The sequence below is a fragment of the Arvicola amphibius genome, chromosome 15 (genome assembly GCF_903992535.2).
Source record: "Arvicola amphibius chromosome 15, mArvAmp1.2, whole genome shotgun sequence".
Classification (NCBI taxonomy): domain Eukaryota; kingdom Metazoa; phylum Chordata; class Mammalia; order Rodentia; family Cricetidae; genus Arvicola; species Arvicola amphibius.
Window position 1 is genome coordinate 21,678,886 of NC_052061.1, and position 288,358 is coordinate 21,967,243.

A 288,358-nucleotide genomic window follows, 5' to 3' on the forward strand; every position below is an offset into this window, starting at 1 on the left:
GACCCAGAGGAGCATCTGATCCAGTGGAGCATCTGATCCCCTGGAGCATCTGACTTACTCATTTCCTTCAGTCAGCTTCTTCATTGAAACTTCTGGTGAAAATCCGAGGGACACAGTTTGTGGATACTGATTTCCAGGCTCTGCACGTGGCTCCCTTCTCAGTATTTTCGAGATTGAATGAAAAACGGGTGCAGTTAAAGAAACGAAAATAACCATTCCGTGGGTGAAAACGGAAAAGTTTATTCCAAACTGCCAAGGCTGTCAAAGAGAAGCAGAAAAAGAGAAAAATCTCCTGGATTATAGGGGAACTGGGTACTTGGGAGGTAGGCAGCCTGTGAGCTAAGCGGGGGGCCTATGAGGAGGGACTGAGGAGCCAGAGACATGCTAAGAACCCCACAGGCTTATGTTAATGAAGAGTTATGAGTCTCTTTGCCAGAGGTAGGCAGAATGATTCCTTTTAGCAAGTAGGAACTTTCCTCAAGTCCCGGAGGAAATGCTGACTTTTGTCTAAACGCCCAACTTTGGGAAAAGGAATTGGGGGGGGGGGGGTGTACCTGACATAGATGAGTGGGGTCTGCCTCTGTATCAGGGGATGAAGAGGAGAATGTGTTTAAAGAAGTCTAATTTAGAGATGGACTGTCACGCTGACCGAGTCACTGGCACTCCAAGTGAACTGAATTTTCACTGAAAGAGAAATCAGTGTGATTCCACACATTCCCTTTGTGTGGAAGAGTGCGTTTCACCACTGCCAGCAACGAGGCGAGTAGCATCCTCACCCGCCCAGCTGTAGGATGAAAATGTCTATTTAGGTCCACAAGAGCCATCTTCCAGGCTGGACATCCTCAAAAGGAAACGCTGTGGGGAGAGTTTAGAGCCAGCTCTGGCTCTCGGGACAGACAAAAATGGAGCTGTCTTTTGTCTGTTTCTTTGTCTTTGTCGTAGTCCTGGTAAAGACTGCCCAGCAATCTACCTGCACCCCTGGCCTCGGGGAGTTTCTCCAGTGACTGAGTTACGTCTCAAGCCTAAAGTTTCTTCAAAGACTCGAGAGCCTCCACTCACACACCACGCTAGGATTTGTAATCTTGTTGGAAGACTCTGAAAAGCTAGGAATCAAGAGTTTTCTTTCTTTCTTTTAAAAATGAGGTAGCTGGGAATTATGGGTTTCTGCCAGAAGCACTGTTTAGTGATTTTGTGTGAATATTCTTCACTCATTTTTTTTGTTTGTTTTGGTTTCGTTGTTGTTGTTGGGAGCGGGGTTCTTGTTCTTGCTTTGTTTGTTGAACAGGGTCTCACAATGTAGCCCTGGCTATCCTGTTAGACCAGGCTGGCCTCCATCTCCTGGGATCCAAATGCCTCCTGCGCACGGGACTAAGGTTAGCACCACCAAACCTGCTTCTGTTGGTTATTGTTCGGGGAATATTTTTAGTTAGTTTATTTGTTTGTTGGATTTTTAAAAATTTATTTTCCTTTTTAGTTAAACCTACCATAAAAATGTTTGAAGGAGCTGAGATTTAAGAAGAATACAGGAGTTCTGTACTGAGGATGTTGTCGGTATGACTTTTTACAACATAACCAAGTTATCTCATTTCCCAGAGAAAGTTAAACTATCGAATTTCCCCCTGCAAATTTGATTAGGATGTAGGTGGCTATATAAAAGTTGGCATCTTTTTTTTTATAAAAATATATGTCTGTGAATAAAAGTATTTTATGTCAAAAATCAATAAGAATAATATTTATTTTTACAAAGTTAGTTTAGGGACCACTCGATATTTTCCTCTCCCCTGAAACAGGTGTCGCTGTTTCCAACTCTCCAGGCTGGCACTGACTCAAGAGCTGCGTTCTCCTCCACCTGGCTCGACCTCCCCTAAATCGGTGTGGCTATAGGTATGTGTCAATAGGCCTGGTGTTGGCTTCTTTTCCTTCCATTTCCTCATTTTTATAGGTATAGATAATTAGAGAATGATTGGCAATAATTATCAAAAAGTCAACCCACTGAATATTAGAGGGAAATAAAATAAAACACATTCTTTTTATGCGGTACCAAGTGCACTTAAGAGGAGACAGTAGTACTCCAAAGACAACTGCTAGTGTGGCTTGTAAAGATCTCTTATGTTAACTCTGATTTACCTCCATCTTAGACCTAAAAGCCATCTTACAATAAAGACAAACTAGGCCATTCCTGTTTATGATTAAACCTCCGTTTCTCAAAGATTTGGGCTATGCCCCCACCTGTAACCTTAACTACAAATGCTTCTGTACTGCCAGTTCGAGGAAAGATATCATTGTCTTTGTTTCAATGTTATATCCATCTTGCCACCCTACCTTTGTTTCAAAAGCTTGCTATGGCGGCCTTGCTGTGAATACCTTGTTACCACCACCTTGCAAGCATGTCTTTGTTTCAAGAGGGACTAACTCCTGTAACCCCATCTGTTTTACTCACCGAATCCCCCATTTGGAAAGCCCCTACGCCTGAGCTATAAAAACCTTGCCTTTGTCACATTCAATGAACCCACCTTTAGGGGGAGACATCCCATGTACATGAATGAAAAAGCTTGCTTTAATTAATTTGGCCATAGTTATGTGGCTTGATGGTCTTGCTCCTCGCATCTTTGGGATTCACAGCTGTCCTCCACACACTGACCCCAACCGTCTGCCGCCATCCTCAGCTGGGCAGGCGTGTGACTCAGCAATGATCCATCTTAACATCTACACCACGATGACAGGTTAAGGCCATGAAAGTATGGATAGAGGACAGACTTGGTTTATAAGAGAAATATGATCGGTAGGGTGTGGCGAAGCGAGAATTTCAGGCTCTTAATGATTCAAGCTGGTTGTGTTATTTTGGACAGATTCTGGAAACTAAAGAAGCAGGGACCAGTAATAGGAAGTATGTCATTGGGACATACGTCACAGGTCTTTAGGGACATATCCTTGACCATGTCCTATCTAGCTCCTTGTGCTTCCTGATCAACCATAAAGTGAACATCAACCCTATGCCACAGGCTTCTGCTGCCGTGATATATCCAGGTACATGGAGCCAAGCAACCTTGGGCTGAAACCCCAGGCCCAAATAAACCCTTTCTCTTCTAAGTGTTTGTGTCCATTGTTTTGTTATGGCAAAAGTAGCCAGTGTACATCAGGTGGCCCCGGTTTCTCTTGTGTATAAAATGAAGAATCCCATGTTGTAGTTTTATTTTTGCTGCTGTGATAAACACGAAGGTCAAAGGCCACTTGGGGAGGAAAGGGTTTGTTTTGGTTTATGCTTCTAGGAAGCAGTCGTTGAGGGAAGCCAGGGCAGAACTCACAGTGTGGATCTACTGCCTGGGAATGTGCCCGCCCACAGTAAGCTAGGCCTTCCCGTATCAGACATCAGTAGAGACAATCTCTTAGAGATATGACCACAGGCCAGCCTAATCTGGGCAATTCTTCTGTTGAGTTTTCCTCTGTATGTTTTGGTTGATGATAAAAAGCTAACCAGACACTCAGTGTAACAGTAACCTGAGTTTTCTGGGGTCTCTTTCTCTCTAAATCCAGGTAAGTAGTTGAATTTTAAAAATCCAGTAGTTATGCAAATACATCTTTGTTGACCATCTACAGACTCACAAATGCTAAGTCTGGGAAAGCATTTGCTATCTGCTTTTAGAATACCTGTGGGATAAAGGCATTGCCTTCTCACTCTTTCCCAACCATCAATGCTTGCTCTCTTTAGTGACAAATAATTAACCAGAAAATATCTCTGTGTGGAATATTCCTTTACACCGTGCGTGAAACGTATGTCACTGTGATTGGTTTAATAAAGAAACTGACTGGCCAATAACTGAACAGGATAAGGCTAGGTAGAAGAGCCAAACTGAGAATGCTGGGAAGGAAAAGGAGGAGTCACAAGCAGAAGCAGAGAGAAGCAAGGTGGCCATGCCATACTGCATAAAGGTACCAAGCCATGTGGCAACAATAAAGGTTAATTTCAATGTAAGAGTGAGCTAGTAACAAGCCTGAGCTATTGGCTGAGAATATACAATTGTTATTAAGCCTCTGTGTGGTTAGTTGGGAGCCATTCACAGGACAGAAACTTCTGCCTACATCTCTGCTCATTCTGCACTTCATGTGTCATTTGAAGAAACTTCTTTCCTTCCTTCCATGAATACAGATGTCTGTATTTAAGGTGGTCTGCCCCAAGTGACTGCAATGGAAAGAAATGATGTTTCCTTCATTTTCTAATTTCCAGGGCATCTCAGAATTCAAAATCAGAATGAATGAGAAAGTGGATGGATGGATGGATGGTACCACAGTTATACAACAGTGAGTTTGACGACTTCCTTTCTCCATCAACCCTGTCTGTGAGGATGGTCCTGGCTGTAGATCGGTCTATTCATCCACTTGAAACTGGAAGAAAAAAGTGGCTTCTGTGTTATGAATGAGCTGTGTTAATTGCAGAACTAACACTGTGATGACTGGTCAATCCAGTTTTTCCAGATGCTCTAGCATCTTGGATCCACTGTTAGGAATCCTATATCCAACATCAAAGCCACTACGAAGGCTCAGATCTCCACCACACTAGTCTTTTCTGTGCCAAGTGGCCACATATCTAACACTAGACAGGAGAAATCCCAGGGAGCCTGCTAGAGCTACCATCCTTCCAGGCCAGCAAGGAAGACAGGACAATTTAAAACATGCGGTCCTTAGGAAGATGCCATCTTCAGTGGACAGCAGTGGGCTTATTCTGGGAGGAAGTAGCCCTTTACTACTGTCTAGTGAATTACCTCTACTGTAACTGAAACTGAATTCTCTAGTGTCCTCACACACTGGGAGCTGGTGGGGATGAAGGGCTAATAAGACTAGTTTCCTATGTCCACATTCCCTTTGCCCCTGGGAGACCGAAGCATGAAGGACGAGTATATTTGGGGGATGAATAGGTACAAATAAGATAATGCATAGGTGTCCATGATATTTCCAAGAGTGGTAACATCCTAAGAAGGTGATGCAAAGAACTTACTGGGGAAAGAGATGATTAGGATAAAAATATACTACCGTGGATTGTATGAACTGTCAAAGTTCATGACCCCCACAAAGTTGCCAGGGTCAAACCTGGTATTGATTAGTAAAGTACTTAGTTATTCAGGGGTCTAGGCTGTAGTGTGTTGGATCGTCCATCTGTGGAGGAGAAGGAAAGCTTAGGGCAGTATAGACAGACACGTCTTTGACCCCTATCTAAACATCTGTTACCTGATAGTCTCTGTATGTGAAGTGGAGACATGTTTGGACTTAAAAACATATAGGAAACTAAAGATACTCATTTATCTCACAGAACCGACAGAATAGTTAGGGCCTCCATGGATCATCCCTAATTGAGATATATTTAGTTAGTTCTTTGTTATAAAGCCACATTTTAATAAAGGTGCAAATAGCAGAATTATAACCATGGTGGCCAGAATGAAGGTAGTCTAAAGAGACACTTGTGTTCCCATCCCCCTTTAAATGGTATACTTTTGAAATGATGGCTTCCAGGAAATTAGAACTCCCCCCAAAATCTCAAGCTGGAAGGAACAGACTGAATTCGGTCTGGTACCAGCCGGAAAGGCATATGTGCCCCAGGAATAGATTTCATACAGTTTAGTACCTATCCGCCTACCTTCAGGACACATGAAAGCAGAGTCAGTGATGACCACAAGGACCATGCCCTGATCAGAGACATTTAGCTATGTATACTTCCTGTCATTCATCTACACCTAAACCTCATGGCGCATCAGGACCCCGAAGATGGACCAGGACACGGGAGAACAAGCCAACAAACGACTTTGTTCCGGTTCCCAATGTGGCCATATTGAGAAACCTTTCTCTCTTCATCGCCTCTTTTCTGTTTAATTAACCAACAGAGAATGGGTGTCAGGTCTAGCTTGTTAGGGCCACCAGGGCCCCGGGCTCTGAAGCAACAAATCTGTTAAGTGCTTGGTACCAGTGATCACCACAACTCCTTGTAACTTCTCCATTTTGGGAAGTGCCCTTCTACTGCAAAGTCTATAAGCTAGTCTTATTTCTCCCAAGAAACTAGAAAGTAGCGTGTCTCTCTCTCTCTCTCTCTCTCTCTCTCTCTCTCTCTCTCTCTCTCTCTCTCTCTCTCTCTCTCTCTCTCTCTGTGTGTGTGTGTGTGTGTGTGTGTGTGTGTGTGTATTCATTCTGCTCAGGGTCCAATTTTGTTCTCCAAGCATTTTTCTTTCTTTTGCAAATTTACTTTATTATTATTAATAATAATTTTGTGTTCTAATCTTAACAGAAGTGGAGACTTTTCTGTGATTTGTTCAGGGTCTGCCCCGGGCCACAGGTGTAGTAGACGTCTGTTAGGTGAATGAGAGGGTGACTGAGTGCATGTATTGCACAAGAAAATAGTATTTTGGTGCCAAGAGACTAAAGAAAGGCTAAGCTAAACGTACACTTCGGGGCATGTAAAGGCTCGGTGTCAAGCCGTGTGGTTGATCAGGATAAGATTCTACAAATGATGCCATTAAGGAGCCTTTAAATCCAAGCACTGGGCAGGGGAGGGGGGAGAGGTAGAGGAAGGCAGATCTCTGAGTTCGAGGCCAGCCTGGTCTACAGCAAGTTCCAGGATAGCCAGGGCTATACAGAGAAACCCTGTTTCAAAAAACAAAACAACAACCAAAAATAAAAAATGAAGAAAAGAAAATGCTAGTTACAGAAAGTGAAAATATATCTATAGAGTCCCTTATATGCAAGTCATATAAAAATATAAACACAGTTTCTACAAAAACATGCTTTTGCTTGTCAGTTTTATGGCTGAAAGTGCCAAATTATTGCCTAATGTTCAGGTCCATAACCCATCACCATAGTTTCTCTGTAGGATGCAGAAATTGGTGGTGAAAAGACCTTTATTGTGGCTTAGCTACTTAAATAAGAGAGAAAGTGCTGACTTTCTCTCCACTGTGCCCATAGGAGAGCTTACATTTATAGGAAACCAAGAAATAGAGAACAAAAAATCAGTAGACTTAACTGTGTGCCAGTTTAATTCGTCTTCTCAGGGTTGGAAGACTTGACCCTATGTTGCCCCCACTGTCTCCATCCTCAGCAGTTATTGTATTTTAAAGATTCTACTTCCACAACGCAACATATCTGAGTCTGTGTTAAATATGTTACACATCTTCAAAGGCCTGAAGGTGCAGTGTTTCCTAAAGAGACCCGAAGTGAGGATCCAGGCAGACTGGAAGGCAGACCAACCAGCAAACCCATTTGTGCTTCCTGAGAGGTTGAACCCGGAGTGTCTGGATTTCAAGGCCGTTCTGGATTACAATCAATAGATAGAGATGTAAATAAACAAATGAATCAGGGAGTGAGAAGACTCATGAGGTCAGGACAGGAGAGCCTCACAGTCCTTTAGAGCCCTCAGGGCTGAGAAGCAAGACTTATTGGAATGGTTGGTATTGTGCTCACTGGGCTACCTGAAAGAGTCCTCAACAGGAAGTCAGAAACATCGAAACCTACCTTAATCCTCCTGTGCTGTTCTAATGAAATACCCGAGCCTGGGCAATTTTAAAGGGATGGACATTCATGTCTCACGGTTGCCAAGGCTAGTAAGTCTACAGCCACATGAGCCACACCTGCTGCAGGTTCTGTGCCACCCCCCCTACCCAGGTTTGAGCTGATAGGCAGACTAACCCAATCCCTGCAGGCTGCTTTCGTTGTAAGCCTCTTAACCCCATCCCTGAGGAGGGAACACGCTTGGCCTAACTACTTCTAAAGGCCCCACAGATTAATGCTATCACAGTGGCAGGATCTGGGGGTGGAAGGACACATTTAAACCACTGCTACACAAAATGTGTTTGAATGGTTTAGTTACTTGGAAAAAGGGAAGTTCCATGATTGGCCAACGTTAAGACCTTGCAGAGTCTGGTAAACTCCCATCATCTGAGAAGGGAAGCCTCTTTTGCTGAAAACATTCTCTGATCTCTTGGGTGAATCCGCTTAGTCGCATCAGATATGCAAGCAGATGAGCTGAGACCGTGCATGCAAGGATGAAGGTGTCTGGCCTGTGTGTTTCTGGTTAATTTCCTTAAAAAAAAAAATCCGTCCATTAAGTTTGGATAAACACCTGAATCTACCAAACTATCTCCCCTCAAAATTCCTAATGCCCGATATAGGAACAGCTGTGGCAAGAATTAGTTGCTCTACGCTTTTGGTGCGTTTCCAACTTCGCTATAGCTCACGCCCTGTAGGTCAAGGAAAGAAGTGATGTAATGCATTTAGCCGGGCCACTTTAATTACAATGGAATGGAGGGGGAGGGGCCACCGGCGGTGACAAGTTTAGCGCGTGATTTGGTCTAAGGATGCAGGAAACAAAAACATTACCAACCATTGGCTGCGTCTACCTCGGACTCGGGTTTCTAGCGCCAGGTCTGGAACCTGGGAGCGCACGTTTCCGGGGCAGGGGTGGCGCTGTCCCGTCGATCGTCAACCTTGAACACACACGCTACACGCAGGCTCTCGCGGGCGGACAGCGTCCTCCCCGCTGGGATGGGCGTGGGGCTCAGCGCTCCACAGACGGTCCCCACCGGGCTCGCGCGAAGCCACCCGCGGTCACCAGGGCTCGCAGCGAGTGAGCCGCGCTGTCGTCATTCATTCGCAGTGTCCGGAGCGTCCTTCCAGATCTCCGTCCGGACGCGCAGTACCCACGAGCGGTGATCTCGGACTCGGCAGCTGGAGGCCACGGCGGCCTGGGGGCTCGGGTCCCGGCACCAGCTAGTCCTTGAACGCCGCCGCCCCCCGCGACCGAGCTCAGCCGTTTGCTCGCGCCGCCGTGGGCCGGGCCCGGCTTCGAGGCTGCGCGCCTGGCGAGTGCGGCGCCGCGGGGAGGATGCTACTTGCTCAATCCCGATCCCCTTCGTCGTCGTTCCCGGCCGCCCCCTGGGTCTACGTCGCGGGCCGGGCGCCGCGGGCCGCCGCCTGCTGAAGGCCATCGCGGCCGCCGCACCCACGGCCCGGAGGGCGCGCGTGTGCCCGGGAGTGCGCGTCAGTGTGCGGGCCCTTTTGTGCGACTGCCCGCGGCCATCGGAACCATGTGGGTGAATCCGGAGGAGGTGCTGCTAGCCAACGCGCTGTGGATCACCGAGCGCGCCAACCCCTACTTCATTCTGCAACGGAGGAAGGGCCACGGGGGCGACGGGGGAGGCGGCGGCGGATTGGCGGGTAAGGACCGGGCACTGCGGGGAGGCTACGCCCGGGCTTCGGCTGCCGACACCCGGGACGCCGCCCGGTCTCCGGGGCAGGGCTCCCGCCTGCCCCGCCTGGGTGCCTGGAAGGCATATCGAGTGGTGATTTTTCTTTTTTCTCCCAAACTAGGAAGAGAAATATCTCTTTCCCGACCCTGTCAGGAGATGGGTCTTTGCGTACTGATGACTCATAAGTGGGTTAAGATGAGAATAGCAATGAGTGAATGTAGCATTATCATTGAAAAATCTAATGTATTGCACCCCCCCCCCCTTAACATATTGCTGAATGTATTGAGAAGAGAGATGGAAGACGGTTCGATTGGACTCAGCTGTCTTTATGGGCAATCACAGCAATCAGGTGTAAAATACCCTCTGTTACCAGGGAAGCAATCTGTTAAGAGGCTGATGTGGTCATTTCCTATATTCGTATGACCTATGAGGATGAATAAGGAACATGGAATTCTTTTGTTACATGAGATTAGACAGAAAACAAAGCAAGTTGTCTGCTTCTGGCCATATGACTACATTTCAACGAGTTAGTTACTTCTTAAACTCCTTCAACAAGATGTTATCAAGGTAATGAGCAAACACTCGTAATCCCAGAGATCTCGCTTTATTAACTAGCTGGCTTGCATGGGAGGTTACTGATAATCCTGAACTCCTACTGTGCTAGAGATACTACCGGACCTTCCCTTCTTGTTGCTACAATTTTAGTAAATATTCTACTATCCCTAAAAAGTTAGTGAAAGAAATAGGTGGCTGTCTAGGAAGGAGGCCACCGAAATGGGACAGACAGCTGACAGCTTTGGAGTTGAGACAATACAGCCCCCGAATCTGAGTGTTAGGTAAACTGTTCTTACAATGGCTTGCTGTGACATAACACAGCTGTATGCTTATAAACTGGTTTTCTCCACGTTAAAATTCATGTTTTCTGGGAGAACATACCCATGTCTGAGATATTTGGCTAGTGTGAGCAATGACTTGTAAGTAATCTTATGGCTTTTGTACTTTTTAAAAACCATGTTAAAGAAAATCTGTAGGATTTTAGACCATGCAATGGAAATTATGCCTGAACTGGACTTGGAATGTCCCAGGTCATTTTGTAGAAGGTCTTGAGCTGTATATTTTAGTGTGTCACCTGCTTTATAATTTTGGGACGTGCGTAGATCACCTTCCTTTCAACCCAGGACGACACAGTGCTGACAAAGTGCTCCCTGTTGAATTTGACTTTCTGTATCATGATCCATCCTTCCCAGTCTTCTGCACTAGGGTATGGAAAATTAGGGTGGCGGGGGGGGGGGGGCTCTTCTTTTTCTATGCAGACTTTGTTATACTCTAGTATTTAGAATTCCATTGGGAGTCCAGTGGATATCTTTGTTTGTTTGTTTGTTTTTTGTTTGTTTTTTCGAGACAGGGTTTCGAGACCGAGTTCAGGCTGGCCTTGAACTCACAGAAATCAGCTTGCCGCTGCCTCCCGAGTGCTGGGATTAAAGGCGTGTGCCAGCACTGCCCGACACTTGGAATATGCCAATGATGACTTAGTCTACAAAGATAGAATTCTATCTTTTTAAGTTGAGAACTTGCTGCTTTTACAGATGCTGTTTCTGGAACAATTGAAATTGTCTTGGAGGGTACAGATATTCCTGCCAACAAAAGCTGTTGTCAACCAGTGGTGGTAGAATATTTGGTTTTACAAATTGGTATTCTCTCAAGCTTAGCAGTAACATCTTTGCAATAGTTGTAGTACATCTCTAACATAACCATGTGAGTTCATTCATTAAATTGCTAACTCATTAACAAGTGATTACTGGCAACTTCAGAAGCTCCAATGTCATGATGCTTACAGCCTGGTAGATGACAGATGATAAGACAGCCACATTAATTCATTTAAAGTCACCGGTGTGTAAGGCCCCAGCCTAAACGCAGAGTCCAACTTCCATCAAATGAGGAGGGTTTATTGAGCACGTGTGAAGACAGCCTGGCCCTGGTTATCTGAGTCGGTAAAGTCAAAGCAAGTGAGGCCTAAAAGACACAAGGCGGTGATTTGACTAGGGAAATTAATGCTGGAGCCAGGGAGGAGGCAATCTGTCCTGGAGGAAGCCTCCTCCTGCAATACAGACCACAGCAAGGAGGGTGGACATGCCCTGGTTCCTCTCTCCCTGCCATCCAGCTTCTATCATCATAAAAACCCAGTGGTGCCCAACAGAAGCCAGCGGCGCAGGGAGGCCTAGTGATGTGGTCCCTTGGGATCAGCCTCCCAGGGATGGAATGGGGAGGGGAGTGGCAGACAGAAAATGGCCACCACAGGCTTCTTCGTGAGAGATCCGCGCTGTTGGTTCTCTTGGCTGCCAGGGCTAGGGTGGCATTGGAAAAAAGGAAAAATTCTGAATAAGCAGCCCTGAAAGACCTGAGAAAAGCGAAGGATGGGTGTGCGAAGACAGAAAGAAAGCCTGTGTTGTCAGTTGTGGGAGATTTTCTAGACAGTCTTAGGACTTTTATACAATGAGCATTGAGACGGAAGGGTAACCTGTCCAATTTGAGCTGGCTGGGAATGTTCCACGGGTGGTCCTCATGGTAACTGGTAAGAGGTTAGGTCTGGGGATGTAGCTCAGTTGGTCGGTGCTTGCCCAGTAAGCACCACGTCCTGAGTTTGATCCCCAGTAACCCCACATAAAACTGCCTGTGGCAATGGAGTCTATGAAGAATTCACAGCCAGGTGGTGGTGGCACACACCTTTAATCCCAGCACTCGGGAGGCAGAGGCAGGTGGATCTCTGTGAGTTTGAGGCCAGCCTGGGCTACAAGAGCTAGTTCCAGGACAGGCTCCAAAGCTACAGAGAAACCCTAACTCGAAAAAGCCAAAAAAAAAAAAAAAAAAAAGAAAAGAAAGAAAGAATTCAGAGTCAGGCTGTGCCATGGCTTGGGAGGGGGAGGATGACAAAGCTACTTGCTGCCCAGCCAGGAGCTTGGCTTGGCTTCCTAGGACCCACATGGGTAAAGGAGAGAACTGTCTTCTGAAAGTTGTCCTCTGACCTCCACATGGTATCACACACACACACACACACACACGAGTATGTACACATACAAATACATACACAAGTATGCTCACACACAAAAACACACAAGTACATATACACATACACATGAGCACACACACATACGCAAGTACATACACACACGAATATACACACGGTTACACACATAAGTACACACGCACGCACAAGTACACACACACATAAATGGGACCAGCAAGTACCTGCTTTTCCTGAGGATCTGACTTCAGTTCCCAGAATCCATGCTATACAGCTCACAACTGCCTGTAACCGCAGGTCTAGGGGGTCCGATGGGTCTGGCCTCATAGGCATCCAAACACACGTGGCATATATTCACCGTAGATACACATGCACAAAACTAAAGATATAAGTCTTTAAAACATAGTTTAGAAATCATCCTTGGTTACATAGGTCCAGCCTAGGCTACAAAGATGCTTAAGAACAGAAAACAAAACAAAAAAACAGAAAGTTATAAAAATAAATATGAGCTACAGCTGGAGAGATGGCTGAGAGGTTAAGAACACTGCACTGACTGATCTTCCAGAGGTCCTGAGTTCAATTCCCAGCACCCATGGCAGCTCACAACCATCTGTAATGGGATCTGATGCCCTCTCTGTCCTGCTTCTGTCCAGGAGGACAGAACACTCATATAAAATAAAATGGGCTAAAGTGGCGACATTTGCCAGTTTAAAAGAAAAAGTTAACTAATCTCCATTGAAGATACTATGCATAGTCATTGATGAAGATTTCTGTTGCATATAAATTTGAGTTATTTATTTTAGCACTTTTTCCTTTGGGGTTTTCAAGACAGGGTTTCTCTGTGTGGCCCTGGCTGTCCTGGAACTCACTCTGTAAACCAGGCTGGCCTAGAACTCACAGAGATCCACCTGTCTCTGCCTCTGTCTTCCAGGTGCTGGGATTAAAGGTGTGCGCCACCACTGCCCGGCTATTTAAGCACTTTTAACTGAAAAAATAAGTATAAAGAAAGTTGAACAAAATGAGGTGCAGAATTTTGTAAACAAGGCCGCTGCACTCTGCTCTTCCTTCCCTATGCTAAAAGCAGCCTCATGCTAAACATGACCTTGCTTTCTCCTGCTTTCCAACAAAGAACACACCGCTAAGCCATGGTAATTTGGTTCTCTAATGTTTTCATTTTTGCTTTTTTGAGAAAGGAATGAAATGGAACCGTGGATTCTTCTCTGTATTGCTTGGTGATATTCGTAAATACTGTTGATCGTGGCTCTAGCTGTTGTTTACTTTCGGTACCGTGCAAAAACCGCTTGTGGGTGTTCTATAGTTGATTCACCCACTGCTTGTCTGTTGTCTATCTGGTGAAACCTGGGTGCCTCATTGAGGTTTTATGGGTGCTGGGTCTATAGCTTGTCGCTGTTTGGTGGTCCAGTGGCACACATGCTTCCTCTGGGTTTGTAGTAAGAGCGAGTGCTGGAGTTAACATCCTTTCTAAGTGATGACGTGATCACGTTCTCACGGACGCACTGGGCACTTCAAGATGCTTTGTGACATGTTTGCACAATTTTTAGCCTTTTCCAGCTGGTTGTTTTGTCCTTTTCTTACTGACTTGTAGGAGGTTTTAAATTATCTAGAGGGAAGGCCATTGCTGAAATGTAATAGAATCTTCATTTTTTCTTTTGTTTTTTTTCAGTTCCTTAACGAAAGTAGGTTTCTCATTATAACATCCAGTTTCTTTGCACATTCCTTTTCTGTTGTGGGATCGGCGGGCCGCTTCCCGCCACCCGGCTAGCTTTACCCAAAATAATTACACGGAAACTGTATTCATTTAAATACTGCCTGGCCCATTAGTTTCAGCCTTTTATTAGCTAATTCTCATATCTTGCCTTAACCCATATTTAGTAATGTGTGTAGCACCACAAGGTGGTGGCTTACCAGGAAAGATTCAGCATGTATGACCTGGTGACTGGCTTCATAGTGACTGTCCCAGAGAGCAGAGGCATGGCATCTGCTTGAAGCGTCTGCCTCACTCCCAGCATCCTGTTCTGTCTACTCCACCCACCTATGTTCTGACCTATCAGGCCAAGCAGTTTCTTTATTAATTAACCAATGAAATCATCAGATAGATAGAAGATACACCTACATCATTTCCCCTTTTTCTGTTTAAACAAAAAAGAAAGGCTTTCCGCCACCTGGCTAGCTTTACACCTGAAGTAATTACACGGAAACTGTATTCATTTAAACACTGTTTGGCCCATTAGTTTCAGCCTCTTACTGGCTAATTCTTACATCTTGCTTTAACACATATTTAGTAATCCATGTAGCACCATGAGGTGGTAGCTTACCAGGAAAGACCTTAACCTGCGTCCGACTCAGAGAAGAGAGGCATGGCGACTGCCTATGGCAACTGCCTGAAGCGTCTGCCTGACTCTGCTTTCTTTCTCTCACAATTCTGTTCTGTCTACTCCGCCTACCTGATTTTCTGTCCTATTAAAGGGCCAAGGCAGTTTCTTTATTAGCGACAGATGACCTTGCTCCATCACTTTTCCCTGTGCTGGGGCTTTAGTGTTGGCAACCTAGTCTTTGCCTCCTTGAGGATATAACGGTGATCATCTCTACTAACTTCCAGAAACTTCTTAGTTCTAACTTCCAACTTTAAGTTTCGCTAGAATATTTGCTTATCATGTAATGTAGAAGTCAAGTTTTACTTAAGAATTTTTTTCTGGGGGCTGTGGACATATTTAATTTAGCAGAAATTACACTGGACTCCCACTGCTCCATGGTCCGCATTTATTATAAAGTAAGAGCCCAAATGTGCCGGCTCTCTCTGGGGCTTGTTGATTGGTTCCCTGTTAGTAAATTTTCTACCAACCCCACTGTACTTCCATAAGAGTTTGTATTCAGTAGATCAAGTAGAACATGTCTCATGTCTTGTTTTGTTCTTTAGAAACTTGTTGCCTACTCTTTGACTTTTACATTTGTAATATTTTATAATCAGTTTATTAAGTTTTACCCCCCCCCCCAAAAAAAAAATTAATAGCAGCAACAAAGACTAAAGCTGATGGGATTTTGAGGAAGTTTCTGTTGCATCTACATTTCAAGTCTTCGAAACCATGAAATTGGCATTCTCTATTTATTTAGAGTTAGTTGGTAAGATTTCTCGGAGTGTCCCGGAGAAGGCTCAGTGTGTAATTGCTTACTGTGTAAACGTGAAGACCCGAGTTTGGACTCCCAGCACCCATGCGAAGATCGTGAGGAGTTCTGCTCCCTTTTAATCCCAGGGCTGAGGAGGATCCCTGAGACCGACCTGACAGTCATTATAGCCAATAGATGAGCTCCAACATCAGTGAGAGACCATGCCTCAAAACACTGTGTTAGGAGACCAGTGTTGAAGACACCTGAGCTTGACCTCTGGCCTGGATACACACACTTTTCTCTAAATAGAACATAGCTTTTGTGTAGAAGTTTTAATATATTGGATTTATTCCTAGTTGGGAAATATTTTAATTTTGATGGATATCATGTCTTAAAACAATTCATTTTGTCATTTGTTTTGGTCTGGGACCTAGAAATACTCAGTGGTTCCGTGACCTCATATCCAGAAGTAGTCAGTTTGAAGGAATGGCAATTTATCTGAACAATCTTTTGTGGTTGCTATACACACAAGCACAGCATCTGATAATTTTGAAAGTTCTGTTTTTTCAGTTCTTGTAATTCCCAGGCAGCTATGAATGGCACAGTGATTATACACACCTGCATTCCTCAGTTATATTTTTATTGACAGTATTTTGGTAGTTCATTCAAAATAGTTTTATTTTCCATTCTCATGTTATAAAATCTCAAATTTCTTAGATGTGTGGTTTCTAATTGTCAGACATCCTGGGCTTTGTTTTAATGAAGTAGGTATTTTAAAAATGGTAGTCCTACAGGGTGCGATCCCAGTGCTTTACAGGTGCTGGGTCCCACATGCTGCCCTCCCTGCGGCTGCTGGGAGAGCTCTGTGCTTTAGCGTGCTAGCTGTACTGGAAGAGCTCTGTGCATTAGCATGCTAGCTGTTGATGGGAGAGCTCTGTGCTTTAGCATGCTAGCTGCTGCTGGGGACGCTCTGTGCATTAGCATGCTAAGGCTAAGAAGAACATGATGCAGAAGCTCCCTGTTTTCATTTGGTCACATTTAGTATCGTTGGTGATCAAGTATTTCACAATTTAACTTGGCTTAAAATTGAATTCTGACCTGACATGGTGACACACGCCTTTAATCCCAGCACTCGAGAGGCAGAGGCAGGCAGATCTCTGTCAGTTTGAGGCTAGGCTGGTCTACAGAGTGAGTTCCAGGACAGTCAGGGCTACACAGGGAAAGCCTGTCTTAAAAACCCAAAATAAATAAATAAACAAACAAATGGTAGTCCTTCTGCATCAGCCTACAGACTCCTGAGGTTACAGGAGTCAACAGCAAGTTCTGAACCTTTGCTTTGGCTTTTATCATCTTGTGTGTTGAGCTCATCTCTCACCAGTAGCATATGCTGCTCCTTTTCCAGTTCATTCTGAAGCCCTGGTCCCCACTGCTTGTCTAGTCAGTGCACACGTGACTCAAGCTTAAGCACACCATTGCATGTTTAAGGTAAATGCTTTCTGGGTTTTTTTTCTACCTGTTCTGTGTTCTTTTTATTTGTCTTCCCTGACTTGAAGTGGGATGTGAGAGATCTTTTTTAATGTTATGTTTGCTAAAGGCTCTTTTAGCTAAAAGTTTTGGATGTACTCCAGTATTCTTTTAGTGGAGAAACAGGGTAATTACAAAAGAATTTTTGACTTAGCAATGTATACTGTCTGTTTGTTTCTAGACAGGGTTTCTCTATGTTACCTTGGCTGTCTTGGAACAAGCTCTTGTAAACTAGGCTGGCCTCAAACTCACAGAGATCCGCCTGCCTCTGCCTCCTGAGTGTTGGGATTAAAGGCATGCACCACCACTGCCTGGCTTTGTTTTGTAACTTCAATAAAATTTTCCAAATTATTATCATCACCATGTGCATGTGTGTGTGTGGGGGTGGGTGGGTGGTCAGGGTGGAGAGCACAGGCCACAGTGCATGTGTGGAGGGCAGAGGTCAGCTCTCCTTGCACCGTGTGGCATCTGGAGACTGAACTCAGGCTGCCAGGCTTGTATGAGCAGCGCTTTTCCACACCAACTGTCTCCATGGCCCTGTTTTTTTTTTTTTTTTTTTAAACTCTTTATCGGGGATTTTGAACTTGAGATCCCCTACTCAGTCCTCAGTGCCAGGATGCCCAGTCTGGACCACTGCATCTGACTTAATATGCACAGTCATTTTTTTTCTTCTTTTTTCTTTTCTTTTTTGATAATAAATATCCTAGAATACTTTAACTCCTTTGCCCTACCCTCAAATTGCTATAACACATTTTAATTTCTTAGTATATTTTCAACCTGAGTATACAATTACTATCATTGAAAATTACTTTTTCTAGGTTTATTTTATGTGTATGGGTGTTTTGTTTGCGTGTGCGTATGTTCACCACACATGTGCCTGGTGCCCACTAGGTCAGAGAGGACACTGGATTCCCCAGAACTGGAGTTAAGGATGGTTGTGAAGCGCCATGTGGGTGCTGGGACCCGAACACCAGTCCTCTGTAACAGCAGCCAGTGAGCTTAGCGCTGAGCCACCTCGGCCGCCCATTGCTGCTGCCTTTAGAACATTCCGTGTATTTGCCCATGTTACCATCCTTCCTTTAATGTTCTTCTTCTGTCTTTGATCTTTATTTCTGAACCATCTTCTATTGCCCAAGATTATCCTTTCCTGATTCTGGGAACATGCTGCCGGGACAGTCTTAGCTTTCATGTCTGCTGACTATTCAAGTGTGGTCTAGATACTGTCTGTTGTCTTCTGGATCGATTGTTTCTTTCAAAATGCAGACTGTCCCTCGGATCTTCTCATTTGTTGTCCCTAGGTCATGTTATCTCTACTTGCTTTTAAGGTTTTTTTCTTTGACTTTGGTTTTCTGGTTTTTTCTTTCTTTGTTTGTTTGCTTGTTTTTTTTTTGTCTATAATCAAGATTGATGGCTGGCCTGTCTGCCTGCCTGCCTGCCTTCCTTCCTTCCTTCCTTTCTCCCATCTGGGGAGTTTCTTTAATCCTTACTGGGTTTTATAAATTTTCTATATATTCTCCCTACCCCACCCCCACCACTGCTGTGTGTGTGTGTGTGTGTGTGTGTGTGTGTGTGTGTATACATGTGTGTGCCTCCCATGTTCTCCATTTCTCCTTCTGGCCTTCTTATACCACATACTGATTTCCACAAATTTCATTCATTTTCTTCTGATCTGTTCAGTTTATGACTTCTCTTGCTGTATTTAATCTCCTCTTAAAGAGATTAGCCTAAGCATATAATTATTTTTTCCAATTCTGAAAGTTCCATTTGGCTTATTTTTTATAATTTCCATATACCACAGTTCTCAGTCCTGGTTTATAATATTTTTGAGCACATCTTGTTCTTCTGAGAGTCCCTTTCCACTTCAGCTACTTTGGACCCTCTGTGCCCATTCTCCTGCAGTTTCTCTTGGTTCTCATTCATTCTTTTGTGTTATTTCATTATTTTGGCAACTCCACTTCTACTTTGCAGAAGGTAATCTTAGGAGAAGGTGGTGTTAAACTCCGTATGTATTTAAGTGTCTGAGTGTCTTGTACGCATGAGCACTACATGCATGTGTTGCTCACAGAGCTAGAAGAGGGCATCGGATCCCATGAAGCTGGGTTTACAGATGGTTATGAGACACCACCTGGGTCCCGAGTGCTGGAAACTGAACTCTGGTCCTTTGCAAGAACAGCCAGTGAGTTCAATCTCTGAGCCCTCTCTTCAGTCCCAGGAGAAGGTAGCTTTATTGTCTATAAGAGAATTCTTTTTCTCAGTTACAAATCAAAGTTGCTTTAAATTTAGATACCAATAAGAATTTGAAGCTGAGCTCCAACAAGGTGGTTTTGCTGACTGCTGCTGTTGTTAGGTTAATACCTCAGTCCTTCCCAGAGTGAGTGGGCACCATCAGCTCCCCTCCCGCTTTGATGGTGACACCCGTCCTGTCTGTCTGCTCCCAGCTCTGTGGGATATCAGCGGGTCAACTGAAACTAAGGTTCAGAGTCCGAAGGACTTGCTCTCAGTCCCCAGCTAGTAGTGGAGTCTATTCGAGTTTGTATTTATTTTACATTCATTACAAGACTAATGCAAATGGTATATGTTAATCTAATTTCCATGTTACAGCCACCATGTTTGAGAATCTAAGAACAGCTGTGGGCTTTTCTACCAACAGGAGAGGACTCTAAAACTTCACTTGTAGCTTTAGGGCTTCTTGGACAGCAGGTGAGTTAGGTCTTAGGAACCTCAGCCTGGTAGAGAACACCAGAGAGGGTGGCAGGTTCTGTTGCCCCAAACCAGAGTGTGATTCCTGCTCTGTAAGAAATGCGCTTGAGGGCCAGCTTGACTGAGTGCGACCTTCACAGACACAGAGCACAAAGACAAGGCTGGCTGCTGTCACAACCCAGGTGAAGAGTCCAAGAAGAGGTGAGGACAGCACAGGCCGCTTGGCTGCAGAAACTTAAGACTGCATCAGATGGCTTCATCCCAGCCAGAGCATCCACTGGCTTACCTGGGAATGTTGGTTTGCACCAAATGAGGGAAAAGTCTTCATTTGGTAAACTGCCAATCAAAGATGTCCCAGCAGCAGCAGCAACATTAAAGCCTTGATTGGTTCTTAGATGCCTAAGTAAATGCTTTCCTCTTGCAATGTAAGTGTTACGAAAGTTGCCACTTTAAGGAACACAGCAATTCACTGATTTTTTTCCTTTTTTTTTCCATTTTCTTTTTTATTCGTTTTACATACCAACCACAGTTCCCCCTCGCTCCCCTACTCCTCCCCTCCCCAAACTCACCCCCACATCTCCCATCAACTCCTCAGAGAGGGGTAAGGCCTACCATAAAGAGTTAACAAAGTTTGGCATATAAGGTTAAGGCAGGACCAAACCATACAGACATTTACATGAGTAAATATATATATATATATATATGTGTGTGTGTGTGTGTATGATATATATCTCACATATATGCATTATATACATATATTATATGCATATGTACATATAAAGTATATATTATACATCATCTAGCTCATATGCATGCATTTATACATTTGTATATCAATTAAATTTTGTTCTAGCTCCTAGTGGAACTTAATGATTTCATAACATGTAGTAGTCCATGGCGATGTGATACCTGGCTCATAAAAATTTCATAATAAGTTAGTGCTACTAACAAGGAGCATTTCGTGTCCCAAGGAGGCCTCCTTTGTTTGGTCTGCTTTCCCTCCCCTCTCTTGTTCTCAGCATGGCCATCCATGTAAGTCTGCCTTGAGAATTGGTTCGCAGAGTCAGCATGAACAAACATGTATACTCTGCCAAGGATTTGAATGGATTTTGACACCGCTTAGATGTTTGTGAACTCACCTAAGGAATTAGTCAAGAGGCAAACAGCTGGAAGCTTCCTCTCAGACGTGTGAGAAATTCGTGAGGCTGACTGGCTTCCAGTCCCAGAACCCTGCACACCCCGTCCAGGCTGGTTGCACAGAGAAGGACCACTCCAAAGAGGTCAGGGGTCCCATGGACGTCTGTTGGAAGCTGTATGCACGTCGGCATCAGGGATTTGGGTAGTTTATCCTTCCGGCTGTGGTGGGTACCCACCTGAGCTGGAGACTGAAGGCCAGGTATGGCCACAGCACAGAGTGAGCTGGAGGCAAAGCAGAAAAGTCCCAGGCGGCTCTTTGGCATCTTGTGTTCTCTGCATCTTTGGCTCTGCCTGTCTAAGTACTGTGTTAGAGGAACTTCTCTGAGTCCCTGCTGAAGTAGTCAGGGTCTCGTATCTCATGGCAAAGAACCGGACTACTGACACATAATCAGAATATGTGGACTGATGAGCTGAGAGAGTCCCTAAAACGCTGACCAGGAAGGGTCCAGTCCCATATAGCATGTTCACATAGCACCTGCTCCCACATTCCCTTAGCCGGGTTTTCCGGTGCAAGCTCTTTCTCCATCAGGAAGCCCAGGGTGGGAAGGGCTTTCTCTGCGGCTGGCCTGGGCTTGCGCTATTGTTTTCCCAGAGCTTTCCAGTCTTCCTCTGCTATGCCTCTCTTCAGATGTTCATCTTGGTGTGGCTTTCCCCATTCTTTTTCTGCCACACACTCTTTCAGAGTAGGCTGCTTGCTGCCCCTGCTGTGGCCAGTATGCTTTGCCAAATTTCTCTTCCTTAGGAGTTTAGATTTTGTTTGTTTGTCTGCCATGCAGCTCACTAGCCTTTTAGCAACCGCTTTGAAGAGTCTCACAAAGATGATAAGGAAACATAGAAGCATCTCTGGCCATGTGACCCAGCTATGTGTATGCAGCTGCGTGTGCTTGCTGGCGATGAAGTCAGAATGCAGCCCTGAGCCGCCCACTTATGCTTATTGTGGACCGACTCAAACAGCCAAGAGAATTAGCAGACCGGATAAGAAAATATGGTTCGTAGACACAATCGAATATTACTTAGAGAAGAGTGAAGTCTTGTTATTTGCAGGAAAACGAATCAAGTTGTAAGTCGTTTTGAGGTACAGAAAGGCAGGTACTGCGAGCTTCCTCTCGTCCATCACGTGTGGAAATCGGAATTATAATTCACGACAAAAAAGATGACCTGAAAGCAGTAGAGGGACAGGAAGGGGACTACGCCCACCGAAGGTAGAGGAAGCTGGGGGAGGATGGTGGGAAGATGGGTCCAACCCATGTGCAGCCCACACACGTCTAGGCATGCATTAGCAGAACCCATTGATATGCACAATTGATACGAATTAGGTGTAGCAGTACATTTGTAAGGAGAGCCTTTATGGCTGCCAGCCCACTGCCCGCCTCCCCTGGCCTGGGTTCTCAGGTAGATACCGTGGAGGGGCTGCTGTAATCTACTCGAGCTAGTGTGCCACGGGAGAGCTCTCATTTGGGTGTGGGTGAGGGGTGGAGAAAGAAAGAGAGCACACATTCTTATAACTCGTGAATGGCTCTCTGTGGGACCCAGGCAGCTTCAAGGTTATTTATGTCAGGTATAGGTTTCGCAGGGAAGATGATTCTGAAGCAACTACTTCATTGTTTCTACATGACCCGCTCCTTTCTCCCATCTCCCCTCCTTTTCTTCCTTCTGTATTCTCGCCATCTTCCTTCTGTGCGTGTTTTAACAGCTGTGCCCTAAACAGTCCCCTGCCATTCCTTCTCACCATCCGTTCCGTCCATTCCTCACCTCTCTTCTTTCCTCTCCCTGTTCACACCAAAGATTCCCTCTGACATTGATGACTAGGGAGACGACTGGGAGTAGATAGGAGCTCAAGTCTCTTGCAGTCTCCCTCCTCCGCGCCACACACACACACACACACACACACACACACACACACGCACATAGACACCCTGTATAGTTAGGTTGCAGAAACCTGCGATTTTCAGACCTCCCTAGTGTTGACACAGGGGCTCTGGAAGTCCTTAGCCTGCTTCCCTGGCCTTCTCCTCACCGCCACCCTTGCCCTTCAGGCGCGTGTTCTGCAGACAGCTCAGTCACTTTCTACTATGACCTGCCCTGGCTCCAGCCTCTAGCTTGCTTTACTCGGCATTCAGTTTTGCCTTAGGTTATTTACGCATCTTTTCAGTGAGCATTTGATTGCTGGGTTTCTGAGCACAGCTGCTAGAGGCCCATTGGGTTCCTCTGCTCTCTTGATCAGCTGAGTCAGGACCCAGTGACAGGAACAAGATCCCCTGTGATAACAGAGCCCAAGGGTGCCAGCACGTGGGAAGAGAGACTCTCAGGCTGCCTCAAACGAGAGGAATAAGTCAACAGTTTCCCAGGGAGGCGGGGCCTGGTTTTCCAATGTCATTACATGTGGATAGGAGTTCCAGTCACCGAGCCTTGTCCCCCTCTGTCATGGTTCTTCATGCATAGTGTGCCTCATTGTGCTGGTACATCCCCTACCTGTGCTGTGATCCTTATATTCCAGTGAGGTCCCTGCTAGCCCAGTGTCTTGGTGATCGTCTTTGTGTGTGTACTTCTCACTGTGGAGGAAGGGCTAACCCTGTTTTACAGTAAGCTGAGTTCATGTAATGTCATAGTATATTTGCAGAGAAGCTGACCGACTTCAAAGCCATTGTTAGATTAATCTTCTGCTGGGACCATGACTTGGTTTGTTTCACCCCTCTCTCTTTGTTTTCCTCCGTGTCCTCTCTCCCAGCGGACTTGGTGACCACATAGCTTTTGAAGACAGCTTTGGGTTGTTTTATGTTTCTTTGCCTCCGTCCTGTGTGACCCGGTTTCTTTGAAGCCGCAATAATTCTCCGAGCCACAAGGCCCTCCAAAATTCCCACTGCAGACTGTGGCGAGAAGCTTCCATCTGGGTGAAATGGACTCTTTTGATTTTGGAGCAAGGAGCACAAAGTCAGGTGGCTAGTGCTTGGAGTGAGGCCAGCCTGGGAAATGTAAACCGGAACATACTTGCTTTCTCAGTCTCATTATTCTGAGACTTGCTGGGCAGGTGTTTGCTTGACTGAAGGTCAAATACATCGTTAAAGACTGAATCTGATCTGTTTGGAATCTGTTTACACTTCAGCCTGTAAAGGTGAACCCTGCTTATCTGGTTCTTTTCCCCACCCCCACCGCTAGATTATGTGATGATTAATGACAATCAGACCTAAGTCCAGACTTGTTCTGAACTCTTTCCTTTTACCTTCATTGTATTTGATAAATGTAACGGATGCGTGTGTGTGCATGTGCGGGTGCGTGCGTGTGTGCGTGCGTGTGTGTGTGTGTGTGCGCGTGTGTGTGTGTGTGTGCGCGTGTGTGTGTGTGTGTGTGTGTGTGTGTGTGCCACCGTGCACATGTGGCAATCAGAGACAGCTTGAAGGAAGTCTGTTCTCTCCTTCCACCATGTAGAACCTGGCATTGAACTCAGGCTGACAGGCTTGCAGCCAGTGCCTTTATGGGTCCTGGGCCCTTGATCTTCCAGCCTCAATCCTCTGAGCGCCAGAATTGCAGGGAAGCATTGCCACGCCTGGCCTTAACACCTCCTAGTAAAAAAAAAATGTGCATGAATTTCAATAATGAGAGCGCATTTTTGAACCTCTACTAATCTATTAGCTAAGGTGATCTCTAATAAAAACTCGAGGAGACTTAGACTTACATGTGGGCTCTGTGACTGAAATATAAAGGGAAAAAAATCGTGAGTTCAGTGTTAACACATTGACCTGTCAACTGCTGCAGTGGGAAATGTAGAACCGATTGTTTCCAGAAAGAAGCATCTCTGTAATAGAACGTCACATCTGAGTTGTCTAAAGCCAACTCTTGGCACACTGCTGTCGCTAGCACATGATGTATTATCATTTTCTAACTGTGTTAACAGCTGTCATGAGAGAAGCTTAACAGCAGAGGATATAACATTTGTAGGAGTGCTGTGGTGCAGGCCTTCCATAGTCCACTAATTTTTTGATTTGGTTTATTTTTGGTTTGTGTTTGTTTGTTTGGGTTTTTGATTGTTTGGCTGGTTTTATTTTCTTCAAGACCAGGGTTTCTCTGTCCTGTGGAACTATCCTTGTACACCAGGCTGACCTCAGACTCAAGAGATCCGCCTGCCTCTGCCTCCCGAGTGCTGGGATTAGAGGCGTGCGCCACCACCACCTGGCTCACTAATTTCATTTTTGTAACAATCCAGGAGGTTTGATATTCCTTCTGTGACCAGTAAGGAAGCTAAGTGCTCAGAGAAAGCACACCTCTTCCCTGAGGAAACCCTGCTGGTATCAGGCACTCCTTGGATTTGTGTTGTTTTGACTGGGATTAGAAGGAAGAGACTAAACAGGGAAAAAGGAGTGGGGAGGAGAGCCTGGAGTATGCAAATTAGGAGGCAGGGTAAGGGAGGCTGTGCTTTCTCCTCTGTTGTTGCTGTTACTGCCCAGCAACCTTCAGGTTTGCTGGCTAGGTGAGGCAGCCTCTGGTTCAAGCCTACATTCCCCACTTAAACATTCTGGAGGTCAGTCCTCTGGAGAAAGAATGGCAAACCTCTCTTGCAAGTCTGTCCTGTCCCCTCCAACCTGTCACCTTAGGAAGACAAGCCACACACTCACTGGCCTTTACCTTTGCAGGGGCCCTTAGCTGGTCGCCTGGGCTCCTTCCCCTCCCTGCTCCCCAGCTAAGCCCAGTTTCCCCTCTTTCTTCAGTCCACTTGATAGCAAATCCATGGCGTCTCCATTGGATCCTGCTGTCTTGTTTTTATAAAGTAGTAAATCTGTGGCCCGGCCATTGTCATCCCGGTTGCAGAGTGACTGCCTGCATGGCTTCTCCATGACACTCACACAGGTTCAGGACCCTGGTCTGCATGCTTCGTGGACATACTTATAATGGCTTATGATCCGTTCCCCTTTCTTAGTGCCAGGAAAAGCTTCAACTGAAGGTTCTGGAGAGATGGTTCAGCCGTTAAAAACACTTACTGTGCTTTGTAGACTCAAGTTTGGCTCCTAGCTCCCACATCAGGTGGCTCGAAACCTCCTCTAATTCCACCTCTGAGGGATCTGACATCTCCTTCTGGCCTCCAGGAGCACCTGCACACATGTGCAGCACATGCGCGTGCACGCGCGCGCGCGCACACACACACACACTCACTCACACAATTTAAAACAAATTAAAAATACAAAGAACCTTTAGTGACCAACAAAGAACACATATCATACCCCCATTTGTGTGTCATTTCAGTTTGCCACAGGACTGTATGCAATCCCATGTTTTAGCTGTCACTAGAGCATGTGTGCAGGACTGTATGCCATCCCATGTTTTAGCTGTGGTACACTTGAGCATGTGTGCAGGACTGTATGCAATCCCATGTTTTAGCTAAGCATGTGTGCAGGACTGTATGCCATCCCATGTTTTAGCTGTGGTACACTTGAACATGTGTGTTCATCAAGGCTCCCTGCATGTCTTTACTGCTCTTGTGTTCATGATCCACTTTGATTGCAGTATTGAGGACTGACTTTTACAAAGTCCTTGGGGGCTGCCTTTTTACCCCTTACTCTTTTGAACTAGATCTTTGAGAGGTGCCACAATGCTTACACAGAGTAGGAGAGGATATTTTCCTCTGACCTCTGGGTGCAGACAAGCACATGCATCCACGTACAATCCTGCATCTATGTACATGCGTGCTGATACAGCAGCACTCCACACGCACACAGGGACATGCATTCACATACATGCTTGTCCATACAGCAGCACCCACCCCCACCACCATAGGCATATGTATCCACATACATGCCTGCCCATACAGCAGTATCACACACACACACACACACACACACACACACACACGCTTAGGAAAGTAGACAGTCTCTTCAAAAGGACCCTGGGAGCAAAAGCACCAGTCATGTCGGAACTGGTGTCCTGCGTTCTCACACAAGCTTTCTTCTTACTGTTGCATCTCCTGTTTCCACATTCCACCTCCTTCCATCTTCTCTCCCCCCTATTCCACAAACAGGAAACAGCAGCCATCAGCTCTGTGGCTGCATGGAGCCAGTGTGATCCCTGTGCAAATCAAGTGGCCTTGCTTATCAATGGCTGATTCTCATTAGGTTCAGTAGGCAGGGAGAGGCCAGGGACGAGCAGTGGTGATGGTAACATCTGGGATGGTAAATAGCCTGGCCTTTGTTTGCTCTTAATCTCCATGAAGCAGAATGACTGTTGTGTCTGTCTCTGTAGAGAGGATAAAGCATGATTTTTATGTCACACGTAGAACCAGACAGCAAGCACGGGCAGTTCCATGCACCTCACATACCGTGTTCCTTTAGATTCTGAGTGCCCTGTCAGTCAGGAAGTGACGAGAAGGCCATTAGCTGCTATCTGGAGGCCCTTTTTCTAACGTGCGTTGAAGGGCTGGGCTTCAGGGAAATGAGTGTACACACAGGCAGTAAGAACTTAATGTTGCTTAGTTTCATGTCGTTAGGTAGTTTCCAAAATTAATGGGCATCAATTTAGTTCAGTCTTCCCCAGAAAATATCTCCAGTAGAGATTTTTCTGGAAAGACTTGTTTTTTTCCTGGCAGGTTTAGTCTTGACAGCAGATAGGTAAAGGGAGGATTAGTATCTGGGTATTATTAACTCCTGGCTTTAAAAAGCAAGCCCTTTTCTGAAGGAGAACAAGTGGGGAGGGACGCAATGTGAAGGTCAGCTTTGTAGAATGTCAAATGCCTAGAATACCTTCTTCATCGTGCAGACAAACTTCTCCCCCCAGGTACGTTGAATGACCGCGTGAGCTTTACCTGTCCCACCTTAGGTAAGTGTATAGCTTTGACTGCAGAAGCGTGTGTTTCCGTCATGAACACCGTTTTTGGTCTAAGGCCATGAGTGAAGCTAATGTGCGGCACCATCGTCGGGGAGCCAGAGGGCTGTGTCTGGGGTTAGCTGTCATTCACACCAGCAAGGATGCGTGGCCACTATGATATACGCACACATCATTTACAGCATGCTTCTGGCGGCTGACACTTTGCTAAGACCCTAACTGATGGTGCTGCACCAAACTCTGATTTTTATTTCAGCTAATTAAGTAGGACTTAATGAGAACAGAGCAGACTTTATTTAGGGCTGGAGGAGCAGGGACGACTCAACAGTAGGTGTCCTAATTGGGAAAGGTGTCCTGATTTCTAAAAATCTTACAGCAGGCTGAGATACCTCAGCGTCCATTCAGGGACGATGTATCTTCCAATACAAGCATGTCTGCAATGGTACGAGGATAGCTGTTAGTGTCTGGCTTTCTTTCCCAAGGAAGCCTGTGACAGGCCTTTGACAAGGATGGCATCTGCCCGTGGAGAGTCGTGTCCTGGAAGCCAGACTGAGGTCTGCTCTACCCGTTCTAACCCCATGCCCCTCTAATAACCCAAAGCCCATTACATTACATTCATTATTTATGTACTTGCCAGCTATCTGCAGGAGCTACATTTTCTGCTGGCATTGCCTCAAGGGACAGCAGTCTGGTGATTATGCCTTTGGAGTCGCAACCTGAGCAAGTCTGGGCTTAGAGAAAGGCATTCTTACTAAACTGCACCACCAGGAAGTACAGACTCCCGAGAGGCCCTGCGGGTAGATTTCATGGCTGCCCACCTCTAGTCCAGGTAGCATTATGGATGTACACAGTGCTCAGAGGTGCAGCGCTGTTTAGTGCTAGAGGAGAAACCCACTTCTCACTCCCCTGTTGGTATAATCTGAGGAGATTGTTCCCAGCTCCATCTTGTCTGAAAAATGACAAGTAGGGCATATACCTTGGAGCTATTTAAATCTGCCAGTGCAAAATGTTCCAGTCTCCTCACTGTGTGCTAAAGAGAATGAGCAGGGGGAGGGGAAGCAAAGTCCCGGCTGTCTGTGCCCTCCCAGCTCTCAGATGTTCATTTGTTGACCCTGGAGGGTCCTGTTTGCCATGGAAGCAACATCTCAGGGTGGTATAGGGAAAAGAGGATTTGGGAGAAATCTGGCTTTGAGACCAGACTCCACTAGCTCCAGCTGTTTGCCACAGTAGAGGGTGAAAAAAAGTCATTCTCTGTTCCTTGGGGTTCTTACGATGACCCCTCTCCCCCCAGCCATGAATGGAGTACTCAGCAGGACTCCAGAGGGATTTCGAGTTTTGGGTACGTGTGTTCTCTTCACTCCGCAGGCACACCAGATGTTAGCCCGAGTGTTCATTCACAGGAGAGACAGCAGCTTGCAGAACATTTGCCCCTTGTGAATCAGTCGTTTTAATGGTTTCAGAACTCTTCCATTTTCGTAGTAAATAATCAGACATTTTTGGGTTTTGGCTGAGATTCCCCATAACAGTTTGTAATAGTTATGTCATGTTTTAATGATATCAACAACTTGCTGGGGCATTCAGTGCCTCTCATTTGATCAGCACGGTCATCCCAAGTGTGTAACGTTGATCACTGTCCATCCCTGGGTGGGACAGGATGGGCCCGAGCCTGTGCCTCCTCAGCTAGTGAGTGCTGAAGGTGGTGGGGTCTGCTCAGATTCTGCTTTTCCCTGTGGATTTACAGAACCATGAAGGTAGTGTGAAGGGCTCCATGATCCCCCAAAGAGACAGGCATCAACTAAGTTGAGTTCATCAATGACAAGTGAGTTCTCTTGGACTGGTGGCTTAGACTAGAGGTTCCAAGTGTGTCTTAAGAGGACCCCAGCTTTCGCAGTCATAGGAAGGTCTGTCGGCACTGGCCGTGTTTGGGGCAGGGGAATCTGTCACTCAAATCTGTTCCCGATGGTGTTTGGACATCGCCATGCTTGGTTTGTGTACTGTGGCTTTGGTGTACATAGATATATGTCCTTTTCTTGACATCTCACTGTGCATGCCACCAGACTGATTATTTATCAGGCTGCCTTTGCAAGTGTGAAATGATATCTGATTTGTCCTGCTTGAATGGGGATGGCTTTTTCTCGACCAGGTACCGCTGACCTCAAGAGTCCCATCTGCACATATTAGGCTGTGTGTGGCAGAGGACTCAGTTGTCAGTGTAGACCCATGAGAAACAGCCACTCAGGATGGCTCCATGGCTTACTGTAGTGAGTGGTTGTCAACCTTCCTGATGCTGTGCCCTTGAGAACAGATCCTCATGTTGTGGGGACCCCAACCATGGAGTCATTTTCATTGCTACTTCATAACTGTAATCTTGCTACTGTTATGAATCATAATGTAAATATTTTGGAAACAGGTTTGCTAACCACTGGTTTAGTATCAGACAAAAGCTTTTCTGTGCCTTGTGTGAGGAGAGGACTGCGGGGGGAGGACAGTGAGGGGAGGACAGCGGGGGGAGTACAGTGGGGGGAGGACAGCGGGGGGAGGACAGTGAAGGGAGGATAGTGGGGGGAGGGCAGCGGGGAGAGGACAGCGGGGGGAGTGCAGTGGAGGGAGTGCAGTGGGGGGAGGGTAGTGAGGGGAGGATAGTGGGGGGAGGGTAGTGAGGGGAGGACAGGCGGGGGGAGGACAGTGAGGGGAGGACAGCGGGGGGGGGCAGTGGGGGGAGGGCAGTGAGGGGAAGACAGCAGGAGGAGGACCTGGGCAAAAGCTCTGTGAAGTTATGGGTAGACATAAAGTGGGTTGAAGGCTTGTCCCTAAGTGCCCTTAGGTGCTCCCCAAAGGCTAGTGTACAGAAGGCTTCTCTGGCAGCCTGTGGAGCTAGGGAGCTATTTTAGACACTTTAAAGAAGTGAGACCTACAGTGCTCCCGTGAAAGCCCCTCTTGCTTTCATAAGTAATTCAAATTAATATCATTGGTTCGCACAGAGAGAGGCCAAAACCAAAATCAACAGCAATAAAAGACAGACAGAAAAGTGGAAGGATTATTTGGGAAGAGGGTCAGCTGAAGAAGGCAAGAGATGTGAGCAAATGGGGCAAATATGACCCAAGTACATACATGCATAATTAATGTGTTAATAAAGACCTTTAGAAAAGAAGTAGGCCCTAGTGGAAGGTCATTGGAGGCATGCCCTTGAAAGGGCGTCCTGGGGCTTGGTACAGGTGCTCATGTGCTCTCTCTCTCTCTCTCTCTCTCTCTCTCTCTCTCTCTCTCTCTCTCTCTCTCTCTCTCTCTCTCCCCCCCTCTTTCCCCTGCCCCCCCCATGCCTTTCTTTCCTTGCCCGCCAATGTGAAGGGAGTATTTTTCATTCCCCACACGTCCTACCTTGATGGGCTATGTCAGCTCAAGTCCAAAGGCAGCCAGGCTGAGCAAACAGACTGAAGCATCTACAGCTGTGACCCCAAATGAATCTTTCCTCTATATGAGCTGATTTTTCCACATATTTTGTCATAGAGATGGAGAACTGACTATGAACCATGTCGGTTAAACCTTTCTTCTGCCTAACTAGCTGGACTCCAGATGCTGGCCTGGCACCTGTACCATGTCCTGATACTTTCAGTCTTGGGCCCACGGAGACCACAGCAAAGTTTCTGGCAGACTGGTCATGATGTCCTTCATAGCGAGAGTGCTTGCTCAGACCCGAGGGAATCCTGCAGAGGGAGACGGTCCCATTGCATCTTTGTTTTTATTCTGTTTTGAAAACCAAGAGGAAGGAGCATTCAGCCTGTTGAGGAGATGGGCTCTTAAGCCACTCCAGCGAGCACAGCCTCGCTTACCAGAACAGCCACGCTAGACAGCTCAGCCACACTAGCCAGCACAGCCATGCCACTACCACAGCCACACTAGCTACTACAGCCATGCTAGCCAGAATAGCCATGCCAGCCAGCACAGCCACGCTAGCCAGCACAGCCACGCCAGCCAGCACAGCCATGCCAGCCAGCACAGCCACGCCACTACCACAGCCCCACAGCCACACTAGCTACCATAGCCACGCTAGCTACCACAGCCACGCTAGCTACCACAGCCACACTAGCTACCACAGCCACGCTAGCTAGCACACACTCTTTCCACATTGTCTTTCTGAGAATGTCTCATTCTGAAGTCCAGTGAGTTGATTTTAGTCTGTTGTTAGGGGGATTTTTAAGTGGCAACTGTCAGAGAGGTTCAACAGTTAATGGCGATTATGTAGCCATGATGATGAAGTTCACACCGTAGGTAACGTCCTCAAGCAGGAAAACTTGAGGATGGGAAAGCAACTGAATCATTTTCCAGAAGGGTCTTCCATGTGCCCCAGAAACACCAAAAATGTTTTACAGTCCATGTAATTTTTATAAGAAGAAGTACATATTTTCTCAAATGTCTGTTGGAAATTAATTCATTTGTATCACCCCACCCCAATTTAAAGCTTAAATAATTCTCTGCACAGCCGGAGCATTGCTCATACTAGGGTGGATGGTGTTTCTTCGTTCTGTTGGGCTGTGACCAACATTCCCATCTGATGTTGAGCCCCGTCTCTAAAGAATGTGTGTGAACTCTGCAGCCAGTGACTTTCACTGTACACACAGCCTTGGCCGGAGCACTGTTTACAGTCCTGCATTCCTGCTAACTTCAGGCGAGTGCACACTCCTCTGGTGGGCTCTAGCTTTTGCCTTGGCAATCGGCCAGATAATCAGAATAACTTACAGACATCCAAGTGCTTTACAATAAAAAATGCTTAAAACAGCTGTGTGTGGAAACCACACTTTAGAAAAGCTTATTTTATTTTTAGTTACACATGCACACACACACGGGAGAGAGAGAGAGAGAGAGAGAGAGAGAGAGAGAGAGAGAGAGAGAGAGAGAGAGAGAGAGAGAGAGAGAGAGAGAGAGGAGAGAGATTCGGTATGTTCACACGAGGGCATGTGCCTAAGGAGGCCAGAGGCATCAGTTAGTTTCCTGGACTTGGCATTAACACATAGCTTTGAGCCACCTAATGTAGGTGCTGGGAACTGAACTCAGGTCCTCTGCATGAGCAGTCTGCACCATTAGCCACTGACCGAGCCATCTCTCCAGCCAGAAACTAAATTCTTATTTTCCGAGGAGACTAGCGTTTTACTGTTGCTTTTATCTTTTTTTGCGATGATTGACAACCCGGGGTTTTGTGTGCTAGGCGAGAGTGCTTTGTTACTGATGCAGACACTGAGCCTGACCCCTTTTAAGTTGCTTCTCATTTAACTTTTATTGTGACAAGGTCTAGTCCTATGTCCTAGGTTGTCCCTGAGTTCTCCATTTTACCTCTGCAGCCTCCCCACGTGCTGGGACTATAGATATGGACGACCACCATGCCTAGCTTAGACAAGGGGCTTTTAAAAATTATTTTCTATGGAGAAAGATTTTAATTAGGAAAAGTAATTTTGCTTCAGTGCAATTAAAGAGTGGTATTGGAGATAAAGAGGACAAGTCCTCAGACAGAACCGGCCGCCACAAATTACTTCAATAGGTGCTAATTTTTCATTTTCACCAGCTCATCCCTCATTCATTCACTCAGCCGTTCACGTACTCATTCATCCACAGACAGATGTTGGGTGCTTATCACATGTATTCTCCGAGGATCCAAAATTATAAGCCTCTTCTATGCTGGAGAGAGTCAACAAATCTGTGCAGATGTTAGATGCTGGAAGCAGTTTCTTGGGTTTCATTAAGCCTTAGTGAGAAAGGCTTTGAAGTGCACGTTGAATATATGTGCCCGTGGAAAGATTGTTATTTGTTCCAAATTGGGATGATGTCATCACAGAGTGTCTACAGACCCTCCCAGTCCTAGGTAGTTTGAGGCCGTCTTAGGCAAGGATTTGAGTGAGGACCAGGCACAGGAATACTGCCTGCCCCCGCCCCCTCTAGCTATGTGTTCTGTGAAGGTGAAGGTCAGCTCAGGAGCCCAAGTGTCTGAGCACTCGGGGTTGAAAATCAGGTCTGTGGTAAAAGTTTCCTTTGGGGCAGTGAATGGAGGCACTCGCGTGCATCCTCTTTGAAGGACCAGTTTCACGGGTCCTTTGTCACTCGTGGTTTACACACAGATCAGTCTCAAGGCCTCCCAGTAATTTGTTTTTTCGGGGTATTTGTGTTGTATGTGTGTGTGGTGTGTGCATGCTTGTGTGGGTGTGTACACTTGTGGATCTCGGAAACTGACATCAGTGTCTTCCTCTACAGCACCACACCATATATTACTCACACACATGTATGTGTGTATATATGTTTTTAATAGATTTGAATGGGACTGTGTGTGGTGAACATGCCTGTGTTGTGCACGTGTCCATGTTCATGCATGCGCACACAGAGACAAGAGGAGGGCATCATTGTTCCGCTCTGCCACTCTCTGGCTTATTCCATTGAGACAGGATCTCTCAGTGAAGTTGGAACTCGGCTGGTGGCCCCAGTGACTCTCCTGTGTCTACCCCAGTGGCCCCAAGGCAACAGTTCTTAACCTGTGGGCTGTGAACCCTTGCGGGGTCGCAGAGCAGATATCCTGCGTATCAGGTATCTATATTACGATTCATAAAAGTAGCAACATTACTGTTATGAAGTACTAACAATAATTTTCTGGTTGGAGGTCACCACTACATGAGGAATTAATTGTATTAACGGGTCGCAGCATCAGGAAGACTGAGAACCAATGCTCTAGAATCGTTTAGGAGAAAGCCTCCAGGCATTTCTTAGGGATTTCTAGGTTTGGTTAACTGAATAATGGTGCAAGGTGACCAGCTGCCTCCAGCACTTGCCACCCTGCCGCCATCCCAACCCAACCGTGAAGGGGTTCTGAGAAATGTTCCGACATTTCCTGCAGGTTGCTGGTGAGGCCACCACTGGAACATGGCAGCAGCCTACTCCGCACCTCAGCACTGCAGCCTGGGCACGCTGTCCTTGCTTCTGCAGCACAGTGCAGGGGGGCTAACACCGGGCACGTTCTTTCTGTCCGTTCCTACACTACTCACAGACCAGCTCTACCCTCAGTCTTAGTTGGTTTCCTTTTCTTGGCAGTTCCGAGACCGGCGTGTTATGAGAGAAGGAGGGTAGGAACCACAGACCTTGAGTTAGCGCAGCCCGTCTGGTTTTGCGATTCTTTGGTTTTGCGACTTTAATATGTTATCTTTGTTCAGAAAGTTTTACCCTCTCAGTAATGGACAAAGGACACTTTGCTCTCTAAACTGCACTTTTGTGACCTCGTACACTCAAATTTTCTTATTAAGTTGATTCTAGGAGTCTACCCAGATTGAAAGGAAGCTGTGACCACGATTGGGAAATGAAAAAAGAAAATATGTCAGTTCTGTTGGGGACGCTGTCTCACTTTAAACTCTCGGGGACAGTGGCAGTTCGGTAATCTGTGGCAAGGCCAGGGTGATGTGAAGCTGAGAGTGAGAGAGTGTGCAGCACTCAGGGGTAATGACTAGGAATATTGGTGTTTATTAGTCAACCTGCAGACACAGTGAGACCTTTGTCATCGGGAACCACTGTGGTGATATACAAAAGATGGTATAATTACATAGCCTGGGTAAAGGCTAAATCCAGCTTCTAACAAGAAGGTTGAAAGTCATCAAAGGAAGAGAGATGAGTGAGAAAAATAAGAGCGGTTTATAAAGTACTACTGCATTGTTATAGTTTGCTGGATATAGCTTTGTATTATATATAGCTTATAACTACTACATTGGATTATAAACTCTGAAGAACACTGAGATATTGTAGTAGCATTTCAGTTGTATTTTAATAAATATAGCTTGCCCGGGAATGGGGAAAGTAAAACAGCTGCACTGGTCAGCCTTACAGACCAGGCAGTGGTAACACACACCTTTATTCCCAGGAGCCACGCTAGTTACCATAGAAACTGGGCAGTGCATGCCTTTAATCCAAGCCCTAGAGAGGATTATAAAACAGGAGGAAATAGATCTCATATGGCCTCATTCTGAGATTTCTGGAGGCAGGATCGTCATTTTCAGGTTGAGGCTGTGGTAAGAGCCAGTGGCTGGCTGCTTTGCTTTTCGGACCTTCAGGTTGAACCCCAGTTTCTCTCTCTGAGTTTTTATTAATCATGCTTCAAGATATTACTCAATGAGCATGGAGGAGAATTGTGGGTAGAAGCCAGTGTCCTGAAGAGGAAAGGAGCAAGGACAGACAGGCATGTTCATGAGGGGACAGGAGTGACAGTTCAGAGGAAATTGTGGTGGAAATCTTTCAGAGTAAAAGGAAAAGAACGGTGCAGAGCAGTGAGGGACGTTTTAGTAGCTGCTGCAGGGCAGGAAGAAGGAATAGTCACTTCCCGGGCTCTGTGAAGGTGGGATGCTCGTGCTGGTTTCCGGGTGAGCTACTCCTTCCTGGGCCTGAGGACCAGACAGGCACTGCCAAGATCCAAACCCTTCCAGAATGTTCCTCCCTAGCTTCTCCATGTCATTTCCTAGAGGTTCCTTGAACATCAGTCATTGCTTCCAAAGACAGAAAAACAGACTCCTGGCCTTTCAGAAACTCTAGAATATGGGAGGTTGTAAGTTCTGGGCTGGGGATAGGAGAATGGACCCAGGAGATAGGACGGAGGCATTGAGTCTCATGAGGGTTGGAGGAAGACTGAGTCAGGAGACATGGGCTGTTGGGCAGATAGCAGAATAGGCATTCATGCCCTGGACTGGTTCTAGACACAAGTTCTAGACACAGTTCTAGAGCAAAATGATCCTGATGTAAGACCACAAAATCATGAGCACTCCTCAGAGAACCCTCACAAAAGTGAACCTATAGCCACATGCCAGAATTTTGTACTGTGGGGCTTGGGAAGAGGAAGAAAGGAAGTTTGCATTTGTTAGATCTTTCCTTATAGCCTGGGTAGCTAAACCAGGGTTCAAGACAGCCTAACCAAAACCCCAGGTAGCTCAGTGTATTTTCTGTTGCACGACAATGGGTAATTTATAACTACTATGGGTTCAGAGTTAGGACAAGTCCCTGAAATCCCACTTATTGAAGGTTTGGTCCCAGAGTAGCCCTCTTGGGAAATTGTGGAACCTCCATCAAGAGGTGAAGCTTGGTGGGTGGTCTTGGGTCAGTGAGATGTACTCTTGCAAGGGACTCTGGGAACTTTTTCTTCTCTGAAATGAGCAATTTGCTCTGTCATGTGCCTCCTATGTCTGTCACTTGGTACCCCAACCAGAGACCCAAAGCAGCAGGTCTGCCCAGTTTTGAAATACAACCTCTGCGATCCAGAAGAAGCCTTTTCACAGATCCGTTCGTTTCCAGGTGGATGTGGGAAGCTAACTCTGAGATTTATTACAACTCAGGCTGTGGTTCTAGAGGCTGGGAGGTGGAAGAGCATTACACTCCACTTGGTGAGGCTTTTTTGCTGCATCATAACAGGGCTGATGATAGTCACGTGGCGAGACAGACCAGGTGAGCTACCTCAGGTCCCTGCCTCTTGTATTGACCAGTAAACGGCCATCACAGTGGCTGCCGTGTGCACGCGGTGTACACGCGGTGTACACGCGGTGTGCACGTGTTTCCTCCATTTTCTCTTCTCATCAGAGACAACAGTGGTAGAATAAGTTTTCCATGCCCAGCAATGTATCGTCTCCACGGATGTGCTGTTTCATGGTGGTGATGGAGTCCCGTGCCTTCTGTGTAGGAGATCTACCCTTCCCCCGTCCCTTTCCGATGCTGTTAACCATGATGACTGAGTCCTAGCATTCAGAACACAACCTTCCAAGGTACTTTCTCATCTCATGCCCCGTCCCTGTCATACTTAGCTTGAGCTGTCAGCGTCACACACCTGCCAGGAGGGAACCTCAGTGGAGGACTTGCCTTCATCAGAAGCCCGTGGACATGTTCATGGAGCATTTTCTTGGCTGCTCATTGTCCACTTTTTGGTCAGCCTGAACAGACCTTGTCTGCTGGACCTGGGATCTGAGGACCTGGAAGCATAGGGCAGACTACAGTCCACTGCTGCAGTCAACCGTGCTTCAGGTCCAGTGGGCTTCATACAGAGGTGTAACAAAGAAAGTAGTCATCCACGCAAGGTTGTCGGAATCCAGAAAAACATGATCAGAACATGTAAATAAACGTCAGTGAGCACAGGGTAAATATTAACAGCCCTTTCCGGAACCTTCTTAGGACAAGACCGATTTAAGCACAGTTGCCTGGCACATACTATAGAGTTCATCTGGGAGAACGCAGAAGACCATATCCAGATTCAGGGTATACTGACCAGATTAGGTTCTGTAGTTATGCTCTGACATCCAATAAGAATTATTAATGTGTCTTATAAATTGAATGTAAATATTTGTCTCAGGGGGCATGAAATCATGTCCGAGAGCAATCCAGGGAACAGATGCACCTGAGGTAAAGGCCTTCTGCCTCTTTTCCTGGAGCCTCTGTCACGGTCCCCACGGCACTGTCCCCATGGCCATTCTTCTGGCCACGTCCCGGCACTCACTACGGTAGGAGGGCCCAGCCCCCTGGTGGTAGCCCCATCCCTGTGCAGTCAGGCTGGGATGTTTTATGACAGGTGGCTGAATGAGAGTGGCCATATGGGGGGTGGCAGTTGCAGGCACTGGAAGCAAGCCAGCAAGCAGCTCTTCCACGGCCTCTCCTTCAGTTCTTGCCTCCAGGTTCCTGCCTCAGCTTCCCTCGACGGTAGGCTGTAACCTGTAAGTGAAACCGAGTTGCTTCCGGTCATCGTGTTCATAGCAGCAACGGAAAAGTCACTAGAACCTTTCTTCTTACTTTAAAATGAAATGCTAGTTTCACCACCAAGAAAGATTATCTACAGCAGTGGTTCTCAACCTGTTGGCCACGGTCCATGGGGGTCACCTAAAACCACTGGAAAACACAGATACATTATGATTCATAATGGTAACAAAATTACAGTTATGAAGTAGCAACGAAAATATTTTTATGGCTGGGGGTCAGCACAACATGAGGAACTGTGTTAAAAGGTTGCAGCATTAGGAAGGTTGAGAACCACTGGTCTACAGTTTATGAAACCCTTCCATGTAGAATGTTAGCTCATCTCCCCACAGCCTTGGGAGATGGGGAGGGAAGATGAATTTCTCCATCTAGCAACAGAAGCCTGTCACTCAGGCTGTACGACTTTCTGGACCATCACCAGGAGTGAACAGAAAAGTGAGACTTAACATTCTCTGAATTCTCTGCCCCTCTCGGGGCCTTAATAGTCACTGAGTACATGATTTCCCACAAGGAAACACAATAATAAAACCGAGTAAACATCTTTGGGTTGCTGGGTACTCTCCTAAATTTAAGATCAACAAGCTAGTTATTTAGGGGATTTCCCTAGTGATCTTCTTGGAAATTACTTCAATTTTTTTGGTAATTTTCTAGTTGTTTGGCTTGCTAATTGTGAAAGTGTTCAATCACGATTGTTGATACTTATAGTCTGAACCACCCTGAAGAATGCCAGGGAGGCTTGAGACCCTGGGATAGATCATACGTGGAACTCTGACCCAGTTTCCTTAGGGTCAATAAAGGGGCAAGCAAGAAAGACCAGACAGCCTAAGACTTTTACAAAAAAGGGAACTGTCTGCCCTTGGGCAAACTTTCCAGGAACTTGCACCATGAAAAGCAAAGATCAAGCAGGTGTCTTTGAGTCACCACTTGATGCTCATGCTACAGGAAAAAACATATTGTACTTAAGCATATACAGGCAAAGCACACACACAGGCTAACGCCGGGAAATAACATACCGTTGATTCTCTAGCGTTTGTCACACACACCCAAGTTAAAGGTATAGAATAGCTTCTAACTCAGCAGTGACTGAACAGTTTTCATGTACAGTAGAGTCAAAACTCCTGCTTCATACGCTCAGCTAGGAAGCGAAAGGCTTTCTGCACACCTCAAGGCTCCCTGACGCTGCCACGGAGGTGGAAGGGACGGGCATGGTTGTCAGCGTTTCCCAGGGCAGCACTGGGCAGCTGTGGTGAAGGGACTTAGGAGATGAAGGGATGGATGAGCATGGAGTAAGTGGCCTGTCTGGCCAGTCACAGCCATATTTTGCTGTAACCAGGGGACTTCTCAAGAGGACAGACACCTCTCTCCCAGTCACATCATCTATGGCCACCATGAGTTATGGGAAGAACCTGGCTTCCTGGTCTGTCCTCTAGATTTCAGAGAGAGAAGTCTGGAAGTGAGCGAGTGCTGGGGCACCGTGCCTAACGTTCTTGCCCATGCTCAGTTGAAGGTGAATGATTATCATGACCACTCTATGCTCTAACCTGCTAGACGTAGGTGAAATATTGTCACAAGGGCAAAGGATGTCATGTTTAAGGGACAAGGGATGGTAGCTCAGAGGCACTCCTTAGTTACTCATTTGTGTAGTAGCTGACAAGCAAGCAGGCCCACACAGTCTGAAGAAGCACCTTGGATTCAGAACAAACCAAAAGCAACGTGTGGTGGCAGGTGCCTGTATTCCTGGTCCCAAGAATGTGGAGAGTCCCAGGTCAGTGTGGGCCGCGCAGGGAGACCTCTCTCAAAAAGCAAAGCGAGACGGCAGCAAAGGAATCCTTTTCGTTTGTGCCTCCCCCTTCATTTCTGTCTCTACCACTCTCCTTTCGATACAAATGATGGGAAGTCGGGCTAGCACTTCGCCTGCACCCTCTGCATCGGAGGACATCAGGGGTTGATCCTCTGCAGAGCCACAGCCTTTATTCAGTGGTTACCTGAGGAAGAACAGGCGCCCTTCTGCTCCTCCAGAGAGGACATCGGTTGAAAAACATTGGCATAGGAGGAATCCTTGCATACAATTGTTTATGATGACGACAATGGTGGTGTTTGTTGTGTTTTTGGTTGGTTGGCTGGTTTTTTGAGACAGGGTTGTGTGTGTGTGTGTGTGTGTGTGTATTTGTAGCCTTGATTGTCCTGGAACTTGCTCTATAGATCAGGCTGGCCTTGAAATCACAGAAATGCACCTGCCTCTTCCTCCTGAGTACTGAGAATAAAGGCATGTACCGCCATTGCCTGGCATACAATTATATTTTAAAATGTTTTATAGTATTCATTTTTATGTGATCCCATTTTTCATTGCATTGCTGTGTTCCATTAAATCCCAGAGTAGATTGAGACCAAGTGTTGGAAGCCCATCCTTGTCTAGACCTAGTATATGTGAAAACACTTTAGATGAGCAAAGTGTAGTTGTACAGCCGGCCCTCGGCGTCCACGGGCTGCAACCAACCACAGGATATCACATGGAAAATGTTCAGGGAAAGATTGTCTCTGTACTAAACATGTCACACATTTCCTCTTAGAAGCATTAGAATGATGTAGGACAGCTACCTATGTAGCACTGGACCGCATTCGGTATTAGAAAATCCGATGTTTTAAAGCACTCTGTGGAAAGAGGCTCACGAGTGAGATAGCAATATTGCACCATGAGCACTGGTGGCTTTTGGAATCCTTGGTGTGTTCTAAACTGTATGTGTGTGTGGACTTCCGTGTGCAGTCTTCTTCACGAGATCAGTAAGCTTAGTGTTGAAGATGTAATTTGAGGTTTGCAAACAACTGAACAAGTCGTGTTTTATTACATTTCAAATTCCTCATTACTTCAAATTTCTTCGTTCATTAAATAATAAACCAGGAGGTGGTGGCGCACGCCTTTAATCCCAGCACTCGGGAGGCAGAGGCAGGCGGATCTCTGTGAGTTCGAGGCCAGCCTGGTCTACAAGACTAGTTCCAGGACAGGCTCCAAAGCTACAGAGAAACCCTGTCTGGGGGGAAAAATTAATTAATTAATTAATTAATTAATAATACAAAAATCATTTCCCTCACCATTCATTTTCTCTCACCGTTCCCCAGCTGGAGATAAATGCAATGGGGACAGAAGCAGCTGTCGCAGCATTGCTGATAAATTGTGGCGTGTCCATGTGGCAGGCTTACAGCAAGGAGCACAGGCAGACAACACTTTCCTGGGGTCCACCCCAGCACATCCCTTTCGTTGTTGCCGGTGACCCTTAGTTCTAGAAACTGTGGGTGTATTTCAGAATTACTTACACAGTGCTTCCAGACCAAGCCTGGGCAACTTCTTAGGAATTCTCACTTGGGTCCGATGTGTCCCATAAGGACGAGAACTACCCGTGGCGGGTTACCTGCAGATACTGGAAAGTAGTGAGCTCTTGTAAGATAGGGGTGCGGGCTGGTCACAGCGCTGCACCTTTGCACACTGTCTCGCTTGGGTTACCCCATGTGTTGGTGCTGGGGTCTCTTCCAGCTCCGTTCTCTGTGTTGAAACGCCGTGCGGACCTTAGAGATTACTGTCACTTAGCCACCACAAGCTGAGTTTCTCCTTGAAGCTTCCCTTCACTTGAAGCCACCCGGAACTGGAATTTTCCTAGGAGCGAAGGCAGGAGCAGCGTACTGACGTCATACATGACTCCTCATCAAAGCAAGCTGTTCCTGTGTGTCTCCCCTGTAAATAGCATGCTCAGTTCAACTACACCTCTGCAGCTGCACTTTTCGTCTCTTTTAGAATGTTCGGATGCTAAGCTGGAAAGCATATTATTAAATTGTGGTTAATGCTGAGCACCTTGAGAAACACTTGACCCGTGTGAAAGGGGCAAGCACTCAAAAGGTCCAAGGAACCACAGCAGGGACTGGGGGTTGGTTTGGTCTCTGGGTAGCACAAACAGAGACTCATTCAAGTTATCTTGAATCCAATTACCTGGGTTTGGTTGCTAGGATACCTGGACTGGAAGCCAGACCTGGAACACCAAAGCGACCAGAGGAGACAGCTGGCAGAAATGGCTATCCATTCTTGCTCTCTGATTCCTCAGGATGCCATATGATCCCCTGATGGCTGGCATCTCTCCTCACTTCTGCTCCCTCGTTCTGATGTCTGTCTTCCTAAGCATCCGCTTTCTGTCTTCAGCATCTGCATCTGTGTGACCTGCCTTGCTTGCTGCATTCCGTTTTCATGCAGAGCTTCCCACATTCACTTCCGGTAGCCGTGTGGCTTTTCCCCTCTGGTTTCTCAGCTCACATCCCTGAGGGGTATGTGATGGGTGCCTTCCTTCTTTACTCTAGGCTACTAGTCCCGTGTTTGTTCCAATAGTGTCCTGGTCTAAGGCAGGCTGAGGCAGCCTATTCTATATAATGCGACATGCTGCCTCCCCAGGTCTGTTCCCAAACATTATTCTCGGGGTTTCCAGTTCTTAGGGTAGCCAGTGGCCTACGTAGAGAATAGTAGGAGACGATTTCAGTGTCATGGTTGATAAACTCTTACAGTGGGTTCTTCAGTGCTTTGGTAGTCTAGATTATTCCTCTATTACCTTGTTAAAATGTACACATTTTATAATCACAAGTAAGAATATTTATGACAATTTTAACAGTGTAACAATCTTCAAATTATAGCCAGAGAGATAACTTAGTGGGTTATGTCACAAATAAACCATAAGGAACAAGTGGAAGCGTGCATGCATACCCAGCATGGGGAAGAGAGCCCCCACAGGTGTGGAAGCATGCACACATACCCAGCACAGAAAGGACAGGTGTGGAAGTGTGTGTGCGTACCCAGCATAGGGAGGAGAGACAGCAGGATCCTGGGCCTCACTGCACAGCCAGGCTTGTCTAAGTGGTGAACCCCAGGCCAGGGAGAGACCCTGTCTCAGAGGAGGTGGGTAATATCCTTGAGGATGACATCTGAGGCTGTCCTCTGTCTTCCAGAAACATGCAAGCACATATGTGCATGTGCACCCCAAATATTCACAAATACAGATAAACATACATCACCTCAATGTCAAGGAAGAGTGTGCTTTGGGGGTGTGGAGATTACTTAGTTGAGGACCCGAGTTCAGATCTCCAGCACCACATGAAAAGCTGGGCAAACAAGTACATGTCTCTAACGTGTGCTGGCGAGACAGAGACAGGGATCCATGGGGCTCACCATGCCATCCAGCAGGAATTATGGGTTTCAAACAGTGGAGGACTCAGTCTCAAGTAATGAGGTGGAGTCATGGAGGAAGACACCAACATCCACCTTCTAGATTCCACGTTTGAATGCATAGGCATGCACACAAGTGCACACACAGGCACAGGCACATACAGGCACACACAGGCACACAGTCATGTGCGTGCACACACAAGTGCACACACAGGCACACAGGCATGTGTGTGCACAGAGAAGTGCACACGTGCACACACAAACACAGGCATGTGCACACACAGGCATGTGCATGCACAGACAAATGCACACACAGGCACAAAGTCATGCATGCGCGCGCGCACACACATACGACTGGAAGGCTCTTCCAGTCTCTTCTGCCTCAGTGAAGCACACAGTTTACTGTGCACCCACTAGAAGTTTCCTAAGCTGACTAAGCACAGACAGGTCTCTGCTTATATACAGAAGTCCAAAGACTGCACGTTGAACGAGTAAACGGTGGTGGAAATGATTCAATTCGCTTGACTCATTTAACTTTCATAGCTCCTAAGGCTTAGATGAAGCAACCAGGAAATGCCAGCTCCTGTAACTGGGAAGCAGCGCAGACAGGGTGGTGCAGATGGATATGCACTTTGAGCTGTGCACAACAGGGGAAGAGAAGAGAATTCTAGAATGCAAGGTCAACTCCTTTTCCACACAAGTGTGCTTTTAGGGTTAGCATTTAAACACTCGCCAGTGTTTTCATGTTACGTCGAGCCTTGGAAAGGCTCTGACTGTGTAGCTGAGGATAACCTTGAACTTTCGATCCTCTTCTGCCCCCCTCCCAAATGCTAGGATTACGGACAAGTGCTTTACACACTGTCAGATGCCCAGTTTATGAGATGCTGGCACTGAATTCAGGGTTCCCTGGATGCTAGGCAAACACTCCACCCTCTGATGTACATCTCCAGCTTCCTAGAGACGAGATTGCAAATGGGTGGTTATCAGTCAGGCAGTAGCAGTCAGTGTAAACACGGCAGCCATTTGTTTTCTTTTTTTTAATTTAATTTAATTTTATTTTTTTTTCATTTGTTTTCTTAATGGCATGATCGCTCTTTGAGTGACAGTGTAACCTATACAGTTGGAAAATATTTTAATTATTGTTTTCTCATTATAAAGTAGTTTCACTATAAAGTAGTGAGTGAACATTTAAGAACTTTTGTATTTATTTAAATGTTTAGGTTGTGTGTGTGCGTGTGTGTGTGTGTCTGTGTGTCTCTGTGTGCACATGAGTGCAGTTCCCCGTGGAGGGCAGAAGGAGGAATCAGATCCCCTAGAATTAGAGTTACAGGCAGCCCTGAGCTGCCAAGTGTGGATACTGGGGACAGAACTTGAGTCCTCTGCCATCTCTCCAGCCCCTGAAAAATCTTTAAAAGTTCAAATTCAAGGAAGCTTTAAAATTTTTATCTCACTCCCTAGTGTTAATATTTAAATAGCTTTTTGTAATCTGTCACTGATAAGTGCTTTATGCTTTTCAACATAAGTGATAATTTTTTTTTTGACAAATTAGGTCATACAAAACAAATATTCATTTTAGGCTCTTTTCTCTTTTTTCCATATAATATAGTCCGTTAATTTCGCCATGCCATTAAACAATTGTCTGGAGAGATGATTTTAAATGTCTCAGTATTGATATATAGATATACTACGATGTATTTAGATATTATAGTTATCCTAGAAGTGTGATATCCAGTTCAGCACTACTCTGCTTTATTACATTTCATTATGCCTGCCGTGGTGGTGCACACATTTAATCCCAGCACTCGGAAGGCAGAGGCAGGTGGATCTCTGAATTTAGGACAGCCAGAGCTAACACAGAAAGCCTGTCTCAAATAAGCGATAATAAGAATCATAATAGTAATAATAATAATAACAACATTTCATTGTGGAGGGTGCATTCTCTAGCAGATAGTCACTGTCACATATCAGAGATGGACCTTCTATTAAATTAGGAGAAAGTTTGGAACAGTGGCTCTTATAAATGCCACCCCTGTGAGAATTGGGATCTGGGGAGCTTCACGCATCCAGGAAGAGTTGGTCTCACCCTATAAAGGGAGGGTGATCCTCAGCACCAGCACCAGAAGCTCCCCTCCTCCCTGTTTCAAAGCTGACCTTGGCTGGCCCAGCAGATCAGTTTCAGGTTTGTGGACCTACCTGTAAACAAGATTAGAATCAGCACGCCTTCTGGCTGTGCAATGGAAGCCTCTGTAAACCTAAGGAGGGGCAGCTGTCCCCTCCCTTCTGCCACCTCCTGCCTGTGGTACCTTTTATCTGACTTCAACCATCAGCCCTTTGGTCTGCATTGGAACAGAAGGGATCCCAGATGAAAGGCAGAGGACAGCTAGTGTGTGAGATGAGATCACCAGCTGGGGTCAGGGCTGCTTCCTGGGTGAACTGTCTGGCAGAGGCATCTGTAGGTTGTTTTAATGTCCTGATGGTGCCATCTTGAAAATTTTCTAACAAAAGAGATCCACATTCTCCCCCCTCACCCACCCCAGTATGTGTCTGTGTGTCTCTGTGTGTCTATGTGTGTCTTTGTGTGGTTCTCTCTATGTGTGTGTTGTGTCTGTATGTGCATCTGTGTGTGTGTCTGTATGTGTCTGCACGTATGTGTGTTTGTGTGTGTCTATGTGTCTGTGACTGTGTATGTGTGTGTGTCTGTGTGTGTATGTCTGTGACTGTGTATGTGTGTGTCTCTGTGTTTGTGTGTGTGTCTGTGTGTGTGTGTGTGTGTGTGTGTGTTTGTGTTGACAGGAGTTGATGTTCAGCATCTTCCTCCATGGCTCTCCCTCTAGTTTTTGAGACAAGGTCTCTCACTGTATTTGGAACTAGTCGCTTTGACTGGGCTGGTCCTCTGGATCGTTCCTTCTCTGCTTCCCCCAGCTCTGGCATTCCAGGCACTGGCTGGCTTTTTACCCAGGTGCTCAGATCTGGACGCAGGGCTCATACTAGCACCGGATACCTTATTGACAGCCACCTCCCTGTTTGCATCACCCACGCCTGTTTATATGCTGGGCCCTGCAAATGCCAACAGCAGTCGGGCATCCCAACTATCTGACCAGGTGACATTGTCACCTGTGAAGTTCGTGAAAGTACAGGTGTGTTACAGCAAAAGAAAAAGAAAAATCAAATTATACTTAGGCAAGCTTGGGGTTTTATGTTGGGCTACTACCAAAACTATCCTCAGCTGCATTCAGGATGAGGGTTTGACAGGCCTCACTAGTCCCGTGTGGGGTAAAACATCAGGTTTTGTACTAAGATGTATTTCACTGATTCTGAAGAAAGCCACTGCCCCCAAAGGAAAGGCAAAAAGTCATCCCAGCTGCTCAGCCTTTATGCAAGTCCCTGTGACTTTAAAAGGAGTCCTTCTGGGCAAACTGGGTCTTCAAGGTTCCTGGGAGCCTGGAGCCGCAGGCACTAATTGGCTGCCTCCCAAAGGCTCTGCAGATAGACCGCTGTCTCCCAGAAGGCAGCCTCCTGCTCTGTTTGTTTAGTTAGGGGCCAGCCTGTGCTTTCTCTTATTAGGTAGGAAGCAGAAAAGCTTCAGCTGCCTTCTTTCCCACTGAGTTTTCACTTGCTGTGTTCTTCCGAAAGCCCACATGTCACAGACTCTGAGACGCAGCCACCCAGAGCAGGTCTCCTCCACCTGCCTTGGCTGTGTCTTCTGCCTCTTTAAGCCTGCTTTCCTCTCTGAGAGATGAGGTAAGGGTCCCTGGGGATCACCTGATACACTAGGTCAGGTTCTGACCACTTTGCAAAACGTGCCCCGTGCCCTGTGGGAACCAATACCAGTGAAAAAAATTCTCCTTTCTCCTCCATTCATGTATTCTTACCTTCAGCTGAGAAATTGTGTTGGTTCTTGTTTTCGCTTGCATTGTGAGAACAGTGTATTTTCTCAAACTGAAGCTGTTGCAGAACTGAAGGCGATTTCTGAAAACTATCCATATGATTCTATTAAGCAGACTCCTGAGAAAATTATTGCCCTAGAATCTTTCTTTCCTCCGTTTAGTGCTATCTGTTTTGCTTATGATTATTGTTACTTTTGAGATCTATCTCACTCTTTGGTCTGGGCTTACCTCAAACTGAGGGTCCTCTTGCAGGATTCTTGCAGGGTACAGGCGTGCACCGCCACACTTGGCTAGTTTAATATTATTTGAAAGATGGGGTTTGAACTCTTTCTTACTGTTTTGCTTCCAGTTATGAATAGAAACTTGAGATTAAGCATCTAGAAATTTAGAGCAATTTATCTGCTGAATTTTAACAATAAAGCATGTTTGCTTGTTTTTATGTCATGATTTTACTGTTGCATTTTGTAAAAGTCTACAGTAGATTGGAAACTGTCTTAGTTATGTTTCTATTACTGTGATAAAACACTATGACCAAGACAACTTATAGAATACAGGGGTTACTGGGAACTTCCAGTTTCAGAGGGTGAGTCTGTGACATCATAGCAAGGGTCATGGCAGTAGGCAGGCAGGCCTGGTCCTGGAACGGTGACTCTCACATCTTGAGATAAAACCACAAGGCAGACAGAGCTGATTGGGAATGCTGAGGGCTTTTGAAACCTTAAAGCCTACCCCTAGTGACACACCTCCTCCAACAAGGCCACACCTCCTAGTCCTTCCTTAAGAGTTCAACCAACTGGGGACCAAGTATTCAAACCTTAGAACCAATAGGACCATTTTCATTTAGACCACCACAGAAACTAAAAGTCACACACACACACACACACACACACACACACACACACACACACACACTGCTTCCTATTCACAGCCAGTTTGGCAAGCATTGGTATAGCTCACAGAGTCAGTAGTGTGTTTATGATGCCACTAAATTCTGGAGTACTTCTCTCCACTAAGAGCAGATTGGTCGCTGTGTGTGTTTGGGTACAGCCACCTCTTTTCCTTAAGACCATCATGTTAGAGCCACAGCTACGGCGATGCCATGGGAAGCAGCTGTTGAAGTGAGAAGAGCTACAGAAGGTTCTTGTTTATGGACGTGTTGCTTTTCTCAAGAGAACCTGGAGGAGTGGGGCTCTATGTGATATCTAAGACAATAAAACTCTTCAGACTTTCCTACACCGAAGGTGGAATCCTAGTCCTGAGGCTGGTTTTACACTTTCCCATAGCCTTTTAATTCTTTCCTTTATGGCCGGTAACATCTAAACTTGAGAATAACTAATATGCGTGTAGGTTAAGACACAGAGAAAAATGCAGTGTGCCCATCTCTTGCCTCATCCACCCAGGTGACAAGCCTTCCTCTGAATGTCTCACCTCCACACAGAGGACAGCCATTGCCTGTGTTGCTGGCCACCTTGGTCTACGGTGTCTTCATGTCACTCATGGTGACTCTGTGAACCCCGGTGCACACGTAGTTAGGGGCTGTCGACACTCACTGAGCAAGCCCAGCGCTCCTGGCGGCTAAACGCTTCGTCTTTGCCCAGGAAGCTGCGCTAGCAGTGTCTGCGTGCTGAGGACAAGCATGCCGACCAGCCAGTTAAAGTCTGAAGGCTTTTGCTATTGCTTTACTCCAGGTACCAGCTGCTCACCACCAGACTAAGCTACAAAATTAGACAAGGAGGCTTGTCTGTTCTCTAAGAGTATCAGCTTTTGATCCAATTAATTATAAATAAATCTCAAATTGATGCTGAAATTAGAAACATTGATTTCTTCAGATGCATTTGAATACCCCCCTTTTTTGAAATGGAGTTTCTGGCCTTCCTGTGTCCCAGTCTTCTCTGATTGTGCAGTGCTTGGCTTTTAGGTTTTTTAATTTTTTTTTGAGACAGGGTTTCCCTGTAGTTTCTAGAGCCTGTCCTGGAACTAGCTCTTGTAGACCAGGCTGGCCTTGAACTCAGAGATCCGCCTGCCTCTGCCTCCCGAGTGCTGGGATTAAAGGAATGCACCACCACTGCCCGGCGGTTTTTTAATTATTTAAGAAATATTTGTTAAAGCCCATTCTACTGAGAACTGTGTGAAGATGAAGTTTGGAAGCTGCTCTTAGCTTCTGCCCATCAGAAAGCTTGATAGTTCTTGTGTTTTGGATGCAAACCTGGCAGCTAGTGTCACGTTCTGAACGTGGTTTGGGAATTTCCAGCTGAATGCTTGCCCTTAGAGAGTTCACAACCTCATGGGAGAAAACAATATTCAAAGTGTTTTTTTAAATTGGTAGATAATGTACTGATTCCTGTAGCAGCATAAAGTGAAAGGTAGTTGGCAGAGACCAGAAAAGAGATTAATTAGTTACCAGGAGACTTGGGGATGTGTCATCCTGGGTGTGGACCTGGAAATAAAGTGGTACCCATAGCTGGGTAAGCCTCGTAGATAGTGAGAGGTACAGGAATTCACCCGGAAGGAGAGAACAGATAAAAGAAAGGATGCTTCAGAGCACCCGACACACTGTGCCATGCCTTGAAGACATAGAAACAAACCAGCAACACAGAAGCCTTGCTGAAAGGAGAATAACACTGACCTTGTGAGACATCGTCGGGAGCAGGCAGTCTTGGTTCAGCTACTTTCTGTGCTGTCCTGTTGTCTGCTAAGATGTCCTGGACTGATTGTTTACATCTAGGGAGGGACAGCCAGAATAAGGTGTAAGCTGGTGACCTCCAACCCCCCCACCCGCCTTTGCTAATGATGTAAAGATGTGTTACATTTATTTGTGCTTTATTTGTTTAATTATGTAAAGATGTTTAGAATTTGTTTACCTTGCCTGCCTAAGGCACCTGATTGATCCAATAAAAAGCCGAATGGCCAATAGCTAGTCAAGAGAGGGATAGGCTGGGCTGGTAGGCAAAGAGAATAAGTAGGAGGCCAAATCTAGACTTGATAGAGAAGAAGAAAGAGAATGAGGGAGAAAGAGAGACTCCCAACCCAGAGCCAGAAGCCAGGCAGCCACCTGCCAGCCAGTCATGGAAACAGCGGGAAAGTAAGATAGAAAGAAAGGAAGGAAGGAAGGAAGGAAGGAAGGAAGGAAGGAAGGAAGGAAGGAAAAAAGCCAGGAGGCAAAACTGTAGATTAAAGTGAAACAGGTTAAGTTATAAAAGCTGGCAAGAAATGAGCCCAAGCTAAGGTTGAGCATTCATAACTAAGGAGTCTCCATGTCGTGACTTGGGAGCTGTGGTCCAAAAGAAAAAGCCTGGTCCACCTCAGCATCAGCAAACATTAGCACAGGAGGAATGATGGCAGATTACACACTGTAGAAGAATAGGCTGACCTCCTTAGCTGCTGGATAACCAGAGAAATGCAAATTGAAACACACAGCAAGCATAAAGATACCATTTTTTTTTTACCCATTGGCTTGGCTAAAAATAAATAAGTCTTGTAGAACTAAATGTTGCAGGTGTCATGGGGAAACAGATAGTATCAGGCTCTTGGGTAGACTGCCCAGCACCTGTAAGAGTGGTTCTGTGATAGCTAACAAGGTTAGGGTTGCCGTTACTCTAGTGCCCAACAAATCCATTCTAAAGAAATGTGCTCATGTGCCTGAGGATTTATTATCCAGGAGAGTAAATTTAATGCTCTTTACTACAGAACTGAATGTAACATCATGGTTATATAGTGAAATATTGCATCTTTAAAGGAAATTAACTTTATTAGCAGATTTGCAAATTATTATACAAGTTAACTGTTAGCATTGTCTACCTTCCTTGTTGTTGGTGCTTTGACCTCGAATCACTACCTAACCAAGGATGACCTTGAACTTCCCGTCCTTTTGTGTACACCTCCTGAGACCTGGAATTCAGATGTGTGACACCTTCCTGGTTTCTGCAGTTATGAGGAGAGAATCTGAGATCTCCTGGATGGCAGGCACACTTAGTGACTGAGCTACATCCCCAGCTTTAGGGTGACTAATTTTTTTAATCATGGATATAAATGACAAAGCACATCAGAGTTAACACATGTGCACAAGTACGTACACATGCGCTAAACAAAGCTTAATAAGTCTGGAGGAGAAGCTAAGCCTCTAGCACCACGGAAGTTCCTCTAGCACCACGGAAGTTCCTCGCTGTGTGTGCTCCGCCCTCTTCCTTTGAAGACACAAACCTGCAGCGGATGGGAGGGAATCCTGAAAGCTCCTGGGATGGTTCTTGTAGTTTCCAAGTTCTTAATCCTTTTCTTCAGCTCTCCGTGCTCCATTAAACAATAGTTTGTTACATCTTCAGTCACTCTCTAAGGTGGGGGCTGTTTTCCTTTCTGCTCCTGGAAGCAGCTACATAAAGGAAATACATAGCCAGCACATGAGCCAAGGTTGAGCCCACTCCCCTCCCCCCTGTCACAAACTCATCTCAGAAGAAAGATGAGGAGCTGGGGAAATGCCAGACCCTTTCCAGCTGTGAGGTCACCTGAGATCATTCACAAATAGATTGTTGGATATCATGACCTTCTTATGACACACACACTCCCCTGGTACATCCCTGCCCGCTCCCCTGGGGCGGTATCTTCTGCACACTGTAGACCAGCCACCATGTGCTAGTCCCAGCCCTGCTCCAGATGTAGAGGGTGACCACATACTGCACCTTCTAGTAACCTCAACCGAGGGAAGGCTTTGGTGCATTGCTTTCCCATTGTTTTCTGAGTCTCCTCGAAAACAGCATTTCTGCTTGGTAAGATGCTCCTGAGCTGAAGTAAAAGGAAGATCAGACAATAGTTATTTTGAGGGCCATAATTTGGTTTCGTTATCTCAGGCAATCAAAGATTGTTTAACACCAGAAATAGCTGACTGGGGCAGCTGTTCAAACAGTGCTTTGTGTGGGAGCTGACGACGGTGCAGTGTTGTGACAACTCCCCCAGAGATCTGTAAGAACCCTTCTAAGAAAATCCCGATTCTTGCTTCTTTCCCTCTGTTTCTTTCCCCATCCCTCTCTACCTCTTTCTTTCCACTCCCTGTCTCTTTTGTTCTTTTTTTGTTCAGATCATCTATCTCTTAATAATCTAAATGAACAAAGGGTGCACACAGGAGTATTGACTTGTGTCAATCAAGCTTGGACAGCACTAGAATAATTTATTTAGACTTGAAAAATATAGCTATCCGCCAGGCGGTGGTGGTGCACGCCTTTAACCCCAGCACTTGGGAGGCAGAGGTAGGCGGATCTCTGTGAGTTCGAGGCAGCCTGGTCTACAAGATCTAGTTCCAGGACAGGCTCTAAAGCTACAGAGAAACCCTGACTCAATATATGTGTGTGTGTGTGTGTGTGTGTGTGTGTGTGTGGTGTGTGTATCCTATTTCTCTATCGAACACACTCTTAGTACTTACTGGCTTCCAATCAAAGTGCCGAACCCATGAGCCCTGCAGTATCCATTTTTCCCGGCTGTCAGGGAACTCCCTGTGAGGAGGAAAGAGGGGTGCAAGGCAAGATGTAGAGATGTTTTCCAATAAATGCAGCGCCGCGGTGGGACCAGCACTGAGAGTCATGTTAGAAAAAGGCATCATTAAATAATCAGGTCTGTCATTCAAGGTGGTGAGTCAGGAGCAGGCAGCAATGCTCCAAGTGGGGTGGAAACCTGGTCAATGTCTCAGCTGGAGAGATGGCTCAGTGGTTAACGTCACACACTACGCTTGCAGAGGGCCTGGGTTCAGTCCCCGGCACCCCCATATCAGGTGGCTCACAACCTCCTGTAACTCCATCTCCAGGAGAGCTGACACTTTCTTCTGGCCTGTAGACACTTGCACTCTCACGCACGCGCGCGCGCACACACACACACACACACACAGTACAAATAATCTTTTTTAAAAATCTGGTCACTGTGATCAAGGTGTGAAAAGGCCTGGGATTCTGGTTGCCACCGAAAGCATGTATTTATTGGCTTGAGTAGCCAATAGCGCAGCTCAGTTTGCGATATTTTATTTGAATATTTACTGCTTTGAATTTTCATGCAAAAAAGACTTAAATTTCTAATGTAATGGCATATCCCGATATTATCCTGCTTATAAATATTTTGACATGGACCCTGTGATAAGAATTTGTACCCATGTATTTTTATGTTAACTATTTATTAGCTTTTGCCTAATTTCTAGTAGAAGCTGGTGGTACAGCTGCCAAAGCGGACTCAGAAAGAGGAGGAGCTGGTACCTCTAGTCTAGAGCCCTCTCTCTGGAGTTCTGCTTTAAGCAGCTTAATTTTCTGTATCTCTGATTGACACCTGGCACCGCAATTAAACTTGTGATATTGGAGATGGATTTTGGTTGGTACCGTTGGAGTGATCAAGATATATGTTTTTTTTTTTAAAAAAAAAAAAAAGATCTGTGGATCCAGTTGGGCTTTTCCAGAAGCCTTCTTTTTGCGCTACAGAGTACAAAATTTTAGTGGCCCAACAAGGATGGAGAAACTGAGTCTGGAAGGCAGAATCTTGAGCAGGGGGTAAAGAACTCCAGACCCAGGGCCGCCAGCGTGCACTGCCTTTGGCCTGCCCACGGGAGGATGTCTGTCTGTAATGATGGTCAGTGGGTATAGATCCTTATTAGACACAGTAGCTAATCCTGGCCTCCAGCTCCCTAACTTCAGCCTGAAGTCTACACGCCTGAGAACAGGCATGCATGAGTTGCAGGAGCCTGGGCATTATCTCTCTTCATTGAACTCAAGAAGGCCTTGTTGGCAGCACACAGCTGTTAGAGATACAGCCGGACTCCCATGGGTGTCTCCTGACTGTGTCTGTGACTTCTGGCTAGTCCTGGAGGAAAGCCGCTTTCCTCAGCCAGCCTTGCTTTCTGCCTCTCCTGTTACTTCACTCTCCCCTCCGAGGGTGATGAAGATAACTAGAAAGCTTCAGATAAACATGCGTCACAATGACGCAGGAAAAAATGCATTTGTCAGTGGTGTTATGTGGAAACCTAGCCCAAACCCTGTAGGGTCCATGGATTTTATTTTTATTTTTCAAGAGTTTTGTCACATTTTATCTAGTTCACAGAAAATTAATTTCCACTTTAGAAAAAGATTATGTTGTTGTTGTTCTCTGATAGGGTCGGGTCAGCTGATGATCAGCGTGGTCTTACAAGGAGTCTAAATAGACGCTTTGTCTTTGGATGGTGACCAAGGACGGGCATAGGCCTTCCCTGCGGTCTGCCTCACTTAGGCTTCTTGATTAATAATCCTAGTTTGGGAAGACAAGTGCAGCAGTTGTCGCTTTACAACTGAGGAAATCAGAGCTGTGTGAAGCGAAATGGCTTGCCGAGCTCCGCCGACTTGGCTAGAACCCCTTCGGACCCGGCACTGAGCCTTGCAGCATGAGCTGACTGGCTCTCTCAAGCCCTCAGCCTGCCAGAGCCAAGCAGAGGTGGTCTGTGGGGGATTGTGTGTGCCAAGGTGCTGCTTTGGGATGGACAGCAAAAAACCCAAGACACCGTGAGGATTCTCGCACCCTCAGGCTCTGTCTTGAACGTAGTAGAAAGTTAGTAGTTTGAGCTGAGTTGTACTAAATTTTTCAACTCAAAAGAAAAGTTTGGCAGATTAAAATACAGGTGAAGCATCCTGACACACCAAATCAGATTCTTATGCCTGGTTCTCCTGGCTTAGTCAGAGGTGTCTCGGGCTGAGCTCACACTGATGACTTGGGATTCTGGCATGGAAATCCTGACTTGTTTCCCGCTTCTCCATCTCCAGGCCTCCTGGTGGGTACCCTTGATGTAGTGTTAGACTCCAGCGCCCGTGTCGCACCTTACCGAATCCTGTACCAGACTCCGGACTCTCTCGTCTATTGGGCCATCGCCTGCGGTAAGTCCCAGAGTTCTGGGATGCAGATGCTTGCGGCTTGGAAGGAGTGTGCTTGCTGAATGCAGTCGCATGAGTGTAGGGCAGTAAACCTCGGTCGATTCACCACCAAAGTGTTGTTGGCTGACTGTTGTAAAATTTCTCACTCTGTCTTATGGGATCATGCAGCCTCTATCCCATGAGGCTCTGTAGAAGGAACTCACGGTTTGAAGGTCATACAAGGGAGCAGAGGAGTACAGCCCAGCTGGGTTTCACTTCCTCAGCCACAAGTGGCACACATGATGTCTACGCACATACTGGCTAGAACTTCTCAGAAAGGCCTCGCTAACTGCAGGGGAAGCTGGGAAATGAAGGGGAACATGGGGCTACTTCGAAGGGCTTACCTGGGGACCCTTCATGGATCAGCCCAAGGGCTCCTGCAAGTAAGGTTTTTATCTCTTCCTGCTAGTTTTGACGATGTCTTGTGCTTAGAACAGGAGCAAGCACCGCTGCTAGTGTTGACAGTCACAGAGTAGTCAAGACATTTGTGGGCACTGTTTACTTGTGGCCAGTTAAAAAAGCCAGAGTGACAGTTTACTGTTTTGTTTTCTGATTTAATTTTGCCCCCTTTTAATTTTTTTGCATTAATAGGCTCTATTTTTAAAACACATTTATGTGGATAGGAAAATCGAACAGGTAGACCTCAAAGACCGCCCACCGCATCTGCCTCCCACCCGCGGTCCCACTATTAGTAGCGTCTTCCTACCACCAGTGAACCGGGATCGACAGACTAGTAAAAGGCCACAGCTTCTTCTGAATTCCCTAAATCCCCCAGTGTTTTCCTTCGTTTTCTGTTCTGAGATCCCACCAGTAAATCGTATTATCTTGTCATAGCCTCTTAGGTTTGTCTTGGCTGTGGACGTTTCCCAGGATACCTAGCTTGGAATGGCCTTGACAGGTTTTTTTTTTTTTTTCTATTTATATTTTTAAAAGAATTTTTCTCATTTTATATACCAATCCCATTTCCCCCTCCCTCCTCTCCTCCCACTTCCCCCACCTTTCACCCACCCCACCTCCTATCCATTCCTCAGAGAGGGTAAGGCTTCCCGTGGGGAGTCAACAAAGTCTGACACATCACCTTGAGGCAGGACCATGATCCTCCCCCCTGTATCTAGGCTGAACATGATATCTCTGCTAAGAAAATGAGCTCCAAAAAAGTCAGTTCAAATACTAGGGATTAATCCTGGTCTCCCTGCCAGTGGTCCCACAGACCTAAGCCATACAGCTATCACCCACACCCCTTATATCAGTCCAGAGTCAGTGAGCTCCCACTAGCTCAGATCAGTTGTTTCTGTGGGTAACTCCATCATGGTCTTGACCCCATTGCTATTATTATCGCTCCTCCCTCTTTTTGACTGAACTCTGGGAGCTCGGCCCAGTGCTTATCTGTGGGTCTCTGCATCTGCTTCCATTGGTTGTTGGATGAAGGTTCTGTGATGACAACTAAGATGTTAGTCATCAATCTGATTATAGCGGAAGGCCAGTTCAGGTGTCCTCTTCACTATTGTTTAAGGTCTTATTTGGGGTCATCCTTGTGGGTTCCTGGGAATTTCCCCAGTGCCAGGTTTCTTGCTAGCTCCGTAATGGCTTCCTCAATCAATATATCTCTTTCCTTGCTGTTCCTCTCTGTTCTTCCCCTATTTCATCCATCCTGTTCCCTCATGGTCTCCTCCCTGCTTCCCTTCTCTCCTCCCTCACCTTTTGCCCCCCCGTACCCCCAGTTTTCTCAGGAGTTCTTGTCTATTTCCCCTTTTTAGAGGGATCCATGTATGTCTCTCTTAGGGTTCTCCTTGTTACCTAGCTTCTCTGTGGTCATGAATTATAGCCTGGTTATCCTTTGCTTTATGTCTAATATTCACTTGTGAGTGAGTACAGACTGTGTTTGTCTTTCTGGTTCTAGGTTACCTCACTCAGGATGGGTTTTTTATAGTTCTATCCATTTGTATGCTTATTTCAAGATACCATTTTTTTTTGCTTTGTTTTGTTTTGTTTAACCGCTGAGTACTCTGTTGTGTAAATGTACCACATTTTCTTTATCTATTCTTTGGTTAAAGGCATCTAGGTTGTTTTCAGGTTCTGGCTATTACAAAAATTGCTGCTATGAACATAGTCAAGCACATGTCCATGTGTATGATTAGGCATCCTTTGGGTATATGTCCAAGAGTGGTATTGCTGGGTCTTGAGGTAGATTGATTCCGAATTTTCTGAAAAACAATCATACTGATTTCCAAAATGGCTATACAAGTTTGCACTCCCTATCATTAGCTATCATTGGTATTTTTTGATATTAGCCATTCTGACAGGTGTAAGAATGTATCTCAGAGTAATTTGATTTGCATTTCTCTCGTGGCTAAGGACTTTGAACATTTCCTTAAGTGTCTTTCAGCCATTTGAGATTCTTCTCTTGAGAATTCTATTTAGATCTGTACTCCATTTTAATTGGATTATTTGGTATTTTGATATCTAGTTTCTTGAGTTCTTTATATATTTTATAGATCAGTCCTCTGTCTGAAGTAGGCTTGGTGAAGATCTTTTCCCATTCAGTTGGCTACCATTTCATCTTATTGTCTGTGTCCTTTGCCTTACAAAAGCTTCTCAGTTTCAGAAGGCCCCTTTTATTTATTGTTGCTCTCAGTGTCTGTGCTACTGGTGTTGGAAGTGTTCTCGTATGCCCATGCCTTAAAGGTTACTTACCACTCTCTCTTCTGTGAGGTTCAGTGTGGCTGAATTTATGTTGATGTCTTTCTTTGGTCCATTTGGACTTAAATTTTGTGCATGGGGATAGATATGGATCTATTTTCATTCTTCTACATGTTGACATCCAGTTTGTTCCAGCACCATTTGTTAAAGATGCTTTCTTTTTTCTACTGTATAAGTTTAGCTTCTTTATCAAAAATCAGGTGTTCATGGGTATTTGGATTAGTATCAGAGTCTTTGATTCAATCCCATTGGTTCACTTGTTTGTTTTTATGCCAATACCAAGCTGTTTTCATTACTGTAGCTCTATAATAGAACTTGATGTCAGGGATGGTGTTGTCTCCAGAAGTTCCTTTATTGTACAGGATTGTTTTGGCAATGCTGGGTATTTTGTTTTTCCATATGAAATTGAGTATTGCTCTTTTGAGGTCTGTGAAGAATTATATTGGGATTTTGGTGGGGATTGCATTGAATTTGTAGATTGCTTTTGCTAAAATTGCCATTTTATTATGTTGATCCTATCTATCCAAGAGCATAGGAGATCTTTCCATTTTCTGATATCTTCTTCAGTCTCTTTCTTCAAAGACTTAAAGTTCTTTTCATACAGATCTTTCACTTCTTTGGTTAGTGGTATCCCAAGATATTTTATGTTGTTTATGGCTATTGTAAAGGGTGATGTTTCTCTGATTTCTTTCTCATCTCTTTTATTGTTTGTATAAAGGAGGATTTTTTTTTTTTGCGTTGATCTTGTATCCTGCCACATTACTGAAGGTGTTTCTCAGATGTAGGAGTTCCCTGGTAGAATATTTGGTATCACTTATTACACTATCATAGTATCAGCAAATAGTGAAAGTTTTTGATCTCCTTTTGTTGTTTTATTGCTCTAAGTAGTCCTTAACAGTTTTGAAGGATGCATTAATGATGCATTGGGGGATTTCCCCTTCTATTGGATTATTTATTTCTTATCTATTGGCTACTGGGGATTGAACCCAGGGCTAATACCAGCACATACTGCCGGTGATGGCAAAACATAGCCCCTTCCACTTGCAGTTCCTGAGATGCAGGAAACAATTCCCTCCAGGCAATCCAGTGGCCGCTAAATGAGCGTGTTACTTGAGAGCCAAGGAGAAAACACCTACATGCCCTGAGGACTGCTTCTATGGCATCTGCATACGCATTTGGCAATGTTACAGATGATTCTGGTTATAGCAATATTGCTATATTGTACTTGTTCTTCCTGTTCTTTTTCTTCTTCCACACCAGTGGCTTCTGAAAGTATGGACGTGCTGTATGATAATATGAGTCTTCCTGATCTGACAGAGTGGGCAGGCATTGACACTGTAAAGCAGGTTATAGGAAAAAACCTGACTGATGAAAGAATTGGGGAAATTTGGGAAAATGCAAAAATTGTTTTTTACCTGATTATAAAACTTGGCAAAAGAATTATACTGAAACAGAAATTAACTTGGCTATGATGTTTTCTGAAGAACTAAGGGCTTTTAGGGCTGACTGCTTATGGCCTTGTAAATCAAAATTGGAATTGTGAAGAACAACAATGGGAAAGGTACAGCAATGGAGTAAAACCCAATGAACTATGCTTCTGTAAACTGCAAGTAGTTAGCCTCTTAGGTGAAAGCCTCAGAAGTTGTTTAATGATTAACTCAGCTAAGAATTAAGAATATAGTTGCTGGCTTGGGGCTTGGGAACTGGGAAAATGTCATAATGATGATGTTCTGATTTCAAAGAATCTTTATACTTCTTGTGAACTGTTTTGCCCAGGAAATGATTAACCTGTGGCAAGAAAACAGAATCATTTTCCTTGTGTAAATTTTACAAAAAACAGACTGAGGTTTGAAGCTCAGGGCAGAAGGAGGAGGAGAAGGGGGAGGAGGAGGAGGAGGAGGAGGAGAAGGAGGAGAAGAAGAAGAAAGAGAAGAAAGAAGGAGGAAGAGAAAAGAAGAAGAAGGAGAAGGAGGAGGAGGAAGGAGAAGAAGGAGAAGAGGAAGAAGAGGAAGAAGAAGAGGAAGCAGCTGTCCTGCAGCTGATAGCTTCAGCTTGCATCAGAATCCTGTGTTTGTGTACTCACTTCACCTTCCAGACATCCTGATTCGAGACCCACTTCTCTGCTGAGGCTGGTCCCTGGAAACATACCAATCCTCCAACAGGAAGCTAGGGGAAGTGTCTTGTGGGTTGTGCTGGTAGCTGGTTGGGAAAGCTGGAAAGCAGTCTAGAATGATGTTAAAACTGACACTGAAGCCTGCAGGGTACACTTACAAACAGAAGGCAGGCCTGAGGAGATTCCTCAGTAGGTAAAAGGCTTATTAGGACCTGAAATTGACCCCCAGAATCCACATAAAAAAGCCGGTGTGATTTGCACACTTGGAATGTCCGTACTTGGGACGGGAGGCAGGCAGGGCCCTGAGGTTCACTTCCTTCTTGGCTGCTCAAGGTCAGTGAGGGACCCTGGTGGGCAGTCCCTGAACAACAACACTTGAGGTGGTCCCTTGACTTTCACAGGCATGCACACCTAATTGTACATGCATGTGCACTTCCATATACATAAATATGCTCATGTACATGCATGTGTACACACACACACACACACACACACACACACACAAAACTAAAATCCACAAAAGACAGTAAAGATGTCAGAGAGCCATTTTTAACCTTTGACTTTGTGAAAATGTGACACCCGGCCTCCTCACTTGCCTGCAGTGGTTCATTTCTTGGGTCTTGGATGCATCAGGGATTCTGTAGGGTCCGGAGTCGTCAGGGCTCTTGGATCTTGTACCGTACGTACCTCCTGTACATCATGGAAAGGTTCACGAGTCGGGCGAGGGGCTGGAGATTGAAACACACATACACACACACACACACAGAGAGAGAGAGAGAGAGAGAGAGAGAGAGAGAGAGAGAGAGAGAGAGAGAGAGAGAGAGAGAGAGAGATACATACACAGGTCATCCTTGAAACAAGAATGCCCATCTTACTGTGTTCCAGGGCAGCTTATATAGGGTCTCCTTGACTAATGGTCATGCCCTAGCTCTCAGGATGTTTCAATTGCAAGCCCACCAGAAACCACCCCTCTGCCATCAGGAACTCATGAGGGTCTCATGCCCAGAGCAGCTGCAAGCACAGGAAAAAACAAGTTGTTTACTCCAGAAAATTCAAGGTCTTAGGGTCTGCAGTCCCTAACAGGATCTCTTTACATCAGACCCTGGTCAGGTTTCAGCGATGTGAGAGCACCTGGTCCTCTGACTTTCCTGTTTTCAGAAGTCCCGTTCTTGCTCATTGACCGACACGAGTGCTCGTCATTTGACTTCTGGGGCGTGGCAATCCCACAAAGTCGCTCTTCCGTGAACATGCACGTGGGGTGGAACTTAGATCCACAAAGCTGTGTTGTTTGTTAATTAACTGCTGAACCAAGGTGAAGAAACGACAGGCTATAATTGCTAGTGGCATAATTTATTTCCCCCAAAAGATGAACCTTCATTTTTCTATTAAGCAGTGCCTGTCACCACTGCATGACCTCATTGTAGTGAACCCAGGATACCTTCATCTTTTATGTATATTGATTACCCATAGAGTCAGCCCAGAAATTCCTTACAGAAGACTCCAAGGAAGTGACAGCCATTACAAAGTCCCATCCACCCACTAATTACTCTTTCTTAACGATTTTCAATTTGTTCTAACTTGTGTTTGAAACCCGACTTCCTAACTTTCAAAACGGAAGCCCTGACCCCACAAGCATTTCTTTATTCGATATGCTGACCTTTCTGCTTGTGATTTTAGTGTTAAACTGAAGAGCTGGTAATTGGTAGGAAAATATGTAAAAGGCTTTTAAATTTATGGGGTTTTCACAAAGTTTTGTAAAAGAAACTTCAAGAGAAAATTGGGTTCACTTCCTTGGAAAGTCATAAGCCACCAAAGCTTTGTCCTACACAGTGTTCTACGTTATCCATGAGAGTGAACTGAATTAAGAGAGCATTGACCATCTCTGTCTGCCCTTCATGTCTTGACATGGACCACAATCTGTAGAACAGCAGAACTCTGACTTATAAATCCTGAGTGTATGATTTGCCTTAGATTTGAGACACCAAAAACTAGGCAAGAGGAATTTTCTGGACCTGTGGACAAGCGTGGCTTCCCGCTAACATGGCAATCATATGACCTGTAACAGGTCAGCTGCATTGTTTGATGGATACCTCGCCTGTCACACAGCTCCGGACAGAGCCTTGGTTGGCTGCTCATTGATTCAATCCAACATTTCTTTGCTCACCTAGAATCTCATCAGGGCCTTTTTAGCCATTGTCTTCAGAACTGATAGGCTCATCATCCATCACCTTGTCAACCATCACATTTTAGGAGGGTAAGGAGGGGTAGTGTTCGCATTCCCAGTTATAGCTGGTTATGTGGAGCTCAGCGCTCATTCTCACACCCCTGTGCTCTGTTCTGGCACCATGCTGGCCTCATGATTAGGCGTTCTTTTAGTCAGTAGCTGTAAGACCCAGAGAATAGTTAAACATTGCTGATTGGTCTGCTCCCACTATTGCTACAGTAGGCAAAAAAAAAAAAGTCAGCTTAATTTTCCTTCCATGTGAGATAGGCAATGTGGGAGTTGATAGACATTTTTAGAATCATTGTCTCAGTCTGTGTATTTCAAAGACTATTCTCATATGTGTGCATGTGCATATGTGTATGACTTTTCATGTGTGTGCAGGTGCGCATGTGAGAGGATGTGTATACATGTGTAGGCATGAATGTGAAGACCAGATGACAATGCAAGTTGTTGTTGTGGGATATTATTTCAGTTATGTACAGATGTGCTGCTGTTTCACCTTGCCTGCCTAAGGCACCTGATTGATCTAATAAAAAGCTTAATGATTGCCGGGCAGTGGTGGTGCATGCCTTTAATCCCAGCACTCAGGAGGCAGAAGCAGGCTGATCTCTAGAGATCGAGGCCAGCCTGGTCTACAGAGTGAGTTCCAGGACACCTCCAAAGCTACAGAGAAACCCTGTCTCGAGAAATAAGACAAACAAACAAACAAAAAAGCTTAATGGTCAATAGTGAGGCTGTAGAGGGATAGGTGGGTCTGGCAGTAAAAGAATAAGTGAGAGGAGGGAGGGAGAGAGAGAGAGAGAGAGAGAGAGAGAGAGAGAGAGAGAGAGAGAGAGAGAGAGAGAGAGAGAGAGGTAGATACCCAGGGCCAGCCAGGCAGGCAGCCGACAGACAGACAAACAGACAGACAGACAGACAGACAGACAGACAGACAGACATGGAGTGGGACATAAAGGTAAAAGGCCCTGAGGTAAGATGTAGATAGAGAGAAACAGGATAAAATTAGTTAAAAAGAATTAGTTAAAAAGCTGTTGGCGGAGACTGTTCATTTGTTTCCTGGCTGCCCAGACTCGAAATAATCACACAAACTGTATTATAACACTGCTTGGCCTATTAAGTTATGATTCTTATTGGCTAGCTCTTACATCTTAAATTAACCCATTTCTATTAATCTGTGTATCACCACGTGGTTGTGGCCTACCAGTAAGGTTCCATTCTGCATCTGGCGTTTGTTTCTTGCAGCAGCTACATGGCTTCTGTCTTCACCTACTCTCTCGCTCCTCTGTCTGCTTGGAATTCTTGCCTTGCCCTATTCTGTGCTACAATAGGCCCAAAGCAGCTTCTTTATCAACCAATGGCATTCACAGCAGACAGAGGGGAATCCCACATCAAAGAGCAAGTAGGAGAAGCATAGGATAAGGCTAAGCAGTCACAACTAATAATAAGTCTCCATGTTATGATTTGGGAGCTGGCTGGTGGCCCAAAAGAAAGCTACTACAGACCACAGCAACTCTTATAAAAGAAACATTTAAATGAGGCTAGCTTACAGTTTCAGAGGTTTAGTCCATTTATCATGGGGGCAAACATGGCAGCATGCAGGCAGACATGGTACTGGAGAAGGAGCTGAGGGTTCTCCTTGATCCGAAGGCAGTGGCAGCAGGAGACTGTGACACCAGCCCTACCTTCAGCATAAGGAAGACCCTAAAACCTGCTTCCACAGTGACACACTTCCTTTAACAAGGTCACACCTCTTAGTAGAGCCATTCCCTATGGGTGAAGCATTCAAACATGAGTCCATGGGGGTTATTCAAACCACCGCAGGTGTCTTTGCTCTTTTATTTGATTAATTCTGAACACCGTGTATTTGGAGACTCAATCACATCAGACTCATTCAGCCTGCTCCACGTCTGAAAACAGCACACTGCTGTTTTTAACCTTTAGAAGATTTAGTAGACTTCGTGGTGCAGTTTGTTTGCTTGTTTTAATTTGCAGACAAACATTCTCTCCCAGTCCTTTCCCCTCCCCCCAAAGAGGGAGAAAATTTCAGGGCCACGCTGCAGTCTCGGGACCAAAGGCCAACACGGATTATTTGTCAATGCCACACAAGTGCTAACCACCAATCCCTGGGCCTTCCACCTCTGGTCACTCTCTGGATCTGTCTTGACATTTCTGTCTTCTGACTTCAAGCACACCCCATGGACTCGCAGGTGCTGTTTAGACCGGATGAATTTTCAGACCACAGTGGTTCAGTGTTTGCTGTCATCATCACACATAGCATTGAAAATTTGCCCAGGCGCGTGTGTGAAACCTACAGATGCCAGTCTGTAAACCCTCTAAATGACAGGCTTCTCATTCTTCAGACAGTAATAACCTGAAGGACATCAAGCAGGGGCTTGGCCTTTTCCCAGCAGAGCTCTCTGCCCTGCCTTTGGCTTCCTTTGTTTTTCCAGCTTAGCCCAGATGGATCAGCTTGTTTTTATTGCTGTTTCAGTACACAGGACCTTTCCAGAAACTCAACGGCCCAGCCCAGCCCTTTCTTTTGCTTCTGAATTCAAACACGTTTTCCCCAAACAGCTCCAGGAATTGGCCAAATCCTGTCAGTCACAGTGACACAGCTGCCTGTCAGGTCGCTTTAGTGTAGGACATGAGAGTTACGTGAGCTTGTGTGAAGGTCAGAGGACAGCTTGTGGGAGTGGGCTCTCTCACCTTGTGGATTCTAGGGATCGAATTCAGGTCAGCAGGCTCGCCAAGAATGCCTTCACCCGCTAAGCCACCTCACATGCACACCCACAAAGCTTTTTGAGACAGTCTTACCGTGTAGTCCCGACTAGCCTCAAACTCACAATAATCCTCCGGCCTGAGCCTCCTAAGTGTTGGGATTATAGGCACGTGCCACCATGCTGAACATCTGGTTTTCATCAGGGTGAGACATCATGGGGGCGTGGGTAGATGCTTGTCAAGTTAATGTGTGCACACACTATTCCTATAGTGGGAGTGGGTGTGGTGGAGATGCACAGGCATGGCTCTGTAGATAAAGAAAATACTGAAAGTCGTCCAAAGCTGTGCAAAGCTAACACACATCTGTTCTGCCATGAATCTTAAACGTGATAGGTTTTTCTCAACCCATGACAACCAAGGAATACTGAGGTTGAGTCGAGCCAATTGGCTGGATTTATGTAAGGGAAACAGGGAATCTAAATGTTGGGCTGAGGAGATAGTCTGGTCAATAAAATTCTTACTGTGCAAGTCTCATGACATGAATTCAATCCCCAGTGTCCGTGTGAAAAAATTAGGTGTAGTAGCATGTTCCTGTAGCGCTGTGTCAGGAAGACAGTCGCGAGAGCCCCAGCCTAGCCTCACTGTTGAGCCCCATGACATGTAGTGGTTACTGTCAGCTCAACAACTTGATGGGTGTTAGAATCACCTAGGAGACGGGCCTCTAGGGAAGCTCATGTGGGACTCTTTTGATTATGCTAAGTGAGGTGGGAGGACCCACTCATATGGGTGGCACCATTCCCTTGCTGAAATTCTTAACTGTGTAAAAAGAGAAAGGGAAGTGAGCCATGGCCCTGCGTTCCTCTCCCTGTGTTTCAGAGTGTTGATGGGATGGAACCAGGTGCTTGACGTTCTTGTGGCCTTGGCATCTCTGCCACGCTTCACTGTGCCCCTGAACTGTGGGCCACAATAAACACTGTCTCCTTTAGTTGTGTTTACCAGAGTTCTTTATCACAGCAACAGGAAGAGAAACTAAGAAAGTTTCTTCCAGGCCAACAAGAGACCCTATCTCAAAAATAATGCAGATGGCATCAGAGGAATGATGCCCAAGGCTGCCTTCTCAGCTGCACGCACACACATACACACACAGGGCATAGTGTGCTAAGATGCCATTCAAGAAGCAGACCTCTGTTGCCAAGCCACACCCAGCTTCTGGCACATTCATGATGCAGTAAGGCGATGTACATCAAAGGCGAAAGCAGGCTGGGGTCGTGCGGAGTGGATGGGCAGAGGCTCGGCAACCCTGTGCATCTCTCCATGAGCCTCTTTTCGAAGGTTCAGTGAATCTGCTCATGCCAACAAGCACAGATGGAACTGCAGGATGATGGGCACTGGGTTGGCGCTCACTCTGCAAGGTGCCCTTTAGAGCAGCAGCATCTCACAGCCCATAGGGTCAGTGACCTCAACAAAGAAGGGTTTGAGTTTTAGGTGAAAAATTCAGACAGTTTGAAGAAATAACCAGAGTACAGGGAGGTCCAGAGTTTTGTTTTGATTTTTTTAAATTTCAAATTATTATTTAAATTTTTTACTCTGAAACGTTAAAAATTCTGTCATACTCCTCAAATGGATCAATTTCATAATTATTCCAAATAATCATTGCATTTTGCATTTGAAAGAATTCCCTGTAGCACAAGCAATAGAAACTCAGAGATAAATATTGGGGTTCAACCTGAAAATCAGAAAAGCAAAGCAGCTGGGCGATGGTGGCGCACGCCTTTAATCCCAGCACTTGGGAGGCAGAGGCAGGCGGATCTCTGTGAGTTCGAGACCAGCCTGGTCTACAAGAGCTAGTTCCAGGACAGGCTCTAAAGCCACAGAGAAACCCTGTCTCGAAAACCCAAAAAAAAAAAAAAAAAAAGAAAGAAAAGAAAAGCAGCCAGCCACTTGCTCTTATGGCTACCTCAAACTAAAATGGTAATCCTGCCTCCATGAATCTTCAGAATGAGACTGAGTGTGAGAGCTGTCTCCTCCCATTTTATATTCCTCTCTAGTGCTGAGATTAAAGGTGTGCACCACCATCCAGCCTCGATGGCTAACTAGTGTTACCGCTGGGATTAAAGGTGTGTGCAACCACTGCCTGGCCTATAGGGTTGACTAGTGTGGCTGCTTTGCACTGACCTTCAGGCAAGCTTTATTTATGAAAAACAGAAATAATATACCACTATATTTTCCCTTTTTGTCTAAAATAAAAAGGAAGGCTATAATTAATACAAGAAAACTATATACAATAACTATACAATATATACAGGCAATAAATACATCAACAATGTCCAGTCCATTTGCATTTGAGAAATGACTATCTAGTCTTCAACTCCCTCAGAGACCCGAGAAGCAAATAATATTAACTGATTATGATTAATTAACTAATTAAGCAGTAAGTACAAGCAAGCGACTTCCAAAAATTATGAGAAATGGCAGAAACAGTTGACTTCCTGGACAGTCACCCAAAGTTCCTCTGCAATGTTGGGGCATCCATCTTCAGCCTACAGGCCTAGATTGTCTGACAGACTTTTCTATGAAGCATGGTTTTTGAAGCAATGTCCTTCAAACATATGTATGTATGTATGTATATATATATATATATATATATATATATATATATATATTATACCTTTTAAAAAGCTATTAAAGAGCCAATATAAAACCAATATAAAACCAAAGAAATATGAGATTAGTAGCAATAAAATAATCCTTAAATATTTGTTTTTGTTCTGTTCCATATCAGGTGGCTTTTCTGACATGAGACAGAGATTTTTGGATTTCACTTTAGTAAGCATGCTTGGGTTTAGAGGAGGACAGAGCCACACTCCAACTAAAGCCAGCTTTAATCTTTAATTAGACTGGTACTACAAAAAGACCATTTGCATTATATGTCTGTAGAGAATAGCAGAAACAAACATTTGGGAAGATTTATAAAATTTTATCCTGTTGGAAATGTTATATACCAATAGGCCAATTTACTCTTTTTCTTGAGACTTTTTTTCCTGGATGATTTGGGTTTTTTTTTTTATTGTTGTTGTTGTTGTACAGATGTCTCATTTGTCCAGTGTTCTTCAGATTCTTTAGCTGGGTTCTTTTATTCTCCTGAAAAGACAAAATCAAAAGCCTTCCCCAACCCTAATTTTGAAGAGATTCTCTTTTGGCAAGTTATATGTGATCAAATTAGAAGCATTTGATAGTTTTATAGATTAGTTTAGATTAAATGGCCATGGTTCTTAATGGACTATCATCTCTTCTAATTAAGGTGTGTCTTTTTTTCAAACAGAATTTTTTATCAGTTTTGATGGTATCCATAGCTTTTCTTCTCCTGTAGAAACATAACATGTCCTGGTTTCCATTCTGAGGAAATGCGTCTTTTTTTATTTTTGGTTTTTCGAGACAGCGTTTCTCTGTAGCTTAAGAGCCTATCCTGGAACTTCCTCTGTAGACCAGGCTGGCCTCGAACTTACAGAGATCCATCTGCCTCTGCCTCCTGAGTGTTGGATTAAAGACGTGTGCCACCATCACCCAGCAGTCAGTAAATCTTTAAAGTATATCAGATGATTTCATTCTGTAGTTTTTCTACTATCCAATGTCTCTCCACAGCTGTTGTTTCTTTCTCGTTAGCGTTTAGAAAATACCAAGTTAATAAAGCATTATGCAATCTATTTCTGGGATCTTTATCATCCCTTTCTGTTTGTTTAACATATCCTTTATGGTTCATTTTGATCTTTTTATAACTGCCTGCCCTGTAGGATTGTGTGGTATACCTGTAATATGTTTTATATTATAAAAATCAAAAAAGTTTCATATTACAAGAGACATATGCTGGACCATTGTCTGTCTTTATTTGTGCAGGTATATACATGATGGTCATAACTTGTAGCAAATGTGTGATTACTGAATCAGCCTTTTCTGAACCCAAAGCAGTTGCCCATTGAAAACCTGAATATATATCAATAGTGTGGTGTACATATTTTAGTTTTCCAAATTCTACAAAATTGAACACATCCATCTGTCAGATTTCATTCCTTGGAGTACACTTTGGGTTACTTCCTGTAGGTAGTTGTATTTGATTTTATAAAGAACAAGTAGGACATTTTCTTATAATTTCCTTGACATTTCACATGATGAAAAAGGGTTTTTTAAACCTTTGTTTTGTCATGATGTTTTTTATGGAATTCTGAGGCATTCAGTACATTTTCAATCAATACTTGATGGATTTCTGTAGATGGAACGGCGGGCAGCGTCCCACCACCTGGCTGTCTTTACCCAAAATAATTACACGGAAACTGTATTCTTTTAAACACTGCCTGGCCCACTAGTTTCAGCCTCTTGTTAGTTAATTAACCCATATTTAGTAATCCCGGTAGCACCACGAGGTGGTTGCTTACCAGGAGAGATCTTAACCTGTGTCTATCTTGGAGAGGAGAAGCATGGCGACTCACTATGGCAACTGCCTGAAGCGTCTGCCCAACTCTGCTTCCTTTCTCCCACAATTCTGTTCTGTCTACTCTGCCTACCTAATTTTCTGTCCTCTTAAAGGGCCAAGGCAGTTTCTTTATTAATCAATGAAAGTAACACATAGACACTCCTCCATCACATTTCTGTACTACCTTGTGCTAGAGGACCTGGCATATCTGTATGGGATCGAATGTGTATTATGTATATGGGATGATGCCTATTCCTGATTATATCTTGTACCTGAATAAATAATAAAGTCAATTCTGTATCATCTTGTATAAATTCACCTATTTCAGTATGCAAAACAACTTTCTGCATATTGTGAATCAGTAACTATATTGAGAGATTCTTTAAAATCCTTTAGTACCATGAGAATAACATATAGTTCTGACTTTTGGTCAGAATCATAAGGGCTTTGATCCACTTAGATTTTCTGATTTGTAACCTGCCTTTCCTTATTTATTTGCATCAATATAGAATGTAGGGGCTCCACTTAATTGATGTGTCCTGTACAATGAGAGGAAGGATCAAGTTAGTTCTCTTTATAAGTTGAATTCTCTTGCTTTTGCTATAGTTGTTTTTAGTCTCTCAAAAAAATTACTACAAGCTCTTTACCAGGATTCACTTTTTCCCATAATTTGTCAGTTTCATCATTATTAAAAGGTACTGTAGTAAAGGTACTATAGTTTCTGCTGGGTCTATTCCTACTAATTGATGAAGTCTCAATTTCCTCTTAGAATTAACTCAGAGACCTTTTCCATATAAGTTTTTAATTTTTTACTTGTTTTATGTAGTAAAAAGAAGATTCTTTCTAAGATAATATCTTCCCTCTGCATTAAAATTCCTGTAGGGGAATGTTTGGAGGGTAATATGACCAGAATGCAGACCACACAATCCACATGTGCTTTCCATAATTTCTCTTCTACCAAAGCCTATTCTCTTTCAGTTTCAGCTAATAATTTCCTGGGACTGTTTAAGTCTGTCACTATCTAAGGTTTTGTTTAAATTAATCAGGTGCTCAGAACCTATCCCAATAGTGTGTCATAGATGGGAAATGTCTCCTAACAATCTTTGGAAGTCATTAAGTGTCTGTAATCTATCTCTCCTAATTTGGAAGTCATTAAGTGTCTATAATCTATCTCTCCTAATTTGCACCTTTTGGTGTCTAAATTTTGTGAACCTATTTTATAACCCAAAATAATTAATAGAATCTCCTCTTTGTGTTTTTTTTTTTCTTTCAGGAGCAATTTGTAATTGCCCAGCAAGGCAAAAATTTTCTTTGCTTCTTCAAACATTCTTTCTAAAGTATCTACATTTGAATCAGATAACAAAATGTCATCCATGTAATGGTAAACTCTAGCTTCAAGAAATTGCTTTTGTATCATTTCCAATGGCTTGACTTACAAAATATTGACACAGGGTGGAGCTATTTAACATTCCCTGTGGGAGACTCTTCTATTGATATTGTTTAGCAGGTGGAGAATTATTATAAATAGGTACTGTGAAGGCAAGTTTTCTCTGCCTTTTTCTTGTAAAGGTATAGTGAAGAAACAATCTTTTAAATCAGTAATTTTAAGAGGCCATACTTTAGGTAATAAAGAATTCAAAGGAATGCCAGACTGTAGAGAGTCTATTGGCTGAATCATCTTATTAACAGCTCTGTTAACATTCTCCATGTCCAGATTTCCTTTTAACAACAAATACAGGAGAATTCCAAAGATTAGTTGATTCTTCAACATGGTGAGCATCTAGTTGCTCCTGTACCAGCTATTCTAAAGCCTGCAGGTTTCTCTATTGCTAAAGATCATTGTGAAACCCATACAGGGTTGTCTGTCAGCCATTTTAAAGGTAGGGCTATTGGTGACTTTAAAATATCCACAGCTGTTGTGCCCTATTCTTGTACAACATGAATGGTCGGTGACTGTCCTTTATAATATCTTGTAATATTTTTCCCAGAAACATATGTTGATTTATGGTTTGTTTGTAAAATTGGGGAAATGTTAATCTAAGTATTCCATTGCTGTAACAAATTAAGTCCCTAAAAATTTATTGTTATGTTAGCCACATATGGTTTTAATAGTCCTCTCTGTCCTTCTGGCCCTATACATTGATCCATATCGTGCTCTGCTTTACCCAAAATAAAGTTCCAATCCCTCAAAACAGAAAATTTACATCCTGAAGAGGCCAATTTGGATGCCAAGTTTCTGATGAAATTATTGTTACGTCCACACCTGTGTCTACCAGACCTTCAACGACACTGCCATTTATTCATATTTTTTAATTTTGGTCTTTGTTCACTTTTAGTTTTCAAAAATACTTGCTTTATGATTTCTCCTGAATTTTTTTTGTTTTCATTTCTATAGGTGTTCTATTATCCAGAGCAGTATGGTTTCTTACTATAGGCATTAGGTTTTTTAATTGATCTGGGAGTTTCCTCTATGATGGCAGGAAATGACTGAACTGAATTTGGCATAGGGGCCTATGAGAGGCCCCTCATGGAATTTTCCAATGGCAAAGGATTACCTTGAATATTCCTCGTTAACCTACATTCATTAGTCCAATGCCTGCCTTTGCCATACCTTCTGCATAATCCGGAAGCGAGGGGTGTTTCTGAATGGATTATTTTTAGAAAAAACATTGTTTCTTGGAATGCCCTGTCTACAATCACTTTAGTGACCTTGTTTGCCACAATTATTAGAGTTGATATTTTTTCTTTTTCTTTAACCTCTGGAAATCTCTACTATCCATGTATCATCATGGTCATAAGATTCAATATTGTGTCTCAAATCCATTCCTCCAAAGGTGCTGACCTTGTTTTTAGTGGCCTAATTATCCTTTTTCATTGAGAAATAACATTTTCAAAAGCTAGAGATTCAATTATTATTTGTCTAGTTTCTGCATTTGGTATCATTCTATTTACTGCTGAAGTCAATCTTTATAAGAAATCCATAAAGGCATCCTTTGGGCCCTGTATAACTTTAGTAAATGACTCAATTTTCTTTCCTTTTCTCCAGTTCTATCCCAAGCATTCAAAGCTGCTGTGCAGCATAAATCCAGGATATGGTCATCATATACAGCTTGTCTTTTTATAGTAGCATATTCTCCTCCAAGAATTTGATCTTGGGAGATTTCCCTACTTCTAGCTTTACTCCATTGTTCAATAATCTTTGCCTCTTCTCTGAACCACATACTCTATTGTAATTTTGGACCTGGCTCTAAAACACCTTTAACCAATTCTAACCATTCTTTAGGGATAATTCTATTACAAACTGACCATGAGTTTAATATTTGTTTCACAAAAGGTGAATGCATGCCATATGAGACTATTCCTTTTTTGAATCTCCTTAAATCTAACATTGGCACAGGAGTACAGTTAGCTGTAAAAGAGCCTCTGCCATTTGCCAATTCCTGTAAGGTTACTGGACATATTAAGGTTGGTTGTCTGAAAAGCTTAGGCTGTTCCTCTCTGTTCTTATAATGCAATGCCGAAATCGGCTCTCCATTAAATTCTTCTGTCTTGATTTGAATATCTCTGTGATCTATTTTATTAGGTTTTTCTAAGGCCTGCATTTTAGCACTCAGATTTATCAACTTTTTATGGATAAGATAAAAATAATAAAGCTGATAGTGTTTACAATTGGCATTACATAAATCCCTTCTAAATTATATATCTTCTCATTTAATTGTTCCATTTTCAAACTATTTATCATTTTCTCAGAGACCCAAATCCCTACATTGTTAATGTGAAAAAACCTCTTTATTTTAACTAATTCCTCCCTTTAAGAATTCCTAATTGTCTTACCAGATCTACTGGTGATGTTGACAAAGATGTGGGGCTGAATGCTGCTGCATAGAACAGTGGAAGCCTGACTGGGTTTCAAGGCAGCTGCTTAGTTTGGCAGCAGATAGAGAAGGGAGCTCAGGGATAACCCATGGTGGGGGGAGAAAGAGAGAGACAGACACACACACACGAGAGAGAGAGAGAGAGAGAGAGAGAGAGCTGAAAACGCACAGGGTTTCAGAAAAGCACGTATGGTGAGGGGCTACCTGAAGGCAGAACCAGCCAGTCTAGGGCCGTTGAGTCTTGTGGTGTTTGGAGCCCAGATACTTCTGGAGTTTGGGTGGCAGCTGGAGACTGTTTCAGAGAGGCTACAACAGGAAAATCCCAAACTCACTCAGAGGCTTGGGGAAAAAAAGAAAAGAAAGCCTAGCCAGGTGGAGCTGGAGCCCCAGTGTAGCTCCAGCCTGTCAGCCTGTGCCGGTGGCTTTTTCGTGAATTCATACCCCAAATGTTGGGCACCAAATGTAACATGAGTAATTAAAAACCCAGAGACAGGTATTAGGGTTCAAACTGAAGATCAGAAAAACAAAGCGGTCAGCCACTCCCTCTTACCTCTGCCTCAAACCAAAATGTCAATTCTGCTTTCATGAATCCTCAGAATGAGACTGAGAGTGAGGCCTGTCTCTTCCTATTTTATATTCCTCTTTAGTATTGGAATTAAAGGTGTGCACCCCCCTGCCCAGCTTTTAACTAACTAGTATGGCTGCTGGGATTAAAGGTATGTGCAACCACTGCCTGGCCTGTATGACTGACTATGTATGTATGATTTGCAATGACCTTCAGACCAGCTTAATTTATTAAAAACACAAATAATATATCACTGCAATTTCCTACTTTCTAAACTGTGTCTATAGACATTCTCCCTTGTGGTGTCCACAGGACTAGTCTGAGGGGGAGGAGGAGCCATGTTCGTGTGTTCATTTCTTTGAGATGGATATTAAAAACTGTCTAAAGGTAGCCAGCTCACTCATGCTAGCCAGATGGAGGGGCCAGGCTAACTTGAGTTGCAGGCATTGCCATAGCCTTGTGTGGTACTGGCATCATGTTGCTCTTACACATGCTTGCCCTTGGCCCAGAGCCATGGAAAGTGTCTATTATACAGAAGATCTCTTCAGGGGCTTACACGACTGCTCTGATGAGAACCGATTTATTAGCATTTGCAAGAACATTCTTTTTGCAGTTTTACCTTTTTATCGACATCCTTGGGATTGAACCGAGGGCCATGCACATGTTCACTGAGCATCCAAACCAGTCTCACATAAATATTCATTATCAGCCATTTCAGTGTCTAGTCCGAAGGTGAGAGAACGTGAACTTGGGTTTCCCTTTTCTTTCTGTCTTCCCTCCAAGAGTGGTCCAGAGGTCCCTGGAGCATGCCTGTCAGTTTTAAATACTTTAGTTCAGAGACCAGAGATCTGAGTATAATTGCAGGTAACACCCATGTTTCTCACCCTTCTTCCTTTGTTGGGAGTCAGCTTGCAATATCCTGACTTTCTAGTGACCAAGAATGTAGAAAATGGACATTCTTGAGATCTCAGTTAAAAGATGACTTGGGGATCTTAGGCAGCATCCAAAAAACCAGTGGCACCAGAAGCTCGCTCCTTTCCTCCGTGTGGAGACAGGAAGCACTTGCAATCGAGATGTGGAACTGAGGGTGGTTTATCTCTATACCCTCTTACCCGTAGGATCATGATAAAGGGAGCTTATTCTAGCATTGCCTGACTTCATCCTGACGGTCACTCTGTTATACCCTGCAGGGTAGTTACATTACATATATTACAAGGCTAGGATGGTTTAATTTGGAGGTTTCCAAGTGAGGTGACATGTGTTTCTTAGCAACTGGCAGAAATGTAGTGACTTGGTTGGAAGCTGTAAGGATGAGCTCATCTCTGTGCTTCAAGGCAGCTGCACTGGGGAGGGTGGCTACTGTCCTCTAGCGAGGCTCTGCTCTCATCTCTCATTCATAATGGAACAAGGCTCATTTTTTTCACATTATAATATCTCCATGGGTGCACCATTGCCCACCCCTGCTGTAGCTTAGCACAGAAAGCTCACATCTTGACAAGATCTATGTTGCCCTGTAAACTGCACATTCTGGAAGGGGGAATAAAAGAGCTAAATTCCCAGCTCATACGCCTTTGTGGTGTATGTGGCGTTGTCAACTGAACCATCTCGGTTTCTGGAATGACTCGTTCACATAATCTGGAATACAGTACCTGCTCTTGGGGGTCCTCGTGTTTGTTGTCTTGTGTATCTTTTCTCTGGGGGGTCGAAGTCGGAACTCCGGGATGGGCAAGCAGTCTCCTCTACCTGTGTGGATGTTGGTGAAGTAAGCTTGGTTCTTAATATGCCTCTGGCATGAAACTTAATATCTACCGCTGTCCCCTCTGCTTCCATGCAGGTGGCTCCAGGAAGGAGGTGACTGAGCACTGGGAATGGCTTGAGCAGAATCTATTGCAGACACTCTCCATCTTCGAGAATGAGAATGACATCACCACATTTGTAAGAGGAAAAATACAGGTAGTGGTAGCCTTTTCATTTTGCTTTCGTTGAATGTTGTTGAAATATGTAGTATGTGTGTATAAAATTTTCAAAGGATAAAAAAAAATACTTATAAACATACCAAAGCCCTTCAACTGGAAAAAAATCTAAACCACAGAAATATTGAAAAATAAGAGCTCCATATGACCCACCTGTGTGCCCTTCGCTCAGACTTGTCTTGACCTTCCACCCAGCTTAGGATTCTTAAGGCTAACTAACCTTTAAGAGGGACTTCCTCCTAAATCCTTCAGTGTGTGCGTTCCAATAGTGATATCTGATGAAAACACATAGCATCATTTACCAATGTGTATAAATGTATCATTTTTACAGCACTTTAATGCTTAGTATATATTCTAATTTTTTTAAATTAGATTTATGTATGTGTACAAGTGTTTTGTGTACATGTGTGTATGTGCACCATGTATGTACTTCGTGCCCTCCAACATAAGAAAAGGGCATCAGAGCCCCTGGATTTACTGATGCTTGGGAGTTCCCATGCGGATGCCCAGAACCAAACCTAGTCCTCTGCAAGAACAGTCAGTGCCCTTAGCTGCCGAGCTTCTCCGCAGTCCCGTGTATTCCAGTCTAAACGGGGTTGATTGTACCCTCGATGGCTGTGAGTTTCAGCCTCTAAGGGAACTGAATTTCATTTGCATCTCTTTAGTGCCCTTCAGTCTGGAACATTTCCACAGCCATCCCTTATGTCTTATGACATTAATGATGTTCAACTGCGCACTTCTGGTTTTTAGAAAAGGATATTTCATTTGAGGCTCTGTCAGATGTCTCTCTGTGATTGAATTCAAGTTCTGCCTTCCTGAAACAGCATGCTACTTAAGCAATCTTGTGTCCTCCTTGGGCTGCCATGTCCTCAGGGACATGATACTTATCTGCCACCCGCTGGTGTCATGAACACAGTCAAAGTGGTGTCCGTTTTCCACTATAGAATCCATACTTTTATGTTTACATATTTCTATAGGAAGATATTTTAAACCATAAATAATCCAATTTTTTTGTCAAAATTTCCCTGTTGGTGTCATATCCATTAATGTTTTTTTTTAAAAAAAAATCTGAATAGTTCTTCAGGTAAAAGTTTGCAAATGATGGTTTTATTAAATATGAAATTGGCACTCACAGACTACTATCAACTACAGACGTTCTTTCAATATTATTATTTAAAAAGTTCCCCGTCTTTTTTCATTTCACAATACAATGCAGAATCATAGACTTCCTTTTTGTCTCTTTGTTTGGAGTGTGTTATAATTAGTTCAGTCACTACCTGTGCTTTGATGTTTAGGTGCCGTCCAACATTTTGTGACTATAAATTCTGTTGCATTTAGAATTTCAGGCGTTTGTGCTTGCGTATGGTTGGGACCGTCTGTACCTTGAACTTGCAGAAGTCGAACTGCCAGATTGCAGAGTAAATTGTGCAATCTGTAAACAGATTGTGTGCTGTTTTGCAAAGTATCTCAGTTCCCTCTAGGATGCTGTACCATTTTGTAGAAGGAAGCGGCGGGGCTGCGTTCCGCCACCCGGCCGCGGGCTAGCTTTACACCCGAAATAATTACACGGAAACTGTATTCTTTTAAAACACTGCCTGGCCCATAGTTTCAGCCTCTTATTGGCTAATTCTCACATCTTCCCTTAACCCATATTTAGTAATCTGTATAGCACCACGAGGTGTGGCTTACCAGGAGAGATCTTAACCTGCTTCCATCTCAGAGAGGAGAAGCATGGAGCCTCACTATGGCAACTGCCTGAAGCGTCTCCCCAACTCTGCTTCCTTTTTCCCACAATTCTGTTCTTTCTACTCCGCCTACCTAATTTTCTGTCTCTTAAAGGGCCAAGGCAGTTTTCTTTATTAATTAACCAATGAAAGTAACATAGACAGATAACTCTCCTCCATCACCATTTTATATTCCCACTAGCACATGTGCAAGCACCTCCTTCCCTGCAGCTTCTCCAACAGCGTGGATTCTTCAACTTTCCAACTTCTGCCAACTTTAAGGCAACTTTTTTCAACAACTTGTCTTTGAACGAGCTTGGGTAGCATTTCCTATGCTAAGGGCCACAGTCTGTGTCTATTTATACATGACTGCATATATCTTCTGCTTATCTTTTACAGGATTTGTGGGTCTTATTTTTCTTGAATGGTGTGTGTGTGTGTGTGTGTGTGTGTGAAGACCAGAGGAAAGTCTGGGATGTCTTTCCTCAAGTGCTGTCTAGCTCTTCTTTTGTCTTTTAAAGACAGACTCCCTCTCTGGCCCGGGACTTGCAAGGACACTTCTGTCTGGCTTGCAAGCCCTAGGGACCCCCCTGCCTGTCTCTGTCTCCACAGTGCTGGGATGCTCCACCATGCCCAGCTTTGGTTTACTGGAGTCTAAGTATTGATTTTAGGCTCTCGTTCCTGCAAAGCAAGGACTTTATGCTGGGCTATGTTCCCAGCAACCCCCCACTTTTTTTTTTTAATTTCATAAAGTCATTTTTCTGGAAAGGTCATTTGCCTTTTGTTGGTGATACACATGTTGTAGCTATTTCTCCTGCTTGTCATTTGTCATCAGACTTTGCTCCTAATAATTTTTGCCACACAAAAGTTGCAGGGTGACTTTTTGTGTATGGGGGATGCTCAAAATGATTAATTCGTTCTGTTTTAGCATCTGGGTTTTTAGACATTGTTTAAAAACCTTCTTTAGAACCAAAATAAGGGGAATTCTAGTGAGCGGTCTGGCAGAAGGCTGCTGTAAAATCCCGTAGGAGCAGCCAGTGTTCTCTTTCCTCTTTCTACATGACTTTTTCACGAGCAGGTAACAATTGAAACAGGAGCGTTGATGACAGATGGAACTCCATCGCCCTCTAGGGTCTGATGTGTTTAAGTAGGGAGCTGAATTCACAGTGGCTTATACTCAACTCTGTAGAAAAAGTGCATACAGGAACCTCAGCCTGCTTCTCATGCCCGGCCTTCCCTCAGAATGGAGGGACAATCTCCATTCAGAATTCCCTAATAGAGACTAAGAAAGGGGGCGGGGCTAACAATTGGGAAGGGCCAGATACCGACAACTTAAGAGTGTGTGTGTGTGTGTGTGTGTGTGTGTGTGTGTGAAATAATTGGGAGTTGTGTAGTGAAACTCAGACTCTATATATAATGCATGTATGTGAGTATAGAAATCAGGAGAGCTTCTAATTGTGTCATGTGTGAGGGGCTGGAGGAAAGAGGGAGAAGACACACAGACATCCGACAACATAGGTCACCAGGGCCCGTGCCACAGTCCTGCCTCTGATGCTGCCATCTCTGTATATAAAGAAAGGTATTGAGGAATAAGCAAGCTTCTGGGGGAAGGACAAATTATGTCAAGTAACTTCTCTTCTCATTACATTAAATATGTCAGGTTTATTTCCCCTGAAACCATTTATGAGGAGGGAATTCCAATTAAAGCAATAATGTGCGAAATAATGTCATTCATGTGCAAATGAGTGGCTTGCTGGTTCACAGATTGCCCAGTAAGTACTTAAGGGGACTAGCAGGTTTATTTGTTATGGGATCTAACTAACTTTTGTAAATTATAAATACGATAGTTACCTAGACAGGCAACAGGAATTCTAGAGCCATGCACAGCATTTTGTATACGTACTTCTAGATGCTTCAACATGTTGATCACAGTGGTCGTATTCTGTGTTCCTATGCTGCCTTGACTAATATCTATTTATAGAATTATAGTTGTTGGGGTTTTTTGGATTTTTTGTTTGTTTTTTTGTTTTCATTTTGGTTTTTTGAAACAGGTTTTTTCTGTGTATCCTTGGCTGTCCTGGAACTAGCTCTTATAGTCCAGGCTGGCCTCAAAGTCAGAAAGATCCACCTGCATCTGCCTCCCAAGTGCTGGGATTAAAGACATGTGCCACCACTGCCTAGCTAATTATAGTTGTTTTAACCAAATATAACTCTCCATAGTTAACTTCACTTTGTCTTTCTAGAAGTTACTTTTGCTTCTAAATTAGCAAGGGACAGGCAAATAAAGATACAGTTACCACTTTAGTTTACATGACTGTTGCCACCGATTCTATTTCTCTGACTTCCTTTAGGATAGAGGTTATCAGATAAAGCGATTAAAACATTGTAATGAACCAAAACTCTTCAATGGACTGTAAGTACAGGTTGTTGTGCCAGAATGCCAGGATGTAAGTTCATTCTCACAACTTTTAAAGGCTTATTTTATTATTTTCATTAGGTGTGTGTACCTATGTCTGTGAGGGATCTGTGCCCAATAGCATGGGTGACTGCAGAGCTGGAGTTACAGGCCGTTGTGAGCCACCTCATGTGTGTCCTGGGAACCGAACTTGGGTCCTCTAGAAGATCAAGCAGTCCTTGCTCTTAACCTGAGTCATCTCTCCTGCCTATTGCTAGAATGACTTTGAAATTTAATGTCCTCGTGCTTTAATTATCAGTCCTTGGTTATAAAGCTAAACATTTTCTCATGTTTACCAAGTTTTTGGGGGGAAGGTTGTTTGGTTGGTTGGTTGTTTTTGTTTTGTTTTTTATGTGTATTTGTTTTGTTTTGTTTTGTTTGGGGATAGGGTCTCATAATGCAGGCCTGGCCTGTCTAGAACTTACTGTGTAGACCAGGCTGGTCTTGAACTCACCAAGATCTCTCTGCCTCTGCCTCCCAGGTGCTGAGATTAAAGCATACACCACAATGGCTAGCGTCTGGTTTGCCAAGTTAATCTTTCTCTTCAAGTACACCTTTACACAGCTAAATTTACATGAAGCATCCAGTGTGTTAGATACACTGAACTTCTCAGTTTATGAGAGCTGTTGCCTAGAACCAGAGTGATTTATTTTGGACTAAGTAGAACCCATAGAACTTTGATGAAGAAACATTCCATCCTGTGTTCCAGCAACCTGGCCTTAAGGACGGCTTGGGCATTCTGGACTCTGTCTTTTCCTAAAGGTGGGAAAGTTGGAGGAGGGGCTATTGATTGATCTATTGATGAATTACATCAGGTTCTAGAGTGTCTTGAGCTATCACTCCTTGGTTTTATACTTTCATCAATCTATTCATCCTTAAAAACATGTTTAAGTTTAAAATGAGCATTCTAGAAGTTGGTGTTTAGCATAGTGTTTTTGTACCAAGACATACAGAGCCTTTCCTGTGGTCTGCTGTGTATCACTTAGTATTAATGTTCTCCCTATTCTGACTTAGTAAGAGATTTGCCACAGAGCAGCAAATAGAAGCCCACTTGAGGTTTCCAGGCTTGTTCTAGGCCGCTGGGGTTGCCTAGGAAATGCTGGTGCTGCTTCCTGTTACTAGGTTCTCCTCTTAGTTGTGTGTGCCTTCTTATTCACTTCTTCCCTTCATTCATTCTTCCTTCCTTCCTCCTTTCTTTTTTATTTCTTTCTTTTTTTCTTTCTTCTTTTTTTCTTTTTGCTTGGAAACAGTCTCACTCTGTAGCCCAGGTTGACCCAGAAGTTACTATGTAGCCCAGGCTGGCTTCGAACTCATCAAGCTCCTTCTGAACTCTTCCTACCCGGTGATCCAATACCCTCACACTACCTCTGGTTGTCTGGCATTCCTCATGTAACTCTGCTGATGCCTGTTCATGCCTAGAATAACCTGGGTCCAACTCCTCGGCCTCCATGGACCTCAACATCCCTGTTCTCTCCAAGGGTTTATAGCAGAACTAATTAGAGGAAAACAGTCTCCTCTTAGGTATTCTCCCAGGACAAATAACGTTGCTATTTTGGATGCTAGCCGTACTGCTACCCCCGGTGATGATGGACGAGTCCACACCTGGAAACTTAGTTTTCTAAACATCTACACTGCAAAACAGTATAGATTCCTCAATCCACAACTGAGATCATACAATAAAAAACAAAACACGGCTCCTAAAGATATATTCTCACTTGGGATTCCAACATATTCTCTTCTAAGAATATCGAACTAGATACCTTTTGATGTTAGGTAATGTAAATGTTCAAGGCACCATTGTTAGTGTTAGAACTCACATTTAATGGCTGAGGAAAGTATTAACAGAATCCAGTGTAAACTGAAGGAGCATAGAACTGAGAACATTTAGATGGAATTACATGTTGCTTAGTCTCCCAGGGAGGAGAGGGTGACGGGTGAGGGATGGTCAGGGAGCCATCTTGTGTTGTGGATTCAGTTCAGGCTTTGGTAGGACTATTGCTGGCAAGTCTCCACTTCAAAACATGGCTGTACAAAAGCTGAGTGGGCTGAGAATCTTAACGGGAAGCCCCTGTGATAATTCTGGCTTGTGCTGGGGGTCTAGGGGTGGCTCTGAAGGTAGAATAGATTGAAGATGAGCTGTGAACTTTTGCTCACGTAGGGATTCGACTGTTTGCTCTTAGCTGTGTATCCAAGACTTTCAGTCACATGAAAGGTGATGAGGTTTTTGGAAGACTGAGGCCTTCCCTTCTGCCACCATGGCAGGCCACAAGGGAAAAGGTGTGGCAATGGACATGAAATTCAGGAAACTATTTCAGTGGATGACACAGGGAATCGCCCGTGCTTTGTGTGAGGGGAAAGAATCATAGAAAGAAGGTTCACAGGGAGGTGGGAATTAACTAATGCAGGCTTTGAGGGTTGGTGATGTGCCTGAAACAGTTACAGGGGACTCGGAGTAACAGGATCAGAGCCAAGAAGGTGAGAGTTATAGGAGACCTTGGGCCAGCTGGGGTGGAACTCTCCCAGGGAACTATCCAGACCCTGTACAACGAAGGAAAAGCTGGTCTGTCTCTGGTGTGACAGAAGTGGTGAGCTACTTAGGTCATTGATTATAAAAATTATGTAGTCAAAGTTATTTTTTTTAATTAGCCTTCCTTATATTTTGCATATGGGTGTTTTGCATGTGCAAGTATGTCCCATGCCTCATACATGTGCATAGTGCCTGTGGAGACCAGAAGAGGAAGCTGGATGCCCTGAAATTTGAGTTAGGGACAGTTGTGAACCACCATGAGGGTGCTGGGAATTGAACCCAAGTCCCCCGAAATACAAATGCTCTTAACTGCTGAGCCCTTGCTCCACTTGCTAAAAAACAGCTTGTGTGTGTGTGTGTGTGTGTGTGTGTGTGTGTGTGTGTGTGTGTGCGTGTGTGTGTGTATGCATGTTTGTGAGGTGGATGCATGTGCATGGATGTACAAGTGTAGAGGTCAGAGGGCAATGTTAAGGTGTTCTTCTCATTGCTCTCCACCTTATTTTATGAAACAATATCTTTCACAGACTCTGGAAGTCTCTAATTCAGCTAGACAGGTTAACCTCAAAGTACCCAGGTCTCCCTGTGTCTCCATCATCAGAGCTAGCATTAGAGAGATGGGCCTCCACAGCTGGTTTCCAGGTAGGTTGCGGGCAGCAACCACTTTACTAACTGATCCAGGCAGCTATCCAATCCCCCAGAATTTGTTTCAAGAGGATGTTTGTGGGGAATATTAAGGCCACAATGGAAGGATTAGAGCCCAGTGGGTAGCCTGAAGGCCAGGAGTTGTAGCTGTAGTGATCCTGTCGTAAGTGTTTATCCTGAAGGACGTGGCCATATCTGGGGAAATCCCAGAGTTTTCACAAGTTCACACAGATCCAGGTGACACTCTGGGCCCTGAATCCATGGCTGTTTTCCTTTGAAGTCCAGACTGTTCCAATGAGAGTGAGATCAGAGAAAATTAAGATGGCGCATGGACCAATTTTATGATTACAGAGTCAATCATGGAATCCAAGGGAGCCTTCTCTTTTAAAGAATATTACATTTTGTGTGTGTATATGTGTATGCATAATCACACACATGTCTTGCCATGTGTGCCGCAGTACCCAGGTGGAAGTTAAGAGGACAACTTGCAGGAGTCTGTCTCTCCTTCCACCATATGGGTCCTAGGGATTGAACTCAGATCGTCAGATTTGACAAGTGCCTTTAGCCCCTGAGCCCAAGGTAGCTTTCTTCTCTAAAGAGATGCACAAAAAACAATCTTCAGGGAGTTGCAGAGGATTTGGCTAGCAGCTAACGGCTTCTCAGGCGACCAGAAAGACTCAGCAGCAGATTTAGAGTAGCTCAGTCACTTGCTATGCACACATTCTCTCTCCTGCCCAGTCATCAAAGAATCTCGTGTCTAATTGACTTCCCTTCTTGTATCCATTTGTTTCCGGCTCCGATGACTCCTGAGGTGGGGGGGTCTCTGGTCAGATGACCATTAGTGATGACAAGTCGGTCCTTTCTCCCTTGGCCAAACAAATGGTGATTCTTTTTTATATAAAGGCAGAGCTGACCTTTATGATAACCCTGTCATGATGCACTTAATAAAAATTAAGCTGGCAAGGGCCTTTTATTTCCTTATTTTGAGATAAACAGCTTCATTGCTAATGAACATAGGCTTCAATGAGCACCAATGGATGGGCAGTAAGATCCTTGGAGAATCTTTTAGTGCAGAAATGCTGCTTGTTAATTGGCTAAGCATGAAGGCTCTTGAGAAGCTGAAACAAGAGGATCACAGTGAATCCAAGGCCAGGCTGGACTGCATCATCAGTTCCAGGCCAACCTGGAACTAACCAGAAGCTTAGAATCCGATGGGTTGCCTTGGAAGGGAATTAATCTTTAAAACAAATCCGGTCTTAAACGTGTTTTGCTCCCATCTCTTCGGCGGCCGTCATAATTCCACCCGTATGCTTTGTCCCCAATTAGGGCATCATTGCGGAATACAACAGGATCAACGATGTGAAGGAAGATGAGGACACGGAGAAGTTTAAGGAGGCCATCGTGAAGTTCCACAAGCTGTTTGGGATGCCCGAAGAAGAGAAACTTGTCAACTACTACTCTTGCAGCTACTGGAAGGGGAAGGTTCCCCGGCAGGGCTGGATGTACCTCAGCATTAACCACCTGTGCTTCTCCTCCTTCCTCATGGGCAGGGAAGGTGAGTGGGCGCACTTCCATGGGAGCCTTTGGGAAGTCCGTGGAGGATTTCCAAGAACTCATAAACCAAGTCAGAATATCAAAAACATGCATGTAGAGGTGAGTCGAGATCTTTTCCTGACTATTTAATGAGTGAATTCCGTTATTTTCAATTCAACAACGGCAAACAAATTACTCATTGAGCACTAGAGGGTCACCAAAGGTATAGTTAGCATGACTTCAGTCTGTAATAATTCTGATCACAGAGTTTATATGATACATGTTATAACTAACAAGTGAGGCCACAAACATAGGACTGGGAGCTCAGAAGAGTTTGTGGGGAAGGTTGGGTGCAGGGCTATGGAGTTACCTGATCTGGAAAGGCACTACAATTGTGTTGACCGGACCTTGTTGCCTGTGCTCAGCCAAGCTGGTGATCCGGTGGGTGGACATCACTCAGCTAGAGAAGAACGCCACGCTGCTTCTGCCAGACGGGATCAAAGTGAGCACACGATCCAGTGAGCATTTCTTCTCCGTGTTTCTCAACATCAACGAGACATTCAAGCTGATGGAACAGCTTGCCAACATAGCCATGAGGCAGCTCTTGGACAATGAAGGATTTGAACAAGACCGGTCCCTGCCAAAACTCAAGAAGAAATCTCCCAAAAAAGTGTCCGCTCTGAAACGGTGGGTGAGAGGAACTGTAGAACTCAGGGATGGGAAACCTTTCCATTCATGCAGGCCCTGAGTCGGGAAAAGATGGTCCAAACCACCCCTGGTCAGGGGTGAGCAAGACAGGCAAGATGGGTTCCTCCACCACGCGGTGGGATCTCTGCTAGCCTTAAGTACAGCAGGCCCAGGATGACCTCACGTGACCTTTCACAGAGCCGCTCTTTGCTGGGTTCATGGGTTATAGACCGGTGCACATTTTGTACAGAAGGATGGACACATGGGGACAGCCCAAGAGAGAAACACTAAGAGCAGCAGGACAGAGGCCAGTACACAGGCAGAGAAGCTGCAGGGAAGCCCGTAAGGTTGTGTGCAGAAGTTGAAAGTATCGGTTCAGGACACCCCAAGACCAAGTTCTCAGCACAAAGGAGATTTATTTTCTCCAGAGAGACAGAGGACAGAGAATAAGACACAAAACCGGGAGCTAGATGTTGAGGGAGAAGGGGACTGGAACTAGGGAGAAGGAGCAGGGTATTTGTCTAAGGCAGGGATCAGGATGGGTGGAAACAAAGGATTGCCTCAGGATAGAGAGGAAACAGACTTGGCACAGAGAAAAAAGGCGGTTTATAAAGGTAGAGGGGAACCCCATGTTAAGATGGGGTGTTTAATTTTGATTGGGCATGTTAATTAGGTAATTAGGGTAACCACAAGGGGGCTTTTGACTGCTGGACTTCAATTCTTTGACAGCTGGGCCTTGGTAGTCGACCTCGGGAATAAGAAAGTGTCCACAGAAGAGAATAGACCTTGGTGGCTAGGAATATAATCTAATACTGTTGTTGTTGCTGTTGTTGTTGTTGTTGCTGTTGCTGTTGTTGTTGTTGTTGTTGTTGTTTTAGCAAGGCAGAGGGAGTGGGAGAGAAGGGCAAGGCCTGTTAGAGACATGCTTGCCATGCTCAGGTCAACTAGAGTCCCTTAGAAGGAGTCAAGGAAGTGTCTCCAGGGCATGAGGAAGGGCAGTCTTGATTACGTTGCGTGGAGTTGCCTCTAGGACATCAGCATGGAGTTCATTCCTGCAAGGTCCATGCAGTTGGAAAGAGTGGGAGCCAAAAAGGAGGTGGTTAAGATGTCTTCGAGGTTTCACGTGGGGTTTGACATCCTAGTTAGTGCACAACAGATTTATTAATTATCTTAATGAATTATATAGATGGTAAAAGTCAAAGGCAATTAACAGAGGAAACATCAAAGGCAATTGACAGAGAAGGGATGGAATTTTTTTTTTTAAGTTTGGAAAATTTTTGATGCTGTGTGACTTTTTCTACAGAGACAGCAACCAGTGCCCATTCATCCCAGATATGATACCAATGACAGACCAGAGAAATGATTCACCCAAATCTAGCTTAGGGACCTTGGAGTTTATTGGGGTTGCCCCCAGGAGCCCAATTTGTCACTGAGAAGCCCACCCTAGCATGGCATCCAGTCCTGTGGACGCCTGTGTCACCTTCACTGTGGTGAAGGCCACACTAGCATGGCCTTCACTGTGGTATGGAGGCTCAGCCTGATGGAGGGCCTTCTCCCAGCAGTTGGTAACCCCTAAAGCCCTTGAAGGCCTGGTGGATGGTGTGTGTCTCTGCAGATCCTAGGCCTGGGAAGGTCATGTCTTAGGAGTCCCCCTCCTCCCTCCAGCAGTGGGTGTTGCCAGTCAGGGGAAAGTGGCAAGTGGCTGCACAACAGAACAGGCTGGATGCAGGATCTGATGGGAATACTTCCTTGGTGAGAGTGGATACCCTAGTTAAGCCTAAGGACAGAGCTTAATAAACAGTCTTCAGTGAGATCTCTAGGAGGGAAAAGATGCCGATGCGTGCAGCTCCAGAGCCAATGAGGACCGAGGTGATTTTACAGACAGCACTCCTCCTCTTCGCTGTGGGAAGCCAGGTGGAAAACTAGGCCTTCTGCGGGCACAGTGGGCTGGAAACCTGAGGGGAGAGTTCTCCACAGGGGAAAGGGTGTCAGCAGAGGCCTCAGGTGAGATCTAGAACTTATTCCCAGGTCTCTTCGCACAGTCCTGTAGTTCAGGGTGGAGAGTGACAGCCAGAAGACTCGCTCCGCTGTTCGTGATGTCATTAGGTCTGATGTCATTAGGTCTTTCAGGGCTACGCAGACAAACCCTGTCTCAAAAAACAAAAACAAAACAAAATCTTCAAAAATGACTCTGGATTTAAAACAGCCCAAAAACCTCTTTAGAAATTCTGAAGTTATTTAGAGAATGAGTTTCCTTCCTTGGTCTTACTTTGGCTAAGATTTTTTTTTTTTTTTTTTTTTTACCATTTACCTATGTTAACTTTAAAATGAGTGGATATAGTAAAATGATGCTGTACTCTGAGATCGCGAGGTTGGAGTCCCGCCAAGATGCAGCTACCGATGGGAGGAGCGAATCTCAAAGACTGAGAGGGGAGGGCTGGGACCAGCAGGGCCATCATGGGGAGGCACTGGTGCATCTCTCTTGGTGACCGGAGCTGTAGTCATTGGTTTGCAGTGATCTGGATGCCAGGGCGAAGAGTGAGCGGTACCGTGCCCTTTTCCGGCTGCCCAAAGATGAAAAGCTGGACGGCCACACTGACTGCACCCTCTGGACTCCCTTTAACAAGATGCACATTTTGGGCCAGATGTTTGTCTCCACGAATTATATCTGCTTCACCAGCAAGGAGGAAAACCTCTGCAGCCTCATAATTCCACTCCGTGAAGTAAGTGTCAAATGGAAATCCATATTTTATAAGGTTGTTATCGGTTGTCTTCATCGTCTCTGTCTCCTTTGAGCAGACTCTCTCGCTGAGCCAGAAGCTCACCTGGTCAGCTAAGCTGGCTGCCAATGATTGTGCTTGTCCCCAGCCCTGGGGCTGAGGCTAGCCAGATGTAGCCATGCTGAGCTGTAAGTTGGGCAGCATTCAAACTCCGCTCCTTATGCATACACATCGAGTGCTCTTATCCACACCATGCCATTGCTCCAGGGCCGCCGCCATTGCCCTCTTCTTTGTCTTCTTCGTCTTCTTCTTCTTCTTCTTCTTCTTCTTCTTCTTCTTCTTCTTCTTCTTCTTCTTCTTCTTCTTCTTCTTCTTCTTCTTCTTTCTTCTTCTTCTTCTCTTCTTCTCTTCTTCTCTCCTCCTCCTCCTCCTCCTCCTCCTCTCCTCCTCTTCCTCCTCCTCCTCCTTTCCTCCTCCTTCCTCCTTCCTTCCTCTCCTCCTTCCTCTGTCTCTTCCTCTTTCCTCTTCCCTCTTCCTCCTTCCTCTTCCTCTACTCTCCTCCCTCTTCTCCTCCTCCTCTTCTTCTACTTCTCCTCCTTCTCCTCCTCCTCCTCCTCCTCCTCCTCCTCCTCCTCCTCTTCCTTCTTCTTTTTAAGATGTTGTTCAGTCGTTTGCCCTCAGTGAGTACTGACAATGCTGTGGTGGGCAGTGCAGAGCTGCAAGCCCTGTGTTTCCCAGTCAGTCACGCTCCGGTCCCTCTCAGAAGCTAAGGTGAGCAGAGCTTTCAGACTCCCTGTGTGAAGAGCCCATGGTAAAGCTCTGTTCCACTCTGCTGCTCTTCTCTCTCTTTTTAAAGTGTTATCTGAGTAATCAAATTTTCTCCTTTTTTTCCTGTGTTTTAAGAGTAATGCACTATTGTCATAGCAAATTTGCAAAAGTCAGATAATAAGAAGACAAAATTCCCTCCTGGCACAGCTTTTCCTGTGCATCATTGTGTATATGTCAATAATTTAGACATAAATGTAGGGGAGTTTTTAGTTTTACTTCATCTAACAGTGAGTATCCTTAAATTATTTCCCCAAGTCATTAAATAGCTTTCTACAATGTAATTTTAATGACTACATATTATTGCATTAAATGTATGTACATAATGTATTCACCCATTTATCTAGGACTGTGCCCCTTCAGTCCTGCTGTTTTCCCCGTCACGTGTATAAATTTCCTTATGCTATAGATTACATATTCCCTGAAGCTGGATTGGCCAATCACAGTAGGTGTGTGGGGCTTCAGCTGAGCTGTCTACATGGTGTCTGCTCCAGAACAAGTCCTTGAAAGCGTTAGCTGCCAGGCCTTGGCGTCTATGTGATGCACCCAGTGGACTGGTAGTGTTTTGAAAGCCATCCTAGCCTTTGCTTAATGAAAGGAGCCTGCACTGGAACTGCTTCCTCTCTTACTTATGAGGCCACAGCTAGGAGTCCTGTCTCCTTTGGCTCCATGAAATTTTAATGAAAAACGGGAATTTCTTTTCAGTTCTTGGCACCCTTGGCATCTGGGGCCAGTTATTGCTGCAGACTTGCAGCCCACAGGGTATCTGGCAGCATCCCTGCCTGGGCAGCTGTCATTTCTCCAGCTGTGACAATCAAATACACCTCTGGTTGCTGAAAACACCCCCTAGTTTGGAAAAAAAAAAAACAGAAAGAGTTCTAGTTTCTGGTAGCGACTCCGACTTGATTTGTATAAGGCATTGTGCTTCGTTGGAGCAGAGCTGGAAGGATCGCCGTTTGTCTAATGGTGGCAAGGACGGCTCCTGCGGAGAGTTAGGACTCAGGCTCCTTTCCAGTCCTTCCCATGCAGTGCCCTCCCCCCACCCCCCGCTTCCTGTTTCCTCAGGTAACCATTGTGGAGAAGGCCGACAGCTGCAGTGTGCTTCCCAGCCCCCTGTCCATCAGCACCAGGAACAGAATGACCTTCCTTTTCGCCAACTTGAAAGACAGAGACTTCCTGGTACAGAGGATCTCAGATTTCCTGCAGCAGACAACTTCTCGAATCTACTCAGACAGAGAGTTCTCGGGAAGCTGCAACAGTTCAGATGACGAGGTTGGTGGGAGACCCCCAAGCGTAGTGGGGTGCTCCTGTGCTCGGGCCTGGAGTGTGCACCTCCTTGTCAACTTGTTTGACTGTCAAATTTAACAGCTGTGCCAAGCCCCCAGCCCCAGTGCAATAACTTAGCAAGATTGTTCCATTATAAGGAATTAGTTTTTAGTCTTAGATCTACCCCCCCCCCTTTATTTTTTGGTAATCAAGATTGAGCTAATGGCTTCACACATAGTAGGCGAGTATTCTGCTACAGAGCTGTAACCCCAGCCTTCACCAAGTTCTCCAGGCTGGCCTTGACCATGCAATCCTCTAGCCTCAGCCTCAGCTGGGATTGCAGGCTTACACCTGCGGGCCCAGTTTAAGCCTCTTTTCTTTAAGTTGGAGTTATCATTAAGTGATTTGACCTGGTTACAAGGAAAGCGACTCTTTTCTATTTGGTAACTTCAGAGGGAAGGATACAGGAGTCTCTAAGTGAAGTCAGACCTGAAATGCAGCGTTGTTATGGTGATGTTTCTGTGATGAAATGCATGTTAGACTACTATCCAGGGAAGCTGGAACCCCGAGAAGACAGGCAGTAGGAAGTTTCTGTTAGCTAACCCATGTTTTAAAGATGGGAAGGTTGCATGTGCCATCCCTATCCCTGCTGCCTGGCCACTTATGTAGCATTTTTGAGATGCCAGAAAGTTTTCAAGGCTTTTGCTTCGTCTGTGTCATGCTTCGCAAAGATACAAATCAAGGAAACAGATAACCAGCCACTTTTGTTGAAATAATACAAAGAAAATTCTTTATTGTATCAGTTTATTACTTGACGACAATAGTACTTGGTTTCTCTGTAGATAATATAAATCTTGAAACATTTTTTTCTTTTGTTTCTTTTATTGAGACAACATCTCATGTAGGTCAGGCTGTCTGGAACTTGCTGTGTAGCTGAAGATGACCTTAATCTTTGATCCTGACTCCACCTCACACAGACTCACACACACAGACACACACACACACACACACACACAGTTCATGTGTTGCTGGGATCAAATCCAGAGCACTGTGTATAGTAAGCACTTTACAGCTGAGCATTGAAACACTGTTGTTTATAACTTTTGTCCAGTTATACACTCCTTAAAAAATATTGACATGTGGCAATACCCCTGTCTCTTCACATAGTAATAAGCATACAGGAAAACAAATCCTAGTTTTTAATATCTGTACAGAACACAAAAGAAGTAAATTGTGCTTCCAGGCCCACCCACGTGTGCCCTTCTCCATTGGCAGGTGTATTCTCGGCCCAGCAGCCTCGTTTCTTCCAGCCCCCAGAGAAGCACCAGCTCTGATGCCGATGGAGAGCGCCCCTTTAACCTCAACGGCAACAGTGTCCCCACAGCCACCCAGACCCTCATGACCATGTACCGCCGGCGATCTCCAGAAGAGTTCAACCCGAAACTGGTAGGTGCCTCTTGCTTTCTGCCAAAACTTGTTATATTAGAACAAAACCATAAAAACCTATTGCAAGGTTCATTTTAGGTATTTGTGCACATTTGTACATGCATGCGTGCAGACCCCTGAAGCTGGAGCTACAGGCGATTTCAAGATTGCTGGCTTCTGTGAATGCTGGGATCTGAATTCTGATTGCAAACTCTTGACCACTGAGCCATCTCTCCAGTCCCCCTGTAGATATTTTTAAAGTAATTAAACAAATTAACATCTATAGAAATGGCCATAAATGTCTGCAGCAGGAATATCTAACATGCTTTTTCATAAGCAGGTAAAACAATATTTATATAAATATGTCACCAGATAACAGAGTGCTTTACTGAAGTCTTGAACATTACAATACTGGCGTGACTACTTTTCTGTTTCCTTGGTCTCGTTTTAACTGTTGTGTAAGCCAAACAACAAATAAGCACCTGCTTTCTCAGCCTACACTTAAAAGTCACCAATTCGCATTCACATAAAACCTCAGGTACGATTAGCATTCTACTGGCCCATTAAGTAGGACCCTGATACTGAACGGAAAGCTTGGTGACAGAACAGGCTATGGTTGAGGGATAAATTAGTTCTACATTCTCGGAGATTCTGCTCAGAGTCGACTGTCCATTTCATAGGGATCTGTCATTACACGTTCTGATCTGTCATTACGGTCGGTCCTCAGTCCTTTCCCCCAGAGCCTTCTGGGGCCTCAGTCATATTCCATTATGTCTTTCAGGCCAAAGAGTTTTTGAAAGAACAAGCCTGGAAGATTCACTTTGCCGAGTATGGGCAGGGGATCTGCATGTACCGCACAGAGAAGACTCGGGAGCTGGTGCTGAAGGGGATCCCAGAGAGCATGCGCGGGGAGCTCTGGCTGCTACTCTCAGGTAGGGAGGGCTAAGAGCAGCGCAGCAGGGCACCTGTGGGGCTTTCTCCCAAGCTCCATCAGGCATCAAGACTTTGCAAAAAGAGCCTGTAGGCAGAGTTTTTCCCTAGGGACTGCTGGTCATCCCCAGCTCCCAAATAAGCACACAGAGACTTATTATTAATTATAAATATTTGGTCAATAGCTTAGGCTTGTTTTTAGCTAGCTCCTATAACTTTAAGTAACCAATTTCCATCAATCTTTATGCTGCCCCGAGGCTCGTCTGCGTACTTCCCATCCTGCTCATTCTGTGAGTCTCCTGACCGCCAAGACTCCACCCTCCTTCTCCCTCGAAGCCATCTGCCAGTAGTCTCTTTATTAGCCAATGAATAATACATATTTTCAGTATATAAAAAGGGTGTTCCACAGCAAGAGCCCCAAATCAAAGCTGGATCTGGTTTCCTCACCAGGTACTGAAGTCTGTTGTGATAACTCTTTCTTCTCAGGGTACCCAAGGCCAGTAGTTCCTATTCTCCAATCCTGCCATCTCTCCTGTTTCTCTAGTGAGGCTGTTTAGGTGGGGGGGGGACAGAATCTGAAGTAGGAGTGTAATGCTTTGTGAGTTGAAATGCTCCTCCCTCCTGGCAGTGTTACTTCTAGGGGACCATGCTGTGTGGGCTTTTTTTGGGGGCAGTGTAGACAAACATCTGCTCGTCCCAGCCAGGACACCCATGACTGACTAAAGAGTTCACTGAGGTCTAGTTAGTGAGCCAATGAGCTTAATCAGGTTTATTTATCAGACACAGTGAGAGGGTACCTACAGGAGCATGGACCACTTCCTGTCATCTAAACCACTAAGAAAGGTCTTCCAGAAATGACTGACTGCCACTTATACTACGCTTTGTCCTCAGGGCATGCTTGCCAAGACCCCTCAGTCAGTGTCAGCAAACGCAACAATATTCGAGCCTGTTTATACTACATATTTTCCTATACACACACATGCATGTTTATAATAAAGGCTAACTTATTAACTAGGCAAAGTAAGATATTAATAAACAATAAGAAAACAAAGCCATTGTAACAACAACATCCCTCAATGAAAGTCATCTAAAATGGTGAACTAATTCCTGTGACTTATTTTTCCACTAGATAATTTATTTTAATATTTTAGTCTTTTAGGATAAGCCACCACTGTTTTCTGCCATCTGGAAACATTCATTGCACCCCAGGAATCTATGTACCCCAACACCAGAACATTTCTTTGCTCATCACCAGCCTTCACTTCAATCGTGCATCAGTTGCCTTAGGTGATGAAGACAGGAAATGTCACACTCTAACCAGGTCCATGAAAACGTTTTTATTTGAGCCTGGAGATGGCCTCATCCAAGGACTTTTATTCAATTCTTTTACTTAAAAAAAAAATAATCACATTGAAACTTAAAGTTACTGGGCTGCCAGGAAACTTACAAACACTCGCGGATCTTCCTAAAAGTAGACATAAATGTTAAAATTGCCTATCACGGGATATATCTCAGGAATAAGAGGATCAAATCCTAAAAACAAAATGAAATAAAGATAAAATCGTTTTATTTATTTTGTATAAACTTGGTTTGTTTAGTTTTCCCCCTATTTCTTTAAGAAGACTAGACATAGGCTTTCATTTAGAAGTTAAGTGTGAACTGCGCATGGTGGTAGATATTTGTAATCCTTAGACTAGGGAGGCTGAGGCAGGAATCTCTTCAAGTCTGAGGCAGCCTGGGCTATATAGCGAGTCCATCACCAACCTGGGTTACTTGAAAAGGCATTATTTCAGGAAAAGCAAAAGGAAGCTCAGGTTTGAGCATGGGGGTCTCTAATTACACGTCAGAGAAGATCATCGTCACGTAGAGTTCTCTTATCCAGCCTCTTCCAACTCCTGTGTCTGGTCAACTGGTCACCTTGACAAACAAACTCAAAGCACTGACAGAGTACAGGAAAGGTTCATTTCTCTCCTTCTCCTCAAAGTAGAACTTATTTTTAGCTACATTTTAGATTCAAATGAATTCACTATGACACCAGCATACAGCAGCAGCACCTAGCCCACTGACAGAGACAGGCACAAGGAGAGAGTTCGATTTAGTGTTTTGATCAACGGGAGGGCCATATGTGACCAAAAGGTAGGATGTCTGCAGGCTACCCTTTGTTGGGTATATGTCCACACACTCGTGGGTGGGGTTCATGTGGAAGCCAGCCTGCCCAGAAAGGTCTTCCAGCTCCTGGCTGGGAAGCCCATGTTGAGATCTATTGCCTGACATGTCCCTTAAGGTTGCTGCATGAGGTCTGGGCTCTGGACCTACTGAACCCAAGTTCAGTCGGTCCCCAGGGAGAGCAGAGCCAATGTCAGGATGCTGCCAACCAGTCGGTGATTGTCAGGCATTAGGGCAGGGCTGACCACTGGTACTCATGTCATGGTCAGCACAGACATTGTCACCATTCTCATAAAAACATCCTATGCTTTTTGCCAGTCATCCTTCATTTCCTTCAGCCAGAGGAAAGTGGTGGCCTCCTTCTCCGTCACTCTAGATTGTCTTCTCTGGACATCTCAAGGGGATGAAGTCAGTGTTCAGTGAAGGCTGCTGACTTCTACCTAGGACAGCATTTGCAGGGTTCAAGCATGATGCAGCCCATATCAACATTGCAGTCCTTGTTAAAGCCCAGTGCTGCACTCACACAGTTTAGGCTGTCCCTTGCTTTCCCTGAATGTCATTGTTGGGAGCGCTAACATGACTTTTGGATCGTTTTGTGTGTACATGGGAGTAGAACTTCTGGCCCTCCTGATGACAACCCTGGGAGGTTGACCCGAGCAGCTGCATCTTTCCACATCCCCTCTGGTGACGCTGGAGGTCCAGCTTCTCCGCATCCCACATCCCCTCTGGTGACGCTGGAGGTCCAGCTTCTCCACATCCCACATCCCCTCTGGTGATGCTGGAGGTCCAGCTTCTCCACATCCCACATCCCCTCTGGTGACGCTGGAGGTCCAGCTTCTCCACATCCCACATCCCATCACTACTGCCTTCTGTTATTGCTCTCCTGTTGGCTGTGGAGTGCTTTCTAATTTGGGGCTTGGGTTTAAGGGAGGTTGGGCATTTATTTGTTTGTTTATTGAGACAGGGTTTCTCTGTGTAGCCCTGGCTGTCCTGGAACTCATTCTGTAGCCCAGGCTGACCTTGAACTCACAGAGATCCACTTGCCTCTTCCTCCCGAGTGCTGGTATTAAAGACTGTGCTGCTACTACCCAGCTTGAGGAAGTTGTTTTTGTTGCTTTGGTTGCTTTTTTTAAAAATTGAATATAATATTTTAATTCATTCTTTGAGTATTTCATACATGTAGATAATGTATTTTGGTCATTTCACCCTTATTCCCCTCCAGCACTTTCTGGACCTGCCGCTACTGGCTTTCTCCCAACTCCCAAATTTCTGTGTTCTTTCCTCTTTCTTCCTTTCTTCTTTCCTTCCTTCTTTGTTCCCTCCCTCTCTCCTTCTCTTCCTCCCTCCCTCCCTCCCTCCCTCCCTTCCTTCCTTTCTTCCTCCCTCCCTCCCTCCCTTCCTTCCTTCCTTTCTTCCTCCCTTCCTCCCTCACTTCCTTCCTTCCTTCAGTCCTTCCTTCCTTCTTTCCTTCCTTCCTTCCTCCCTCCCTCCCTGCCTCCCTCCCTGCCTCCCTCCTGCCTTCCCTTCCTCCCTCCCTCCCTCCCTTCCTTCATAAAACTGACTGAATCTCGTTAATGTTGCCCGTATGCATATGGGTGTGTGGCCGTACACTGTGTGTAGTCAGCCTACCAGCTGCCACAGCCCTGAAGCAAACTGACTCTTCCGTGCACAGCAGCACCTCAGCTAGGGGCGCAGCTTCAGGAGCTTCTGCCCCGTCAAGTCCAATAGACACCAGTTGACAGCAGCCTTTGCCAGTCTAAGGGTCTTTCCAGCCCCTGTTCTGTGATGTCCCCTGAGCCTTGGGGACAGTTCCCATACCCCTTTCAGAGCTGAGTGTCCCACAGACACTCTCTGCAGTTTGGCCAGCTCTCTAATTGTGGTTTTGATGATTTTCCTCAATCAGTTATTGGCTGTTTATATAGTTTTTCTGTAAAAATATCTACTGAGGTCCTTTGCCCATTTTTAATTTTGTAATATTTCAATTACTAAGTTATGAGAGTCTTTCAATTGGTTTTGGGTACAAGTAACTGAGGAGAGTTTTTGAACCACTCCATCCTGTGGCCTGTGTTTTCGCTGTCTGCAGGCTTTGAAATGCTGTTCTCAGATTTCGAGGGATTTCTCTTTTGTCTCTGCACTGTGGAGGCATGGAAGCTTAGATCAGTGGTTCTCAACCTGTGGGTCCCGACCCCTGGGGGTTGAACAACCTTTTCACGGGGATCACCCAAGATCATCCAAAAACACAGATATTTATATCATTCATAATGGTAGCAAAATTACAGTTATGAAGTAGCAAAGAAAATAATTTTATGGTTGGGGTCACCTCAGCGTGAGGAACTTTACTAAAGGGTCACAGTGCCAGGAAGACTGAGAACCATGGACGTGGACCTGTATTTCTAATGAGACATGAAATTTAACTCACTGGTGCATGTGAGTTGCCTTCTATGTGGCAGAAGGAATGGCCTAACTCCCCTCCTTTCCATAGGAACATTGTGTTGTCCTGCCATGATTTCTTAAAAAAGGCTCTGTTTCCCCGAGTTGAGTTGTCTTAACTCCTCAAAAAGGACAGCAAATATGGGGATTTATGTCTAGACTGCAAGTTTTAAGCCATTGATTTATATATCTGTCTTTGCCAGTATCACAAAGCCTCAATTCCCGTAACTTTGTGAGGCAAGGGAATGTGAGCCCTCCAAAAACTAGTCTTCCTTTCAAGATCGTTTTGGTCAGTAGGGTCACTTGCATTTCCAGAGAGTGTGGGGTCAGCTAATCAGCCTCCACAGCAAGGCCTCCTGTGGTTTGGATGGATGCTGTGTTGGGCTGCAGGTGAGGGTGGTGTGGGTTCCATCGTGGCAGCTCTGGTCTACGGCAGAGGATCTCCTTCTGTTCGGATCTCTGTTCGTTTCTTTGAGCTGCCTGTAGCTTGCAATGTGTTAAGTCCGGCAGTTATTTCATTGTGCTTCTAAATATTTCCACTTTTGATCCTATCAGAATTGGAATTGCTTTCTTTCATTTGACAGTGGGTCATTGCTAGCATATATACATGGAGTTTATTTTTGTATATTTATCCTGCATCTTTAATATATTCATTTTCCCTACTTTGGTTTTTATTTCCATTTGCCTAGTGAAGTAATGGGCGGAACTTCTCACGTACTTGTTGCCCAGTGCCATGTCCCTTTTTGAATAGTGTCTGTCTCTTTGTCTGCTTTTGATAGGGCTTTTGTTGATTTGTTCGTACTTTGTGCTTTTTTTGGCTATTGTTTTATGTGAATTTCCTGTATATTTGAAAATTATTAATATCGGTATTATTTATGCTTTAGTATACATCTGTGTGTGTATTTGCCATTTGTGTAAATGTTCTTGGAGACCAGTACAAGGCATTAAATCCTCTGGAGCAGGAGGTACAGGTACTTGTGAGATGCCTGACTTGGCTGCCAGGAACTGACCTCGGGTCCTCTTCGAGAGCAGCAGAAGCTCTTAACTGCTGAGTCATCTCTCCAGCCTGCTTTTTTTGATTCTTTTGTTTATTAGTATGTGTATTTGGTGTGTGTGTGTGTGTGTGTGTGTGTGTGTGTGTGTGTGTGTGTGTACCACAGCGTACATGTGGTGGTCAGAGAACAATATATTTTGTGTTGATTCTTTTTCTGCTCTGGCTTCCAGAGATCAAACTCAGGGACCAGGCTTGCATGGGGAGCACCCTTACTGAGACACCCAAATTTCTTGTATAGTTTAGTATTTTGGATCATTGTTCTTTATTGGATGCATGGTTTATTTGTGATTTCTTCTGTCTTGTCTGCTTTGCACTCTGTCGATTACTCTTTTTTACGAGACAAGCTTTTGAGCTTACATGACCTCATCTGTTTCTCCTTATACTGCCTGTGGATATGGTTGATATATCCAAAACCTGCTCTCAAGAAATGTCCTCCCTGTCTTCCTCCGGTGGCTTTTTGGCTTATGATCCATGTGTGTTGATTGGGACCGTAGTGTGAGGCGAGGGTACAGTCCATTCTTCTGTGTGTGGGAGCTGTTTTCCCTGTGGTGATATGAATCCACACTGAAATTGAACTCTAGATAATGTGCATACCCAGGGATTTTCCATCTTCAAGGATCTTAACATGAATATCTCAAACCAGCAACTTTTGCCCCATTCTGCAACCCCCTGCCTACAATCCAAGGGTCCCCCTTCTGTAGTAGGCACCCATCGTTACTAGGAGGACCCTCAACCTTGCCCCTCTGCTGTGTTAGAAAGCCCTTACCTCTTCCGCGGCTTCCTTCTACACGACTGTCACCACTGCTGCGTGCTTTGCAGCTGATCTTTAAGAAACAGGAAGGACAGGCGCTCCTGAGAGGCGTTCCTCCTTCCCAAATGAAATTTTAACAAATCTTCTCCTAAATTAAAAGCAACGAGAGCAACTAAGAGTGAGAACTCAGCCTGGCTTTCCGTGTCAGCCCTCAGCATTCTGTGTGAGCTTGGAGTGCAGTTTTGTGGCCCTCTAGCTAGTGTGGGAAGGTGGAGTAGCCATGTTGCTGAGGGGCTGAGAGGGAAGGAGGCACAGGCAAATGGCCAGTCTAGACATCAGTGAAAACACCCTGCAAGGTGATTTTCTTTCTTTCGATTTCCTTTGATGGGTGGGAAAGCAGAGTTTCAGCCAGCCCCTGCTATCTATAGCGGACGAGCGGGACTTCAGCTTTTTTGATGCCCTGTTTGTTGTGTGCTTCCCAGGGGCCATCAACGAAAAGGCCACACACCCCGGGTACTATGAGGACCTAGTGGAGAAGTCTATGGGAAAATACAATCTCGCCACCGAGGAGATTGAGAGAGACTTACACCGCTCCCTCCCAGAACACCCAGCTTTCCAGAATGAAATGGGCATCGCCGCTCTGAGGAGAGTGCTAACGGCTTATGCTTTCCGCAATCCCAACATAGGATATTGCCAGGTAATTGCCATGAGCTTATGTCTGGGGAGGGCCTGAAGTGTCCTCCAATCCTGATCCAAACTCAGTTCCTATGATCCTGACATGGCAGCATTCAGATGAGACCCTGCACCGCATCAACCAGTTTAGGAGTAAGCAAGGAAGCTGGAGCTGGCCCAGCCTAGCAGCAATGGCCCGGAACCCAGCAGGCAGAGCGCTTGCAATCTCCAGGTTCTTCCGCCATCTTTCCTTGCTCAGCGTGATCACTCTTAGGAAAGGGGCTGCTTTTTCTCAAAATACTGCTCTACACAGATTCCAGTCTGCTGTAAGGAGATGTGGGAAGCCAGGGTACGCATATGGGGAAAGGTTTGCGTGGGGAAACAGCAACAGCATTCTACACCTCTTCTCCTGGAGGCCTCTGAGCTGGCTAGGCCACTCCACTATCAGCTGTTGGTCCTTACGTCTGTCTGGGACACTCCAAGCTGACCCACCCACCGTTCATCATGTCCAGTCCGTAGGGCTTCATCGGTCAGTCCTCTGCAGAGCTAACCTCCTGCCTAACATTTATTCCAACAAAGTAAGCGTTTCTTTTGTTGTGTTTGCCAGCAGAGAATGGACAGGAAGGCTCTCTCTGTGCTAATGGAGTCACTACAGCAGGGTCCCTCACCCTTGACACCATCGGACATTGTGGGTTAGAGAGATGTAGGAGAAACTCAAAGTGGTAGAACGGATGTTGTAAAGGTTTTTTTGTTAATGATCTGCTTAGGAGACATTTGACTACACAAAGTAGAATTTGGCTAAAGGGGTGCTGTCCCCAAATACCCCGAAGATAAGTAGTATGCTAACCAGACCTTTAGAGATAAGCAAAATTCATGATGCTGGGACGTCAATATCTGTTCTCCAGAACTGGTCAGCCATCAGGCCCTTCCACAAAGGACATGCCTCCAGCAGGCAGCTAGCTGGGGGTGGGGGGGAGGCAGCTCAGGGTCACAGCCAGTGTTGAGTCCTGCCAGATGGGCAGATGATCCTGGGCAAGCACTATTTTAAAAGAACGACCCTGGTGTACTTGAAAAAATAATAGTGACACTGTCTTTGCTGAGCCTCCATCTGCCCAATGGCCAGGCTCGCAAGCCCTATCTCTGTTTCAGTTGTTCCCAGTGTGACTGGAGCTGGGACCTGAAGGAGATTTAAGGACGACAGACAGTGTGTGTGACATACATAGCCCCGAGGGACATAGAAGTTAGTAAACTCCCACGGGGGCCAAGGCCATCTTGGGCCTTAACTCCAGTCCACCGTGCACACACATGCTAGCCAAGTGCTTTTCCGTCATCTCCGAGTGCGCGGAGTGGCTTCTCAATGGGAGCGCATTGTTTCTACAGTGAGGGAATCCTTGGTCCTAGGAGCTGCCCAGTACTGTGCTGCCTGTTCGGCAACATCTCCGACTCCCATCTACGAGGCCACAATATAAACCCCCACTCCAAAGATTAAAACCCCCTTCATGTTGGCAAGATCTCCTGAGGAGCACCTCCACCGTGATAGCTAACCACTGCCTGAGAAGGGACCCAACGGCGGCGCTGCAGTTCCGATCTTTAGCTGAGGGGCTGACTAGTGACCGTGGCATCCTGGGGGCACATACTCAGCTGCACGCCATGCTTGTTAGAAGTGCCCTACTGCATCTTCTTAAGCCGTGACCGCTTACACCACTGAACCTACAGCTTTCCACACTCGAGAGCTATGCTTTAACACGGGTTGAAGTGAATGTTTTAACGCAGTCCAACAAAAAGAATATCGCCCACACAAAATTAAAATAATGTCTTGTACCGGTACCTCGAGCATGAGTGACCATTGGGAAATGACAAGACAGTTGATCCAGATGCAAAGACCACATTATTGGTGGATCTTCCTGGACCGTCCATGGAAAAGCTGAAGGAGATGTAACTCTTAGACACACTCATCTTTCTCCTACATGTACACATATACACACATTTCTTTTCTTTCTTTCTTTCTTTCTTTCTTTCTTTCTTTCTTTCTTTCTTCTTCTTCTTCTTCTTCTTCTTCTTCCTCTTCTTCTTCTCCTCCTCCTCCTCCTCTTCTTCTTCTTCCTCTCTCTCTCTCTCTCTCACACACACACACATGCATGCCTATTTCCCTATGCTACATTATCTTTTTAATAGTACTTAATTTAAATGTATCTCCAAATCCATTCAATAACTTTATAGTGTTGGCTTTTTTTTTCTCTCTCTGGTGGCAGCATTCAAGGCTGGTGAGCTTGTCCCATAGCTCCCCCGACTCTCATGTCTCATACAGAACCATGAGAAATTAGAGCCATGGACCTCTGTCTTGCCTGAATGACTGAGGAACTGACCTTGGTTGTGACCTTGTACTAGAACCCACAGGCTAATTCTCCTGTGGAATTTTAATAACCACTTTCCTTAGAACAACAAGGCTTGTAAGAAAGAATCTTTTCAGTTAAACACCTTTTAGGGGATTTATATTGCACAACTCTGATGAGTGGGTATTGGTTTCTGGAAGATCAAAGGAAACTCAGGAGCAACTTGGCTTCTGACAAAATAGAATTCATTTTTATCTTTTGATCTTCATTTTTTAATTAAGGGACAGTTACGTTGAGCCACTTAGTGGTTATGGGCTTTCTGATAATATCTTTTAATAAAATCTGGTTACTTTAGAATTTAATCACCTTTGTTTATTTGAGCATCTTTTCCTAGATGGAATTAAGGGAGGAGGGCTCCAGTTCTGAAAGGTTGCCTTGTTCTCTGCAGACAGCCTGGAGCCCTGTGTGCTTGGTTATAGGAACTGTTTATGGGAGGTGAAAGGGAAATATTTACCTCCCTGGAGTTAAGGATTAAGAATATTGAAAAGATTTAGCAGGCTGAGAGCTTTGTTAAGCAGGCTTGGAGCAGAGGCTCTGGGGTCAGGGCTTGCCTGCACATGTCTGACTCAGGTAAACTGGGAAGACCCTGGGCAATCGCTGAGAGGACTTTCCATTCTGAAGGGCTTAAGCAAACAGAACGCAGAATACTCAGCAAGCTTTTGTGGCGTGAAAATCCTAAGCTTATTTGTCTGGCTTTTCTTGGGAGTTTATTGACACCTGCAAGAAAGACTAATTTTTATTCCTTCCTTCCTTCCTTCCTTCCTTTCTTCCGTCTTTCTTTTCTGGGCAATGTTATGAGTGAACTATATCAAAGACATAGACAAACACATGTGTGTCTTTCCATAATTTCAGAATTTCCTGAATAACAATAAATCCACAAGTTGCTGGGGGTTTAATGGTAGCACTTTGCCAGCTACTTCCACCTTCATGGCAGTCTGACCCAGCTTAATACAAGGGGTTTTTTGTTGTTGTTGTTGTTGTTGTTTAAAGATTTATTTATTAATTATGTATACAGGATTCTTCCTGCATGTATCCCTTCAGGCCAGAAGAGGGCACCAGATCTCATTACAGATGGTTGTAAGCCACCATGTGGTTGCTGGGAATTGAACTCAGAACCTCTGGAAGAGCAGACAGTACTCTTAACCTCTGAGCCATCTCTCCAGCCCTTAATACAAGGTTTTAATTCCAATCTTGATTACTGTTAACTCTCTTGTGAAACATCATACAGTCTGTCAGTCTGTCTGGGTTGTGAAATGGATCCAGAGGGTTAAAGAGGCAGTGAAGAGTCTCTGTTTTCAGTCACAGACTGACGTGAATGTAAATAGAGCCTGTGTTGATAAGGGACCCAGTTCTGCCGCCAGGAGGAAGCTGCTGTGGTAGCATCAGGGGCTGAAGGTCACAGGTTCGACAGCTGTAGAGGGAAACGGGCAAGCCTGAATGGGAAGGAGCAAGAAACCCAGAGCTGGATGGGTGGGTGGAGGTGCAGGCCTTGTCAACAGGGGGATAACTCTGGGGCGACCCGGAGCCCTCTGCCTGCTTGTCCTGCCTGCACTCACTGGGTATCAGAAAACAGGGTGGTGGCAGCTGCTCCATTGCATCCTCAAGTCTGAGGGTTCACGCGGGTGAGCAATCACCCTGCATTCTCAAAACAGAGTCAGAATCTGCTTGCCGAACTGCATGCCCTGAAGTCCTGCTGGCTTCTAGGTTGGAGTGACTCAGAGTGGGTATAGCCCCTGGACAGTTACCAAGATGGCGTCTGTGAAAATCCACCCGCTGTGAGCTGACTGTGGCTGATAGCTTCCTTTCTCCTCCCTTAGGCCATGAACATCGTCACCTCAGTGCTGCTTCTTTACGCCAAGGAGGAGGAGGCCTTCTGGCTCCTCGTGGCCCTGTGTGAGCGGATGCTTCCCGACTACTACAACACCAGAGTTGTAGGTGTGTGTGGCTGTGGTTAAACACCTTAGCCTGTCTCGATCTGAAAATGACTGTAGCATCATGTTAGTTCTTCTCCTCAGATCCAAAACCCAGCTTAAGGGAGGAAGGGTTTGTTGTGGCTCTGAGTTTCCCCTACAGTCCACCATTTGGGGAAGTCCCAGCAGAGGGAGCACAAGGCAACCGTCACACTGGGTCCCGCTCAGCAAACAGACATGAATGTCGCTGCTCAGTCTGATGTCCCCTTTTATGTTTAGTCCAGGACCCACGCCCTTAGGACAGTGATGCTCACATTTAGGGTGGCCCCTCACATCCTAGCTAAACCTCTCCAGGAACAGCTTCCTGGGAATGCGAATTCCTAGGTGATTCTAAATCCAGGAAAAAGACCCATGTGGCACCAGCTTAAAACATCAGCAAGCCAGCGGTAAATGTGTACAGTTAGAATCTCTTTAAAAAAAAATAGAGGTTTGAGGACTGGATGGCTCAGAGGTTAAGAGCATTGACTGCTCTTCCAGAGGTCCTGAGTTCAATTCCAGCAACCACATGGTGGCTCATAATCTTCTATGTTGAGTTCTGGTGTCCTCTTTTGGCCTGCAGGCAGAAATGCAGACAGAACACTGTATACATAATAAATTAATAATTATTAAAAAAAATAAAGTTTTGAAAGGCGCTTCATGCCCTGGGACCTCACAGCTAAAGTGAATTTGCATAAACAAGGGCTTAGCCATGTGATGGGCAGGTCTTACTGTCACTTTGTCATGACCCAGACTCACAGGGGAAGAGAATCTCAATGAGGCACTGTCCATATCAGGAGAGCCTGTGGCGATATCTGAGGAGGATTGTCCTAACTGCCTTAATGGATGTAAGAAGCCCCAGCCTGAGCGGACAGCACCATTCCCTGTTTGGGGGCCTGGGTTGCGTGGGCACAGAGAAGGCTAGCTGAGCACTAAGCATGAAGGTTCTCATTTTTCTCTGCTCGCCTGTGGGTGTGAGAGCTGCAGGCTCATGCTGCCTTGAGCTCCCTGCGGTGATGGACTGTATCCTGGACCTGTGAGCTGAATTCAACCCTTCCCCCTAAGCTGTTTTCCTCAGGGCATTGCCATAGCAACAGAGGTGAAAGTCGAACACAATCCATCTATCTGATCTGGATCTCCAGGAAGATGCAGGGCTAACCCATTCCTTCCTGTCGCCCACGCAGGGGCCCTGGTGGACCAGGGAGTCTTCGAGGAGCTGGCACGAGACTATGTCCCACAGCTGTATGACTGCATGCAGGACCTGGGCGTGATTTCTACCATCTCCCTGTCATGGTTCCTTACACTGTTTCTCAGCGTGATGCCGTTTGAGAGCGCAGTGGTGGTCGTGGACTGTTTCTTCTATGAAGGAATCAAGGTGATATTCCAGCTGGCCCTTGCTGTGCTGGACGCCAACGTGGACAAGCTGCTCAACTGCAAGGACGACGGGGAGGCCATGACGGTTCTGGGAAGGTGAGCTATGTCTGACCTTGAGGCCCCTCATGAGCTTGACTTCACTGATCAAAAGGCCTACCTTCTCTGTGACCAAGCACATATTTTTTTTTCCATTTTTAAAGTCATATCTATGCAGGTAGCTGCCCCTGTGAGCATATGCAGAGGGCACCGGGCATCTCTTTGTCCCTCACTCACCACCAGGCCTTTTGAGGCAGGGTCCCTCCCTAACACTGGGACTCATGTTTCCTTGATGAGGTTGGAAGACAGTGAACACCAGAGATCGTCCTGGCTTCTGTCTTTGCCACCCTCAGAGCTGGAGTTGCAGTGTGCAGGGCACCTGGCTTGTGACAGGAGTGCCAGGCTCCAAACTCCAGCCCTCAAGACCCCACAGCAAGGGCTCTTAGCCCCCAGCCATCTCTCGAGCCCAATATTCTTTTTCTTTAAAGGGAAAGGGTGTTTGTTTCCGCTGTTAAGAAGATCTTAGTAAGACCTGGTGTTGCTCAGTGTAATCCCAGCTGCTCAGAAGGCTGAGGCAGGGGGATCATATATTCAAAACCAGCCTTCCCAACTTAGTGAGAACCAGTCTCAAAATAAAATTAGAAAGGGAACTGGGGCCGTAGAGTTGCTTAGCATGCAGACAGCACTAGATCCAATCCCCAGGACTTCAACAAGAAAGAGAAAAACAAACAACAGAAACAAGGAAATGTTAGGGTTTTGATTTACTATGTACAATCTGAGATGGGTAACTGAGGCATTCCAGTTCCTGTCCAGTGACAGCTGGTTCATGTCTTAACCAAGGTACCTAGACAGTGTGACCAACAAAGACAGCACCCTGCCTCCCATCCCTCATCTCCACTCGCTGCTCAGTGACGACGTGGGGCCCTACCCTGCGGTGGACATCTTCAGACTCATAGGAACATCCTACGAGGTAGGTGTGCTTCCCAGCCGCTGGATAACATTGCCCAGTGTTTCTACCCAGCTCAGCTGGGCATGGGTCCCACACTGCCTCTACTACCGTGTCTCGATCCAGCTTGCGCTGTCGTCATAGATACAACAGCCCAACTGCTTCAAAAAGACTAAGGATGGATTTCTCATGGTTCTAGAGCCTTGGAAGCCTAAGGTCAGGTGCTTATGTATTATAGTCTCATCTTTCTATTTCCTTGGACATCATCCATGTCCTGCCAGTTTGGGAGAAAGATCCTGCTTCTGCAAGCCCTTTCCATAGCTTTCTTTCTAGCCTAAACACCTGCAGATAAGGCCCTTCCTGTCAGTGCTGCGGCAACTGGGGATTAAGTTTAGACTTGAGTGTGGGAACAGACAGAAACCCTGTCCCCTTCTACATTGTGAGAATTGGTTATCGGAGGCAGGCAACTGCCTATGAGCTAACAGTTTTGCTCTCAGAGATGGACGCTGAGTGGATTCCGGGATTTCCCATGAGCCTTAACTTGTTGTAAGTGGTATGACAAGCTCTGGCCCTTTGACACATGATCTAAAAGCATGTCAGATTCACACTCAGTGGACTGAGGAGCCATTATGGGAAAGCTTCGTAGATGACTCATTCCTTATTTCCACACTAAGTAGTTAGAAATCCCCTGAAGTATGTAGTTCCAGATATGACAATTTTTTACTTATGTATTTTTAATTTAATTTATTTTTACTGAGAAAAAGTCTTGTCATGTCTCTTGGGCTATCCTTTAATCATTACCAGTATCTCACTAGAGAGGACCAGTCAGTCATGGTTTATAGTCAATTGAAAAATCCTGATTCCAGTCAGCCGGGACCACACCCAGGCATTCAAGGAGCTAGGTGTGGCCTCGAATGTCCAGGCCACTTGGCTTTTAAAGGCAGAAACCAGGTCCTGGTATCTCGGTTGGCAGTTTCACAGAAGCAAACAGTTGAACAAGCACTGAGATAGTTAGCGTAGGGAGTTCCACGCAGGCAGGCTAAAGTTAAGTTAGATAAGTTAGTTTGGACATCCTGGCCTCGTTTTCCAGAACAGAGCTGGGTAATTTTCCATGGGGTTCTCCATTAAGGATTCCAAATTCTCATCAATCCTGCATAGGCCTCAACAAGAGTACAAGGTGGAGGAAGCTCTGCACCTCCTTGCCCTGTCCCAGAAGTGGTTAATCCTTCTAGCTCAGTCTCTTGAGTCCTAGAAAATCATAGCAAGGCCTGTGCCACTAAAGTTGGCCTTTGATGGTTTCTTGTGTGTGTGTGTGTGTGTGTGTGTGTGTGTGTGTGTGTGTGTGTGTGTACGTGTGTACGTGCATGTGGTGGCCAGAGGTTAATGTCAGTTTTTCCACCAATCACTTTCCACCTTACTTTTTTGAGACAAGATCTTCTTGCTGAACATGGAGCCCCACAGTCTGGCTACCTTTCCAGAAGGTTCCATAAATCCCTCTGTCTCTGTCTTCCAAGTACTGGTATTTTTTTTTGTGTGTGAGGCTTTTAAGGATTAGAACTTAGGTCCTCAACCCTTTCCTGGCTGAGCCATCGCCCACCCCCCACCCCACCCTGCAGTCACTATAGAGGTCCACCGAGCTGCTGTTGGGACCCGAACACTTCCCTCCCCTGGAGCCTCTCTCTTTCAGCCACCGTTAAATGAACCCCTTCGTCATTAACGACAATCCTTACCAACCTCTGAACTGGGCTGTTTAGTGGAAATAAATGTGACGTCTTCCTTTCTTCTCTGAGACGGAAGGACATGCAGGCAGTGCTAGGCAGGCTAGCATTGAAGAGATGGCCAGCTCACCGAATGCCCCTGTGGATTTCTGGCCCCGCAGATGCTGTTGAAGGAGCATGGAGATCGACAAGCACTCCTCCCAGGCTCTCCATCCCTCAGCCTTGGGGCAGACGCTCCCTTTGCCCATCAGACACGCATGCCATCACACACAGCCTCACATCCGAGCTTCCTTCCGGATAGGCTGTTGACGCAAGGAAAACACACGTGACTGAAATTTAGTTCTGCCTCTGATATGTGAGGAGAATCTCTGGATTAGTAACTCATATCCCTAAGTGGCTTTCCCACATAAAATCTAGTCTAGGTCACTGTCTGGAGAGAGCCTTTTATCCTGTCGTGAACATTTCCGCCAATCTACAGGAGTCCCTGTGTACCTTAGCACATATTTTCAGAAACACCAATATTGCTTCTTTCCAGAAATTTGGAACAATCCGGGCAGATTTGATTGAACAGATGAGATTCAAGCAGAGGTTGAAAGTCATCCAGACCCTGGAGGACACCACCAAACGCAACGTGGTAATTCCTCCGAGGACGGTGTTGGGGGGCAGGGTGGATACCTCAGTTTCCACCTCCTTGTGCACATTCCTGCTGGCTCCTCAGTTCCAGCTTCGCAGAACTTGAAAGAAGAGCTTAGAGGCTCTCTGGGCATGGGAGGCTCTCTGGGCATGGGAGGCTCTCTGGGCATGGGAGGCTCTCTGGGCATGAGAGGCTCTCTGGGCATGGCGCGTTGTGAGTGTGGGGGGGTCACTGTGCTTGTGTTTTATAGGTACGGACCATCGTGACAGAGACCTCATTTACCATTGACGAGCTGGAAGAACTGTACGCTCTTTTCAAGGTGAGTTTCAAAGTGAGTTCAAGTCCATGCAAAGAGATGAGAGAACCTGCTCTAACTGTTCTCGGACTTCTGGTTCTTTCTGTTAGGTGGTCTAGGGGTTCCATAGGTCCCCAACATGCACAAGGAAGAAGGCAGAGCTGAGAGAACAAAGCTGTCATACTTAATAGGAAAAGCAAATCAATTACCATCACTAATTTAAACTGATGTTTTAGCTCATTTTTCTCGCCAGATGGGTTGTTTTCTTGGACCTCAGAACACGGAACCTGGATTTCTAAAACTCCATAGAACAGTGGTGATCATGTTCAAATTCTACCTGGAATTCATTTAATTTCTCCTTCTGAGCCCCAAGTCACCCTTAAAGAAAAATACTGTGTAGCTAGAAGAAGCTTGCTATGTTAGGAGGCCTAGTTAGTTTGAATTTGCTGTCTCGGAAGTCTGCTGGGCTATGGTTTGCCTGCTCTTCCGTCCTGGGCTGTGGTGTTGCAGAGCTTTGTGCTAAAGGGGCCTGGAGGACAGAAGTCACCACATCATGGCAGCCAGGGGACAGAAATACACTAACAGAGGGTTCAAGACAAGACTTAACACACTTCCTTCAACCAGCCTCCACTTCCAGAATTTCCTATCATGGCTCAGTAAGGCCAGTTATCCACTGATGAAGGCCAGACTCTCACAATTAGTCACCTCTCAATGATCAGCTCCATCTTCTGGGGACCAAGTTTTTTGTTTGTTTGTTTGTTTGTTTGTTTGTTGAAATAGGGTTTCTCTGTAGCTTTGGAACCTGTCCTAGAACTAGCTCTTGTAGACCAGGCTGACCTCAAACTCACAGAGATCTGCCTGCTTTTGCCTCCTGAGTGCTGGGATTAAAGGTATACGCCACCACCGTCTGGCTGGGACCAAGTTTTTAACATACAGCCGTGTTGTGGGGTTGGTTCATCCCCAAACCCTAACAAGAACTGTCTATACGTCTAGGGAAGAGCATCATGGGTTTAATTCTGTGTTTTACATTAAGCCACTATTAGAACTTATTTCTAATGAGAAAAATAACAATCTAATCATTTTTAATATAATTCTTTTCTTCTACAAAAACATTTTTGTTGCTGTTATTGTCAATGTCTCAGATTATAATGTGGCATTTGGCAGGGAAAAGGTTTACAAGGCTCTATCACACAAGAAACAGTCTTGTCACAATCTCTAATTTACTCTCTGGACTAAATCTGCAGCTAGATGTGGTTTATGCCTCTCAGCCCAATGCCTGGGAGTTTGAGGCAGGAACTTCAGGAGTTCAAGGTCATCCTTGGCTACAGAGCAAATTTGAGACTAAGCGAGCTTGCATGAAAAAATTGTCTCAAAAACAAAAGCCACAAACAGATCTAAATGTGACTCTTCGGCACAATTCAAAAAGAGTCCAAGGACAAGCATAAAGGACAACACCAACGTCCTGTGGGCAACATCTAGGGGAGCAGAGTTTGGGACATAGGGGTCTCCCCAATGTGCTCACTTATCTCTTAGTCACTAGAGGGCGCCACTATCTCTCTCTGTTGGGTGGGTAGGCCAAGTGTGTGTTGACTTGATGGATAATTGATCAGTGCATCCTTGGGAGGAGGCACTGATTTCTGTGCAGAGCATCAGGAAGCTATCACTGGCCTAGCTCTTCATTCTCTCCCTGACATCTCTTGGACATCCTCGTTCTCAAGTTAGCGTACCTGTGTATGACAGGAAGAGCACACGCTTGCAGACTCAACGCCATGCTGGGGGTAACACTATGTGATTTGGGGCTCGATGAGCCAGAGTGACCGCTCTGTGTCGTTTTTTAGGCTGAACACCTAACCAGCTGTTACTGGGGCGGGAGCAGCAATGCCCTGGACAGGCACGACCCCAGCCTGCCGTACCTGGAGCAGTACCGCATCGACTTTGAGCAGTTCAAGGGCATGTTCGTGCTTCTCTTTCCCTGGGCATGCGGCACTCACTCCGATGTGCTGGCCTCCCGCTTGTTCCAGCTGTTAGATGAGAACGGGGACTCCTTAATTAACTTCCGAGAGTTCGTCTCTGGCCTGAGTAAGTGGATGAGATATTCTTGCATGAGTTGGATGGGGTCAATGGGGTTGTAACCTGGAGTTCCTCTCTGCTTCCCTCAGAGTCCCTACACTGGGTCTAGAGGAAGGAGGAGCACAGACAAGGATTGCATGCTGGTTGTAAGAGCGTGTTTAGTTAACGGCTTCATTATATGGACAATCTACAGCCCTCTACATGAGACAGACGTCAGCATGAGTTCAAAATATATCATCAGAGTACGTGTAAGGTGGTCCAGCAGGTGAAGGCACCTGCTGCCTGATGATCTGAGTTCAATCCCTAGAGTCCCCAGAGTGGAGAAAAAAGGCCGACCCCCAAGAGTGTCCTCTGGCCTTCATACAAGAGCTATGGCACACACACGCACATACAACCATAAACATAAGCAATTAACATGATGTAGGCTTTTTAAAAAAATACATTAATGGAGAATGCATGTGGCAGTAAAATCCTACTGTAATCATCCAACACTGATAGATTTCCCAGAGAAAAAGGAGTATCTAGGACAGTAGTTCTCAACCTGTAGGTAACAGCTCCTTTGAAGGTCAAACAGCTCTCTCCCAGGGGTCACCTAAGAGCATTGGAAAGCATGGATATTTACACCATGATTCATAACAGCAGCAAAGTCACAGCTGAGTAGCAGCAAAAATATTTTTATAGTTGAGGAACTGTATTTAAAAAGGTCACAACATTAGGAAGGTCGAGAACCAATAATCTAGGTGGTAGACTATATGTTTCTGTTTTACAAAACAAATATAATAATTAAAAATACGTCCTATATAAAAATAATTGCCCATAGGTACACCTTTCTAATATGCAATTTTATGTTATTTTCTAAGTAACATTAAATTTATTTTAATAAAAGACTGGAAAATTATAGTATCACTGTCTAAGTGGAAGTCTTTCCTGTCTGTTTCCTGGCTAAAGGAGTACCCACAGCTAGGACAAGCAAGTGCATGCACACACGCATGCACACAAGCGTGCACACACACCATCCACCTGACAAGCAGGCTGCCCCTTATCCACCTTGCTCATGTCTCTGTATTGTTGCTGGCCTCTTGTTCCATTTATAATTGGATGAAGAAAATGTGTGGCAGGAGAGCTTGGTCCACTTGATGTGAGGCTGGGGTGTAACAAGTTTTGTGTCTGGCTGCCAGAATGAATTCCCCTCAGAGGTGTGCCCATATGGTGCCTTTGCATCCGTTCCTTTTCTCACCCCTGTGACAAAATGTCTTAACAGCTCACTTAAGGCTGAGGGGCTTACCTTGGCCCACAGTTTGGAACTCATCACAGTGGGGAAAGCATTGGCAGCAGGAGCATGCAGCATCTACAGGTCACACTCCGCCTGCAGTCAGGAGCTCAACTGCTGTCTCACCCTTGTTCAGTCTGGGACTCCAACCCTGTGGATCCCTCTGACCCCAATCAGCCAGGATGTGGGGGAGCTGGGGAGCTTTGAGTACAGCCCCCGAGATTATGTCAGAGGTCAGCTGTTTCCTGAAGCAAGGGGAGGGAGGACAGACAAATAGGGGGGGGAAATGCACCTAATTCTCGCATCTGCATCCCTGATTAATGCACATAAGTTGCTTATGTGCCCTTTAATGCCCTGATTGAGAAGCCTGTGGGAGGCAGCGGCAGGGAGGCGGGGGCTCTCCAAGCACATCACTTAGGTTAGCAGACTGCTGGCCACATGATTTCTGACGAGCTGGTTCTCTGGCCAGGAAACAGAAGCTTAATTGATTCTAACTTGACATGGCCTTTGTCTGTTTGGAGTTGAGTGGGTTCAGGTCTGATTAGCTCAGGGAGAAGCTCTCTGGGAGATGTCCGGGACATGGACAATAAATGCTCCACTGTCCCTCATCTGGCCTGGGAGCCCGCATACCCCACGTCATGTTAACACTAATATCTAGGATGTGTTTTCTAACACCAATGACCTTAATCTAGAAACTCCCTCTTAGATGCCCAGGTGAATCTAGGTGCTATTAAATGGACAGCCAGCAGTAACCAATTGTGCCTTGTACCATACGCTTTAAATGGTGTATCCAGCCAAGACGAAAGACCAGCATAGAGCCAGCGATGGCTCCAGAAAACACCCTCTGCCCCTGCAGAAATAATGGCCAGAGGAAGCTGGAAGTGTTTTACTCGGGGAAAGTCCTCTTGGGTTAAGTACGTCTCTCACTGTAATTAGATATAGCCTTGTGCACACACTTCAGGCAGGCTTATATGGAGGAGCTTGAAGTGTGTGTGTGTGTGTGTGTGTGTGTGTGTGTGTGTGTGTGTGTGTGCATCGCAAACTGCTTTACACTCCTGCAGTATTGTCATGCTAGGCACTGAGCCAGTGCTTTCTATGCATGTTTTTACTTTACCCTAAAGCACGGGCTGCAAACTGCAGGTTAGAATTCCAACAGCCCATGGACACAGTTTGTGCAGTTACTGTCACACTGAGTAAAAGTCACTGTCACCTGTCCAGTCTGTTCCAGCTACTAGAACAAAATGCGTCTTAGACTGAGTAATTTTTCATAAGAGAAATGAATGGCTCACAGTCCTAGAGGGTGAAAGATCAAGGGAGCATCACAGTCAGTTTATACGGTGGATCCCATTCAGTTTATACGGTGGATCCCATTCAGTTTATATGGTGGGTCCCATTCAGTTTATATGGTGGATCCCATTCAGTCTATATGGTGGATCCCATTCAGTCTATATGGTGAATCCCATTTAGTTTATATGGTGGATCATATTCAGTTTAGACAGTGGATCACATTCAGTTTATACGGTGGATCCCATTCAGTTTATACAGTGGATCCTATTCAGTTTATACAGTGGATCCCATTCAGTTTATACAGTAGACAGTTCCTTCTCTGTGTTGACCATGATGCAAACGCAAGCGTCCTGTTCCCCCCCCCCCCCCCCCGAGTCCCTTTGGTCAGGACACCAATCACATTGTCAGCACCTTCCTGACCTACTCACCCCTCGAAACCAATAGCTCCATCACACTGGAGGTCAAGGTTCAACATAGGACTTGTGGGTGACACCAACCTTTTGGGTCTACCTGCCTACTGTTAATGTTGCTGTTGACCGTGGAAGAAACAAAAGCTAGATGAAGTCAGGTGACTTGCTGAGACTGGATAACCGTAATGTCCCTTCCCACCTGGATTTCGAGTACTCGCTCCCTCTTCTGAACTGTCTCATCCTCGGGGACTTAAATATATATTTCCAAAAGATTTTCTGATTTCAGGAGTAACTTAGAGGAAAGTAGCAGGATTTTTTTTATTGAACTTTATAAAGTCAGAATAAATTAAAATGCAGCTCAGAGCAAAATTAAAACATTTCAGGAAACTGAAAAAAAGGATTGAGTAATTTGGAGTTAATCTTAAATGTGTTCTTCTTTTATTACTGAATTCATAGTTGTTTAGGATATTAAGGCCCAGTTTTTTAATCTTTTCCATTAATAAATCACTTAGAATACATGACTATTAATCTAGCTGATACATTTAAAGTCATTGTGTGTATTAATATATATAGTTTTATTGTCATGGGATCCCAGTATTAGGGTCATTGGTAGACTTTTCTGTTGTTGTCTAGTGTCACGAAGGGGAAACTGAGGACAAGGAGAGCCCAGCTCTTTTGTAGTGCACAGTGAGAGAACAAAGCATTTGGAACCAAACGTCCTGGTGTGAGATCCAAGTAGGTCCCAGGCAGAGCTCTTGTCAGGCAATGCCTTGGCTCACTATATAAAAAGCAGACTTTTACAAGAGCTCTCTAAACCTGGGGACATCACTACCTCACAGGACCCATTTCACCCTGGTTCTTCCATGATTTCTAGGTGCTGCGTGCCATGGGGACCTCACAGAGAAACTCAAACTCCTGTATAAAATGCACGTCTTGCCAGGTAAGTGGCCACACAGGGCAGTGTGCATCTGGTGCCCTGGACCTGACTCTCTGTCTCTTCCTTGCTGGTACCTGTCAGCCTGTCATTCTTTCGCAAAGACGGGGCCGAGTTGCTGCTTTTCACACGCGTTCCTGAAGGAGGATGTCCTTGATCTGATTGTCACTTGCCTGTCTCAGAAATGAGCCGCGCTCATAGAAGACATCACACCTCTCTTCAAGAGAAAGGGTAGAGAGGCTTTAGTGGCAGGTGGGACACAAGCATTCCAGCAGGGAAAATGAGCTGCTGAAGGCTTGCGTTTTGAGGAGCAGTTTTAACATTGGTGGGACCAAAAGGGCCTGCTGCTGAGGCCTGGGGCTCAGTTCTAAACCAGTCTATCAAATAATACACACACACACACACACACACACACACACACACACGTTAAGGCAGTTGCACTCACATCCCAGATAGGAGTAAATGTGAGTCTGTGTAGCAAACAGTGTCCTACAGTTGACCCATAAAGTATTATTTCAAAGTCTTTGGGAAATCTCCCCGACAGAAAGGAAAATGCAAAGGGGTGCTGGTGTGTGGTTAAAATGGAGTTAAAGACAAAATGACTCCCACAGAGGCCTCCGAGGTGCTTCTGTCCTCCATCCCTCTTGGATAACTTCATTTTTGGTCCTCCCCTCCATCATTTGCCTGAGTGAGGAAACTTATTGTTGAGTCACGGCCCACCACTCTCCCACAGAGCCATCCTCCGATCAAGACGAGCCCGACTCTGCCTTTGAAGCCACTCAATACTTCTTTGAAGACATCACTCCAGAATGCACACACGGTAGGTGACGTTTCTCCCTCAGGGACTGCAGTTCAATCCCCAAACTCATATTATAAAACAAACGAGGTGTGCATAGCATACATTTGGAACCTCAGCTCTGAGGAAGCAAAGGCCCCTGGACAGCTAGCCTGAACTAATGGACAAGCACCAGGTCAAAACCAAGGTAACAGTATTCCCAAACACATCCAAGTTTGTTTTCTGACTTTTGTGCACACATACACACACACAGGCACACACTTGATGGGGGAGTTTAAGAAAATTGAAACACAACATTGTTATAATTTGTCTACGCCCTATATAACACCTGCAAAGCAAAGGACACCTTGCAGGCTAGACCCAACCGACTGCTGATTTGGAACCCATGAACTTAGAAAACTGTTTGCATTTTAAATTTAAAAATTTTTTGAACTCAAATGTAACATATTTCTTTCTGTGTAAAAAATGCGTAAAATGTGAACTCTAGTACTGATAATAAAGTTGAAGGAGCACACTCCATGTTACATTTAACTGTACATCAGAAACAGTACCAAGAGGTTAAAACAGAAACTATACGGCCTGCAAAGGCTAAAATACAGGTGGGAGTCTGTATCCACAGGCACAGATTCAGCCAATTGTTTACTGAAGAATATTCAGTCAGAAACAGAGCCTCTAGATTGAACATGTGCAGCCCCTTTCTTGTTTTTATTTCCTAAACACTGGGCGTTCCAACTGCTTACATAGCATTTACATCTCATTGGTTGCAATCCAGAGACAGTTTAAGATCCGTAGGAGGGTGTGTATAGATTGCACACAAGTACACAGCAGATCTGAGTACCTGTGGATTCTGGTGTCCACAAGATGGTCCTGGAACCAATCCTCCATGGAGTTCCATCTGGCCCATTTCAGAAGTTTGCCAACCCCTCATCTGCGTGATTGTTTGGTCTACGGGGATGCAGTTTGGCCTAAATATGCACTGTGGCTCTCTGCATCTCTCTCCAAAGGCAAATGTTACTCGTGTGGCTTCTGCCTTGGGGTCTAACACTCCACACCGCTGCCTCTGGGCTTGGTTGTTTGTTTTGGCTTCTTAATTCTTGCTGTTTCTGAACAAGTGCAGTGTAGGCCTGGTTCTAAGCCTCAGGCGGGTGCCCAGGGTTACTGGAGTAAAGGGAAGCAGACTCTGCTGTCTTGTGGTCCACAGCACTGTTGAGGACCGAGTATCGACAGGGGGCTAACTCTGCATATCGTTACCTTGGCGACTACAGACAGAATCCTGCCTCAGAGCCCCAGTTCCTCTGTGGATAGTGGAGATGATAGTTGCCAGATTGGGGGTGCTGGAGACCTAATGAGAGCATACAGTCTGTAGTTACAGCCTCTTGTGTAGTCCTGAGCACACCCACTGTTCTTCACATGGCCAGCTGTGTATCTGCAACAAGGTCTTACCTTGTTAGGGATGTCCATTTCAGAGAGGATCCTCCTCTTATGTAAAAGCCTTTGAGATGGTCACATGCCACGCTGTGGAATGTCCTTAAACAATGCTTTCCAGAGTGTTTTTCTAACTCCAGAAGAGCTACTGCTTCATGTTGGATGTTTTGAAATACACACACACACACACACACACACACACACAAATATATGTATGTATGTATGTATGTATGTATACACACACACACACACACACATACGCAAGATAGGCTGGGAGGTGGTGATGCACACCTTTAATGCCAGTACTTGGGAGGCAAACACAGGTGGATCTTTGTGAGTTCAAGGCCAGCCTGGTCTACAGAGCTAGTTCTAGGACAGTGAAACAAACAAGAAACAGAGAAACAAACAAGCAAAAAAATTTTATGTGTGTGTGTGCACGCACGTGCACCACAGACCATGTGTGGAAGACAACCTGCCACCGTCAGTTCTCCCCTTGCCGTGTGGGTCCCAGGAACTGAGGTCAGGTCAGTAGGCTTGGGAGCAGATGTGTTCACCTGCTGAGCTCAACTTGCTGACCCCCATTTTTATTGTATTTTTTTTTGTGCAGTCTGTCTCTGAAACTTTTTGTGTTTATGTATGCGCTTAGTTAATTATATTTTCTGTAAAGTCAAATGAGAATGTTGATGAGTTTTCTTGAAAACAGTCTTCCTTTCCTCTGATGCCCACCAAAAATCATCTTGTCCCAATGGGTCACCACCCCACCGCCACACACACCGTGTTACAGTGTTATGAGAATAAGCCGTACCCAAAGTCTTCCTCCTTCCAAAGTATCTCTGATGCCAAAACCTGGATCTTTGCCTTGGGATTGAAGAAGGCAAAAGTTGATGGAGTCCTACTCTGTGACCACACAGAGTCAGGTAAAGATGAGCAATTCTCCCCCAGGCCCCGGAGGCCACCTGTGTCTGTCCCAACAAATAATGCAAGAGCTGTGACAAAGATGGCTTTCATATTCCAGCGAGGCTCCACCCGTTCCAGACAGAGGCATCGAGGAGATTTCCTGTGCTGTGGTTGACAGGGCTCCAGACAACAGGCAGAGTGCCACTGAGAAGCTCCATGGCACAGTGGCCAGAGTTCACAGAGGTCACTGTTATAGTAAAAGTAAAATGCTGCAGGTCCCCAGGTGGCTTCAGTGGGCAGTGGGTCCTGAGACCACGCCGCAGGTCCCCCAAAGTGGCCATAGGCAGTGGGCTGCGGGTCCAGAGAGCAACCAGTCCCAGGCAGGGATGGTGCAGTTCCCCAAGTGGCTGCAGTGGGCCATGAGGGATAGCTAGTCCCAGGCAGGGAACTGTGTGGTGGGTGAGAGACCTCAACAGGGCAGCCAATACCACGATGGAGTCAGACAGATGGGCATGTCACGAGACCATGCCTTGGGTCTCCAAAGGCAGCTGGTCCTGGACAGGGAGCCACTCAGCTGGCGAGAGACAGACAGATAGGCACACCATGCAGAGTGAGGTTGGAGGGGAAAGAGGAGGAGGAGGAGAGAGAGAGGGGGGGGGCAGGGGGAGGAGAGGAGCCACAGCAGCAGCCACCTCTCTGGGAAAGAGACAGAAAAGAAAGGGATCAGCTTGGAGGGAGGAAGTGGGTGTGGCTTGTCTCTTAAAGGGACAGGACAGATCATTGCAGTCACCATGTCTATTTGCACCAAACTGCAGAATTAGGAATATAAGAGGAAAGCCGTCATAGATCCAGGCTCAAGTGCCCTGGCCACCAGAAGAGCCACATCCCGGAAGAGCATGGGTTCACCAAACTTAATGCAGATGAATTTGAAGATATGGTAGCTGAGAGCTGGTCCATTCCTAATAGCTATGGGGTCAAATTTATCACCAGTTGTGGCCCCCTGGGCAAGGGCAGGCCCTGCACTCCTAAGTGCTTCCACCGTGCTGAATCCTATACCCATCAAATCGTGCTCAGTAATAAAACTCACACCCAGTCTGAGAGAGGGGAGAAAAGCCTCACAACTGTCTTAGCATAGTTTTCAAAAGGTTGCATGCATAATAAACACAGTTCGGGTTCACCATGGATTAAATACTATGAGTGTCTGTTTGTCACCTGAAGATTTTTCATGAATCAGGGAAGAGTTTCTCAGTCACGTGGAGTCTGTCCCTCTGGCCAAAACACTGTCAAGGAAACTTGAAAAACCAGCCCCCTTTGGGGTAGCTGAGGAAATACAGGATACACTCTTGAAGCCAGTCAGCTCCATCAGAATTGTGGTTGTTGTACCTTTTGGCCTTCAAGCGTCTGTGTGTCCTGTAATGTCTGCTTTGCCAGATCCGCGAAGTCCCCCGAAAACCAACAAGGAGACTGAGTCCCATACGTAAAAGCAAAGAGCCTTTATTTTATGCAAGTTTGCACACTCGGTCTCTCCACATGTCCAATGTATTAGAATAAACGGAGAGCCCCGAGCTCAGTTAGAGTTGGGTTTTTATAATAGTAAGGTGGAGGTAAGGGGTTTCTGAGGTTCAGGACCCCTGATTGGCTGACATTTGTCTAGGGGTGTCCTGGTGAGTGTGTGCAGGCAGGTGGTCCTATCTACAGCTGTTGAAATGTTAGGTATTTCCTTTGGATGGTCTGTTCTTGGGTAGCACTCAGATAATCTCAGTTTATGATCCTTCCTGCAACCTGGTATTGCTTCAGGGCAAACTACTGAGACTCAGGCCTCCTTTAAGCTTATTATGGCTAGGCCCAACACTGGCAGGTGATAATGGTTGGAAGAACTTCCTTTGGGTGGTCTGTTTCTCATGGCTGGCTCCTATAATGTCCAATTTTATTAAACAAAAAAAAGTTTTAAATAACTGGGTTATTTAAAAAATTTATTTTAGAGATGCCAAATTACGAGGGAGAACATGTCTTCCTCTGGCTCCCACTAGCTTTCTGTGTCCCTGGAGAACATGTCTTCCTCTGGCTTCCACTAGCATTCCGTATCCCTGGAAGGGAGAACATGTCTTCCTCTGGCCTCCACTAGCATTCCGTATCCCTGGAAGAGTCCATTCCTTGATTCTGTTTCAAGTCACAGCGAACACTTGAGAAGTGAGAAGATCACAGCAGGATGGGGTTTTAATTTTTCATTGTACAATAAATCCCAGCTGAGAGAAATTAATCTGGGGCCATCCTTCACCTAGAGGTAGGGTTGTCAGATAAACTATGAGGCATCCAGTGAAATTCAAATTTCTAAAAAATAATTGTTTAGTATAAGTATACATCATGTGATACCAGAAATACACCTTGACAAACAAGTTATCTGACATGGGATACTGGTGTTTTATGTATGTATTTATGTTTAAAGATTTTATTTTTATTTTTGGTTTTTCAAGACAGTTTTTTTTTTTTTCTGTGCAGCTTTGGAGGCTTTCCTGGGACTCACTCTGTAGACCAGGCTGGCCTCAAACTCACAGAGATCCGCCTGCCTCTACCTTACTAATTCTGAAATTAAAGGTGTGCACCACCACCACCTGGCTTAAAGATTTATAAAGTGTGTATGTCTGTGTGTGTGTGTGTGTGTGAGAGAGAGAGAGAGAGAGAGAGAGAGAGAGAGAGAGAGAGAGAGAGGAAAGAGAGAGAGAAAGAGAGAGGAGTGTGGAGTAACAGGCAATTTTAAGCCCCCTGATGTGGGTGCTGAGACTCAAACTCTGGACCCTGCAAGAATATCATAGCTCGAACAGTTGAACTTTCTCCCCAGCCAGTATTTAAATTTCTGTTTGCAGAAACACAGATAAGCCTGTGTTTCTCACTCTGTAACACCCTTCTTTCTTCTGAATATGTCTGGTAGTCGTTGGGTTGGACAGCAGGAGCAAACAGAGCGTGGAAGATGGCTTCGTCACAGTGAGTCTGAAGCAGGACAGAGGTACGGCCGTCTTCCTCTCTAGTTACCTGATTGCTGCCTGAGTTCCTGTTTCCTGGCCCACAAACACTCACCTCTCGGCATTTGCGTTGTAGGGAAGAGGGCAAATTCTCAAGAAAACCGTAATTATCTGAAACTCTGGACTGCAGAAAATAAGTCTAAATCAAAAAATGCAAAGGATTTGCCCAAGTTGAATCAGGTAAGAGTCTATATAATAGAGTAAATATCCCCAACAGCAGCGAGAGCTTGGGTCCTTAACTCTTATCTGCTTTGGTTTTGGGTATTGGGGTTTTTTGGTTGTTGTTGTTGTTGTTATAAGACAGAATGTCGTGTGGTCCAGGCTGACCTCCAACTAACTCACTGTGTAGCTGAGGATGACCTGACCCAAGCACTGAGGTTACAGGCCTGTGCCCACCACGCCCAGTTTCTGCAAGACTGAGCACTGAAGCCAGGGCCTCGAGCCTGCCAGGCAAACGCTCAGCAGTTGAGCTTCATCTCCGGTCCTGTCTGTATTTATTTCTTTTCCATCAAGATTATGCTCAGCCTCGAGGAGACTTTCTCCTAAAAGAAACTTTGAACAGGAAGTACTCAGTTTGGGGAGTCCATCCATCCACCCCTACCAGTAGAATTACCTTTGGATGCTCAAGTTCAGGTTGTTTCCGCTTCACTGTGTTCAGCAATGGAAATGTCTAACACATCTACCTACTAGAGGATATAACAGTTATAATTGTAAATGGCGGGTTTCCAGCACAGGAACAGACAGGGCATCAGGTTAGGGTAAAGGCATTGATTGCTTCCTTACAGGGAAGTGAGGAGCTGTGTCCCAGTCAAGGCTATGTTAGCTAAACCTTGGGAAAACCTTCAAAACTTCAGAGATGGAAGACGAGATGAGTCTGCTGCCTCCTTAAGATTCTTCAGCAAGGAGAAAAAGATAATAAAGAAAAGCAAAAGAAAACAGTGTAATGCCTAGCATGGTGGTCCATGCCAGTCGTCCCAGCACTGAGGAGGCACAGAAAACAGGATAATGAATTTGAAACCAGCCTGGGTTATACAGTGAAACTGTGTCTCAAAGCAACCAAAGTGAAGAAGAAAAATTAACAAAATGTAGTTTAGTTATTCTGTGTGACGGGTATGCTTTCGTGTGCACGGGTGCACACATGTGGCGCATGTGTGCATATACCAACGGAGGCCTCAGCCACTATCCCTCAGGAGCAAAGCCACCATATGTCTGAGACAGTCTTACTGGCCTGTAGCTCACCAGTGAGCCGCAAGGGCTCACCTATTTCTGTCTTCCCCTGTTCTGGGATAGCAAGCACATGCCACCACACCTTCCCACCCTTTAAAATGTGGGTGCTTGGGAGACTGAGCCATCTCCCCAGCCTCTGCTGTAGTCAGACTCTGGGTGATGAGTCTATGAAGGCCTTTGTCATTTCATCTTTTTAGTTTCGTGGTTGTTTCAGATTTTTTTTTTAATTAAAAAAGAAATAGATTAGCCGGGTGGTGGTGGCGCACGCCTTTAATCCCAGCACTCGGGAGGCAGAGGCAGGCGGATCTCTGAGTTCGAGGCCAGCCTGGTCTACAAGACAGGCTCTAGAAACTACAGGGAAACCCTGTCTCGAAAAACCAAAAAAAAAAAAAAAAAAAAAAAAAAAAAAAAAACCAAAAAAGAAATAGATTAATAAAGAGACCATAACAGAGGGTCCATCCCTTCTCCAAAGAGCATTTTCCTGGGATCTTTAAGAGTTGTAGTTTAGAGGCTGGAGAGATGGCTCAACGGTTAAGAGCATTGACTCTTCTTCCAGAGGTCTTGAGTTTAATTCCCAGCAACCTCATGGTGGCTCATAACCATCTGTGATGAGATCTGGCGCCCTCTTCTGGGGTGCAGGTACACATGCAGGTAGTATACTGTGTACATAATGAAAGAAAGGAAGGAAGGAGGGAGGGAGGGAGGGAGGGAGGAAGGAAGGAAGGAAGGAAGGAAGGAAGGAAGGAAGGAAGGAAGGAAGGAAGGAAGGAAGGAATCGTGGTTTAATACTTGCTTGGTCCTTGCTCTTAACTCCCCCCTCCCCCACCCCTTCTCCAGGGCCAGTTCATCGAGCTCTGTAAGACCATGTACAACATGTTCAGCGAAGACCCCAACGAGCAGGAGCTGTACCACGCCACGGCTGCAGTGACCAGCCTCCTGCTGGAAATCGGAGAGGTGGGTAAGTTCTTCATTACCCAGCCTGCCAAAGAGGATGGCGTTACCGGACCACCCTGCAGCCAGGCCCTCCCGGGCATGCTCTTCCCCAAGAAGGGGCCCAGCCAGCCCTACACGGTGGAATCGGCAGAACCACTCCCAGCCAGCCTGGCAGCTGACAGTGAGGAACACTCCCTGGGAGGGCAGATGGAGGATATTAAACTGGAGGATTCCTCGCCCAGGGACAACGGGGCCTGCTCCTCCATGCTCATCTCCGATGATGACACCAAGGACGACAGCTCCATGTCGTCCTATTCGGTGCTGAGTGCCGGCTCCCATGAGGAGGACAAACTGCACTGTGAGGACATTGGGGAGGACACGGTCCTGGTGCGCAGCAGCCAGGGCACAGCCGCCCTGCCGAGAAGCAGCAGCCTAGACCGGGACTGGGCCATCACCTTCGAGCAGTTTCTGGCCTCACTCTTGACGGAGCCTGCTCTGGTGAGGTACTTTGACAAGCCAGTGTGCATGATGACCAGGGTCACCAGTGCAAAGAACATTCGTATGATGGGCAAGCCCCTCACCTCAGCCAGTGACTACGAAATCTCGGCCTTGTCCGGCTGATGCAGGAAGGGAGGCAAAAAGTTTTTATGTTCGTCTGCGTTGAGTGGGTGGGTGGGTGGGTTCTTTTCTTTTAAATTAAATATTTATTAGTACTTGGCTTGAAGCCTAGTGTTTTCATAATGTAATACAATTTAAACTGGTGAGAAATAGATAAACACCCCCAAAGTAAGGCACTAGCATTCTGCCTGTGGGGTATGGTGAACAGAATCTAGTTTATTCAATGAATCCCCCCTAAAAAAACCAAACTGTCAGTGATATGTGTATTATAACTTAGTACTCTTGTTGTTCAGCTGTACCCATGGTGTAAAACCAGTGCTGCCCGATGCTAACAGACGGCCGTGCTCTGTGCATTCGGGCTCCGAAATAAAGCTAGGTCTGGGAAGAAAATGGAGCATTGCAAACACAAGGCTGTTTTCAGAAGGAAAGGGCATTGTCGGCTGGGTAAATCTTGAACTACTTTAGTAAGTCTTAAAAATATTTTTTAAGATTTGAAATATATTTCATAAAAAATCCTCTATCCAAAAATCGTATTCTACACTGGTCCCCCTTCAAGGAGGACACATTTGGGTTCCAAGCAGTTATGAAAATGTAAGCAATGTTTACACGAGGCTGGAATGACAGGTTATCCAATTGGACATCAACAACTTGCTCTGATTATTTCTGTCAGCTGGGCCAGAAAACAACAGGATCATCTGAGAATCCGAACGTGAAAGCAACGGGACCCAGACATGGGATCAGCTTTTTGTTCCGGTTTTTGTCTTTGAAGGACTAGAAGGCCTGATGCTTCTCATCTAGGTCTTTAGATTCTTGTTACTCGTTGAAAATGCGGCAACAAAAAGTAACAAAAAATAAAGCAATGCCCTTCGTCATTTCCGTACTTTCCATAGAGTCGAGAGAAACTATATCATGTATCACGTATGGCCAACTTTCCATAAGTCGGTGTAGACGGTATGTATGCAGTGAAGGGATTCTGCAAGATAGCGTAACTAGATGTTTAAAACAGAACCTGCCACTTTATAGAACAGAATAGAATGCTGTATCTGCTGAAGGGATGTGGACATCAACGCTGGCACGCCTGCACTTTGAATTCATGCTCGTTTCGTACCGTTACGTCTTTGTTTGTCCCAGAGGCCGGGAAACGCCCCCTTACTCTGGCCTCGCCATCACGCTCACGGTTCCTTTGCTTGTTCTGACATCCTTTCCCTCACGCTCCCTTCTTTTATCTCACACGTCCTCCATTTAGCTGTTGCAGCTGTGACTTTTTTTTACCTTGTTTACAGAATAATTTTTAAATTGTCAAATGAAGTAGTATGGACCTCAACTAGGGTAAATGTGAACAATAAAACGCTTCAGAAGTGACTGCGTCTCTGCGCCTGAGTTTCTGCCTGAGGCCCACGCTGTTTCTCTGACAATTTTATAGGGAAGCTATCAGTAGACAGTTATTTAATGGGTGACTATTTTGAGGTAAGAAGCTGTGTAGAGCGGAGAAGATGGCTCAGTGGTTAAACGCTTGGTGAACTTGGGTACAGACTGGTGCTTGGATCCCCAGGACCTCTCTAAAGCACGCTGTAGTGGTGGCCTCTGTAATTCTAGTGCTTTAAGGTGAGAAGGGGCGTGGAGATGGGAGATGGGTCATCTAGCCATGGGCTCATATACAAGAACACACCCCCAAATACCTACATATAAAAATAATACAGAGAGGGATTTTTTAAAAGGAAATACAATGCAGAACTTCAAGAATATTTGAGACAAAAAAAATAAATAATCGTTACCCGTTACCTAATTTAGAATGTTTGTGGTTGGAGAGACGGCTCAGCAGTTAAGAACATTTGTTGCACTTCCAGAGGACTGGAGTTCTGTTCCCAGCACCATGTCAGGCAGCTCAGACCAACTGTAAGACACCCAAGGGGTGCTAAGGATGGGAGAAACACCCTCCCCAGGGGAGAGCACATGAGTTGGTCCTCCGATGCTGTCTCAGTTAGGGTTCCTGTTGCTATGAAGAGACACCGTGACCACGGCAACTCTTATAAAGAAAACGTTGAATTGGTGCGGCTTCCAGGTCAGAGGTTTAGTCCATTGTCATCACGGAGGAAAGCATGGCAGCATGCTAGCAGACATGGTGCTAGTGAGGAGCTGAGAGTTCTGCATCTGGATCCTTCAGTCGGCAGGAAGAGAGAGTGACCATGGGCCTGGCTTGAGCGTCTAAAACCTCAAAGCCCACCCCCAGTGACACACTTCCTCCAACAAGGCTGCACCTCCAATAATGCCACTCCCTATGATTCTGTGGGGGCCATTTCATTCAGACCACCACAAATAGCAAATGGCCAGCTCTGAAACATACATATACTAGTGACATTACACAGACTGATCAAGCTGTACTTGGGTGTTATGTATGTAGATGTGTGTGTCTATGTGTGTAACAACATGGAAAAGAGGTCATGAGTTTGGGGGGAAATGAGGGGGTTTGTATGGAGTATTTGGAGGTAGGAAAGGGAAACGGGAAAAAATGTGATTATAATATAGTCTAAAAGAAGTAATTTTTTAAATGGCCTGTGACTCTAGCTTCAAGGGGATCTGATGCCTCTGGTCTCTGGGCATCTGTACTCACATCACACACACAATTAGAAAACAATAAAAATTTAAAAATACTTGTTCTGCATGTCAGAACAGCAGAAATCCCATGTCTGGTCCTTATTCGTGCACTGCGGTTTGATGTGCAGCACGTGGCATCATTTTGTGTCAGTGTTTGACTTAGGCTATTGTCCCTCGATCCTGTGTGTTCCCACCCTTAAAGACCATTTAAATATACCTCTAGAAAGACTCCATATCGCACAGGGACTGAGGAGCGGACATCAGAAGCAGACAGTGCAGTGTTCCAAGTGCGTTGGCGTGACGCTACAGTTGGATGAGCAAGGTGACTAGAGCAGGGTGGCTGGACTCCGAGGGCCTCGCTTCTGCAGACTGGACAGTTCTGCTGTGGTGTTGGCTTGATGCTTTCAAGCACATCCAGGTGCTTTTCGTCTCAGCAGCTGTGTGCTACGCCATGGTGGTTTGGAGAGGGTTTTCTTCTAAAAACTTCCGGTTCAGGAGCCCCTGCCCTGGAGTTGATTCCACCTCAGTCTGTGGAAGAGTGGGCTCATATCAGCATGTCCGCTGTGGCAGGACCTGAGAAACCCCCTTTCCTGCTGGCCTCTCAGATCTGGTCACTTCAGACAGTTGTTGTCAGGGGTCTCTGTGGCTTTAACGGCACACAAGAAGGCAGGCAGTTCAGGGCTGAACACGACCCAGCCATTGGTGTGGGTTCAAGCTTTGGAAATCTGACCCCAAATAGTTTATTCTAGGCATATTTAAGCACAGCACAATTTGACGAAAATGACTCTGGTGATGATTTACCACGTTCACAACAAAGCATACAGAAATCTGCCTGAGGAACAAAGAAAGCTAAATGCCGATCCTACATGACTGCACCGAAACTCTTGTAAAGTCCATAAGATAGGTTCTGTAGACTGAGGAATACAGGCATACAATAAGGGTCTGTAGAGGATCCAGTGCTGGCAAAGCCTCTGGCCACACAGAAAATACAAAGGTCACTAGGCTAGAAGGCACGTCCTCTTCAGCCTTCTGGGTGGATGAGAGGTATTTCATTCCTTCTCTTGAAGGGGCAACCCTGTGTGCTGAACATTGGCTCCCCTAGTGCTTATCCCTGAACACAAAGACCTCCGTGCTCCCACAAACTGTGTTCCTCCACCAATGGGACTTCGTCTTATAATGATGGTGTCATGCGTCTGCCCAGTCTCTCCTCTTGGGACTTGCCCTCCTGAGCTCACCCACCCTCTCTGATGTCTGCAACTCCATCTGTCTACCACTGACTTCTGATATCTCTCAGCCCAGGCCTCCCTCTTAAACTGGCTCCCTTCTCAAATGTGCAATGGAGACATTAGTGTTCCAGTAGCTAACAGCTGTGGGAATAGCAAGAGACGAAGTGTCTGCTCCCGTGGCCTGAATTTTATCGTGTGTACCCCATAGCTATCACTGTATTCTCTCCATAACATAGTTCCTAGCTTAATTAATAACATCCATATTCATTTAGTATCTGAAGCCAGGCATCATTTTTTTTAAAGATTTTATTTATTAAGTATACAGTGTTCTGCCTGCATGTACACCTGCAGGCCAGAAGAGGGCACCAGATCTCATAGATGGTTGTGAGCCATCATGTGGTTGCTGGGACTTGAACTCAGGACCTCTGGAAGAGCAGTCAGTGCTCTTAACCATCAGCGCCATCTCTCCAGCCCAACCAGGCATCATTCTTAATACCTGGTTGACAAAACGAACCACCAGTGTCAAGTAGGCACAAGCTAGAGTCACCCGGAAAAAGAGTCTAGATCAGGATGGCCTGAGGGGAGGGGCTGTCTTCATTATCTCAATGAATGTGGGAGGATCATGCCCACTGTGGGTGGCGCCATCCCCTGCCTGGGGTTCTGACGTGTACAAGAGTGGAGACCGTGATCTGGCCAAGGAGCAAACGTGCGTTCATTTCTCTCTATTCTTGACTGTAGATGTGACGTGACTAACCATGTCACATTCCTGCACTGACTTTCCCACCAGCTGAATCAAACTCTTGTCCCCTAAGCTGCTTTTTTGTCAGGGTATTTTATGAAAGCAACAGAAGTGACACTCAAATGCCCACCCTACTCACTGATCCCAGTCACCATCTCTTCTCATCTGCCCTGAGACCCACTGTTCCTCTAATATTGACTACACAATGGAATTGAGCCTTGTGACTGTTGGTTAATCCAAGAAGATATCAGTACAGTCAGGAATATTTAACATCTCCCCTTTACTCCCTCTTGTGCATATTTATGAATCACGCTTCCAAACTTATTCTATTTTTGTTATATGTGCATATGTGCATGTGTGTGCATACGTTCGTGTGTGTGTGCATGTGCATATGGTGTACATGTTTGAGTGTAGGTGCATGCATGCCATCTCCATGAAGGTTCTAGGAAAACTTTTAGGAATGAACTCTCTTCCCTCCATCATGGGTTCCGGGGATCATACCCAGGTTGCCAGGCCTCTGCAGCAAGTACCTTTACCCAGTGAGCCATCTGCCATTGTACGTCAAAGGTTGTTTCCATTTTTGTAGCCAGCATAGAAAGTAACAGGTTTTCTCATGTCGTTTGCATAGACAGTTTTTGTTGATTCCCCCACCACCCCTGGCCCTCTTCTCTTCTTTTTCTCTTCTCTTCTTTTTCTCTTCTCTTCTCTTCTCTCCACTTCTCTCCTCTCCTCTCCTCTTCTCTTCTCTTTTCTTCTGTATTCCCCCGTTCCTCCGCTCCCCAGCTTGTACCTATCCAGCCCCAGCATTTCCCTTCTATTTTATATCACGTGTTACATTGTACCCCTCACCCTCCCGCTGTGAAGGCCTCTTTCCCTCCCTCTCATGGTCCCTAGCTAGCTTCCTGCCTCTGTTCATAATTACTACCACATAAATACACATGCCTAGAATTAGAAGTTCAGCTTGAAATGAGCGGTTTCTGAGTTTAGGCCACCTAATCTAATATTTTACAGTTTCATCCTTTTTCCTGCAAATTACATATTTTATTTTTCATCACACCTGAATAAAGTCCCACTGTGTGCACATAACAAGTTTTTTATTATCCATTTACCTGAACTTCTCCGCTAACTCCTCCTCAATGTTAGCAGTACCAGCCTTGGGCTGCACAGCAGGAAACGGTCCCCCGTTCCTTACCGTAAAAAAGCAAAATGTTTCTGTGAGCTGTGGATCCAGCAGATTCCCACCATGGTGCCTCTTCTTGGTAGCTTTACACAGTTTTGAGACTCAACCTTTATGCTCCAGTTTGTGATCACCCAATCCCAAAGGGGAACTCAGTTTTGGACCCTCCAGTGTGCAGCCAAGAATGACTTTAAACCTTTGATACTCCTGTCTCTGGTGTTTTGTGTGTGTGCCAGGCAAGCTATCTGTCAACTGAGCTGCATCCCGTGTGTGTTTACCATAGGGAAGACTGGACCAGGGACTTCCTATTAGTCCTTTCTGTTGTGTTCCTCTTGCTCATAACATCTATTCCACTCTCTCCCAGTAGGGGGTAATGTTGAGTTAAAGGTAGCTCCATGGGACTGGATTTAAACACATAATACTTTTATAGTAGATTTAACACCTTGTAGCTGAAGTTTTACTCCTCTGGTCAAAATTAGCAAAATAGTACCTCACCCCTTCAGGCTGCAGACAGCTGGGGAGCAGAGGAGACCCAGCTTCGAATCAAGAGTGATGGAAATGTTACCAAGAGGATGGGTCCAGGCTGGACTCTGCAGGTACCACAAACAGGTCTTTCTTCCTTCCTTCCCTTCTCCTCCTCCTCTTCTTTTTCTTCATCTTCTTCTCTTATTCTCGTTTTTCTTCTCTCCTCCTTCTCCTCCTCCTCCCCATTCTCCTTCCCCTCTCCTCTTTCTTCTCCCCCCCCCCATCTTACAATTCAAGAAGTCAAGAATAAAAAGTCATCGGAAGACAAAATGTCTCTAACAACACAAACAACCTGCCGCTAAATATTTCCGATGGATTTGATTTCTGATTATTGTGTTGTCCTCTTAGGTTCCTGACTCTAAGCTGGCAACCCTCCTCCCAGGACCCTGTCAAAGCCACATCGCTGCCAGAACCAACCACATTATTCACAGAGCCCTCCTCTGCAGAGAGCACATTTGACCCTCTCCGGTCGGTGTGCTGCCAGGACTCGGATGACTACCTGGTGGCCCCCACAACCACTGGCTCACTGAGAAACACAGCAGAATGCTGTGGCTGATTTTCCTCTACATGGTCTGTAATCACGTGCAAAAGAATAGCTTGGGAGACCCCCTTTGACCTTTGAAGGATCTTGTACCTCCCTCAGAGCGCTGAGAGCCTGCTTAGTTTCCTCTGCAAAGGAGGGCGCCAGCTGCCCCTTCACAAGCTAAGTGGGCAGGCAGGTGTGAGGACCTGGGTTTGGATACCCAGATCTCTCTCTCTCTCTCTCTCTCTCTCTCTCTATCTATCTATCTTTCACACACACACACACACACACACACACACACACTGAGTGAGGGCTTTTAATCCCAGTGCTGGGAGGGAGGGAGAGACAGGCAGATCCCTGGGGCCTATCGGTCAACCTGTCTACCCGACTTGGCCAGTTATAGGCCAAAGAGCAACCCTGTCAAAAAAGAAAAAGAAAAAATAGGTGAATGACTTTTGAGAAAAGACACAAGGTTATCCTTTGTCTTCCACACTCAAGTGTACTCACCTACATCTGTGTACCTGAACATACATGAGCATGCACACACACACACACAAATACACACGTGTACATACATAAACATTTAAGAACTAAATGAAACAGAAGCAAATGCCCAAAGGATTCTAACTAAATGGACAAAAATCACAGAACGAGTCAAGGGCAGGACACGGAACATGAATCTTCTCAAAGAAGGGACATAAAAGTGCCCCTCCGCTGAGAAAGCTTCTGGATGAGGCCACCAGAAGACAAATGGCGTTACTGTCATCCCCCAAAATAGAGAGTTTAGATGAGAGGAAGCAAAGATGAGCTCAGAGCAGAACAGTGAAGTCAAATGTCAGAAACACTGGGAGGAAAGGTGCGTGTGTGAGTGTGTGCGAGTGTGCGTGTGTTAGAGGCTGTGCACAAGTATGTGAGTGTGTGCACATGTGAGAGCATGCATGTGTGTGTGCACAAGTGTGTGATTGTATATACATGTGTGTGAGTGTGCATTGTGTGAGTGTGTATGCATGCGTGCATGTGTAGGCATATGTGTGCGTGTACATATATGGATGTATGCTCATTTGTGTGAACATGTATATTGTAGGCTATATGTCAACCTTAGGTGTTAGTCCCTAGAAACTATCTTCCTTGTTTTTTGAGACATGGGCTCTCATTGGCCTAAAGCTCATTGAGTAGGCTAGGCTGCCCAGCCAATGAAACTGAAGAGTCAACCTGTCTCTGCTTCTCCCGCACTGGGTTTACAAGCACGTGCCACCATGCCCTCTTATCACGTGGGTGCTGGGGACAGATGCAAGGACCTTGTGCTCACACAGCCAGCATTTTACCAGCTGAGCTATCTCCCCAGTTTCCCAAATGACACCTTTAATGGTGACATCCCAAGGCATTGAGGGGGCAAGGGGCAGTGTCAGCTGAGCCAGGATTCAGTAGAAAACTTCGCTTTCCAGTTTCAGGAGGTCCCATTTATTAATTGTTTCTTTCAGTGTCTGTGCTACTGGGGTTATATTTATGAAGTGGGCTCTTGTGCCAATGCGTTTAAATGTACTTCCCACTTTCTCTTCTATAAGGTTCAGTGTGGCTGGCTTTATGTTGAGGTCTTTGATCCATTTGGACTTGAGTTTTATACATGGTGATAGATATGGATCTATTTTTGTTCTTCTACATGTTGATATCCAGTTATGCTAGCACCACTTGTTAAATATGCTTTCTTTTTTCCATTTGATATTTTTTGCTTCTTTGTCAAAGATCAGATGTTCGAAGATGTGTGGACTGATATCCGGGTCTTCTATTCGGTTCCACTGGTCCTCCTGTCTGTTCTTATGCCAATACCAGGCTGTTTTCACTAATGTAACTCTGTAGTAGAGTTTGAAGTCAGGGACTGTGATGCCTCCAGAAGTTCTTTTATTGCACAGGATTGTTTTGGCTATCTTAGATTTTTTGCTTTTCTATATGAAGTTGAGTACCATTCTTTTGAGGTCTTTGAAGAATTTTGCTGAGATTTTGATGGGCATTGCATTGAATCTGTAAAGCAAAGGACATGGTCAACAAGACAAAATGACAGTCTACAGAATGGGAAAAGATCTTCATTAACCCCACATCAGACAGAGGTCTAATCTCCAAAATATACAAAGAACTCAAGAAATTGGTCATCAAAAGAACAAACAATCCAATAAAAATAATGGAGTACAGACCTAAACAGAGAACTCTCAACAGAGGAATCTAAAATGGTTGAAAGACACTTAAGGAAATGTTCAACATCCTTAGTCATCAGAGAAATGCAAATCAAAACAACTCTGAGATTCCATCTTACACCTGTAAGAATGGCCAAGATCAAAAACACTGATGACAACTTATGTTGGAGAGGTTGTGGAGCAAACGGAACACTCCTGCATTGCTGATGGGAATGCAAGCTTGTACAACCCCTTTGGATATCAGTGTGGCGATTTCTCAGAAAATTAGGAAACAACCCTCCTCAAGACCCAGTAATACCACTTTTGGGTATATATCCAAAGGATGCTCAATCGTGCCACAAGGACATGTGCTCAACTATGTTCATAGCAGCTTTGTTTGTCATAGCCAGAACCTGAAAACAACCTAAATGCCCCTTGACCAAAGAATGGATATGGAAAATGTGGTACATTTACATAATGGAGTACTACACAGCAGAAAAAAATAACGACACCTTGAATATTGCAGGAGCTAGAAGGCATCATTTTGAGTGAGGTAACCCAGACACAGAAAGACAATTATCACATGTACTCACTCATAGGTGGTTTTTAAACATAAAGCAAAGAAAACCAGCTCACAAATCACAATCCCAGAGAACCTAGACAACAATGAGGACCCTAAGAGAGACATACATAGATCTAATCTACATGGGAAATAGAAAAAGACAAGATCTCCTGAGTAAATTGGGAGCACGGGGACCTTGGGAGAGGGTTGAAGGGGAGGGGAGAGGCAGGGAGTGGAGCAAAGAAAAATACAGAGCTCAATAGAAATCAAAAGAAAAGAAAAGAAAACTTGTCTCTCACAGCTATGTGTCCAGTGGTCCCGTTCCCTGTCTCCAGAGGAACCATGTACACAAAGGTGGGTAGAGTCTATGGCCCTGAGAACTGGGAGGAAAGGAAAAGGGATATGCACCCAGGAAGTCATCAGGGTGCAGTGTTTTGTAAGCCCTTTGATGGACAAAACCCCTCTTCCATAGAAACTCTGCCTGGCCTGATAGAATCCTGTCTGTCTTCTTACCTTCCTGCATTGGGATGGCTGTGCATGGAAAAGCAAGTCCTAGGTGTGAGCGAGCACTGAGGTCCTGCAGGCAATGAGGAAATTCAGAGAACCCGTTAGTGAAACCAAGCCATCGGCGGGCTCTGCCCTTGCCACCTGGTCTTCATTCCACCTATTTCCAAATATTCATTTACATAGCAACCCTAAATCCAGCAGCTAGAGTTGGCCTGACTCAGAGCTGTCCTCAAGTGCAGCCCATGGTGGCCTGCTTCACCAGGCCTGCTTTATGCACCTTCTGATTGGACCTATGCACGCCTGCTCCCCGCGGAAGGAGAAGCGGGGTGATCAAGAGAGTTGAGAGAGCTTCTATTCAGACTGCACCCTGGCACCCAGGGCCACCCCTCCCACGCAGTTCTGAGTCCCTTTGGGGATATCCAGTCTTCCTCTCATCCCCCTGAGGGTGGAACTATGAATAGCAGACATAGTCGGTGCAGACAGAGAGTTCACAGGGTTACTGGAGCAAGGATTACACACGGGGCCAGTGTTTAAAGTGGAGGTCTCGGGCCAGCCAGTGTCAGGGGACACAAAATGACTGGGTTCGGATAAAGAGCAGTGCTGGGGGCCTCCCCGTCTACTCCTGCCACACCCACAAATGCTTGTTTCAGGTCTGCTTGGGTTAACAGTCTTCCCTAAGTAGAGTCAGCAATTACTAAAGCTGGGCCGCATGGCACAAGCCTGGACTCAAAGTCATTCTTGGCTACCTAGCAAGTTCAAGGCCAATTTGGAATACATCCAGTCCTGTTTCAAAAATAAAAAATAATATAAATAAAAAACCTCAAATGTGAAAGAGTGAGAAGAAAATGACCACTTCTTAGTTTAAAAGTCACTTTTTAAGGCAGCTCTTCACCCGCAACAGCACACATATCAGGTCTAGCCGGGAAGAGGGCTGTCCAGCTCTAAATGAGTCCTGAACTAAGGTGGTGGATTAATGGGATGTGTCATCAGTGGTCCTAACCCTGGGATCACACCCTGAATGGCATCACTATTCAACTAGGGGCAAGAACCCCAGACATAGGTCTCCATCTGTCTCCATCTCCAAAGTCCACATTCCACCCATAAGGCCTGAGTGAGTCTTTGGATTCATTACGGTGCTCTGATTGGTCAGCCAGGCCTGTGACCTTGGCCACAGGTGCTGAGGCTGGAGCCCTGCTCACAAGAACAAATACCTCCCGCTCTAGCCTAGGGGCGGCCTAAAGAGAGGAGATGAGCTTACTAAAGACTGTGGTCCTGTGCTGGGCACCGAGTCTGTGTTTTCTGAGAGAGCAGCATTGCCTCCCTGATGTGAAGCCCAAAAGCTACTACTTTCCCTTCTGCTGTGATAAGACACCCAAGGAAGGTCATGGAAGGGAGGGAGGGAGGGAGGGAGGGAGGGAGGGAGGGAGGGAGGGAGGGAGGAAGGGAGGGAGGGAGGGAGGGAAGAAGAAGGAAGGGAGGGAGGGAGGAAGGGAGGGAGGGAAGAAGGAGGAAGGGAGGGAGGGGAGGAGGGAGGGAGGAAGGAAAGGGACGGGAGGCGCTGGTGGAAAGAGGGAACGGGAAGAGGAAAGGGACGGGGAGAGAAAGAGGGAGGGAGGGAGGAGGAAGGAAAGGAGGGAGGGAGGGAAAGTAGGGAACGCGGAAGAACGGATGGGAGGGAGAGAAGAGGGAGGGAGGGAAGGAGGAATAGGGAGGGAGGGGAAGAAGGAGGGAGGGAGGGAGAGAACTAGGGAAGGAGGGAAGGAGGGAAGAAGGAGGGAGGGAAGGAGGGAGGGAGGGAAGAAGGAGGGAGGGAGGGAGGTAAAGAGGGAAGGGAAGAAGGAGGGAGGGAGGGAAGAGGGAGGGAGGGAGGGAGGAAGAAAGGGAGGGAGGGAGGTAAAGAGGGAAGGGAAGAAGGAGGGAGGGAGGGAAGAGGGAGGGAGGGAGGGAGGAAGGGAGGGAGGGAAGAAGGAGGGAGGGAGGGAGAGAACTAGGGAAGGAGGGAAGGAGGGAAGAAGGAGGGAGGGAAGGAGGGAGGGAGGGAAGAAGGAGGGAGGGAGGGAGAGAAGAAGGAGGGAGGGAGGGACGAAGGGAGAGAAGGAAGAAGGAGGAAGGGAGGGAGGGAAGGAGGGAGGGAGGAAGAAAGGGAGGGAGGGAGGTAAAGAGGGAAGGGAAGAATGAGGGAGGGAGGGAGGGAGGGAAGGAGGGAAGAAGGAGGGAGGAAGGGAGGGAGGGAGAGAGGGAGGGAGGGCGGGAGAGCTGGAGGGAGGGAGGGAAGAAAGAGGGGGGGTAGGAGGGTGGGAAGGAGGAAGAGAAGGAGGGAGGGAAGGAGGGAAGAAGGAGGGAGGGAGGGAGGGAGGGAGGAAAGGAGGGAGGGAAGAAGGAGGGAGGGAGGGAGGGATGGAGGGAAGAAGGAGGGAGGGAGGGAGGGAGGGAGGGAGGGAAGAAGGAGGGAGGGAGGGAGGGAGGGAGGGAGGGAGGGAGGGAGGGAGGGAGGGAGGGAAGAGGAGGTATTTTGGTTTGCAGCTCAAGGGTACAGTCCATCGTGGCAGGGAAGGCATGGCAGCTGGAGCATGAGGAAGCTGGCCACACTGCATCAGCAGTCAGGAAGCAGAGAGGTGAACACAGGCCTCAGCTTGCTTTGTCTTTTATTCCCTGCCCGCATCCCATGGGATGGTGCTGCCCAGATGCAGGGCAGGCGTCACTGATCAGCCGAGCCTGTATAGAATTCACCTCCTAGCATGCCGAGATGTGTTTCCATGGTGATTCCTACCCTTTTGGATGCTGCCGCCAAATGTTACCTGCACACCAGTTGAGCACACTTCTTGGTCGTGTATTCATCTTCTTGTACAGACCTCTCCCGGCTCTGCAGAGCCCACCCTCATCCTGACGATGACTCTCTATAGGCGGTCCTCACCATCTTGCCCAGAAGAGGAACTGAGAAGGGTTGATAGGCAACTCAGACTCCCCAAATTCTAGACCATCCTACATTGACTCAAATAATTGAGTGCAAGATCCTACTGCCAAGAACCTGAGATCTGAGCAATTGTCACACAAGCATGGCGGCCTTGATCTCCACACCATGTGCATTTACAGAATAATGTCTTTCTATTTCAAAGAGTATCGGGATTCAAAATTCAGTCATTTTATTTTCAGGTATCTCGAGACTCTAAATATTTAAGCTTACTCAGCTGTCCTTTGGACTCCATCCAGTGTGCAGGATTTCACAGCCCTTTTCCACACGGCACTGATGGGGGACATGGGCAGTCACATGGCCCTGACGGGGAACACGGGCAGTCACACGGCCCTGACGGGGGGACACAGGCAGTCACACGGCCCTGACGGGGGGACACAGGCAGTCGTATGGCCCTGACGGGGGGACACGGGCAGTCGTATGGCCCTGACGGGGGACATAGGCAGTCACACAGCCCGAATGGGGGACATGAGCAGTCACACAGCCCTGACGGGGGACATGGGCAGCTGCACGGCCCTGACGGGGGACACGGGCAGTTGTATGGCCCTGACGGGGGACACAGGCAGTCACACGGCCCTGACGGGGGGACACGGGCAGCCTCACGGCCCTGACGGGGGGACACGGGCAGTCACACGGCCCTGATGGGGGACATGGGCAGCCACGTGGCCCTGGCGGGGGACACAGGCAATCCTTGCTCTCAGAAGATGTGTGTTCTGAGTGCTTCCGCAGTGCATCTAAGACAGTGAGCGGGAGAGGAAATCTTGTTTGTATTACAGGCTACCACTTCCCCAAAATGTATTGGGAGTCACCTGAGAATGGAAATACCAACTTCTCTGTCACTTTTCACTATTTACAGGGGAAAAAAAATCCCTTTTCTTCTTACTTGGCAGGGAAAGTAGTCCAATTTGCTTAAAGGGCACCAAATATCAGCTCATGTCTGCAAAGAGCAGTCCATGTGTTTTGGTAAGAGATTCTGATTGGGACTGTCTCAGATGTGCACAGCACCCAGGGAATGTGGGTAGCAAGTGACCCACCTGTGCCAATCAGAGCTTCAAGTCAAAATGATAGAGCTTTAAAATGGAGGGAGGAGTTTAATTATTGCAGCTCTGTAATTATTGATCGCCATAACAATGTAGGAACACTAAAAGCAGTTCTTTCTCGTTTGGTTGCTTTATTTTTGTTGCTGTTGTTTGTTTGTTTGTTTGAGGGTTTTACTGTGTAATCCTGGTCATCCTGGAACTTGCTCTATAAATCAGGCTGGCCTCAAACTTAAGAGATCCTCCTGCCTCTGCCTCTGCCTCTGCCTCCTGAGTGCTGGGATTAAAGGCATGCAATATCACTCACTTCCCAGCCTAAAGAGAGACATAAAAATGCAAGAAAAGGTTGGGGAGATGGCTCAGTGAGAAAGAGCATTTGCTGGGCAAGCAGAAGGACCAGGGGGGAAAAAGCCAGGCTTGGCCACACACTCCTGCAACCCCAGGGTTGCAGGTGAGTACAGGGCAGAAACAGGAGAATCATTGAGTCTCATAGCTGCTAGGCTAGCTCTAGGTTCAGCAAGAGACTCTGTCTAAGGGAATTGGGTGGAGATTTATATTTACAGATGTGCCCCTCTCCCCTTGTGTACATGCACAAATTTACACACACACATACATACATACATACATAACACACACACATACACTTACACATACATACAAACACTTGCACACACATACACACACATACAATTTTTAAAGTGTAGGAAGGTCCGATAAGTAAACACATGACCAACCTATGTAAATATACATATATACTGAATCTTGAGAACACTTATATAATAATGCCAACTAGCTAGCCAGTGAGTTCCAGAGCAGTGAGAAACTTTCTCCAAAAAGCAGGATGGAGCCTGAGGAACAGCCCCCATCTTTGCTCTTTGCCCTCTTTATACTTGCACACATACATGTACGTGCACTCACCCCCTTCATACGCATGTGCACCTACATACACACATACACAAAATTATCATACCCGCTATTATACTATTAAGAACACCATAAACCTCAGAAATAAGCCTAGCAAAATAAGAGTTCAAATATCTACACTGATAATTTTAAAACATTATTAATGATACATAAGGAAAGCTTAAGAAAATGAAGGGACATGTTATATTCATGAACTGTAAGATTCACTATTAGAAGTATGTCTACTTTCTTTCCAATTTGATTCAGTCTGATGAAATTCTAGTTAAATTCCTCTAACTTCAATTAGAGTTTTACATTGTTTTTTTTTTTTTTAAGAGGGCATGGAAACTAGTTCAGACAATGAGTGAGAAATTAAAGGGCCTTCAAAAGTCAATGAGCCTTAAAGGGCAGAGTCAATACCACTACTGAATATCAGCTACAGAGGTTAAGTGGAGGCTTGGGTAAGCATCAGCTTGATGTAGTGGAAGCAGAGGGCTCACAAACAGAACCAAACATTGACCTCGGGTTACAACGGAGGTCACGATGAAGAACATCGGGGAAGGAAGTGCCCAATAAACAGTACAGGTCAGTCTGTACGGAAACAAAGGTTTTTGACCCGTGCTTCAAGGTCAACGTTGGTAGCTGCTTACTTAGCAAGTGAGAGAAGAAATCCCAGAAGGATTTGTAAACTTAGCCACCATTACCACACAGTTTGGAGCCTGGATATCATGGCCTCCCCTCATCCTGCCCTCCCTGCTGACTCAAAAGCAGCTGGACGAGATGGACAGGCTTGGAACGCCAGCATTCATGAAGGTCAGACAGTCCCAGTGCAAGAGCCCTGACCTGGCAAGAGCAAATGGAATAAGAATAGCCAGGCCACTGCCTAGAAGCCTGGGAGAAAATGCGGGGAGAATCGCAGGGCCAATGGCCCTTAATCTCCTCAGCACTTGAGTCTTCCCAAACTTGAGTCCTCTAATGGCCCGCCATTGGAGCCTTCTCTGGCCACTGATCATTCTTCTCTGCCTTGGTTTTTCCCACCTCTTAACACTTGGTTTCCACCGACAGTTCTAGTGAGACAAGTTGTTTCACACAGCCCTTACATGGCCTGTAGCAAAAGCAATAGCTTCTGTCGGCTCTGAGGATGTTGGATGTCCAGGGTGTTGCGTGTGATGTATTCTTTCCAGTTCTTCCAATAGCCCTACAGGACAAGTGTTTATTGTTCACACTAAAAAAAGGAACGAGCAGAAGGCCCAATTCTACCAGGAAAGCAAATAGTTTTTTATAAAGGGGGGAGCAGGAAGGTGTTTTGTTGTTTGTTTTTTTTTTTTTTTTTATGACAGAGTACCTGAAAAGGTACTTAGGAAGGGAAAGTTTGCTTTCTTTTGTGGTTTGAAGGGATAGCATCTGTATAAGCAGGGTGGGGCATGAGGCACCTGCTCACATCATCAACAGTCAGGAAGCCGAGAGACATGAACGCTGGTGCTCAGCCTGCATTCTTTGTCTCTGGCCTTGCGGGTGAGGTAGTGTGCTGGTTGTCGGGCCCTCCACTGCAGACTGCTGAGCTCAGCTTGGGTGGCCCTGCTCTATGAGGGAGGTATCTCACAGGAGGCTAGCTGCTGGGAAGCCACTGTGCTTCCATCCTCAGGAACACAGTCTCTCTACGGCATTAACTGGGCACACAAGGTCCTGCAGGATTTGTAACAGAGATGGTTTCCAGGCTGGAAAGGCGCCTGGCTCATCCCAGACTGCCAAATAGGCCAACAAACACAGAAACCCCAAAGAGCACTGCCAGGGTCACCTTCCTTTCCCTTTGCTCCTTCCTCTGCTGCCTGTCACGGTCAGGTCACACTCAGCCAGCAACCCTTCACCTTTCACCGCATCCTTCCCACAGACAGGACGCTCCATTCCAGCTGTCTGAGCACTCCAGAGGAGGGACGATGGGAGGAGAGAGCCCTGGAAAGATCTGCGACCTCTGACCTGACAACCGTGTCCTCCTCTGAACAGGAGCCACTGAGTGTCAGAAGCTGCAAGGCTGATTCTCGGCTGGAATGTCCCCACTTCACCTCTGTGCTGCTCCTGGTGGTTCCCAATAAGGATGTCATGGAGCTGGCCTTCCTTCTCCCACTTAAGAACTAAATCCAAGGGTGGGCAGAATCCCAGCCTTGAAGGACACCAGAGTGAGACGAGTAAGTGTGTCAGGTGAAACCTTTAGTTTAGTGCTTATGTGCCCTACAACCTAAAGTGATCATCAAACTTGTTAAAGCTGTGATTGCAATAACCATGTGTTATCCTCTTTTCAGGTACACCCAGGCTTTACTGTGCTAAAGTCATTGCTAGTGTCCTAATATCCCTGAAGCTATGATTACTGTCCCATTCCACTGACAAGAACACAGAAGCTTAAAAAGATTAAAGAAAATCCGGGCAGTGATGGCACACACCTTTGATCCCAGCACTCAGGAGGAAGACACAGTGGATCTCCGTGAGTTCAAAGCCAGTCTGATCTATAGGGTGAGTTCCAGGACAGCCAGGGCTACACAAAGAAACCCTGTCTAGAAAAAGAAGGAGGAGGAGAAAAGGAAGGAAAGAAGGATTGGAGAGATTGCCCAGGTTCACACAGACAGCCAATGCAGGCTCGAATCTTTGTACTAGAGTTATGGCGATCAGTCCCACACTCTGAATTCACGTCTGAGCAGATTGCCTGAAATGTGATTCCTGCAGCAACAAGAGGCATGACTCCACGCGGCTGTGCTCCTTGTCCAAGCCACTGTCCTGTCTAATGCCAATCAACCCACATGTGGTGCCATTCCTCTATCCTTTCCTGAGTTCTGTGTGAACCAATCTACCCCCAACACCGGATCTGGGGACAGACATGTCTTCTTCTATAGATATCCTTTATTTTTTTTTCCTCCATTGGCCACAAACCTTCATTTTCCTAAACTGCAGTTGTTACCTTTGCTGTCTTTTCTATCAAGCACTCCTGGAAAAGTTTTAGTCATATATGAGGATGTGCGTCTCTGCACATGTGTACCACATGTGTGAGGGTGCCCGTGGAGACTAGAAGAAGGCATCAGATCCCCTGGAACTGGCGTTGTAGATAGTTGTGAGCTAACCAGCATGGCGCTGGAACCAAATGCAGAACTGGAAGAGCAAGCGCCCTTGCGCCCTTAACCACCGTATCACCTCTCCAGACCTACTTTCTGAAGATTTTTAAAAGTGTGTTTTGTGCCTTTTGTGTCCTTTGTAAATGTTTTAAGAATATAAAGAAATCAAATAAAAATATACACTTACTATAACTTATTAAAATAAACATTAAGAGTCCTAATAATGATTATACATCTTCAAACCACAGGAAAGTACCATGCCACAAGCATATCCAACAAACAGTTGATGCATCGTCCAGTGTTGAGTCTGGCAGTCAGACAGACCCTTAGTTACTCTGTATACTGGTTATGGAGCCTAAAAGAAGTCACTTGGTTGCCTCTGAGCACCTGAGTCTCCTTCTCTGTGAGGCGGGGATAAAGCAGTATGTACTCTGTGAGGCGGGGATAAAGCAGTATGTAAGTCAGGGCTGGGTGTATCTAACAGTATGTAACACATAGGAAACTGTGTTACATTTTGTAAGTTTCTTAAAAGGGCATCTGGCATTGACACAATGCTGTATATGTGTTGGTAAATGTATTAAAAAGACATATGTTTCATGAGTTAATAAGGATGGTACATATTTTATACATCAGGTACTTAACACTAAATGGCTTGCTTGTTCACAAAAACAGTCTAATTGATGCTGGAGTATGCATTGCAAAAGGAAATCATTTCTTAAAACTTTATGCATGCGTGCGTGTGCGCATGCGTGCATGTATGTGTACATGACAGGTGCATGCAGATGCCCTCAGCATCCAGAAGAGGGCATTAGATCCCCTGGAGCTGAAGTAACAGGCAGTTGTGAGCTGTGCAATGTGGGTGCTGACAACAGTCCTCTGGAAGAACACGATGTGCTCTCAAACTGCCGAGTCATCTCTCTAGACCTAAAAGAAAAGGATCTGAGCTTCAGAAAGGTCAAGGAATTTAATGCTGATTGTCCTGCCAGTATTTCCAGTGGCTTTGAACACAGGCATTTTGTTTTGTTAATCCAGTGGTTATCAACCTTCCTGATGCTGTGATCCTTTAATGCAGTTCCCCATGTTGTGGTGACCCCCAACTATAAAATTATTTCATTGCTACATTATAACTGTAATTTTATTACTGTTATGAATTGTATGTAAACATCTGATATGTAGGATATCTGACATATGACCCCTGTGGAGGGGTCCCGACCCACAGGCTGAGGACAAGCTCTGCTCATCACAGTGTTGTAGACCACCCAGATCAGAATCGAAATGGGATGTTTCCTCCGCACAACGGGCTTGATAAACGCTCTCTTTCTAGGATGGACTGAACCGAGAGGTCTGACCCAGTCCCTCCCCTGCTCTCTCCCTTTCCCTAGGAGTCTTCTTTCCCACTTCGGCATCAATCTCTAATGGCAATATCTCTCACCAGAAAGTGGACACCACTTCAGCCAATCCTAGAGAAGTATGTCTAGACCCCAAAATGGGGGTGGTGCTCACATTAGTTTCTCTTTTAACTGTCTTTCAACCTGTGATGACTCTCTCATGTCTGGGTGGTTTTTTAGGGTGTGAATCCACAAGTAGCACCACTGCTTCCCAAGACATAAACATCTTCGCGACTCGAGGCACACTGCCAAATCACTCGCAACGTAATTATTCTGTTTTTAAGGCTACCACTAACAGAAAACTGGTATTTTAACACTCCAAGTTTCAAGTACATGAATAATTTATTTAATTATATCTCTAATGGTAAATGAAAATGCATGCTATATTAATTCTAAGGTTGGTAGAGAAGGGGTGATCTTCGAGGGAAGGTGCTCATGTCTGTATTAGTGGAATTAAGTGCAACTCCTCACATGTGTAGCGTTCTGTATTGCTTCTTTTTAAAATTGTCACTCGTGGATCTATTTGTACTACTATGCCCTGACATTTCCTCCTAGAGACAGATAAGAAGATACTGTGGAGGCACAGAGCCCTGTTCTGTGCAAAGGGCAAAGTGCTGAAACGGGGTTTCTAGCCTATACTGGAACTAGCTCTTGTAGACCAGGCTGGCCTCTAATTCACAGAGATCCACCTGCCTCTGCCACTGCCTCCTGAGTGCTGGGATTAAAGGCTGTGCCACCACTGCCTGGTCCAACTTTCGTGTTTTGAATGGGCACATTTGTTCAGTGGTTCTGGAGGGAGCACACTGGGAGCAGGTGCCTTTGTAAACGATATTCTACATTTTAAGAGAACAAGGGCACTTGGTAAGGGAGCCTCGCTGCCACCTCTTTGCGACGTCACAGAGGTTCAGTCACCCTTGATCACAATGAACTCGTCTTCACCTCTCCACTCTTTCTGCCAGAAGAGCCAACAGCTGACTCTCTGGGGAGACCAGCCTCTCCCCTACTGCTCTCTCCAGAATGAGGCAAACTTTATCCCACTTCCCAGAGGCTCTGGGGGCAGCAAGTTAGCCCTCTCCCCAGAATCTAGAGCCCTCCCTGTCTTGACCTGACATCCCAGGGTCTCCTCGCATGAGCTTTCCTTCTCCTTGACCCCTGACCTTCAGGGCCAGCACAGCACCTAGCACATCACAGGCGCTCGGCTACCATTGCCCTGAGCTGACAGTTGCTCTGTTGACTGCTTTGCGCTGGGTATTAACATCCAGGGAGTTTATGCTTTTCTTCTTTCTTGCACCTGCAGGGAGCTGGACTGCTTCCCTGGTCCTTGTTCCCTGCTTGTCCTGAACTCTCTGGGATGTTCATATTTCTAACAAAACTGTGCCTCTTCTTCCTCTCCCTGCGTTCCTCTACTCCATTCTCTAGTCCAACCAATCCCACCTTCAACACATGCAAATATGGGCAGGATGGAAGCAAAATCAGCACTTACTGCATTCCTCTTTGTTCGAAGTTTTGTGAACGGCTTTACAGCCTAGTGTAGAAACTCAACACACACCCACTGTACCTAGTGCCCCTCTTGAAGGTGGGGCTTGAGGAGGAGGGTGACAGCAATGCATACTACCCCCAACGTGTCAGCAAGGGGAGCTGGCACTCTGGATATCCAATGCTACCTTGACAATCGCTCTGCAGTATCTCACGTTTGTGCTGTTTTGTTTTGTCTGAGATAGTTTCCCTGTGTAGTCTAAGCTGTGCTTAAACTCAAGATCCTCCTCCTCTGCTTCCAAAGGACGAAGATGGCAGGTGTGTAGTGTTATACCCAGCCATCTTCCTGCCTCCGCTTCAAAGAACTAGGATTGCAGGTGTGTGGCGCTGTACCCAGCCACATCCCACATGTTGGGTCAGCAATTCTGGACAGGTTGGGGGCTTATTCTTCCTGCTCACATCAGCAGAGGTGACTTGGTATTGAACTGAATACCTGAAGGTCCGAGGTGGCTGCACTTGAGAGGTTGGGGCCTTGGTGGGGGATAACAGAAGTGCCTATGTGGGGTCTCTTGAGCATGAGGTCCACAGGGACATTTGTTTTTTTTTTTATGGAGACCCAGGGCTCTGAGTTCTGCTTAGACCGTAACTCGGGGTTCCCTTGTGGTTTGCTCGTTGTTAGCCTTCTCAATCCCACGGTACCCATTTCCACAAGAAGAGCGTCCATTCCTTCACCTCCGCGCTTTGATTCTCTTTGAGTAGCATGAAGTTTCCTATGGGAGTTTTTTTTTTTTATGAAAATAACGACATCGTTTTCTTCAAATCATTCTAAGATGGAAAGTTGTCATCTGATGAAGGTTATAAAGTCACCTCAGGTGACAACATCACCTCAGGTGACAAGACTGTTTGCTGCCATCTTCCTTAATGTAGAGTCGTCTCTGGATGTCGCTTGACTTCACAGTGACCCTTCCTTAGCTGGATTATCTGATTAGATGTGCCACTCATCTGAGCCCTTTACCATCTGCTGAGCCCTGCCCAACGCGGACACACAGAATCTCAGCATCTGCTGCCCTGCCCAACGCGGACACAGAATCTCAGAGTCTGCTGCCCTGCCCAACGCGGACGCAGAATCTCAGAGTCTGCTGCCCTGCCCAACGCGGACACAGAATCTCAGAGTCTGCTGCCCTGCCCAACGTGGACTCAGAATCTCAGAGTCTGCTGCCGTGCCCAATGTGGACACAGAATCTCAGCTTCTGCTGCCCTGCCCAACGCGGGCACAGAATCTCAGCGTCTGCTGTTTATTATACTTTTTCATCCACACGTCTTCTCAACGTCTTGCTCAGTCTCCCCTTTCTCCCCATCACTCAATTTCCTAGTCACCAGGCCAACAGGCCACTCTGTTTCCCCAGTGGTTGTCTCTGCACACACGCAGCTGGCCTGCCTCTGCTGCTGAGCACTGCTTTTCTGGGCCAAGCCCCAGAAGTCTGCATTATCGTGGAAGGCCCTTAGTTCACGCACACTTTTCCATTAAGAGTGGTGTCCAGGGGCATTCTGTCTTACATGCCCCACTCCTGGAGATGCGTTTGAGTCTATCCACTCTCCTGGGTACCGTGGTGAGTAGCAGAAGCTGAATGCTGAGGGAGAACGCTGACAGCAGCCGGCGGCTCTTTGGTGGCTCTGTGTGATCCTGGAAGCCCCAGTCTGCTCTCCTCACATTTTCTTAAACAGTATTTTGAAAAGCCGTTAAAATAAGTAAATGCTCAAAATAAATCCTTACTCAAAGACAGAAGTAAGAAAAACTCTTTGCCCACCACAAGCCCACATCCCAATGTCTGAAGTGTCACTAGAGGTAGCAGGATCTCAAATCTGGGACTAGATTTGACACAAACACAAACCAAAACTGGAGGATTTTCTCAGGTCTAAGAAGAACACGAAGCTGGTCAGATGGCAGAGTTGCGTCTACAGCCAGGCGAGCTACCTCTGTTCCTTCCAGTACTTCCGATAAGAACTAATCAAAGGAGCAAGGACTGTCATGTCCCAGACAGCAGAGAGAGATCCACCGGTAGGCTTGCTAGCATAGCCATTAGCTCATTCCACATCTGCCTGCTAAAAGGGATCACATAAAACACTTTCTGGTAAAAGTCTAGAGTGCTATTACACACACACACACACACACACACACACACACACACACACACACACACACATCTGAAGTTGGCATTTGGAAAGCAATGTGGAAAGAGGAGCATTCTTAACTGAAGGAGAAGAAAGGGAAGCTGGACACCTAGAAAGGCCCAGGACTGGGATGTGCGTCCTACACTCTAGCCTCTTGTGGGAAAGTTCGCTGCGGGACTTTGCCCCAGAATCGCGTTTGTTCAAGGGAGTCAGCCTCTGCTCTCTGCCTGGTTGAGGCTCCTCCGCTGAAGATTGATAGAGGCACAATGCGTGCGGGGACGCGAGATGAGGCTCCTCGGTGTGTCCTCCGGGTATTACCAGGAATCGGTGCCAAACCAGCGGTGCGGGCCAGGACTTCTCGAGTGACGCGCGCAACTTGGAGGCTTCCGCACCCCAGGTCACGTCTTTGCCGCTTCGATCTTGGGAGACCTGGCCCGGCCCAACTACTTGCCCCTAGCCCCTCCTCCAACGATCGGGCTATATAGAACACCACCCTCAGGCCAGGGCGCAGAGGTACCAAGCAACCTGGGCTTAGTGGGTTCTCCTGGCTCAAGCCAGGTAAAGGGACGCCGCTCGCCTTTGAGCCCCGTAGCAGCGCTGCCTCTGCAGCGGCACCACCCCGGCTCGGGCTCGGGTGGCTGTCCCAGAAGTCAGAAGTCGCGGGTTCGGCGCCCGCACCAGGCAGCAGTGCCTCAGTAACCTTCAGGGCTGAGTCTTTTTGGTCTTCCACTCGCACCCTCTCTGCCCTTTTAGCCAAGATGGTGAGCCCGACAACTTCCGAAGTGCACCCCACCATGGGGGTCAAGATCTTCTCAGCTGGCATATCCGCCTGCCTGGCAGATATCATCACCTTCCCACTGGACACAGCCAAAGTCCGGCTTCAGGTAGAGTCCAATTAAGCTGGCGAGGGCTTTCCGGGCAGAGGGACTGCTGTGGGCCGCCGTCATGTCTGCTGTGGTGTAACCACTCTTTCTCAGGGCAGCTCTGTCTTAGGACTGGGTACTGTGGGAAAGGAAATGGGACCCCTTTGCCGGATTGCTGAAGAGTTGTGGGTTGACAGGTAATGGGTTGACAGTGACCTCTACCAAGCCCTTCATGCGGCTATGGTGTCCTGAGTAGCTATGGTCCTTAGAGTACACCCCTTGGAGCTTACAAGGTTGGCACTTTTACTTTTCTTTGATTCTTCAGGGTACTGTCCATCCTGCACTTAGGGGCTGTGAAGAGTTCCTGGATACCTTGTCCAGATGTTCAGAGCCTGCACTGCAGCCAGCCCCAACTCTGAGATAGATAGATAGATAGATAGATAGATAGATAGATAGATAGATAGATAGATAGATAGATAGATAGATGATAGATAGATAGATGATAGGCTGATAGAGAGATGATAGATAGATAGATAGATAGATAGATAGATAGATAGATAGATAGATAGATAGATAGATAGATAGATAGATAGATGGAGAGACGGATAGATAAATAGACAGACGGACGCACGGACTGACCGACCGACCGACAGACAGACAGACAGACAGACAGATCGATAGATAGATGATAAATAGGTAGGTAGATGATAGATATAGAAAGGGGGAAGGAGGGAGGGAGAGATATACAATTATAGAGTTGTATGAAGGAGAGGTTGCTGAGAAAGGAAATTTATATTTTACATATTCTTTTGGTTTTTTGAGACAGAGTTTAATCTGTAGCTTTTTTGACCTGGAACTAGCTCTTGTAGACCAGGCTGGCTTCAGAGATCCACCTGCCTTTGCTTCTCTAAGTGCTGGGATTAAAGGCGTGCGCTCCACCAACCGCCCAGAAAGGCAATTTATAAAAAGAGCCTAATTGGCAAGCTTTGCTTAGGGCATCCCCATGGTCCTCATGTGCCAGTCTTTAGTACTCACCAGGTACGACCCCTTCCTTAATGGACAGTCACTTCTTTCTGACCTGTACCTTTCTGATTTCCAGATCCAAGGTGAAGGCCAGACCTCCAGTATCATTAGGTATAAAGGTGTCCTGGGAACCATCACCACCCTGGCAAAAACAGAAGGGTGGCAGAAACTGTACAGCGGTCTGCCTGCTGGCATTCAGAGGCAAATCAGCTTCGCCTCACTCAGGATTGGGCTCTATGATACTGTCCAAGAATACTTCTCTTCAGGGAAAGAAAGTAAGACGTGCTGGGGGGTGAGGGGAGTTATGCCCCAGACCACGCTCTATTCAAAACTTGAAAAATGAGTGATAGTATATTTGCCTAGCATAGGCTAGGCTCTGGGTTCCATCCCAGCAGCCCCAACTAATCCAAAGTAACACAAAGTGTGGTGACATTCATAACAAATTGGCAAAAGAAGAAAGTCGGTGTTTGCACTGTTTCTTTTCCCCTAGAAAGAAAAGGAGATGTGCAAACCAGTTCTTCACGTGCAGATTTACACCGGTAAAATTCCACCAGCCAGGGAGGGGAGCTATAAAATGATGTTCAGTGCAAACTTCCCAAAACAGCAGAGTCCCACAGGAGCCTAGAGAGCTCGTGTGAAGTCTAAGAGAGACCACCACGCTCCCCAAGTCTGTGTTAGTGTCCAAGTAAAACTCATCCCCACAGAAAGAACTCCCAGTGTTCAGGTCTGGATGCTTCTAGATCAACATAGAAAAAGCAGATCTACGTAGAGTTGCCCATTCAGGTGGCTTTCTCCAGATGTTTTAATTGGCCTCTGGGTACATCAGACTCTAACCAGATATATTTTGGGAGTGTCCACATTACACTTCTCCAGTTGATCTAGTAAGCTTTGTTGAGCTGTCCTGGGCGGAAAGCCATGCTAGGTTGGGTGACAGTCACCCCTGTGGATGGGAACCCCAGTTCAGCTGACTGCACAACAGGGACATGTGCTTTGTCGCAAGCCACGGCGAACTGGGCACAGTGGAGAGGTGTGATCACACAGATTCTTGAGGAGTCCTTATCTGGATTGAGTCCTGAGAGCGCAGTGGGAGACTTCAAGGGCCAGGAGCAATGTGATGAGAAAAGTTCTTTCCAGACAAGTGAAGGCCGTGCCCAAAATCTCAGTGAGGAGTTGAGCAGATACGCAGGGCCGGGGGACAGGGGACACACAGGAGAGTCCAGAAAATCAGGAGCTGGTCACAGAGAGCCTTGCCACCATTCACTCTAAGGAGTTTGTGCTCTACCCACACAGGGATGGAAAGTCGTGGGGGAAATGCTAAGCGGGACCCCAGGTGCCGGGGCACATACCTGGAACCACAAAACTTGGGAGGCAGAGACACAGCCATCAAGAGTTCAAGGCCCGTCTAAGCTACCTAGAAAGATTTTGTCTCAGAAACTGAGGGACAGAGCTGGGGATGGAGTTCAGTGGTAGAATACTTGGCCATGGGTTCAGTTTCCAGCACAACAAAATGCAAGTTAAGCAGGTGTCATTAGCACATTTACACTTCAGAAGATTACTTTGGCAACAGTAGAGAATATGTCTCTAAAAATTGTAAGTCAGAAAGTCAGAAATGACTGTGGCATGCAGGGAAGCATCAGGGCACCAATCAGAATGCTTTAAAGATATAATTAATTAAATTTGATTAAATTTGGTGAAAAACTAGAAGTTCGACTTAATAGAAAAGTAGAGATGCAGTATGGCTTCCAAGTTTCTGGCTAAAGATGTCATTCCTTGTGGGAGAGCCTAGGTGATCTGTCTTCGGGAGGAGAGGAAGTCAGTGTAGGAAGCATGGCCTGGTGAAATCCAGCCCCAGCGAAGGCAGCTGCAGTCAGATAATAATACCTATTTAAAAAGTTAGCTGTTACACGCTCAGCTCCTGGCGGAGAACAAGGAGAAAAAAAGTCACAATCCCATCTCAACTAGAGAAGGCAGCCGCCACCAGCTCCGTGTGTGTTCCATGTGCCAAGAGCCTTATCAAGCTGAACTCACCCACCCCGTGAGCGTGGTGTTATTATTGTCCCTGTTTTATGCACTGGAGGTAGAAGCATTAATAAGTGAGTGTTCTTGAACTCTGACTGTATATTTCACTATAGGACTGAATGCTGGGGTTCAGGATTCATTCAAGTCTTGTTAAATGATATCTGTCTTCAGCAACAGACTTTTCTTTTTTTCCAAAAATTTAAGACAAAGCCTTCTTTATCCTATTTTTTTAAGGCCTCTTGAACATCACTTGATGTCTTATACTAAGGCAGCTGCCCCTGCATTTTCCCTAGGGCCATGCAGTTTAGTAATCAGCGTTGTCATGGGTGGGGAAACCATAGCATCTCCATCCGGTGTCTCCTCCCACTTGGGAGATGTTGAATGACAACCGAACACGGGAAAGGGAGAAGCTCATTTCCAGAAAGGATCAAGTTACAGTTTAGACAGGCGTTGTGTTCCTCTTCCTTGAGAGTCTTCATTTTGGTGGGGGGCCCGGGCTGCTGAAGTTTTCTAGCACTATTGTCTGCATTGAGCCAGTACAGCTTCCAACACGATCAGCAGCTGACAGAGTACCAGGGAAGAAGAAAAGACACAAGGTAAACATCCTAGAGTTGCGAGAAGCTCAGGCAGCCATGTGTTCACTGGTAAGCACAAGGCCTGGAGTTCAGTCCCTGGAACTCTCTTCATTGACCCAAATCCAGGTGCAACTGCAAACGCCTGTGACCCCAGCACTCGGGGTGAAGGCAGAGCACTGGGGCACGGTTACCAGCTAGGCTAGTCCGCTAGGCAAGTTGCCCGTTAGTGTTCCCGTCTCAAGAAAACAAAACAATGCCTTTCTGAAGAATGATGGGCAGAGGTTGTCCTCTGGCACACGCATGTAAGCCTGCATGTGCGTACACACACATGCACACACATGCACACACACGCACACACGCGCGCGCGCGCGCACACACACACACACACACGCACACACACACACACACATGCACACACATGCACACACACGCGCACACGCACACACACACAGACTGATCACAAAATTTAAAGGTATGTGGATGTGTGAGGAGGGGGTTCTGGATTTTCTTTTCTTGATCAATCTTTTGTTCTTCCTGGGTAGCGCCTCCCACTTTGGGAAACAGGATCTCAGCTGGCTTAATGACTGGAGGTGTGGCAGTATTCATCGGGCAACCTACCGAGGTCGTGAAAGTCAGACTCCAAGCACAGAGCCACTTACACGGGATCAAACCCCGCTACACAGGGACCTACAATGCTTACAGAATTATAGCCACAACAGAAAGCTTGTCAACCCTCTGGAAAGGTAACTATTGACCAGATGGACTTTTGTAATAATTAAGGCACCTTATCATAAACTTCATTTATTAAATGTTGTCTTGTTTTTCTCCAGGGACGACCCCAAATCTGATGAGAAATGTCATTATCAATTGTACAGAGCTGGTAACATATGACCTCATGAAGGGGGCTCTTGTGAACAACCAAATACTGGCAGGTACTTTCCGTATACAACAAAGATGTCTGCACCTCTCAATCTCAGCTGTAGTTTCCAAAGCTATGGGGGATTGAATACCTTAATTCTAGTAGGCTTCTCTTTTTCTCTTTTGAGAGTTAAATGTGTGTGTGTGAGAGAGAGAAAGAAAGAGAGAGAGAGAGAGAGAGAGAGAGAGAGAGAGAGAGAGAGAGAGAGAGAGTCACAATGTAGCCCCTAGCTGGTCTGGAACACCATATTCAGGCTGGTCACCAACTTGAAATCCTCCTACCTCTGTCTCTCAAATGCTGGGTTAAAATGTTTCCCATCACACCTGGCAAAAAAGACCTAAAACTTAAAAGTTGTGCTGGGAAAGGTAAAAGTTCAAAGGGATGTCATGGCGATTTTCTCTGTTAATACACAGCACACGGCTGTCCGATGGGATTCTTCTCTCAGCAGGCAGTGAAGGTTGGCTTCCATTCAGAGTTCATCACTGATTTCATCCCAATCATTTCCTAACTGTTTCTATAGACACAGACATTCTCCTTTGGTGATTTTAGTTCAATTGAGCAGTGTTAGATACATAAGCATGTATCAGGCATGACGCCAGGTCCAAGGCACAAAGAAAACAGGGTTATCCGAAAATAACACCCCTGCAAATATACCTGCCGTCATTATGCTATTCCCCGCCAGCCATGGTTTTTCTAGCACAAGCGTACGCTTGCTTTTATATGCTCATCTGTTTATAAGGCATCACGTTAACCTCCTGTTACTAATAGGTTGACAAGGGTCTCTCAGGCAACTCACAGTCTGGTGTTGACACATTTTGCTGGTCCCTTTCAGACGACGTGCCCTGCCATTTACTGTCAGCTCTTGTGGCCGGGTTTTGCACCACCTTCCTGGCCTCTCCAGCGGATGTGGTAAAAACAAGATTCATCAACTCTCTACCAGGACAGTACCCGAGTGTACCCAGCTGTGCAATGGCCATGCTCACCAAGGAAGGACCAACGGCTTTTTTCAAAGGGTAGGATGTGACCTCTGTAGGGTTGTGTTTAAGGTGTCTGTGGACATGGAGACACTGTCTCGGCATTTAGCCTACCAGGCCCGGACCGTGCAATGGCCTCAAACTCTGTCTTTGCCTCGTCATGAATGTCTTCAATCGGCCAATCCCATCATGCCAGAAAATTAAAGACAAGTCATTATTTTTAGCAGTGCTTGAAGGGAAGCAACCCCAGGGCCTTGTACATGCCAGGCAAGCAGTCTATCGCTGAGCTAAGCCTTCAGCTAATTTAAAAAATTTTCTATTAAAGCAAAACCACAGAAAATGTTGCTTGGATAATGATTACACTCGTGTCAAAAGTACGATTAAGACATAGATCACATTTCCCCACAAAGTGATATTATATTATATTGAAAACCACCTTTCTAATTAATACCGTCTGACATAGCTTTTAAATATATTCAACAAGTATTACAAAGATATAAAATGGTAGTATTTTATAAATTTTTGAATTGCAAAGCTATGCCCCAAGATTTATAAAATAAAATATGAATGTAGTATGCATATTATATAAAATCCTGTCTATCTGTTCTTATATTAATACAAGTAATATACATTATAAAATTAACTTAAAATGGATATACCATTTATAAATTGCTGACCACTTAATAATTTAATGTTTTACAATTTTTTAATATTGTTTTTCAAAATTTTAAATATTTTTTTAATATGGATAGTCTTAACAAATGGTACTAAATTAAGCAAGTTGAGCTGAGTGCAGTGGCAAACACTTATAATCCTAGAACATGGGAGGCTAAGGCATGAGGACTGTCATGAGTTCAAGCCCAGCCTGGAATACAGAGTGAGTTTCAGGCCAGCCAGGGCCATGTAGCAAGACTCTGTCTCTAAGACTGAGGAGATCAGCCAGCTCGTGACGCACTGGCCACACGCACACGGAGACTGGAATTCAGTTCCAGAACCCATGTAAAAAGCCAAGCGTAGGGGCACATGCTTGTAATCGCAGGGCTAGGCGGCAGAAGCAAGAGGTTCCCTCGCACTTGCCGGCAGCCAGGCTGGCCTAACAATTGAGCCCCAGGTCTCAGGAAGAGACCTTGTCTCAAAAAAAGGGTGAGGCTAGAAGGCCATGCTGAGGAACAGCCAAGGTTAACCTTTGACAGAGGAGGTGGGAAGCTAGCGTAAACACCATGGATCTGACTCTGGTGTTTACTCCACATGACACATGTACTTAATGCATTGACTTATACATTGACAAATAGTTGAAATGTCAATTTTTATGTTACTTAAGTCTTTTCGCATGAAAAAAAAAGCCATGCATCTGGGAGTGACAAGACCCCGGAAGAGTGAAAATTCACTGTGGAAGCGTTGGCACATGCGCGTAGTCCCAGCACTGGGGAGACAGGAGCGCCAGTATTGATTGCTAGAAGTCTGAAGCTAGCCTGGGCTGCACAGGCCACCCGGGGTTATATAGCAAGACCCACTCTCAAAACTAAAACGAAACAAATTATAAAAACAAAGCTCATTGGAAGGTCCTTTTGCAGAAAAGCCTTCTTCCAAAAAATAATTTTTTTAAAAAAGTCTATTCAGGGGAAGAAGAGACAGCTCAGTGATGAAGACTTTCAGGAGACCTGGGTCCGATCCCACATCCATACAGTGACATACAAACTAGTTGTGGGTAGAGGAAAGATGAGCATCGAATACTTTGCCTTTTTTTTTCATTCCTTGAGTTTTGTGAGTAAGCTGCTCATGGCTCCAAGGCTTATGGCTTTCAAGCGGCTAACAGACTGTGCCCTGTGCTCTCCCAGGTTTGTGCCTTCTTTCCTGCGACTGGCATCCTGGAATGTCATCATGTTTGTGTGCTTCGAACAGCTGAAGAAGGAATTGATGAAGTCAAGGCAGACGGTGGATTGTACCACATAACCAGCTCGGTGAACGCGGTGGGGTGCGGCTGTGGGTTCCTGTGCTGGAGACCATGGATAAAACCAAACCAACCAACCAACCAAACAGCTTTAGTCACTTGGCTACTTTTAAAAAAAAAATAATTTCTTGTACAGAGCTTTGAAACTCCTTCTAATGTTTCTAAAGGGAAAACTAACACATACATACCATTTTTCTTCTCACTGACTTAAGGAGGAAAAGCATAGCACCCAGTACACATGCTGGCAAAATAATGCCCACATGAGTACTGTGTTTAACAGGTCTTTTGTGGGTGGGATTGTATGACTGGGTATAAATAATTTTAATTACAGCTCAGACTGGTGTAAAGGAAAACTTTACATCCATAAACACTTAAAAATGAAGTTATGAAAGAAAATATTGATGTTTCATTTTATTTATTAACCATAGTTCACAGCAAATATAATCAATAAAGTATTGCTAATTCCATCCGAAATTTGTCTTTTAGAGTCTATACCTGGAATTAAGTGTTTGGGGTCAGTTAGAATACAGAACTGTCCCCATAGCAAGAGAAGTTCTTTGGCATCAAAAACACAGATTAACTTGGTTCATGTGACTATCTGAAGCGTACTCACAGAGATCCGCCTGCCTCTGCCTCCCGAGTGCTGGGATTAAAGGCGTGCGCCACCACCGCCTGGCTCTGAAGTCCGTATTTTATGGCACCTGTAACAACTTCAAAGTGCAGACACGATATTCATTCGGTCACTAGTGTCACTGTTGGTGAACTGTGACTGTGTTTTCCCCTCAACGCCAAGATGATTAGCAGCAGTGGAGTGAGCTTTTTATTTATTTTTTCACTCCTACAAACTGAGAAGAGCAGAAAGAGGACACTATGTTACAGTCAGCCGTAAGGATCAGGATGCCCACACCCGTCAGCTACTCTGCTCCTGGCTCAGTCGGTTTCAGGCTGAATTTGCTTCAGAGGGTTCACTCCTAGGCCTCAGGCTGGGTCAGTCTGTTTAGTGTTGCCTTGGGTTCCTTTGCTCTACCCACAGAGAAATCACAGGGAAACAGCGGGGTTCTTCAAATGCTGCTCTTTGCTGCCTTCTGTGTCGTCAGCGTATGGCAACGGCTGGCAGCAGAGGTGGAAGAGCAGCAGGCGGTCCTTGTGTATGGTTCTGTACAGGATGCTTATGTTTTCGTGTCTCCCTTCTTCTGTAGGCCCAGGACGTCAGGGCTCTGCAGCCCTGGGCTGGTAACTGGTGGTGTAGCCTTTTCGGTGTACCTAGGCATCAGAACTCCTCAGCCCTTGACAGCAGCCGGTACCGCAACTCTTGCGGAGGTCTAGGAAGATGAGATTTCAATGCCTAACTTAACACTGGCCCGTGTCACAGCTATTTGGCCAGGCTGTTTGAGACTCCTGGCTGTTAACCTGGTCTTCAGCTACTGGGTTGGAGGAAGACCACTTTGACTGAACTTAATGTTGGGATGCCCGAGGGGGTAAGGGTTGTGGGGTGGAGACAGCAGGTCAGGTGTCATTTCCCAGCTGACTCCCTAGGGGAACACAAGCAGCCTGATCCAAAAAACCCGAGAAGGGATGTTTGCACCAAACACAACACACACATGCAAATGAAGGAGCACGTCTGCACTAACACAGCCTCACCTCACCTCTTGGTGCCCATCATTGCAGCTCCTTTGCTAGACCACCAGGGGGCGTGCTCCTCCTCTGGCCTGTGTGATAATGGCTGGAGAGTCATTGAGTTCACCAGGACTTGTGATAGCAAAAAGTCTAATACAGAGTGCTTGGAACAGTCCTGACGCAGGCTGTGCCTTCAGGAGCTGTGGCGATCAGGGCCTTTCTATGTGTAGCTTTGACAAGGCATTAATGGAGTTTTCAAAGCAGCTAGCATTGACAGAAGGGTAATCCCGCTATGTTTAACTGACTGTCCCCTCATTCCAAACAGCTAGGAAAGCAAGGGAGTCCAGAGGGTGCTTTCTGACCAGAGTCAACAGCCTTGCTTACTTACAGGAAAATGAACACCAGATGGCACGTTCACAGCAAAGATGTAAGGACCTCAATGCTAGCATAAAGTGGCTTTAACATTTAACATCTGCCCGCCGTCCCAGGAAGAGCTGAGCTCCTTCTCTATGTCTCAGGAAAAGGACATGTTTGATCTATTTATAGTAACCACCTTCAGAAAAGTCACTCCGGAGAGGTGCGACCTGTTCTTCCAGACCAGCATTGTTCTGTCCATAAGTAAGGAGTACCCTGAGGCCGAATTGCCTCACCAGACCCCACATCTTTCCTGTTCCACCACCTCAGCACTGGCTGTCACCGCCATTCCTCACTTGTTAGCTGCAGGAGAATTCTGTGGTGGGTTTCTCAGTGTCTTTTCTAGACTGCTCGGCTTTCACTATTTTGGTGTGCTCTGGCCTGACTCCTGTGGTCCCGGGAGGACCTCTCTTCTTAGGATCTTCTCACCTGACTCCTGTGGTCCAGGGAGCACCTCTTTTCTTAGGATCTTCTCACCTGACTCCTGTGGTCCAGGGAGCACCTCCCTTCTTAGGATCTTCTCACCTGACTCCTATGGTCCCGGGAGCACCTCTCAGGATCTTCTCACCTGACTCCTGTGATCCCGGGAGCACCTCCCTTCTTAGGATCTTCTCGCCTGACTCCTGTGGTTCAGGGAGCACCTCTCTTCTTAGGGTCTTCTCACTTGACTCTTATGGTCCCAGGAGCACCTCCCTTCTAAGGATCTTCTCACCTGACTCTTGTGTTCCTGGGAGCACCTCCCTTCTAGGGATCTTCTCACCTGACTCCTGTGGTCCAGGGAGCACCTCCCTTCTTAGGGTCTCCTCACCTGGAGTCTCCCTTGCCTACCTGTGCATGGCATCTGAAAGCTGGGTCAGAACTTTGAGAAGTGAGGAACTGAGATGGTATATCAGTTCCTCATTTCTGTAAAGTCTCATGGAAAATGCCACTGAGAGGTAAAACTCAAGTTGCATACAGTGGTGTCCTGCTTGAAACAAGACCCTTTCTGCACCAATAAGCTCCCTCTCAGTCTCCAGGGCCTGGCCAGTGTCGCCTGGCATCACCTTCCATGGGATGCAGAGCCTTTGCTTAGGTTGGCTTCTGAAGGAATCCAAAACCTTCGAGTACCGTTTTTTCAAGAATAAAGAAGAAAGCATAAAGTTTAATTTCTTTGTCTACATCCTGCTTCCCCCAATGGCAGTAAGAAATGAAGAGAATTGAGATACTAAGCCCTGGGACACAAAAAATCAATCAGAAAATGTGTCTGGCATTGTACACAGAGTGGTAAAAACAGGCTTAGGTCCCTCATTCATATCCAAAGATAGAAGCAAATTGGTGTTGGTGGCACCTGGCAGCTCACTGAATGTCCTGGTTAGCAGTCTCATCTGGGAAGAGCCCCTTCAGGAGGGTGGAAGGTCCCCACCAATGATTCTTCTTCTTCACACAAATTGTGATAGTTGCCATCTGACCCTTCCTTATGTGACCAGGTAAGATGTGCACTCTGTGGCTAAGAAATCACATTAGCTTGCTTTTCTCTTCAAGTTTTAGCAGGGATGGATGTTTTTACTGGGGAACATGCAGCAGTGACGCTCAAGAGACAAAGCATTGCAAGTACCCAGGCCCACCTCTGTCACGTGACTTTACCTTTGTGGTTAATGTTGTCTTCTTTAAGTGTAGAGTCATGATGAAGGCATTTGCTCTTTGGTTGTCTAGTCTGGGAGGCTTTATGTAAACTGAACCATTTGCTGGGGTGTGTGACATCCTCTGGCTGATACTGTAGGTTTAGGGCTACGCATGCAGTCTCTTGTAGCTGCAGTTCATAGGCCATCAGCAGTACCCAGGATTGTATTGTAGAAATGATGAGGTCTGATATTTTCCATTTGATGGCATCTGAGCCTTCCTTTCAGGCTATATGTATGAATTCTTATGATGTAGGGACTCATTTCCTACTTCTGCTATGACAGATTATCACAAACTAAGTGGCTTCAAACAATACAAACTTAACTGGCGGTTCTGAAGATGAGAAATCTCCAATGCATCCCTTGAGATCTGCCCTTCTTCAGGTCCCAGAGGAGAATTCTCATCCTCAAATCCTTGACTTCTCTACCTCTTTCAAGTCTTTTCTATCATTTAGTGTAACACATTCCTTTGCTCATCCTTGGAATGCCATTTCCATCTGATGCACGTGTCCTGGTGTCTGTGTGCCCTCATTTGTACAGGATAGCTACCTGAGTCAAGCCTTCTCCCGTGGCAGACAGGGCTGCTGCTCAGAAAGCAGCGTTTGGCTGCACCTCGGTGTAGATGGTATTTTCCCACTACTTGTCTTCGGTTTGACTCTACACCTTTCTCTGTCAATGGTTAAACAGAAGTGACAAGAGCAAAAGTGGAAACTCATCTGCACAGCTGGCTCACTGTTGGCGAGTGCCCCAACAGTCTACCAGGACTGTGAAGAGCCCTGAGGAGCGAATGACATACACAGACTATAGCAGGTTCCGCGCTAGCGCAATTGGTAGCGCGTCCATCTTATAAAAAAGCTACAGCAGTTTGAGGCAAAGATGTTCCTCTGAATACAGACTGTAGGGTAAAAGGGACAACTGGAGCAGGAAACCAACCAATGACTGAACACCCTGACTCTGAACCCAGAGTCAGAGAAAGAAAACACACCCTGAATTTGAGACCTGGGCCAGGGAGAGAAACATCTTTATCCCTGAACCCAGGAGTAAAGACATGTGCCCTGGCTCTAAAACTAGTGTCAGAGAAACACACCTTGCCCCTAGAATCAGAGCCAGTGAAAGAAATATACCCTGGTCCTAAGATTAGAGTCAAAAAGCTAAAAAGGACTAGTAAGAGAAACACAGTTTGGCCATGAAGGCAGAGCCATCTCTGCCCCTGAACTGCTAAATTGACCAATCCCCTTTCTCCCTGGGAAAATTCCACCCCTAAGAAGCCCTATATAAGCCTCTCCACCCTTTCAGTTGATAGCTGCTAAGTGGCAGAGGCAGCAGCTTTCCTGGACTCCTCCAATCCAAATAAATCTCTTTCTCAAAAAGAGTCTTGGGTGACGACCTTCATTCGCCAGTGCAGAGCTGAAGAACCTGGTCAGGACGTCCTTTAGGGGACTGAGCTGAAAAACCTTGCTGAGATGATGGCCTCAGCAAGGCAGAGCAGAACGGAACAGAAGAACCTTGCTAGGACTCTCCTTAAGGGGACTGAGCAAGGCCAGCAGATTCGCAGGGGCAGGAGGAGATTGCAGGGGGCTTCCCCTAGCAGAGAGTTAGCAGAAGAAACATCTTGGGCTGGAGAAGCAGACAGCTCTGCTAGGACGCTCCTGTAAGGGAGCAGAGCAGAACTCAGCTGTAGCAGCTCTCCAGGAGAGGAGCAGGATCCCTATATCCTGCGGGGAGACCATCCCCCACTGCACCCCAGCTTCAGGTAGCCTGGCTTCCTGATAGGACACCTTTCCTCCAGGGCTGAGCTGTCCGATCGCGGCTCTACCCCTCCAGAGCTGTCCTGTTGTGGCTCTAAGAATAACCTGGCTTCCCGATAACTCAGGCTATCCAAATACCGCTACTGGACCACTTTCCCCTACACAGACCATGAAAGGAAAAATGCTTTATAGATTGTATTCGATCTATAAAATTAATATGAAGAGAAAATATTTTCCAATCCATGAATACAGTATATATCCCCAGTTCTGTTTTTAATGTAGCATGGCATGGTCTCCTCACCAGGGTAATACAGTATTTGGTCTGTTTATTCTTAGGTGCTTCTCTTAGGATTTCCGTTGCTGTAATAAAACACAGAACAAAAGAAACTTGAAGGGGAAGGGGTTTATTTCATCTTACACTTACTGGGAACAGTCCATCACTGAGGAAAGTCAAGGCAGACACCTGGAGGCTAGAAGTGGAAGAGGGCACTGAGGAACGCTGTTTACTGCTGTGATCATCCTGGTTTTCTCATTTTGTTTTCTTATACCCACCTGCCCAGGGGTGACATCACAACGAGCTGGGCCCTCCCACATCAATCAACCAAGAAAAGGACCTACTGGCTCATCTGCAGGCCAAGCCTATGGCAGCATTTTCTCGATTAAGACTTTTTTTCTTCCCAGATGTCTTTCCCTTGTGTCCAGCTGATCTGAAGCTGGCCTGCATAGCACTGGGTATTTTTAGATACTAGAGACATGCCGATTTTCCAGCTGCTTTTGTCTTTTTTTTTGTTTTGTTTTGTTTTTCGAGACAGGGTTTCCCTGTAGTTTCTAGAGCCTGTCCTGGATCTAGCTCTTGTAGATCAGGCCTGCCTCTGCCTCCCGAGTGCTGGGATTAAAGGCGTGCGCCACCACTGCCTGTCTTCCAGCTGCTTTTGGATGGCATAGTAAAATGTAATTTTTAAAATCTTGACTTCATTTACTTGAGTCATTTCTGCATATTTTTTTTGCTCTATTTTTGCTCTGCATTTTTTTCTTTGTTTGTATGCTTGATATTCTGACAGATTTAACTGTTAGATATACAATTTTTAAGACTGGCACATGAATTGTATAGACACATGGGCACCATGTAATTCTTTTGATACACATTTCACTTGCTTTTTGAGACAATCATATTCTGTAGTCCCAGGAGTCCTCAGACTCTCAGAGGCCCTACTGCCTTAGCTTTCTAAGTACTCTGGAGTACACTGGTGAACCACCATGCCTGCTTTTCATATTGATTTTATTAGCAACTTTGCCAACTCTTTATAGTTATATAGCAATTTTAAATTTTTTTCCTTTGGGGTTAGAGAGCTGGCTTAGGGGTTAAGAGCACTGGCTACTCTTCCAGAGGTCCTGAGTTCAATTCCCAGCTAGCACATGGTGGCTCACAACCATCTATAGTGAGATCTGATGTCCTCTTTTGGTATAAAGGTGTGCATGCAGCTAGAGCTCTCATATACAAAATGAATAAATAAACCTTTAAAGAATTTTTTCTTTGCACATTTGCATGACTTTTGAACAGTGGCTTGTGACTTTCTGTCATTTGTCCTCAGGCACCACCTCTAGCAGCACACAGCAAATCTCCACAGGTCTCCCATTGATTACAGAGAGCATTTCCCTGCTGCATCCACACTAGGCTTGACCACGTGATTGGCTGTGCCCAGGGGAACACACTGTGAGCGGCAGGAATATGTTTGAGCAATTGGAATTGTTATTGGGTTCCTGAAATCATTGTTAAGGACATGCCTCAGGTTAGTTCCAGAAGAATCGAAACCAAAACTGTTCCAAAAATGGTGGTACTGACTTAAGAGGATCCTAGAACCATCAGAGCCAACTAGCTAGCCGACTGGCATGAGTAAAGGCTTTAGGTGTGCCGCCAGGTAGATTCGTTTTAGATTCCTTGTACTTTTTTTTATATTTATTTATTTATTAATTATATATACAATATTCTGTCTGTGTGTATGCCTGCATGCCAGAAGAGGGCACCAGACCTCATTACAGATGGTTGTGAGCCACCATGTGGTTGCTGGGAACTGAACTCAGGACCTTTGGAAGAGCAGGCAATGCTCTTAACCTCTGAGCCATCTCTCCAGCACCCGGTAGATTCGTTTTGTAGCTGACTGCTAGACAACACTTGTGACACCAGCTGACCTACACAAATTGTGATAGAGGCAGTTCTTTTAATTTGATCCATTTTATAATTTACCATACTTGTGTGTTTTATAAAATGAAGATAATCATATTAACATATTGGCTTAGTAATTTTATAACTTCATTACATTTTGTGTTGTGTACACACAGGTACACTAACTCCACGGCAGCATGTGGAGGTTAGTGTGTGCACAGGGCTACACTAACCCCATGTCAGCATGTGGAGGTCAGTGTGTGCACAGGGGTACACTAACCCCACGGCAGCATGTGGAGGTCAGGGACAACTTGTCAGAAGGTCTCTCCCACCCTGTGCATCTGGGAACCAACATAAACATCAAGCTTAGTGGGAGGAGTCTTTATCATCTGAGCCAGCTCACCAGCCTTAGAGGGAGGAGTCTTTACCATCTGACCCAGCTCACCAGCCTTAGAGGGAGGAGTCTTTACCATCTGATCAAGGTCACCGGCCCTTACATTTTTACAGATACTTATTTCATGTGTACGGGTATTTCTGCATGTATGTCTGTCACTGTGTGCATACAGCGACACAGAGGTGTTGACTTCCTCAGAACTGGGAAGGATGTGAGCCACCGTGTAGGTAATGGGAGTCAAACCAGTATCCTCTGAAAGAAAGTGGTGCCCTTAACACTGAGCCTTCTCTCCAGCCTCCTTGATTTTTAGTTTGTTTTAACACAAAGGGGTATTGACCTCCTGTCAGGTGCTTTACTGCCTCTAAGACCATCACACAGCTCTCTCAAATACTAACATGGCAAATTACACTGGTTTAATCCTAAGTATAAACTGAACTTATCCATTATCACATATTAAAACATCATCTACATGTAAGTCTGTATGTCATTTTAAAATATTTAGTATATTTTAAAGTTGTTTGCTAGCATTTAATTTAGGATTATTACATCTAACATGATATTTCATATAATTTATCTTTTGCATACTGTTCTTTGGGGGCATCAAGATTAGCGCAGCCTCATGATTTGCAGACTCTACATTATTTGCAGCAGTTTTTGTTTAATTAACATTATTTTAAAAGTATTAAATTCACCAATCAAGAATTTTCAATAGAAAGTTTAATTACTTTATTGATAGTTAAGCTTAAAGGTTCTAGGACTATCATTTCCATTTTGTATTTTTGGTAAGTTACAGTTTTAAAGAAATTTTGGTATTTCACCTAAGTCTTAAATTTGGCAAAATTATTCTTCATATATTTTCATGTGACTATTTGTAGAATCTGTAGTATGTTTCATATTTCATTCTTGGCATTATTTTCTTTCATTTTATTCTTAATTAATTAGTCTCATCAGTTTATCAGCATTTGGGCTTAAAAAGCAAAAACATTTTAACAACTGCTGGTCCTGAAGCACAAGCCTAGACAACAGCAACACACACACACACACACACACACACACACAATGAACAATGCACCTGGCAATCCTAGCAACTCAGGATCCTCACCTGCATCCAGCTGCATGCACACCCCACCAAACCATGCAGTAAGTTCCTCCTTCCCTTAGTTATCACTTAGAGTCTATTCAATGCACCTGCACTCACTGCAGGGAGGGGGAAAGTGGTATTCTAGCCTAGACTGGCTTTGCGTGCATGTTACTAGGGCTGTGTCCTCTAAACAACGTTCATATATGGTTCCCTGAATGGTCCGCAGTCTGTGGAAGTGTTCTGGGAAGGACTAGGAGGTCTGTCCTTGTTGGAGTGGGGCATGTCACTGGGGGCAGGCTGTGAGGTTTCAAAAGCCCTCGCCACCTCCAATCAGCTTTCTTTCCTTTGTGCTTGTGGATAAGATGTACCCTTTCAGTGGCTACTGCTCAGTGCCATGCCTGCCTGCCTCCTGCTGCCGTGCTCTCTGCCGTGCGGATCATGGACTCACTCTGAGCCTGTAGCGAGCCCTCAACTAAATGCCTTTCTTTATAAGTTGCTTTGGTCACGGTGTCTCTCCACAGCCACAAACAGTGACAAGGACAGTATGCTTAACATGGATGCATCAAGGGAAGAGTACACACAGTGAGCAAAGGCTTCTGTAATCTAAGTCTGTCAATCAAGAGAAAAGCACACAAACTCTACCCCTTAGCCAGCTAGCTTTTCTTTCTTAGAATCTGTTAAAAAAAAAAAAAAAAAAAAAGCAGCCCTGGGCAATAACCCGAAGCCCTCCAGTACTGTTCTGAAGAAAGTAAGAAAGTACCTTCCAATTTTTAAACCTGTGTGCACCTTTATCTCATTCTCGAGTAAGATGCCAAGAACCTGGAAACAGCTGAAGCAGACCCAGCTACTGACATGGATTCTATACTATTCCTATACTCGATCGGCTGTTCACATTCTTGTTTGTAACAGGCTTTTCCTCTATTTTCACTACCTTGCTCCTCTCTGTGGAAGCGGCTGTCTTCACTTCTCACCCTTTCTCTCTTGCTGGGGCATTCGCAGGCAGAGCAAGCCAGTGAGGGCCGCTGCAGACTATTATCCAGACTGTTCCAGAGAGCTTGCTATTTCCAAATAAACACACCTACATACTGGAATGCCACGCAGTTATAAAAATTGAGTCTTAATATACAAACAGAACCAAAAAACACTGTAAAGAAAAATGTGCAGTGTGATTCACTTCTGGGTGAAACTGGGTCGGATGGGGTGAGTCCGGGTGAAACTGGGCTTCTTATAAAAGAGCATCAATTCAGTCCCACAGCCACTTCCTGTCATCCAGCACCGCCTTACACAATCACGAAGTGAGTTACAAGTCACAAATCTGTGAGCTACACTTACCTGTAATTTAAATAAGGAAGCACTGCTTCCTAACTCAAATGACTTAGAGAGGGGAGGGACAGCAAGGCAGCCCAAGCACCCACAGAAAGGCATACAACAGTTCCAGCTGTGTTTTTATTTTCTCACTTAACATCACAGACAAAAGGTCAGTACACCTCACACTATTGCTTTTACTTGAAACTCAAATGCCTGATGCAAAATAGACAGAAATCTAAGTTGCCCACCAGTACTTTCCCTGCAGGGAACACTACCGCTTAAATATTTGTCATTACTTTAATAAGAATGTAGAGCTACCCTACCAAAGTTAATGTGGGTGTTGGTCCTACCTACACTACATTTAAAACCTTTTCCCAACAAAAACTGGAGGCAGAAAAAAACAAAAACAAAAACAATAACACAAGGCATGACATTTCTCAGAGTATTAACAGCTCACTCATCTCCATTTGACAGCTGCTGTGTGCAGAGATTACTAACCGTGAACATGACATGGAGTCCCCCAGCCACAGGATCCTCATGGATTAGCATGCAGCATCTGTCCTGAGGACTCAGCGGTGGTCCTCAGTCATGACCGCAGGAGTCAGCATCATCACCTCAGCAAACCGCCCTCTTCCGTGCCATGATACCCTCTGCTACAGAAATGAGCAGGGGCTTTCACACCCAATTAAGGTTTTTTTTTTTTTTCCCTTGAGCAAAGCTTTTAATCAAAATTCCTTTCGTTGACTATTCTCAATGGACAGAGTAAGAATGGTGATCAACACTGAAGGAAGAACAATGAGTGCTTACATTTCATAGGAAAATACATACAAATCAAAGTAGCTCCTAAAATAGAAAACAACAGGGTAGGGATTTTTAAGAAAAAGATTCTGATTTCTGAACTGTAAATGTCACCAGCTTAAATTCAGATTTATGTCAGTTGGACTGCTGCATTTATTTACAAAGAGGCTGGTCTAGGTTCCGACACCGGTGTCTCCCATGTTTAGAAAGACTGCCTTTCACAGCATTTGACCCGGAACTGTTAACTGTCTACGCTGCTCGTGTCACCGGTAAACTCTCTCCAACCTCGCGCACACAGATTGATCTCCGCCCTGACTTCTGCAGGAGCTGTATACGCTCCTGCTACTCAAACGCTGTGACTACCGCCACGCTGCCATTTTACCACTTCCACACAGGAAACATCTGCACACGGACTTCAGAACTACACACAACTGTGACATCTTTGAAAGTAGAGGCTATTGTCTGTACTGTTCCATTGCTGCATATGCCTCGCCTGTCAGCCAGAGGGTTCATGTTCCATTCTATTGGACAACTAGTTACAGTCAAATTCTGGAACTTTAAGATCAGTTCACTTTATAATTATCTGAAATGGTTAATGATAATTTTAATAAAAACAAACAATATCTGTAATGTACAAGCAAAGGAGAATTTAAATACTGTGACAAGATGTTCTTAACATCACTAGGGTTTCTGCTGGGAAATGCTCAATTTCCTAAAAATTTCCTCTTTCACACTTCAAGTAGTCTTTTTATTAAATATGCTGATAAAGACTTAAATCAGTTCAAGATCAAATCTGTTGAAAAATTAAAATACAATGGTAAGTATTTTTAGTGCAAAGTTAAAGACTTATACAGCTGCTGTCCACGGAAAAGCCATCACTACAGCACAAGGCAATGAACAACGAGGGCGGACATGTGCTGCTTGTTAGGGCTTGCTATATAGAACATCATACAACCTGGATGACAAAAGATTCCTCAAAAGTGAAACGAGTATATTACTAGGGTTGAGAAAGTCCTCTATTAAGAAATCAATATTAAGTTCCTATAATACTGAAAAGCTAAATCCTTTCTAGTATTATAAAACAAACCTACTTTTAAAAAAGTTCCGTCTTCCTTGAGGAAACACACTTTTAACCCATGCACTGTAATGCATGGGCTATGAAACACAACAGCCACGGCTGTCCTGGGGGCGTCTGTACCGCTCTCTTCCACCAGCATGAAGACAGGAGTTTGTCAAAATACACAAACAAACTGATGGAAAGCACCAGATCTTCTTCTATCACATAAGCTAGCCTTTAAATACCTGGCACTAAAACATGTGCAAAATATCACCATATTTTAACTTATGATATTGTGAACTTTTCCCCACAGGACTTAAGCACGGCTTCACAATCCAATAATCTTTTCCTATCTTGAGACTCTTTTAATTTTTCTCTGAAAACAAATCTCTAAAACATGCCAAGAGGAAACCACCTCACCAGAATCTCATCACGTCTGATCTCAGCAGTACTTGCCACCCTCCTGAGCTCTGGGGGAATAAAGCTACACAACAGCACAGTCACAGTCTGGGCTATGGCACCACAGCCTGTTGACCAGATCCCTACATCATTACCCAGAAACACCAGAGTCAAAGCAAGGCCAAGCAAAAATGAACAGCAAGTCAAACACGCCAAGGATGGAGACCAGAGATTTCATGAAAGCTCTCAGTTTTCTCCCTGTGTACTTTTCAAAGATAGTTTTATCTTAAAAGAAACCATGTTTCCCAAGTCAGGATTTTCTTAGTGGATGCGCCTCCTCTCAAACACAGAGGCAGAGTGCCTCCCGGGGAGCTCTGAGGAAGGCTCTTTATGCAGCTGATAAAAGCAAATACTAAGCAAGAGTAAATGCCTGGAAACTTTGAAATAAGACCTCCAAAGCATGCTACATAAGCATGCTACATGTAAATAAAACCCAAGTCACCCAGGCTGCCATTCTCTCATTTTCTATCATGTTCGGTCACCAGAGAAATTCGGAAGGAAGCCATGATTCCTTGCCCTCTCTGGTAGAACCATGCTCCCCCGATCTAAGGCAGGGACACCCTGACAAATGCTAGGGACATGAAGGAAGCCTTAGAGCTCACAGGGTGCCCATCTGCTAGAAATAAAAAAAAACAAAGCACATTCAAAAGCCATTTCCAGACTGAAAAATCATCTTGAAGAGTTTTAAAATTTCGGAAAGGACACCAACTTGAGAGCTACAACACATAAAAATGAGATTCGTGCACATTTTAGTCAACTGGCTAAAAATAAATATACCTGATTTATACTTTTACACTAACAGGCTAAGTCCCAAGTTCCAAACTGTAGTTCACGTGACTCCAGAAGGCTCTTTGGAAGGGTGCGAACCTGTGGAGAACAGTGTATAAACAACTGTAAACATACACTGATTGTCCACTAGCTTTTTAAATAGAGTTCTGAAGGATTTTGTAGGAAATTATATATAAGAGTGTAGTTGATCAGATAATTTTTATAACATATAAATTCTGCTCTGTGTGCAAAATGTGGTAGAAAGAGAAGATGCTATGTTTGTCTCATGTTCTCAAAGTGAGTACAGTGTTGTAATCCATTAAGAGTCCTTTAATCTTCTCATGAAACTTCTCTCGGTACAAGTTGAAGTACATAATGCTTTCTGGTTCTTCTTCAAGCCAAAACTTGTCAAATTCATAGACAAGGTAACCTGCAATTAAAAACCACACAAACATGTTGTCCACGGGAATAAAATCCTATTTAGGCCATCTCATCTTCAGAAAGCACACATCCACCTTGCCAGTGAGATGGCTCAGTGATGCCTGCAAGCCAGGCAACCTGAACTCAAAAATAGCAAGTAAGTACAAGACGAACTAGGAGACCCATCTCCCATTGATTTTCTGGACCTCCAAGATCTTAAACAGTAAGAGGTGAAGCGTAAACTCTGGACTTCACAGGCAATGGCTTGAGCGTGGCTGCTGTCTGGCAGCGCTACCACTGACTCCTCCCAATACTCACAGTAGAACTGCTGAAAGTGCTCCATGGTTGGCATCCCAGGGACAAAGTTGTAGAGATGCAGCTTCAGGGCTTCGCTCTTCAGTAAGCTATAAGCCATCTCTGTGAGATTGATTCCAACTATTGCATACGAATACCTACAACAGAAACATCACCAGTTACACGGCTAGCCGGCAGCCCGCAACAAGCTTACAGTACGGAAATAGCTCAAACAGTGCTGCTGCTCGCCTGACACAGGGCGCACTTGGCAATAATCTCTCTGTACTTAGGGAGGCAGAAAGATCCAAAGTGTTTGCTTCTTGAGGGCTGTTAATTTTCTGGATAGAAGCTAAGAAGTAAAAATAAAATTTCCTACCATACAACATCTAAAGACAATAAAGATAGGGAAATCTACATTTACCAAGCTTTATTATTCTAATTATTAAGTATAAAGCAATATAAAGCTAAGAACAAGGCAAGGGCCTCAGTTTGCATTTCCTTTACCATTTTCTACTACTTTAAAATAATTTTTTTTTTTTTGGTTTTTTGAGACAGGGTTTCTCTGTAGTTTTGGAGCCTGTCCTGGAACTAGCTTTTATAGACCAGGTTGGCCTTGAACTCACAGAGATCCACCTGTTGCTGCCTCCCGAGTGCTGGAATTAAAGGTGTGCGCCACCACCACCCCTGAAATAATTTTTGAAAAAAAATTTGAGCCCCCATCTTTGTTTCATAAACTATATCATACAATACAATTTACTGGAATACATAGAACATTTTTGGTCATTTTTCTTTAAAATAGTTTATAACATCATTTCTACAGTTATCACTCATTAAAATAACATCATTTTAAGACATATTTTGAAATACGTTCAGATTTATAGTCATTTTCATTGCAAGAGTCTAGCTTCTTTAATGTTTGTCCAGCTTACCCTAATTTGGGGTGATTTGAACGGGAAAGAATCTGGTGTGCTTCACTGGTGTAATTTTCACTGAAATACCTGAACAAGGAAGACGATGAAATGAAAAGGTTAGCACTCACGAGGAGCGTAGAAACCTCAGCACAAGCAAATGCTACCGTCTAGACAACAGCCTCGCTCCTACAGCCACCCCCCTTCAGGCCCCCTCAATGGCTCACTGAGGTCCCAGAGTCCAAATTTAATCCTAAGGAGTCAGCCTCTCAATAAGGAACACAGGTAGATGGCTCTTGGCATGACTATCTTAACAGAGAACTCAGCTACAAAGGGATTTCCTATTTACTTAAAAAGAAAAAGTCCTCGTTTTGAAACTTGCTAATACCAGCCTGTACAATACTCAGAGGGCACCTGCTGGGCCGCCCATCACTGTCTCCTCCCTGCCACAGCTGGAGTGTGCATTTCTAACCCACTGCTTACAAGCAGACATCACAGTCGTGTGTGAGTCCTGGCCATCTTCACATCAGTTCAGTGAGGAGCCCTGTACTCCATCTAGAGGTCTGAGACCCCTCAACACAGTCAAGAGTCAGACTGTTAAATGACTAAAGTCCCAGGCTCAGAGGGAGGTGGGGAAGTTGCTCATCTTCCTTAAAGATTACTGTCTGATTTATCCTAAGGAAGAAGAATTATATAGAACTTTTAAGATTTTAGACATTACCAGGCCGGGCGATGGTGGCGCACGCCTTTAATCCCAGCACTCGGGAGGCAGAGGCAGGCGGATCTCTGTGAGTTCGAGACCAGCCTGGTCTACAAGAGCTAGTTCCAGGACAGTCTCTAAAGCCACAGAGAAACCCTGTCTCGAAAAACCAAAAAAAAAAAAAAAAAAAAAAAAAAAAAAAGATTTTAGACATTACCAAAACATACATGCTTTTAAAATTTAAAATAGCATACATCTTGAAGTCTCATTATGCCATATCTTTCCTCCAATAGCTTTATCCATAATGGCTTAAATATTTTTTTCTCAGTATTAACTTAGTTTAGTTGAATTTCAGATTTTTTTTCACAGTAAGAATTATCCAAAGAGCCAGGCAGTGGTGATGAATGCCTTAAATCCCAGCACTCTAGAGAGGCAGGCAGAACTTAAGTGAGTTCAAGGCAAGCCTATTCTACAAAGCAAGTCCCCAGATAGCCAGGCCAATACAGAGAAACAATCTCTCAAAAGTAAAAAAAAAAAAAAAAAAAAAAAAAAACAAAGAAATTATTGGCTTCTCATTCTCTAAATGATTTATAGTGTATAAATCATAATTCACAGGTAAACTGAAAGACTGCAGTCTAAATGCAGGCATATCTATAGAAGAACTCTATCTCAACCTTCCTTATGTTGCAACCCTTTAACACAGTTCCTCATGTTGTGGTGACTCCAACCATAAAATTATTTTGTTGCTGCTCTATGGCTATAACTTTGCTACTGTTATGAATCATAATGTAACTTTCCACACAGGGGCCCTGACCCACACGCTGAGAACCACTGGTAAAAGAGCTGGGTCTTCCAATGTACTAGAATAGTGCTGGCTATCAGCTGTGATGTGTTTTAGGATTCCATGTGCATGGCCTAAGTACTAAGGGAAAAGGCAAGTTGTTACAGCCATGATAAGCGGACCAGGGTCCAGGTCAACTGCCAGACATAGTGAGAGGCGTGACACCTAACCTGATTCTGTTTTCCCAAATGCAGTCAGAGCACACAGTGGAAGCAGGAGGGAAGAAACAGAAAGGAGGAGGAAGGCACTGCAAACGCTGGTGAGTCATCACGGACACAGGTGTGCACAGGGGATGTGCGGATGCACATGCGCGCACACTGTTTCTAGGTGTCAGCACCCTAGCAAACATGTGCACTATAGTTATGAAAACTCAGAGTCAATATGAAACAACAGGTCTGCTCTCACTAGATTTAAAAGAGACAGGAAATAACAATGAACTGCATTCACCCAAGGAAAGGAAACTTATTTCACTTACACAAGATTGATCAGTCCGAGTATGCCCATGCCTCTGAAGTCTGTTTTGGGATCATCACCTTGGAAACCAATGTCCACCCACTGCTTGGAGATCCGGGCCTTCAACTTTTTGGTAGGCATCAGAAGACTCCAAAGCTGTGCAAACATGCTTTTGTGTTACAAATGATAACAATGGTCCTGGTTTACTGGGACATTTTCCTTTTCTTAGTTAAGTAACTCATAATTGAATACTTTGAACTCAACAACTTTTAGACAAATTCTAAGACCAACAAGGGTTGTATTAAAAACATGGTGTATCTATTCCAACCAGAAAGACTGTTGTAAAGAATCATTTCTTTAAATCAAAATCACAGAAATCTGGAGCAATGACCTGCCTATGTTTACAGATAGATAGATAGATAGATAGATAGATAGATAGATAGATAGATAGATAGATGATAGATAGATAGATAGATAGATAGATAGATAAAAGAAATTATTGGCTTCCCATTCTCTATATGATTTATAGTTTATAAGTCATAATTCACAATATATGGCAACATATTGATTAGTAAACAAATATATGCTAGCTATACATACACACATATATATATTTACTAGAATTAAATTGCTTAAGAGCAGTCTTAGATAAATGGACCCATGATTTGGCTTGAACAGGTTCTGCTGTAACATTGGGTAGTTAATCTTTAATCCAACAAAATAAAATAGGCCTGAGGGAGAGAACCATGAAGAAATAATATTAATAAAACTCAAGAGATAAGTGTATGTGTGTACATGAGACTATTTCATAAAATTTATTTTTTAAATGGCCTAGTTGTAAACAAGTAGAATCTTTAACACTAAGTTGTTGTTATCAAGAGTTGTTGACTAATAATCTTTCCCTTCATTAGATATGAACAAACCAGTCAATGAAAAATAATTAAGAAAATTTAGTCAATTTCAATGTAAGTCTTCAGACAAAACAGAATTGTATCCACTAATTAAAAAACTGAAAAGCTTGGCAAAACAAAATGCTTGCACCCCCACCTGCATTTCATTGCCATGAGGCACTGTTGAGTGATGGAAGAGTGTCCGTCACCTAGGAGACTGTCAAGACTGGCCTTCCAGAATTCTGGCCCTGAAGCCAAATCCAATTATTAGATTGGACTTTATCTTGCCCACTCTCTTACTAGCAACCCAGACAGCTCATTGACATCAACAAGGAATGTGAAAACATAAGGCTTCAATGTGTGGGCTGCAGTGTAAAACCACTACTGCCCAATTCTTATTTGATGTTTGATTATGGAGAGGGCATCTTGCTATGTAGCCCAGGAGAGTCCTGAACCCCCTTCCTCTTGCCTCAATTTTTGCAATTCTGGGATTATAGGAATATACCATCATATTCAGCTTTTAATACTCAAAATTTAAAATCCATAAATACAATTATGGGCTGTAGCCTGGAGATTCTGATTTCATAAGATTAAGGTGGAAGTTTGTATCCCAAACGTAGACACTGACAAAAGCTGGTGAACATGTTTTTGGATTATACTGAAAACTACTTCAATTCCAGTTTTCTTCCCAGGACTGCTGCGCCAAACTCAGAGTCAGCAACTGTCACTCCCTTCAGAGCTGAACTGCATAAGGGACAGTCAAGGGAAAAGGCGCCTGGAGCAGGCGCTAGGCCGCGCTGTGTGATCCAGTCAAGGGGAAAGGCGCCTGGAGCAGGACGCTAGGCCGTGTGTCCTATCCCTTCAGGAAGGCAGGTGTTACAAAGAAAGCATCTCAAATTAAGGTGAATGAAGATAAGAATACTCATCTAGCATGCTTTAAATTACTTCAAATATAAGCTCAACCCACACAGTAACCCTTTATTAACCTCAAAATAATATCAAGTTTTATTTTAATTTTACAATTAGGTAAAGTGTTTATTTATATTTTTCCCAAAAAAAGGTTTTTCTGCTTGTTTAGATTTATTTTCATTTTATGTTTATGAATATGTTTATGTGCACCATGTGTGTGCCTCATGCCTTCTGAGACCAGAAGAGGGTGTCAGATCCCCTGGAGCTGGAGTTACAGATGGTGCTGGGAATTGAACCCAGGTCCTCTGCAATAGCAGTAAGCACTCTTGGGTGCTGAGCCCTGGCCCCGGCCCCAGCCCCAGTTTTGCTGTGTTTAAGCATCTGATCTTACTTAGGTCTCCCCAGTGTTACTTTCATAGGACTTTTGGTTCTGTGCAATTCTAACTCCAAGTGCAATTTATGCTAATGGGCTACGTGTGAGATCAAAGTGGAACGGGAGACTGGGAGAGAAGGGTTTAAGCAGGGATGGGGAGCAGAGAGGAGAGGCAGGTAGGGAGGGTCAATCAAAACTAGGCACACCACATGAAATGCCAGGAAATCTCTAATGAGAAGAGAGAAGAGGGAGTGAAGCAGAGAGGATGAGGGAGAGGAGAGAAGGGGAGGGAGAGAGGAAGATCAGAGTATGGAGGAAGGCAAGCATACGGAAAGCACCCCTCCAGCCCTCCTGAAGGCAGTGCCAACTGCAGCACACGATGAGCAGGAGGCGGCTCTCTCCAAGCTCTAGGACTTTAGCACCAGCAGCAGACCAGCCCATCCCCACGGCCTTATCATCCCCCTCCCCACAGGAAGAGCCAGACTGGATGGACTAGAGCTCTCTCTCTTCCACAGCGGAGTCACTGCCTGCACACCTGCACACAGGAGCAGGGGCAGGAAGCCCTCTCCTTTCTTACAGTTGCAGTCTGCTATGGCAGTTCTGCTGACTGATGCCCCAATGCTGTGCAAAAGGGGCATCTACTTTCATAGCTTCTGTGCTGCTGAGGGAAAGCCCAACCTCCACAACCAATTAGATAAACAGAAGCTCTGGGGACCAGGCACCCCTGCCTGGAGGCGGAAGAAACCCCCTTTTATGAATGGATAACTTATCTTAGAAGTTCTATTTACTTGAATATATTCTAAAAAATGCTTATCAAGTAAGAGTTATTGATCAGGGGGCTGGAGACATGGCTCAGTGGTTAAGAGCACTGGCTGTTCTTCCAAAGAACCTGGGTTCAAATCCCAGTATCCACTTGGCAGCTCACAACTGTATATACTTCCTGTTCCAGGAGATTCAACAAACGCACAAACACACAAACACACGTGCAAAACACCAACGTACATGAAATTAAAAAATATTTTTAAAAAGTTATTGATTTACAATCTTTCCCTATCAATGAAATCTAACACACATTCTCCAAGAGGCAAACAAATGGGTAAACTGAATGAGCTTCTAGAACCCACACAGTGCTCACGGTTGAAGCTGCCTGCATGCTAGAACACTAAGCCAGTGCTTACCTTGAGGAGCAGTTTCTCATGCTGCGCATTGCCAGAATCGTAGGGCTTTTTCCTCACATTTTCCACAGCCTGGTAGAGCTGCTTATAGCCAGATATCTGCAGTAAGCACGTCCTCATGCATATCTGAAAACTGAAAGGATAACATTATTAGTGTAAATCAAACCTCTTATCACAACAAAGCGAGGCCTGTGGTTGGTTCACACATCTCCTCTGAGCACTCCACCACACAACAACGAAACTATCTGAAGTGTACACAAAACAGCCCACAAGTTATCTGTTCCCCACCCCAGTACACCCGAGCAGGGCTCTGCACAGCAGGCTACAGAGCCCCATGCCGTCACAGAGGGAGCAGCGCACCTGGTGTCTTTCTCCCGGCAGATGTTCTTCTCCTTCATTATGTCAGCTACACATCTGTCCAGCTCACTCTCGGCAACTCGTGTGGCACTCTGGAGGACCTAGGTATTGAGACACAGCTGAATGAGAGAAGTCCCTGAGAACTGACGTAGAAGTCTGTTTTGAGACATTTAATCAGCCTTACCAAGAACATATTAAAATGCAAAAAGAAACCACTTCCTTCATATCTCTGAGAGCTGGAATCATGCATACATTTACAGTTTTCTAAAAGCCTCCTAGTCACACTTATAAAATAAACCCTAATTAAACTCAGTGGGTAAAAAAAAAGTCATGAAAATGGGAAGAATATGGTTATGAACGATTACATATTTATGAAATTGTCAAAAAGATGCACAGTTTTAAAATTAATGTTAAAGAGGAGCAGCAACAGGCTCTAAGAGCTGTCTTCCTGTCCGCAGCCTGGGCTCCCCTCCAGGCATCCAGTTCTCTAGCACCCCTTGCTGGCAGCTTCTTTTCCCACGAAGAACCGTTCTGTGGGGTCTGTGTCTGGTCTGCCTGATAACTTCCCTGTCTAGAAAGCCCTGCTAGATCCTTTAATCTGGCTCTCTTCGAGGACCTTTGAGCTACCCCGGCCCCTCCCTCTATTTCTGCATAGTTCTGCAGCTTGTCAGTTTCTTCAAAACATACTCAGTGAGATTCTAATTAAAATTTTGCAAACTCGCTGGATGGCAGGGGCAGATGCCTTTAATCCCAGCACTTGGGAGGCAGAGGTAGGGGGAATCTCTGTGAGTTCAAGGCCAGCCTGATCTACACATTGAGTTCTAGGACAGGCTCCAAAGCTACACATAGAAACCCTGTCTTGAAAAACAAAACGAAAAAATAACTTCACAAACTCATAGGTCAATTTGGAACTTATATTTTAACAATAATGAGTCTTTTAATTGATAAATACCAGGCTTCATTTTATTCTTTTTTTTCTCAACAATTTCTCCACAAGTTTTAGGGCTGAAGTCAGTGTTTTACTAAACTCCCGGTGTTTGCACTTCTGGCTGCTGTGGTAGGTAGCACTGCTCTCTCATGATCCAGAAGCTCACTGCTAACACAAAGAGCAGTGAGCTACCTGCTGCCAGACTGTTCAGTTTGCTTGTTAGTACACGGCAGCAGCCTCTGAGAACTCCAGGGTTGTCCACATTCTCAGACTACACTTCTGCTAATAGTTCTTTCTGGCCAACTACTTCTTGGGTTTGTTTCTGGTTGGCTGTGGTTCCCAGGATCTCCAGTGCTATGATGCTGAGCAGAAACAGAGAAACACAACGCATCTGTCATGCTTCCACTACATGTGACAAACATTCACTATCGGAAAGTTTTCTGTGCCAGCTGCAGACTGTTCACTGGCCTTCAGCAGATTGAAGAAGCTTTTGCTCTTCTAGGTGGGAGTTTTTAATTATGATCAGATGTTTTAGTATCTATCAAAATGATCATATTTTTTCTGACTCTGTTAGTGTGGTAATAAATTATACTCACTGATTTTAAACTTCAATCATAATCTATTATCCTTGCTGATGCTCTGTAAGGATTCTTGTATCACATTCATAAAGGGTACTGAGTTGTACTTTTTATTTCTATGCCTTTATTTGGTTCTAGTCTGTCCTCAAAAAAATAAAAAATGCTTTTTTCAACTCTATATCCTGGACTTTCTGTTAACAGTGGCACTGTTTCTTCTTTCCATGAATGTTTGGTGACAACGAATTAGGCCAGGCTGGAGAGAAGGCTCAATGGCTAAGGGCACGAGCTGCTCTTGTAGAAGACCTGGGTTTCGTTTCCAGCATCTACATAGTGGCTCACAACCATCTGTAACTCCAGCTCCAGGAGATCTGATACCTTTCTGACCATCGTGGGCCCCAAGTATGTACATGGTGCACAAGCATGCATGCAGGCAAACACTCCTAAAATAAAAATACAAAGGCTCAAATATCTTTTAAAGAGAATTAATTCGGCCAATGATGGAGATTATTTTAAACATTTTAAATTGGAGATTTCTTTTTTTGAATATATGGCCAGCTAGGTTTTTTGTTTATTTTCATATTAGTTGATAAACTATGTTTTTTACGAACTTTTTCCATTGCATCTAAGCTACAGGATTTACCAGCACGAAGTCGCTCACAGAACTTTGGAATCTAGGTTAGGGTGATATCTTGTCTACTACACACTCGGCATCTTAGTCTTCTCTCATACTTGGTCAGTTATAGAGGTTTTATTGATATTATTAATCTTTTTTTTAAAAAAAATCAGTTTCTGAGCTTTTTGGTAGTCTACTTTTGAGTGTTTCATAATTTCATTGCTTTTCTGCCTTATTTGTAAGTTCCTCAGCTTACTCTGGACTTAGTATCTTCTCAGGTCTCTAAAGATATAAATATAGATAATTAGTTCAGGTCTTTAAAATTTGCTTTGGTAAGCTAAACAAATGTTGATTATGCTCTGATTTTCTTTCTCTGTTTCAGACAAAATTCTTTAACCAATGGAATCAATACAATGCTTATAGTCCAGATATTGAAATTTTTCATATTTTAGCAGCCATAGGAGATAATTTATAAGCAGTCCCTAGTCTATAACTGAGTGAGACTTAATTTTTAACAATCAAAGAAGTTTCAACTGTCAAACAATTTACAATAAAAGGCAGCCATACTTTGAGATCACTTTTGGGGATAAGCCTTAATAGAATAAATTGCCGTTATTCATAACAAGCATTGGGAATGCAAAGCATTTAAATACATAAGAGAGTTTCATGGATGCTTGTCCACTGGCTTAACTATATCATCATCAATATTATCAAGATGTACTCTCTTATGCTGCCTTCATATTAATGCCTCTATTCGTAAAACCATCACATGGTACTGATGAGGTTCAAGCCAATTGCACAATGGCCAACAAGTGGGAAGCAATAAAATCAGAGTTTTTGTCCGGATTTCTTCTCGTGCAATAAAACACAGAGCCATTTGATGGAAATAACACAAGACCAGAATAAGATCTTTCTCTTGAAGTAAATGTAATGTGTAAAATATGCACAAATTGCATGTATAAGTTGACAAGTCCATTTCCATGTATTAACAAACTTGCTTTTGATTTCAGGCTTCAAGACAACAAAGCATCTACTATTTAACTGAGTCTGTGCAGTATTAGCTATTCTCTTTATAGTGTCCCACAAAACATCAGGATTTTACTTTACATTTTTTTGTTTTATTTTGTTTTTTGAGACAGGGTTTCTTTCTGTAGCCCTGGCTGTCCCAGAACTCACTCTGTAGAACAGGCTGGCCTCGAATTTACAGAGTCACCTGTGTAGCTTCCCGAGTGCTGGGGTTAAAGTGTGCACTACTATCACTGCGTAGCTTCCCGAGTGCTGGGATTAAAGTGTGCACTACTATCACCTGCGTAGCTTCCCGAGTGCTGGGGTTAAAGTGTGCACTACTATCACTGAGCAGCATTTTACTTTTCTAATGGTGATAGCGTAAGAATACAACCTTAACATTTATATTCCAAGTGACATTCTTAAAGAAACTAGTAAGTAAGGTAAAATTAGAATATTATTTTGCTTACTTAATACACTCCTGTAGAGTCTTGACCACCTTGGGGGCCAAACAACCCTTAAACAGGGGTCACATATCAGATATAAATATATACATTACAATTCATAACAATAGCAAAATTACAGTTAAGAAGTAGCCATGAAATAATTCTATGGCTGGGGACACCACAGCATGGGAAGCTGTATTAAAGGGTGGCAGCGTCAGGGTGGTGAGAAACACGGCTCTGTCGAGTCTATACCTTCCTTCTCCGTGCCACTCCTGACTTCTCTCCTAGTGATAATTACGCTTCATCAATTTCACTTCTTTATCAATTACTGAAGACACTGGTAGAATGCTGAAATGTAGTCATGAAATCCTTGTTGAGATTTCAACAACATCTTACCTCCTATCCTACCTATATTTAGTTTAATTTTAACACACATAAAATCTCACTAATAACTTCTGATGCCATAAGATGCTGCTGCAGCTGGTCCTCATCACAGCAGTTCTGCTGCTGCACAGGTGATGAGTTCAGATCCTGTACCTTCTCCAAGAGAACAAGCAAAGGGTGCAAATACTACAAGCCCCATGTGGAGAAAGGAGACCCTGCAGCTGCAAACCGCTCATCTGTTTTGTCCATACTCAGAGCACTGTTACTCGCTAGGAACTGGTGCAGGCTCTCGGGACACAGATGCAAATAACAAACACCGTGCTTCATTCACGGCAGGAGAGAATGGAGAACTAGAGTAAACTACTGCACAACAAGGAAGGCAAAAGGACAGGCAGGGGAGGCTGCGGGTTACAATTCCAAGCAGAGAGAGGTCAGAGGACTCCTGAGGTCAGAAGTGATGAACTGGAGATGGGGCCCCTTGAGCTTTCCTGGGAGAACAAGCACTCCGGCCCTCATGGCACACAGCCCGGTGGCAGGTGGTGAGACGGTCTGGAGCGGCAGCACAGTGGTGACAACACGGAACAGGACAAGAGCCATGCCAGATGCAACCGCGAGCAATGCAGGGGCAGGTGGAGCTCCAGGTGCCAAAGCATTCGAGAGGACACACTCCCCGGGAGCTGGGGCAGTGCTGGCTCTGAGGGTGTGGTATGAGGGACTGTTACACTGTCACAATGTGGTTTCCAGACCACAAGGAAGCACCTGTCAAAGGATGGCTCATTCACAAATATCCCCAGATTTACAACACAAAGAAACACAACTTGCTTAGTATCCATTGGTCCATGTGGCTTCTTACAGAAAGAATGGGAGTGGGCAAAATCCAGGGAGCGGGCAAAACCCAGGGCTGAACCTCCTAGCACGGCCCTGACCTAACCTGCAGGACCCAGTGTCACCAGGAAACCAACACATCAGAAACAAAACCAGGATTTCTGGAGTGAGGCCCAGTGCCTACTTCCAACAAGCTCCAGAGGGCTGAAGCTACTGAATCTGAACCTGTCCTAACAGCTCTGAAAGATGATGTGTCCAAGAAGGTCCACTACAATGCACAGGCTGCTGTGGAGATCTGTGTGTGTGTGTGTGTGTGTGTGTGAGAGAGAGAGAGAGAGAGAGAGAGAGAGAGAGAGAGAGAGAGAGAGAGAGAGAGAGAGAGATATTTGGGGTTCCGAACAAAAGACAACTCTACGCCCTCACCAGTGCCCCGTGTTTATCTATGTAAGTTGTTCTCACACAGCTCACTCGTGAGGCTGTACTGAAACTAGTAAGCACCCACTTGGGCGGCAACTCTCCAGAAAGAAGCATTCCACTTGCAGGATCCACCACCCTTCTGTTCCAGCATGAGTCAGCAACTCTTATCAACACTTGCAGACTGAGTCACGTCCATGTGCTTACTATGATTTATGATTCACAGTTACAATAAGCACAAACATATACGGATATCTAAAGCAGATGCACACACAGGAAACTGAACTAACAATGTAAAAACAGTATTTAATCTTACTGTGAGCAATCATCTCTATGTGTTTTCCACCCCTTTTGTCACTGTGAATGCTGGCCATCGTCCTTAACAGTGTCAAATAATGACCTATGTGCCCGTATGTTTGTCTCTGCTACTCCAGTAATTCTTATACACAGAACACTGTGATCTGATTAACACTAGCAAAAGCTGTGCCTCACATGTGGCAGGCTGGCCTGAGTCAGACTGCACCTGCGGACTCCTTGCTTTGCACTTGACCACTCAGGTAAACCAGGGAATGCAGATGGAGAGGACATGGTCTGTCAGACTTCTAGGGAGTCGCAGAGACCACTCCCTCTGCCAACACTGAATCCCACATGTGGGGCCTATAGCAGGACAAGTGGAACACACCTGAGACTGTGACACCAACATGATAAAGGGTCTTTGCAGCTGGCCCACATGTGCATGAGCACACGTGTAACCCTGCTTTATGCTCCTGCAGCTTTGGGTTTGTTTCTTATATGGCAAAAGCTGGCAGCTACATGGCATACGTCGGGACTCGCTTTGGGTCAAAAGGTAAACATACAAGGTTTGCTCCAGCCAGAATCGCTTTGGTCTTCTCTCGCACAAGCTACCCTGAGGACACAGTGATGGGAGGGCTTCCCTAAGCTGCTGGTCTCCAAAAGCTACCAACTGCTACTGCAAAATAAAGAGGCAAAGCCTCAGAAGAGGACACAGTTGAAATACTCAAAACACAGAAAGTATTTTGAAAACAGAATTACTACTTCTAAAATGAGAAAACTAAACTCACAGTTTCTCATAGCAAAGACAGTAAATATAAAGTGTTCTTTTTAAAGAAAAAATATGCTTATGTTAAGATTTGTAGAAGTAGCATTTTAATATGCCCTTACCTTACTCTTGGAATATGTCAAGGAGTTTTCTGAAATTAAAAAAAAAAGTTATCACTTAAATGTATTTTCTGCATTAGACCAAAATCAAATAGTAAAAATATAAAAGCAACAATAAGTCACTCTCACAGTTAAGATACAATTTCCACATGAACAACAGAGCAATCATCTCAAGATCTTATAGGACCAAGACAAAGGCAGAATGATCTCCCCTCAAAACAGTACCAAGCTGGTGTCAACCAGTTTCCCCAGATTGTTCTGTTTCCATGCAGACCGCCATAGTGAGAGTGTCTGCCCACAGCTCAGCTCTCAGACATTCATCTGAAGACTGCACTCAAAGCCACTACTGTCTCTCCATTGCCAGCCCGAGTGAGTGGCCAGCGACGGACGAGCACAGGAACAAAGGAGCCGAGGCCGGACAGCCTCACCACCTTTCCTGGACCATGCAAAGAGCAAGCAGCCTCTCTCTGTAGTCCTGGCCTTTGTTCCAAGAATGACAAGAATATCTGTGTTGGTCTGTTAAAAAAAAAAAAGTTTCTGGTACACTGAGAATGCTCTCCTTTTGGGAATTTTAAGAAAAATGCTTTTTGCCTCAAATAAAGCCTTGAATATGCTCTTCCCAAATATCATAAAGTGCCAACCAGTGCAGCCCAAAGAGACCTGTATCAAGAGGTGTGTGGGTCTTCTGAGCAGGCAAGAGGGAAAATCAAAGAGTGGCCATTCTTCCAGGGCCACCCTGGGTACAGAGCCCACAGCCCATGCCTCACTCCCTTGGCCCTAAGGGTAATGATTCCTCATTTGAGCCATTCTTGATCAACATAAAATAGGAACTGGTTAATTCTCGATTTTCCACTTAACACAGCAACATTTGCTGTGGCTCTGCCCAGGTCTTTCTTACTACACCTAAAGTGACTTCAAACCACATTTCTCAACCATCTGAGTTTGAAGTCAGAGCAATACTTTCAATTAAATGTTGGAAAACTGTCATTCGGCAGGAAAATAACACAAGCCAAAATAAGCCCATGTATGTATGTAGGTAGGTAGGTAGGTAGGTATGTATGTGTGTGTGTGGACATATATAATGTATAAAATTTCCACAGCTACATCATATTAAAAATTTAATTTATATTACTATAGCTTAACAGATCCAAAAAATTATCACTTCAATATATTACAAATACAGGTATGACATCTTTACAATTTTTCTATGACTCTGAAATCCAATGTGTACCTTATGGGTACAGCACAACTCAGTTGACAGCACGCACACTCCAAGTGCTCAGCAGCCACGTGGTCATCTATCACTATGGGACTAAGAGTAGGATGTGAGAGGCCACAAAGTAGGAAAAGATACTGATTCTTCCGATCTTTTCACCATATATTTGTGTAAAATTTCAAATGGAAGAAAGAATAGTTTTCCAGTAAACGATTGCAAGCATAATCTGAAGAATAGCCGATGCTTTTTTGTTTGTTTGTTTGCTTGATTTTTCAAGATGGGGCTTTTCTGTGTAGCCTGGGCTGTCCTGGAACTCACTCTGTAGACCAGGCTGGCCTTGAACTCAAAGAGATCCTCCTGATTTACCTCTTGTGAGCTAGGATCAAAGCTATGCACCACCACTGCCAGGCTGACATATTTTTAAGAAACCCAAAATATTTCTTCTTTGGGTAGCTATAAAAAGTTTTTCATATACAATCATTCAGTGTTTAGTAGTACAGTTAAAAGGACTCAAGGACCACAAAGCTTAAGAAACTCAGTTGTGATGATTTAATCAGAACACACAAGTACATTACCACTGGGTAGACAGGAAACATTAAATTACGTTTTTATTAATCGTAAATTTTTTGGTTTCTGAATAGCATTACCTATCCTGTATGTCCTCTGTGCGCCGCCATAGGTGTCAAAAATTCGCTGCAGTTCACACTTCCCAGTCATCTGTCGTAAGACCCATTTCATCCAAAACCGGAAAAAGTGCCCGTAGAAGAACTCCCACAGAGAAATAAACATGTTGTCCTGGAGGATAGAAGAACACAAGCTTAACGGCCTTAAACTGGGATTGTTTAAACCGAAAAACAAATTAAGCTGAGCCAACTCCCCAAATCCCAAATAATAACAAAATCTTTTATTCCATTGTGTCTTATTTTGTGACTGTTTAATCAGTCAGGCAAGGAAACAATAAGCAGCATAAATCAAATACTAATTAACTAAATGGTCGATTTATCTCTAGGCCAAATGTTCACTTCTTTAAAAATTGTTAAAAAAAAAAAAACTAGGGAAAAAAACTGGCCAAATTATTTAATGGCTAAACAGAACAATAACTACCTTACATTTTTACCAAATAATAGTATTTCGTATTTTGGATTCCTACTTCCGTTTTTCATCCCTTCAAACTTGGAACTAAACAGTTTGAGAATAAAGACGAACCGAGCAACAATTTCAAATCAACCACACATCACATGTGGCTTCCCCAAGAACGAGCTCTTCTTGCCCGGGTGCAGAGCGTGTCCCAGCTGTCTCGGTCAGCTGACGCCAGCACAAGTGGCTTACAAACTGAAGCATACAGCCTGAAAACCGAGCAGATGGCATCCTGACGAACTCATGATTTTTCCAGTCAATAGACGAGGGGCAGAAATGCCAAAAGAGTTTTGTTTTGTTTTAAATCCCGCAAAACCTACACACTTGATACAACTGGATCTTAGGAGAAAACTCTTCGAGTACTAAACGAAGGGGAGGAGGGATGCGGGGGACCGAAAGGAAACCGCTCCTCGCCTGCCTTCCGGGCCTGGGATTCACAGACACACCCTCTCTGCGCCGGGGCCCGAGGAGCTGTCAAATTCGAAATCCCCGCAGGCCAGGGCACTGGGTGCCGGTGCCAGACGTACGGATCTGGGTCTTTAAAATGAGGCATCCCGTCCGCGCTCGTCGGGACGGAGGCGGCAGAAGTGCCAGGCACCGGCAGGCCGTCCGGGAGGCCGCGGGCCCCGGGAAGTCGTGCGCGAGCCCCGTGGGGACCGCGCCGTCCCGCCCCTCTCGCGCGCGGGAGCGCTGCACAAAGCCCCGACGGCCCCGGCACCCTGCGGGTGACCGCGGGACCCCCGCGAGGCTAGCGCGGCCGCACGCCAGCAAGGCAGGGTGAGAGAAGATTAAAACAGCAGCCACCTCACTGGAGCGGGAGTACTAGGAAAAGCTGGCGCTGCCTCGGTTTCCGCCAGCTGCAAACACCGGCAACGGAAACGACACCCTACGCCGAGCGCTCCCCGCAAACACCGCGACCCGGAAGTCGGCACCGGAGGCCGGGGCAGGGGGCGGGGGAAGGCGGTGCCGAGCTCCGAGCCCCGCCTCCTTATCCTCCTCCGATTGGCCCGCGCTCCCGCCTATCACTGGCGCGGAAGGCGGGCCTGCCGGCTGGTGCGCCGGACGCCGGACGGTTCCCTTGGCAACGGGGGGCGGACTGCCACGCCCAGTGTCAACGTGGTCCCCCGGGACGCGGCCTGGAAACTTTGCTCCCGGGTTTCAAAGACTGTTCTGCCTTGGGTGTGACTACAGCACTTTCACCTACATTTCCTAATCTGTAAAGTGATTATTTCCCCTCTTTATAAGAAACAAAGGTAACTTGGCTCGACGGGACTTTATGGATGTCGCAAAGGAATTTGGGTGGCCTGTGTGTGCAGTGAGAAGTTGCGAAGTTTGGACTTTTTCCTTCTGAAGAAGAACATTGAACGATTAACTTATCAACGTTATTTTATTCATTTCTCATTTATTATTATTCATTTCTTAATTATTGTTTCTACTGGAGGAATAATTCGTGCACATTTTTAAAACCTCAAAAGGTACGGTTGATTAGCTGGTATACTGTGCTAGGCTGTCTTCTCCAAGAAGCTACACACAAAACCAACCGGCAAAAACATAGTATCGGGTGAAGCTGCTGGCTACTAGGGAGATTAGGGAAAAGGGATTAGGGAGTACAGGAAGGAGTTACGTACTTTGGAGTCAGCACAATAAGAGCTGGAGCGAGGTGGAGCGGGGGAGCGTGCTGTGACTGCTTCAGGAGGAAGGCTGACTCACGTGAGCAGTCAGTAAGTGTAGAGGTGTTGGATTAGGAACGTTGGATAAAGGCAAAGTGGAAAAAAAGATCAAGTACAAAAGACACCTTACGTTATAAATAAAATGAAACGGAAGAAATCCCTGAACTGGGCATGGTACTGCATGCCTGTGATCCCAGCCAGTAGGCAATATAGGCAGAAGATTGGGAGATCAAGGCCAGCTGGGCAACACAAGGTTCTGTCTCAAAAAGGTAAAGAACTAAAGAATCCTCCCACCCAACCAAGATTCCTGGCTCCCTCTTTCCCTTGCTCAGTTCCTTATACTTCCAGAAATATTCAAGCCAATGTCTTGTCTGTGCTCCATTCATCTCCTTGTTAACTCAAATTAAGTGAGCAGTACACACTTTTGTAGAACAGAAATGCACGAAAGACACATAAACCACCATCTTTGTCCCAGTGGAAGTGAAATATTTTGGGGGGAGACCATCTCCTTTCTGTCCCCAATCAAGTTTTTGTCCGGCCCTCCTCCCAGGAGTGGGCAGACAGCAGAGAGTATGAACAGGAGGCGCCTGGGATTAACAGCCTTAACAAGATAAAAGCTACGCTAAACCATTGTCATGCAGGATTTTACTGTACAGATGGAGACTTTTGAACTCTCAGTAGAGCTCCCACAGTTTCTGAAAGCACACAGCTCTAGCAGGTCACTGGGCCAGCAAGGTAACAAAGCCTGGAGACTGGAACTCGAAAGCCACAGGTCTGGAAGTCTACAGCAAAGCGGATGGAGGTGGCTGGAAGCAGCTGCAGGGATAATTCCCTTCTGTAGCTAGATGGCACAGTCTTGGAGTGATGAGTCCCTCTGCCTGCAGCTGCTGATCATAGCCTAGATGTGGCTCAAGTGAGCCCAAGGAAGAAAGAAGAGAAGTCTCAGGAGCCAAGCCTCTACAGAAGTGTTGAAGACAGCCTTCCTTCTCTTCTGTAGGCTCCTGCATTAAGTGGTTCTGTTTCTGGAGCCTCTGAACGTCCAGATTTATAGGTTCCTAAGCAGGCCCTGAGTGGCAAATCCTGACAATGGGTATACCCAGAAGGTGAAAAATTTGTATCAATTAAGAAAGCTGTCAAGTAGCCAGGTGGTGGTGGCACATGCCTTTAATCCCAGCACTCTGGAGGCAGAGGCAGGCAGATTTCTGTGAGTTCGAGGCCAGCCTGGTCTACAAGAGCTAGTTCCAGGACAGGCTCCAACACTACGGAGAAACCCTGTCTCAAAAAAACAAAAACAACAAAACGAAAGAAAAGAAAGAAAGCTGTCAAACGAATGGAGTAGGGGGAGAACCCAGAGCCCACCAAAAGCACACCGCAGGTCCACAGTTCTCTGTGTAGAGCAGGGGAGACATAAAAGAAATCTCTGTCTGCTCCTGGTTGCTCCTGGATCTTTGCAGCCAGCTGCATCCCTGCCCAGGAACTGGCTGCCAGTTTCCTTCCACCAATAGATTTTTCCCTAGCCAGATTTTTGTTTCTTTATGTAGCTGTTTCTTGGTGTCCGTGCATGTGCGTGTGTGCGAGTGTGTGTGTGTGTGTGTGTGTGTGTATTCGTTTGTATATACTAAACCCTCACTGTTCCCAGGAGAAGATGCTCGTTGCATTTTTTCCACTTTGGCTTTCTTCTTCTATGGGGCCAGCTAAGAAGTAGTGCAGTTCTAAGAAAGGTGAAAACAGGACCCTCTTCACCTGCTAGTTAGGTCTCTCTGTTAAACTGTGTGCCCTTGCAGGCCTTATACCTAAAAGAGTCAAAGGCTACATTGTAATGAAGTCTGGCTACCTGTGGGGGCGGGGGTGGGCACCAGAGTTTGACACCTGGCCATCTTCCTCAGTTACGCCTTATTTTTTGAGATGGAATCTCTAGCCAAACATAGAGCTCACCAGTTTAGATAGCATGGCTGGGGAGTGTGCTACAGGAGTATTCCTGTCTTCTCCTCCCAAGCTCTAGGACTGTGTGCAGTGCATGATGATCCAGCAGGACTCTTATATCGTTGCTGGGGCTGTAAACTCAGGCAGCCCAGCTGACCGTGGCACACACTCACAAAATCGTCTTTCCAGCCTTCGATTCTAATTCTTAGTCACACTGCTGTGTCTCCATTTCTTAAAATGGAAAAGCCATCCAGCTGTTGATTTGAGAGCCTGCTGGGTGGTGAGACCTGCCGATATGGCTACTAACCATCTACTTGTTAGAACTCAAGCATCTGCTCCACAGAGGACCCAAATTTTAAACAGCACTGTTCCTTTGTGCATGAACTCACATGAACTTTGTCCCAAGATGGAAGTGTCACCTCTCAGTCTTTATGAGGGATTTTCCTTAGGACCTATCTGACGCCAAAGTCCACAGACACTCAAGCCTTTGATGTAAAATAATGTAGTGTGATCTACAGACATCAACCAATAGTAATGACAATGCAGAGGAAGAAGTAAGAAAAAATACATAACTCTTGATTTTACAAAATGAGAATGGGCATGGTTAAGGTCCTTGTCACTACCATCTTAAAGTCAAATGCCTTTGCGAGACACAGACGTGCCCTTCGTGTAGATTCAACAAGACAGTCAAAATAAAAGCCCCTGGCTTGGCCCAGTGCTCGCTAAAACCGAATGCCAGGCAGTGACAAATTCCTGGGACCCAGGAACTGTCATCTTTCCTTGTGAAACAAAGGAAGCAGAAATCCCATTCTCCACTTGTGTCTGCTGTTGACCCTCGGTAGCCCAGGGAAGAGAGTGGCTCTTGCAGATAGCTCTGGACCATCATGATGTAACATAGTGGCCGTGCTTTAAGAAAGTCACTGTTGGGCCCCGCATTGTGTAAGCTGAAGAGCAGACTAAAGGGGCTGCATCTGGCTGATAAATCAGACGAACTCTCTGATCCCACTCGGAGAAAAGTCTAGCACGGCTGGCTACAAATGTGTGCTTGTGGCCTTTCCCCAAGGATATCCAGCCTCTGCTGTCACAGCTAGAATAAGACTGTATGTAAACATGCATGAGAATCAAGTGCGGTTTTCGTGCTGATACAGGCCCTGTGGTGATTTGCCTCGGGAAGTTTCGGATAGTTGTAGTGACAAGCCGGCCAGTTGGTCATCCAGCCAGGAGTCAGAGCCCATTCCTGTCCATTTAACTTCGACTAAATATGGAGCTAAAAACAACTTTGGCCCTCCAGAGATAATCCGTGAGCAACAATAAATCATACTCCCTTCAGGGCCTGCCAGGGGAAAGGAAGAAAACATACCAAGAGTCTGTTTAACAAGCTATGAAAATATATATGAACAGTGATCCAAGTGTGGTATAGAGACCCAAGGATTCCCACACATTCAAAGGATTTGGGGGTTTTCTGTTACCAGGACCCATTCAAATACTTCATTGTTGTTGTTTCGTTTGGTTTGGTTGAAACGTAATACTGCCACCTTGTGGTATCCATTGGGATATTTGAGCTTTAAAAGTTCCTGACAGAAAATTGGGTAAGGCTTTGTAAACTGGCCGTTAATATTATTCTGTGTTGATTTACAGCGATGCTCATTTTCTGGTTGGTTACCAGTTGAAGAGCCTGCCTGGGCTTTATCACCCCGAAGAGAGGAGCTGCTCAAGCAGGCACGACGGGCGGAAAAATCATCTGTTGGTGGAAGAAGTGTGGACCACGGAGAGTGGATGCTATGGAGGAATCAGTTTGAATGCCATCACCACAACGTGGGTGTCAGGGCGGTAACAACAGAAACGCGGGTCTAGAACAAGACGTTTCTAAGGACTGTAGACATTTTATAAATGATGGAGTGTAAAAAAGATTGGTCTAATGCCATTTCATTAAACTGAGGGGCTCTGTAGACTCAGAGCTTGAGGGAGATGCTTGGACACACTGAAGTGAGACATCCCAGAAGAAACGCTACACACACACACACACACACACACACACACACAATTGCTCCAATGAACATGAGAAACTGTTGCAATGCCCTTCTCTTCTGCAGAGGCCTTTCTCCTCTCAGTTCTCCGTAGCATGGCCGTTCTCCATCGCTCCATAGCCTGGCAAGTGTGTGTCTGACCTAGCAGGGTTTGCTTGCCCTGTGGCTGCTGAGAGTGCTTAGCAAAGGCCTGAGAAACAGAGGGCCAGGAGGAGCGGAAAGGTGACATGTTAATCTTCCTCTCAGGGTCTTACTACTCGCTTCTCCAGGTCTTTAGCATTTAGTATGGCATTCTCAAGCAGATGGGAATCCAAATCTTTTTAAACTGTCCAAGGGGCTAGAATCCCGGGTGCGCGTGCAGAAAAGAGATTGCATGTAACCCAAACATTGCCGGTGAGTCTCCAAGAGAGTTCAGAGGGGAAAGGTCAAATCGAAAACAGGGATGAAGGGACCTCGCCGTTACGCCGTGTATTTTTCACCTTTGAATCAAAATTCTGATGAATTCTCTCAGGAAAATACGCTAAGTCGGTGGTGTCCAGTCAGAGCCATACAGTCCTGGACTTGCCCACGGTTTCTCACATTTAACCACCCCGCAGCCCTAGCCAGAGGGTCATAAAGTGCGCTCAAGAAGGGACCGCGATCTGACCCGGCTGAAGTGCTGGGGACCCTAACGACGGCCCGCGCGTGGTCCGGGACGCAGGTGCCGCGTTCTGCCAGCCTCGGCGTGCAGCCCCCAGCCTGCAACTACGCAGGTCGCCTCCACCCGCCGTGACGCCGGCGCGATGAAGGCAAAGAACGTGAACTTGTTGTTCGCTTTCGTTGCGATCCTGCTCTTTTGCTTCTCCTGTTTCTGTATCTCCAAGATGAACCAAATCAGTAAGGAGGGGAACGGGGACGGAAAGGGTCTATCCCCATCCTGCCTCACTCGGGAGTCCCACCGCGATGTCAGGAAGGAAGGGAGATGAGGGACACCCTGGCGGTCCCATGTCCCGCCCCACGGCTGTACCGATGGAGGGCACAGCCCCACGTCCCCTGGCGGTTGGGCTGTAACCGGTCCTAAGAGCCGCCACGGGACGCGACTGATGGATCCGGCCCTCTCGCCTCCCGCTGGCCGATCCCTCCAAAGCGGCCCCTCTCATCTCCTCTTCCTTCTTCCAGATCGCCTTCTCCAGACACTGCAAGTGCGCCAGCACCTTTCTTCTTTTTCCAATAGCTTTAAATATTATCAGTGCGAATTTGGAAACACAGAAAGACTGCCAGATCTAGCACCTAGTCTTTTCTCCCTTTAAAAATTAGCTGATGTTTGTTGATTCCAGCACTCGGGAGGCAGAAGCAAGCAGATCTCTAGGAGATCATGGCCAGCCAGAATTATATAGGCACAATAAATAAATAAATAAATAGATAGATAGATAACAACTAATTTTATGGACAGATAGCATTTTGTTTTTAATTAAGTTCATGGTATTACTAATTGATTTGTTTGAAAATATTTAAAACTCAGTGAATGAAGGTGAAGATACTTTTCTGTTCTTGTCTTGTTTTGTCCCCTGATGTGAATCTAGTGTCCAAGAAAAACGTGTATGGCACAGAACAAGCATGCCAGACACTTTTTTGGAAAACAAAACAAACAAACCCAATGACTGAGTAAAAGTGAGTGAATGAGTCAGTAGCTGTTCCATTGTAAGCGATGGATCGACAACAAGGGCGGCAGAAATTCCCCCTTTCTGAGGAGTTTCCACTGGGCTTAAGGGGACAACAACAACAGCTATAGCTAAAGCACTGGAACTGTGGCATGAGCTCAGATGTTGGTGGGGACAGGGAAGGATAGTACTGGATTTAATCATGTCGCCCTTGTGGAGGCGACACGGGGTAGACGCACAGACTGGTCCCCAACCTTTACGTGGTGCATGGAGGATGAGGTCACATAGCAGAAGACCTCTGATGGGGAGGTACCACGGTGCCGCCTTTGGCAAATACCATTTGCACCTTTCTGGTGCTTCCCTGCGGGATGAGCAGATTAATGCCCGGAGGGCTTGGGGAGGAAGGGGTGGGTCAGGGTCGGGGTCTCGGATAGTTTTGGTTTCTCTAGTTGATGCTTCTGTGGCCTACGTCCAATGTTGTCTCTTTGTGGAGTTATTTATGGCTGCTTTGGGGTCTTGCTGGGGTCTCCCAGCTGGCTGCTCATTCCTTGGTGTGGCCTGTGGTCTCCATGAGCTGTTCCTCGGCCATAGCCCCTTTCAACCAGGAATCTTTACCAAGCAGATGCACGCTTGTGGTGACCCTGCAATATTGTCTCAGGCCGCAGCTAACCAGAGATCTATACCACTTCAACCTGCCTGCCCGGCGGCTGTGCGCAGATATCTCTCTTGGTTTAGCTTTTTCTCTCCATCCCTGTTCCTCTTCATCAGACCCAATGGTTTGCAAGTTTCAGAGAAACATGCCTCAGCCTGAATTAGGGGAGAAAAGACTGACTCGGGAGTACCATATGTTATCTCTCCCAGACTCTCTATGGAAGGGGAAAATCCCCCTACATACCTATACAAACAGGAGGGGGGTATGTCACACATACACGTGGAGATTGTTTAGTAGTTTAAATAAAATGCTAGCATCCAATATATTCCAGAGGGGTACTTGAATACACTTATTAGAAGACAGAATAACAGGTTCTTGATCCATGGCATCCGTACAAGCATCCTTCAACAACGTGAAAGCCTGTTGCGATGCACTCTGATCAGTGCCATCATTACAGCAGTGAACCCGTATGCACGACAGCTTGACCCATTTGTAGGGATGACTCTCGAAAGCATACACTGGGAGAGGCTGAGCAGGTAAATGGGCTTTGCTGACCTGATTTCAATAACCAGAAGCCATATAGTAGAAGGAGAGAACCTACTCCCACACGTTGTCTTTTATCTGTACACGAGCTGAGGCATGTTCATACACACACATGTGCACCTATGGGCAACACACACACACACATTTGGGAAGTACAACAAGCAAAAGAAGAAAATGTAAAGAACACACATCTTTTTACCTAGTAATGCCTGAAGCGTAAAGTAGGGCACCTTCCACAGGGGCTGAGAAAGGGGCAGGTGGTCTGGGCACACTTGCAGCACCCCAAGGCTAAGGCAGTGGGTGTGCACTCTTACAATCCGTTGGGTTCTCACATGTCCTGTTTATCATGTCTTGATAAAGGGCCACAAGGTATCTGACTGTAGTGTGATTTGACTATTGTCAGTTAGAATGCAGGGAGCAATCTGAAACATGCTCTCCCCTCTCAGCTGAGGATTTGTGGGGACAGGATCTTGCCCACTTTGGTCTGAGAATTCAGCACAGGTAAAAGGTCTCCCTAGTGGCTGCTCCTTTACTTCTCTGATCTTTCAGCACTTAACCCAATATCTAACCCTAGATTTTTATTATTAAAGATTAATTAGAATTCATGCTACATCCCACTGGTTATCTTCATAATGAAATACCATCTAGATATAATGGATTAATTAAAATGTAAAATATTTTCACTTATGTCTTTCTCCATTTTCATAAGGGGTCACGAGAGAATTTAAACACGCAGATGTGGACTCCTCTCTTTCCCTTTCTGAGACAGTCCTGCTAGGCAGCGAGGCTGGCCTGAATCTCACAGCACTACCTCAGCCTCCTGGTGCGGTCAGATTTTCATTTGGGCCACAAGCTCACAAATAATGACATGGAAACTAATTATTAATTATGAAAGCTTAGCCTTTAGCTTAGGCTTGTCTCAACTAGCCCTTCTAACTTAAATTAATCCGTTTATATGGATCTACATTCTGTCACATGCTGTTACCTCTCTTCCATCTTGTACAGCCTGTTTCCTGCCCATATCTGGCTGGCAACTCTGCCTTCCTTCTTCCCAGAGTTCTCTCTCTGCCCGGAAGTCCCGCCTATCCCTCATGACTACACCAATCACAGAAACACATCTTCACACAGTGTACAAATATCCCACAACACCCTGGGTGCTGTGTGCTCCCACACTTATTTTTATCCTTTTTTTAGGATCTGAGAGCAATTTGAAGCCCTCTGTTATGAGAAGTGGGAACCAGCAGTACTTAGGACCATGTCAGGAACCTTTTATATTTTTAAAATTATATTTGGCAACACTTGTTCTAGGCAAGGAATTTACCACTGAGTTGTAGTTCCGGCCCTGGAGCCTTTTATTTACTTTTTTTTTTTTTTTTTGCATCCATCTGTTGGGGATGGTATGGTCCAGTGTGGAGGTCAGATGGCAACTTTTGGGAGTCAGTTCTCTTCTTCTGCCAGTAGGTTCCAGCGATTGAACTCTGGTCATCAAGCTTGGTGGCAAGTGCGCTTCCTGCCATCCTGCCAGGCCCTTGGAGTTTTCGCTTATTTGCTTGTTTTTAATAGATAGAAGTCACTAGCCAGGCATAGAGGTGCATGCCTTTAATCCGAGCACTCCGGAGACAGAGACAGGCAGATCTCTGTGGGTTAGAGGCTCAAGGCCAGCCTGGTTTGTAAAATTATAGGACAGTCAGGGCTATGTAGAGAGAATTTGTATAAAAATAGTCACTTTGGTCCATTCTTCATATAAACTGGGCTTTGTTTCACAGCTCCACAAGGATGCTCAGTGAACCAACGCTTGTAGTTGCTGTTTAACTCAAACTTCCCACACTGATTCTGTATCCCATTGTCCCTGCTCACTGCCTGGATGACTAAGTACTGCGATCTCCTTACTACAGCAGGGATACCTGGACTTACCACAGAGGTTACGCAAAAAGCAAGGCCGACTATCGGTTAGGTCTTTAAACATTTCTGTGTGCCTCTTTCTGTGAATAGTGCTCTCCAGGGAAAACTGTCTCTTCATGTGTACCAAATTGGTCCTTCGGGGACTTTCTCAGGCAGATTGCATCACCTGCAAGGTAGCAACTACAACACATGGTTTATTTGGCAGAGACAGTTATCAGGGAACCCTGACCCTACACAGTGTACACTGTGGTTACACCTCAGACGCTACCAGTGAAGTGGACACTGGGCAGTTCAGTTCTTTGATGAAAACACAATTCAGCCCAAGAAGCACTAAGATCAATTCTTACGTGGCAAATCCATTTGCTTCGTTCATCCATCTGTGTGAGAGCTGAAGGAAACCACTGTCTCAGACCCTGGGAATTCGTAAACTCACCACCACCACCACCACCACCACCACCACCACCACCACCACCACCACCACCACCACCACGTCTTGTTCTTAAGCTTCTGCTCCAGAGCTCTCTCTGCTTGCTTAGTCAGCACACTGGCCTTAAGAGAGGGAGGAAGGGAGAAAAAAGGGGATTGTTTGCCACAGAAATCCACATTTTCTGATATAAAACAAACCATCCACTGAATTATTTCCCTGTATTTCCCTGATATTTATGTGGTAAAATGAGAGACAGGAGTAGGCAAGAGTCTGGGAGCATATACTGCAAGGTACTGAGCTCTCAGTAGTTGTTTGTGACAAGGCCTCAGTGCATAGCTCTGACCCAGAACTCACCGTGTGGACCAGGCGAACTTGAACTCACATCACAAAGATCCCCCCTGCCTCTGCATCCTGAATTTTTAAAAGTAGAATTGAGGTAAATATCCGGCCTTTTGCACACCTATAAGATTTTTTTCAGTTCTGACTCGCTTCCTACTAACATCTAACTACGGTAACAAGAAAGCTATGGTTAGAAGCTTCTTGGTCCTCATTTACCCTGAACATATCTTTCAACTACCTTGAAGCGTGATGTGAGGGCGATGTGGATGTGTTAATGTTGAGAAGGATGGAGAAGGACGGCTTTCGTGAGATAATGGGTGTCTGTGACAACCTCTTCTCTAACTTCGTAGGTGGCTCTGAATCACTTCCTCTAGGGCGTTGTCCTCACAGCAATAGAACCCTAACTAAGATACCTAACCAATATGAGGTGTCCCCCTCACATGCTGCTTGGGAGTATTTCCTCCTTCATAACTAAGCAATCTCAGCCTCCTTAGCTGGCTTCTATGCCTGCCTGTGTTGAATATCCTCAGACCAAACCAGTCTATGCTCCTGGTCACTGTGGTTTTATTTTATTTTTTGCTTATTCTGGGTCTGGTATCCAGAGCCCCGTGTGTGCTAGGCAAGCCCCACTCAGCCACACCCTCGACTTTCCACAGATAAACTTTTTTTTAATTTTTTAATTTTTATTGATTTTTTGAGACATGGTTTCTCTGTAGCTTTAGATCCTATTTTGGAGCTAGCTCTTGTAGCTCTTGTATCTATTAAAAACAAGCAAATAAGCGTAAACTCCAAGGGCCTGGCAGGATGGCAGGAAGCGCACTTACCGCTTACAAGAGCCAGGCTGGCCTCAAACTTAAAGATCCGCCTGCCTCTGCCTCCTGATTGCTGGGATTAAAGGTGTGCGCCACCACTGCCCAACTCCACAGATAAATAATTAAGCATTCATTTATAGGAAGGCCAGTGGGTTTTCTCTATAATTACAAATCGAATATATTCATAATAAGGAAAATTTGGAAAACATAAAACACAAAGTAAAAAATAAAAATGATCATTGATAATATTTCTCACTATGACTGTTTTTTAACATTTTGTTTTTTTAGCCATCTGTATATGCTATATGTATATTATCATATATATTCACTTATGTCTATGTACACCCCCGTATATAGTGACATATATGTACAAATCCAAATATAGTGCCATGTATGTATAACCCTCATATATAGTGAAATATATGTACAACCCCCATGTATACTGCGATATACAACCCCTTTGTTATTGGAAAACTTTGTCTTGCCCACTACATGCGTAAACTAGATATTTCTGTTTCCTTTGCAGGCAATCAACTAATTAATTGCAGAAACCGTGTTTCTGAGTTTAAGAAAAATACGCTACGTTTAAAAAATGAAAGTGAAAATCATCGCCAAAATCTAGTGCAAGTCTTGAACCAAATGAAGTATGAAATTGCCCAGATAGCAAACGCATCAGGAGACTTCCGTGCGTGCTGCTTTTGCCTTTGTGAATGGTCATCTGTTTCCGTAAACTCGGGGGTTCAGACTTCGGTGCTTCTGACTCTAGGTCACTTCCCCCCAATACACAGTCCAGTTCACACGCTGTTTTACTGCGAGACATGCAGAGCTCAGGGAAGACACACGGATGATACACTTTCCCCATCTGCACTGTGACAATGACTTCCATGTTTACTCTGAGTTCTACCACATCCACGGTCAGGTCATAGAAGCAGTCAGGAGTGGGCATCGTCTGGCATCCCTCTTCTCCCACATACCTCTGGGCAACCAGCAGGGAACCCTTCTCTTCACCATGTGTTCGAGGGGCCTCCATCTTCTCCGTCACCATCTCTCCGACACTGCTACTACGAATATGAGCCCCTCCTTTGTTTGTCTTTTTCAGAACTTTAGAAGGGATTCTTTGGGAACACTGAAAATAGAGTTGCTGAGTTCAATCAAAGTAGCAGGGACACTGATTACAGTCCTTTTCAGTTCTGCTTGTTTCTGGTATAGCTCGCAGTGCTGGGCTGAAATTAAACACTGGTTCAAAAATAGATTCTCATCAATAACCACTGGACTCTACCATAGAGAATTATAACAATAACTTGCATGTGTTTCCTTGAGCACTAAGTTTGTGGCTGAATTAGCCAGCCCTTGTTTTTTAAGAAGCTGCATCAAGCTGGAGAGATGGCTCAGCAATTCTGAGTGCCTCTCGTTCTCCCGAGAACCAGAGCTCTGCTCCCAGCACCCACCTCAGGAGCTGTGACTCCAGCTCCAGGGGACCTTATGCCACCTTCAGGCCCTAGCAGGCACCTCACACATGCATGCATGTTAGGGTGTGCAGCCCCCCCGCCTCTTCCTCACAAATAAACGTTTTCAAAACACATTGCTGTAAACTCAGGGACCCTTCTTTCTTTCTTTTCCAGTTGAAAGGAAAGTGAGCAGACTGCGTGAGAGTGAAGCACGCCTCAACGGAATGGAAGGCTTCAAGTTCTTCCTCCCTCATCTGAGGACAGTGGAGAGAATTTACCCGGATGTAGCCACTAGCAGAGGAAAAGCAGGCGGTAAGAACAGTTAGAATTGGGAAATGTCCCCTCACTACCATCCCTTGTCCACCCTCCCCCTTCTCAATGGTTCCCATATTCCTCCTCCTCCATGAAATCCCTCAGATTTCATGGCCAAGCTTTTGGATTTGAAGTTGTGAGATACCACTATGTAGACTTCTAGCCATTAGGTGTGAATTCTGAAAAAAAATAATCACTACATTTAGTGACTTGAATTTTAAGTTCAACTTCATTACAGTTGCTTAGAAAATTAACTGACATATGTCAGATACACACGAGGTATCTATGACATATGTTCAGTACACACGAGGCATCTATGACATATGTCCAGTACACTCGAGGAATCTATGATATGTGTCCAGTACACATGAGGCATTATGATGTATGTCCAGTACACACAAGGCATCTATGAAGTATGCGCAGTACACACGAGGTACCTATGACATATGTCCAGTACACACAAACATCTATGACATATATCCAATACAAACAAGCATATTTGGCACAGGTCCAGTACACACGAACATCTATGATGTATGTCCTGTACACATGGACATCTATGACGTATGTCCAGTACACAAGAAGCATCTTTGCCCCACAATTGCTTGGACAAGCCTATTGTTACCTGGTAGTTGTCCTATTCTTCCCACCTTCTAATGACCAATATCAGCAAAGATGGGTTTCAAAGAGAGGATGGTTGTTTATTTATTTGTGGTTTTAGGTCTTTTTAGATTGGATTTTACTGTGTAGCCTGTTGTAGGAGGCCGCTTGTTTGTGATCCTCCTGCCTCTGCCTCCTTCAGCAAATGCTACCAGCATGCACCACCACAACCGGCAAGGCCGCTTGTTTGTTCCCAGCCTCCCAGACTCCCGAAATAATCACACAGAAACTATATTATTTGCAATACTGTTTGGCCAATAGCCTAGGCATATTTCTGGGTAACTCTTACATCTTAAATTAACCCATTTTACTATGAGGCTCATGGCCTACAGGCATGGTTCCAGCTGGCAGCTCGCATCTTTCCCCTCTGCGGGTACATGGTGTCTCTCCAACTCTGCCTTCTGTCTCCCAGCACTCAGTTTAGTTTTCCCAGCCTATCTCTCTTCTGCCCTGCTCTGCTATAGGCTCAAAGCAGTTTCTTTATTAACCAACAATATTCACAGCATACAGAGGGGAATCCCACATCAGTAACCCAGACTGACCTTGAACTCATTATGCCTTTTTCCTACCTCCTGACCGCTGGGGTTACAGCTATGCATTACTATTTCACATAGAAGCATGAGTTCAGGCCCATCATACATAACAGATCAAAACACAGCCCTGCAGCGAGAAGCAGACACTGAGCCAAGTCTCAGAATGTCTGACACAAGTCTCATTTGTTCCAGTGCGAGGGTCAACTTAGGTCAGTCTCCCCAGCTGCCAGATTCTACATAAGACTTTTGCTGGGATACAGCCCTGTTCATGTATGTTTGCTCTCGCTACGGTAGCAGAGCTGAGTAGCTGCAACAGAGACGGCATGGCACAACAACCAAACGTCTGTGCTGTCTAACCCTTCACAGAAAAAGTTTGCCAGCCCCAGGACACGTCAGTTCCTCAGGAATAAGTGTGCATCACAATCCTCTGACACATTGCCCAGGCTTGGAGTGTGGAGAGAGTGGAACTCTGAAGCATCATTTAGCGTCTACTAAATTCTTAACTGTGTTTCCCATTACTCTGCTTAGTCCCCAGACCCCAGGGCAGTGAAGCTAATTATTATCTACCCTTGATGCTTTACTCCTTACAGGTACCTAAATGAGATACATATTTACTCCATCAAACCATTTGGAAATGACTTTGTTCATGGTTTCCACAAATGACAACATTTCAGAGTGCCTTTCCCACTTGGGAGTCCACTGTCTCTTCAGGAAGAAGGCAGGAGAACCAGAGTTTGTGGGAGGAAGTATACTGAGTTAGCTGTATTAACAAAAGAAAAATGTTTCATTTTCTTTTCTCTAGAAACACTTTGAATTCTAGTGCACTTATCCACAGTCCGCTACAAATGGCAGAAAATGGAAGTCAGGGCATAGACAGGATTTTGGTAGTATGGCTCAAAACGCTCTTTTTAAAGGCAAGCATAAGACCAGCTCGCAGGCGAGGGCAAGCATGGTCTGATGGTAAAGCATGACTTCCTTCCTCCATGTTTGTGCCTCTGTCCACAGTGTCTTTCGCACTGGGAATCACCACGATTGACAGAAGGAACCACACCTACCTGAAGCAAACACTGACCTCTATTCTGTCCAGGATGACCCCTGAAGAAGAGAAGGACTCCGTGGTGATTATCTCTGTTGCCGATGTATGTATGGGAGACGAGGTTCCCTCATCTCTGTAGCCTCCAAAGCCCTGAGCAGCAGCTTCTATCCCATCATGGCTTTTTTTTTTCACTTAATGGAAGTATTCCACAGATACTCTTAGAGTGTAAGGAAATATTTAGTACTTATTCGATAGCACTGAGAACTGTGTGTGTAAACATGAGTCTTATGTGAGAGTCATATGACTGTTAAAATCAAATTGTATTTAACATAGGATTCTTTCATTCAGTAAAATCCAACATTATTCAAATTAATTATAATTAAATAACTTAATTGTAATTATAACTTTCAAATACAGTATTAAAACTGTTACTGTAGAGATACAATCTGCCTAGCTCAATAAAAGGTTGGTATACACATTATTAAGTTCTGGTAAATCCTGTTAATAAGGCTCCATCTTATGTCTGAGAAATTGTGAATTGTCCTAGACATTATTTGTAACTGTTTTAACATCTGTAAAGTGTGTGTCACTATCCTGATTTTATTTTTTTCATTAATTAATTTTTCTCATTTCACATACCAATCCCAGTTCCCACTCCCTCCTCCCACCCCCCTCTACCTTTCCCCCCACACCAACCTCATCGACTCTTGAGGGAGGGTGAGGCTTCCCATGGGGAGTAACAAAGTCTGACTTGAGGCAGGACCAAGCCCCCCCTGTATCTAGGCTGAGCGAAGGTATCCCTCCAAAGAGAATGTGTTCCAAAAGCCAGTTCAGGCAGTAGGGATAAATCCTGGTCCCACTGCCAGTGGCCCCATAGACCTCTCCGCCCATATAACTGTCACCCACACTCAGAGGGCCTAGTTTGGTCCTATGCTGGTTCCCCTGTTGTCAGTCCAGAGTCAGTGAGCTCCCCTTAGCTCAGGTCAGCTGTTTCAGTAGGTATTCCCATCATGGTCTTGACCCCATTGCTCATATTTTTGCTCCTCCCACTCTTCAAATGAACTTTAGAAGTTCAGCCCAGTGCTTCGCTGTGGATCTCTGCATCTGCTTCCATCAGTTGCTGGATGAAGGTTCTATGATGACAATTGAGATGGTCATCAATCTGACTGCAGGGCAAGGTAAAGGCCAGTTTGGGCACCCTCTCCACAACTGCTTAGGTCTTAGCTGGGGTCATCTTTGTAGATTCCTGGGAATTTCCCTAGGCCAGGTTTCTTGCTAGCCCCATAATGGTTCCCTCAATCAAGATACCTCTTTCCTTGCTCTCCCTCTCTGTCCTCCCCCCATCTCTGCCATCACAATCCCTCGTGTTCTCTTCTCCCCTCCTCTTCTCCCTTCCTCCTCCCTTTCTGCCCTCCCTTCTCTCCCCACCTCACGCTCCCATTTTTGTCAGGAGATCTTGACTAGTTCTCTTTCCCAGGGGGATTCATATATGTTTCTCTTAGGGTTCTCCTTGTTACCTAGCTTCTCTGGAATCATGGACTGTAGGCTGGTTATTCTTTGCTTTACAGCTAATATCCACTTTTGAGTGAGTACATACCATGTTTGTCTTTCTGGGTCTGTGTTACCTCACTCAGGATGTGTTTTTTCCTAGTTCTATCCATTTGCATGCAAATTTCAAGATGTCACTGTTTTTTACCTCCGAGTAGTACTCCATTGTGTAAATGCGCCACATCTTCTTTATCCATTCTTCAGTTGAGGGGCACAAAGGTTGTTTCTAGGTCCTGGCTATTACAAATAATGCTGCTATGAACACAGCTGAACAAATGTCCTTGTAGTAAGATTGAGCATCCTTTGGGTATATGCCCAAGAGTGGTATTGCTGGGTCTTGAGGTAGATTGATTCCCAATTTTCTGAGAAACCGCCATACTGATTCCCAAAGTGGCTGTACAAGTTTGCACTCCAACTGGCAATGCAGGAGTGTTCCCCTTACTCCATGTCCTCTCCAGCATAAACCACCATCGGCATTTTTGATCTTAGCCATTCTTACTGGTATAAGATGGTATCTCAGAGTTGTTTTGATTTGCATTTCCCTGATGACTAAGGATGTTGAGCAGTTCCTTAAGTGTCTTTTGGTTGTTTGAGTTAGATTTTAGGATAGGATAGATACACCCACTTGTTCCTTAGCTTCATTTGATTAGAAAATCTTTTTCCAACTCTTTACTCCTGGTAATATCTGTCTTTGAAGTTGAGGTGTGTTTCTTATATGCAGCAGAAGGATGGATCCTGTTTTCGTACCCATTCTGCTAGCCTGTGTCATTTTATATGTGAATTGAGTCCATTGATATTAAGAGATATTAACTAGCAGTGATTGTTAATTCCTGTTATTTTTTTGGTGGTAGTGTTTGTGTGTTTCCCTTCTTTGGGGTTTGCTAGTGTGAGGTTATCTGTTGCCCGTGTTTTTGTGGGTGCAGCTAACTTTCCTGGGTTTAAGTTTTTCTTCTAGTACTTTGTGTAAGACTGGATTTGTAGATAGGTATTGGTTAAATCTGGTTTTTGTCATGAAATATTATTTTTTCTTCATCTTTGGTGTTTGAAAGCTTTGCTGGATGTGGTAGTCTGGGCTTGCATACATGGTCTCTTAGTGTCTGCAGCACATCTGTCTAGGACTTTATTTCAGAGTTTCCACTGAGAAGTTGGTTGTAATTCTGATAAATCTGTCTTTATATGTTACTTGATCTTTTTTCTTTACAGCTCTTAATATTTTTTCTTTATTCTGTATGTTTTGCTTTCTGATTATTATATGGTGAGGGGACTTTGTTTTTGATCCAGCCTATTTGGTGTCCTGTAAGCTTCTTGTACCTTCATAGGAATATCCTTCTTTAGGTTGGAAAAGTTTTCTTCTATGATTTTGTTGAATATATTTTCTGTGTCTTTGAGCTGGAGTTCTTCTCCTTCTTCTACCCCTATTATTCTTAGGTTTGGCCTTTTCATGGTGTCCCAGATTTTATGGATGCTTTGTGTTAACGATTTTTTGGATTTAACATTTTCTTTGATCAATGAGTCTATTTCCTCTATTGTATCTTCAATGCCTGAGATTTTCCCTTCCATCTCTTGTGTTCTGTTGGTTATGATTACATCTGCAGTTCCTGTTTGTTTACCCAAATTTTCTATTTCCAGAATTCCCTCAAATTGTGTTTTCTTTCTTGACCCTATTTCCGTTTTCAAGTCTTGAATCATTTGAACTGTTGCTTCACCTGTTTTTTTTTGTTGTTGTTTTTTTTTTTGTTTTGTTTTCTGTTTTTGTTTTTGTTTTTTTTTTTTTTTTACTTTTTTTACTTTCTTTAAGAGATTTATTGATTTCTTTCAAATTTTTATCTGTCTTTTCCTCCATCTCTGATGGAGGACAGTTATCTGTCTATGTTAATTTCATTGGTTAATTAATAAAGAAAACTGCCTTGGCCCTTTAAGAGAACAGAAAATTAGGTAGGCGGAGTAGACAGAACAGAATGCTGGGTAGCAGGAGTGGGGAGACGCTTCAGGCAGTCGCCATAGGCAGTCGCTATGCTTCTCCTCTCCGAGATGGATGCAGGTTAAGATCTCTCCTGGTAAGCAAGCACCTCGTGGCGCTACACAGATTACTAAATATGGGTTAAAGGAAGATGTGAGAATTAACCAATAAGAGGCTGAACCTAATGGGCCAGGCAGTGTTTTAAAAGAATACAGTTTCCGTGTAATTATTTTGGGTAAAGCTAGCTGCACAGCCCCCGCTGCTCCACTCTACACATCTCTTTAAGAGAATTTTTCATTTCCTCTTTAAGGATCTCTATCATCTTCATAAAGTTATATTTAGGGTTGTTTTCTTCTGCTTCTGGGTTAGGATATTCAGGTCTTCCTGTTGTATGGCCACTGGGTTCTGGTGTTGCCATGCTGCCCCTTAGGTTGTTGAATGAATTTTTGCATTGTGCCAACCATCTCTTCCTCCAATTGGCGCAGGCAGTCTCTGCCTCTTGGGCCAGTCCTTGCAGTTGGTGTCTGTGTGCCAGGAAGATACTGAGGGATGGGTGGGCTTAGGGGTGGAGTGGAACTTGTAGATTACAGGGTCTGATCAATGCCAAGTTGTTAGAGCAGCCTGCCTGAGGGAGGCAGCTAGAGCAGCTGAGATGGGTGGGGGAGGGGCCCGGGGTTGTGGACCAGGATTGAGGGTCTAGAGACTGTCCAGCTAGAAAGCTGGTCACTTTCCTCTTGGTCCTGTCTGTGCAGTCGCAGTCTGTGCCTCAGAGAGCGGCAGAGGTTGCGGGGGATGGGTGTGTTTGGGAGCAGAGTGAGGCTTGCAGGGTCCCGTAGATATGGGGATATTGGAGCAGTCTGCCTGCAAGCCACCTAGTGAAGCTGAGGCAGGTGGGCAAGGAGCCAGGGCTTTGCCCCAGGCCTACAGACTAGAGATTGGGCTGTCCAGCTGGGGAACTGGTTACTCCCCTCTTGGTCTGCTCTGTGCAGTCACAGTCTGTGCCAATTTTATTTATTTATTTGTTTGTTTGTTTGGTTGGTTGGTTGGTTTTTTTTTTGGTTTTTCGAGACAGGGTTTCCCTGTAGTTTCTAGAGCCTTTCCTGGAGCTAGCTCTTGTAGATCAGGCTGGCCTCGAACTCAGAGATCCGCCTGCCTCTGCCTCCCGAGTGCTGGGATTAAAGGCGTGCGCCACCACCGCCCGGCCTTATTTATTTTTTAAAGCACCTGTATCCTTCTTTATTACTTAAAGCAATTTTAAATTTAAATGTATTTTGATCAGATTCTTCCCCTCCCTAAAGTCCTTCCAGATCCTCACCCCAATACTTACCCTAAGTTCTTTCTGAAAAAATGAACAAAAGCCCAGTACAACCACAATTTCCCCAAACCAAGAAAACAAATTAAACACTACCACCCCAAAATAAACAACACCAAATGAAAGCACACACACACACACACACACACACACACACACACACCTATGTGTAGTCCATCATACATTGGTCATTTACTCCTGAACATGAGGCCTACCCTGGAGTGGCTTATAAACCCAGTGTCACTCCACTGGAGAAAACTGATTTTTACCTTCTCCAGCAGGTATAAAAAATAGTTCAGATGTTAACCTTTGCCCTAGTTTTCATTCATTTATTCGTTCATCAATTCACTCATTAAAAAATAAAACAAAATAAAATATAATAAGATAAAACAAAAACAATCCCATCAAAGTTGGACAAGACAAAGCAATAGAAGGAAAAGAGCCCAAGAGAAGGCACAAGAGTCAGAGACTCACGCGGTCACACACTGAGGAATCCCATAAAAATACTAAACTGAAAGTCAGAATACAGACACAGAGGGTCTGGTGCAGAGCTGTGCAGGCCCTGGGCATGCTGCCTCCATCCTGCTGAGTTCACGAGAGCTTTGCTCATGTTGATTTAGAAGGCCTTGTTTTCTCGTGTCCTCCATCCCCTCTGGCTCTTACACTCTTCCCACTTCCTCTTGGGGCGGGGTCATCCCTGCGCTCTGAGGGGAGAGATGAACGATGAATGAGAGCTTAAAGAAGACATCTTGCCCAGTAATGAAGATTGGGGTGTAGGTCTCTCCAACAACGGCATCATTTTCTTTCTCACCCTCATCCATAATGGTAATCACGCTTTCATTTTGAAAATTTGAGTAAAACTATAAAGAATTGTGTATTGATGTCATAAAGTTTGGGGGAGAGGAGGTGGCAACACACAGCACATTTTAAAATTCTAATTCCGGGAACTCGTCCTTAGGAGAGAGGCAAGCGTCTGGACACAGGGACGGTATGAGGATGCAGCAGGCTAGTTAAGAGCACAGACTGTACCTGGGTGGTCACCCTCCACTGCTGCTCCACTTCCTGCCATGTGACCTTGGCAGCCCAGTGAGCTTTTCTGTGCTCTCTTCTTGTATAAAATCAGGGTGATCGTACTCTTTATGTCGCAGGACTTTTGAGGCTCACATTAGCCAATGTATTTCAAATGTCTGTACCTGGCGTGGTGCTTGGCTCAGAATGAGTGTCAAGCACACCCTCATTCTAAGGGGTTTCATTCTAGATGCATACGAGTGGGCATACTGATTTAAGTGTGATTAACGTAACATCCCTCCCTTTGACACATGGAGAAGTGTGCAGTAGTTTCTGTATTCAAGTAAGTGTTCTTTAAAATAAATATGTATATGTTATATTTTCTCCTAGAAAGTGAAAACACTAGAAATCATTAGGTCATGATGAAACTTCACACATAAATTCCATGTAGTAAAAGTGTTGTGTCGATAAAACCATGAGGCATCCTTAATGTTGAGTGATTTCTCTTTTTCTTTTAGACTGATGATTATTTGAAATATGTGGTCGACATGGTTAAAACAAAGTAAGTATTTTCTGATAAATTTCAGCATCACTCGCTCTTTATTTTTATGGTATACTCTTTCCTGTCCAATTGTATTATTGTTTATTGATTGTATTCTCTTTAGTGACTCCGAGCCACAGAAAGTGAGCCTGTGGATTTGCCTAGTTTGTGGTAAAGTTGAGCACAGAATTTTTCCTGAGTTTGCAGACTTCTCACTGGGATTCACTTTTTCTTGCTGTGTCTGACCCCCCCTGCAGATGGGGGAAGGAAGGGATGAGCCCTCTCTACGGGTGCAGTAGACTTCCTGGGGCAGATAAGAGCAGAGAGCTGGTACCTGGCACAGACTCCATCAGAAAGGCGGGAGGTCAAAAGAGCAACGTGCAAGACTTTCGGAACCTTAAGTGCATTGGGAGCAGAGACAGTTGGGGTTAAACAGGGAGGTGGGATAAGCCATGGAGAGATGCTGTACAAAGCTGAGGGGTTTGCAGTTTTCTATTGACCAGAGCCATAAGCCCGGCCACTGAGCTGAGTCTGGCTTGCAGGAGTGACCCAGCAGTGGCTCATTCTGTCTTGGTTTACTCTGTGAAGTAGTTGGCATGGATAAGGCAAAAACAAGTGGCTGTGGACTTGTCCAGATCACAAGCAAAAAGGAAAAAGAAAACTGTTATCCCTTGTATGCGAACACTTGGGATTTGCTCTATAGTTTCAGAGATACCATCAGTGGGGGCTGCAGAGATGGCTCAGCTGGTAAAACGCTTGCCTTGCAAGCCTGAGGACCAGAGCTCAGATCTCACATTAAAAAAAAATGCCACGTGGGCATAGTAGCCCCCCTGTAATCCAGTGGGTAGGAGGTGAAGAGGGAACCCCCTGAGCAAGCTGGCTGCTCAGGCTCACTGAGTTGGTGAGCTCTCTAAGCAAAGCAACCCTACCCTGCCTCAATGCGTGAGGTGTGGGGAAACCAAGAAAATAGCTAACATCAGCCCCAGGCCGCTTCAGAAACTGCTGTGTGTTGTAGCTGAAAATGGAGACTGAGAAAATTGTGTGAGATGATTTCAGAGGCGATTGGTAATAGTGTTGATGCTGATGCAGGGCACTTTGATTCTAGTGTTGGTAATAGTGTTGATGCTGATGCAGGGCACTTTGATTCTAGTGTTGGTAATAGTGTTGATGCTGATGCAGGGCACTTTGATTCTAGTGTTGGTAATAGTGTTGATGCTGATGCAGGGCACTTTGAGCAATTACTTTTTAAATTGTGACAATGCAATAAATCAATTATTTTATTTTATGTGAGTTAATATGTATGTATATCGGTGTGGTGTGTGTGTGTGTGTGTGTGTGTGTGTGTGTGTGTGTGTGTGTGTGTATGACCTGTATGCGTGCAGAGGCCAGGGGAGGACTTCAGGCACCTTGCTTTATCGCTCTCAGCCTTATTCCTTTTGAAACGGAGTGTTTAGCTAGACCTGGAGCTAGACTGATAGCCAGCAAGCCCAGGAATGCTCCTGCCTCTGCCCTCCAACAGTGCCAGGGTCACAGGAATGAACACAGCCCTGCCTGGTTTTCCGTGGATTCTGAGATCCAAACAGGTGGTCGTGCTTGAACAGCATGCAGTTTTACCCTGTGAGCCACCTCCGCAGCTCAGCTCCATCATTCAGATGAACACATTAAAGAATAAATGAGTTCAAAATGTGGTGATGAGGTTTGGACTGTGTTTTGTTGGCAGTCCTGGGTTCAGTCCCTAACCCCCAAATTTCTCTGATTGTTTCTCAGTTGTTACATGTCAGTTAACATGAATACATAAATTTCAATCCATGTTTAATTTCATACCCTTTAGCTAAAGCATTTTGTCCATATTTTCTGGAGTAATGAGGAAGGATATTAGATTTTAATTGATCATAAATTTGGAACTGCTCAATAATTTTTAAAGCACTAATGTTATATACATAAAACCTTATTGGGACTGAACATGGCTGTATTTGATACAAAACCATATCACTTCACAGCTTCCCCTTACATATTACCATGAAGGGGACTGTTGGTCTATAATGGTGGCTGTCAATTCTGCAATAGTCACTTCAAGGACTTCTGATGTAACATAAACTCATAATCCAGAAATGTTTCAAAAAGATCCTAGCAAACTGTCACCACCCAGGATTACAAAGGACTACATCTCTCTCCAACAGTAAGGGGAAATTAGACCACCAAATGGGAAGATTTGACTTTGGTGCCTTAGGAGGATTTGGGTGTTGTCTGCAGTGTAAACTTCATATTAGCCTCCACAGTCCAAGATTTTCCACGACTCTGGATGCTGAAATCTCATGCAATCTTCATTTGCCTACACTGCACACAACTCCTATATATGCCTCTAAGGTGTAAATTTCATTTTAAAATTAGATACTCTGTTACTTGTCTTTATTTCCAGCCAAACGTAACTCCCCAGTCTGTTCTCTACCAGCAGTTTCCACTCTCTGAGGAAATACTAGAATTCATCCTTATAAATTTTACATTAGAAGGTGGATGGAGCAGCAGACTATATAATCCTGGTACTTTGGAGGCAGAGGCAGGAGGACAGCCATAGCCACTGTTAAGACGTCCATACAGCCCAGTGGGCAGTGGAGGCGAGTCAGGCCAAGCCTAGCTAGACATTTAGCCTAACTTCAGAAGCTGCGCTGTTGTTGAGCAGGGCTCTCAGTAAATGGAAATATATCCTTTCGGAAAGTGAGCCACTGCCTCCGCAGTGAGCCCCTGCAGTGAGCTGCCACAGTGAGCTGCCCGCAGTGAGCAGCTGCACTGAGCCCCTGCAGCGAGAGCCCCTGCAGCGAGCCGTAGCAGTGAGCCACCGCAGTGAGCCCCTGCAGTGAGCTGCCACACTGAGCCCCTGCAGTGAGCTGCCCACAGTGAGCCACCGCAGTGAACACTGCACTGAGCCTCTGCAGTGAGCTGCCGCAGTAAGCTGCCTGCAGTGAGCTGCCCACAGTGAGCTGCTGCACTGAGCCCCTGCAATGAGCTGCAGCAGTGAGCTGCCCATAGTGAACCGCTGCACTGAGCCACTGCACTGAGCCCCTGCACTGAGCCACTGCAGTGAGCCCCTGCAGTGAGCCGCTGCAGTGAGCCACCGCAGCTGGCAGTGGTTTCCTTCTAGCAGCTTTCTTATTGTAGACCCTTCTCACTCCTCCTGACTGTCAAAAGATGCCTTTGACTAGCTTAAGAAAATTCACAGTATCTATAATCCAGTGGGAAATTTATTTTACACTTTGCATTCTAATTTTCAAATTTTTAATTTATTTTTCTGTGTTCATGTTGTGGGGCATACATGCCGCAGTTGGGGCATGGGGGTCAGTGGACAACTCTGGGATAATTGGTTCTCTCTTCCACTTTATGTGAGCTCCAGAGATGGCCCTTGGCTCGCTGGGCTTGTGGGACAAGTGTCTTTACCACTGAGCCATCTTGCTGGCCCGTAGATATTAGTCTTTTTCAAAAATATATCTTTCATTAGCTTATAAATAATTTGCTTAGGAGATAGTATTTGTATGTTGTTGGTATCAGGAAGCAACCTGTGAGATAATCCAAATCCGTACATTATGTGGACATGCATAAAGAAGGTATTTTTAAGTATTTACATTACTTTGGTAAGTTAAGATATTCAACTATATTGGGTATTCCACCTCCCTATACTTCTATTTCTAGATTCAAAAGACAAGTGCAATCTGGGTCCTTGGAAGTCATTTCAATACCCACCTTTTTTTATCCAAGTGTATTACTGGGCAAGAAAACAATGGAGGACTCGGAAAGGTAGGTCAAAAAATGGAGCTGAAAGAACTGATGTCCTGGGACGGACGCCTGGGAGATAATGACCCACAGTGTCTTGACACAGGGAAGCCAGCTCCTACTGACTTGCAATGGTTGCCTGTGAATCACATTCTGAGCCCTGGTCCAGAGACATTTAGTTGGTAGCATGAAATCAGTCATAGTATTATTCCATGAAAACAGGCAGAAGATACAGATGATACCCACGAGGAGGGGCCGTCCTGCCTGTTCTGAGTCGGTTGGCAGCATCTGCCAGCACCCCGCTGAGGGTGCTCTGCTTGTGTTTATAGACAGTGATGAGCAGAAACACAGCGAAGGGGGGGGGGAGCCTGGCATTGGAGCTCATGGCTCCTGGAACCTGCTCCCAGCTTTCCATACCCTCGTCATTTTAGACAGGTAAATTGACCCTTTCCCCCTAATTGCCTCAATTTTACTGATATGTTCAACGAAATAGTATATATACACAGCGTTTCGTAGACAAACAGATCACTTGTAAGTTACAAGAACAAAATGTGACAGCATTTATGAAGGAATATTAGGAAGTTGAAACCTTTGTATGTAGTCAAATGATTGTATATTTCTGGTAATAAATACAATATTATGGGAAATGTATTGAGTTGATTTAAAAAAAATAATTTGCTGATACCCATTGGAAGCCTGCCCCTTTCTGAGTGAATACGGAGAAAGGGTGGACTAGGAGGGGTTGCAGGAGGAAGAAGAAGGGAGGCTGCGGTTGGCATGTAAAATAAATTAATTAATTAATAAAAAATAAAGATAAAAGCTTGCCAGGAATCTCAGGGGAAGTCCCTTCCCTGAGAACCTATTATATGCCCACATTATATGTTATTATATCATATGTGGTGTGTTTGAATCTCAAACTACATAAGCATTTTTGTTTATCCTTATTAGTGTCCGACTCTGGAAGTTGCCCAGACCTTTGCTGTCCCTTTCTTCTTCTGTCTTCTCCCTGAAAGCCTGGGCGCCGTTCTCCCCACCTCCATCCCTCTACCATAGCCTGGTTCAGGTCTGCTCTAGCATGGACTCTCTTGCTCAGTCTGCCTCCTCAGACTCACTTGCTGTGGTCAGAAGACTCTGTCTTCCATATGAGATCAAGCCCAAAGCTCCCCACATGTCTGTCATAAGACATCCTTCATGCTCTGGTTGGTCTCTGGCACTGTATTTCAGCTGCATGCCGTACCCTGGCTTTCTCTGTTCCACCTTTCTGCTCTTCCCATCTTGTTGTACAAAGATCTTCACTGTTAATGACTTAGCCCAGCACAATCTCTTAATAGTCAGTGAGACCCTAGGGCAAGAACTGCTTGTGTCTTGTAGCTGCAGGACATGGCCTAGTGCCCTGCTTGCTGACAAAGTACAATAAGATTTCTAAATACTTTCGTGTGATCGAGAAAGGCTGCCTTAGTTTGCTGTTGTCATGGTGATGAAACACTGACCGAAGCGCCTTAGCGGAGCAAAGGGCGCATTTGTGCGGAGTCCCACATCACAGTCCATCCCTGAGGCGTGCCAAGGCGGGAACTCAGAGCAGCAACAGTAACCAATGGGGGAACGCTGCCTACCGGCTTCTTTCCAGCGCTTTGCCTTGCTCTACTGACTAGGACCACCCAGGTGTGGTGCCGTCCACAGTGGACTGGGCTCCCCAGCAGCAACCACTAATCCAGAAAACACCCCCACAGTTGCCGACAGGCCAATCTGATGGAGGCATTTCCTCAGTTGAGTTGGAGTCCTCTTCCTAAGGGACTCCAGTTTTTGTCAAGCCGACAGTAACTATTGCCTAAATAAAAATTTAGCTAAAATGTAAAATACCTGGTCTGTGCTCATTCTAGTTTAGCAGAGGGAGGTATTCCCCACTCGATAGAGAAGCTCTTTAGTATAACTTTAGTATAAATATATTTCTTTTTATTTGCTGTCTGTACAGTTACATCAGAAATGTAAAAGTGCTATTCAATCACTGAATAGGCTTATAAATTAATCTGCTGTAGTGAACATTAATAGATTTTATTCTTTATTTTTAGTTGGCAAATGAAACAAGCTTTGGATTTTTGTGTTTTGATGCTGTATGCCCGACCTAAGGCCACGTATTATTTACAGGTGAAAACTTAGTATACATGAATTAGAAACGGAAGCTTTACTGTTTCAATCCTTCCTTTAATTCCTTTTCTCCTTGGGTTTCTCTGCCTTAGTCTGTAGCCAAGCAAATAGGAAATATTTAAAAAATCAATATTCCCAAAGGAACCTTAAGATTGATTATATCTTCTTTCTGTGTTCGCTGTAGCAGAGGGAATTCAAGTCAGAGGACACAAACAATAAAGAAACTGTAAAGTTCCTGGGAAGACATGGAAATCGCCTGTGTGCATGTCTAAGCCTTATTGTAGGTTATGTCGTGGACCTACCCAGATGGCCACCGCAGCCCGCCTCTCACTTTGTGATGGCTCTGTTCCCTACTGCCTTGGTGACGCTGTAGAAATGAGTCCATCGTGGGTCAGTCACTTCAGATTGCCGCATTGCGGCGGCATGCGTCCTGTAATAAGCACAAACCTCACCACAGAGGAAAACATGTGCTTGTGAAACTTTTCAGAATTATCAAGAGAGGGCAGGGAGAAAGCGAGAGACAGGCAGAAAGCAAGATCTTTCCTGAGACTGGAGGAAAAACAGCTCCTCTCGCGCAGTGGCGAAGCAGAGGGGTGTCAGCCGCAGCCCGGTTCTTTCCATCCTGGGACAGCAGTTCTTGTTTGTGCCCTCCTGACGTGGCTGATGTGGGAAACGCCTTAGTCTTAGGACCTCACATCGTGTTTCTAAAATCAAGAAAGACAGCTTTTGCCTCACCTACTTTCCTTCCATCATCCTTCTGACCGGCCAGGGGTGGGTGGGAATGGCCAGCTCCTTCCTGCCACCTCTCACAAAGGCCCATGGGAGCTCCAGATAGAGCCTGGCAGCGTGTGACACGAGGAGGTAGGACCTTTGGGGTATGATTTGGTCCCTAGGACAGAGTCCTGATGATGGATTGGTGTTTTCAGACAGGCGGTCTCTTCTCTTTGTCAGAGAACACAGTGAGACCGCCATGAAGACCGGGCCTCAGCAGCCCCCTCGTGTACTGGCACCTAGAGTCCAGAACCGCTAGCATTAACCAGCTTTACGGCTGTGTATAAGCCAACCTGTGAAATAGTGTTCTAACAACCAGAAAGGAGTCCAATCATCTTAGTGAGAAGCTAAAATGTTGATGAGAATTAAAACGCATGCAAAGGAGTCTCAAAGGGGACTTAAGTAGAATGTTCTGGGCCAGCATTTAGGAGAGAAAAAGACACCTTTGTGTCTGATTGATCTCATAGCCAAAGAATGAGCTTTGGCTAACTGAAAGTAGCCTTACTGGATTGAACTGAAGATTATTATCCTGTCAAAAACATTTCCAGTGTGCTATATTGAAAGTATTATTTTTTGTCTTTGAGATATTAATTTAACAAAATTCATTGGCGGTATTAATGCTGTTTTTTTGGTATTTGCCTTTTTTCTCTAGCTAGAAGACGATATCATAGCAAGAAAGATGTATTTTACAAAAATGAAAGATTTTGTAAACAGTCTCACTTCGGAAAATTGGTTTTATATTGAATTTTCAGTGCTTGGATTTATAGGTAAGCCTAGTCTATTGTGTTGAATCATGTTGGATTAAGCTCACTTTCTTTTCTTACTAAGGTGGGCTCTTGTTATGTAGCTCAGGTTGGCTTTGAACCCTCAACCAGGCTGGACCTCAAAATCTTAATTCTTCTGGCTCATCCTCAAGTACTGGGATTATGGGTATGTGCCAACATTCTCTGCTTAGTTTGCTTTTCTGTCTGTCTGTCTGTCTGTCTGTTTAGCACAAAGTAGTCTTAAAACTTTTAAAGAACGTATTAAATAGTGTGATATAATACTGAGCGGAAAGGTATGGCCTGATTCCTGTATGGATAATACGGTTTTAATGGTAAAGCCAGACTGGCACACCTGAATTGTAATTCAGGTAACAAATTTTGGTCATTTTTTTCTAGGTAGACAACATAAATGAGCAAATTAACATGTGTACACATATTATAAAAGCATAAAATTGGGTGCTGTGAGTATGCACATGTTCAGTGACAAGTATGTGCTGTCCCCATTCCATGCAGAAGGATGTGAGGGTCTCTGTGGACAGTATGTTCTCAGCACATGCTAGACTCCAAGTCCTAGCCTCATACCTCAACCAGCAAACCAACCGATTAAAAATCCAGCTGGTTCTCAGAGAAATGAAGTTGCAGGCAAGGGAATTCAGGGCTATGGGAGTGTAGTTAATAATGGTACTTAATTTCCAATATGTCAAAGTTGCAGCTCTTAATATAGAAGTGACTTAGTGACCGGGGGGGGGGGCGGTGTTCAGTTGGTAAAGAGCCTGCCATGTAAACACAGGGCCCAAGTTTAGACCCCAGAACCTCTATACACACCAGGCATGGTGGAGGTGCCTGTACCAGCTTTGGGAAGCCTCCAGAGAGGCAGATCCTGGAACTCACTGGCCAGCTCACCTGAGTTAATGAGTGGCAGGTTCCGAGAGAGACTTCTTCTCAAAACACAAGGTAGGGAATGATCAAGGAAGACTTCAAGATATTGACCTTGGGCCTCCCTGTGCATGTGCGCATGCATGCATGTGGACACACACCACATGTATACACAAAAACACAATAGAAATAGTGTGTGAATTGTACCGGCCACAGAAAAGTTCCTGTGAGTTTCTACAGCCATGATTTAGATTTTCCTTCTTCTTTTTTCCAGCCTTTCCTTCTTTCCTTTTGAGTTTTGTGGTCTCAAGCTGGGTTACTGTGCCCCTCATTTCCAGGGGCCTGACATCCATTAATCTGATGGACACCCATTTTTATTTTACTTGGGGCGGGGGGGGGGAGGAGAAGAAATCCCAGCTTTCTATATTCACATTGACCCACTGTCTAAGTAGTTTTAAAATTGACCTACAAACCAAAAACATACCCACGTAGAACATTTGCTGACTCACGCTGGTGCCTGTCTTACATTTACATCAGCAGTAGGTAATATAATAAGCTTTTTTCTGCTCCGTACATGTTGTACCTTCAATGCTCGTTTTAAAGGTTCAAGGTCTTGATCAACGCCCATCTCTAATCAGCTCCTTACTGGCGCAGCTTTCTGCTGCAACAGTAGAGGGAGCGTGCAGTACAGGAAACCTGATAGTGCGGTTGGCTTTGTGACCCTCATGCCACTAATTTCTGTTCCTTCCTCTTTCAGTCCCTTCCACCCCACCCCACCCTCTTGCGGTGATCCGGTGGTCTGTGTAAAGTGTGTCCTCTAACTGTTATGGACGTCCATCTGTTCTTCATATGCTCACACAATCACATTTCTTCCCCAAATTTCCCTTAACATTTTAAGAGCTCAAATGTGTTTTTCTCGGCATCAGTGAAAATTAAAAAAAAAAAAAAAAAAAGTATAGATAACCACGAAGACCTGGTGAGAACCTGGAGAAGAAATGGCATTGAAGCTGCATTACTCTGAGAACTTAAAGTCCTTAAAGAACTTCACTGTCTCAGATAGCAGTTGGGGAGGGAGGGAGGGAGGGAGGGAAAGAGGGGGAGGGAGAGAGAGGGAGAGAGAGAGAAAGCGAGAGGGGAGAGAGAGACAGGAGAAGAGAGAGAGGAGAGAGAGGGAAAGAGGGGGAGAGGGAGAGAATGAGGGGAGAAAGAAAGAGAGACAGCAGAGAGAGAGGATATAGAGGAAAGAGAGACAGAGAGAGGAGGAGGAAGAGAGGGAGGGAGAGAGAGGGGGGAAGAAAGAGAGATGGAGAGGGGGAGAGAGAGAGATGGAGGGAGGAAGGGAGGGAGGGAGGGAGGGAGAGAGATAGAAAGCGAGAGGGGAGAGAGAGACAGAAGAGAGAGAGAGGAGAGAGAGGGAAAGAGGGGGAGGGGAGAGAAAGAGGGGAGAAAGAAAGAGAGACAGCAGAGAGAGAGGATATAGAGGAGAGAGAGAGGAGGGAGAGAGAGACAGAGACAGAGAGAGAGAGAGAGCACATCTACATTCTCACCACCGTGAGAGCACACTGAACAAGAAGCACTCACCTGTGTGATGCTAAGGACGTATTTCAGCTTCACTTCCCATGGCTTTAGTTTTTGTTACTCTGGGGTCAGAAACACAGTCATACTTAGTAGGACTTTGCAGCTTGCTGGCAATAGAAGAAGACAAAAAATGACCATTTTCATCATTCAGTCAACATCAGCAAATATCTAAAATACAATTGTTCATTTCATATTAAGCGACCCACATAGCCTCAAAATTCAAAGCAAATGTAGCATGTGTCCATCCAGCTTACTAAATGGGAAGCCATCTTATGCTACATCCTTCAGATCCAGCTGAATCTTCCTGCTCAGTTTCACTTTTAAATTCAGGACTCTGCCTCTTAGAGAGAAAACACTAGCTGGGCCTAATCAATCATGTTTTTAAAATACAGTGTATCTCTAAGAGCCATAAGTCTAAAATAGTATTCTGTCTTATAATTGCCTGATTAAACAATTTTCAAATCTTGAAATATACAGTATTTTAGTAAAAAATTAGAACTAAAGGCTGCTCTGTAGTAGGTTCATTGAGCGCTAGCAGGGCCAGGTGAAGCTCTCTGTGCAGAGCAGAGAGATGTTGGCCTTCTCTCACACTTGCCACTGTGTCACCTTTCCCGTGACTGAGACACACGGTCTCTGTGAGGTCAAAATGGGCTTCCTGAGGGCAGCTGGACGGAAAGTTGCTCACAGACCGGTCCCTTTGGAACAGCTCATCCTTAATCCATTCTGAAGCAGACGTGATGCTTTGCATTGCTGTCTCTCACCCGCGGTGATGTGTTTAATGGTCCTTGTTAAACAAGAGGGTAGCTTTGTTCTCAAAACACTTGTCCCTTTGAACAGAACAGACCACGCTCATGTCACACACATGTGTCCACGAGTTTGTTTTTTTCCCCACAGGAAAACTCTTTCATTCGAAGGACCTGCTTGACTTTGTCCATTTTTTCTTGATGTTCTACAAAGTGAAGCCCATAGATATGCTTTTAGATGACATCTTTCTGGTGAGGATGTGCCACTGGGGAGAGCACATTGTGAGTGTCCCCTCCCCCCTCCTGTGAGGGTGTGCCACTGGGGGGGAGCACATTGTGAGTGTCCCCTCCCCCCTCCTGTGAGGGTGTGCCACTGGGGGGGAGCACATTGTGAGTGTCCCCTCCCCCGGTGAGAGTGTGCCACTGGGGAGAGCACATTGTAAGTGTCCCCTCCCCCCGTGAGGGTGTGCCACTGGGGAGAGCAGTTTGTGCGTGTCCCCCCTCCCACTATGAGACTGTGCAATTGGGGAGACCGTGCTCGAGTGTCCCCGTGAGGGTGTGCAACTGAACTGGGGAGACCATGCTCGAGTGTCCCTGTGAGGGTGTGCAACTGAACTGGGGAGACCCTGCTTGAGCGTTCCTACAGAAATGCCAAACAGACTGAGAAAATACCATCATGTTACACAATCACCGCAATATTTTTATTACCAAACAATAATGATATGCGTGTAACAGAACTTTAAGGTTCTGTATCCTAACTTTTGCTGACATCTCCATAATATTAAATGAAATAATGAGGATTCACGATAATGCTGAAAAGTTACAATATGGACAAAAAATAAAAAAAACAAAACAGCAATACCAACAAAAAATAAGTCCCTAAAACAATAGCAAAAATATAGAAAAATAACAAGACATATTACCAAGCACTTCAATGTTTGTGTTAAGTATAAATTGTCTAATCGCACAGATTATCAGCATTTTTTAAAGTTACAGCTAGTGATGTGTGTGTGTGTGTGTGTGTGTGTGTGTGTGTGTGTGTTCAGTCCAAGTGTAGGATGCAGACTGAAAGTCATATGTTGGAAAAGTTAGACCACGCATAGTGCAATCCCTCCAGCAAAGTCGGGATAGTACCCTCACAGGTGCTATAGTAGACCTCAGAGCAATAGAAAACAGAGCGGGAATGTGCTCCAGCTAGTCACGTGCCCTGGGTGGTTCCACAGATGTCCCACTGGGGACAGCCAGACTGCAGGTCGAAAAGTGAACTGATCCTGATAAGTTACTAAACACTCTGATAAACTGAAAAGGAAAACAAAGGCACCAGCCTTGGATTGAGAAAATATGGTCACAGAATTCACAAGCCTTAATAGGAAAATGAATGTAACCTCAACTTAGAAAGGAAACGGCTGTTTAGCAAGCCTCATGCACTGCTAAAGCTCATCATGCTTCCCAGGACCCCGGGGAACCTTGGGAGCCTGAGCTGGAGCTGCAGCCTTGCCCTTGGTTTCAAGTCTTGGGCTTTAGTGTCAGAGCCTGAAACCCTTGGCCATGTAGCCTGAAGTTTGCTTCCCAGGCTTGGGCTGAGTGAAGAAGGCAAGATGGCTGAGTTTGTGCTGGGGCCCTTCAGCTTCTTGGGCTTCACTGGTTGGCTTGGACTTCCCAGGGCCTTAGTGGCTCCTCACAGGCACTGACTGCCTTTGCGTTGTTATCCTGCCCCTCCTTCATGTCCTTCTGTGCTTCTTGGCAAAGCACATTCTCCTCAGAAACTCCCAAGGGATTCCTGTCTTTGTGGCCAGGGTTTCTATTCCTATTGTTTGCTATTTCTGTGCTGTTTGGGGGATTGGTTATGTGTGGCGGGGTTCTTTACCACGTCTGCACGGTAATTTGTCCGTCCCACAGCACCTGAGACTTTAATGGTGTGCTAAGTACTGTAGCCAGGGTCTTACCTGTGCTCAGCAAGCACTCACCTCAGCCCCAGAACTTTAAAACACTGAACAAGAGGAGGCAATTCCAGCATGAGCCTGACATGAAAACCAAAGGGGATACAAGAAAGAAACCCAGGTCAGCACTTGAAGGGTCAAGGCAGGGGGTCATGACTCAGAGACAAACCTGGGCTGCAGAATGAGGTTGAGATCGACCTGAGCTACACACACACACACACACACACACACACACACACACACTGTGAGGGTAAATTCCACATGAACATAGCTAAAAAAATCTCCAACTAAATAAACATAGTGATCTAAACCAAAATGGTGAATTAAAACTTAAATTGAATAAAAATTAAAATTACATGCAATGTAATCTATGCATTTAAACTTTTAAGGATGGGCTGGCAAAAAAAAAAAAGCTCAAAGATGGAGCACTTGCCTAGAATGTATGACTCCCTAGGTTCTTACCAACCTTACCACACAGCACACCAAAACCCGAAAATTTCCAACCAAACAAAACAAAGCCACGTGATAAGGTCAAGGTGCAAAAATCAGAGAAATGGAATAGAGCAGAGCTTGGGCTTCAGCAAAGGGAGACACACCTGTGGTGTGAAAGAAACCCTTTCGAGGAGGGCATGGCTTGTGGCAGGAGGAAAGCAATGTGGTGTGCCAGCCTCCCCTTCCCCCAGCCCCCCTCAGCACAGCCTGCTGATAAATCTGATTGAACTTGTTACACAGGTAGTAAGAGAGATTAAATGCCATGTTAATTTGGGCTTGTCCATGTTTTCAAAGTTTTACTTTGCTTTACATGTCTGTTTTAGGTGCGTGTGAAGCTTTCTGTAAGCCAGAAAGCCTCGCTTTAGATCACAATTGTTATGCCCATTCCCCGGGGACCCCAAAAGACCACCGGGGAGACCGACTCACCAAAATGCAAAAGCAAGGTTTATTGTGTGCATGTTACAAGCCAGTAGGGACCTCCTCATCAGCACAGTAGGAAGAGGAGGTACCCTGCCCTTCTGGAGGGCCAAACCCAGAAAAATTACATTAGCAGAGTATATGCTGGCAGGTGACCCTATCTACTGTAGTTGGAAGGTTAGGAATTTCCTTTGGATGGTCTGTTCCTGGCTGGTGCCTGGGTGGTCTCAGTTTATAGTCTTTCTTATAATCAGGGAAAACTACTGAGACCCAGGCCTTTGTTGAGTTTGTCAGGGCTGGGTCCTACAACAATATGTAAAGGATTAGTAAAACCTAGTAACAGTTTTTAAAGAGTCTATTTTTTTTTTTTTTTTTTTTTTTTTTTTTTTTTGGTTTTTCAAGACAGGGTTTCTCTGCAGCTTTAGAGCCTGTCCTGGAGCTAGCTCTTGTAGACTAGGCTGGTCTCGAACTCACAGAGATCTGCCTGCCTAAAGAGTCTAATTTTTAAAAAGATTTAGGGCTCCAGAGTGATGACACAGGATGACTCGGGGTTAAGAGCACTTGTTCTTGCAAAGGACCTGGGTTTGGTTCCCAGGGCCCACGTGGCTCACAAGGCTTGTCACTAAAGGGTTGAGGAATCTAGGGTCCTCTTCTGGCTCTACCGGCCAGATGCACATGCACCTAAAACAGACATGTAAAGCAAAGTAAAACCTTGAAAACATGGACAAGCCCAAATTAACATGGCATTTAATCTCTCTTACTACCTGTGTAACAAGTTCAATCAGATTTATCAGCAGGCTGTGCTGAGGGGGGCTGGGGGGAGGGAGGCTGGCACACCACATTGCTTTCCTACTGGAAAATTTCTCTCTCTCTCTCTCTCTCTCTCTCTCTCTCTCTCTCTCTCTCTCTCTCTCGTTTTTGTTTGTTTTTTTGTTTTTTGTTTTGTTTTGTTTTTCGAGACAGGGTTTCTTTGCTGTCCTGGAACTAGCTCTGTAAAACAGACTGGCCTCGAACTCGAGGAGATTCGCCTGTCTCTGCCTCCTAAGTGCTAGGATTATAGGCGTGCACCACCACTGTGGCCCTACTGAAAAATTTCTAAGCTTATGTCAAACATTTCATATTTACTGACATATTTAACTATTTGAGCATTTTATTCCATGTTAATTTAGTTTCAGACTGAAGTAACAGAATCATTAAATTGTTTTTCCATTATTATAAGATTCCTTAATAAAATATTTTCTTACACGTTACGGTTGGGCAGAAACACATTCAAATAAGTTCTCTGGTTATTTTTAACCTGTACGTGAAAATTTGAGACATACTTTTCTGAAGTTAAATGATAATAAATGATGCTCAAATAGCGATCAGAATAAATTCACTGGGCATTTTTAACCTATATGTGAAAATTTGAGACTTACTTTTCTGAACAAATGATAATAAATGATTCTCAAATAGTAGTCAGGATGATTTGGAATGTTTGCTTTTAGGATGCTGGGATGGAACCTAAGACCTGGCACAGGCTAGCCCAGTCCTCCACCTCAGGGCCACACCTTCGTTCTGGTCTCTTCTGAACAGCAGTGGTCTCCCATTCTGTATTTTCATGGCGATCATTTAAATGGTTCTCCATCGAGTATCGGGTAGACATCGTGCTGCCCTCAAGCTCTCAAGCTCTTTTCCACTTCAGCAGAGATTTTAGAGGATCTGGCTGGATGCAGAATTAACAACTACAGCAAGACCAATGCGGGATCATGTTCTCTGACAGAATTGCGTAACCAGGAAAACACCCTTTCCCCTCAAATCATTTAAGCTATTGTGTGGCTCGCACCTGCCATCCCCGCACTCAGTAGGCAGGGGTAGGAAAACTGTCTTGACCTCAGTGTCAGTGTGGGCTATATAGTAAGTTCTTGGGCAACCTGGGCTACAGAGTACTGAGATCTTGTCTCAAAAAATCAAAGCACAACTACAACCCAAAAAAAAGAAAAAAAAAAAAAAAAAAAAAAAAACCTTTACAAAGAGAGGGGAAATGCAAACTGGTAGAACACAGCTTGGCTTTGTGTGAGGTCGTGAAACCGCATGCCGCCACGAGGCTTTCCTATATCCTTCTCTTGTGCTAGGCTATTCTTATGTAGGAAGACCCCAGAAAGGAATATTTTTTGCCAAATTTTAAATATTAATCTAGAACTCTGAACGAAACTAATCTAAAAAGATCCTACGGGGAGTAAATATGGTAGAAAGCAGGACTGGGGTCTGAGTGAAGATGGCCGCTTGCCTTTTCCCCAGAGGAGCTGCATGCAGCGCAGGAAGGAAGCTCGAGTCCAGTACAGACCGTCTCTGTTCCAGCACGTGGGCATTCACTCATCGTTTCCTGGACGAAAACAGCACCTCAAGGTATGAGAGCGCTGGCTGTTCTTCCAGAGGATCCGGGTTCAATTCCCAGCACCCACATGGCACCTCACAACTGTCTGTATCTCCTGTTCCAGGGGATCTGACACCCTCACGCAGACATACATGCAGGCAACACACCAATGTACATAAAATAAGTAAATAAATCCTTACAAAATGATTCTGAGATGGAACTTGAGTAACATAGCCTCGATGAACTTAGAAGCCTTTAGAAAAGAGGAGGTCACGGCTGTGATAGCCTGCCTGCCACCGTGACGCTTACAGAGCTGTCTTCCAAGAACCCAAGTCATCCATCAGGGTAAAAGAAACCAACAACACAGCAGCTGTCACTATTTCAGTCTGAAAGGAAACATTATTAGCAAGACTATTTCAGAAATGGAAACCCTTGTAAATGTAATCAGTATGTTTATTTAAATAACAATCAACCTGATGAAAAAAATGATTGAAAAAAACCCCAGCATCGTGTAGCGTTAGTAATTCTTGTATTTCACCCCAGTTTTGGAAACAGTGTTGTCGCTGTGACAGGATGCCCAAAACAACCAGCTTAACCCCAGGGTAAGGTTTGTCTTGGCTCAGCCCTCTTGCTTTGGGTCCAGGGCACAGACATGTCATGATACAAATACAGGGCAGAGAAATTGAGCGCAGAAGGAAGGGTCTGTGTCACAAGTACACCCCCCCCCCCCAGGAGCCCAAATTCTTCCCCTGGGGTTCCATCTCTTAAAGCTTTCACCACTCCAGCTGCCAGAGCCCGGTGACCACAGCTTCACACCGACACATATTTTGAAATCCCTCGTAGTGGGTTTCTCTGCCAATGCAATAAGTCAAATCAAGCTGAACTAATAATACCAGGTTTAGTCTGAGCAAAGCAACTTCGGGGTGACTCTGAGACAAAGGAAGCAGGAGAGAAATATCCTGTAGGCGTGGTCTTGAGGAACTCAGGGGAGGAACCAACCCTTGGCAGCTTTCTGAGAGGGTGGGGTTTGGAATGGGAGGGTGGGGTTGGGTTCCCAGGCAGGCATCTGGGCTGGGTTTGGAAAGGGGCCTGAGCAGGAGATCCCTAACAAACGTGCACCTTTGGGGTGTTTACCCAAACCATAGTAGCATCTAGATGGCTAGGAGAAAGCAACAGGTCAGGTTGAGGTTCTAAATAGTACGAGTTTAGTCGTGGTGACTATGGAGTGTGATCCTGGGGGGGGCCCACACTCTGCTTCCCTCCATCTGTAAAACCACCAAAATCATCCAGAAGACTCCTTACCACGAATTACCACTGAAACACCATCAAATGCCTGAAGGAAAGCGACAGGCGCACAGGAAACCCGTTTCTGCAATCTTATTTTGGGTGAGGTTGTGTTGGGAGCAGTGAGACCCCAGATCCTGAATTTCTTGTAATCCCCTGATCTGAGTGCCTACAGCTGCTCTGAGCACGAGACCTTCAGGAGTTCCTGATGGCAGAGTGGTTTCTGGTGGGTTTGGCTGGGGCGTGGCTATCTCTGCCCTGAACACAATAAAGGGGCATTCTTGGGGAATTCAAGGATGACCCGTGTCGCTGTCTTTCTGTCTGTGTTTGTGTATTTTAACCTCCAGCCCCTTGCCTGAATCTTGCTAACTGGGTGTCAGCGCACTGAACGCAGACACGGGGGCATGGTGCGCAGCAATTGGAGGTCTCACTTGGTGCGCTTGAACCCAGTTCGTGAGATTCGGGCAAGGGGCAGGAGGTTATAATACACAAACACAGACAGACAGAGAGACAGCGACACGGGTCATCCTTGAATTCCCCAAGAATGCCCCCTTTATTGTGTTCAGGGGCAGATTATATAGAGATAGCCACGCTCCAGCCAAACCCACCAGAAACCACTCTCCTGTCATCAGGAACTCCTGAAGGTCTCGTGCTCAGAGCAGCTGTAGGCACTCAGATCAGGGGATTACAAGAAATTCAGGATCTGGGGTCTCTCTGCTCCCAACAAGGTTGTAACAGGATTCTTTTCTCACATTATGTATTTTGTCTGGTAAAATATTTTAATCTAGTTGAGCAGTGGTGGCAAACACCTTTAATCCCAGCAGAGGCAGGTGAATCTCTGAGTTCATCACCATCCTGGGCTACAGAGTGAATTCTAGGGCAGTCAGGGCTGCACAGATAAACTCTTAGAAAAAAAAAGAAGAAAGAAAGAAAAGACAAGAAAGAACAAAAGGAAGAAAGAGAAAGAAAGAAAGAAAGAAAGAAAGAAAGAAAGAAAGAAAGAAAGAGAAAGAGAAACGATATTTTAATACAACCTTGGTAATTGGTAACTCATGATGGATTAAAATGAGTGTGTATATACCATCTTATATTTAGATATCATAATCTTGGTGTTTTCCACCCTACCCTTCACAGCATGTAAGATAGTCATAAGCAACAATTTAGCCCTCTACTAAATTGAATATATTAATTTTTTGCATTCTTAACAGGATATTTTCTACTAGGATTTTCTGAAATGGCACAATTTCTTTAAAAATTACCAGACTCATTTTTGGGGAAAAGGCACAGCAAGAATTTGATTTTCTCAGGTTATACTGGATAAGCAATTACGTTATACCGTTTTACATTAAGCCTTCAGTAGCAAGGTGAGTATACAAACGATATGTCTGCACGGTTACCAGGTGGCTGTTCATCTCATCATAGGAAAACTTTACACCTTATATGGGTTCAAATTTATCGCTAGAGTTGCGATGACGTTCACTACTGAAGTGTTTCAAATCTGTGTGTCTGAAGTAAGCTCCCGAACCATAGAACTCTTAAGCACACAGTGGAGCTACACTGTAGGCTTGTTAAGAAATCATCTCATTTCTGCTCACTAACTCAGCACAAAAACTTAACCTCTTAATGATGAATCTCAGTTTTGAAACTGTTTGAAATTTGGCTAGACCTTCAAATTTAACAAATGTTCTATATGTTTATAACAAAAACTTTTCTTTTTATGTTAATGGAATGGCAATTTCTTTTTTTTGATTTTTTGGAGACAGGGTTTCTCCATAGCTTTGGAGCCTGTCCTGGAACTAGCTCTTGTAGACCAGGCTGGCCTCGAACTTACAGAGATCCGCCTGCCTCTGCCTCCCGAGTGCTGGGATCAAAGGCGTGTGCTACCACTGCCCGGCGCAATGACAATTTCTTAAAATTACTACAAAATGCTCAAGAGGCAGTGTGCCTTTGGCTGACAGGCGAGTGCTTTTCAACAATTGTTAATGTTGTTTGTGTGAAACCATTCTTGTTCTTACGCAGTATGCTGCACATTGCACATTGTTCCACTGACTTAGGCAATGATTTTTTTTTTTTTTTTTTTTTTTTTTTGCTGTTTGAGATAAGGTCTCACTATGTGGCCCAGGCTAGCCTCAATTCCAATCCCTCTGTCTCCATCTCCAGAGTGCTGGGATTGCAGGTGGGTATCGCCAACAATTAGCTTTTTCAAACAGATGTACTGTGTGCCCTGCCACGGGCGCTGCTGTGGCTGTAGCTGGCAGGCAGCAAGCACCAGAGGGAAAGGATGAAAATGCATTCGCTAATAATTATTTAAGACTCTGCCCTTGACTTTTATTAAAGAACCACGTACATTTTTTTGTCGTTTCTTTTCTTTTTCTTTTCTTTTATATGTAAAGATATGTATGACAATTTTCTCTTAGAATGTGAGGGTAGAAAAATCTTTTTCCCTCATTTATTTGGCCCATAGGCTGTTTTTGCTATCACATAAAATTCAAAACTATTTTTTATGTGAAATGAAATATCTACATTATTTTATACTGGTAGCTAAATTTCTGTGCTTCATTAAATTTTATATTCAATCTAGGAATTTTATAAATTATTACCCTACACTTCTACAGATACATTTACATTTTAAATTATTTTTTAAATGTAATTTTCCTACTTTTTTCTCTTGAGGGGATTTTTAGTTAGCATACGAATGGGTTTATTATGGCATCTTTATGCATATTTTATTGCCCTTGTTCCCCCTTCCCATCTCCCCCCTGGTTCTCCTATTCCTCCCTCCCCATTTCTCCCTGTCCCCTCTCTTGCTTTCACGTCACCTGTATTCACAGTATTTTCTCTCTACTCCAATCTCTCCTGTCCTTCTCATGGTCTCTTCCCTAGTTTAGTGACGTATTCCAAGTGCCTTTCCTATGGCCTACAGTGTTTCTTTAGCTGCAGTGATCACTTATATAAAGGCTTTCCCAGGAGCCCTGGAGATGAAGGAGGTAACTCAACAGTCCAGTCTCACTGATACTGGCATGACCTACTAATGCAAGTGATGAGTTAGAGGTTTTGTTGGTGCCAAGTTATGTGTTCTGCTTCAAGGAGGTGGTGTAATAATATCAAGGTGAAGACGATAATCGAGTAATATAAGGAAATTACTGCAGACATGACTATAGCCTTACTAATTAAAAAGTTCTTTCTTTTTTTATTTCAGGAATATTGAAGATCATAAACATACAAGAAGAAGCTATGTCATGCCTGATCTTCTGATAAGCCGGTCTCTAATGGTCTCTTTCAGAAACCAGAATAAGGGGATAGATAAATTATCTAGAAAAGGAAAAAGCTATGAACACAGTACTTGAAGGCATTACATGACTTCTCATGTCACAACAAAAATAGCTTTCCCAGGGAATATTTTTAGCTTAAAAAGTTGAATTTTAAGCTGGCACAATTAGAGACGTTACTAGCCTGTTAGAGCTACGTTTTATGACGGAAACAGCCAGGCCCTCAAGGCCTTCACACAGACAGAGCTAACAGCTCAGAAGTGTGTGATGGCCATGGGCAGTCTCTGTGGGAACTGAGCCGTGTGTTGTAATCATTTTGTAAAGATATCTGAAGAAATAGAAAACATAGATCCAGTCTGGTTTGCTAGTGCCACCATGTCTTATAGCTGCCTTTTAATAAAGATGTTTCAGCTAGAAACCCACCCCCAAGTGCTGTGTGGCTCAATCATTAGATACCTTGTTATGTGACATATTTTTGATAGTCATTCATTTCTAAAAATGTCACAGTTGGATTCATGAATTGTTTGGAAGTGTTTATTTGGAGAAGAAGTTTTCTTTCCATCTTTTCTATATTGATCTCTGATTACATCGCTGTTAGGAGGAGTTTTTCCATGTGATAATATCTGAGACCTCTTGTGAATTCAAGTGTTCCATAACTTAGACAAGACTACGTGGTCCCTGCATGTGCCTTTTCCAAAGTTGCATTCACTTGTTTTTGTAGATGTGTAGAGATGAGAGCGGGCAGGCCTGCTTTTCATCCTGCCCGGGTCCCGGAAATAACAACTCACCAATTGTATTCTTTTAAACACTGCCTGGCCCATTAGTTTCTAGCCTCCTTACTGGCTAGCTTTCACATTTTGATTAACCTATTTCTAATGATCTGTGTAGCACCATGAGGTGGTGTCTTACTGGGAAAGATTCAGCATGTCTGACCTGGTGGCTGGCTTCATGGCAACAGTCCCAGAGAGGAGAGGCATGGTGACTGCCCGAGGCATCTGCCTCACTCCCAGCATTCTGTTCTGTCTACTCCACCCACCTATATTCTGATCTATCAGACCAAGCAGTTTCTTTATTAATTAACCAATGAAATCACCAGATAGATAGAAGACACACCTACATCAGTAGATGTTCATTTTGTAAATTAAAAATGCCTTTTAAAAGTATTCTGAATTGTTGGAAACAGAGTTCACTGGTATTTAAGTCTTTGTAGTCCCAACAAATTTTGCATCCACCAGTTTCTTATAGGCATCTCTTGTTATTCAATAGTAAAATAATCCATTTACTTTTTATATCTTAAGCAGTAAGAGATAATTCTTTTTTCTTATACTTTAACCAAATGTTATGGCTTAATTTGTGTGTATAAACTATAAACATATATGTGTGCATGCCCTTGTGTGGGCAGTGCTCGAGAATGTGCAGGCGTGCTTGCTCACGTATGTGCATTCACATGAAGCCTACAGGTCAGCTTCAGGTGGCATCCTCAGTAGCCATCTTGTTCTTTTGAAACAAGTTTCTCACTGGGACTTCGGGTTCATCAGTTCAGCCAGGAGACTAAGCTATCTTGCCAGTCCACGCATGTTCACCTCAACATGACCTGTGACACATGACAAGTTCTAGGACTGCAGAAGGTGAACTGTGGAGTCCATTTCCTCCTCTCCTTTGAGAAGAACAGCAGGCACAGATAGCTTCTACAGAGTTTAAATTTAACTTAAAATGTACATTTTGGTAAATTTTATTTTACTTAATGTTTTACTTAATAGTCATAAATGCATATGCTACGTTAGGATCCAAATTGTCTCCCCATGCCTAAACCAAGCAAATACAAAAAGCCAAAGGACTCTCTGGGCACAGTTCTTCTCAAGAGGCAGCTTCTCAAACATTGTGTGCATACATGGTCTGTAAACCAGTCATCCAGGCATGCAGCAGAAAGACTGGCAGGTTAGGACCTTTCGGGGGTGTAGGCACTAAAGGCAGACACCCTGATGCTCAAAGGGCCATTCGAACCATGACTGGGTCCTGGGAATATGCAAGAGCCAGAAGGATATAGGAAGGAAATGGAAGACAGACAGACAGACAAACAAGGAACCGTTACCCAGTCCTTAACTGATTTTCCATTTTGGGAGCCGGCACACAGCATTTCTAGGAACCTTTCCTGATGTACCGAGGAGGGGTGCCCTCCGTGTCCATTCTTGCCCATCTCTGCTGCTCACAATGTGCAGGGGCGAGTTATGGACCTGGCTCACCACTCAGGATCTCAGACTCAAGGTGTATCAGGAGAGAGACTTAAGGAACTGGTGCCTATTTGGCTTCATTGGTGACTTGGGCATTTGCTTTACAGCAATAATGTTGAGTCTGTGTTATTAAAATCATTTCTGCAAGGCACATATGTAGGACTGAGTATTGCAGCAGGTCTGCAGAAACCAGATTTGCTGGGTTCTTGGTGAACATTCTTTCTTAAGCTCTGTAGACTGTGGGAATATGAACCACTCTCTCCGTATTGATATAAAAAGTCACCAGCTGCTCTTTTTGCTTCTAACCATGACAGTCAGCTTTCCATCCCTGCCACAAATACCTAAGGTGATCAACTCACAGTGCAGCTATTGTGACTCAGCTGTGGAGCTTCTCGTCCATGGCTGTCCGGCATTATTGCTTTTGGGGGTCCTGTGGCAAGGCAGGCAGTGTGTCACTGTGCAGAGCAGAGCTCATCCAATCAGAGCAGAGCCAAGCTCATCCACTCAGGGCCAGGAAGAAAGAAAGGAAGAGAAAGGGGCCCCAATGTCTCCTTTGCAGGCAGGTCCCTGGTGATCTGAAAACTTCCCACTGTCCCAACTCTACCATCTTCCCTACACTGAGCTTGGGTCCACACTGTAAAGGACACAAAGACCTTGTACTCACAGAGGAGAACAAAGAGAACCAGGAATGTTTCTTCAGTGCAGGAGATAAAATCAAATACCTGCATTCCATCCAGAAAGCTTAGCGTGGAGGCCATTAACCACCTGGTGACAATTTTGCTGTCTGGAGGGACCAAGCTAACTAACCCAGATTTCCCCAGAATGATTATTCCAGACTCTTCCCTCTGAGTATGTCTCTGTAAGGACAAGACCTGTAAGGACAAGACCTCTACATCACATCCATTCTAAGTTTTTAAAGAAAAATCAGTGGCCATGATAGAGGTTATGGCAGAAATACATTGTCTCCATGGCTTGTCTAATTACTATAGGCAAGCATAAGAGAATCGTAAGACAATTCCAACAAAATGAGATGTCCCAAGATGGAGAGTAACTTGGGGAGACGCTGGGGGACACAGCGTTTAATGACTGTTGCATGTTAATTGTTGTCCATGCAGAATCCAAATGCCTTTTGTCAATGGAGATAAAGGACACGCCTGTAGTCGGAGACACATGATACTGCTTTGCCATGCTAATGATTGTTTACAAAGGTTTATGTGTAACAGGCCCTGTCACACCCATTTTGCTCACAGCAAAATTAGCAGAAGTGAAGAGATAGGTGGTTGAGGATGCCTTTCTCCTTTCCTTGGTCCTCTGTTAGCTATTATAATTCTCTTATGCTTGCCTGTTTTATTAAACACCTAAATTGGAATGATTATGGGAATTATTGTTGCTAGAGGCCCTTTTCCAAATTCTATTCTGTAGCGTGGCGGTTGGGCGGCAGTGGGAAATAACCAAAATTAGCCTTGTCCGAAAATAATCAGCTTTAATAAAGGATGTGGGCCAAACTTACAGAGCCAGGGTTCCAGCGAAGAGCAGGGAACCAAGAGGGTGGAGCTTACCCAAACCTGGTTCTTTTAAAGGTATTTTTTGCCCTGGAGCGGCCACGCCCCTCAGACAAGGGATTGGTCAGCCTCCCCAACACTATTCTGTTCAAATATGCCTACAATGAACTGCCTGGCATTAGACTCCCCAAAGTCTGATCCAGGCTGACAAAGTCAATCCACACCAGGTTTTCATTTCATCTCTTTGTGTGGTTTGCTTCCCTGTATGACACCTGCAGGAATCCCCCCTCACACACCTGCAGCAAGTGGACCTTTTGGAGGAACATTCCAGATTTAGGTTTTAGCAGAGTCTTTGAAGTACATAGCAATGTAGCATTATTTGCATATCAATAGTGATAGTAAATGTCTTTTATTCTTGGGTAGAGGAGACAGAGACCCTTCAGCCAATAGCCTCTAAGATATCGGCCCACATTGGGCTTGGTCCCGTGTATTATAAATGCAGGTGAAAAGCATGCGTGGGCCTCTTGGCTGCTCTTGGTTCCAGTTCCCAGTGCACACAGAGGACTATGAATCGCTACTCTTCCTGTGAGTTTATCCCCAGTTAAGTAAACCTTTGTTATCTTCCATTCTGTGCTACTGTGGACTCTTTTGGACGCCAACAGACACCTGCTACTACCATTGGTGTGGATAGATGGTGTGAGGTTAGGAACTTAAACACCTCCCACTCTGTGACAGATCCATGACAGGTATGAGCAAATAATGGGTGCTCAAATCTGGGCAGCTGTTTTTCCTGAGAAGATGATTTTTGGTTTTGAAATATTTAAAAAATACCATTGACATCCATTTATAGATGTTTTGTGGATTTTAGTAGCTACTTTGCCATTTAATCATGAAGTCATTTGAGTTGTTTTATTATATTTTTCTCTATAATCCCAGATAAAATGTGTAATTTTTTTTAAAAAAAAAAAGATAGTTCATCAAAATGGGTGCCAGACATGTGGCTTAAGCCGGGCAGTTTCCATGGGAAAGCGGGAAGAGTTGATGGAAAACTTAAAAAGCACAAAGCATCACCGACCCCTGTGATCACATGATTATGTAAGAGGATTTAGCTTATTATATATTTCCTGACACTGAGTATTGAACCCAAGGATCTCCACAAGGAAGGCAAAGTTTTAAAAACAGAGTCCACTATTTCTGAATTGTTTCAGATCACAGCAAATTTCCAAACTCTTTAACAGTGTAAATGTAATAATATCTAATCTGGATCATGATCTCATGCACACTATATAGCAGCAAATACTAACTGGTCTAAAATTCATCAGTACAATATCAGCTGTCCGTGTACTCCAAAACCACAGCAAATTGAGTCCCGGGATTGACATCCAGTGTATATGAACCTTGGGAACCTATTGGGAAACTTTTTATTCCATCAAATAAATAGGTATGTAAAAGATCTTTTTATTACTTTCATAGAAGCTGAAGAGATATTTAAAAAATTCAACATGTCTTCCATACAAACAAGAAAGGGGCTGAAGGTGGAACTCAGGGGCAGAGCCTCATAGGAAGTTCATGACCCTGCAGGAAAAGAAAAGGTGATGTTGCAATACATGGGTACCTTGACACGCACGTCCTTCCCTACACTGCTTGTGAAAATGAAGGACAACTCAGCCGACGGAACAGATTTAGAACGACATGAGACCACTACATAGTGCTTAAACAGCTATGTGATATGTTAACCAGCCACCCAAACGGCTCAGATTAAAGACTGACCATGCTCAACAGTGGCGATGCAACAAGGACTCTTGCATATTTGCTGGTAGGAACTGAAGATCCCACAGTCACATTGTAACAAGCAGCTAAGCATCTTCCTAAGCAGACGCCCCAGGCATCTCACCCATTCTGCTCCCAGCTCCTGAAGAGGAGACTTGTCTAAGAATGCCCCCAGCATCTTTATTCACAAGAGTTCTCAACTGGAAGCAATCTAAACGTCCATTAAGAAGTGGATTTGTAAACAGCTGCACATCAGAACAACGGGAGCCACACGGCAGTAAGGAGGTGCAAACCCTATGTCCAGACATGCAGATGAATCTCAGTCATGCTGGCTGGAGGGGAGCCAGGAAAAAAAGCTTGTTTAAGCTCCATTTCTACCAGATCCCACAAGAAAGTCTGTGGTTGCTAGGGATGGGATCAAGAAAGCTTTTGCAAACTGAGGTATTCTTTATTTGTTGTGTTCCTTGGGTGTTTGTTTGCATGTTCTCAAAGTTGGCAAAGTATATACAAAACACAATCCAAAGAACCAATTAAAATAGAATCACGTCTAGAGACCACCAGAAGTGACTTGAAGACACCCCCTTCCGTTATACCCAGGGCAATTTGGGTGCTTCAGTAACTGAGCAAGGTGATAAGATAAAGTCAGAATCCATGAAGCCATGCTTAGAGAAGATGGAATCATGGCTGGAGATGTATACATTTTTTTTTAAAATTATGTTTCTTGTGCCTAATAGAGAATGAAAATGGGTTAAAGTTACTGTGCTGAAACCACAGCAAACATGATTGACACATCCTAAATCAAGGGGGCAGGCTGAGCACGGATGGACAGAAAGAGGCCATTTACACAGACTCAAAGTCTGGTCACATAAATTAATACTAGATACAAACAATACACAGTACTGGAAGCACACAGAAGGGAAAGAAAGCAGGTAACACCTTCGAGGAATGTACAAAATTAATAAAGCCAGTTAAGTGTCTCTGGAAATTATTGATCTTAATACTGCCAGAATGAAAATATATAATTTATAAGGTTAACATTTAATGTGTCATGACGCATGTGAAATAGGAAGTTTCCTGACAGGTAATCATGAGCACTCAGCTTTTAAAATAGAGAAATACAGAAAAAAAATGTACCATATGAAATTTGGTACACCTGTCTTGACAATCTTCTAAAACCGTGATTGAAATAAAATTAAGGGAGCAAGGGACGTGGCTCAACTGATAGAGAGCTTGCCTAGCACACACCAACCGGGCTTCCATCCCCAGCAGTACAGTGTTCCAAAAGTCAGAAAGTAGAGAAAAGAGGGTCTGAAATTTTAGGTCATCGTTGGCTTCACAGTAGTTTGAGACCAGCCTGGGCTAGATAAGACTCCCTCCGCCCACCCCAACCGCCCCCTCCCCCCCCCCCCCAGAACAAAACCAGAAAGAAAAGAGAAAAAAAGAAAGGAAAAGAAAACAAAATTATATCCGTCTATTCATCCATCCCATCCACCTAGGAGCCAACTAAGGCGCGGCACGTAGAACAGGTCTGCAGAGCTTCAACTCCAGAGAGCTAATGACGTAGGGAGCACTGCTCCCCGGGGTCGCCAAGCGGCTGCTGGGTCCTTGGCGGCGGTTGAGCAGGAGGCTCGCGCACCGGAGCATCCACAACATCCTCCTGGGCTGCCGCTCGCGCATGCGCAGTTAGCAGTCGCTGCTGGGCGGCTGCCGCCAGGATCCGTCTAGGGAGACGCCGGGGACCGAGTAGCGGCCAGTCGGACACCTGAGCTGCCGCTGCCGGACACAAGCCCGCAGGACAGGTGTGTGATCTGCGGGGCTGGGGTGAGGAATCGCGTCCGGATGCCCAGGCCGCGTCCGGTTCTGAAACTAGAAGGTTCAACTGGGTGCAGCCAGGTGAGGTTGGAGGTTGAGTTCAAGGATGGAGGTGCAGCGAGCTCTTGTCTAGTTGGGCTCTCCCAGCCTCCGGGACAGAGATCAGCCCTGGATGGAGGGAGCCCCACTTCGAGTCCCTTGGGTCCCCCACCTGCTGCGTCGACGCGGGGGAAGGCCGGGTGTCCTGCTCAGCCTGGAGTCCCTGGAGTCCGTTATCCCAGCGGTTGCCACTGTGGCCCCGTTCCACGGAGCCCTGGCCACGCTCCCAGGAGAGTTCTTCGCACTTTTCTAGAAAACGCAAACAAAACCAACTTGGGCTCCTCATAAGCAGCCCACTTCTGTGCAACCCATCTCTGCGAAGCCTAAAGGACCCCACCACCACCATCACACACACCGCCACCATCCGGTGAAGGTGGCCAGAGAGTCCTGGCGGCTACCTAGACACTTGGGTGGAGCCTAGCGTGGGCCCCTGGGGAGGGAGCTTAAGTGTGTTGAAGTCATTATCTAAAGCCTGTTTACTATCAATCAGAGACTTTAGTGAACTTAAGTGGCATCTGCCCCACCCAGGAGGGAGAGGCTCTGCAGAGAGTTCTTTTGGGTTAAAAAATAAATGGCTAGGAAGCTGGGTGCTGGAGACAGAAGGTAAAAACAGAAACGGACAAATTAGGTGAAGCAACACTCTCAATGGGAAGACATTTTGGAACATGATTAACTTAGATTGAAACTTTTCGATGCATAAAATAGTAAATCGTGGTGTTTTGTTTTGTTTTGTTTTATGTTTATTTACTTGCTTGCTCGCCCTGGAATTTTTACCTCTCTCTGGTAGCCCTCCTTTCGGTAGCTGTAATTTTGACGGCTTTCTGGTCCTCGTCTGTTGGTGTGATCATCTAGTTGCGTCGACCCCGTGCTCTGTGCTTTTCTAGTCTGGTCAGGGTGGCGGCATGTGTTGGTGGATATGCAGGCGCTGAGGGGTGCTATCGTGTCAAGCATTCTTTCAGAGCCTGATAATTTTCCTTCTTAACTGTGTAATTAGAAAGCTGGACTCGTCGGCTTTGATAGGACTTCAGCTCAGGTCACTCAAGCCTCTCACTTCGCCAGTGAGAAGAGGCCCAGAGTGATTGCCCAGGTCCATTGCCCTCTGGACAGCAGTGCTAGCCACTGTGAAGGCAGCAAGGCCAGGAAGCAGCTACTGAAATTCTGTAGCGAGCTTTTGAAGCCACGTGAGTCAGGTTTCCACCCTCACTCCCCAGGTACACCAACATGCCTGATACCTCAGCCAGCTAAGGACCTCAACATAGGCAGAAGTCCCCAGTTACGAGAAGAGCCATTTATGGGAGTGTGAGTGTATTAAAAGGGAAAGTTCTGGGCTGGAGAGATGACTCAGTGGTTAAGAACACACACTGCTCTTGCTGAGGCCCTGGAATCAGTTCCCAGCACCCATGTCAGATACTCACAACCCGTAACTCCAGTTCCAGGGCATTATCAGTGCTCTTCTCTGACCTCCTCGGATACCCACACATATGTTTATATAACAACACAGCAGAAGCACACGTATACAAAATCAAAGTCTTAAAAAATATGTAGGCGACCCACCGTCTCCATGAGTGAACGCACCCTTCACGTTCCTTCTGTTTAGGTTCCCGACATTATGATTTAATTTTTATTGTTTGGGTTAATTTAAAAATTCTTCTGTATATTTTATGTTTACCATCTTATTTAAGCATAGATTTTTTTAAGTATCTCCTCATTGTATTCTAAATTCCATTAGTGTTTGTGATAATATTTTGAATCTGCTGTTTCTTTCTTAATTTTTTTGTCAGTGGGTTTCGTCTACTCAAAGAACCAGCTCTAAGATTATTTTATTTATTTTATCCATTTCTCTTGTTTCCATTTTATTAATTTCTGCTCCAATATCTTTTATTTTTGCCACTTACATCATTTGCATTTGCTTTATTATTGTTTTACAATTTTTTGAGTTGTATCATTAAGCAATTTATTTCATGCTCTTTGATTTTTCAATATAAGCACTCAGAATTATAAATTTTCCACATAGTACAACTTTCAATATGTCGCAGAGGTTTCATTTTGCTGTGTTTTAATTTTAACCTAATTCTTGAAATTTTTTAATGTTTTATTGACTTCTATATTGACCCATTCAATATAGAGATGAGTTGTTTAAACCCCATGATTCTATATTGTCTAGAGTATTTTCTCAATTTTAATTTTTATTGTATTATAGCTAGAAATGATATAAGAACTGATTTCAATCTTTTTGTTGTTTTAAAGATTCATTTGTGTCTGGGCATAGGGAAGATATCTATTTTAGAAGAGTTACCACATGCTACAGAGTAAAATGTATATTAATTTGTGTTTTGGGTAGAATGGTCTATAGATTTTGATAATTCTACTTATTGCTCTTTAACTTATGATATCTTTTTTAATTTCATTGATTCTCTGTATCCATTTTTGTTGATGGACTGATAATAGAGAAATTGGGGCATTGGAAGTACATACTATTTATAGTTTAATGTAAATCAGATTTTTTAAATCCAGTAGTATTTTTAATTTAAATATATTATTAAATATTTTCATTTAATTTTCTAAACAAAATTAGCTTCCATAGAGTTTTGTGCATATATGTTTTAAAAAGTAATGTTTTCTTGGTAAATGACTATAATTATTAAAATAAGAAACTAGTAATTTCTAAAAAACAATATGTAGGCGAATACTCAGAATGAAGACTCAGTCTTGGAAGAGGCGATCTATGCTAAGAACTACTGACAATGGTTTAAGCATGGTCCAGGTTAAGAATTGTTGCTAGGAAACGCCAGGCTCGCAAGAAGGCAGGGGTTGGTTATGAAGGTTAACGAGAGTGGAAGGGACACAGTGACAGCTAGGAATATCTGTCAGGGAGGTCATGTCCCTAACAATGGCTGAGGCATGAAAATGTGTTCTTTCATTTCCCAAACGTCCTCCTAATGAGCTTGGTTACCAGAGACCCCGGGGACTCATGGTGCTGTACTCGTCAGTTCTGCTTTGCTTTCTGGTGGACTCCTTCCCAGCCCAAGTCCATACATGTAGTCAGCTTTGGCTGACTAGAGGTGATGTTACAGAAAAGGGAAATAAACCAGGCACAGCGGTGCACACCCCTAATCCCAGCACTCAGGAGGCAGAGGCAGGCGGATCTCTGTGATTTTGAGGCCAGCTTGGTCTACATATTAAGTTCTAGGACAGCAAGGATTAAACAGAGAGATCCTGTCTCAAAAATCAAAACTAAAAATTACATTTATTTGTGGGTGGAGTGGTCGAACACTTGGCACGTGTGTGGCGGTCAGAGACCAGCTTTGGGAAATCAGTTCTCTCTGCTGTGGGTCCTGGGGATTAACACAGGTTCTCGGGCCATCGTGATGGGCACAGTAAGCATAGTTCATCTCAGAGGAAAGAGCAAGTTCAAATTAAAGAAGGTATTGAGTCATCTTTGAGAGTGAATAATTCCACAGAACTGAAGAATGACCTCTGAACTCTAAAGTTCAGGAATCCTCAGATAGCTTTCACAGGAAGAAGCAAAAAGTATATACAGGACGACAACAGAGCGTGGTGGTGACAGCCTCAAGTCCTGTGCTGGGGAGGCACAGATAGCCCTGGATCCCTGGGCACAGGCATTGTGGGAAATACTGCGGAAGCTTCTCAGAAATTTAAAACCGAATTGTCATATGATCAAGTGATCAGGTGTATATCCCCTTTATTAATTCTCTTGTTGTGAGACATAATGCTAGATAAATGCAACTTAAGGAGAGAAGGCTTACAGTCTGCAGGGCAACAGTCCGTGTGCTGAGAAGGCATGGCAGCAAGAGAGGAGCCTGCAGTCAGGAAAAAGAGAGAGATGGACACTGGTGCTCAGCTCACTTTCTCCTTTTCCTTCCAGTTTGGGGCCCCAGCCCATTCACTAAGAATGAGTCTTCATACCTCAATCAACACATGCTAGAAATCCCCATGAGCAGGCCTGCCCAGAAGCTCTCCTTTGCATGAGTCTAGGTTCTATCAAGTGGGCAATACTACCATCCACAAAATTCTAAAGTCATATTGATACTCTTTAAAATTTTTCACATTTATTTACCCGTGTGTGTTGTCTCTCCATAAAGATGGCAGTACCTGAATACAGAAAGCACCTATTAAGGTAGATTTCTGTTTAGTGGTTTTGAAAATGTACATTTTCAAAGTATACACTCAACCCTTAGGAGAAATCAATCTTATCTGGCCCAGACATTAAGCTAAAGTTTTGTGTCAGTTCAACTAGCTAGGTAAAATAATGCTTTCTGTGATGTCTTATAAACTGTTTTAATGATATATAATTTGTATACTATCAAGTTTAACTTATTATGTGTAATTATATTTAGAATTGGGTAACCATTACCAAATTCCAATATTGGATATTTCATCGCCCTAAGTGCCCTTTAGCTGCCCCCAAGCCTGATCTAGCTGGTGTCTCATCTGTTTGCAAGTTCTCATTTTCTCATTTCCCTAAGATGAAATGGGGTAACAGTTTCCCTAGCTGGCTTTTCCCTAGGCATAATAGTTCTGCATTCGTGCATCCCTGTGTGAGTGTTCTGTCTTTTTTCTGTTGCTGGATGTTTTTCCATGGCTCACATGTTTCAATTTACGTCTGTGCACTCATGAGTTGATGGACATTTGAATAGCTCTACATTTGAGTTGATGCAAGGAGTGTATTTCATGACTTGTTTCTGAGTATCTGTAAGGATATAAGTTTTATTTTGGCTATCCTTGAGTGGAATCCCTGGGTTATGTTGAAACCTGCCACATTATTTACCACCTCTGTTGGTATGGTACCTTGACACACTTCAACAATGTGTGAGGATTCCAGTTTCTCCCATTTATGTGGTTTCAGTAGTTGATAATAACAATTCTGGTGACTGTACTACCGTCACTGTCTGCTCCGTCTTTCTTAAGTGGTCCCATATATGTCCCTAGCTGTCTATTGTCTGCAAAGTTTTAGAGTTCTAAGACTCTACTTTAAAAATGTTCCCATGTTGATGTTAGCTTTGAGGAAAGAGTAGCATACATGATGATGATGTGTTATTGTATGTCCGCTTTTGAATCAATGACTCTTAACTCTGCTTTTGAATCAATGACTCATAACTGTCTTGGTGCCAACAGTACTCAAAAGTCTGTTGGCACCAAGGGGGAGATCTTGAATTAGCATATGCTAATGAGAGTGTGTGAGAACATAATTACACAAATCAAGTCTTTCTGCTAAGAGGACAGCAGGTTGCATTTGGCATTTTTCCTAGAGGAAGGGACAGCAGTTATGCAGTGTCTGAAGAGACCTGTGGTCAGATAATTTTGTGATGACCATGGAATTATAGAAACAATGGGTTTAGAAGAGTGTGGTTCCTGGCAGACAACTTGCTACAGCGTGGAATTTGATTTTTAGCAAAACACTATTATGTTAAATGTAAAGATCCCTTAGTTTTTGGTGTTTAGATGTAAGCAGACTCTAGCTTTATTCCCAGAATAAAGGAGAAATTGATTCTTCCTATGTTTCTTACCACACGGCATCCATGCCTGACTTTTCACTGGCTGCTTTAATTTCACAGGTAGTCAATATGCGTTTCCAAGGTGTTGGACTGTGCTTGGGTCTTCTGATCATCACTGTCAATGCAGAATTTATGAATGATGGTGTGGAGGTGGAAGACGCCAGTGAGAATTCAGAAGAGAGTGATACGAAAGAAGATGAGCCTTCCTCAGGGGTAAGACGGCTGAGACATGAGTTGTAAGCTCACTCATAGGAGTGACAGGTCTCTCTAGACACACCCCCTTCCTCCTGACAGGGTCAGTCTTCTCAGTGCGTAGGAAAATGTTGTGTTTTCGTCAGTCCTTCAAGTGCCTACAGCAAAAATTGTTTGACACCTGCCCCAGTTGTGCTCAGTGAGTCTGGGAGGGCTTGCTGGTTGAAGAGGACCGAGTCCTTTAGCGAAGGCAAAGGCCTTTAGTTCTAGTTCTAACGATATCAGACTTTTCCAGACAAAATGGGAGGTACCATAACTTGTGGTTCTTCAATAAGTAAAGAAGTGGCTTTTATTGGGTAGAAGGTACACACAAGGAAGACGGATCTTAAAGGCAGAAGTGACAAGGTGGCTCCAGTGGGGCAGAGCCAGGACCCTGCCTTAGCTCTCAAGATGTATGTCCTGAGGTGGTGACTGGCAGGAGCCAGGAACTTTACAGAGGTTTTGGTTCATCTACTTGAACCATCTGGAGCCTCCACGCTGAGTGTATTCACATGTAATCCTGCGATGACCAGAAGCTACTCTCCTTTCATGCTAGCCTCTGTTTGAAGGGCCCAGAGATAAATAGGAAGTTCTCAGAGATTCCATTGCTTTATCTCATCTTCAGTGGGTTTTTAATATGCAAATATAAGTGTTACTACTTGTTTGTCGTGAATATTTTGGTTCCCCTTTAAATTTCAATCTCCGCAAAGGTATTTCTTTTGAAACCTAGTTCTATAATCTACAAAGTAATGTTTAATAAACCAACATCTGGAGAAAATACTCTGTTACAGGGGTCTTTAAAAGTTGAATCTTTAAAACATGGACACGTGTGCTAACCCCTCATAAGTGTATTTGGTGAGATGACAAGAAGCGGGAAAAAAAACACCCAACATTATTTTACCAGACACCAGTTGTACAAAGTGGCAGGTGTCATCATGACACCACTAAGACACAAGCTTTGCAACAAGAGCCCGCGCCACCTGGAGTCTCTACTGTCAATGTGCACCGTGTACTAGGTTCTGAACTGTTGGGATGACTTCAGATACTTGCAAAAATGAATAACTTTGGCTTTAAAAAATCTCTTTTCTAGACTATTAAATATAAGACACCTCAACCTATAGGAGAAGTCTACTTTACAGAAACATTTGACAGTGGGAGGCTGGCTGGGTGAGTACTCCTGTAAGAGAGCATTTTCTTCCACTCAACGGGTTTCCTGAAGCTATTAGTCTCTGAGAATGGCTCCCCTGTGCCTTGGCAGAATAATTTTAAGCTATGTATTTATAGAAAGAGAGACGCAAATTCGCAATGCAAAGAAAACACACAGCATTTCCTCGTTCTCTAGGGCAGACTTAACAGTGGCTGTTCACGAGCTTCTGTTGCAGTCACAGCAATGGTGGGCCTATCTGTGCCGGTTAACACCACTGGCTAGAATGCTCCAGAGCCTCTGCTAGTCGTTAGCTATGTGCTCCATTCCATTTCCCACTCCGAGACTGAGCTTACTCCCACACCGATATGGAAGAACAGATTCCAGTCCTCCTGGGAGGATGAAAAGACTAGATTAACTGCCTAACTTCTTGACATTAATTCATTTTGAATGAAAACTGATTGTGTTGGGTAATACCTTGAATTTTTACATTCATTTTATCTATAAATTGCATATCTTATTTTAATGGCAAATATCTGTCTTCACCTTTTCTACAGGTGGGTCCTATCAAAAGCAAAGAAGGATGATATGGATTCAGAAATTTCCATATATGACGGTAAAACACTTATTTAAATATTAGATAACAATAGCCCATATTCACTAGCTTTTGAGATTATATTTTTGTTAAATTATGCTGGTCACAAGGGCCACTTGGCCCTCACAATGCAATGTTCGATTTTTCACACTGTTCCTCTTTAGTGTTGCAGGAATTGCCCGATTGAGCCAGTTTCTGACTCTTAAATCTAGCTGGACTTTGACCCCAGGGGGTTAGCTTCCACAGTGCTGTTGTGGATGTCTGACCTTGAGCCTGGGCACTCATAGATCAAGAGCAGAGGTGGATTATGACCTCTGCCACAGGGTCCCTGGTGGGGCTGTCTTCAGGCTTGGCTGTGGAAGTGTCTTTCAGGGTCATATTTTCTTCCCTAGAAAGGCTACCTTGGAGAATGACAGAAGGACTGTCTGCCTTCTGGTTTAGAAGCAGCCTCCTCAAGCATCATGTGTCTGTCCTGTGCTGCAGGGGACGGGGGCGGGGGGCAGGGTCTGCTCTCTAGGAGGACCTCCCACACAAGCATACGGCTAGAACTCAGACTCAGCAGTCAGTCAGTCCATGGGAGCACGTGCCATAGACCTCCGTTGTCAGTTTCCTTCTCTCAGCTTCCGTGATTGTGTAAGATGTTGGCTGTGCCTGCCTTCATCTACACAAACTGTCCTCCATCCCAGCAACTCCCTCTGGCCACCACACGTGTGTACACGCCACATGGAACCATGTGAAGGCCAATCTAAAGCTGTTTACAGAGCTGCTCCCCTCAAAGAAACAATGAATCTAGGGAATACACTGCTAAAAACGATCCAACAAACCCAGCATCATTAAAAACCAGAATGTTTGTTTTAAGCAACTGTGTTTAAGCACTTTAAGCACTTTATACAGTCTTCTTCCTTTTTTTGTTTTTTAAAGAAAAACCAAGCCAAATGTTTGCTCTATAAAACCATAAGATGGGGGTGTGTTTTAGGGAGACCTGCGAGCTTTTCTTTTTAAGATGGGTCTTACTATGCCCCCAGGTTGCCCTCAGTCATGCGCTCCCCGGCCTGAGCTCTCTGAGTAGGATGTGATCACAGATGTGTACAATGTGTTACTCTCGAAAGTCTTGAAGATTTCTTTTTAAATCCCAAAAGTCCGTACAAAACGACAGACTAAACTCAAGCTGCTTTGATCATAAGAGTTGTGGCAGTTGCATTGTTTTTAGAAAGAAAAAAGCAGTCTCGAGCATTAGTGATTTAATTGGTGCCCATAAAAATCACTGTGAGTTGAAGTATCATAGCAAAATCAACATCTTTTGCTGAACTGAGCTTAGCTGGAACAAACATCTGTAGTGAGGAGCAGCGGGCTGCGTCCTGCCGCCCAGCTCCTGGAAGCCTGGCTAGCTTATGCCCCAGAAATAACAACACATAAACTGTATTCATTTAAACACTGCCTGACCCATTAGTTTCAGCCTCTTATTAGCTAATTCTCACATCTTGCTTTAACCCATATTTAGTAATGTGTGTAGCACCATGAGGTGGTGGCTTACCAGGAAAGATTCAGCAGTCTGACCTGGCAGCTGGCTCCATGGTGTCTGTCTCAGAGAGGAGAGGCATGGCGTCTGACTAACTTCCCTTCTTCCCAGCATTCTGTTCTGTCTACTCCACCTATCTAAATCCTGCCCTATCAAAAAGCCAAGGCAGTTTCTTTATTAACCAATGAGAGTCCTCCATCAAACATGCATAATTTTCAAACATCTAATTTTGAAATTAACATAAGTTGATTTCCCCCCTATTTTAAAAGAGAACAGAGTGATGTCCAACACAGAACTCTGGGACTCAAGTCAGCCCGGCTGCGTAGCCACATGGTCTCAAGGCAAGAACACTCAGATCCAAAGGCTGAACTCCCAGTCCAGAGCCCCAGCTGGGCTTTGTTACTGGCTGGCTTAGTGCTTCTCTGGGGTGCTGCTGCTTTCTGAGTGACTTAACCGGGGCGGGGTTTGTCTGGTGACATAGTTTTCCAGCGCGGTTGAAGTACCTGCAGCAGCTGCCATGAAGATGCTTGAAGTGTTGCCTGCGTTTTCTCGTCGGTTAGCTCGACCCTGGGGCAGACTGCTCAGCTAATCTCATAGGGGTTTTTAAATAGCTCATCATATTTTTTGTGTGTTTTTTCCATCTTATTTTAAGTGTTTGAGAAGGCAAACTTTGCTCGTGGTCAAAAGGGTGCACTTGGCTTGGACAGGAAGGGCGCTTGCTTTTACACACTGCTTTTTAAAAGTCAGCATTCACAGACCTTACGAGACAAACTGTATTTTATCATTTGTTTTATTGAAAGTACGTCAAGAAAACCTAATTGCATCCATTTTAGAAGTGTACCTGCCATGTTCTTTATTAGTCTTCCGAGTTGAGGCTAACGAAATGAAACCAGTTTCTGAATATGGCAAGGAAAAGAAAAGGGGAGGGGTGGGAAGTAAAGGAGGAGGGAGAGAAAGGAAGAGAAAGGGTGAGACGACAGAGATGGGGTGGGGGAGTGAGAGGTGGGGGTGAGGGAAAGATGAAAAGGGAAATGAGGAGGAGGAAGGGGGGGAAGGAAGGGAAATACAAACCGCAGATATTATTTCCTGATGCATTATTTGATTTTATTTTTCTGTAGTTAGTTTTCATGGGAAAGATCACTGCTCAGGACCGCTGGGAGGTCATCTGTGCGTCTTCTGTTTCCATTCACTTACTCCACTTTCTCCTTTAGGAAGATGGGAAATAGAGGAGCTGAAGGCAGACCAAGTGCCCGGCGACCGAGGGCTGGTTCTGAAGTCTAAGGCCAAGCACCATGCGATATCTGCCGTCCTCGAGAAACCCTTTATTTTCTCTGATAGACCTTTGATAGTTCAGTAAGTCTTACGACTTTTTCATTGGTATTAGTTTGATATAATTCGGCACCTGAATGTATGTTAGGTTTTTCTGCTATGTACAAAAAAATATCCGCATTTCCCTTTCTAGGACTGTATACAAATGCACACACCCACAACCACACCCTGGTCTCTGGGGGGACAAACAGCTTAGTGATAAACTACGCATAGCACGACCTGAAAGCACAATTCTGTCACCACAAAGGATGGTGAAGTCACACCTTTATCTTGGTTTTTCTAGTTCCTTGCTGATAGAGTAGTCCTCAGGACATTCAGAACAGAACCATAAGCATGGCCAGTTTATGGCCTGTTCACGCCTAGCCACTCAAGGCTGCAGATTGATTCTAGGAGGAAACCCTGTCTGTACATCGGAGTCTTCCCACAAAGCCCCACACTGCCAGAGACCTCCTCTTCCCCTGCACTGCCATCAGCCAGGTGGTTTGCAAGTGCACTGCCCCAGGTCTCTCTTCTGCAGTGCTGTAAAGCCAAAATGAAGCTCTGAAAACTTCCCTATCCAGTTCATAAAAGGAGGGAACTATGCACATGTTACTGGCGAGCCACATTGTGCCTGAAACTGCCCCAGGTCAATGTCTCCTACGGAAATAGCAGTGGTGTCTACCAGGCCTCCAGACCCTCAGTTCTCTGCCCATGCAGTGAGCAGCCTTCCTTCCTGGAATTAAACTCTAGTCTAGATGAACCCAGTTCAGTGGCCATTCCGTACTATGTAAAGACAAGGAGGGCTTCCCTGCTAACTGAACTAACAAAAATAACATTACAAATACTTGGGACCAGTATCCACATTAGTATAATTTACCACTAATTAGGATTTGGTCTGATTTTGGCTTTGCTGGTAATTTTTTTCTTTGACTTTTTTCCCTCTCTGTGGTGTGTGTGCAGGTGGCAGAGGCAGGGGGAGGGGCAGGGGTATTGAGTGCAATCGTAGGTATGTGTATGCGTATGCCTGTGGAGCCTGAGGTTGATGCTGGCCTCGTCCTTGATGCAATTTCACCTTATTCTCTGAGACAGAGTCTCTCGATCTGCAACATGTCTCCCTAGCCAGCCTGCCCTGTGAATCCCCTGCCTCCACGTTCTGAGGCTGGCCTCCGTATTTATTAAGTATTTTACATGAGTTCTGGAGATTTGAACTCTGGTCCTAACGCTTGGGTGTCAAGCACTTTAACTACTGAGCCATCTCCCCACCCTTCCTTGAGGCTTTAAAGCAGCGTTACTCTCAGTTTCTGAAAAGTTAGGAAGTTAGGCGTATGGAGCATCACTTTATGAATGCACTGTCCATTTGGGAAGGGGTGTGCAGAAAACAAATACGAAATTCAAGTTGTCAGGGATAAATGGAGTGAGTCACTGCTAAGAAAATGTCTGCCAAATAAAACACAAACAGAAAAATATATCTAAAAATTTCCAAAACAACTGTGAAATGATTGTTTTGAAAATTTAAAGAGGATCAAGAAACAAAAAGTAGTCAAATGGGCCGAAATGAAAATATTTTATGTTAAATGCTTTAATTGGCACTTGATTTTTGCTGAACTTTATGGTGCCTTTTGCAGTTTGTGTACATGTCAATACATGTCAAAACATGTCAGTACATATCGAACATGTTTGTGTGGAGCACGCCTAATCTGACCTGAAATGCTTTGACTGCTACAGTCACTGTGTAATGGAAATTCACCTTTCTGTCTCTTTAAATGCTTATCACATCTTTGTGTCTTGACCTTCCTTCTGGGTCTTTCTGGAAGAAGATTTCTATAGTTGCCTGCCTTTGTGGAACACTCCTCCTGAGTGTTCTGTAGTCCCCCTCCTCCTCCTCCTGAGTGGTCTGTAGTCCTCCCTCCTCCTCCTCCTCCTGAGTGTTCTGTAGTCTCCCTCCTCCTCCTCCTCCTGAGTGTTCTGTAGTCCCCCCTCCTCCTCCTCCTGAGTGGTCTGTAGTCTCCCTCCTCCTCCTCCTCCTCCTCCTCCTCCTCCTCCTCCTGAGTGCTCTGTAGTCCCCCTCCTCCTCCTCCTGAGTGCTCTGTAGTCCCCCTCCTCCTCCTCCTCCTGAGTGTTCTGTACTCCCCCTCCTCCTCCTCCTGAGTGTTCTGTAGTCCTCCTCCTCTTCCTGAGTGTTCTGTAGTCCCCCCTCCTCCTCCTGAGTGTTCTCTAGACCCCCTCCTTCTCTGAGTGTGTTTGAGTCCTTGATCTTCATCTTCCCTCTTTCCTTCCTCAACTCCTTTTCACTTCTATAAAATCAATATTTTACTTCCGAAAGGAGTAAGACCATGTTATATATCTTAGGGTTTTTTGCCGGGATTATTTTACTCAATGTGATGTCCCATGGTCCCAGCCATGTCCCTGTGAATAAAAGTTTAATCTTTTTAAGTAACTGAGCAGTACTCTGTTGAGTGTATGGACCACCTCCTCCTTATCCAAACATCTGCGGTCACCTCAGTTAATTCTGCATTGTGCCCATAGAGAATATGGTGCTGAGTGAAAGCTGGGCATGCAGCCATCTCACGCACTGAGTCCTGGGAGTGTTGGCTCCAGTGCACTTCTGGCTTTCACTTGAGAAATCTAGTGCCGTTTCTCATAGTGGCTGTATTAATATTTCGTTCAACCATCAATATGTAAAATTGCCCTGTTTGACATCGTAAGCAGTTTTATTTGTTTGTTTTAGGGTGTTTTTTGTTTGTTTGGGGTTTTTTGGTTGATGGTTGGGGATTTGGTTTTTGTTTTCATTAAAGTCTTTCCGCCTGGGGTAAGGTTTTGCTGTGTTTTATGTGGTTTATGACCGTGCATGCCTTTTACTATACTGTTGTTCAGGTATTTTTGAGAAATGTCTGTGTAAGCCTAGCATTTCTTTGTTTTCTGAGACAGGGTTTCTCTGTGCAGCCCTGGCTGACCTAGAACTCACTCTGTAGACCAGGCTGGCCTTGCACTCAGATATCTACCCGCCTCTGTATCCTGAGTGCTGGGATTAAAATTGCGCGTATATTTTTAATAGGACTTTTGAAATTTTTTTTTCTTTTTGCTCCGGAATATTTCATACAGCCCAAACATTAATTGATTAATAGTTATTTCTAATTTGTGTGACTTCTTTTGTATTAGCATGTTGTCTCTCCTGGAGGAAGCCCTAGGTCCTACTAGGTAGAATGTGTTTCTGCAGGTGCTGGGGGATGCACTCTGTAACTGTTGGTTGGTCTGGAATAGTTTAAATCCAGTGACTGTTTGCTTACATGATCTGTTCATTGTTAAATTGGGGGATGTAGGAGTTTACCACAATTACTGGTTCTCCTTGTAATCTAGCTGTGTTTTCTGTACACACGTGGTGCTGAAGTCTCCAGTTCTCACCCGCGCTGCTTGGGATTTCATCCCCTCTTACTGACCCCTTTGTCGGTACAGTAATTGTTTCCTTTCCAAGTCCCCTCTGCCTGACGTGAGCAGAGCTGTCCTCTTCCTGATGAATGGTAAATCTTTTTGTGTCCCACCTCTGTGAACCTCTTCATATGTGAACAATGGTTGGCTCCTCTTCTTGTGTTTTAGGGGTTTTGATGTTGTTTGTTTGCTTGTTTAGTTCACTTTTCCTAAATTTACTCAGCAAGTCTAACATTTTTTTGAGGAGTTTAAATTGTTGCTATTCATGGCTATTGTTACCAGGGTTTTTCTAATTTTGTCAATACATTTTTGTTTTGTAATTTTTTTGTTGTTTGACTTCTCTCTTATTGTTCATCTCTGATTATTTAAATGTGTGTGTGTGTGTGTATGTCTGTGTCTGTGTGTGGTCTGAGTTTTATGTTTTAATGTGCTTCTCTGTTGGTCACTATTGTCCTTTTGCCTCCAAAGTAGGATTCCCTTCTGAATTTCTTGTAAGGCTTGGTCTGTTGGTGCTGAATTGACAGAGGTTTTGTTTGCCCTAGGGAGTGATTCTCTTCCCTTTGTTTTGAAAGACTAGCTCTGCTGGTTAAGGTGTTCTTGATTGCATCTTTAGCTTTTGGTTTTGTAACCTCCGTGAGTTCTCCATCCCGTTTGCTTTTCGGGCCTGTGCGGTTTTCCCTACAGCATCTGCTTCCCAGCGTGCACAGTGCCTTTCTCTCATGGTTTCATGAAATTCCTCTTGAGATGTTTCAGACTTGAAGAATCATGTGTTTCAGACAGTTTTCTCCAGGTGGATTTCCCTGGAGTCCTCTGAGCCTCTAGAATTCAGGTCGGCTGCCTCCACACAGCGGCTTTTGTAGTAAACTGCATCTTCCTAGCAATGAATCCTAGATGCTGGTTGGGTAGGCCACCCTGGCTTTAGTTCCACATGCGCACAGTTGTGTGGTGTCATGTAGCATCTTTAGCTATAAAACCAGTGGTTGCAGGTGTCTCAATGACTTAGGTGGCTGGGGTTTGTAAGGTCACTGTCAGCGTGTATGGAGCTCTTTCAGATGGAGCAAGTTTTGTTTTTGTTTTGTTTTGTTTTTTTAGTGGGTGTGGAGATGCTCCAGATGATCCAGGGTGGCATGGTGTATCACTCTCAGCAGTAGGGACAGAGAACACATTGATTTCTGGGGCCATAGCACGGGCCGTGTTGAACAGCTGAAGGTCAGGCAGTCTCTAGTCTAGAGGGCCTGAGAGGATGCAGTGGATGTTCTCGGTTATGGTGGCAGATGCTCACCAGTGTCCAGGCTTGGCCACTGCCTTCCTTGGCAGGACATTGGTGGACTGAGGCAGGTGCTCTAAGTGGATGCGGATGTCCAGATCCTTCCAGGGTCTGCGGGTTGATTTGCCTCAGCTTCTTTTTTGGAGCCTTGGTGGGCCAATCTGTTTAAGGCAGGATTTTTTTCTGTTTTCCAGGATGAGGGTGGATGGGTATGGAACTGGAATTGCTCAGCTGCTTTGTGGGACCACAGGTGGGCAAGTTCTAGAATGGAGCCATTCATCGGGAGTCTGGGCGGGGCCTGGCACTGTACGAGTTGGGCATTTTTTTTAAAAGGGTAATTTATTGGTGTGGGTTTCTCGGCAGTTACCTACGCTGAGCTGGGGTTGTGAAGGCTGCATGTGGGCTTCCTCTGTAGCAAATAGGTCAGTGCCCATAGCATTAGCTGGCATTGTTGAAGCCTCCCACTGGCCAGTTCTCCACTTCCTGAAGCCTATTTGGATTTAAAGTTGGTCTAGGCTGGAGGGATGGGATGCTGGATGCTGTCTGCTTCTACCCTTCCTGGGGCTGTCTCAGCTCTCCGTTTTGTACCTCTATTGTGTCTTTAGTATGCTCCACACTCTACCTCAAAAACTCCAATAAATTAGCAATTTTTCTGTGTTTTTTATTTGTTTTAAATTTCTCTCAGTCCTCAAAGCACTTAGAACTATCTAGTGCTCTGAAATTTGAAATAGTTTGGTTGCCCAAGTGTGACTCAAAGTGCTTTGGATTTTAGAGCATTTCAGATTTTAGACAGGGATACCCAGCAGGTAAAGTTCATGCATGAGTCTCAGAGAAATGTCCAGCTTGTATGTGCTGTGTGATCAAATAGCTTTGGAAAATTAGAGATGGCCTAGCCTAAGAAGAAAGCATGTTAGCCCATGAAAGATTTTAAGAAGTTCTACATATAAAAACCATCTGTTGCTTTAATATTGTTTTCCCCATGTATGTCTGACCATCTAAGTTTGTTTTCTCCCATTAACTGTTTCGTAGACTGTTTGGTAAATGATACTCCTGAGAAATCCGACTTACACAGATACTGTGTTTGTGTTCTCGGTTTCCTGTTGGCTGGACATCTAGCAGCAGTCTCCTTGTATGATGACAGACGTTTTGCTGTCCCCCCAGTCCACTGTGTATGATTTATGCTAGCAAGTTAATGTCCGATTTGTTTGTGGGTTTGTTTCTAATGGCTCTGGGAATGGAAAGCAATTCTCTGCCTCTAGATCCTTGCCCCGGTTGTACTTTTTATTTTGCAACAAGGTCTCACCAAGTTGCCCTGTCTGGACGTCACTTCAGGGTCCTCCTTGTCTCCACCTCCCAAGTATCTGAGAGGCAGGCAGGCCCTGCAGAGCTAATGTTCAGAAATAGAAAGCTTGCAGGATAAGAAATGAACAGTGACTGAGCCTCAGCATGACAGGACAGCAAAGCCACATTCCTGTCTATAGAGCGAGTTTGTGGTGTTCCTCTAGCGTCTGCACTTCCTGGAGGCCCCTGGAATACAGTAATCTTTTCTATTTAATTTTCCTGAAAATGGCAACCTTTAAGCCAGACCAGGCATCGTTTCTTCCATTTTCATCTTCAGAAATATGAGCCCGTGAAGAAACTGTCAAGCTGTGTGTTAAGTGAAACATATGCGTTCAGAGAAACACATTTTCCTTGATTTTGAAACTTTTTTAAATTGTTTTTAAGTTCCTTAACAGAATGTGATGTGTTTGAGCCTTTGTTTCCCTGTCATGGAGATACCTGTAAGTTCTTTAAGGGTGAGGGCTACGTCCCGTATCATAGGTGAGCAAACAGATCCAAGGCTTATTAAATGATTTGTGCTCACACAGGGGGCAGTGGGGCAGGTGGAAGAATTTAGAAGCAGTTTAGGGCTTTCCCACTTGAGAGTCTGTGCCCGGAGCCCTCCTGCGGACAGCCTGGAAGGAGTCAGGCGGGAATGGCGCCCGCAGGCTTGCAAGCTATGCAGACCACTCACAGTCTTCTTCCTTCCTTTCCCTTTTCTCTCTTTTTGATTTAAATGTGTATACCAATTGGGTTTAAGCTGGAAGGTTCTGTATGCTTATTTATCTATTTATTTATTTATTTATTTATTTATTTATTTATTTATTTATTTATTTATTTTTGGTTTATCGAGACAGGGTTTCTCTGTGGCTTTGGAGCCTGTCCTGGAACTAGCTCCGTAGACCAGGCTGGTCTCGAACTCACAGAGATCCGCCTGCCTCTGCCTCCCGAGTGCTGGGATTAAAGGCGTGCGCCACCATCGCCCGGCTGCTTTTTTATTTTTTCATCTTGTCCCTGAAGTTGCTGGAAACATTTAAAACTATAGTCATTTATAAATAATCAGCATTGTATGCAGTTTCGTTAGTTTTCATCTCTCTGTTTCACTTCACGTAAAAAGAAAAACTTTTTTCATTTTTTTTTAAACTGTTTTTCACTTTGACAACTACTTCATGGATTTTTTTTCACATATGATTTGTAATCTATCAGACACCTAAGCTTATATCTTATTATTTTAGCAATACTATTTCTTTAAAAACAGCCTAAAATAGAAAGATTTGGCCGAGACTTCTAGGATGTTGTAAATCTATGAGAGACTTAGGTGTTTACCTGTCACACTGACAGCGGGACTTTCACTTTTCTCGTGGCTATTTTGGTGTGAAATACCCTAAGTTATGGAGTGGAAATCTAATTCAATAAATTCAAACTATTGAGCATGGTTTAGGCGTCGTTGAATTAAAATAAAAGTTAGTAGTGGGTTCCGAATCACCAATATTATCAGCAGTTTCTGAGAAACCTGTTGTAGCTAAGAGAACACAGAAAAGGGAGGCTGGGGATTGGCTCAGTCGTAGAGTACTTACCCAGCTTGAAGGAGCCCCTGGGTTTGATACCCAGTTCCAGCGAGGAGAATATAGGGAGAACTTTCCTCATCAAAATTTGGGGTTTCCCGTTGCAGTTTAGTTAAAACTCTCTCATCTTCCCCCTAATACTTTGAGAAAATTATGTAAATGAGGTGGTTGGTTTTTCTCTGGTTGGTTGTAATTATTTGGACATACTTTCCTATTTTAACATCATGACTTGACGTATTAGGTGAGCATATCTGCTCACTTCCTAGAAGTTGTAGATATTCTTTGTATGGATGAGCTTGGCAGTAATGTGAAGTATTCTGCTTAAAAGAATTGAGAGTAATTCGTTATACTTTAAAGAAAAACAGTAACTTTTATTTATCAGCAGTGTGGTTCTTTTTCCCTCCATTTAGATATGAAGTAAATTTTCAAGATGGTATTGATTGTGGAGGTGCATACATTAAACTGCTAGCAGACACTGATGATTTGATTCTGGTATGACATTTTAATATCTAAGAACACCTTGTTAAAGTCAGTAAGTATTCTAAGGAGCGGTCGACAACAACTGGAAAGTTCGTTTTCAGTTGAAAATAATAACTATGTCTTTTTCCAGCATGAGTCTGCGTGGTCTTTACAGTTTGCCCTCAGGATTCATAACTTGATGGAGATATCAGTTCTCTGCGAGTGGCAGGTGCTTAGAGATGCTGATGAGGCGTCAAATTGGAGTTCTTCCCAAGTTTGCTCAGGAGTGGCCTGAAGCCCACATTAAACCTGGGCTGTTTCAAGTGTCACCAATACACAGGAAAGACTAAAGCAGCTTTAGAGTTCTGACAGGTTGGGGACATAGCATTCTGCAAAAGAAAAGGTCACGGTGGGAGCGCCATCTGGCTGTAGCAGAAGTGAGGCGATGTCAGGTGGTGTTGAGATAGATGGGTTGGCTGTGGGAGAGCTGCACAGTGCGTCAGAACTCGCTTTCTGCCCTGCTGGCTTTCGCATCAGACAAAAGAGAGGCCGTTTGTAGGGAGAAGATAGCGGAGCTCTCAGTTTAGGGCTTGTAGGTCAGGGTCTCAGTGAAAGGTGGCAAACGTCATTGGCTCGAAGTCCTTTAAGGACTTTATTGGACTCGGAGTCCTCAGAGAGCCCTTTGAAGGTGGGGACTGTCATCTCCATATTTGAGGTGTGATGGTATGGTGATCCAGAGGGCTCAGAAGCTCACTCACCACACACGCTTGGTCACGTGGCAGTGGTGGCATTGGAGCTGCAGTATCTGAGTGCAGAATGATGGGCCAGAGGAATAGGCCCCACAGGGGGTGAAACCTGGAGTTCCTCTCTCCATCTGAGCATGGTTTTCTAAGGGTTATTTCTGCTATCTTCCTGGGTAATGGTAATGAATAATTACTTTAGCCTAGGGTTGTAAATGTGCTTAATTTCCTATGAACTGTTAGTGTGTATTTGCATAGAGTGTTGAAGGAAGCTTTCTTCTGGTGCTAAGGCACCAGCTTCCCTGAGCCTTTGCCTGTCCTTTACTGTCATTTGGGTTAGTTCTTCAGTAAGTTGGCACTTAAATGTACTTTGTAAACTCCACCATTGGAGAGAATAGAATCACTGACCACGCTGTGACTCTGGACTAATCTGGACCATCATCTCTTTGAAGGAAGACTTTTATGACAAAACGTCCTATACCATCATGTTTGGACCAGATAAATGTGGAGAGGATTATAAACTGCATTTTATCTTCAGACACAAACATCCCAAAACTGGAGCTTTTGAAGAAAAGCACGCCAAACCTCCAGATGTTGATCTGAAAGAGTTCTTTACAGACAGGAAGACTCACCTCTATACTCTTGGTACGTCATTCATTCATTCATTCATTCATTCACTCAAAGTACTCGGTGACTACAGACTTGCTGACAGCCTGTGCTTTCAGGAGAAACAAATGTCTCTACCTTTAAGAAGTTTATCTTTGGGAGAGCTATGTTAAATAACACAACACGGGGAGAAAATAAATAATGTGCCCAATAGGAACCAGGGGAGTTCAGAAGGGATGGAAGTCACGTGGTGGGGCGACTTTGCTGACCCTGTCTGCTACATGGGGTTTATGTGGGGAAATGTAGGTTTGTAGAAAAATCCATTTTTAGGGGTGATATGTACTGGATCCGGAACTTTCGAATGGTTCTAAAACAGTTTGAGTTCTTTGTAATATACTTGCAACCTCTTAAGGTGTGTGTGGGGGGGGGGTTGTTTTAATAGGAGGAAGATCGGATTACTTTGTATAACTGGGACACTTTGTGGCCATGAGTCCCTACCAGGGTCAGCTAGTTTTTGAGGAGTTTACCTGTGGAAACAATGGAAATTTCATTTTTTAAAAATGAGTTTAAAACAAATTTTATACTTATGTTTGAAATATTGTAGCTAGTTTCAGCAAGTTTTGATGCAACACACTGGGTTTTCCTAGTTAAGAGGAAATTGTATCCATAAAGTTCAGGTCATTTTATTAGAAGATTATCTTTGCAGTGTCTGTCTGCATACTAACTATAAGTGTTAAAATTGTTCTTTAGTGTTGAATCCGGATGATACATTTGAAATATTCATTGATCAGAAAGTTGTGAACCAAGGGAGCTTGTTGGAGGATGTGGCCCCACCTATCAATCCCCCCAGAGAAATTGATGATCCCAATGACACGAAGCCAGACGAGTGGGATGACAGAGCCAAGATCCCTGACCCCAGCGCAGTGAAGCCAGAGGACTGGTAAGCCAGGAGCTCCCTGCTGCGGGCTGCCGGGCTCAGCTGGTCAGGGTGGATCAGCGACAATACTCTGCTTTGATGATTTCGTATGAAATAATTTTCAGAAATGGATATTGCATTTTCCTATCTTTTTTAACTTAAAATTTTCTTTACTTTAATATTTTTACTTTTTTATCATGTGTTCATTTTTCATGATATCAGTTTTGTGGGAAGACCCATGAGTTTGAAACATCAAGCCTTTCATTTTAATTCCTGGCTTGTTCTTCATTCATTGTGTGGCATTTTCTATAGGTGCCCTATAGAGTATTGTGGTTTTGTTTTTTTGGTTGGTTGGTTTTGTTTATGGTTGTGGTTGTGGTTGTTTAGTAACAACTTGGCTTTAGGTTGCCTTTCTGTCAGCATCTTAGAAGGCCTCTGTGGGACTCATCCCATCATAATGCTGAAGCATCACCCCTTTTTACCAGCTGTGTGTTTGTTTCCATTTGCAGGGACTGAAGGTTTTCCTTCACTGAAATGCATTCAGTTGATGGGCTTGAGTCGGATGGTGAGGGATGCCACTGTAGCTCTTTCTACTGAGCTAGTCTTTGTTCTTCAGATATGTTTTGTGATTTTTTTTGCTTAAAGATCATGTGCTTTTATTCCTAAGAACCATAGTTTTTTATTCCTGCCAGCTGCATAACCCTTAATTAAGGTTTGTTGAGTAGATTATATTTCTTTTTGTATTTAACCACTGTGTTAGATTGTGCTGTGTAACAAATATCCCCAAACTTACCAGGCAAAGACAACACACACTGCCTATTACCTCAGTGGGTTGAGACAGGGATATAGAGGTGGCCTGGCTTAGGGGCTCTGACTCTGGCTTTGTGGAGTTGCTGCCACTTCCTAACCAACTCAAGTGGCTGATCCCAGGAGGTTTCCAGCCTCCCTATGTGGTCCCTCCCTTTAGGTGTGCTCATGGAATCTAAGATCCCACCTCAGAAGTAGAGATTGAAGAGAGAGAGACAGCACCCCTGAAACTGCCACCATGTTTTATAGCTGGTCTAGAAATAGCGTCATTCTGCCTACCGGAAGGAGATTTCACAGTAGCGTGAATGCAAATTCACGAGTTAAAAAAAAAAGTTCTTTGATTCCTATGAGGCAATAAAATGATTTTACACACTTGTTCACATAACTGTCCTTTCCCTGTTTTCTGAGTACAGTGAGGTATAGTGACCGATTGTCTGATGCTGACTGATATTCCACCCTCAGCACTGTTCTCTTTTTTATGTCTTTTTTTGGGCTCTATTTACATAATTCAGATACATTGAAGTATAAATTCTGCTAAATTCATTTGCAGCACATAGGTCTATGGGTTCTCATGGACACACAGACGTCTGCGGCGTTTTCATCTTCCCAGGAGGACCTCGCATTCTACATCCGATGAGGTTTCTGTCTCTGTAGCCTGGCAAAGCACCATGTAAAATGAACCATGTAAAATGAATAGGACCTGGTGTCTCCATCTGTCTCCTGTGCCTGCCCTGTGTTGGCGTGTGCGTCTGCAGTGGTTGTGCTGTGCTGGGAGTGGGTCAACATTCACTCACAGATTGATGGGTAATTGTAGGATTCTCCAGTTGAGTGTAATTACAAGTAAATGTGTGGTAGACACTTACAGATGGAATTGTGGACGAACATAATGTTCCCTGTTGAGGGTAGATACCAGAGAACAGATTTGCTGGACTGTTCAGGAAATGCGTGTGTGAATCAGTGAGAAGCTGCCAGCCTTCCTGAGGCCTGTGTTGTTTGCCTCACACAGGGCTCGGCTGCTTTGCACACAGAGCATTTGGTTTCCATTTTCCTTGTCTTGTTCTAAAAGGCTGCATTAAGGCTGCAGTGGACTCCTTCTGGCTTAACTCACATTTCCCTAATCTTGCTCAGCATTGGGCCTTTTACTACCATTTACATCACTTCCTTGCTGAAATATCATTTTAAGTTTGTCAAGTATTTTTAGGAATTTCTTACTGCTTTATTTTTCATGTGCTTGTGTGTATGTGTGTGCCTGCCCCACAGTGCCTGTGTGGAAGTCAGGACAACCCGAGATACTGGTTCTCTCCTTTCCTTCATGGAGGTTTTAGGGGCTGAATTCAGGCCATCCATCATGCTGGCAGCAAGCACCTTAACCCACTGAGCCATCCTGTTGGCCCTAAAGTGGGGTTTCTTGCAGGCAGCATGCACTTGGTTATTTTTCTCAGCTTTCAGTGAATTCTCCCAGCTGTTGTTTGTCTGAAATGTGTTTCTGTCAGCATAGTTTGTGAAGGGCATTTTCCTGACAACTAAGCGCACCTGGGCAGTTGTCTCTGAGGAGACATTCATTTCCTTGAGGCTTGCAGTTCGTAGTGGTGGGTCAATGATCCCTACCTAATGTGCCGTTTGCTTTCAGTGTTAAGGAATTTCCCCCCATTCCAAGTTTTCAGCTCTGTGGTTCTTCTGTGTTCTGATATGGAGTTCTTTTTCCTCATGATTGTATTCCTTCCAGTTGTTTGAGCCTCTTAGAATGTGGGTATGCTGTTTGTGTATATAGATATGCGGTTGTGTCGTGTGTAGATTATGTGGTTTGTGTGGTGTGTAGATTATGTGGTTTGTGTGGTGTGTAGATTATGTGGTTTGTGTGGTGTGTAAATTATGTGATTTGTGTGGTGTGTAGATTACACGGTTTGTGTGGTATGTAGATTATGCAGTTTGTGTGGTGTGTAGATATGAGGTTTGTGTGGTATGTAGATTATGCAGTTTGTGTGGTGTGTAGATATGAGGTTTGTGTGGTATGTAGATTATGCGGTTTATGTCATGTGTGGATTATGTGGTTTGTGTGGTGTGTAGATTATGTCCTTTGTGTAGTGTGTAGAGATATGGGGTTTGTGTCGAGTGTAGATTACGTGGTTTGTGTGGTGTGTAGCTTATGCAGTTTGTGTGGTGTGTAGATTATGCAGTTTGTGTGGTATGCAGATTATGCGGTTTGTATGGTATGTGGGTTATGTGGTTTGTGTCGTGTGTAGATTATGCAGTTTGTGTGGTGTGTAGATTATGTGGTTTGTATGGTGTGTAGATTATGTGGTTTGTGTGGTGTGTAGATTATGTGGTTTATGTTGTGTGTAGATTATGCGGTTTGTGTCGTGTGTAGATTATGCGTCTTATGTTGTGTGTAGATTATGCGGTTTGTGTCGTGTGTAGATTATGCGGTTTGTGTCGTGTGTAGATTATGCGTCTTATGTTGTGTGTAGATTATGCGGTTTGTGTCGTGTGTAGATTATGCGGTTTGTGTCGTGTGTAGATTATGCGTCTTATGTTGTGTGTAGATTATGCGGTTTGTGTCGTGTGTAGATTATGCGTCTTATGTTGTGTGTAGATTATGCGGTTTGTGTCGTGTGTAGATTATGCGTCTTATGTTGTGTGTAGATTATGCGTTTTATGTTGTGTGTAGATTGGCCACCACTTCCTTGAGCATCCTGGCAGCTCCAGGTGTGTATGTTCCATTGCTTGCTAGGTTTTCCTTTAAATTTATGTGAAAAGTCACTTCCATTTCCCCTAGTAAGGTCCTGCTGACTCAGAGAGACACTGACTGCAGAGGGGATGCCTTTCCTCTCAGGCTAACTGCAAACTTTCCATAGGGTAGGAGCCCCAGGCTGCTTTAAAGGGGTCATGTGATCTGTTCAAGTGTTCACACTGTCAGAAACAGCCATGCACTTCTATGTTTGTGTACCCAGAAAGAGGAAGTTACCCTCAGACATACTTAAAAAGATTCTTCATATTCCATTTTTTAAAATATAAACTCTCCATTTTTAACTCTTGTATCTTAATTTAACAAGTAACCCAGACTCATGAAGAAAACCCCGGGGAGCATGAGCATGGTGAGGAGGAGGAGAAGGACTGAGGTGTCACCTCAGGCAAAGGGGACATCTTGACACCATCAGTTCATTCATGGCTTCCCACAAGAACCTCAAGCTGAAAACCAGACTAAACCCATTTCTGCTAATGCACAGACTCGGGGGACCCAACCAGAGCCACTCTCTGAACACACAGCTTTTCTTTGAGCACCTCCTAACAGAAACCTAGCATATTTCACCAAACATGAAGCTGTTACCTACAGCTTCTTAAGTATGACATAAATTAGAAAGATCATAAAACATTAATCAATTCACCTGCTTGAAAACATGGTGTGTATGTGGTGAAAAGGAACAGCTGCAGACTTGGGTTAAAAGTCAGGCATCGTGTGACAGTCTGCAGCTCAGCACTTGAAAAATGGGAGCAGGAGTGTCAGGGTGTCATAGTTAGTCTTGGTTACATAGACAGTTCCAGGATAGCATGTGTTACGTGAGCTCCTATCTAAATAATAACCATATATTTAAAACCACATGAGGCTGGTGAGATGGCTCATCAGGTAAGGGTGCCTGCCACTGGACCTGGCTGGTGAGCACAGCCCTCATGGAAGAGAGAACCGACTTGCACAAGTTGCCCTCTAACTTCCTGTGTGCTGTGACATAAGTATACATGCACATACACATGGATGTGAGTCTACACACACACACACACACAGAGAGAGAGAGAGAGAGAGAGAGAGAGAGAGAGAGAGAGAGAATAAATAAATGTGAATTTGTTAAAGCCCGAGAAAGTAGTAGGTGGAAAGATTATATTTTTATAGTGTATCCAGTAAAGAGCTAATGTCTTAACATAGAAGAAATAAGCTCCCTACAGCAATACAAATGGGCAGGATCTGCACTTGTGCCGCTCGTTAGTCTAGCTGGGCTGGAGACGCCGAACTCCCGGTTGTCGGACAGGCTCTTCTGTCTGCGCTCCTCTCAGCAGCTGCTTTCTCACCCGAGCTATTGCCAGGCTTTCCTACTGAGCCCTGCTCCAGCCTTCTAAGCTCTTTCTAGATCAAATCTCCAATCTTTCCCAAGCTATTCCCACATCCATACAACTTCCATAGGCCTTGGAACCTCACGGTCAGGGCTAGTCATGGAATTGACTGCATTCCATGGTGCCAGTTTCTGTGTTAGATTTCCTTCACTGTGACAGAAAACATCTAGACATCAGTGCAGAAGAAGACCTGGGCTCAGCTTCAGCCATTTCATCCATAGGTGCCCGGCTCCATTTTTGGTGGGTGTGTCGTCAGGACACCCTGGGAAGGGGCAACTTTAGAAGCAAAGCTGCCCACATTGGGGCAACCGGGAAACACAGGGGAATCACTTTATAACAAAATTCCCTGCTTGAAATCCATGAAGCCAGGAATCTGAAAATACACTAATTCATTCATAAAATCAAAACCCTCATGATCCATTATCTCCTCGAGACCTCACTGTGAACTTGGCTGCACTGGGGACTGAGCCTGCCACACAGAAAATCCAAACCATATCAGCAGGCATCGGGCCATCATTTCTGCTGAGCTTGAGTGATAAAAGCAATGTCATGTATGTGTGTGCACACATGTGTGTGGGACAGAGCAAAAGTGTGTGTGTGTGTGTGTGTGTGTGTATGTTTGTGTTGGGGGTATATGGTGCCCTCAGTAGGCACACAAGCCAAATGATAGGACATGCTGCTGCAGAACCTTCTGGATATTTTGACATGTGTATTTAAGAATTTCCTAAAACATTTGCAGGGATGAAAATGAACCTGCCCAAATAGAAGACTCAAGTGCTGTTAAACCTGATGGCTGGCTTGATGATGAACCAAAATTTATCGCCAACCCTAATGCTCAGAAACCTGATGATTGGTAAGCATTCTTCAATTCCAGGAAAGGTGCCAAGTGTGTAGAAGGAGCGGCGGGGCCCTCGTCCCGCCACCCGGCTAGCTTTACACAAAATAATTACACGGAAACTGTATTCTTTTAAACACTGCCTGGCCTCTGGCCTGTTATCTGTAGCTTCTTATTGGTTAATTCTCACATCTTCCTTTAACCCATATTTAGTAATTCATGTAGCACCACGAGGTTTGGCTTACCAGGAGAGATCTTAACCTGTGTCCATCTCGGAGAGGAGAAGCATGGCTACTGCATATGGCGACTGCCTGAAGCGTCTCCCCACTGCCTGCTACCCAGCATTCTGTTCTGTCTACTCCGCCTACCTAGTTTTCTGGTCTCTTAAAGGGCCAAGGCAGTTTCTTTATTAATTAACCAATGAAAGTAACATAGACAGATAACTCTCCTCCATCATTTCCCCTTTTTCTGTTTAAACAAAAAAGAAAGGCTTTAACTTTAACATAGTAAAATTACATATAACAAAACAGTTATCAAGTAAGAATTACAGTTACAATATTTAAATCTATTTTATCTTTTATCATAACTAAGGAAAACTATAACTATTGACCCATTCTTCAACTCCATCAAAGACTCCAGAAGGATATAAGACTACCTAAGTAAACAAGAAATATGCAACTTTCAAACTCTAGAAATGAAAGAGACAACTCGCTGCCTGGACAGTCACCCAAAGTTCCTCTGTACCGTTGGGGCATCCATCTTCGGCCTTCAGGCCCATAGTGTCCAGCAGACATTTCCATGAAGCAGGAAATTCCAAAGACAGTTCAGTCACTTTCTGCTGTGTCCTGCAGAATGTCTCGCAGACTCTTTCATGAATCAGGAACCCAGAAAGACCATCTCACCTTTAGGCAAGTTCAGCAGTCCTCTCTCTGCGGGTTCTCTGTGTCCAGTTTATGCAACAGTCCAGGCAAGAGCAGTTTCTTGCCCAAATGGCTATCAAACTCCATAAGTAGCCTCTTCAATGCCCATCTTCCTCTTGAAGTAGATGGTGCTGCCAGGAGCAGATGTGTCTCATCATGAAAACCTTAAGTTATTAAAACATTAAATGCCATATTCTGCAGTTTTTGAAAGATATGAAGAATGTCTATCTAACTGAAATATATCTCTATATATCTAGAAAATCTAACTAACATAACTATAAGCTTTACTATTATTGATGATTATCCAGTAACAACCTATATTTCCTAATTATACATTACAGTTTTTAAAATGAACTACACAATCAAAATAGCTTAATGAAGATCAGAAATATATATACATATAACAAAATTGACCTAAAATCCATACCAATGCAAATTATTCATATCTATATCATATCCCCCTTTAAATGTAAAAGAACATTTATAAACAATATTTGGGAAAATGGGCACAGTTTTTTCTCTCCAAACTACTTCCTGCTGAATGGGGCGCTGTTAATCAGATCTTTCATGGTGTAACCTGTGTGCCAGGTTCATCTCAGTCGGCAGTTGAGTGAAGTAATTTTTTGAGGCTGTTCACAGCAACCTTTCAGGAGGGTGTGGTCTATCATACCATATTGGGATAGAAGCAATCCACACGGTGTCATCTTCTGTGAAAACAAAAGAAGACCCTCTTTTCCAAAGCATCATGTTCTTAGATCCAAATTCTGAAGTCATACCGTTAAGATGTCCATTCTGGTCTAGCCTGGCGGCCCGTATAATGAAATGTCTCTCTGTATTTAGCTCCTTTACAGTCAAAAATTTCAAAGAAAACACAATAAAATACATAATCCAGACTCTCTGTGAATTTTCCATTTTACGTGGCTTATTTTTATTCTATCACTTTATTCTGTTCTGTCTCTTTAAAGACTTTACCCTTTTTCTTTAAAGGCATTAACTCTGTATTTTTTTCTCTCTCTCAAGCCTGCATACATTCATCCAACATTGTGACTCATTTAAAAGTCTTTTATGTCTGAATCTGTCCTATTGTGAATCTGTAATTTTTTTTACTATTCAGGAGCACTTCTTATAATGCTAAGCACTTAAAAACTTAAGTTGCACCATGTAGAGGTAATATGGTACCGCCTGTGTCCTGCCCAGTCTAAACCTTAACTGTGCTGTTATTATGGTAATTACAATAGATCCTGCCTGAGATCAGCACAGTTCAGCATGGCGAGCAGAGCCAGAGCCGCTCCTACATCAGTCATTTGGTGCCCCTGAGCGGCACACAGTTCCAGGCACACAGCAGTCCACATTGGAGCCACACTCAGCAGTTTAATTCTGAGACTGAGCGTGTAGCACAGAAACTCTTTTCATCCAAGTTACAGCCAAATCTGACGCGCAGAGCACTGCGCAGTCTGAAAACATCTCTCTGTATGGCGGCAGGAATCCCCCATGCTCTCCCACTCGCCTAAGCCTGATTCTGTCATATGCCCAGGTGCAGGCAGGGAGCAGGGAGCCATGGCATGGTCTCAGAGTACTCCCCCCCCATCCCGAGGGGGCACACAAACATCCAGTCCCATAAAATGCTTTAAAGCCAGAGTTTGCACTGGCGGCACAGCCTCAGGAAGCCGTGTTTTAAAATGACTCAGCTTTTTTTCTGCTGCTATTGCCGAAACAGGAAATCTCTCTACGGCACGTCCTAGCAAACAGCAAAAAGCTGTGTTAAACTCTCTCTCTCCTTTATTTAAAGCCCTCTCAGGTTTTTAAGTGGATTTAGTCACCACGTTGGAGCGCCAATCTGTAGAATGGAGCAGCGTGGCTGTGTCCCACCACCTGGCTAGCTTTACCCAAAATAATTACATGGAAACTGTATTCTTTTAAATACTGCCTGGCCCATTATCTATAGCCTCTTATTGGTTAATTCTCACATCTTCCTTTAACCCATATTTAGTAAACCGTGTAGCACCACGAGGTGTGGCTTACCAGGAGAGATCTTAACCTGCATCCATCTCGGAGAGGAGAAGCATGGCGACTGCATATGGCGACTGCCTTCTACCCAGCATTCTGTTCTCTCTACTCTGCCTACCTAATTTTCTGTTCTCTTAAAGGGCCAAGGCAGTTTCTTTATTAATTAACCAATGAAAGTAACATAGACAGATAACTCTCCTCCATCACCAAGTGTATCCTGATCATTTACTAATTTTTATTGCTTCCTGCAAAGGCTGGAGGCTAATATATTACCTCTGCTCTGATAACTTCAGGAGTGACGACATGGATGGCGAATGGGAGGCACCACACATGCCTAACCCAGCCTGTCAGATTGGCTGTGGCGAGTGGAAGCCGCCCATGATAGATAACCCCAAATACAGAGGAGAGTGGAGACCGCCCATGATCAGTAATCCTGACTACCAGGTGACTACCTGACTACCACTGTCCTGGTTCCATAATAAGGTTGAGTTGCTTTTATCTGATCTTCACCAATGTTCTGCTAGCTTTTAAAAGTTCAATTTGTAACTTATGAAGTCAAAGCAAGTCAACTAATTTAGGTCAGGTATAGAGGGATCTAAGGGGGAGTCACGGATCTCCCTGGGAGAGGGAAATAGGATAGATTTTACAGGTTAACCAATGTTGATAGGGATGGGAATTGGGGGATCAGATGGGGGGGTGTTGTAGAAGACAGAGTGCAAGGAGAGATCTCTGGAATTGGGGGATTTGGGGGAGTGGAAATCTAGTACAGTGGGAACTTTCTGGAATATATGAAGGATATACTAGTAATGGGGCATGGAGCCTTAAATGGCCATCTCCGGTCACTGTCTCCCAGTGACTGGACCGCGCTGCATTCAACTGAGTTGTTGGACAAGGGGAACCATGGAAATCCCCAAACAACCCCAACTGTTGCTAAGACAAAGGGTCAGTCTCCAAAAACTGATAAGGGAGGTAGACATTGCTGAAGACAACACCCACACAACTCATTTAGCATGGAAAAGTCAAGTGGGCACCTACATGGAGCTTTCACCCCCACATTCTAGTCTCTTTGGTGTGGATACACAGAACCTTCACCCCACATTCTAATCTCTTTGGTGTGGATACACAGAACCTTCACCCCTACTAGTTCTAGTCTCTCTGGTGTGGATACACAGACACTTCACCCCACATTCTAATCTCTTTGGTGTGGATACACAAAACCTTCACCCCACATTCTAATCTCTTTGGTGTGGATACACAGAACCTTCACCCCTACTAGTTCTAGTCTCTCTGGTGCGGGTACACAGAACCTTCACCCCTACATTCTAGTCTCTCTGGTGCAGATACATAGAACCTTCACTCCTACGTTCTAGTCTCTTTGGTGTGGGTAAACAGAACCTTAACACCTATGTTCTAGTCTCTCTGGTGTAGTTAAACAGAACGTTCACCCCTACACTCTAGTCTCTTTTGTGTGGGTACACAGAACCCTCACCCCTATACTCTAGTCTCTTTGGTGCTTGTGGGGAGATGTACTCTACAGGCTCCTGAAAGAGAAATGAAGACACCAACCCAGCCACAATACCTTTGACCTACAATCTGTCTTCCTGCAAAATATGCTAGGGCAATGGTGGCACAGAACTTGGGGTAGTAGCAAATTAACGTCTGATTTGACTTAAGGGGTTCTTGTTTTCCTTTTCATTTGTTTAGTGGCATAACTTTATTTAAAATGTTTTCATTTGTTGTTTCTTCTAGGGGATCTGGAGTCCTCAGAAAATCCCTAACCCAGATTATTTTGAGGATGATCACCCATTCCTTCTGACTTCTTTCAGTGCTCTGGGCTTAGAGCTTTGGTCCATGACTCCCAACATCTACTTCGATAATTTTATCATCTGCTCAGAAAAGGAGGTAGCAGATCGCTGGGCTGCCGATGGCTGGGCACTGAAGATAATGGTGGCAAATGCTAATGAGGTACAAGAGTGACTGTGGGCGGGAGCCCTGGGCCCCAGCCCTGGCTGTGGGGTGTGCACAGGTGCAGTAATTACTAAACACCAAGGAGGCGTGCTTGAATAGAGTTTAGCTTCACTGCGTGGACTCTGCGGTGAACTCATCATGCAGATGCCTGTGTCCTCGTTCCCTATTTAAATCACGGTACCTTTAATGAGATTCCAAGCCTACTTGCGGTTTATAGCAGTAAGAAATACTTCTCTGTGTTTTCATGTTGGCAGTGCAAGCCTAGGTGTTAACAGGAATCGATATGCATTTCAAATGTTTTCCCTTAGAGAAGAACCAAGAGCTCTAAATTGAGCATCATTGTCTGTGTCAACTGCAGTGCCATGTGCTCCGGCCCAGCTGGCCTGGGAGCCCCCCAAAACTGTCTCCACTTCCCCCTTTACCATGCCAGCTCTGGGATTATAGATGAAGGCCACTGCAGCCAGCATTTATGTGGGTGCCAGCTTTGGACCTGAACATTAGGCACCTTTATCTGCCGAACCATTCCCCTCCCCCATTTGGTTTCTTTAGGTTCTTGATTGTTACAAGTAAAATATGTTGTGACCTTAGATTTTATGTTACTAAAATAAAGTTCATGCACAAGGGTCACTTGTGAAAATGTTCATATAAAAAGAAAACGACAATAATACCAGAGTGATTTTATTAGTAAGTTCTTTAAATAACAGAACATATTATCAAAGATGTCTCTTTCTTCTTTTTTATTTTTGGTATGTGCGTAGTATTTGTGTATATGTGTGTGTGTAGTGTATATGTGTGTATGTGTGTACTGAGGGTGTATAAGTTTATATAGTGTGTGCATGTGGTATGTTGTGCATGTAGTGTGTGTAGTTGTATTGTGTAGTGTGTGTAAGTGTATAGTGTGTATGTGTATAATGAGTGTGTGTGTACTGTGTATAGTATGCATGTAGTGTAGTGTGTACATGTGGTGTGCTGTGTATGTAGTGTGTGTAGTGTAGTGTGTGATGTGTGTATGTGTATGTGTGTGTATAGTGTGTGTGTAGTATGTGTATGTGTGTATGTGTATAGTGTGTGGATAATGAGTGTGTATGTGTGTGCTGTGTATACTGTGCATATAGTGTAGTGTGTATAAGTGTATGTTGTAGTGTGTGTAGTGTAGTGTGTGTGATGTAGTGTTGTAGTGTGGTGTATGTGTATAGTGTGTAATACAAAATGTGCATAATTAATTCCCACTGGACATTGGTGAGCGCTCTGATTTCCCCCACAGCCCGGTGTGCTCAGACAGCTGACGACAGCGGCAGAGGGGCGCCCGTGGCTCTGGCTTGTGTACTTTGTGATGGCTGGGCTGCCCATAGCGGTAGTTACTTCATTTTGTTGGCCAAGAAAAGTAAAGGTAAAGAAAACAGACTTTCTTCAGCTTTGTTTTCCAGACTTGCGTGTGTTCCAGAGTTGTAGGAATCAAGCAGCGTAACAAATTCAGTGTAAATGCAATGAATTCCGGTTCCTGTGAGATTTACTGAGCAAGAGTTACATACGTTGTAAGTTAGCGCAGAAAGAAATGGTGGATAAATGTTATGATGACAGCACATGCTGTCCATTTCAGTAATTAGTGTCTGTGCCTTAAAAAATAAAATAAAAAGCGTGCTTTGCTATTAGTAAGAACAGCTTTTGTTAAACTGCCACAGAAAACATATGAAGACCTGGGTCCTAAGACAACTGACATATGTAAGTCGCAGACCAAGGCCGCTCTGGAACAAGGGGCAGAGGAGAAGAAGGCCCTCGAGAAGCCCGAAGATTCGGAAGAGGAAAAGAAGCCAAGTAACAGTGATGTCATCATCGCGGAAAAGGGTGAGGCTGGGCTGGTCACTGTGACTGTGACAGCCGACATCCTTTCTGCACTGACAGAGAACGTCCAGCCCTGCAATGCCCTGCTTTGTTCCGTGTCTAATGTGCACATTTGAACTGCCAAGGCCACGTGACTTTGGCAGTGTGGATTAGCAGTGCTCTGAGAGGGACAGCCCTGTGAGCAGCCACCCCATAGCCTCTGTGTTTATGAGACTCCTTGACTCTTTACACACAGTGGGTGACCAGACATACCCTCACCCCAGTGGGGCACCTACAGCCCCACGTCTTCTCCAGTCTAGCGTGGTGAACCAGTGTGTTCCTGGGGTTCCTTACACATGTGTGTGCATGTGTTTGTCATGGAGCACACGTGGAAGTCAGAGGACAACTTGCAAGACTAAGTTTTTTGTTTAAAAAGAACAAGTGTATGCATGTGTGTGGGGGGGGAGGTGTGTGTGTGTGTGAGAGAGAGAGAGAGAGAGAGGTGTGTGAGAGAGGTGTGTATGGGTGTGTGTGTGTGAGAGAGAGGTGTGAGAGAGAGGTGTGTGTGTGAGAGAGAAGGGGGTGTAAATTCTTTAGGCTGTAAGTTCTCAGAGTCTTTGTAACTTATTAGTGCTTTATATTGATGTTGCTGTCTCCTTTAGAGGGTATTCACAAACAGCAAATTTGTGAATACTTCAATATCAGAAGGGCCTTATTTTAGAAGGCAGTTTTACATTTCCCTCTGCCCCATGCTATGCATGTGGAATATGTGGAAGGCAGAGGTGACATGTACTACCTTCCATTTCCTCAACCTAATTTTTGGTAAATTTTTACTTTATATAGCTCTCAAGACATGCTTCCATTTGCATGTGGTGGTTTAGTAAGGAGGTCACTTGTTGGTTCCCGGCTGTCCAGACTCCTGAAATAACCACACAGAAACTGTATTAATTAAATCACTGCTTGGCCTATTAGCTCTAGCTTCTTATTGGCTAGCTCTTATATATTAATTTAACCTATTTCCATTGTTTTATATTTTACTATGAGGCTCATGGCCTACCAGCAAGGTTTCAACATATCTGTCTCTGGCAGCTCCATGGCTTCTCCCTGACTCTACCTTCTTCCTCCCAGCATTCAGTTTAGTTTTCCCTGCCTTGCTAAGTTCTGCCTTGCTGTAGGTCCAAAGCAGTTTCTTTATTAATCAATGGTAATCACAGCATACAGAAGGAAATCCCACCTTATGGTGGTATCCTTGTCCTCTTTCTCCTGCTCTCTCCTCTTTTCCTCCTCTCCCCCCTTCTCCCCACTTCCTCCCTGTCCTTTCATAATGACAGTGACAAAGTTGGCCGGAGAAGACGGGGTCACCCTGACTTAGCAGGCCAGAGAAGACGAGGTCACCCTGACTTAGACAGCAGGCCGGAGAAGACGGGGTCACCCTGACTTAGATAGCAGGCCAGAGAAGACGAGGTCACCCTGACTTAGACAGCAGGCCGGAGAAGACGGGGTCACCCTGACTTAGACAGCAGGCCGGAGAAGACGGGGTCACCCTGACTTAGACAGCAGGCCGGAGAAGACGGGGTCACCCTGACTTAGCAGGCCGGAGAAGATGGGGTCACCCTGACTTAGACAGCAGGCCAGAGAAGACGGGGTCACCCTGAGGGAAGTTGTCACTGATCACAGCTACCAGAAAGCTGAGAATTATTTGGGCATTGTCTATTACATAATAATAATTTTACAGGACTTAACCTCAGAGGTTAAGAGCATTGCCTGCTCTTCCAAAGGTCCTGAGTTCAATTCCCAGCAACCACATGGTGGCTCACAACCATCTGTAATGGGGTCTGGTGCCCTCTTCTGGCCTTCAGGCATACACACAGACAGAATATTGTATACATAATAAATAAATAAATATTAAGAAAAAAATAATAATTTTACAAACTTGCTTCACTTCAAAGATGATTTTTTATAAGTGTAAAATAGTAAGTATTTATAATTAGCTAGGTTTTTTTTTTTAGTTTTGAAGGGTAGAAGTTGCTTTTTAATTGTGGAATTTAAATTAATCTCCCTTAATTGTCCTTAATACTTTTCAGTAGCAAAATCTCCACCTCTAGAAGAGGAAGTTGGTGAACCAGAAGAGAAGAGTGAAGAAGGGGAAACCATAGAGGGGCAGGAAGAAATGAACAAGTTGAATAAGTCTGGGTCCGAGGACGAGGTAAGCCTCGCTGCAGGAACAGCCTCCACCATGCTTCCCCCAGTTTCCTTGAGTAAGCACCTCCATGACATTTTAAAACAAATCGATAGAGAAGGCAGAAAACTGAAGTGACATGTGTTGACATCTGATAGAGAAGCACTTCACCTGAGCTCCACACAATATAAAGGTAGAGTGCATTGGTAAAAATAATCATAACTCTTTTGGTAAAGAGGTACAGCAATCTGAGTATCTAAAATGCAGGCCTCCTGCTGAAAAGATGGCTGTCTCAATCCACCCTCACAGACAATGGGATGAGTAGTTTAATCCCACAGTGGGAATCGCACAGCCATTCCCTATGAGATTGAGACCATACTCAGAGTCATAAAGAAAATGCTGCAGGGGCGGGCAGAGTGGTCTTTGCCACATGCTTATTTAATAAACAGGGTTATTTTGAAACTGTCATCAGGCCACTTGTAAATAAATAAGACAGCAAGGCAACTTCGTGAAGGACAGGAGCCCGTGTAACACAGCGTTGGACAGTTAGAGCACACACTTTAAAGAATAAGAAATACGCTTGTGCCTGCCAACAGTTAAGATCACAGGGAAGGAAACATTTTGTCCTTCGTTGTTTTGCAGATGAAAGAAGCTGATGAGAGCACAGGATCTGGAGATGCCCCGGTAAAGTCATTGCGCAAGAGGAGGATACGGAAGGACTGAAGTGTGTCAAGATTGCAAATCCCCGAGAGAGAGAGAGACAGAGACAGAGAGAGAGAGAGAGAGAGAGAGAGAGAGAGAGAGAGAGAGAGAGAGAGAGAGAGAGAGAGAGAGAGAGAGAGAGGGCATTCTAAGGTTAGTATGCCCAGAAGGACAGCAGATCCATCTGCCCAAACTCTTTCCAAATATCAAGCAATGTTAGTCTTTCAGATACTTCTTTCTTTCTTTGGGGGGGGGGGAGGGGAAGCAACTTTGAAATTAACTTGTCTTTGGATTTAGAATAAAAGTGGCACATTACATGAGCTCCAAGAGATTAATATCCTTAGAAGTGACAGTTTTAATAGTTGGAAGATAGTTTTGGTCTTGTAGAGCAAGATAATATCTAGTCCTCATACCTGCTATTGGAAACATCACCTGTGGGACTTTCCACTTAAATGGCTATGCAAGAAATACAAGTTAGTTTTATAATACAATTTGAGTACGTTCTATTGTACAGACTGAAAGTGACCGAGTTCACATATGATCATTTGATGTCGTCAGCACTTTAAAGTGTTGTATGTGACCCACACTTACATTGCCTGTGTCACACTATAGTTAGGTCAGTTCACATAGAGGTTTCTTGGAGAGGTTTTGTGTTGACAGGCATGTCAATTGAACAAGTTCAAGTGTCACTCATGCAATCACTGGGTACTGTGCAAGCATATTCTACATGTAACACGGATAATATAGACTTGTCATATTATACTGTATAGACATTTTTCAAGCTTCTGTAGCCACTTCATGCCCAAATGGCTTACCTTGTTCATGAAACTGTGTGCACATACTACTCTTGAAATAAAATTTAAATTTTTTTTCATTTAATTTTTCTTGGTTTATCAAGAATGGGTTTTCTCTGTGTAGCCTGGCTGTAGCTCTGACCATTCTGGAAGTCTGTAGACCAGGCTGGCCTCAAACTCACAGAGATCTACCTGTTCCTGCCTCCCAAGTGCTGGGATTCAAGGCGTGTGCCACCACTGCTCAGCATTTTCTCATTTAAATTGTACACTCCATAGGGCTCATTACTGGGAAGGCTTCATTTATTTTTGCAGGATTCTAATGATTAAACCCAATTCTTCAGCTCTGTCTTTTTGCCATAAGTTTCTGCTAATGAGGTCACATGTATTCTGAGTCTGTTTCATCCTCACAGCTGTATCTGAGAGTGACAGATGCCTATTGCTGGGTCCTGATGCCTCCCTCAGGGGAGGAGGTAAGAAGGCACAGAGTCAATTGTTGACTGAGGTTTCTGTCCTGCCTGGTTCCCACAGTCATTAAGTGACAAAGAAATCACACAGAGATCTACATTAATTATAAATAGATTGGCCTAGCATCTCAGGCTTCTTATTAACTCTTATAACTTATATTAGCCCATAATTCTTGTCTGTGTTAGCCACATGGCTTGGTACTTGGTGCCTTTTTCGGTGAGGCAATCATATCTTACTTGCTCTGTGCCTGGCTTCCTCTCTGTCTGGGTGACTACTGCAGGCAGACTGAAACTTCCTTCTTCCCAGAATTCTCATTGCCCCGCCTCTACTTCCTGCCTGGCCAATCAGCATTTATTTAAAATTCTAGTGACAGGGCACAGACCATTTTCTCACAGCAGTCAATAGCACAGACATTGGGAGTCAGGTAAAAGGCAAACAGCAGACTCATTAATTCAGCAATGGGAAGAACCTTATATACCTTCTTCCCAGTACCCAGGCTGTGTCCAGATCCAATGTCATTGCATGGTCGCCCGCCACTGGCTAAACGATCAGGATCTCTGTCAGTGCCTGTTGCTAGTCCCTCGGGCAGACTCCAGGTTGCTCATCTCTCCTCCCACAGGCGCCCAAACAAGCTACCTTTCCAGTGTCGTTTCACTCCAAATGTTTTCCTGGAGAATGTTTTACTCTTCAGCAGCGTGTGTCAACCCTTCAAAAGGCCATTCAAGTCTCCAGGAGGACTAGAGGATGACCGTAATACTGAGTCCCTGTGGAAGGAACGTTTATGGTTGGGGTTTTTGTAGATATGCACACCCCACCTTTCAACAGCTCCCTTGCATAGGTGTGCTCAGAATTCACACACTGGAAATACACCCTAGCTTCACCTCCCGAAAGGAGATTGAGCGGAGCCAATGAGATTGTTTATGTCTTTCAGAGTGTTGGAAAGCAGAGTGACTGTTTTCCCCCATGGCCGTGTTCCAGTGTGCATAAACTCTTAGTGGATTTCTAACATGTGTGCAGAAGATTATAGCAAAGGCATCATAACAGGAACAGCTGAGAACCTATACCTTGATCTGCAAGTAAGAGGCAGAGAACACACTGAGAATGTCACATGTCTCAGTTAAGATTTCTTTCTATTGCAGCAACAAAACACCATGACCAAAAAGCGTGTTGGGGAGGAAAGGGTTTATTTGGCTTACTCTTCAGCATTGTTGTCCATCTTTGAAGGAAGTCAGAACAGGAACTCAAGCAGGGCAGGATGGTGGATGCAGGAGCTGATGTAGAGATCCTGGAGGGGATCTGCTTGCTGGCTTGCTTTCCCTGGCTTGCTCAGCCCACCTTCTTACAGAACCCAGGACCAGCAGCCCAGGGATGGCACCACCCACTGTGTGCTGGGTCCTCCCTCACAGATCACTAACTGAGAAAATGCCCTATAACTGGATCTTAGGGAAGCACTTCCTCAACTGACTCAAACCTGTGTCCATTGACACCCAACACCAGCCAGTCCAGCATAAGTCTTTTGACACCTCAAAGCCTACTTCCCAGTGATACAACCTCTTCCAACAAGGTCACACCTCCTAATCCTTCCCAAACAGTTCTACCATCTGAGAACCAAGTATTCAATATGTATGCTTATGAGGGCCATTCTCATTTAAGACATGAAGTGAAACATGCCCCCCGGCAATGCTGAAGCAGACATGGGCAGCCCGTTTATATTGGGTTTCATGGTCTGAGTTGATGAGGGTGTCTGGCTAGGTCTCTTCCTCAAGGAACAGGTTCCCCCGAGATCCGAACTCAGATCGCTGGATTCAGAGTCCAGAGCGTTAACCATTACACTAAACCACCACAGAAACCATCTCCTCTTGACAGTTTAAATGAGACAAGCTGATGGGAGAAAACATAAACTTGGAAACATATTTAAAGACTTTATTTTTTTAATTATGTGTATTCTGCACATAATTATATTACCTGGCTACAGGAGGTTGAGAGATCCCATGCAAGTGCTGGGAACTTTGCAAGAATGGTGTGAGCTTAACACTAAGCCTTCTCTCCAGCCACTGTGGGAACATTTAGTCTGTCTCTTAAGGCCCCAGTGCACAGAATAGTAAGGGCAGTCTAGGAAATGCTAGACACTCCGACAACCAGAAATCCATCTTTACGTGCCTGCCACAGTATCTTATATATGTTTTGTAAAAACGTAGGGTTACTTTCAAATTTTAATAACAGACATTTGATAAATCCTTCAGACACCTTAAAACAGGATCAACTCTTTAACTGGTTAGAGTGTGTGAGTTCAGCATCTAGTATCACTCCTCAAAACTCCTAGGTCAAAAGACAGACTCTGGGCTGGGTGTGGTGGCACTTGGGAGGCAGAGACAAGTGGGTCTCTTTGCATCTGAGGCCACCTCGGTCTACACAGTGAGTTCTAGGACAGCCAGGGCTACCTAGAGAGACACTGTCATAGAGTCAACCTAAGTCTTCGTTACAGTAAATTTGTCATTTAAATTCCATTAATCTCTGGGTTTGGTGGAGCCAGTTGTGGTTGTTTTCTGGATGAAGTAGCTAAGAGGCAAGGCTGTCACTCTTCTGTCCGTCTGTTTGCAGCTGTCATGTAACAGGCTCTTTACAAGCGATCTTGAGGATGACAACAACCTCTGAGACTGGTGGTGGTTATATCGGTTATGGCAGCACTGAGAAGCTCCTGGCGACAGTCAGGAGTGGGTGTCAGCACTATCTGACAAAGTGAAGCTTACAGCTAAAGAATTTAGATCCACTTCTCTTTGTTTCTGACCATACAATTAATCTTAAGTTCTAAAATTCTACTCTCTTTTTAATTTTTTTTTGGTGGGGGCAGGGCAGGGTTTCTCTGTGTAATAGCTCTGGTTGTCCTGGAACTCATTCTGTAGGCCAGGCTGGCCTCAAACTCAAAGATCCACTTGCCTCTGTCTCCCCAAACGCTGGGACTAAAGTCATGTGCTACCACTGCCTGGTTCTACTCTCATTTTTATCCTATGAAAGGACCTGTATTAAAGGGGAAAGAACTGGCAGGAATGAGGGTGAGGTATCTGACCTGATAGGAGATGAGCACTCAGCTGATGTTGGCCACTTTTACATCACAGGAGTTTGCTTCTTTCAAAACAGTTTCCAAAAGGAAAGGCCAATCTCTGCACAAGCAACTTCACCACCTAAACACCATCTCACTCGGCAGCCCAACCTGACCTCCCAGCCGGGCTTTTCTCTGCGCTTCTATTTTATATATTCATTCTTTCTCCCAGTTATCACTGATTCTCATAGATTTGGATACAGACACAAGCTGCTCCAAATTGTGCCCCTGTATAAGTCGTAACAGTTTATAAAGTCTGAAAAATGCCAAATTCCGAAGCATCTGGTTCTGTAAATTCCTAACTAAGGGACTATGGTCTGCGGCACCCTGTAAATAGTGGGCAGCAGAAATATGAGCCAAATGTTGGGTGGGATGGTAGTGTTAGGATTGAAGGAAGCACCTCTTTGGGACCTGGTGGGAGGTGCCACCTTCTGTCTGGCTGCTATAACAAAACACTACAGCCTAGGTGGCTTCTGCACAACAATAAAACACATTCTTCATGGTCCTGGAGGCCAAGTGAGGCAAGGTGCCTATGCAGCTGGGCTCTAATGAGGGCCCTCCTCCCAAATGCTGAGTGTGGTCTTTTCCTGTGCCCTTAAGTGGCAAGTGGGTTCTCTGTGGTCTTTTTATAACCCCACACATGCATGCTCTGCCTTCATCATGTCTCTCTCTAAGGTCACATGGCTCAGTTCCATCCCATTGTGTGTCACGATTTCAGTGCATTTAAGGACACATTTGGTCCTTAACAGGCAGCTCGCGCTGCTTCCTGACAGGCATCGCTCCAGCACCACAAAGATAGAAAAATTGCTCTAACACCACTGTGCAGGAGTGCTGTGCTGCGTGTCAAGACTTGTGGTTGCTAAGAGGACCTCAGCTACTAGTGCAGCAAGCAGAGAGTAGTGAGCTGGAGGGTTGGGGGATGGAAACATACTAAGCAGAAGCATCCGTAAGGGGATTATTGCTAAACGTTACTGCTGAAGGCAGGCCTGGGTGGTCACCTCACCTGTGGCAGCTGAGGGACTCTCTCTGAACTGACCTGGAAGAATTCTTGCTGGATTAGGCAGACAACTGATAAGGTTAGATGAGAACTCTAAGGTCGGTCGGTCACTGAATCAAGGAAAAGTCTGGGTCAGAAATAGACACTATGTGATTTCTCACCTATATTTTGTGTGTGGTGTACAAGTGTGTACATGTGGCAGTGTGTGCATGCGGCAGTGTGTGCATGCCTGTAGAGAGCCTACAGGTCAATGTTTGGTGTCTGCCTCTATCACTCTTCTGCTTATTTATGGAACAGGTCTCTCACTGAACCTAGAACCCATCTATTGGCTAAACTGGCTGGTCTGAAAGCTCAAGCGGTCTGCCTGCCTCTGCTCCCTCCCCCACCCCCAAGACTAGTGTTACAGACATGCTGACCATGTCCACTCAGGTCTCCATGCTTCTTCGTGCTTATCCCTTTTTGCTGTTTGACTACTATGGTTTGTTTTATTTGCCTGTTTTGAAAATATTTTCTATAGAAAGGGAAAGAGCCAGGCAGTGGTGATGCACACTTTTAATCCCAGCACTCAGGAGGCAGAGGCCAGTAGATCTCCGTGAGTTCATGGCTAACCAGTTCTACAAAGTTCTAGGACAGCCAAGGCTAACAGAGAAACCCTGTCTTGAAAAACCAAAAAGGGAGAGGTGTGGAGTTAGACGGGTGGGGAAATGGAAGACCTGAGAGGTGGGGGATGGGAAACTGTGATCAGACTATACTGAATAAATTTTCAATTTAAAAGATTTTTTTTAAAAAAAAGTAAAAGAAAACCATTTCTCTGGTACTTGTTACACCAAAGGGACCCGACCTCCAGCCTGTAGCTCTGCTCTGGTCAGAGCTGTCTTCCTTGCATTTCAGTTGGTCCCAAGGTGGTCTCCTCTATTAGGAAGTCAAATCCTAGGGGGAAAGGCTTACACTGAAGACTGAAGAGAGCTTGACTGTGCCCGACACAAATGGCTTCAAAGCAAGACGATTTTCAATAGATGTAAACGGAAACTGTTCGTTCATTTCCTGGTTGCCCAGACTCGAATAATCACACAGAAACTGTATTAATTACAACGCTGTTTGGCCAATGACTCAGGCATATTCCTAGCTAGCTCTTACATCTTAAATTAACCCATTTCTATTAATCTATATATCATCATGAGGTGGTGGCCTACTGGTAAGGATCTGGCATCTTTCTCCTTCGGCAGCAACATGGCGTCTCCTTGATTCCATCTACTTTACTCTGTTCTGATTTCCCATCTGGCTTTACTCTGCTGAGCCATTGGCCCAAACAGCTTTATTCATTAACCAACAAAAACAACACATATCCAGAAGGACATCCCACATCAGTTAGGGTACAACCTGACCTCCTGAGCTTGGTTCCCAGAACCCACATGGTGGAAAGAGAGGACTGACTCCTGCAGGTTGTCCTCTGACCTCTGTGCAGTCGAAATCAAACAAATGAAATGAATGTGAACTAGTTAAAAGGCTTCATGTTTGTTTGAGGTTATACTAGCAAAAGAAAAAACAAAAAACTTCGAGCTTGACTTAAAATAATGGGTACTAAGTCCCAGTCAACAAGTGAACTGCTTTCCCAGACTGAGGGGTGGGATGGGGTGGAAGAGAATAACTTCTGGGATGAGCAGCACAGGAGGTGGTGAAAAAGGAAAACCTTGATCAGGTCTACAGCAAGGTATTCCATAATTACCTCAAATCTGAAGATTTATTTTGACCCCACTCTCCATATTGAGAACTTTTCCTTGACCACCCTGTCCCATAATACTCTAGACCAGGGAAGAATGAGAACAGATAAACTGAGAGATCTCAAGAGAGCTCTTGGATTCAGAGCTTACCATCTAACTAGATGAGGGGTGCCGGAATGCATTCTCTGTGAGGAAGAGTAGTTCCAGACACTCTGTAGCAAAAGATCAAGCTGCAGCTGGACTGCTCCTGACAGGTCCTTCACCTCCTTCCACAGGGATAAGCTGTAGCCACATGGCTTCTCAGGGAAGAAATCATTTATCAGCCCCCTAGGCTTTGGATGTATAGAGACTGTGCCATTTCAAGGCAGAGCCCGTGACACCTAGACTCTGCACACTCCCATTCTCTTTCCTGTGAATGGAATGGTGTAACTGGAGATGCAGAACAATCTGTGCAGTAGGGCCAGCTAGGCTGGGAACAATAGAGGGTAGGAGCCTAACCCAAACACAGCCCCTTCCCTGGAACTTCAGCTAGCTAAGTAAGCTCCTGAAACACTTAATAAATGGTTACTGTTGTAGCAGTCTTGGATGCTTACATAAGATACATTATTACACTGTGGCACTGAAACCCAGGGTACCACTGCACATTCACTTAGCAACTGTATCAAAACACACACAACCTCTGAAACAGCTTTTTATTAAAACAGCAAAGCATAACCTGAACACAATTTTAAATATTTGTAACGCAGTCACAAAAGGGTTGCAAAATATCTGCAATGTGAGGATTACATGTCCATATAGCTAACGCCACTAATACATTAGATAATTCCACAAGTCAACACAGACCAATCTAAAAGCCATCAGCTGCATTAGTGGATCTTCTCTATTATAACATTTCAATATTACTTTCAATATCAACTCCTTTATCAAATGAAAGCTACAAACTAAATTTTTTAAAATTATTAAAAGAAATGACTAAAATTCTGCAAACAATGTAGCTGAGTTTACAAAAATTCTGGGGGAAACAACTGAGATAAAATACTAAGGTTAACAGGTATCACATATACAAAACTCTCTCATATTCATGATTCTGATACTAATATACTCTCAATTCATTTTGCAAAAGATCTCATGGGTACAAACAAACCTTGAGACCAACTTCTTAACGGTCTCTCTCTGACATGTGTGGCTTACTTAACCCGCTTATGTCAGTCAGACTTAGTCTGCTCTCATACTGTCCCAAAAGTGCAGCTGTGGGCCAGAGGTAACACATCTGGAGGGAAAATATTTGGAGCTGGTTACTTGTTTATCCAGTTTCCCCCCTTTCTATCTTTCCTCAAGATTTTCTATTTTTATATGACCAGCACTCTCATCTTTTCAACACCAAATGGGCTATTTTGTGCAAAAGAGAGTGTTGAGTTTCTCAATGTGACAATTTACATTTCAAAGAAAAATCATTCTTTATAGCTTCAATCTATTTTCAGTTGATTAAAGAGAAACCAGCAATCCTATCTTATTACTAAATATCACAAATGGCAAGCTTTAGCTAAGAAAGTGTCATATTTTGGTTAAGAATCAACAATTACAGTTCAGGTTGCTCTGGTAGGTGACAATTACTCAGGTTACTGTCAGGGAGATGGGCAGGAGGAGGCAGATGGAGGAGAGGCACACGACGGTGGACAAGGTACAGAGCTGTGCATTCAGTACATGGTTTTGGTCACTTTGTCACAACATGGTTATTCTCTTGTGTATTTTATGAGTTAGGCATATGATAAAAGACAGTGCTAAACCTATATATATATATAAGCAAATTGGCAAAACATTCATCTTCAAGTTTTATAAATATCTGTAATTCTAATTATAAAGTCTCTACATTTGCACATTGTCATAGACTAATGTAACACATATAATGTTAACTTAGGGATGTTTCCTGTAAAGCAGTTAATATTACCTAGATCTGACATTCTCTTTATAAATATTCAAGGAAGCAAAGGAGGATACTGTAACTTCTGGATCATATCCAAGCTTTAAAGAAAAAACAAAGCAGCAACTACATGACAAGAGGGAGGTGAACACTTTACTTCCTTTTGCTTTTTGTATCAGTTGTTTGAAAAACACTAGAAGCAGACATAAGATTTTCTATATATTGTCCAAGAACTTGATTTTCTGACTTTAGCTTCAGATTTTCTTCCTTAACTGCATCTACTCTTGCAGAAAGATCTATATTAAAAAAAACCAAAAATATAATTATCAATAAAATCATGTCAATTATTCCATGTTATGAAATGCAAGATTCATTCTTAAAAAATTGAGACCAGGCTAAGGGTGTTCCCAGTGCCCTTGCCTACACGTGTGAGACCCTGGACTTGACCCCAAGCACCACCAATAAATATCACAATTCATAAATTTTCTGCTTTTCAATTCAGATTAATGGGGTTAAAGACTTAAGCAAAAAGAATTTGCTGAGTATAAGTCAGAAGATGGTACCTGTTGACAGAACTTCCAATGTGACTCAGTCTTTAGACAGCATTTATGTTAACTCTTACAGTGGTTAGACTTGTCCTGCCACATGAAACTATAATGTCTTTACTGGAAATATTTATGATCTGCAGCTTAACACAGCCAGATTCCTACAGAGATTCTGTGAGACCCAGGTAGCAGTTAAACATCAGTTAAAAATTCAACAGATGTAGGTCCTCGTGAGCGAGCTGCAAAGTCATCTCCATCTAACAAATGTGCAGCAACAACAGAAGCAGCAGTGAACATGGCTACATGTGAGCACATGTGCATTTAGTAACACGGGCACCCAGGTGTCAGGAAGAAACACTGAGCATGTCAATATACAGCATGTCACACTTTTTCTGGAGAAAAAGCAAAATGGCTAAGGGTCATAAAAGCAGATGAGAAGGTTTTATTTATTTATTTATTTATTTATTTATTTATTTATTTATTTATTTATTTATTTAAGTTTTTCGAGGCAGGGTTCCTCTGTAGCTTTGAAGTCTGTCCTGGAACTAGCTCTTGTAGACCAGGCTGGCCTCGAACTCACAGAGATCCGCCTGCCTCTGCCTCCCGAAAAGGCGTGCAGCACCACTGCCCGGCTGTGAGAAGTCTTTTTTAGAGTTAACTATTTTCTGAGGGTAATCTGACCAGAGGCCTAAAGGAACTGAGGTAATGAGCCACACAGAAGTGTAACTGAATGAGGCCTGTAAAGCAGAGGACAAGCCAGATAATCTGGGCAGAGTTGACTGTCACTATCAAATGAGAAGATATTGCTTACTTTGTGACACTGACCATCAGAAGACATGTTGGTGGCACTAGTAATTTTATGGAAGTAAATTAGGAAATGGAAACAAATCTCCCATCAATTTGAATCTCTGGAAGTAATGTTTCTTTTCATCTTTATAGGGCCTTCCTGAAGCAGGCTTAGGAACTGTCAGAATTAAAAAGAGCTCTTGTGGTAAGCCAGCATCTTGCTAACACCTTAAAGAGGATGTATGAGAGCAGTGACTGGTCTTCCTGAGGCAAATGTGTCCTCTAGACCAGCAGGCAAGGTTGTAGACAACAGCAAGAAAAAGAAAATGACTGGGGCCTGCAGCATGACTCACTGGGTAAAGACACCTGCAACCCAAACCTCATGACCTGAGTTCAGTTCCAAGATCCACGTGATGGGAGGAATGTTCCCACAGGTCAGCCTCTGACTTCCATAAGAGTGCCCTGCACACACATCTGCCCACATGTACAAATAAATTTTTTTATTTTTACAAAATAACAAAAAACAAAGCAAACAAATAAAACCCCACCAACTATTAATATGGTCTCTGAAGTTAACTGGATGTCATTCACAAAAACTACTAAATGCAATCTAACCTTCAAGTGTGTGTTGGAGTTCCAACACCTGATTTATAAGTCGAGTCTTTTCTTCCAATTCCACCTGATTTTCAGCATCAACTGCTGTAATCAAAATGTTAAATTTATTATTAATAAACATTGTTTTGGCATGCAGCACTTAAAATTCTACAGAACATTTTATAACCATTGTCTTAATTACTGTGTACACTTCAGGGTAGACAGGCACTAAGCTGAACTTGCCATACAGTTACAGAACAGAAGCCACCTTGGATGCTTTCTAAAGTAAATGGGAAAGATGCTACACTTAAATCTTCTCTATGTAGCCCTGGCTGTCCTGGAACTCTCTGTAGACCAGCCTGGCCTCAAACTTGGAGATCCACCTGTCTCTGTCTCCTAAGTGCTGGGACTAAAAGCATGTGCCATCACTGCCCAGCTAACCTAAACCTTATGAAGATTGTTTCTCTGCCCTTTCCATTGCTTAATAAAGCAAAATCATACAGAAAGCCAGAATCACACACACAAAGAACAAAGACCTTACCATCCATGTCAGCATTCATCATCTTGGGTAACAAACTTGCAGCTCTTGAATGCACTGTTTGATGAATGGTCTGCAGCAAGAGAAAGCAGCAGACACAACAGTAAAATATAAACTTGTTCTTCCAAAGACAAAGTAGTTAAAGGATGTGACAGAGGCGACCTCCCCATGCCTGCCTTACATGCACTTTGAAATGCAAAGGACATACACAGAACAATACTTAAAAAAAAAAAAAAAAAACTTCAAACACCGTAAATCTTTTTACTAAGGACAATTACAAAGAGGAGGAAAGGTAAACACATGAAAATCTTTCAGAGACAGAATGCCAATGTACAAATACAAAAGCGGACTCTCGGGCAGCTCTCAGCATTTACGCTATTGAGCATCTTCACACAGCACTCCTGAAGAGCTGTACAATTCAGCATGCTCCCAAGCAGCACTGGACACTGCTTTCTCATGTTTCCCACCTCGGTTCAGAGAGATCCTCTGCACTCCAGAGAAAGTAAGTTACAAGACTGTTTTCAAAATTCTGTTTTTAAAGTTATTCAAGCTACTATAGTATTTGAGGATCACACTTTAAGAATTCAAAATATCAAATGTATGACATTATAAGGAAACTAATCTGCATGGTAATTTTTTAAAAGAAGTATTCCTCTCCATTTAAACAATGTTCAAACTTTCAATTGACAGAAAGCTGTTTTGTGTGTATATGTCTGTCTGTGTGCATGTCTCTATACACATGTGGAGGCCACAGTCCACTCTGGGTGTCTCTCTTGCTCCCTCTCCACCTTATTTTTTAAGACATATTTTTGAATGAACCTGGAATTCACCTATTCCACAGTGGTTTTAGAGCAAGCTCTAAAAGGCCTACTTCTACCTACCTCCCTAGCACTGGGGTGACATGCACTGCCATGTCTGTGATGTGTGGGGTCGCTGAGCACAGCACGTGTACACACACACACACACACACACACACACACACAGTTACACGGCTATCTTGTGGCTTACCAGCGGCCCTGACTCTGAAAACATGATTCTCTAAGATTATCTACATCAGAGCTTTAAAATTTTTCTTTGAAACTCATAGGAATTCTCAGTGCCTATGGGCACCTAGCCTGTTAGTGGATGAGAGTCTGTAACTTCTATACTTTAGATCCAGGAAGTGGAACAGGTAGAAAGTAAGACTTGAGAGACACAGAAAGCAGTAACGAGGATTAACTTAAACACTGCTACATTCTCACACCGTACTCCTAAGACCTCTTCTCAAGATGTTTAGCATAGTAATTGAAAAACAGATTTGGATGACCAATACTTAAACCCTCACTCTGTGTTACAGGCTCTGAAATTTTGGCCAAGTTTTAAAATCTCAGCCACAACATCCTCATTCATAAAATGGAGCTAATAACTATGTATCTTGTGGGTCTGTTCTGAGAATTTGCTGAGCTCAAATGTGTTTGTGTACTTCATAAGCATGCAACAGATGCTAACCGCTACCCTCTCATCTCAATATTCTTGTTTGGAGCACAGAAGAAAAACCATGTGGCCAAATGTGTCATAGTAGAACCCAGGGCCAAAGCTGAGAGTGGCCTGATCCACATCACAGTGGTCACCCAGAGCCAAAGCTATAGTCATGGCCAGTCTATTTTTCCCCCACCATTCCACCTCAGCTCAGCTGCACATCTCAGATGTGAGCCTGACATTTCCCTACTATCCATCCAAAGTCAACCACGGGACCTTCTGCACCTGCAACCGCTGGGTTTCAGCTGTCACCACTTACCAGTAAACAAGTTTTCTTAAAAATTAAGAGCCCAGTGCACTAAATCAATGCACGAAACACTTCACATATATAGTTCTATCAAAACAAAGGAAACTGCAGTTCACAGATGGGATTACTAAGCCTAAGCCTTATACAACAGGCCATGGGCCTTGCCTACCGTTTCACAGCCAAGACGTAATTAAGGTCCTAATCTGAGTCTATCAAACGTTTTTAAAAACTCGGTTTCTTTGGCATTTCCACAAACTAAACAACTAAGATAAATTTCATTTGCTTCAAGCTACATCCACTCGAGTGTGATTTGTTTCTATCTGTCCATGTTCTGCTTTGATATTTTTTGGGTCTCAAATTCTACGGAAATCGAGGAACTGCATGGTCAATAAGGATTTCAAACTTCAGTTAGAGCTCCAGAGACCTTGATGCATCCGGTTCAATCACTAGAGCACACAGGCACCGGTATACTTACGCACAGCTTTGATTCTCAGAAACTGATAACGGTCTGGGGACATCTGCCTTTACGGCTAGTACACCGTCAAGGCGGGCAGTACAACAGAAATCTTGACTTTTCGGCAATGTGTTTTCTCCTTCCCAAACCCACTGCCCAATATTTGTTCCACAGAATGCTTGAGAAAAGCTGACAAAGAGACAAACCCAGGCACAAGCAAAGAGGTCCCACCCCAGGCAGGCATGGGTCACCACGCCTATAACGCAACCCTAGCTTCGGGTGGCTGAGGCAGGAGGATTGCCGCGAGCTGAACGGTTATCAGGGGCTGCAGCGCGTCCTCTCCCATCTCTTGGGCCCATCGCACCCCCACAGTGTCCCGATCGGGCACCGCTAGCCTCTTCCCACATAGCCCGCTGCGTGCGGCCGGCCGGGAAGGCGGCTGCGCAGGGCTCGGCGGGGCGTCGGGCCTCGCTATCCCGCGCCTAGGCCTCCGCCCCGGCCCACTCCGCCTGCAGAGCCCCGGCTGGACCGAGCGCTTTCCCCGGCCTCAGCCCTCGCCGCCCCGGCCGCCTCACCTTGCGTCGGAGGCGCCGGGAAGGGGGCGGGATGGGCAGGACGCCTCAGGCCGCTGCTCTCCGACCAACTGACAGCGGCAGCTCCGCCCTTCCGGCCCACGGAGCGTGCGCAAGGAGGTGGGCTTCCACCAATCCGAACGCGAGATCGCACGCCTGCGCGTTGGCGGCCGGCAGGCCCACAGCGGAGCACCGGGGTCCACCTTTGCCCTAACAAAAGGGCATTGACGCCCAATCAGGATTGTTGGGCGTGTCCCGGAAAAGCAGCGACCAATCACAGAAGAGATGACGCACCAGACACGGCGGACCTGGCTGAGCAGCTTTGTCTCTCAAGGAGCCGGAAAAGAGTGGTTGGTAGTCGTTCTAGGTTAAAAAAAAAGTTATCCTGTAAATTGAGCCAGACTCAGGGCGAGAGACATTCGTTCACATTCAAAACAGAGAGAGCAGAACGTTACAGTCTGCCCTCCCTCAATTCTAAAAGCACATTTCCTTTTTCTTTTTTTTTTTTTTTAATTTCTAAAGTCAGAGAACCATAAAGCATGTACCACTAATGGATGTTTCTCTTTGTACCCCCGAATCCTGGACGATCTTGACGCTTACAGTTCGCCTGACCGCTTCATGATGCCTTAGATCAGTGTTTGCCCGATCTCATTCACTCTAACAAGAGAGAGAAAGGAGAGAGAGAGAGAGAGAGAGAGAGAGAGAGAGAGAGAGAGAGAGAGAGAGAGAGAGAGAGAGAGAGAGAGAGAGAGAGAAACTATATATAAAAGTGTGTGTGATCATATATACGTATGATTTTATGTTTAATTTTCTTTTTATATGATTTTAATTGCATGAATGTGTGGCTATGTGTGTAGGTGCCTGCAGATGCCACAAGAGGGAATCAGATCCCTGGAGCAGGGATTACAGGTGGTTGTGAACTCAGCCTCCTAAGTAAGCACCCACCTGGTGAACCATTGCTACAACTCCTAGGTTGCTGTGCACTACACAGCTGTAGTGCTGTGACCTGAACTCATATTCTTTACAAGAGGGACCATCCTTAACCATCTCTTCAGACCCCAAAATGGCCTCTTGGCAGATAAGAAACATCAATAAATTTAAAGTAACTTACATAATTGGAATCACACAAATTATTTTCTCTAGCCACCGAGAAATTAAATTTGAAATCAGTAAGAGAAAGATACTTTGAAATTCCTAAATAATTGAGAATCAAAATATACACTTCAAGCTGTGAATCTCGGGGACAGTCAGAAAATATTTCAATTAAGTTTAACTGTGAACATATAAAATGTTTGATGTTAACAACCAACATATTTAATTAATTTTAAATGTAATCATAAAAATTTATGGATGCAGCTGGAGGAGTGCTTAGCATCTTTCTTACTATTATAGGCTTCTCTCGGAAATCAAGGAAAAGTTCAAATCAATAATCTAAGTATTCCCTTTAAGAAATTAGGAAAAGAAGAATATTTTTTAAAAAAAAGCAGAAAGAAGTAATCAAAAGTGAAAACCTCTTGTTCTAGATTTGCTGGCACACACCTAAGTTTACAGCGCCCCAGAGATGGAGGTAGAGGATTGTGAGTTGGAGATCAATCTGGGCTGCATAGACCCTGTGTCAGGATTCCGCTCCAGACTCTTATGAGGAAACCATATAATTAACAGGGAAAACATGAAACGGAAAGATGGCATCTTAGTTACTTTTCTGTTGCTGTGGCAAAGCACAGTGACCAAGGCAGTTTATAGAAGGAAATGTTTATTTGGAGTTTACAGTTTAAGAGGGACAGAAGTCCTGTAGGGGGAAAGGTCAGCCAAAGAAACCCACCCAGGCCCTGAAACCAGAGCCAGTGAAAGAAATATACCCTCTGGCCCCAAAACTAGAGCCAAAAAGCAAAAAACAAAAAACAAAAAAACCCAAAAAAACAAAAAACAGTGAAAGAAACACAGTTTGGCCCTGAAACCAGAGGCAACTCTACCCCTGATTGCAGGGAGCCAATTTGCCGGCCACCATCACAAGATGGTGCTGAGCCCCTGCAGCGCCAAGTAAACTCCATATTAGGAAAGGCTCTAGACAGAACCTCCCGCAGGCATGACCCCTGTCTGCTCTCCCTATATAAGCGGCTGCCGTTTAGTTCTGGGGCCCCTCGCTTCCTGCTCTCCCTTTAACCAAGAGGCTCCAATAAAGAGTGATTTGAGAAGAATCCTCGACTAGGTGGCTGTTCTTCCCTGCTGGTCAGGGGGGTTCGCCGCACCTGATCAACTAAACCAACCAATCCCTGAGTGGGAAAACTAACCAATCCCTAAGTGGAAAAATCTTCCTGGGAAAACTTCGCCCCTAAGAAGCTAATATAAGCCCCTCTGCCTGTTCAGTTGCTGGCTGTCCTTCACCACCCTGGCAGAGGCAGCCCCTCTCCTGGACTCTTCAAATACATCTCTTTTGTTTAGTTGGTTAGTTTTTGTTTGTTTATTGAGATAGGGTTTCTCTGTGTAGCTTTGGAGCCTGTCCTGGAACTCACTCTGTAGACCAGGTTGGCCTTGAACTCACAGAGATCCACCTGCCTCTGCTCCCAAGTACTGCAATTAAAGGCATGCACCACCACCACCACCTAGCAAAAGAGTTTTGGGTGAAAAATCTTCTTTTGCAGGTATGGAGTAGAAGAACCTTTGCTGAGATGTTCCCTTAGGGGGACTGAGCAGAAAACAGAAGAAACAATGACATCTTCTGGGAAACTCCCTTAGGAGTAGTGCAGAAAAAGTAATAACCTTTTGTGGGAGCTGGAGGAGGTTGTTACATTTCTGCAGGGGCTTTCCCTTTAACAGAGGGAAGCAGAAGAAGTAACATCTTGGGTTGGAGCTGAGCAGAGCAGAAAAAGAAAGGGATAGCTCTGCTGGAACATTCCCTTTGGGGAAAGTCTGAGCAGAGCTCAGCTGTACCGACTCTTTCTAGGAGAGGAACAGGGTTGCTACATCCTGCAGGGGGACCATTCCCCACTGCATCCCAGCTTCAGGTATGGCCTGACTTCCGGAGAAGTCAGGGTATCTTTCTCTTTAGATGTATCCCTTTGCAGCTTCAGAGCTGTTCCTTTGCAGCTCCAAGTATTTCCTGACTTCCCAACCAGTTAGGATACCTTTCCTTCCA

At 44.8% G+C, this 288,358-nt stretch overlaps 6 protein-coding genes across 8 annotated transcripts; 4 read left to right on the plus strand and 2 right to left on the minus strand.

The window, feature by feature from the left end:
* Window positions 1-9,062: 9,062 nt before the first annotated feature.
* Tbc1d9 (TBC1 domain family member 9) lies at window positions 9,063-124,024 on the plus strand. The gene is made up of 21 exons (XM_038312655.1): window positions 9,063-9,192; window positions 55,185-55,295; window positions 75,829-75,947; window positions 84,642-84,870; window positions 85,274-85,535; window positions 88,051-88,258; window positions 90,146-90,352; window positions 91,622-91,792; window positions 92,553-92,703; window positions 99,585-99,799; window positions 103,985-104,102; window positions 105,298-105,583; window positions 106,364-106,493; window positions 108,723-108,821; window positions 109,072-109,140; window positions 110,955-111,195; window positions 115,028-115,093; window positions 115,821-115,907; window positions 121,135-121,209; window positions 121,302-121,405; window positions 123,290-124,024. The coding sequence occupies exons 1-21, from the start codon at window positions 9,063-9,065 to the stop codon at window positions 124,004-124,006; spliced, it is 3,795 nt and encodes a 1,264-aa protein (XP_038168583.1). The 3' UTR covers window positions 124,007-124,024.
* A 23,807-nt stretch (window positions 124,025-147,831) lies between these two features.
* On the plus strand, window positions 147,832-155,399 carry Ucp1 (uncoupling protein 1). The gene is made up of 6 exons (XM_038313207.1): window positions 147,832-147,957; window positions 149,036-149,234; window positions 152,096-152,296; window positions 152,384-152,485; window positions 153,305-153,485; window positions 155,285-155,399. The coding sequence occupies exons 1-6, from the start codon at window positions 147,832-147,834 to the stop codon at window positions 155,397-155,399; spliced, it is 924 nt and encodes a 307-aa protein (XP_038169135.1).
* A 10,506-nt stretch (window positions 155,400-165,905) lies between these two features.
* Window positions 165,906-185,840, minus strand: Elmod2 (ELMO domain containing 2). Of its 2 annotated transcripts, none has more exons than XM_038313222.2 (9): window positions 185,713-185,840; window positions 184,419-184,566; window positions 182,559-182,587; window positions 176,187-176,284; window positions 175,830-175,959; window positions 172,502-172,635; window positions 170,507-170,575; window positions 169,602-169,735; window positions 165,906-169,293 (listed from the first exon to the last, which is right to left on the minus strand). In XM_038313222.2, the coding sequence occupies exons 2-9, from the start codon at window positions 184,558-184,560 to the stop codon at window positions 169,148-169,150; spliced, it is 882 nt and encodes a 293-aa protein (XP_038169150.1). In that variant the 5' UTR covers window positions 184,561-184,566; window positions 185,713-185,840; the 3' UTR covers window positions 165,906-169,147. The 2 variants fall into 2 exon arrangements, with proteins under 2 accessions (XP_038169150.1, XP_038169151.1); XM_038313223.2 differs by lacking the exon at window positions 185,713-185,840 and adding an exon at window positions 185,436-185,621.
* Window positions 185,841-191,310: 5,470 nt separating this feature from the next.
* On the plus strand, window positions 191,311-238,496 carry Mgat4d (MGAT4 family member D). Its single transcript, XM_038312326.2, has 14 exons — window positions 191,311-191,404; window positions 197,370-197,528; window positions 198,466-198,603; window positions 200,802-200,935; window positions 207,179-207,222; window positions 210,886-210,990; window positions 213,036-213,111; window positions 214,535-214,649; window positions 217,995-218,125; window positions 222,973-223,080; window positions 229,386-229,539; window positions 230,147-230,391; window positions 236,010-236,314; window positions 238,367-238,496. The coding sequence occupies exons 1-14, from the start codon at window positions 191,311-191,313 to the stop codon at window positions 238,494-238,496; spliced, it is 1,938 nt and encodes a 645-aa protein (XP_038168254.2).
* A 2,104-nt stretch (window positions 238,497-240,600) lies between these two features.
* Window positions 240,601-270,991, plus strand: Clgn (calmegin). Its single transcript, XM_038313072.1, has 14 exons — window positions 240,601-240,744; window positions 241,853-241,929; window positions 242,464-242,522; window positions 245,232-245,373; window positions 253,317-253,398; window positions 254,558-254,750; window positions 255,462-255,651; window positions 261,278-261,391; window positions 264,594-264,744; window positions 266,050-266,265; window positions 267,533-267,658; window positions 267,951-268,113; window positions 270,198-270,295; window positions 270,911-270,991. Exons 1-14 carry the CDS (start codon window positions 240,601-240,603, stop codon window positions 270,989-270,991), a joined length of 1,836 nt encoding a protein of 611 aa, XP_038169000.1.
* Window positions 270,992-278,725: 7,734 nt separating this feature from the next.
* On the minus strand, window positions 278,726-285,353 carry Scoc (short coiled-coil protein). Of its 2 annotated transcripts, none has more exons than XM_038313244.2 (4): window positions 285,226-285,353; window positions 282,435-282,504; window positions 281,915-281,998; window positions 278,726-280,264 (listed from the first exon to the last, which is right to left on the minus strand). In XM_038313244.2, the coding sequence occupies exons 2-4, from the start codon at window positions 282,454-282,456 to the stop codon at window positions 280,122-280,124; spliced, it is 249 nt and encodes an 82-aa protein (XP_038169172.1). In that variant the 5' UTR covers window positions 282,457-282,504; window positions 285,226-285,353; the 3' UTR covers window positions 278,726-280,121. The 2 variants fall into 2 exon arrangements, with proteins under 2 accessions (XP_038169172.1, XP_038169173.1); XM_038313245.2 differs by lacking the exon at window positions 285,226-285,353 and adding an exon at window positions 284,672-285,211.
* Window positions 285,354-288,358: the final 3,005 nt, after the last annotated feature.

Coding starts and splice junctions, on each gene's coding strand:
- Scoc (XM_038313244.2), bottom strand. CDS start 282,456: ATGATGAATGCTGACATGGATG. Junction 281,999..282,434: donor GATGAATGCTGACATGGATG/GTAAGGTCTTTG, acceptor TTTTGATTACAG/CAGTTGATGCTGAAAATCAG. Junction 280,265..281,914: donor ACTCCAACACACACTTGAAG/GTTAGATTGCAT, acceptor TTTTTAATATAG/ATCTTTCTGCAAGAGTAGAT.
- Ucp1 (XM_038313207.1), top strand. CDS start 147,832: ATGGTGAGCCCGACAACTTCCGAAGTGCACCCCACCATGGGGGTCAAG. Junction 147,958..149,035: donor CAGCCAAAGTCCGGCTTCAG/GTAGAGTCCAAT, acceptor TCTGATTTCCAG/ATCCAAGGTGAAGGCCAGAC. Junction 152,297..152,383: donor CTTGTCAACCCTCTGGAAAG/GTAACTATTGAC, acceptor GTTTTTCTCCAG/GGACGACCCCAAATCTGATG.
- Clgn (XM_038313072.1), top strand. CDS start 240,601: ATGCGTTTCCAAGGTGTTGGACTGTGCTTGGGTCTTCTGATCATCACT. Junction 241,930..242,463: donor GACAGTGGGAGGCTGGCTGG/GTGAGTACTCCT, acceptor CCTTTTCTACAG/GTGGGTCCTATCAAAAGCAA. Junction 264,745..266,049: donor TCAGTAATCCTGACTACCAG/GTGACTACCTGA, acceptor TGTTTCTTCTAG/GGGATCTGGAGTCCTCAGAA.
- Mgat4d (XM_038312326.2), top strand. CDS start 191,311: ATGAAGGCAAAGAACGTGAACTTGTTGTTCGCTTTCGTTGCGATCCTG. Junction 218,126..222,972: donor GCCACTGGGGAGAGCACATT/GTGAGTGTCCCC, acceptor CCTTTTCCCCAG/AGGAGCTGCATGCAGCGCAG. Junction 236,315..238,366: donor GAAGAGCCATTTATGGGAGT/GTGAGTGTATTA, acceptor GGATTAACACAG/GTTCTCGGGCCATCGTGATG.
- Tbc1d9 (XM_038312655.1), top strand. CDS start 9,063: ATGTGGGTGAATCCGGAGGAGGTGCTGCTAGCCAACGCGCTGTGGATC. Junction 55,296..75,828: donor CTATTGGGCCATCGCCTGCG/GTAAGTCCCAGA, acceptor GCTTCCATGCAG/GTGGCTCCAGGAAGGAGGTG. Junction 84,871..85,273: donor CTTCCTCATGGGCAGGGAAG/GTGAGTGGGCGC, acceptor GCCTGTGCTCAG/CCAAGCTGGTGATCCGGTGG.
- Elmod2 (XM_038313222.2), bottom strand. CDS start 184,560: ATGTTTATTTCTCTGTGGGAGTTCTTCTACGGGCACTTTTTCCGGTTT. Junction 182,588..184,418: donor ACAGAGGACATACAGGATAG/GTAATGCTATTC, acceptor TTTTAATTTCAG/AAAACTCCTTGACATATTCC. Junction 176,285..182,558: donor TGACATATTCCAAGAGTAAG/GTAAGGGCATAT, acceptor CTCAATACCTAG/GTCCTCCAGAGTGCCACACG.